Below are 259,335 nucleotides of genomic sequence, written 5' to 3' on the forward strand. Positions count from 1 at the left end.
GTGGACATATGCCATTATCACATTTATATTAAAAAAAAATAAATGCCATGATATTATCTACCAGATTATAATTACAAAAAAAAAAATCATTCAAAGAATATTTGTGTTTTGTACGGTCATTGTAAGTTTTCAGACACTTAAAAAACACCCTTTTTATGTAAGACTGATATTAGATTAGGGTGAGGGCAGATTAATTTAAGTAAATATATAAATACATTTTTTACTCCATATAAATCCGACTGTTGTGTGGGGCTAGCCGACTTCGCTGAAGGAGTGAGGGGTAGTCAGTATTTTAAAAAATTTGGATTTTTTGTGGCATTTTCTTAAAGTATAATATCTTAGAAATATTGTGTGAAAATTTGAAGTGAATCCGACAATATCTTTTCGAGTTATTCAACAATTAACAAAGAGCACTCGGTCGCTCGGGAAGAGGTAGCAAAACTTTAAGTGCGTTTTTCTCAAAACAATGTTTTTTGAACTGGTGATCACTGTAACTTAAAAACTTCGTAGATTTGAATTAAATTTATACTGCTTTTCAACAACATAAAAAACACGTGAATGATCAAAGGATTTATTTTTTTTTTTCAAAAAATTTGATTTCTTTTTTAACAATTAATTAATTCTCGAAAAACTGAAAAATATTTCCTGAGGCCGCCATATTGTTAATTTTGAAAAAAGAACTTCGATCAGGCACAAGATTATCTACTTATAAAATTAATTTCTCTTGTCCGATTAATTTTAGATGATTTTCCGCAAGGGACTTCTGGAGAAGGGCTCCAAACAAACGGCGATATCTTTTACTAATATTAATTTTGTTTTTTTGAAATTTTGCTAAAGTCAAGTCGAAACATGATGTATTAATGTTATGTGTTTATATTTGTAAAATAAAGAAATTGACTACCAAACAAAAATCTTTGAAAATCATATTTTTTTCGGACCTCTGACTACCCTTAACCCCTGAAGGGAGTTTAAAGTAGACACACATACTTACTTTCGCAATATGTCCTTACATTATTGAAACGCACAGTTTTTGTTTGTCTTTTGTTGTTGTTGGACACCGATAAAAACATTTATTTATTTTAAAAACTTCGAAAAAGGTCTCTCATTTTCTGCATACTACATTTTATTGTGATTTGTGTGTAAGTAAAAGTATTGAATGGAATTTTGTTTGGTATTATGTAATGAACAATGCGAAAACTTGTCGCAATTCAGTTGTTACGTATTTATTTATTTCTGTATAGTAATTATTATTATGCCAAATATGGCTGGTGTGGGAAAGTTTTTTTTTGTTTTTGTGTCTATTTATTATAAAGTAAAATTCCTCATATAGCTTGAAAGGGCGAGTTTTTATGTATGTACTGTGTGGCATATGTAAGTATGTGTTTTGTTATTGTAAAACAAACAGAAAACCTTGTTGATTTGGTTATTCGTCATCGAAAGATAAAACTTCCTTCACTTGACATTTTTCGTTTATAACTTTGAAAGCAACTACTAACTATTGATGATTTAACCAACCAATGACTTTAGCGTATAGACTCACCCTAATGTGATTTTGGTTTCAGTTTGGTTTCAGAAAAGTTTTGATTTGTCGACAGACTTTCATGTATTGTACATACACACAGATTTCGTTGAGATTTGTGAAAGTACATAAATATGTATATGCTAAGGTATTTTAATACTTTGCTCGCTGTTTCAAGTCTTCGTATGCGAGTGAGATAAGTTTCTCGTTTTAATATGTGTTTTATGAATATATATAGCTAGTTATTTTATTTAGGGTAATAGTTGACAATTGATTTACGGTTGTGAAAACTACATAGTATATGTAAGTAAGTACAAAGGTATTTAAATTCGTAGTTGAAATTAATGTGCTGAGTAATTCGAGTACTTTGCTAATTACATATTTAATTTGATTTCATATATTTGATAGAAGAATTTTATAAATACATTTTTTTCTTTATAATAGAGTTAGACCCATTTTTGTAATGATATAACAAAAGCTGCAGCCCTAATATGTAGCACGAATGACAGTCACTTTTGTTTGGCAGAATATAACATTTAACAGCCATATGTAGCATAAAAAAGGTTGTTAGTGAAAGCCCTGTTGACAGTGCCGTAAAATTATTCAATCAAAATGGCGTGCCGCCTCACTTAAAAACCATTAGAACGAATTGGCGCAAAATTGGCATTCTTTATAGTTTTTCGTTTTTAATTTTCAGTTTAAAGAAGAATTTTTTAACTTAAAATTTGTATTATTACTATGTTTGCAATTTTTTTTAATTTATTTTGTATTTGTAGATTCATATAAATGATATTTTGCGATGCGTACTGCATTATTAGTATTATACTGCCTCTACTGCACTCTTCCATTACCCTTTTGTGTTTATAAAAAAACTTTTTTTGGACATTAGTCTCTACATATATGAAAACATTCATAGAAACGTTGCACATTTTTTCGAAAGAACATTATTCGAAAACTACAGCCCTGATTTTAACATTTTATGTTAAAGGAGAGCCTATCCAAAGCCGGTTGTAGATCGTTTGAATGTAACATTCATAGCAGGGTGTTGCCTCTTGTTTGTACTTAAAAAAAAAGTTATTTATCAAAAAATAGACATGAGTATAAAAGCATGGGTATCAAATAAAATATATTTAAGAAAAATGTATTCTAAAAGCAATTTTTTTTATAGCGTTGCCACCTGAATCTTATTACAAAGCAGCAATTTATCACAAATGTCAGTTCAATATTAAAATGTGGGGTTCGAATGAAAGGATTTTAAGCAAGTTGCATTAAATAACATTTTTTTTTTGTTTTTTTTTTTGTAAATTAAGCAAACATATATTAATTGTAAAACTAGATATATACGTATATCAATAGAAATTTAAATTTAACTTGAATCCAATAATATTTTTAAATAACTTATTTGAAAAAAAAGTTTTAAATTAGTAATATAATTTAATTGGATATCAAACAAAGTATATTGTACAGAATGAACAAAATTTTCAACCCCCGAATGGGTTCGGTCAAACACCAAAATTAAGAAAAAGTTTTTTCTAATCACGGTCGCCCCTTGGCAGGCAATGGCAAACCTCCGATTGTATTTCTGCCATGAAAAAACTCCTCATAAAATATCTGCCGTTCGGAGTGGGCTTGTAACTGTAGGTCTTTCCATTTGTGGAACATCATCAAGACGCACACCACAAATAGGAAGAGGAGCTCGGCCAAACACCTAACAGAAGTGTACGCGCCAATTATTTATTTTATTTTAATATCGATTTTAGAAATTTATTTAAAGTGCAAACGAAGTCGCGAGGACCAGCTAGTATTCAATTATCAAGTTGATGAAGCTCCAAAAAATGTAATTATTTTTGTCTGCCAAAAAAATCTGTAAAAATTCTTAATTTTCGCGCTTTGAGAGTAGGTTTCGTTACAACAAAGTAAATCGCTGATTATTTTTTCAGAAAATGTCTTCATATCCTAGCCGCACCATTATGGAAACTTTTATTTGCCAGAAGTTTTCGGAGAATTGGCGAAAACCAGCCAACCGCTGAAGATGAATTATCCTTCACCAAGACAATTCGAGCTCTCACGTATCGGCTCACACAAGATTGTTTTTCGGCACTCAAGAAGATCGAATTATTAGGTAATTTGCCTTACAGTCCTGATTTAGCGCCCAAGAAATTATTTTTGTTCCCAAACAACAACAATAAAATGTGAGGTCAACGTTTTCCAACGTCTGAAGAAGCTGTTAAAGCCTGAAACGGCTCATTTTGGAGGTATGCACATGGAAATTTGAAAATTTGTTAAAGCGAATTCAGAAGTATTTTGACTTTCAACAAGAATATTTTGAAAAGCAATAAAGCCATTTTCATTAATATTTTACGGTGCTTTCATGTGATATTCAAGAAACATTAAAACGTGTTCAAGTTGCTTTCATCTTAAAAATTCTTTCAAAATTCCAAAAATTTTGGTTTATTACAGTCAATAAAGAGTATTATTTATCCGTTTTGAAGCGTTTGAGAGATGCTGTACGTCGCAAACGGCCGGAAAAGTGGGCAAAAACCTGGATTTTGCATGATGATAATGCGCCATCGCACCGAGCCCAAATTGTGCTAGATTATTTGACCAAACACCAAGTAAATACCATCGTGCAAGCACCGTATTCACCTGATATGGCCCCGTGCGACTTCTTTTTGTTTCCAAAGTTGAAGTTATCACTTCGTGGAAGAAGATTTCAGTCGATAGAGGAGAAATGTTTTGTTTGCGTAACAAGTAGGCGTCTTGATGATGTTCCACAAATGGAGGGACTTACAGCTAAGTAATATACAGAATGCAGAGCTGTATTCAACATCGGACTGTTACTCGGCTCTAAGCGATTTTGAGGGAATCAACTAATTCACTGACGTAACAAAAGTTATGGCACCTATTTGCTTACGAAAAAACTGAGATTGTGTGGGTGATATACAACAAAAAAAAAAAAAATCAGCGGAACCAAAGCCTATTTTACTTCGGTGCCGTCTGAAGAACGACTAATTGAACGAGTATGTGAAACGAGCGAGCAGAATTCTGCGGCTGAATCCCTGATGACGAGGCAGCCGATGTTGCTCTCACCATTTTTACAATTGTGGGCAATTATTTTTTTATACTACAATTTACTATTTGGTACATTAACCGATTAGTAAATTTTATTTGTCATTCCTACCATTAAGGGATTACAAAATTCAAAAACTACACATCACATAAAATCCTACCCTTGTTTAAGGGTAAATTCTAATAGTTCATTATTAACGATTTCGATCTACAAATGACTTCACACTTTTATTAAACTGACTGCACATGTATAGGTAATGCCTAGAAATATGCAGTAATTAAAAGTAATACGTTTCTTTTTCACACGAATATGAGACTGTTATTCGCGTTGCGTGCTAAGGTCGGTTGCCCACAGAACATCAAAAACAGCGAATGTGTCACTCCTGTACTAAAAGCTCACTATGCTAAAAATCAATCGGTTCAAAGATGAGTTTAATTGGAGCAAATTAGTTTTTGGCATTGTAAATGTCGCTCACAAGTTTTAGTAGATACATGAGTTGCCCTTTCACTGTTTGGGAGGTTCTATGGTCTGTCAGTGCAGCTTTTGTTAGTTCAATACAATTCACATACAATATGCGCATTCATCATACATTCTTATTCGTTTGCTCTTCTGTTTATTTGTCAAAGTTTCCAGCTACATAATACATATTGCTGCTCCCTGGCTTTGATTACAAGTACTTGTTAAATAGAGTTTTCATATATACATACTCTTATATATTGTATATGTAATTATTGCATACGATTTCACGTTTTGACTCTACTGACTGTGTGTCTGTGTGTGTGGTCCTAGATTATTATACTATCTGTAGTCGGTATGTCAATAAAGAAAGTTTATTTACTATATATTTTTCGTTTCTTTGAAAGTATTTAAGAAAGATGTATTTATTGTAATACTTAATTTATTAATTTATACTGTTACTTAACAAATTGCTAGCATGTGTCCTTTCACTACATATGTATGCAGTATTGCCATAAGTGTGTGTTGAATAAAAAGTTACTATATGAAAATGCCAAAAATCGTGCCCATACCTTTTTTAATGAATTGTAGGTGACTTTAAAAATTTTAATACTAATTTATTTTAGTACCGTTAACAACGATCTATAAACTAGATAAATATCTATTTACTCATTTCATATTCGTTTATTTACATACAAATTTAAAGTGATCTTGGCTTTTCTCACAATTACATTGAGCGACATTAGCAATTTGTCGAGATGGGACGTGAAGTGATGCAGAGTGGAGGGACGTTCTTGTAAAAAGCGTCTCTATAGAACTGTGTTCGTGTAAAGCTGCGGCGGCGCGTAGTGTTCGCATTAAATGAGCGCAACTCTCTAAAGAATTTATGCTGCCTACCAGTTTCTATTGCAATTTGAACTAAACGAAATGGTTTTCTAAATGGCAATAAATAGCAGCTTGTACGTCAACAAACCAATTTTTTAGTTTCCAAGAGTACTTTAAGCAGCAAGACTGTGGATGGTTGCTCTCAACTTTCGGAAACTTCAAATTACTAAATCAATTTAACAACGAAGCTATTGAAAACGTAAAAGTAGAAAGTAACGTCTTTGAGCGTACTTGTATACATTAATATTAGTGCTAGTTTGCGTTATTTATTTTTTTGGCTTGGCTATAACAAGTGGCTGATGTGATTGATCACAAATATAACGCATTACCTAAATACTACCTTGATCAAAAAGTTTACGGAACAACAGCCAGGTGATGCTCTAAGCCCGCTGCTTTGAATTCTGTTTTTTTCTTGTTCTTGTTAGATTGCTACACTTTTGATTAACATTCCTATCAAAATTTGATGACATTTGTAAAAGTTACGCTGTCGTGAGTAAATCTACCTCTGCGCGTTTTTTCGAATTTTTGCAGTTTTAAAAATAGATTTGACAACAATGGGTTTGTAAAGGGGTTGAATGGTGTGAAAACCTTAGAAAGGTTGAGAAACTGTGTCGGTAATGATATTCTAATGAAAAGAGCCGTTTTCGAGTGACGGAAGAGATTGTGAGTCCATCGAGGATGATAACCGGCCTGCTTAGTGGTAGGCCGCCGACATCGAAAACTCATGAAAGCATGAATAAATTGAAAGAAAAGTTTATTAATAAACGCAACTTAATCACCAGTGAGTTGGCACATTGGACATTGCTTATGGATGCGTTCAGGACATTGTAGTTAATGATTTGGCCTTCCGCCGTGTTGCTGCAAAGTTGGTCCCAAAGGACATGAATTTCATGCAAAAAAGGAACTGCGTGGATACAGCTTTCCAAGCTGGATCCGACCAAACATCCATCAAACACATAATTACCGAAGTCGAGGCGTGGATTTATGAATACGACACGCAATACAGACATCAGGCGAGTGAAAGGAGAACTCCGAATGAACCATGACCAAAGAATCCCCGTCGTCAGTCAAAAAAGAAGGAGAATGAATTATAACAGTATTATACACCAAAAATTTTCGCTAGAAGGCCAAACAGTTAATAAGAAGTATTATTTGGGCGAAAACGTCTCATACATAACTGAAGCAATTCGCAAAAACAGAAAGGATTTGTGGAAAAATATCTCATGGCTTTTGCACCATGGTAACGCACCGTCGATCAGTGCCATGATTATCCCTGCATTTTTTTACCAAGAATGAAACGAATACCATCCAACAGCCAACGAATTCACCTGATATGGCTCCCTGCGATTTTTTCCGCTACGGGGAACGCGTTTTAAAGAAATAATGGAAAAATTGAAGACGACGCTGAAGGCTATACCAAAAGTAGAGTCTCCGAAATGTTTGGAGAGCTGGAACCAAACACAGGACTAAGTGCGTTGCAGTTGATGGGAAGTACTTTCAAGACGATAACACCACTTTTAAGGAATAAACTTGTTTTTCAAATTTTCGGCATATATTCTGGGAACTTTTTGACCAAGGTGATATGTTTTCTTGACAGTCACGTCCACGGTACCGGAGCGACCCGAATTTATACACAGCTATGGTGTTACAAATATCATTTCATACACATTTTCGCAAGTGTTTTATTAAGTCACAACACCAACTAGGTTTCTCAAAAAGGAAGGTGCGTTAACAACCCCCAATGAGTTATGCTGCGTACTCTTTTCTTATGCCAGTAAACAAATTATTTAAATATCCCTTGTAAAAAAAGTTAATATAAGTATATTTAAGTATCGCCCGTTTGTTGGAGGAATGTCAGAATTCAAAAAAAAAGTTTATTATAGTATGCAGAAATGGTAACTATATCTGGCGATATCTATTGACAGTGTCTCATTAGTTGAAAATGTGCCTTTCATTTTACTTAGGGTAGCATATTAAGTGAATTGAAAACTTTGACGCCGTTTTTCTTGACATTTTCATTTTTTATGTTATGACGTTCTTCCAGCAGACGGGCGATATGTTTTATGACTACCTATGTATCGAAAGTTCTTTAGGGTATCATTTAGCGAGCTGCCATTTCACTCCCCAGCGAACTCCACCGACCTCATTTGCACCACACCACTCTAAAGAGCATACTTTGATAGCGATCACTTGTACTCACCATCAAATTGTCGCGCATAGTGTAATTTACGTTATAATACATACATAATAACCCTTCGCATACAAGCAAGTTTGTAAACATTCTAACTAATAATTGTCTAATGTATTAATGCAAATCGTTAGAGTAATTTGTAATTACTGACTTTTGTAATATTTCATACTTCAACTCCTTTTTTTGGCACTCAATCATTGAAACACGCGACCTTATCACACATTATTTGATTCTAGAGATATTACAATTGAAAGTAAAAATTGTCTGCTGCTCAGTACAGCATGAAATCGAATAAATTGTACTAATTACATATTTACTTAAATTTATGTATATGTAAGTTAAGTCGTGTACATTTTAGTTTTTGTAAGTAAAGTTAAATGAACTGTTTCAAATTTGAATATCGATTGAGATTGTTTGTTCATGAACCTACGTACCTATTTCGATTTTCTTTCGCTACTTATATACTGTCTACTATGTTTGCAAGCAAGCAAACGTGTGTATATATGTACGCATTTCTAATCTTATTTTAAATTCCTTTTACCTATGCAGCGTTCAATTGTTTTTTGATTTATGCATGATTTTTGAATACACATTTAGAGCGTTAAGAGTAGAATTTGCTACATAACAATTAATAAAAACTAGATAAGCTCCAACATTTGCATATGCGACTGGAATAGTTTAAGATTTTAGGCAGGTGGCTAAATAAAGAAATGAAAACTGAGCAAATCTCGCTAACCCTACTACTTCTTCATTCACAGATAAGTTTTATAATAAACGTAAAAAAATGGTTCCGTTTTCCTCCTATGAAGTAAAGTATACGCAATGGTTACTATAAAAATCTAGATTTGCCCAGGCGAATGTAAACAAAATGTTTTTTTAGTAGCTGAATATATTTACTTTCTTGTGAAATTTATAAGGATATCATAGTTTGAATGAGCATATTATTTAAAACAATTTTTTGAATCTCAAAAGGTCTGACTAAAGATGAAAAACTTTAAAAATCAAAAATATTAAATTCAGAAAAACGAAATCATTAAGAGTGAATTTGGGGGATCGTGGCAGCAGTTTTAACGCAACAAATACCAATATTAAAAATGTCGACAACTTTACTTACTGGGGACGCATTATTTCTACAGACGGCGGTGCAGCAGATGACATTCAGTCTAGACTGGCAAAAGCCCTCGGTGCGATTGCGCAACTTAATAAAGTCTGGATTTCTTCTACGATTTCCACTATAATTAACATGCGCATCTTTAAATCCAACGTTAAATCGGTTTTTCTCTATGGCTGCGAAACATGGTTAATGGCAGACTTGCTCCCCAACATAGTACAAGTTTCCATCAATAAGTGCCTATGGCGGATTCTACGATTCTGCGTATCTGGTGGCCCAGAATAGTCTCCAACGCAGATCTTTGGGATCAGGGCAATAAACTACCTAAACATTCTAAGATACAACTTAGAAAATCGAAATAGATCGGGGAGACCTTACGAACGGGCCCAACTAAAGTCTGCAGGCAGGCACTGCAATGGAACCTGCTAGAAAGCAGACGGCAAAATCGGCCTAGGTGCACATGGAAGAGAACGCTTGAAAAGAAGATAAGTGCTACCGGGGAGTCATCTAAAGAAATTAAAGTCATTGTGAAGGAAATATTATCTGAAGGCCTAAATTTTATGGGTGATAAAAGAAATTAATGATGATAATTTTTTGAAAATTTAGTTCTTTGAAACTTTAAAGTCCTTTAAAAATGAATTTGATGAGAAAGTGAAAAATAGAGTACGCAACATTAATATTTCCACGTGCATATGAAATTTTTTCCTGATAACTTTAACTGTCTTAAACTGTTCTCGGTCAAGGGACTATCTCGGCTACCTGAGAGCGGAGCCAGAGATGTCAATCATATTGAAAACGTAGACCTTGTTGAATGCAATTTTGCAGGAATCACTTCTGCAACGAAGAAACTACCAACTTTTCACTTCCCCCCACCACAATTTCTTTACGTAAAGTGCTCCCCAGGGGAAACGTGAAATATACGCAGCTTGTAACCAAGAATGAGATATAATGAGATAATACGAGATAGCTTATTCCCAATTTCCAGCACTGACGTAATCGTTTGTCAAAATCTCGAAAAATAAAGTACAAAAAGTACAATGAAGGTATTGTAAATATACTCATAACTACCTGCTTTATCACATAGCGTCTCTCAGAACGGGACTTAGTGTCCTTGGTTCTGCATTCTTCTCCTCATTGAGGGGTATTTGCAACAAGAGAATGAAACAGTACGTTAAGGTAAGGATTCAAAGAATACGCTCGTATATAATCCTTTGTGGGCTCTATGGACCATTCTGGTGCATATGATAATGGGGGTGTAGATCAGTAGAGTTAACAAAACCTAATAAGCGTCAGAAGTCTTGACCAGTAAAAATTAATCATTTAGAAAAAATTATGGGCATTTTTATTACGCGATAGGGTGATTAATTTTTGTATATTAAATGTATTCTGCTGGCGTTTGTAATGTAGGATGAAAGAGCGATGCCAATCGCAAACGAACTGCTCCTGAAAGGATTAACAAAATATCGCTATAGACAAATAGGGTTAAATTTAGAATTTTTGTGCAAACGTAATTTCTTTTTGGTAATATTTTTCGGCAACTGTACTACATATTTTTTAGCATTAGCCAAGTATTTCATTAATTCCACGTAGTTCACAAATAAAGCTGTAAGACGTAGCAACACTGATTTTCCCAAAAATAAAAAAACCTTTTTTAAAAGAAGAAATTTCGTTACAGTCATGAGCTATAATTGAGGTTGAAATATCGCCAAATAACATTAGTAATAGCAATAATTTGTTGCTTTAGTGTTAAATCGCCCTTGATTTCACAAAATTAAAATATAAAAATTAAAAAAATTCAGTTTAAATCAATCCAGTCTTTTAACTCAAATCTTTAATTGGTGGCGCAAAATGAATCATTATATCGGAAAAGTTTTTATTCTTTTTGTCGGGACAACTAGTAAGTACAACACTCAGGCAACATTAAGTCCATTGTACTGTATTCGGATTTCCTTTTAATTTTCTTTAGATCTACCCGTCCTCCGAAGACATCTGATTAGATCTTGTGGTGCTAAAGAGCCAAGGTGGTCGCTTATTAACACACCAGGCCAAAGATCTCAAGCGAAGGCGGGACAGACGCATAAAAAGTGGGGCCCTCTGCACAAGCGGGGCAGAGTACACTGTATGTCACGATATCGGGAGATTTATATTTCTTGCAAATGACATTGAATGCCAATCACATTTGACACTTGTGAACTTCAATATACAAACAAACAAGCAGGCCTAAATAAAGGTTTCCACCACGCAAACTATTTTTATTTTATTTAATAAAACAGATATGCAAAAACCAACTTGGCTGATTAAGTTTACACCTCCTTGTAGCATCATTTTGTTCCTAATTTTTCAGCATTTTTTTGTGAGGAAATTATCGAAGTCACAATGCAATCTGATTAGAAAGGGACATGCGACTTTTGGGTACTTATACATATGTATCTGCGTATATACACATGTATCTGTTGCTCTTACATACATCTATACAAATGTATAATATATGTATTTGTCACTTATACTCCCAATTACGCTATTTTTTAAAGCACTTATACGCAGACCGAGGCTTAATATTAGATGCACATATACATACACACAAATATATTAAACTACCTCTCATCAATTTTTTAACTATTTAAATTGTAAAACAAGTCATTAAACTTTTAAATGCCGTGGTAGTTGATAAATATATAACTACTTAAGTATTTGCGTAGCTAAGTTTTTGATAAATCCATTGCGTGCTTGTAAATCTCTTGAAATCATCAAATAATTATGTATTGCACAATTTTTGTTTAATACAATAAAAGTACTAAGTATTATGTATATTTTTCGTGGCTTATTAATGTTTTGCAATAATGAATATATCTAATATATTTGAGACAGCTAATAACTGTAATAAATTTTTGCAATCAATATTTGGAAAATTGCAATTTGTTTGAATTTACGCTAATCGAGCAAACTTAACGCCATTCAGCAACATTATTTCAACTCCCTAAAACTACTTATACTATACCATCCTTATTCAGTATGTTGTAAATATACACGCTAGATGTGTGTGGGCATGTGTGAAGTGTGCACAAAAAGTATTCGTCGCTTAATTTTTTACAACATTTGGATCTTAGGTTTGGGATTTTTCAAGATCTTGGTTCGTGATAAGAATCTTATCACTAGTACCCTTTGCAAGACGCCTCAGATTTCCTTCAACACTACGACTCAACTATTTGAATGCGGTTTTTTGTTATTATGCTACTAATACTATTCTTTAAAGTAACAAGTCGGCTCATGCTAGTAATTTAACGCTGGTGTGATAGCAACACAAGAGTGAGGGAGCCAGGTTAGGTTTAAGGCTGTCATATATGTTTGTGCATACATACATTGAGAATTAACGTATAAATACTCGTACACCTACTATGTACGAGTGGCTATGAGAGTGTTTTGCCGCCCTGCATTATGAGAGACGCATGCCAATATTGTTCTTATTTACTGTTACTACCGGGATGACGACAATAGGTAACCAGCAACTTCATAGTTAAATTCAAGTAAATTAATTGAAGCTAATTTTCGGCTTTAATCTAACTGTTATTGTGCTCATGGAGTTTTAAGTAATATAACTAACATTTATAAGTAGGCTGAATAGACTAGGACACGTCTATTGACTATTTGAAAGTCTAAACTTTTAATTTAATTCACTTGATCGACGACGCATACTTTTTGTGCTCACTGTTTCGAACTCCTTTCATCCACTCTGTTCAAAATCGAAAATCTATATTTTCTTATATGCAAATATTTTTTCGCTTTTGATTTATCATAAAATCGTTTGCAAATTATGTTCCTTGCTTACGGTTATCTACGTTATGTTTTTGTTTTTTACATAGATGATGTTTGTATTCCCGCTTGCGGTGATGTCGATTGCTGCGGTGAATGTTCCGTGCTCACGCCTGCCACCGCTGGCACAACGGCATTTTGCTGCTGCTGCGCCGTCGCTTCGGTTGTCTTTAGGAAATAAGTGATTAAATCGATGGGTAATGGGAAAACTATCGTTGAGTTCTTTTCCGCCGATATTGTGTTAAGTGTCTATTTTGGGAGAATTCGAAAATGTTTTAGATTAAATTTTTAGCTCATACTAATATATTACTTTACAACCTTAAATGTATATTTAGGTAAGTATATTTAGTAAAGTCATAATAATAATATTTGATGAGCCATCAGCCTGTTCGGCGATTAAATCAAGCTTAGATTTCTGAATAGAGAATAATAGTTTTTATTACCTGTAAGTAGCGCAATTGTAGCGCTGCTGGTGAGCCTCCGATTACCTCAGATGCTTCGCGCAATGCCTTGGATGCTTTCTGCTCTCCTTCGGCGGCAATAACTTTAGCACGTGCCTCACGCGCTGCTTCGGCTTCGGCGGCCATAGCGCGTTGCAGTTGTACTGGCAAACGTACATCCTTGCTGTAATGTGAGGTGAAATAGAAGTAGAATAAAAGTTAGTATTTGTACAATTACATTTTAGATTAAATCGGTTGCTTATTCAAGCACAAGATATGCATATGTATGTGTCTAATAATATATAGGGACAATATCTGTACAACCCTTTTCTAAACGTATAAGCAATAGAGCACCGAAATGGACAAAAGTATTTTTTATTAGCCTCCCGCTTATTTACTGATAGGTGACGTCCTATGTATAAATGCAGAGCTCATAAAATATGGCGAAGAAGAGTTGATTAGACAGATATATGAAATAATACTCCAAATTTGGATAACAGAAAACATGCCTGAAGAATGGTATACATGCCTAATAGTCCCAATTTATACAAAAGTGGGACAAATTAAATTGTGTAAATTGTAGAGGGATAGCTCTTTTCAACGTAATCTACAAAATTCTATTAAACATACTGTATGAGACACTAAATGTGTATGCAGAAGAGATCGTGGGAGATTACAGACAATGCTTTATCATGTCGCAGATATTTGAAAAATGTTATGAGTTCAACATTAATCTACACTGTATCTTTATAGACTTTAAGCAAGCATTTGATAAACTTAACAGAAAATATATCGACGACCATCACCTAAAAGTAGTGAGTATACTACAAAAATAAATAAATTTGATGCATATGACTCTTATACACTCAAACGCTAAAGTAATAATGAATGGCGAAATATCTGACGAATTCGAAATGAAATCCGGCATGAGACAAAACGAATCACTATCAGTGCTTTTATTTAATTTAACACTGCATTCAGAAATAAACGAAATAGCTCAAGGGGGTAGGTAATTCTTTATTTAATTTATAAAAAATTATGGCTAACAATTGATTTGATTCATACATTAATTCATTTAATATATTAAAGTAAACAAAGAAATAAATAAAAATGTTTGTGGCAATAACCTTGTTGTCTGTCACAGCTCTTAAATTAATTAATAATTGACCTCTGTTATAAGAAAATCTCTATAGTGCCAGGCTGAGTATATGAAACCAGTTAGTGTTCTCCAATTTTGGCCATTTAGTGTATGTATTACTTCAGCGTCGTTTAACTTCTCTGCATTTAAGTATATTTGTCTGATTTCCTTCAGTGCAGGGAGCCTTCTTAAGAAGTGATACATGTCTTCTTTTTCGTTTGAGTTGCATAGTGTGCAAATTTTTACCGCGTTTCCATAAGTTATTGCATTCAGCTTTAACAAACCACATCTTGCTTTAAATGTTGTTGTTATGTCAGCTAACCGCATATCTTCTCTAAAGTATGATTCTCCTTTTGAGTGATCTAAGTGTTTATATATTCGTGTGGTGCTTGATAGTGCTTTTTATTTTGCCATGTTTAAATTTTGTAGTTTAATGTTTGATAAAAGCTGGGTACAGCGATCTTGCCAGTCCGTAGCAGTTATGTTTTCTTCAAGCTTTAGGCCAAACTCCATACCTAAGTCATTGAGTTGTTTGAGCCAAAACACGTTTTTTCGTAATATGCACTGGGTAAGTTTGTGCGGGAGTCTACTGCTGTTGTATTTATAGATATTTTTCCAAATGTAGTTCTAACGAATATAAGTAGCTATCTTCTACGTTAGTTTCTAGCGTTATTGCATAATTCGGGGTGAAGACAGGTAATTTGAAAATTCTTTAAATAAAATAACGCTGAAGTTTATTTACTTCTTCCAACAGGGCACAAGGGGGCACAATATTTTACAAATCGACACAAATATGCGCTTAGCGGTGATATGGACTCGTTTTAAGAATGAGCAGCGAAAGAACAACCATAAAAGTATTTGAAGCAAACCCTGAAGGAGCAAGAAGGAGAGGACGATATACGAAAGATTAAAATCTCACAACATAAAGCGAAAGCGGACTGTCGAGAAGAATGGAGGTGTATTGTAGAGGAGGCAATGGTCCACCCCGGACTGTAACGCCAAGACGATGACGATGATAATAATATCGGTAGCAAAAATTCTTCTGTGTAAGGTATACCATAGAGTTAATGTGTTATTTTTAATTTTTTTTTTTATAATTATGGTTTGAGACTTTATTTAATAGACTATAATTAAATACATTTAGTTCAACGGGAATTAGATGCTTCGATCTATAGTTTTAAGATTGACTTTCTGCGCTTAAAAAATGTTAACAGATTTATAATTTTATTTTTGTTATTCAAATTTCTTTTGTAAGCCCATATTCTATCGTTTTAATTTTAAAATAATTCTTTGTGGCTAGATCTTTGTAGAGCTGGTCCATCGTTTGCAATACTCTCTGTTTCTCTTGAAGAATTAAAATGGGTCTAAATCGTGTATTATATGGAGAAAAAACATAAGACCTCAACGAAAAAAAAATTTCAAAAATCAACTTGAAAATTGCCCTTTGTTGTAATAGAATTGATTGAGCTATAAAACTGTGTACCTAGAAATTTGCTGTATATTCTGACTATATTTTACATTTCATGTTATGTTATTTTTGCTGTAGCATGAGCTATAGAATATTATATATAAAATAAAAAAGTAAAAGTACTCTCCGCCATAGTTAAAAAAAAAATCCTTCGCTTTTCCGCTATTTTTTCGTAGGTGGCTCGTTATTTACACTACAAAATCCAGAAAAAAAAAATTTTTTTAAATTCTAATATATCTTTGTCAAGGTACCTTGAGACAAAAATAAACTAACTTTCAAATAATGTTTAAAATAATACCATAATTGTAAAAAAAGAAATATATAAACAAAATTAAATTAACGTTAAATATGTATGAGGCGCGTAGATACGTTAGTGATCGTCGAGTTCGTTCCTTCCCTCCCGTTGATGATTTTAAAATATGATGACAAATGCTTATAGTTGCCATACATCACTGTCATATAAGGTTGCCATGTGTTTAAAAATAAAATCAACATCAGTCAAAATTTAAAGCTTCGATAAAATTTTGGAAAATTTTCTTTTTCTTCGCGTTTTGTGGTTTTTTGTTGTAGTAAGAACTATATTTTTATAAAAAAATAGGGTTGCATTTAAAATTTTTAACAAGATATGCATTAGAAGAAATCATAGGGGTACGAATAATAGTAGTTAGGGCTTGTGTTATGTAATTCGTACAAAACCTCCTAGTGAATTCCCGAAAGAAAACATTTTGTTCCATGCGCCCCGGCTACTTAAAATTGAAGGGCCGTAGAAAAATCAGTACAAAATACTGCTCCAGCGAAGCGTTAGCGTATGTATACGGAGAATTATAATATTACGTCCATACATAAATCAACCGAAGCGTCGTTACATACTTACATTAGCAAGTAGGTACCCGGTATTTTTCACTGATTCTCTATACGTATTTCAATATATGAAGAAAACTCAACAAGATATGGAAATTTCTTTTGGAAATTTCAGAGGTTACTGATCATAGTTGTTGTTGTTATTGTAGCAGCGAGCTGTTATTAAGCATAGTCTCAGCTATTGATGGAAAAAAATCTGTGGCGGATTTTTTTTAGTGAGAAAAAAATGTATTCCAAAAATTTTGAAAATAATAAAATTTTTCCCCATATATTTTGGAAAAAAAAATTCTTTAAATATATTTTATGCTAAAAATTAAAAAAAAAAATATTATGTTAAAAAGAACAAACATTATTCACTTTAGAAACTCTATACCATATTTTTTCACATTGAATAAAAATCATACTTCAATTTTTTTATGCTTACTTTTTATTTTACTCAAGCTTACATATAAGCCACTTTTCAGAAAAATTTACGACAATTCGCAAAATAAGTGAATCCATTGACATGCAACCGCTCTACATTTAATTTTTTTAAAGCCGCCAGTTGCGCCAACCAATTAATTATCCACAGTTCTTGATAGCCAGCTAATCAATCAAGCCCTCCTAATAGAATAATAATTGCAATTAAATTAATTTAACTTGAACATAATAAAGCACTTTTATTGCCCCTAATTGAATCATTAACTTCTGAGCCATCAACATTATATCCATACCAGTGTGCATATGCACTTACTCGTATACTTAATGCACTTGTAAAAGGACGTTATAGAAAAATCGGATTTAAAGCTCCCATCTAACTTGCTAACGCTATTAAAATATGTACACAGCTCATTTACGGCAAGAGTATCACAATCTAAAAACATTTTTTTTAGATAAGTATGCAGAAATTACCAGCGCTCCTCTTTTATGTTGTGTAAAAAATTCATGGCGATATCAATCAACAGCAACTCATTAGTTGAAAATATGCCTTTACTTTTACTTAGGGAGACATGGTAAATTGAAAACTTTGAAACCTTTTTTCTCCACACTTTGGTTCTTCGGATTATGTCACTCTTACAGTATATGAGTGATATATAATATGTGTGGTACAAGTATGTAGTACAACAAATAATTCGTCATTACTATACTCAATTACGTGATTAAAAACCAAAACGTGACGTTGGATATATCGTGCAGGGCTTTCCTTGCATACTGCATAGATGTGCATAAGATACATATGTATGCATGGATGAGTTATTGGTACATGGCTTTGCTGCATGGAATACTAAAATACGTAAGTAACTACTTAAGTATTCATCACCACATATTGTTAGTGCAAAAATCGATGCCTCTACTCCTTCGCGTTCTCCTTAAAGATGTGCGGTTCTAAATTCTGCTAAAGCGATGACACTTAAGTCATGAATAGGAGGGGAAAGATAGAAGGAATCGCAAGCGAGAGTAACATAATATTTTATTTATTTTACACTTGATCGCAGGCAGTATGTCATGTTAGAAGTTTGATGAATTATCCCTTCAGATACACTTACTTTTAATTAATATTTTTTTTTTCACTTTAACTGTGGGTTTCTATATTTGGAAAAAATATGCATGAAAGGGACTATGAGTGATCTAGATTTTGAAGAAAGTGGCTATAATTTATCCTGCAATGATTCGGACGTTGAGGTAAATTGGATACTGAACACTGACTCGAACGTGGATACCCAGATGCACATAAATTTGCGGCGAAAATTCCAGAAAATAACGACAAAGTTATAGAGCTGAGGAAACATTAGCTGCGAATGAGCAATATAACTCAGTAAGCTAGATAAGTAAGGTTCGCTCCAGAAAAACAGAACTGTAAGAGCCGATTTCATTTTTAGATTTCCCCTCAAATATAAGAGTTTTGGAAGCTTTTAAAATGCGTTTTGAATTGTTGATGAAGAGTTTCTCAAGCATATTTTGACACAAATGGATACGTAAAGCAACAAATAAAAAAAAAGGATTGAGCTTCTAACAAAAATCTACAAATATAGCTCGCCTTGTTATGGATGGATATTGTAAAGGTGGTGTTGAAAAAAATTATAACCGTGTTAAATTTATAACTATCGCGGGCATCCTTGGTTAGATATTTCTTAGCAGTGTGCGTTCTTTGACAGTTTTCGTCAAATGGAGGAACCTATAGTTTTATGCCACCTTCGAGCGGCAGAAATACACTCGGAGGTTTGCCATTGCCTGCCGAGGGGCGACCGCTATTAGAAAAATGTTTTTATTAATTTTGCTTTCACCGAGATTCGAACCAACGACCTCTCTGTGAATTCCGAATGGTAATCACGCACCAACCCATTCGGCTACGGCGGCCGCCAATTTATTATTTATACGAAGTTACTAAAGAGACAAGTTTTTGTCTTACGATATTTTTTTTATTATCCTGCAAGCAACACATAACATGACTCTAAACCCTGATAACGCATAGTTGTGAAATTTAGGCAACGCCTGAGAATTTTGGTATGTAAAGATTTCTTGAGTTGGGAGAAATCGCAAACGAATATTCTGTCTTGCGGGGAAAATAAATGCATATGTATGAATATACATATATATACAAATGTGTATGTGTTTGCACTTAAACTGAGCTCATCCAGCTTTACATGAACAGAGCGCTCATAGTCATTGGTACGATGCTTACTTCACAAACCTTCAATGGCTTCGATTATTAATCGCCAGTTAAAAATTCATCTTCGAATGTGTGGGACTTCCCTCTTATTAGTATTGAAAGTAATGTTACTTTAGCTTCTGTGGGGATTTTTATGTTTGTAACATGAAATACAATTTTCCAAACAACAATTTTTTAGAACATATTAACCCTCTTGCGACTTTCCAAATTTGTTAATTGAGCGGTTTCTTAGAGTAGGGGCCAAAACGTAACGTTCAGTTGGGAACTACTGGGTTAAAATGTTCTATGGAAATATGTTGGGTTAAGTTAGGTTAACCTTCACGTAGACCTTTTCGTCCTTAGTTATACCTGATGAACTCAGATCTCTACGTTTCTTTATAGTAATATCTTGCAATAAGTCTGCGGCATCCTTTTACATGCAGATAGTGCGTTACTGCCCTTTTTCCTTCTCTCTAAAATATTGTACTTCCATGATAGTTTGCTATCCAATATTACTTCGAGGTACTTAGAGTCAATGCTAAGTTAGAGTCAGTTTTACGCCGTTCAGCTTCGGGTGGAGCCAATTCGGTATCTTGTACTTTCTGGTAAAGAGTACTATGACCAGAAATATTTCCGGTAAAATTTTATTGTATACGTCTTAGCCTTGCATTTCGCTCTGAAATATATTTTAACCAGTTTCCCCACTTTTTTGATATCAAATCAAAAACTAGTTCCACCGGTGTCTGCGCTAAGTCTTCCGATAGATTTGTCACAATTGTACGCATATTTTTTCATATCTAGACTTTCATTTTTATTTTTATTGCCGGTTAATAAACACGAAGAGAAATAATGCAGACAAATTCATACAGAAAGTTAAATCTATGGCCTGTAAGGGATGAAAATCTCTTGATGGAGATATGACAAACGAAAATTGCCGGCCCGCCAAAACCGGGCGCATAGTTAAGGAGACGGCACTGAAGATGAATCATCTTAATATTAAGTGCTAATCTTTTTTTGAGTGAAAAATCTTTTCGAAAGTTATTTTTTTTAAAGGATATATGTATTAAACGAAGCCCACAGGTTTGGAAATAAACGTCGATCCATACGAAAGTGTTCTTTGGTTTTTTTAGTTTTGCAATCCTCCGAGCAAGTTCTAAATGCCGCTTGAAGATTAACTCCATCGTTTTACAATTCAAAGGATTTTTAGATTAGCCAATGCATTCACATACGATCACATTTTTCTTATCGGCATTATATAAAATGAGATCTTTATTAAAATTTATGAATTTAAATTAAATTTAGTTATTTACCATTTAAAAATGTAAACAATGCCTTGTTTATTTATATTGAAAATGAATCGGAGTTAACTTTTGCAAATTCAGCGAGTGTTTTATTATGGGATAGATACATTTTCAGAAATCATTTACAAAGTCCAATTTGGTTTGAGCTGCCATAAAATTGTCGCACAGTGTTACTTAAATGTATGTAAACTTGTTAAAGGTAACCCATACTCACATATACATGTGTGTACTTACATTGCGAATTTCACGTTAATCTTTGACATCACGGGGTTAACGTGTTTGCTGATATTATTGTTATGCATACAGTCATGCACACATACATATGTACGTAAATACAAGCATTAAGGCATGTGTGTGCAGACAAAGCTATAACAAGTAAATCCAGTTTTGTACAAAGCTTAGTACGTAGGTAATGATGAATACACGAAATTTTGGCATAATAACATACATTGTCTATGCTAATTAGTTTGGCGCTTTACTGCAGCCAAATCGGCTTAACTCCGCCAGTTCATTAAGCGAACAATGCACCGCGTAGTAGTTGAGTATTATGGTATGTTGTAACTATTACATAGCTTAAGGGATATACTGGCGTTCCATCTCCAGCCAAATTTAGAATATATTTATGTGTGTGTATATGTATAATTTGTATATGAACAGTATGCATAAGATCAAATATTATATTTATATATATAACTTTAATCGTTAGAATATATTTTCTCATATGATGAATGTGCCAAAAAGATTATCTATTTTGAAAATTGGAAGGGATTTAGTTGGAAACAAAAGATTTTTTATTATAATATCTTGTATAGACAATGTAGAATTTGTATAGACAATAATAACAGGTTAATAGCCACCTTATAATTCTTTTCGACGAAATCGGCATGCAATTCTTCAATAATGATGATCTAATCTAATCTTTCAGTTCAAGAATTTGTTTGCCGTTGTAAAGAATTAGTTTCCAGTCGAACTTTTAAACAAAAATGTTTGAATATTTAATTGTAGCGAGAGTGGAAATGAGTATTAAACCCATTTAAGCTTAGAGGTAATTGTGGCTAGACTGTGGGCAACGTCTACAGACTTGCTTCAGATAGACTTGCACAGCTATATTAGATATAACTAAGTAGATTTTCCCAACAGAAACAAGCTAGTATTTGTATTTATTTAGATCCAAGTAAGCAAATAAGTATAAAATTCAAGAGCTGTCTACCTGCTTAGGATAAAAGAAGAATTCGAAAAGTTCACAGAATGGGACGTTACTCTTACATTCCTAAAGTATAAATATTAAGCTTCAGTCAAATGAAATGACCGGGAAAGAAACTCATTTTGCAAGAGTTCCTTAACTATGGCGGGCATTAAGTTTTGTGCCTGGGTTCATACTCAATTTTTAACTAAGCAAAGATTAATATAAAGGGGTTTCCAATAAGAGGTGTTATTTTGATATTCAAAGAAAAATGCCATTTTTTAATATAATTGATCTAATCTTTATTTCATTGTAAAGAGGAAGGTATGCCGTTAATAAATAACAACAGGCAAATGACCTCCACGACCACGCTTATGGGACAATATTCTTTTCATGAAATTTTCCATAACCGAATTGCAAAGTGGCTGACCTACTTCCACGATAGCCTCACGAATTCAATCTAAATCTTTCTTCAAGAGTGTCAGACTGGCACTTCAACCATTTCACCTACCTACCTAGGTATGCCGAAACCAATGAAAAAGGTAAGAAATTAAATATATATTCCTGCGATACTGTCGCATTTGCCACATATTCCCATACAAATGCTTGTGAATGCATGTCTGGTCAGATCCGGGCGCCCAACTGAAGATTTTAGAAAAGGTTAACAAAACGTATTCAACACTTAATATAAAAAAATAAAAATGAAAGTATCCGTAGTACTCAAAAATGAAATAGTCAAAACTAGAGCACACCCTTCTCAATAGTAACTTCCTTTTTAAACGGTTTTTCGTGATACATACATTCATACTATATTTTAGAACAGACCAAGTGTTTGGCCGAGCTCTACCTCCTATTTGTGGCATGTATCATGATGTTTTTCAACAAATGGAGGGACCTACAATTTTACGCCGACTCCGAACGGCAAATGGTTTTTTATGAGGAGCTTTTTCAAGGCAGAAATACACTCGGAGGCTTGCCATTGCCTGCTGAGGGGCGACGTAATATATATTAAAAAGAAAAACACTTTTTGCTATCATTTAGTGTTTCGTGCCTAAAGATTCGAATATGGGCGCTTCTGAATGATAATCACGCACCAACCCATTCGGGTTATCATAAATGTAATATCATAATTGCATCGTCCAAATAAAATGAAAACAATTTTGAAAATCTTTCACTTCACCTAAAATTAATACATACAGGTATACATATGCATCTTTATAATAAAATTTTAATAAATTTAGACTCTACTTACATTTCAACACGTTCGACTTTAATGCCCCATGCGTCAGTTGCTTCGTCCAGTTGAACCTATAGTCGTTCACATGGAGTTTTGCCGTTGTTGTTTGAATTGGCGGCAGCAGAAATCATTGTTGGATAATAAAACGATGATACGTTTCATCGCAATTCCAAATTGAAATCCATATCAGCGGTAGGGCGCAAAGCAAAACAAACAACAAAATATATAGGTATTAGTTTCAGTTTTCTTATTGACCTCTACATACAAATATACGCAAATAAAAATTTAAGTTTTAAATGTCTGAAAATGTGCGCTGATTTTGCCATTGGTGTTCTTGTCTATGGACCGTCTTACCAATGAAATCCAATATTTGATTAGTTGACATGATGAGTTGAGTTGCTTTTAAATCCGGCCGTTTTTCCAAGAGGATATTTGTTTAAGTCCATGGCGAAGAGCATGATAGCTGATCGATTTACTGCTAAATCTTTTGAAATTTCAAACTCTTATCTCTTTACAAGAATATTAATTTTTTTTTCAATGATTATAAACGACTATATTGCAACGAATGTAAGAACATTGCAACGATTTGATTTAAGCGCTTAAAAGAAAGCTGTAGTCTCTGTTTTACTCAAATTGCCGAATACTTTGTAAATTTCCATTGAATTAAATTTTTAAAATGAAATAGGTTTTTTCTTGAATAAAATACGTAAGCCTTATTCTATTTTCCCTTTCTATTGAGTTGAGTAATTAGTATGCGTACCTTCTAAAGAACCAATGTAATTAAATGGCCTAAATAAATTTTTGGTGTTTTAACATACATACGAGGGGCGGCGGTTAAGTTCGGAACATAAGGTAACGAAGAGTCATCACTTCGTTGCGTCAGTCACTGTTAGCTGGTGTTTTGGTTCACTTACAGTTATCCCTAAAAATTCTCGCAATTGGAAGCAGCGCGCCGTGATTAAATTTCTTGGTTAAATAAAAAATACCTATACCGAAGCAGATTTTTTGAAAATATGTCATCGGGTTTGAAGGATTCTGTATTGTCATACCATATAAATGGCATAGTTATTTCAATAGAAAAGTAACGACAGGGACCGACTCGACAATCAGGGACGATTGGAGAGTTGTACAGATTTCTTGGAGTTGAGTCAAGGAGATTAGGATGCAACCTTCAGCCGCAATGTGCAACTTGGATTCGCCCAAGTAAAAGTCGATGCAATAAACAGAGACATTAAAAAGGGAAAAGTCGACTGCTAAGAGCTTTTGTTAATTGATTACTTGCCTAAAGGAACTAAATACAATAATATTACGAGGACGAAGAATTTCGGATAACTGTAATATGAAGCCAGCTGTATAAAACCGTTGAAAAGATAATATATCTAAAGAGTATTTTTTCAGTAGCATAAGCATATGATACTCACTATGTGGGAAGTGTATTTGAGTTTGAATAGCTTAGACCGTGAACTTATCAGCCGCCCTTTGTTCAGCTTCACACTTTAGTGCGCTTCAATGGCAAATTGACAATCATTGGCTCAGTATGTATGTAAACTTTGTAATAAATATTTAAGGAATTTCAGAACAAGAAAATGTGTCCAAAATTTAGCAGTTAGTGTTCCACTTTGCGCCCGCCAGTAGGTTTGATGTCTTTCCTCTTCGTATTGAGACTGTTCCTAAACTGGAAAAATCGGATGTGCAATGAGCAGAGACACAAAATCGTTTATTCTTATAAATGTTGAATGTTGGTTGACTGCTGTTGTGGAAAAAGTTGCTGGCTTAATAAATGGTAGAGGGAGGATAATAAATTTTATTACAAAGGCTAAAGTACACCGGGAAAGATCCATTCCGCGTGACTTATCTACCATAAATACAAGATGGGACAAAGTTAAGACGATAGCATCTAACCGCATACGATGCAGAAGCCTTGAGGACCTATCCTCCTCAAAGGAAATAAAAATGTGTATCTGTATGTAGCCACCGTAGCCGGATGAGTTGGTGAAATACTAGGAATGAAACACCAAATAAGTGACCAAATTTTTTCTACTAGCGGTTGCTGCTCTGTAGCTATCGACTAACCGCCACGTGTGTTTCTACTATGAAAAAGCTCCGCATAAAAAATCCATCTGCTGTTCGGAGGTGGCGTAAAACTGTAGTATTTGTACCATTTGTGCAGCAACAACAAAAGGCACGCCACAAATCAGAGGAGGAGCTCGGGCAAATACTCAAAAAGGCTGTACGCGCCAATTATAGATATTTTATATATATATTGAGCATTTGGTTATTCTTGGCTCAAAATAGCTAGCCGTAAAATGTGGCAGAATAGTATAAAAGTGTAATTGAAAGGCGGACTAATTCTGTGCCCATATGCACTAGTTTCGTACTCTACTAAGTATATGCCGTGTAATTCTCTATTTGCTATCAATACACTCACATATACATATTTCCATACGCCTCAATCGATCATGCATACATACGCACGTATTTCCAATCAATCCGCGTGTCGTTCTCAACTGAGTGTTTATTTATTTTATATTCACTTTCGTCCATTCGGTAAATACATATAACACATATACCTGCAAACATACCTAAGTATGTATGCGCATATCCTCTTTGCAATATTTTCCAAACTTTTCGATTTGTATGCATCATATGCAGTGTTGCAAGTATTTGTTAATGTTAATGTGATTTGAGTTGGTGATTTTTTCGAATTTGTATGCAAAACACTGAACTTTGCATCAGTGATTTTGGTCATGCATAAAATACCCGTTTGTATGTGTTGCTATATTTGCATGCATTGTTTATGTACGCTCCATAGCATCAAATGGCTTGACAATTGAGAAGCGAAGGACATACTGATGGCTGACCCGGCGGGCAGACAAGTATAGTAGATACCACTGCGGTGTAAAAGACAAGGAAGTCGGAAATCGAACGCGGGAAGAGAGAGGGAGAGAAAGAGTTATGTAGGTAAAGGCTGTTTATGTAAGCACAACAATAGGCAGAGTGAAAATTTATTCAGCTTTTTTGCATGAGCGTGACATAGGTATCCTTATGCACAACAGGATACTTTGTGATAAAAAAAAAAAATAGTTGCACTGAACTATGGTCTGGAAGTCAATATTTTTGTCATAAATTTTTTTTTGACACCTGCTCTTCTTAGAATTTCATCGAGGTCAAAAAGCTGTCGAAACAGCCCGAGACATTTGCAACGTGTATGGAGAAGGTGTCATAGGCGAGTCTGCAGACCGGAAATTGTTTGCAAAGTTCAAAACTGGCGACTTTGACGTCGATGACACCTCCCGCAGCGGAAGGTCTTCTGCATTCGTTGAAGAACGTCCCAAATCAATTTTGAAGTATATAGAACGGAGTCATGAATTGCAGAAAAAATAAGCTGCGATCATGAAACGATTCTCAATCACCTCCATTCAATGAGATTTACCGAAAAATTGAGAGCATGGGTGCTGTTTAAGCAAAAATGTAAAACGTGTGATCACTTCGAAGCTGTACAATCAATGAATTTTATTGAGCGTCTCATTTTAAGTACAAAGCAGAATATCAGGAAAATAACTATTTAAAGCTAACTGTGCATAAATACCATATGTATGTATGTACATCATGAAGTAAATAACAGATGCGTATGAAGAAATAATACCAATACATAGTAGATATGTTATGGTACATAGGAAGTTGCTATAAATTAAGGTGGTGCCAGATTGGACGAATTCTGAACAGGTGCCTTACGAGCTTCACGAAAAAAACAAAGAAAGTCGCCTTCAAATTGCTTCTCAGCTTCTCGCTCGTCATTGAACAGAACGCGGTCATAAACAGCGCCTGTTGTACCGAATCGTAGCAGGAGATGAGAAATGGCTACACATCAATATGAAGTAAAGAAAGGAGATACGCCAATGTCGAGAGTCTAGCCGGAGGGTGGGACTGTGAGGGTATGCTGCACTGGGAAATGCTCGAAAAGAATGCCACGGTCAACAAGGAGTTCTACATTGCCCAGCTATACCGCGTGAATGAGGATATTCGATTGAAAACACCTGACCGACATGGTCAAACCAGACTCCTTCAAAGCAATCGGTTAAGCCCCACTCCAAGAGCTCAAATGGGTGGTCCTTCATTATCCACCGGACCTAGCACCGATCGATTACCATCTTTTCTGCTCCCTGTCGAACCATATTAAGAGCGTTACCTCCGATAACAAAGAGTTTTTTAAAAATTGGCTCAAACAACTTTGACACCAGATCAGGCGATATTCGGCGGAACGGCATCAGCAAATTGGCGAATATATAATTGATTAAATTATTGTTTTTAAATATTTTAAAAGGCAAGGCTATCCAGCTATCGAAAAAACATTTTGTTTATTTTTCGCCAGGACTGATATAGATTTTTATAGTAACCATTGCGTATACTTTATTTCATAGTATGAACATTGATGTTGCCAAAAAACTAAGCAAAATTTATCCTCTTTCATTTACGTACTCATTACACTTGAGTGTCTTGTCATTGAAATGAGAAGGTGTCGGAGATAATGGCAGACCTTCGGATTTCAAGCCGCAAAATTTGAATTGAAAAAATGCGGAGAAAAAACTATTTAATACTTCAAAACGTATGTAAGGAAAATATCTCCTTATTGAGCGCAAAGGTATTCTCCATAGAAAGCGAATAAAAAGTTTAAGCCACCAGTGGACGCTGAAATGCCACTAAGAAGGGATAATGGCAATTATGTTCGAAGTCCAGAGAAAAAAGGTCAGTCGATTTGCAAAAGCTATCTCGACACAATTTTCTAACCGAATAAAGCCACAACAATTTTTTATTAGCTATTAAAATAAACGATTATAGCAGCGTGTATTGATTAGCACCATCAAACAACAGTGTCCGAACTGAAAACATAAAACAAATGGCCTTTAAAAAATAAAATTGATGAGAAAATGAAAACGGAGTATGCAGCTTTCCTACATAAAATTAAAAAAATTCATATACATATGGAATTTTTCCTCATCGTATGGTTTTTTTCACACGATTTGTTTCTCACAAACTTTTATTCATATGAGGATTTTTTTCATACTTTGGACTACTGGAATGCATTCACTCGTATTACTAAACTCATATTTTTTAAATTATTAATTTTTTTGTTTTTTAAATTACGCTCAAAAAAATATTTTTCGACCATAGTGCACTAAGCGAATATATCCACAGAGACATGTTGTCGTAATATATATTTTGTTGTGACAGCAAACACCGGTGACCGCGCGCACGTATGTACCTACACGAGAACCAGATGTCAAAATTGCATGATTGAATATCTTTCACCGCTTACAATAAGATTGACAATAATGAATGGGAAGGAAATCAAATGATATGTTGTGCTTTATAAAAAAAAATGTTAGTAGTTGTGAGGTACCCTCACGGGAAAAATGCCATATGGGTAAGATCGGGCGACTTATGTGGTCAGAATATGCCAACGAAACAACTTATCAGTCTGGTAGGGATGATATCACGCGTGTGCGGCGTAACACTAATACTTTTATTCAAAATACGGCTCTTAACAAAATTATTAAAAATTACATGATTTAAATGTCCAGGCCTACAGGCAGTCATTCGATAGTTAAAATTTTCAAGGACTCGCTCACACAGTATCGCATTGAGTTCAGTAATCTCGATCCGAATGTTAAGTTACAGCTCTGGAGTCATTGTTGACGTATTCATATAGGCTATGGTTTTCAACAAACCTCCTAAAAAGTAATCTATCGGAGTTAAATCCCATGATTCAGGCAGCTAGTTCATATCACCATTACGTTAATTTAATCGACTGGGAAACTCAGGTCGCAATAATGCAATGTGTTGGCGCTTTGTGTGACTGGTGTGTCCATTCTGTTCAAAATAATATCGTCTATGGCCAACAAAAAATTTCAATTGGGTGTCAATAGCGATGACCATTGACAGCAACAGCTCTTTCTTTTTCATCTTTGAAGAAAAACGGGCCAATTATTCCATAAGTCCAAATCCCACACCAAAAAGTACACTTTAGTGAACGTAATGAATTTTCTGAAGTAACTCAAGGGGTTTCTTCTCCCCAGATGTAGCGATTTTGTTTGTTTAGTGTGAAATCAACTTCGTCATGCTTCGAAATGTCTGCATTGGTAGTCATATATTAGCTTCAATTCATGGGATAATTTAACTTGGCAAGAATGCAAATGTAAATTCTTATGTAAAATCCGCCAACCAGTCGATTCATGAATGCATACTTGTTGAGAACGTTGAGATATCGATGTTGAAGATTGTACAGCAACACTTTGCGTTACAGCAGCAATAATCTCAACAGAATGTCCAGTTTGTGGTCTGCCAGTCTTTTTTCTATCCTCGACAGAAGGAATAAATATTTATTTAAGTATAATTTATATTCATTGGTGATATATAGCCAAAGGTTGTTGTGCTGCATATTAATAAATAAAAATTAAATAATTTGGACCCAAATTAACAGAACGTCCAGTTTGTGGTCTGGCAGTCTTTTTTCTATCATCGACAGAAGGAATAAATATGAAATATTCTTAGAAATAAGTTTTAGATTTAATTTTATTTAAGTTTAATTTATATTAATTGGTGATATATAGCCAAAGGTTGTTGTGCTGCATATTAATAAATAAAAATTAAATAATTTGGACCCAAGTCAATTGAATGTAATAGTCAAAAAGTATTGCATTATTTATCGCGTATTGCCTTACTTATTAACTCAGCTTTAAGTCAAACCAGCTAGTCGAATTATTTTTTGCATTTTAGTTATTTTGGCTTAACATTCTTCATAGGAGCTTTCAGAGGATCTCTACTAAAGATTTTGCTTAAGTTTAGGAATCAGGTTTTAAATAGATTTTAGTTTTTAAAGCTTGTTGTTTTCGTGTTTAGAGTAATTTTGCTCCTATGGTAATACAAGGTGAAGTCCAAAATAAACAAAACTGAGCTAAAATAGGAAGGACAGTAGCTTTTTTCTGATAACTTCGAATTTATTTATTCAAAATAGTCCCCTCTGGCCTCGATACACTGTTTTGCGCGATCTTAAAGCTTTTCGCAATAGTGTTTCAGGTCATTGACCGGAATGTCCTTCAGGATGTCGGAAAAAGCCTTTTGAATGATCTCTACGGACACAAAACGTTTTCCTGGTTTTCATGGCCAAATAATTTTTCGAAAAGGTAAAAGTCACTGGGAGCCATATCAGGCGAATACGGTGAGTGATTAACGGCGATTTCTAGTTAAAAAATCAGTCACAAGAGTGGATCGATGAGATGGTGCATTATTATTCAATAAGCGCCAGCTTTCTCCTTTCCGGTATTCAGAGCGAATTCGACGAATGGGATGCAACAAACGCTTCAAAACGCCAAGATAGAAAATTGCTTTGACAGTTTGGGTCATTGGTACGAACTCCTTGTGGATAATTCTTTTGGAATCGTAAACACAAATGAGTATCGACTTGATTTTTGACTTCTCCAAACGTGTTTTTTTGGATGGTGGCTCGTCTGGGGCCTTCCATTCGGCACTTTGATGCTTAGTTTCAAGCTTCATCACCAGTTATAATTCTGTAAAGGAAGTTTTCGTATTTTCTCGCCTCTTTTATGAGGTCTTTCGAATGTTGAATTCTGAGAAATTTTTGGTTAACTTATGCAAAATGTTTTGGAGATATTCAACTCCGATTCCATAAAATTTAACGATGGTTTTAGTTCATTGTTGATAAATTTGCGAATAATTTCGATGCTCGTATGTTCATTGTCGCTTATGTCCTCACAACCATCTCTGAAACGTGTAAACCACTTCTAAACTCTGGCACGAGATAGGCAATCATCGTCATGAACTCTTTCGTTTTACCGATTTTAAAACAAAATTTGATATTACAGTGCACTCGCGGTATCTCGAATAGCCGCTAAGTCGAACGACGTGCTAACTCGAACACATTTTTTTCCCTATTGACTAGTTTGTAACTCGAACAATATTAAAGCGCTATAACTCGAACAAAAAAACAAATTTATTTGTACACACATTCTTTTCAAACATGTACATTTTGTACATACATACATATGTAATAGTATATGTAAATTATATATATACTAGTGTATTGTCCATATGAATATTTCGACGTTAATATCCCGTTAGTTTTCTGGGAACAACATCTTGCATTGACCAAATTGCTTTAAATTTGTCAATTGTAGTGTATCAGTGCATGTGAGTAATGGATCGTAAAAGGTTGAAGTGTTTAACATTAAAAGAGAGGGCTGAAGTCCTTAACAAAATTAAACGTGGATGTAGTGTTACTTCTCTAGCGAAGGAATATGGGTTAGCCAAGTTCACCATAAGTCTTATAAAAAAGAAAGACAAGGCAATTTTAAAAGCAGTAAACAACACGTTTTTGGGTCCTGGGAAGAGGAGAACTTTAAAAGCTTCTGAGTTTCCTAAAATGAAAGCCGCTTTATACAAATGGTTTCTGTCCCAAAGAAAAAAGAATTACCCAATAAGTGGACTCATCTTGAAAGAACATAACATGAAAAACATAATTTACAGGTCGAATTTACGCTTTATGATGTTAACAAATGGAATGATGGTGCCGAATTTACCGACACAGAAGTAATAATTGAAACTAGTGATTCTGAGTCTGAGTTTAACAACACAACTGAGACATGTGAGCGGATATCATCTGAGGGGGCGGTTAGCTCTATCAATAAGGTAATTCAGTGGGCCACAACTGAACAAGTAAGCCCCGCAAAGGTTAACACTCTTCAACATTGCTGCAGGCAAGAAAAGACAAACACACATTACAACTTTCTTTTCGGCCTAACTTTTCTGTTAAAGCTGACTTTTTTTGTGTAACTGACACAAATACTGCCAAATATTTGATGAAAAATATTTAAACGAATTAATTATTTTAAACATATTCATGTTCATATCCATATGTAAATAAATAAATAAATTTAACTGAAAAAAATCGATATCGATGACTGTTTTTTTAACATAGCACACTCAATTGATAAGTCGAACAAATTCGATAAATCGAACAGCGCCTGTTTTAATTAGTTCGAGTTATCGCGAGTGCACTGTACTTTGTTTGTGTGCGAAAGTGGCGTTTTAATAAACTTCGTAACTAAAAAAAAATAATTTCTTTTCAAGTTGGCAAATTTCTTTTTGCTGTTATCTTCTTTTTAACACTCGGGTCTCTCTTTTCAATGACAATGAGCCATTAACTTAGAAAGAAAAAGAAAAGTTTTTATTTATTTATTACTAGCTGTACTCGGCGCGCGTTTCTACGCCAACAACTAAAATAAATTTAAGAAAAATAACTTTAAAGAAAAATTAGTACACAAATATTCAATTCATTCTAAACCATTTTATTGATTTTGTTTATTTCGAAAAAAATCGGTTGAACGGGGCAAAAGTTGCTACTCTGCAGCGCCACTTGAGAGCGAGTGGCAGCAATGAGCATATTCTACAAACCTTCTCCGTGGAAAAATACATATTTTTTATTTAATTTTTATAATAATCGGTCCAGTAGCTTTTGAGTTCATCGAGAACATACAGACAAGCATTCATTTTTATATATAATGAAGATTTGTTTATGGCGTTAAGAGATAAAAATTTACACTAATGAATTCTGTGCAAAAGTAATAATGGAATAGTTTCGAAAATAAAATAAACTTTTTGAACGACTTTAAATCTTAAATTTATAATTACATTTGTCTGATATACGCAAAATTTCGTGGGACGAACCTCGCATACATACTTAAAATTTGGTCAAAATTAACTATGAAAAATGTAATAATTCGAAAATTCATTCATTTGTGTTTAGTGCCACCTAAGTGCGTAGTGTTTCGATTTTATAGGTATGCAATAGTGTGTGTTTTTACAAAAACTAAAAAAGAAAATTAGTAGTTGAAAATTGCTTACTTATACAGGCCAAAATCAGCGTTATTTCTGGGTATTGAACCCACCAAATTTTTTTGAGCTGCAAGTCGAAAGTAATTTCTCCAAATTTCGAAGTTAGCCTCCGAAATCGAGATATGGGCTTTTGAAGTTCGAAATTGGGGCTATAGTAAAAAAAGATTTAAAATTAATGCATATAAATATGGGCGTGATCGCCTGTTCCACCTTTTAAAATAATATATAACTTTTTTGTAAGAAATTATATTACAGGTGGTATTACAGCTCAAAAACAGATCTTCGAAAAATTAAAAACCTTAAATTCTAAAAACTTTTGAACGATTTTGAAGAAATGTGTTTTAATGTAAAGGTGATTAAACGCCCTTTGAAATTCATAATTATATGCTTTGTATGTAAAAATTTGAAGAAAAAACTCTTAAAATGAAAATAATACCTGTTTTCTATAGAAACTAAAGTTAACGAAAATTAAAGAAATAACTAATTATTACTACTATAGAATACATTATTTATATAAAAAAAATTGCAAAAAAAGGTAAGAACGTTAAATGACTTTTAAAACAACACCAATTTTTAAAGATCGGTCAACAATTTTTTAAAATGCCAGTTTTTAATTTTTCGAAGATCGGATCTTTGAGCCCTAATACCACCTGTAATATAACTTTTCGTAAAAAAAAGGTATATACTATTTAAATAAGCAGAACAGGCGGTTCACGAGCATATTTCTACTTTTTTACTATAATAATTTACACGTATTCATTTCCAATTATATTTTACTAAAGCCAAAATTTCGAACTTGAAAGGCCCACATTTCATTTGTGTAGGCTAACTTACAAAATCGGAAAAGTTACTTTTTAACTTATGATGCCCAGCCTAGTGATGTACAGTGTTACTGAAGTAAATTTCGAACTGAAAAATGCAAGCGATAAGAGAAGTTTTTAATCAAAACAGATTGCAAAAAGTCGATAAAAACTATATAACAAAACTTTGGTGCACCGATTTCATTCGCAATTATTCCATATGCGCATACGTAAACTGTGCGCTTATTGCTTCATATAAATTTCAAGCGCAGATGAATATGCCCGTCTAAAAACCTCAACAAATACATATACCATACATGTACATGTATCTTGTTTTGCATAGAATATTCTATCACAACATTTATTTTGCTGATTTGTGTTTATACTTGCAATCTAACCTTAAAAGTCCAAAGTTGCAACATCGTCCTTAAAGCAACTAAACTCGTACAGCATTTCTGTGACGTAGGTTTATTTCTTTTGTTGTTGTTCTACTTACACGTTGTGTTATAAAAATTGTGTCAAGTATGCACCCATGCCCATATAACATGGCTAAAAGGCATTACACTTTGCACCTGAGGAAATCTTTTTACTTTGTATTCGTTTTTGTAGAAGTTGTAACGACGGCAAATAAATACTTTAACGAACATACATTTATAGAATTCTTTTTACAAATACATTGGGGTGTGCATTTCAATGGAAATATTCCCAGCAGAGAAAATGCTGATGCATCAAGTATCTAAGCGCACATACAAGGTAGCACGAAATTAATCGCCCTTTCGGGCAATTTATAATTTTTGTAACTGCAATATATAAACAGACAAGCAGTGGAACGATTAAAGGCCAAAATAAAGATTATCATCACTGAAAATCATTTATTTGTATCTTTTAAAAAATCCAAATATTACTTGGTACATTCATTTACTTTTCCACAAGAACAATACAAGTGCAGCCAGGGGCCCATTAGTACGTTACGTGAAAATTTTATGAAATGGCTACTGTGAGCAATTCGTTACTGAGATGTAGTAACAAAGCCGCATGGGGAGTCTTGGTCTAAGCAAAAAATTGTGAAAGTTTTAGTGGAACTACTTAGACGCATTCAGCTTAAGCATCCACTTAAGAGAGCCTGATGTCTGACTTGAGGCAAAGGGTCCGTAGCGAAGAACAAAACACACTTTTTTCTGGCAGCAAATACTTTTTTGCTTGATGATGTGTTTAATAGAATACTTTGAATCGATTCTTCTTTGAGTTGTTCTTTTTGGCAAACGCTGTTAATTTCTTATTTGCCTTAAAACAGCTGACTCGGGAAATACACGGAATCACTCAGTATTTGAATGGCTAAGTATGGTATATTATTTGCAAGTAAAGCTTAGAGAGGGGTGGAAGAATTCTTATTTTATATCTTTGTTACTCTACTCGTATACAATTTCGTATCCAATTTTAGCTGCGGCTTTGTCGGTTTCCTGTGAAAGCTTTTCACCGACAGCAGATAATGCAAAACGCAGGAGGGAAACCATTAGATATCAGCGAGATATTTAGAGATGATGTGATTGTGTAGACACATACTAGGATGGTCCAAAAGAAACAGAAAATTTTCTTGATACCACACACTAAATTTGTTTTACAAGTATGGCCGAAACAATCATTTTTTATTTTTATATTTAATATTATTGCCCGTGCTGCCAACCCAAAAAAAAACAAAAACCATTGAATTTGCATGGCATAAAATTTGATATAAATTTCATTACAAATGTCCCTTCCCAAGTGTCTAAAAAGTACACCCCAGGCTTTATTTAAAAAAAATGTTAAGTGGTTTTTATAGCATGAAAAAACTCTACGAGACAACCTGAAAGCGAAGTCGAATTTAAAAAATGTTCCCGTTTCTTTATTTTTTGCCACAATTTTTTGGACTTTTGCGTAGAGAAATTAAAAAATTTCACGAATTGAGTAATATCTATCGGCAAAGAGTTTGTAAGATAAGTTATTGGAAAGTAAACTTTAGGAGTTAGCATAAGGGATATTTTGTTCGCCATTTTATTGTATTCCTTTTCCCTATAATACCATTTATGGAAAAAGAAAATTTCAGCACTTACTGTTGTTTTTGCTGTAAATTAAGATCTCGTAATAGATATGTAGTCGTGAATGTGTGGATGCTACCGACGACGAATCGTCTTATTACATCTTCTGGTGTCCCTCAGGACAGAATTTTGAGTTCTTGGTTCTTTGGAATATTTATCAATGACATAACTGAATGTTTCCATTTCTTTGAGTTCCTTGTATATGCAGACGACCTAAAATGTTGAAAGCTATTGTACATTAAGCCCATCTGATTCATACAATTCTCAACCAGACCTCAATAGCGTCGTGAGATGGTGTGACAAAAATCTAGTTTAAATAAATTTTAAGAAATGGTCTCATTTGTCGTTTTCTAAGTCAAAGCGTTATTTAATCTCTACCTCATATTTTAGACAGAATCCCAGTTTAAATACTCTTAAGGAAACTTCTGATTTGGAAGTAATCTTTGAATCCACTTTTCAGTTTCTTAGTCATTTAAGTTTTGTTCTCGCAAATAGTATTCTACACTTGCTTTCCTTCATTCGGTGTCACTTTAAAGTCACTCTTTACCACGTTCATGCGGTCTATGGTGGAGTTTACTGTCTTTATTTGGGGGCCATATCATCAGTGCCACATCAGTAGACTTGAACGTGTTCAAAAGAAGTTTTTTCTTTAAACTTCGCCTACCCGATTCCTTCATACAGCGCAAAATGTGCATTTTAAATTCTGGCAAAGTTGAATACGTATACTTTTACTCCGCTTCATTTTCGATTTTAAATATTATACAAATCCGACAGTTGACTCGCCATTACTCTTAGACCTCAAAAAAATCTTCGGATTATAGATTTATTCTTCCGTCTTTAAGCGCAGCAACAGTCGCTGGATCTTTATTCGTTGCGCTATGTCTATGTCGCTGTAAAGCTCACACATTGTACCATCGCCTCATCGCCTTAAACGATAACTTCGCCATACAATAAGGCGATCATGAGGAGAGACTTATAAGGAGTTAGTTTTGTTCGTCGAGATTGTACTTTAGTACTCAATTGTCTACTTAATCCGAAATAGCGCTTGCTGGCGAGAGGGAATGTCCGTTGGATTTAAGGGATAGCATTATTATCGGTGTTAATTCTGATTCCGAAACAAAGGGAGTCTCTAGGTATTTTCAAAAAGCCAAAAATGAGTTGCGAAAAATTCGAGAAATAGAAGTCTAAGATTTCCAACATCCACGCAGATCGCCTTCACATAGTTGCTAAATATAGCTTTGCGCAGTACAACATTAATTTTCATTACTTGCCGCCATTTTATGACTTGAAAAAAAAGGCAAATTCTGCTCAAGATCCTACATTAAGCGAGCTATAATATTATTTGAGTTCCCAAAACTTTTACAGTTTCTTGCTTATTGACATCAATCACATTGCTGCTCTGACGGGGTTTCAAAATTAAAATAGAAATACTAAGTATTTTGTTGACATTTGTTCAATTTTCTTAATAAAATATTAGTACTGCTATTCCTTTGATCACTACTATGTATATAAACTTAAGAGCACAGATTTCACAATTGGAATTTTATTGTTAGTTTCTTGTATCTGCTACCAGAAAAAATATTACATTGTATAACATTTATTTAAAGAAATATGAATTCGAAAAAAAGAAAAATCCTTTCCAAAGCCTGATATCAAATTCCAATTTTTTTTTTGGTTTGATTTATAGTTCATCTTGCAGTCGTAACTTCTGAAGGCTTGAAGATTTCATCCTGAGAAATATCTTATTTAAAAAGATATTTTTCCAATTTTATTATTTAAGTCGAAAAACATTTAGGAAATTTGGAAGGAAATTTTGAATATTAAAAAGTAGAGTATTTAAAAAAAATATTTTCTGGCTTAAATTATGAAGTTATTGAAATTGAAATACTGTATGATTTATGACCTTTCCAATGATATCCCATTTTTGATACAATATAACAGATTATTTAAATCTACAAATTTATTGGTTCACTTGATATTCGAATTGTATAGCCTATTTTGGTTGAAAAAAACCATAAAAATCTATTACTTATAATAGAAAAAAGGACGGCGAAAAATCCACTTCATTGCTTAATGTAAAATAAACGAGCCGTTTACAATCATCTGTGAAAAAACTTTAACTAAACCAGAATTTTTTGCAAGAATGAATAGGGAAGTGCTATTTTATGATTAATATTTGCTGCTTTTAATTCACTTCTTCTCTACTCCCTATAAGAAAGTTTTATATGTGAAAGCAATAAAAATTTAGCGAAGATGAAGCTTTGTAGCCGCTTAGCTAAGCGAGATGTTAAGTAAGTATAAGCAGGGATATTTTTTTTTTATATTATAGTATGCAAAAATCACATGACAATTTGAGCGACATGTGGTGAAGAGCCAGACACTTATCTCTTGACTGTCCATGGCGAGATCGAACCATTTTGGACGCAATGATATATATTAACTTAACAATTTGTCAAATCGAAAAAAAAAGCAGTGCTGCTAAATAACATGGAACGTTGGATTTAAGGGAAATTTCTTCCTTATTCACTATTCGCTAGGTGTTTGTGAATCAAAAGCAGCTGTGTTCCAATGGTCAATGATTAGGATGAAAATAAAAATTTCGCACGCAAATACAACAACAACGATATGATCCTGATACAGATTTGGTTAAATTTGAGATCTGTTCCGTTTGTTTTGCATTTCGTCGTTAGTTTGGCAGCACAGCCTTTTGTAATTGGTAGCACTGATAAGTGAATGCATACATAAATATGAACTTCATACAAATTGATGACATTTGAATATCGTTTTCGTGAAAATATTTATTATTTATATGCCATTTCATTCTTCATTTTCAACGGTGTCATATTCCAAACAGCTAATTATTTTAGAGATAGAGTCCAGGTAAGCATTTGATTTAGTTCTTGTGCAGGAATATAACGAATTTTTTATGGTGGTTCTTCTTCGCAGCAACAAAACAGAAGTTTTATATTAGTGCTGCCAACACATATAAAGGGAAAGTCATCATGATACTGAGTTGGATAACCCAATAAACACGCTAATTGTAGACTGAAACTAGAAGCACAAACAGTATAGTAAAAAAAGTAGTCAACGACGTTGAAGAGGTAATTATATTCGCTTATGTAGTTCTGTATTAAACAAACAGTTCTCCATGCTAAGAATTTTAGATGCAGATCGTATGGATGGATTTTTGGAATCGCTACTCCATAAAGGTAAAGGGTTTACCCCTAAATGTCAGTAGTGAAAAATTCCGGCATTTTGTTTATTTGTCATCTTTGACATTTGTCAAGTAGACAGTTGTACAATTTTAGAAGATATAACAACGCGTTAAAATTATTGAAACTTGGTTCTGTCGGGGGAAGAAAAAGAACTGGCAGACCAGACTGTGGTTTTTTGAACAGTATAGTCTATGTGAATAAGCCAGCAACGATTCCACCGCTGAAACAAGACACTTTGATTGAGATTACTGAACTCAATAATGTGTGAGGGATTCCTTGAAAATTTGTATTCATGGTAGCCAAGTAAATTATGTAATTTGTCACATATAATTGACAATATAGATTTTGAATATAAATAGTGAAACCTCAATCTAAATTTTTACATGTTTTAATAATAAAATCTGTGTCTTTTGAAAACACAATTATGTAAACACGTCCCTTTGTAACCTATTTGGCAATGGTTTTGAATCCAACACATTTCACAGCAGGGTATAACTTGTACATTTGTAATTTCCCTTAGTCGCGGTTGCACCTGTGTATGTACAAATTTACTTCTTTCAGCTACCATGCTCAAGTTGCCATTTGCTTTCCTCAAAAAATACCCTTCATATGCCGCGCAGAATACACCAAAGTAAACGAACGTGTGTAGTTAAGCAACCTCTGATGTTTTACTTTGGCGCACCACATCACGTATACGCACCATTAGCTGCTGTTTGCAGCAGCTCATAAGCGAAGATGTACTAATAGGACTATGAATAAGTTCGTGCGGTTTTTTTTCGAAATTTGAAACTTTATTGACGTAAAATGGTTACAAATTTAATATTCAAAGTATTGTCCATCGCTTACTACTCCTTTTTCCCATCTTTCTGGCAATTCACGGATTCCCTTTGTGAAAAATTCGGTCGGTTTTGCCGCAATCCACGAATCGATCCATTTTTTGACTTCATCGTAATTACGGAAGTGCTCGTCAGCCAGGCCATGTTGCATCGATCGGAAGAGATAGTAATCGGATGGCGCAAGGTCTGGACTATACGGCGGGTGGGGTAGGACATCCCATTTGAGCGTTTCTAAGTATGTTTTGACCACTTGTGCAACATGTGGCCGAGCATTGTCATATTGCAAAATAACTTTGTCGTGTCTATCGGCGTATTGCGGCCGTTTTTCTCGCAGTGCTCGGCTCAAACGCATCAATTGTCGTCGGTAGACATCCTCCGTAATCGTTTCATTCGGTTTCAGTAGCTCATAATACACAACACCCAGCTGGTCCCACCAGATACACAGCATAACCTTCAGGCCATGAATATTCTGCGCCGACGTCGATGTTGAAGCATGGCCAGGGTATCCATACGTTGCCCGACGTTTTGGATTGTCGTAATGGACCCACTTTTCATCGCCAGTCACAATTCGATGCAAAAAACCCTTTCTTTTGTGCCGTTGAAGCAGTTGTTCGCATGCCATAAAACGGCGTTCAACGTCTCTTGGCTTCAATTCATACGGCACCCAATGGCCTACCTTTCGGATCATTCCCATGGCTTTTAAACGTTTGGAAATGGTTGATTGATCAACTCCCAAAGTTTTTGCAACCTCTTCTTGCGTTTGAGCCGGATCTTGATCGAGCAATTCCTCCAATTCGGTATCCATGAACTTTGGCGGCGCACCCTCGCGTTCTTCGTCTTCCAAGCCAAAATCACCACTTTTAAAGCGTGCAAACCACTTCTGGCACGTTCGCTCAGCTAGAGCATGCTCACCATAAACTTCCACCAAGATACGATGACTTTCGGCTGCTTTTTTCTTCATATTAAAATAATGAAGAAGAATTCCCCGCAAAAACACATTATTTGGCACGAAATTCGACATTTTCAAGTGTGGTAAAAATATTGTTGTTTACGCTTCAACTAAAAAACTTATACTGACGTTTGTGCCTTACGACAGTAGCTCTCCAATGAATGTTTGGAAATGTGGATCGATGGAATAATAATCAAGTTACGCCATCTGTTGTAAAACCGCACGAACTTATTCATAGTCCTATTAGCAAGTACTTATGCAAAAGTATGTGTGTAATTATTCACATACATAAATACTCATGATGAATGGTAGAATGAAGAGTATACCCGTGCACCCATAAACACACACACACAAGTATGCATGTGTGAGTGCATACAGGGTAACGTTGTGAGCGACAGTGATGCTGACACTAATACTGGTGCTGACGTTGATGCTAATGCTGATGCTTAATGCTTGATGCTGAAAAAACGAAAAATTAACATGGAGTTAGGTGTGACTCACCTGCATTGTGCCGGAAATTGTCATTCGTTCGCTGAGTATCTCATGCAAATGCCGAGTTCCCATTGTGTTTCGTAGAGTAGTCTGTGCCAAAAGTCTGGTCGAATGGTGAGCGTTCTCCACGTTCGCTATAGAAACTGTCGCATTGGAAACGCGATAATAAACCACTGCATCCACCGAGACGGTGACGCTATCCTTTGTCAGAACCTACAAAGTGCAGTGGGTGGTGGGTTTTTTGTTTGCTTGCTTGTTTGGTTGTTTGCTTTCTTATTTATTTGTCTGTGTTCTTAATATTCTCGTATTTTTTTCCATTCAAAGGATATAGATAATTTTTAAATTTGTTTGCTTTCTTTTCCTTCTCTTCAACTTCAACTTCATTTTAATTTTTAATTTTTATTATTTTAACGCGCGTTTGTGTGTGTGTGTACGTATGTGTAGTTTAGTGAGAACTTTAAAGATAGTTACATACATACATAGAAATAAGCAAATGTTGCTCATTTTCGGTCTGTTGAAGTTTTCCCTTTCATAAATTTACATACAAGCACAACCTACTCATAAGATATAATAGGTATATACATATATTTGTATTCATAGGTGTGTGTGTCCACATGTGTGCATGTATGCATGGGCGACTACTTTTTCGGTTGCATTTACTGAGCTGAGTGCACATTTTCATTTTCAGTTTCATTTGCATTTTTTATTTTGCATTCTTGCTTTCGATTCTACATATATTTACACATACACTTACAATGTGCATTACTTGTAAGGCCTACTATATGATACATACATATAATATTAATGCGTTTATTTTTTATTTACTTTTTTCGTATAAGCCCATAATTTTGTACATATATGCATGTTGGCTGGTGTGCACCTTCCGCGCTTGCTTGCAAATCGTAAAAAGCAAAGAAATGCGATTTTGCTTTCACTCGCATCAATTTGCGCGACAACGAAAAAAAGTAGAAATACGATATGATTTTGTGGTGCGAAAAGCATTGCCAAGACACAACATTTAATAAAAACATATATACAAATACATATATAAATGTGTGTATGTACTTACATACCTACTTTCCTATACAATGCGCTAACGCATCACAGAGGGCCAGAGCGCATCTAAAAGCGGTTAAAAGTCAACTTAGAATTTTTATATTCGAGTACCGAGTTTCGAGAAAATCCAATCGATTATTTTCAAAATTCGGTCGCTATATTAGATTCAGCTTTTAAAATTTTGAAAATACTTTCCTTAACTACACTTAATTTGTAGCCTTACGATTTCTTCTCCAATACACTCCGTTGCAAAATTATAAGCACACATTTATTTTGTTTTATATTTGGTTCCTACAATAAAAACCATGTGACGGAAAGTTTCAAACTTTGTAAACAATTTTCCTAAATAGTGGTTAGACCAAGTATTGAGGCATATTCGTGATCACTTGTGTCACGGCATTCGACATCTGTATGGAATTGTTAACTTGAACAGCTCTCTTCTTGAAATTTTGCTTGCGAATGATAAAGGGAATTATTTGTCCAAGGAAATGACTTAAAGGACTTAGTTGTCCAACGCATATATGAACTCCAACTTTCTTTTCATTTCTTATTAGTAAAGCAATGTACAGTTGGGTTGAAAAGTATTGAGAGTGACTACTAGAACAGGTTGACGAATGGTGCAGCATACAAAAAAAATTGCTGTATAAAAGCGTAAATTCTGTGTGCTAAAAAGAGTGTCATTGCTACTTCACACATTGTATACCCTTACGCCATAACAAAACCAAACTATAAATTAAAGGCATGATAAAAATGTAGTACGCGAGAACCACTGAAGGGCAGCTTTCGCATTTTTGACGTTTGCAAACGGTTTAGTCTCCCATTCTCATATTCAGAGTTTGTCTTGGGATTTGTATTTTTATTCAACTAAATTAGAAAACAAAAATATAGTTAGAGTTAAGAAAATATTGAAAAAACTGATTATACTCAGATTTTCAGTTCTTAAACTCTAATTTTATATATACATGTGTCATAATTCTGCGCTTCTCCCATTTTTAAATGCTATTGTCAATTGAAGTGATGATTTTGTGATAAGGAAATTTTTAATTTTTATCCAATAACTTAATTACCACACTGGCTACTAGGCAATAAGATTTGATTTATCGGTTTTCAATAGAATACTATGCTTTACAAAGGAAACAAAAAGAAACGTGATTGGACCTGACGGGAGGATAATCATAATAAAATGTGTAAAAAGGGCTAAAACTGTTCACAAATAGGAAGAACAATCGGCAGGGCATGAACAGCAGTTCAGACAATAATTCAAAATTCAATTGTATGAATTATAACTTCAAGTATTATAGGATTTTTGTAGAAAGATGTAAAGACAACTGCTTTAAAATGAAATACGAAATGAAGAATAAGTTTCAAAAATCTATTAGTATTTCAACTTCCAGAAAAGTCACAAGAAAATCCGGCTATCATGTTGGACTTGCTAGGAAGAAGCCTACTATATCTACCTAATAAATAGACAAAAATGCATTTCTTTCAAAAATGGGCATGCACAAGTCTCCAGAATTTTGGAAAAGGATTCTTTCTTCGGATGGAAGCAAATTTTGCTTTTTTGGTATCTAAGGTAGAAAAATTGTGTAGAGGGCATCTATTGGGTCGGCCACTACATAACTGTGGATTTCTCTCATAGATGGCATCACTTGAGTTTTTAGATTTGCAGACGTAGTACAAATGTACAACACATTTTGTTATTTGATGGTTGGTAATTCAGCTGTCAATCAGTAAAAAAAGTTGTTTGATCGGTTGTGTAGTTTTCGTTTGGCGTTCGTTGAAAAATGGAGAGTCAAGAGGAACATTTTCGTCATATTTTGCTGATATTCATCAAAAGAAGGTTTTGTTATCATCAATTGTTACCATATAATTGTCTACTTTGAGCTTTTACCGCCCAACCGAACGATCAATTCTGATGTCCACATTGAACAACTAACGAAATTATACAATGCAGTTGAAGAAAAGCGGCCAGAATTCACTAATCGAAAAAGAATTGTATTCCATCATGACAATACAAGGCCACACAGGTAAATATTATTGGAGCTTGATTGAGATGTTTTGCCACATCCAGCATATAGTCTTTACAAAACTGCTTGAATGGTTAAAATTTCAATAATGATGATGATGTCAAATCGTACTTGCTTCAGTTTTTTGCTACAATAATAAAAACCAGAAGTTTTATGAACATGGGATTATGATGCTGTCTGAATGATGGCAAAGGGTTATTGATCAAAATGGGCAATACATTCTCACTGGTGCCGTGGGAAAACTGGAGTTTATTGATTTAACAATGGATAAGCTTGTTTATTTGGATATCAAAAAAATAAAAACAAGGAATTGAGAAGGTGGGGTTGTCAATTGAATACTGCTTTCAATGAGACGATGACCCGTATGCCTGGGGTCATAAATTAATGGAATGGTTTCTCAATAATGTCCCTCCACAATCGCCAGACACTTATGAGGGCTTCTGGAAAAAATGTAAGGAAACACCAAATTGCAAAGAGGCATTGAAAGATGTGCCAAAAGTGGAGGAAAATTATTGTCCAAGAGGCTACTAAATTGGTAAACTCTATGCGAAATAGACTAGATAGACTAATTTTTTATTAGTTTTGAGACCTAGGAGGCAAAAATCAACATTTTCGACACCTGCTCTTCTGTGCTTTTTATTGTGGTCAAAAAGCTACCGAAGCAGCCCGAGACATTTGCGACGCGTATGGAGAAGGTCTCGTAGGAGAGTCTACAGCACGGAAATGGAAAACTAAGTTCAAAACTGGCGAAGGCCTTGTGAATTCGATGAAGAACGTCTCAAATCAATTTTCAAGGAGAACGGAGTATTGAAATGCGGAAAAAATAAACTGCGATCATGAAACGATTCTCAATCACCTTTATATAATGGCTTTTTCCGGTGCCTCACGACCCCAACAAAAAAAAAAGAAAGCCGCCTTCAAATTGCTTCTCAACATCTCGCCCGCTATCTAGCAACACGCCGTCATAAACAGCGCTTTTTGCTCCGAATAAGACAATAAAAAAAATTGTGGCCTACAAATAGAGAGAAGGTTTCTTTCTACCTTATTACGTTCTTGTCATGATTTAGTTTATTATTATAAATAATATGAATATACGAAATAATTGAAATAATGATATAATTCTTGCAGCGGGGCATAGTCATACTGATTAATAATTTTTTTGGTTTTTGTATTTCAGATAAATAGAAGGCCAAAATGGACAACATTTTTGTATGTAAAAGAAGTTAAATAAAAAGCCTAAACAAGTTTAAATATGGTTTTTCATTTTTTTATTGTAAAAAAAAAATCCTCAAAATACCCCACTTTTTCGAGCTCTAGACCGCTGTTTAGAGCTCTAGACCGCTGTTTAGTGCACGCAAAGAATGCGTTTACTATTATCATTACTTAGTAAAATGTGGTGCATATTTAGAGATGGTCGAAACAACAATATGTGATGTACTTCGGCTTATGTCGAGCCAACCAAGTACCCCTTAGTCGTTGCCGATGACAATACTGTCTCAAGCCAAGAATCTGTTTTGATGTGGGGCGAAGATGCAATATTAAGGCACAATATATTCAAGGTAGCACTTGAAGAGAAGTTTGAATATGTACACACCTCCTTTGAGTATAGTTTTCTTGCAGTTTGCAGAACATCAATACCATGAAGTACTTTTAGAGAAAATATCAGTAGTAAAGGGCACGGTTAACTTACATTAACATCTCGGCTGAAGGACGGTTACATAAGCCAAGAGCAGAATTTATGGCAATTCTGGAGACGTTAAATTCCATTTTTGTACTGTTTAGTATCGATTATTTAAATGAACTTCCGGGTTCTGTGGGAAATGTTCTTGAAAGTAGTAAAACGTAACGAGTTTAGATGAAAAAATAAAAAACTGAAAATATTTGTTCTGGGTAGTGCGTACTTTGGGCTGCGCTTTTCAAACAATACGTTAAGGCCGGAAAAAAGTATAACGTTTCCAAAAATATTAAAAAAGCTGTAATATAATTAGATAATATTTAATTGGTTTGCTATTATTTGCTGGCATAAAATGTAGGTATACCAAAGAAGTCGCCCTATATAATCTATGTTGATGCTTCAAAGGGAAACTACCATCTTTCTTTGTATCCTATCATTATACTATGATATGAACATACAAATTACATTATATTACTGAAGTTGACTTGCCAATGTACTATATATATTTTTTTCAATGGAAAGAACCGAATATTGTGCGGTGATAAAATTGTTTGTATTGGATGCTGCATCAACTACAGAAATTCATAAATAAATATGTTAAAAGTGTTAAAGGAAAGTGCGCTTTCAAAGAAAAAGCCAACTATGCAGCTTTGGTTTTTTGAGCTTAGATATGATCGTGGATGCATTGAAGCTGGCTTTCAAAAAGCACAACTGTACCAGAAATCACTGACCAGGTGCATGATACTGTTGCCAAAAAAGATCAAGGTTGTCTAAGCGCAAAATATTTTTTTTTTTTTTTTTTTTTTTTTTATTACAAACATAGATACAATATAAAATACATAACAATGTTTGTTGGCACTGCAACTAGTTACAGATAAACTAACGAGCAGTACAATTTTGGTAACATAAATAAAATTTTGTGAAGAGATTTTCATAGTCCCTTCCTTAAATTAACAGCCATCATGCCAGATCATGTGGTTTAATTCGATGCAGTCGTCGAGTTAGGCCTGAGGTGTTGAGCAGATTGCTAGCTTCCTCGTTCACGTGCCTTTGAAGCCTATGGGAGTGGGCTTCTGCTTGTTTTTTAATTTCTTCAGCGACCGTAGGGATATTGAGGTCACGGTGAATATCCTTATTGCGAACGAACCAAGGTGCGTTGAGAATATCTCGAAGGATTTTATTCTGGAGTCGTTGAAGTATATTTATATTACTTTGACTGGCGCAACCCCATAATTGCGCGCCATAGGACCACACTGGTTTTATAATTTGTTTATATATCGCTATTTTGTTATATATGGATAGCTTTGATCTTCGTCCAATTAGCCATTTAATTTGTATTACCTTCAGATGGATTTCATGCCGTTTAAGTTTTATATGCTCCTTCCATCGAAGCTTAGCATCAAGCGTCATGCCAAGGTATTTTGCAGTGTTTGCATGTGGTATTGCGGCACCTAGCAGCATTATTGGATAATGATTCACTTTTTTGTTGGTGAAGTTTACATGTATTGACTTGGTATTGTTCAATTTTATGCGCCAAGTCTTCGTCCATTCTTCAATAGCGTTTGTTGCAATTTGAAGTTTGGTTGCAGCTTCTTCAGCACTTTTTCCAATTGCTAGGATGGCAGTGTCGTCGGCGAAAGTGGCGATCAAGCTATTCGAGGGTATCGGCAAGTCTCTGGTGTATAAAAGGTATAAGAGCGGACCAAGAATGCTTCCTTGCGGCACACCAGCATTTATTTCTTCAAGGTCAGAGTATTCATTTCCTTGTTTAACGCGAAAGTAGCGTTCACTCAGATACGACTTTAGGAGGGCGCAAAAACCGCTTGGAAGGCAGGTATTTAGTTTGTTATTTAAACCGTCATGCCAAACCTTGTCGAAAGCTTGTGCGACGTCCAAGAATACTGCTGAACACACGTTATTCTGTTCAAAAGAGTTTTCAATTTCGGCTGTGATTCTATGCACCTGATCGATGGTTGAGTGCTTACACCGAAAGCCAAATTGATGCGAAGGTAACAAATCTTTAGAGTCGATAATTGGCGTCAACCGATTGACGATGAGCTTTTCAAATAGCTTACCAATTTGAGGCAGCAACGAGATTGGTCTGTACGAGGAAACAAGATGTAGATCTTTTCCCGGTTTCGGAATCATTATCATTTCCGCAACTTTCCACAGGGTTGGAACATAGTGAAGCTGAATTGAATGATTAAATAACTTTACTAATTTAACCAAACTTATGTAGGGTAACTTTTTTAAAACCTCAGCTGTAATTAAATCGAATCCGGGCGCTTTTTTATCTTTTAGTTGTTTTATTTCCCTTTTGAGTTCTTTTATAGTAATGAATGAAATAGGAGTGTTTTCATCTACAGTATGAGTATACAAATTGTCAGATTGATTTTCGTTGGGTTGGAAAGTTTCTGTTAAGTGTTTTGCAAAAGCTACTGCCTTGTCTTTGTCACTTTTTGCCCATGTATTATTATCTCTTTTGATTGGAGGAACATGACAATTTGGTCTTTTCAAATATTTAGTACACTTCCAAAGTGAGTAGTCACCTTTTTTATCAGATCTCAAGCTTGAAAGGTATTGATTTATTGATTCATTTTTAATACAATTTATTTCATTATTTAATTCTTGTGATGCTTTGTTGAGCTTGGTTTTGTCACTAGGGGAACGAGTATGTTGCCATTTTCGCCGTAATTTTCTTTTGTTTATTATGAGCTGCTTAATTTCTTTGGGGTAGTTAGCTCCATTTGTTACCCTTTTGAAATTGGGTGTACTCATCCAGGCAGCTTTCTGGATTTCTTGGACAAACCTTTGAACTTCTTCTTCTAGTTGATCTTTGGTGGTTACTAAGAAGTCATTTTGTTGAATGTTTTGAAGAATTTTTGCAAAGGCTTTCCAGTCAGTATTTTTATTATTGAGCGTCGGTTTACTTTCTTTCTCGATTATTGTTTCACTGATAGTTAAGAATATTGGTGAATGATCAGAATTGAGATCAGAACCTTCGGCTATTTGAATAAAATTCGTTGACAGTTTTTTTACAATGAAAAAGTCGATCAGGTCCGGAGTTTTATTGACATCAGTTGGCCAATATGTTGGTTTCGCCGTAGAAATGAAGTCACATCCAGTTTCTCGCGCTGCTTTGTACAACTCACGTCCTTTCACTGTGGTTAAACGTGATCCCCAATAAACATTTTTTGCGTTAAAATCTCCACCAATTACGAACTTAAATTTGTGCATGTTGATGAGTTTCTTGTATTCTTCTGAAGATATATTGTATCTTGGTGGACAATATATGGCAGTGATTGAAAGTGGTTGGTTTTTTGTTTGGATTGTTACCGTTGTGGCTTGGAATATTTCTGTACTTAAATTGAAATCTTCGTACTGCTCAATATTTTTCTTAATAATTACGGCACTACCACCCCTTGGACAGTTGCTTGGGTGTGTAGTGTGGTAGATATTATAATGCTTGAATTCAATGTGCGATTGTTTGGTAAAGTGCGTTTCAGAAATAAGACAGACGTCAATATGTTCTAATTCTAATAAAATTTGTAATTCATTTTTGTGATTTTTTAAGCCGTTCGCATTCCATGCCATAATTCTCAGCATATCAGTCATTGTGTTTGTTACCTTTGGACAGTATTTGTTTTTCAAGATCATTTAACCGTTTATGGAGGCTTTTGTTGAAATCTTCTTGATTATTCAATTTGAGAAGTATTTGGGCAAGAATCTGGTCATTGTTTGTTATTTTGTTTGATATCGCAATCTTCTTATCTTCTTTGAGAATTTCAGCAAAAGATGGTTTTTTTGTTTTCACAGCATTTATTTTAGTAACTTTATTTATAGTATCGATAACTTTATTACTATGATTTGACATTTGTTGTTTATTCCTGTTCTTATCACGGATTTTTTGCAATTCTTTCGCGACTATACATCCCCTGTAATTAGCGGGATGGTTTTCCCCGCAGTTGCAACACTTTGGGTTTTGGTCTGACGGTTTTTTACATTCAAATGTACTATGTTTTCCACTGCACTTTACACATCTTGGAGTTTTGTTACAGTAGTTCTTGGTATGACCAAATGCTTGACAACTTTTGCATTGGGGAATCAGATTTGATGCTTTGACAGGTTCAATAACAACGATTGAGTGGAGGACATGGTTTATTTTGTAAATCTTGTTGATATCTTCACTGGGATCAAAAGTAACCATAAACATATTTAAAGGTTCTTTACTTTTCCATTTTAGCTTGTTCACAGCATTGAAAACGTTAAAGCCTTGATCCTTTAGGTCAGCTATAATTGCTTCAGGTTCACAAGTGTGATGCAGGTTTTTTATCATCACTTTAATTGGTCGCGTTTGCTTATTTTGGTACGAAAACCAGGATATTTCTGATTCTGTTAGCATTTTAGTTACTGACCTATAGTCGTCACTGTGTGTAACATTTATTTTGTATATATCATTGTTTAATAATTTTAGAGTGAATGGGTTTTTAATCAAATTTTCTATTGCGATACTTAGTTTTTGATAGTTAGTGATATTTGATACCATGATAGGCGGAGGACGAGGTTCATATTTTTGGTTGCCATTTTTCGCGGCGGAGATTTCAAACACGGGGGGATCGTTTACAGTGTGCTTATCGGATACTAGATATACAGGAGATCCTTCAGCTTTCCGTTTCTTATTGGGTCTTTTATTTTTCTTTAAAATCCAATCGGTTTCTAAAGCTAATTCCTCTTCATCAGTTTCATATGTTACTTTGACCTCGTTATTTGTTTGTTTGGAAGCATAAGCACTAGTAAAACTTCTATTTTCAAGCTTAAGTTTCTCATTTTCGTCTTTTAATTCACGACAAAGTGCTTCTAAATCGTTTAGTTTTTGTATTAAGACTGTTATATCGAAGGTTTTAGTGTTTTTAGACGTTATTCCACCGCCTGGCGGCGGAGTGCGAGCAGTTAACATTACAATTTATTTATTATTAATATTTATTATGATTGTTTATTATTATTATTTATTATAAATTATTATTATCGATAATTGATGTAGTCTTAATGTACAGATGGACAGATGGCAACTCTGAACTTCTAAACTGTTATACAATATTATAACACCTTAAGTTTTGTAGTATACTTTTAGGTATACACTTAATTAAAATCTATGTTGACGTTAATTATCAGCTGTTTTTGTTTATCAACTGATAAAAAGTTGCGCGGGAGATTTGGATGTTGATAACGAAGGAGAAATTTTCATCCAAAACTTAGGTAATTTTATAAAGTTTTAGTCTATTTTTCTTTATTGTGTCCCGGGTAGCACCCACATTTATCACGATAGAAGCACTACACCTTCGCACTTGCTTTAATAACGTTTTATTTTCAGTTTTCGCACTAATTACAATTGAAAATCTGTTTTGTATAGAGAGCCGATTACTATGCGACCGACACAAACAACATTCCTATACAAAACGGCGCAAAATATGATAGTTGATATTGTAGACATCTGAATTGAACTAGTACCCAATATTTTACATGAGGAATTAAATATGGAACAACTCTTTGGAAAGCTCTTCAACCAAAAGCTGTACAACAGTATTTCACAGAGGTCGAAAAAAATCATTGCGCAAAACTATGAAAGTGAGCATGTTTTTGATATCTCTGAAAGAACGTCAACTTTCTTCGTGACAAGATCTAGCGCGTGGAAAAAATTAAGAAGATGGAGCCATCTCGACCTTCAACCGGCTCTCCGCGAATTTGAAGGATCAGCTGGTTTGCTGACCTAATAGGCTTATGACAGCGGTTTGTTTACGACAAAAGTCGGCAAAAACTGAAACTGTGTTGGTGATATACAGAGAACAAGGACTGATGGGGCGACTGTAAGAAAATGTGTGGAATGCGCAGGCAAAAGTCCGGTACCGAATCCCCGTTGAGCTGAAGTTGCTCTCACAATTTTGCTTCGGATGCCTAAACCTTGCAATCTATCAATCGATTAGTAGTAAACGGCGTAAAATGTCAAGCTACAACTAACAAAAAAAAAAAAAAAAATTATAAGCTCAGGTCGTAATTTTATCATCAATTTCCCTAATTTAAGTGTTTAAAAATCCTTGAATATCAACTTTCAACCATTTTGGATGATATTCTAAGTTTTGACCGTTTTTGCATGCTTTTGGCCCATAGTGCATACTTTTACTCATATTAACATATCCTCGTATTTATTGAGACCGCAACTGTTTGCTGCCCGACAACCTCATCCCATAATATCGACAAAAAGGATGCTGCCAGGCACGCGTTTTTTAAATATTTATTTTGCCTTCCGTAAATATTAACGCAATGATTTTTGAGTTGATTTATGCACATAATCAAGCAAGTGTGTTTGTTAATGTATGCAGAACATATTAAAATCTTAAATTTAAATTTTTACAAATGTGATGAAAAAAAAATTTACTTTACAACTAACTGTGCAGTATTGCATAAAGCCGAGTACTTAGAAATTATAACAGTTTTTTAAGTATCAATGAAGACGATGAGAATGGTGTAGTACATGTACTGGGCGACCGAGAATATATCCTATTTCCCCATCTGAGGCCCAAATGTCTGAACTTGAACTTCCGAAGTTTTAATATTTTTGTGTTCACAATAATAGCAATGCAACATATTGCAAAGCTATTACTATTTGTACAATATATTTTTTATTTTTTTATTAAAAAAGAACATATTTCACATTAGAACAAAAACCAGTCTGCAGGTTTATAGCACATTGAAGTTTTATAAAAAAGCAAACATGAAGTGGCTCAAAAACCTGGTTGATTGTTCAAAGTTTTTTTGTTTTGTTAGCAGTCCAGCCGAGGTTCTCCTCCTATTTGTGGCGTGCGTGCTGATGTTGTTCCACAATTTAAAGTCGACCGCGAACGGTAAATAATTTCTTGTTTTATTTGAGGAGCCTTTCCATGTCACAAATACACTCGGAGGTTTGCCATTGCCTGCCGAGAGTCGACAGCTATTAAAAAAATTCTTTTTATCATTTTGTTTTTCGTGCCCGGGGTTTTGAACCTCTGCACTTCCGATGGTAGTAACGCACCTGCCCATTCGGCTATGGTCAACTGAATACCTAAAGTTTGCCTAGGAACTCTGACTAAAAAGTGTTAAGCTTCAATGAAACTTTGTTGAAATTTTTTTAAAATTTTGTACAGAAATTATAAAAAAATAAGAAATCACATGTAAAAACAAATAAATAGTCCAATTTTTTGACTATATATCGCGTTGGTCGGTTGATTATATCAGAAGCTCTATTCCTAAAAAAATTCCTCAAATCGTTTTGTATGAGCTTATTTGGCAAATTTTTTCAAAATTGCATATCTTTCATTAGATATTTGCTTCTAAATATAAAAAGGGCTTCAATCGATGCTAAAACCTGTAAATCATTGTACATATCGCCACTTGTTTTATTTCATTTTGTAAGAAGCTAATAGGTAAGATACATATTTTTTTTTTTAATTCACTGCCATATTTTTTTTTTTAAATTCGCAGCTTTAGTGCCTTACTGCCACTCGTATGTAATTAATACTTAACACTAAAAAAACCCAAAGAACGGGATCATCCAACTACTATGTAAAATCAGATGCTGAGTTCGAAAATCTAAATTATTCTACATCAACATTTCTAATATTTTCCTTTTTCCCTTATTCTAAAAATGATGTGGTTTTTCGGGCTCAGTAACCGACTTACATAGGAATTGAATGGTCTGGTTCTTGGGTAAAAAAATCATAACAACTACCATTTCTCTCGTTAGTTCCGATTATAAGTTGTGCTTCTAGAATGAGAAACAGCGAACGCCCTGAGCAACCGAAAAAGTTTGAAGCGAGAGCCTGAGAGATTCGAATGCGAGGTGGCTATCAATGGATAATAATTTGAACAAATCATTAAAAACTGAAGCTCTTAGCTTATTATTTTTTTTGTAAATAGGAATCACAACAAAAAGGCATTTGACGAAATAAACTTCAATGCACTACTTTTCTCTTAGAAATAAGTAATGGGAGCTTATTTTGACACTACATAACTTTATTGATTTCATAATACTCTCCCCGTGCGGATGACTAATATCCTTGCTAGTCCGTTTTCAGTGATTCTCATTTCTTAAAATCTTTAAAAGAGGAGGAAAGGGAGGTTTACTGTGTACGCTTTTTCTCAATTCTTAACAACCATATGGGTAACAATATTTCAAGAGACATCGTCATATATGTAAAAACCAAAAAAATTATGGATTAAATATTTTTGTGTCTTTGTATAGGAAATTTGAAAAAAAATCGAAAGTTCAAGTCTTCATAAGAAAATCAGACATTTAAGCCCATTCAGAGTACTTTTCGTTATTCGCACTAAAACCAAATCATACGTTATTTAGTGCCTTAATTGGTCGCACCAACATTCAAAATTAAAGCAATCATATACGGAGGGGTGATAATCTAATTGTTGTTTTTATGGTAAAATCTTATAAAGCTGTTTTATTTCATATTTTATTCATATTAATTTTGTTTTAAAAATATAGGATACGCTTATAAAAGTTTTGGAATCGTATACATATTTGGCAGACTATCACATAAAATCTCTAAATATTTTTTAAAGCAATTTATCTTCCTTATACCTTTTGCTCAAATATGAACGAGACGTTATCAATAAAACGGTCCGCGGATGACATATGGCAAAAGTAAATTTTTTGTTTTTTGGTAGCTGACATGGCAAATTTCAGGGTGATATGTCACATAGTTTGTTTTCTGTGCTACTGTAAACAAGTCAAGCTCGAGTGTGTTCTTCGAATTCTCTTTTATGACTTCAATTGTCTCAAAATGTTTTCCACGGAGCGGCAACTTGAGCTTGGGAAACAGGAAAAAGTCACATGAAGCCATATCAGGCGAATACGGTGCTTGCGGAACGATATTAACATTATTTTTGTTCAAATAATCGCGAACAAGACGTGATGTGTGAGCTGGTGCATTATCGTGATTCAAGAAGCATGACTTGTTGTCCCACAATTCCTTCCTTTTTAGACGAATGTTCTCGCGCAAACGCTTTAAAACGTCTAAATAATATTCAGCGTTAACCGATCGACCTTGCGGAAGGAACTCCGAGTGCACCACACCTTCGTAATCGAAAAAAACAGTCAGGATAACCTTAATTTTTGAGCGACTTTGGCGTGGTTTTTTGGGTTGATGTACGGCCCTCTTTGAACGATTTGTATCACTGGAAAACACGTGCACGCGATTGAGCAGAGTCCCCATAGGTTGTCTGCAACATTTTTAAGGCGTCTGAAGCCAAAATTTTGTTGGAATAACAAAATTTCAAACAAATTCTTTGTTCAACTTGAATTTTCAGTTAAGTTCGAAGAACACACTCGAGCTTGACTTGTTTACAGTAGAACAGAAAACAAACTATGTGACATATCACGCTGAAATTTGCCATGTAAGCTTATAACAGTCCTACCAAAAAACAAAAAATTAATTTTTGCCATATGTCATCCACGGACCGTTTTATTGATAACGTCTCGTTCATATTTGAGTAGAAGGTATATATTTAATATTATTATTATGTTAACAATGTTTTAACCTGCAAATTGAGAGTTTTGCGTCAAAAATACTAACGGGAAAATGTCCCACCTTAATTGCTCAGCTTTTCAAGGCTGAAAACTTAATGTAATAAAAAATTAGATGCCATCCCAGATTTTTGAGCCTCCCAAATTTGGCACGGTTCGATCAGAAATATTCAAACAGAATTAGCGAAGTTATTTGATATTCAAATCCATTAAATGAAAATTCGCATGAAAGTGACTTAATCGTGATATGAGGCTCTTCTCCAGGATTATGCACTTGCCGGAAAAATTTTCAAAGGTGATTCACGAACTGATTAGGATGACGAGTAAGCTCTCTATCAAAATTTATATAACTAAATAAATGTGTGAGCTTACAAGGTGGTATCTAGGTGGGAGTAGCAAACGTCCTATGGTGCACATTTTATGCCATTTCCATTTCACCCTTTGATATGATGCCTGATACATTTTCCGAGTGAAAACTTCTTATAAAGAATAAATGATACAGAATAGCGGTAGTTCAGGTAGTTCAGTTCAAAACATCTATCGGATAAAAAATGATGAGCTCAGTATACTATACCCTAAGAGTATATCATGCCCAAGGGAGTTTTATCTGTTACTACTTAATCACATTGGAAGAGGAAGTTTGCATTCGTACCTTTAGTTATTGACTTTAGTGGGGCTTTAAGACTATTAAGAGAGAATGGCCTTTTCAAATCTCCTCCTTCTTTGGTTGGTGGTTGATTCAGAAGGTCAGTGTGTTGGTAGTGAAATGGGAAATGGGAGAGTTTTTTTTGTCAAATAATGTTTGCCTCTCGATAGGCAATGCCAAGTCTTTGAGAGTAATTTTGGCTTTAGAAAAACTTCTTTATAAACTATCTAGCGTTCCGAAGCGGAATGAAACTCTAAGCTCCCCCACCTGTAGAGCAACGTTAAGATGTATACCACGGTATTTTACACATTTTTAGAGAATCTGATCACGCAAAAGTTAAAGCAATTTATTTAAAATTTATATGCACTGCAAAAGTACACGGACATTATATTAAATATAACAGAAAATACTGTTTTTAGAACAGATATGGATTGATTGAGTGATACGACTACGGTTGTAGTCGGCCTTAATTAATACTTTGTTTCCTATCAGAGGGAAGGGGACGATAATATTTAATGAACACTTCAGGTGACGGTACCGAGAAGAACTGTGACATAGGTGTGAACAACTATTGTTCCATTTATAAAGGGTGATAAGCTTGGATGTACTTTTTCCAATAGAGGTTTTTTGACAGGTCACGCGTGACTACTTTCAAACTAAATACATAATTTTTTTCAGTGCTCATTGACTTTTTATCATGAAAAGACTTATGCCTCAATAACGTTTAAAATTCGTACAATTGTATTACGAAAATCTACTCTGTGAAAGGCTATCTATCGTCTCGGACTAGTGGATTGGCCACTAAGATTGTGTGATATCATACCTTTGGACTTTTATTTGTAGGAGGTATGTAAAGTCCAAATGCTTTGTGCATAAACCAGCTTCGGCTAAGGCATTGGGACCCAACATTACTAAAGTTATTCACGAGATACCCAGCGAAGTCCTCCAGCAAGTTGCGAATCATTCAAAATTGGTGTTCACAGATGGCCGAATTACGGCGCAGTTACGACCAACATATGAAAGGAATTATCTTAAAAAAATAAATCTCATGAATGGTTCAACACAAAAATGTTAAAGACTGCCAAGTCAGTTCCAATTTTCGTTGTTTTATTTTATTTAATTATAAAATCCGATGGCTCTAAATTTATCACACTTTACAAGTAAGAACACTCAAATGTTAAGTACCACGAAATTATTAAATGCTGATGGAGTCAATAATTGGCTGTTTTTGTCAATTTTGAATAAACTCGTTGGCTGGTATAACATTGATGAAGAGGCTGAAATGTTCGTTACATAACACGATGCTGATGCAGACACAGATAATTAATATTTGGTAGGATATCGGTATGTCAATAACACCTGTTGCTAGCATTGAAAAAAGAGAAGCGAACTGCTTCAGCTGCAAAAAAATGATACTAATACGTAGTAAAGTAGTCAAGAACTAGTAAGTTTGGTTACAGGGTAGACTTTCAAAAATTTTATGTGATATTGCCAAGCTTAAGTAAGTACAAGAGGGCGCAAAACTAATCAGCCTATCGGAAGATTTATAATTTTTGCAAATGGCGTGGCACAGCAATCATTTTTGAAACTTGAAACTGTACAGTGTACATATAGACAAGACAACATGCAATACCGGTTAAAATTAAGATCCCCATCACCCAAAATCATTTTGTTTTTACTTAGTAAAAATAATATTCCAAAACAAAATTGGATGATTAATTTTGCGTTACCTTGTACTAGTTATATATGTACATATTGCATATTGCATAACTTAATCTCTTCTGCTATCTATAAGTATTTCACAAATTATTTATGTGTAAGTGTAGATAAATTATTTGAAATTAAGAATAAGAAATAAATGTATTTATAACAAATGATTGAGACAAATGCGCTGCTCGCATACATACATAAGTAGGTAATATATGTATGTATATAATGTAGTAAAATACAAAATAAAAAAAACGAAGAAATCGAATTTTAAATGAAAAGAAATGGTACAGCATTTCAAACTAATCAAACGAATTGAGTGCAATAAATCACACACTTACATATGCTCGCATACAACTGTACGTACTGTGCACACTTTATACATTACATACATATACATATGCATGTACAATATATGTGTATGTAACAGCTAAACTAATGTGTATTTATCAATTTTTCGATTGTTTGTTTATTTTTTGGAAAATCAACCTTATTACAATTTGCACAGTCTTCCGGAGTTAACCCGTTTATTCACATACTGTTTTTTTTTTCAACGAAAATACATAATGCAAACCATATGAGAATACAACTATAAATATGTACGAGTATAGAGGTAGGTATGTATATATGTGGTATTGATTAGTACAACGTACCAATATGTATGTCTATATATCATATGTCTACTTGGGTACGTAGGGAGCTTCCTATTTTACACGTTGGCAGTAGTTACTTTGGATTATACGCATATACAGAATACAATTACATATATGTATATTTGTTTTTATTGTTATTTTGCATACTTTTCCATATATATTTATGTAGAGTAATATTTATGGATAACTGGTTTATTATTTGGAAAGTGTGTATGTGTTTATACGCATAGAATATTTATTGGGAATCATAATTTCGCTGAATATGTACATACGCTAACGAGCATCTCTGTCCACAGGACAGCTACTGTTTTTCCATCGGAGTGATTAGATCTATTATTTTTGAAGACTTTTGCAACAATAATTCGGAAAAATATTAAAATTTAATTGAACTAGACCGATTGTAAAGTACTTCTAAAAATCTCATTTTTTTGATTGCGTGGATAAAATTTTTAAACATTTTTATGCAGAGGTGTTAAGCATACACTTTTCTATCAACCGAGAGACGTTTTTGGCAGACTAAATCTATTTATAAGAAATTCGATTTTTGGAAACATTTTCAAATCGGTTCACCTCATGTAAAAGGTAATAGTTTTCCGAAATATTTCGGTGAAAAACTTAAAATAAGAAGAATTTTATAATTCCGGTGGAGAAACAGCAACTTACTCTTTGGCGGGGCACAGTAATGTGCAGTTATTATACACTTGCATCCATTTATTTGCATATCCACCTATGCATATATGTACGCATGTATGTATTAAAATAGGTAGGTGGTGTATGGCTACGCTGCACGCTTTCTAGACGACTAATAGTTAGCTTAAGTAATATGGACGCATACATACATACAAGTTTAATACTGCAAAGCAATCTATACTTCGCCTAGCATTATCAGTATGTATTACATATATATTTATGTATGTATGCTTTAGCTACTACATAGGTTAATATGTATATTATACAATAATATAAGCTAGAGCAAAATGTCTCCTAATATGGTTAGTATATGTATGTATGTATATTTGTTATATTATTATGATCCGCAGACGAAATATTTGAGTTAAAATTTTTTATTGGCTTGATGAAATTTTTTTGTTCTGATTTTTTGTGATTTTTTTTTTTTTGCGAATAGTTGTTTGGTTTTTAATTTATTTTCTATTGATTTCGAGAACATGCGAACCCTTTCCCATTTAACAGCCTAAACCACGCAAACACATATTGATGAACTCGACATAGGTTTGCTTCTATACTGGTGGCGGTCTGTTATCCTTCGCTTGTGCTCAAACGAATCAGAGGAAGCGGTAAAATTCGATTAATAAATTGTAAAATGCTTGGAATAAAATTTCTTATTTGTCAATTGTGTTTCGTTTTTTTAATTTAATTTTTTTTCTATTTGTTTTAGTGTTCGTTTTGTGTTGCAAGTATTCGTTTTAACGTAAGTCATTTTCAAATTATTCAACACAACATGATAAGTATTCAGAGAGGGGGAAAGGGGATAGCGAGTGATGGTTGGTGATGATTCCAAATAATTCAGCTCAATTTGGTATGTCTCAGCAAGCAAGATTTATTTTGCATGAAAAATGCATTTCTTGCTTTGTGAAGTATACTAAAGCACTCAATCCAATCACTGCACACATTTTTCATCTAATGAATATGCAAAATATTTTCCTTTATGAATTTTGAAAAATTTTGAATTTAGAGTTTATGGATTTTATGAAAAATTTCCCCGTGTTTTTAAATGAATTGTTGTCTTTTTTGTTTGAAACTAAATCATGTTTTTATGCGTTTGTGGTTTTTCGATTAAATTCTTTAAGTTCTTTTTCTGTAAGTTCTTTTTATTGGCAAAAAAAAAACAACAACTGTTAATGAATAACTAACAACAGTTTATGTAAAAGTTAAATAAAGGCAGATAGCTTTTATTAGAATAGACATTTATGGAAATAGCATGCTGTCAAAAATTTAACTCTTAATAGGGGAAGAGGGAAAGTTAAACCAGTGCAGTGGATTAGATAAAAATGTACGTATTTCTATAAACAAATCGCTCCACTAAAACACTTTTTTCGAACACAAAAAAAATGCATACAACCTTAATGCAGTTTAAAACTCCATTTATCTATTAAGTATATATGTATTCATGTTTAATTGTTACTTGCACTTTTATCTCTATTCATTCCATTTACATACGTAAATATGCTGTATAACGATAGGTTGCATGTGATGAGTGGAGTGGAATTTATTGGCTCGTGAATACTAATTGAAGTTGTTTCTTTGGTTTTTATTATGATTTTCATACACTTTTTTAAGTGGTGTCATCTTTGATTTGATTTTGTTGTCGAATTCTATATTTTGCGTAATTTTATGGATCTATACTCTATATTTGCATTCACATACCTACTAAACTGATAGTCAAAGGTTGGATAAATAAATTTATTATTTATTGCTATGATAATTATTATAAAGCCAAGCAAACTTTAATTGAAAAATTATCTTATTTTTGAACAGCCCTGTTAGACTAACTTCTTCTATTCGTTATTAGCAAATTATACCTTTTTAAGCTGTACCATAAAAATTAAATAAAATTAATAATTATTTTGATTTCTACAAAAATTAGTTGTGCATCTTTTTACATATGATGAAAGCGTCGTAAATTTTCAGTAAAAGTGAATTTTTGGAGTGGTCTTAATAGGTAGTGGAAGTGAAATTTGTACTTTCTTTATTTTGTTTGGTATTCTCAACTTTAAGTTTCATAAAATAACGGTTTATTTTAGACAATTGGAAATTGGAATAGTTATCTATCAAACAGCCGTCATTGCTGTGTATGTTTATGCGTGACAATCCTTCGGTGGCTTCGGGTTCAAAGACTTTTTAAGACAATATCTGAAAAAAAACTTTTTTTTTAATAGCGGGTGACTCTCAGCAGGCAATGACAATCCTTCGAGTGTCCTTCTGTCATGAAAAGCTTTACAGAAAACCTATCTGTTTTTCGGAGCATACATACAACTTAAGGTCCCTCCACTTGGTGGACAACGTCAAGGCACGCATCAGAAATTGGATTAGTTTGGATGCTATTTAGAAGACGTCACTGCTTCATTCGGATCCATTTGGTGTCCATCAATAAATACTGAGCGCTAAGTCATGAATGATTATAACACACTATAGAACTTAGAGAAATCGCTGGTGTATGGGAATGAAGGTGTAGTTAGTTGGCCCCTTCTTGATACTTATTGTACAAGAATAAGTACTTCTACTCACTAAGCTATGCAAATAAACCATAAGCCAACATTCGGCGTATTATTAGCGAGGTGGATCCAATTTTGCTAGAAAAAGGTATCACTATACTCAGTTTACCCCGTTAAAACACCGCGCAACATGCCAGCAACATTTTTCCACGCCTATTTAAAATGCATATGTCATATAAAATTGAGCGAAAACGAATACTACGAAGACACGGCATTTTTAAGCGAAGTGACTTCATAAAAAATATGAGTATACCTTCTTCATATTTTATGTATCAATAGATAGATATGTACTTTAATTTGTTTAAAATACTTTTTTACTAAAGTTTGCTAATTGCTTCTGGATGCTCAATGCTCATAAATTTGGCGTTTCTTCTCATTTGCTAGCAATATTTCACGGCAAGCCAAATGTATGTTGCAGACGAAATTTCATGGCTATGAAGTAAATACTAGCCTTAAGACTGGAGATTATAGTTATAAAAACTGGAGTACCTTCTACCTTTTTTTTTTAGTCAGAATATGCTTGTGCTTGTACTACGACGAGTTTAATGAAAGACTTCCACATGTTCCCGTACAATGTGCACACAGTTCATCACTTCATGCTTGCTGACTGTTAGTCGCGTGTGACTTATTGTCAAGCCGTTCTCAAACTCAGCAACGAAAAGAGCGATTTTGTGTCGAAAATCGTGATGAGCGTCAAGGCCCATTTCCAATAAGCACTAAGCAAAATCTTCATACGCGTGTGTTCTACGAAGAGCTGTACATCAAACACCGTCACTTTTACTGCCAGATGTTACAGGGCCCTGATAAACGGCTTCTTACTGGCGAAATTTTATCAGCAGGGCTACGTGAATATGTGATTTCAGCAAGACGATAGAATCGCACAGGCTACAATATATATTGTGAATGAAGCATTTCCTGGCCGCGCAATCTCCCGTTTTGGCGATTTGGCATGGTCAGAAAGATCACCCAATTTAACCATTCGAGTCTTCTTTCTATGGGGCAACTTGGTTTATGCCAACAAGAAAATCGCAGCGCTTACGGAGAATATTTGACAGGAATGGAAATAGTTATCACCGGAAATCTTACGGATAGTCAAGAAAAAAGCGATAAAACGGGTACAAATATATATCAAACCCTCTGTGAGCATTTTTCATAGGTCAGTACTGAGTCGGTTTGTGCCATACCAGGCCGCCGTAGCCGAACGGATTGTGCGTGGCTGTGCAGGTACAAAATCCGCGCACGAAACACCAAATGATACCAAAAAAGGTTTTTTTAGTAGCAGTCACTCCTCGGTAGGCAATGGCAATCTCCGAGAGTACTTTTGCCATGCACAAGCTCCTCATAAGAAACCATCTGCCATTCTGATGTGGCATAAAACTGAAGGTCCTCCCATTTATGGAAAAATATCAACGCACACCACAAATAGGAGAAGGAGCTCGGCCAAACCCCCAATAAAGGGTGTAAGCGCCAATTATTTAACTAATTTTTTCATTATCTGTTCAGCTTGTACGAACATTAAAACACGCCCATCCATTTACATATTTATGTATTTATTTATTTAAGTCGATGAAGCAAAATTCTTAAGGAGTATTTAATACACGTGCGTATAGACATACGACCAGAGTCAAAATAAAATAATAAATAGTATTTGACATAAAAATATTGTGTTAAAGAAATGTATAAAATCTGGCTTGGATAAAGTAAAATCTATTGTAACGTTATGGAAAATTATATCGAATCTGCATTGCTCTGAATAAGTGAGCATTGATTGCAAACTGGGTTGGAACATTGGTCCAATAAAAGGGATAAGAAATGCCGAGACTTCATTAAATAAATAATAAATCTACTGCATATATACATATATAACAAAATGACGCCAAGAACCAGATTAACTTTTCGATATTGCAGTAAGGGGTATAAACAAAAACACAAAAACGAAATACAAAATAATCCGCAGTTGAAAAATCCTTTCCTTCATCTCAGCTCTTGCCCGAACTAACAATTTTGATATATTTTCTTCTCAGTAATTATATTATATTTATTTTCAGAGCGATTTGGGCATGTAACGGTATTCTTATGGCTAATAAATAAATGTATATATGTATAATGTATGTATGTATAAAATTATTAAATTCGTAAGCATACTCTTAGTAAGTACACATATCTGCAATTATTTTCTTTCTTAATACTTGCCATATTTTCTGGCTCATAAGTACGGTAAATATGACAACAAGTTCATGCCATTATATGGTCTCAAAACAAGGAAAAATGCATTTCTGCTTTCACAGTATATTAACTTACAATGAAATAGACCTGCTACTTTTTTCTTTAGCTCCTATATATCAACACATTCCATCTGCGTTTAGGTTACCAAACGAAAAATATAGAATTCGACCCAAAGTTTTATTGCCGATTACATTTTTGTTACTATGTTATTTAATTTTTAGTTTTTTATTCATTATATTTCAGCTATGTGTGACTATCACTAAGTGAGTCTGAGAATTACTATGCAAATTGTAATATGTATTAATATTTATTTTTGTTTTGGCTTTTCAATTAAAAAATCATTAATTGTACGCAATTCAGTAAAGAACAAATGAGTGTGTTTTGTTTGTTTTTATTTTTACTTTTTTTTTATTTCTGCTGCTAGGGAAAAGGTTTGCATTCGCAATGAAGCTTCAAAAAAGAATTCGTTCCATACAGCTAGGGGAAGGGCGAGGTTTAAAAGAAAATTTGTGAGCTGGAGGTTGGGTTTTTGTTTTGTGAAACAACGCATTAAAAAAACGAGGGATAACGAAAACATAAAACTTCCAGCTCTAACTTGTATTTAATTGGGTTTTCTTTTACTTTTCTTTACTTGTGTTTACAGTTGGCGTCAAAAGTAAGTGTACATTTTAAATTAATATTCTATAGGCACACAGACAGATGTCCATGTATTTGGAGTGCTATTGGACCCTATCCGTTTTGGCAGATTCAAATTAGTAGGCTTGAATTTATTCTATTTATTTATAAATTTCATTTAAATTACATATTTAATGAATTTTAATTTATTTATTTATTTACATGTAATGTAACTATAAATAATTATATTACAGGTCCAAGCACACTGGCAGCAAAGGCTATCAGTTATTTTTTAAATATTGATATTAAATAATTTAATATTTTTATTTAAATTGTTTTTTATTTAATAGTGCGTTTTTTTAGTCATTAATTGTTATAACTAGTCGAACATGAAAAATTAAAAACACGATAATTGTGCAGGCTACGATGAAACACCAAAATGAAGAAAAAGTTGTTTGTAATATCGGTCGCCCCTCGGCAGGCAATGGCAAACCTCCGAGTGTATTTCTGCTATGAAAAAGCTCTTCATTAAAAATGTCTGCCGCTCGGAGTCGGCTTAAAACGGCGCACCACAAATAGGAGAGGGAGCTCGGCCAAACACCCAGAAAGGGGTAAGAGCAATTTATACTTATATACATATATACATTTTATACATATTTTTATGTAAATGCAAGGCAATCGCTCGATGAGAAAAACCAATTCAATTCGATACATCCTTTGTGATGTAAAGTCTTAGATTAGGTTGAAGCTGTTGTCCACTGTGGGACATACTCAGGCTCATAGTCCATTGTGGTGGCGCGTGGGAGACTTATACTTATCTCTCCTAAGACCAGTGTTTACTTTTGAAGATTTTTAAGAAGAGCCCTGATTTACACAACACTAAGATCTTCCAATTCATTAAAGATTTGTCTTCCCAAAGTGGTAAATCTACGTCTGGATAGAGCAGGACGACGGCACAAAAGGTAGGGGGGGATCGCCTCCTTCTCATCTAGAGAACTTCTGCAGAAGTCATGTACTTGCATGCCCATCCTCTTGGTACTTATTTGGCTTAACCTAGATTCTGTGCATTTAGCATTGAGAGTCGATCACAGTTGACGGGCGATTTTGCAGGTGGTTTCAGCACGCCATTTTTCGTTCGTTGTTTTTATAATTTCCTCAAAGATAACTAACTTAAATGTTTAAATGGTATGCCTATGTTATTGTCTGTACACTCATCAGTCAACTTGATGCCTCTCGCCAGTTCATCGGCCCTGCAAATACCCTCAATGTCACATTGGCCAGGAACCACTGTTCCTTACTTTCCCGTTAAGAATTGTGCGGCATTTCATGGCTATCTCGGAAGTTGTGAGTGATTTTAACGCCCCCTGGAAAGAGATATCGGCTCCGGGTATCGCATCACACTGTACTCGTGTCATGGCTTTTATTATTACCATCAGTTCAGTCTGAAAGACACTGCAACACTCGGGAAACCGGATGGGCTCGCCCTGTCGTACAGCGTCCCTTGAGAATGAGAGGGTGTTGAGTTCAGAATCTTAGATGGCAGACTGTGTCAAGAAAAAGTTTCTGCGAAAAATTCTTGTTTTTAGCGCGTACCAAAGTCCGAACTTTGTATATCACAAATATGTGGTTCGGGAGAAAACAAATTTAGAAAATATACAAAAATCTTTAGTATTGTTTCTTTAATGCGATAAAGATATATGCACCTCTTCAATAAAAGTATGAAAAGCTACTAATAAGAGGAGGCAATAGCCAATCCATATCCTAGAGACATTAATGAAACCTGAAAGGTCTGACTGCTTGTATAAAATTCAATTGAATTGTCTAACTCTAACAACAATCGATAGTTTATCGACTGAATACCACAAACTATTCGTGAAGAGACTCTTTCAAAGGTTGTACCTAATTTGTTTAGTTCATGGAACAATGTAATACTCTCAAATTAAGAATTTTCAATAAAAACGTGCATTCGATAAAAAAATAACTACTTTGAACATTTTAAGAAGTCCCAAATTGCAAAGAAAAAAATTTAAATTTTTATAGCCAAAACGGACTTTAGAACAAAACTCAGAACCCCCGGTTACCCTCAGGAAGGGTATTCTGATAAGGATGACATTGGTCACCTTCAATGGATCACGCACTGTACACTTTCCTTTGATGCCTAGTGTCGCTGTTTTTTAACTACGTTTTTATATCTGGCTTATGCTTTATCTTTTCCAGTACAGCAACCTTGGCAAAAGTGTGAAACTGAAAAACCATTCACTCTCTGCACTAAACAGTGGCGGTGGTGCTGATTAGATTGCCAGCATCAGCTCGAACGCTAGAGCGCGCCAACTCTGCGTGTCTCCGGTTGGCGTTGACTTGAGTTGGTGGTTTTTCCCAAATTGCATAGTTTTAAAGATATATTTTTCCTCTTTGCCTCTGACTATAATTTTCTTTTGGAGTTTTTGTACCTACTTTTTAGCTTCACATTGCTTCCCCAAATTGGTGCTTGGCTGCCAGCTAAGTATTGAACGCAAAAGCCATTCGCAAAGATTTTCGCCAGCAAACGCCAACGCCAACCGAGCGACCTCATACACAAGCAGGCAATAAGAAATTACAAAAATGTAACAAAGAACAAAAAATAGAAAACAGAAACAAAGAAGTGCTGCTGTAATTGCTACGAGCGTATACAGCTGCCGTTGTTGGTGTCGTCCCTTCTGCACTTCGACTTGAATTGATGCGAATCGCGTAAACTGAGGGCGGTAAATTTTTCAACACAAAAAATTTTGATTATTTTCTTGCATTCAATGCGTTGCACCGTGTCTTTGGCATTTCTGTTTTCTGCGCTATGATTTTTTTAATACTCGTTTTTTTAATCCTCTCTTTGTTTGCTTTGCAATTTCATTACAGATTATTTTTATGTGATTTTCTTGTCTTAGCATGCAGCTTGTGAATCGGTGCACAAATTCACTCACACAAACACAAGAAGACAAAAAGCAAAAATGAAAAGAAAAACTCGCTGTCAGTGTGCATTCCACGCAACAATGCACCACAAATATTTCTTACTTTTTTTTGTACTTTTTGTAGTACTACGCTGTCGAAAACAAGTTACAAAACATATAAGGAAAATTCAAAAGCAATATTGGTTTCCAAAGCGTTCACGCTTGTATCAAAACAGGGAAAACTCCAACAATTTGTAGTGTTTGTGTGTATGTGTGTAACCAAAACGGGAACGAAGGGAGGAAATCAACTCAAAGCATACATATGTACATATGCATAATCCATTAAAAACAGTTACAGTAACACATTTAGTGGGTAGTATAAAATATTTCGAATTATTAAAATAAGAGTAGTTGAAGAGGAAGAAGAGATAGCCTTATGCAATACATTTGCGATGGTGTATATAGTAATTATATATTTAGTAGTAAGAAAAAGTACGATATTTATAAGGTAACAAAATTTTTGAGGTGAAGGCACAAGAAGTGAGCACACATACATACATATACAGGAATATTGATGAATACAAATTAAATGAAAAATCAGTTGTAAGTGTAATATCTACTTAAACAGGATGTTATGTTATAGCTCTACGAGATTTAAAGTCACATTCTATGCTCTAGCATATGGGTTTTGTAATAAACTGCATGACAGGAAATATTTTTTCCCCAAAATGATAAAACTTTATTATGAACGATTTGAGTTTGTTGTGACGTGAATTGGCCATCTAGATCATGAATTGTGCCCAGCTAAATGCTTCTTGTAGAGTTTTCTGAAGTCGCAAATCTACACCCTTAAGCCACAGTTGACCGAGTGTCGTTCAAAGTCAACATAATCCAGGCATTTGCTCAAATTCAGCGCGATCTATGTAGCATTGAAAACTGGAGCTCTTGAATCTATTCTTGAATTTGTTTCATTCAAACCGCCCTTATTGGAAAATCATATACTATAATAGATCGTTTTATAGGCTTTCAAACGAGACTGTTTGCATGAATGAAAATTTCTACATCAAAATTTGAAAATAGTTCATGTTTAGACATCTCTGCGTTGTAATCTTTCATTTTTTCTATGACAATTTGTTGTTTACTTTGACTTGAAAATATTTTCTCTGCTAATTAAATTACGATAATATTCTAATATATTTATTCCAGACAAAATTTCAGGTCATAATACTCTCTATTTGGAGCAAATTTGTGCAATGGTGGTATTAAAATAGCTTCAAACTCTATATTTTTTAATGAATACTTAATTTTACGTGTACTCAAAACTATTTCATTTTTAGATTTATCATTTTGGCCATAATTGTTGGGAAAAATTTATATATTTCAGAAATCAAAGTTCTGAGGAAATTGTTCGAAGGCAATGTCACCGCCCCTAAAGAATTACTCTGCTTGAAAAGTGTATAAACAAGCAAAATCAGTTCTAGGCCACATATAGCCTATTTCTTATAGTTTAAGCAAAATAAAGATACAACTAAATTAATAAAAAAGTTAATAAAAGCAATAATTTAATTTGTTCCATTATTGATAATTCGGTTTTGAAATACAAAAGCGAAAGGTGAAATTAAAAATAAAAATGAAAATAAAAATAAGACCAAAAATGAAATTCAGAATGCCTATCCACGCAGTTCGATTCAAACTTTTACGTTACTTTCCTGGTGGAGTGATACACAGAATATGGGCTCGAAATCTCTGCACTAGGTAGCTTGTGTATGTCTGTGGACTTTGGAGCAAAACAACTGGAACTGACATACCACTAAATTTTAATCCAATATTTTAGCCTAACAGTATTAATTTTACTTCGCATTTGCAGATTTGGAATACATCTTAATAAATATGACATTTTTCTACTAAAAATATGAACTTGTTAATGCAAAGCTAAAAAAAAACAATTAAAGTGAAATAAGTGGTTCTGGGCGAAGTTCAACAAAGGTTATAATTCGTTTGAAACAAAAAAAAGTTACTCTAGAGGGGTCGTTTTCTGAACTTACCAATAGAGTGCGCTTTACGCGTTTACTGTCCTTTAAAGTTAGAGGTTAGTTGAGAAAACTAAGAGTCGGTTAAGCCAACAAATTGCACCATTCAAATTGCAGAATTTCGGAGGGCAAAAGAAGCCAAGTATTGAAAGTACTACTGTGGGCAAAAAGTAAGGTGAATTTATTTGTCAAACTTCGCGGGATTAAAATTTCGCTCTAGTTATTTTTTTCATGAGTTCGCAGCACTGTTAATAACATCTGGGCCAACTTTCATGTGAATGTCATTATCAGTAATATATTTACGCTTGTGTTTACCAAACGACAAAGAGTGCATTTTTCGATTTTAACAATGTCTGATTTGATTGAGCAGAGAAGTGCCATCAAATTTTGTTTGCGGAATGAAATTTCGGCTGCGGAAACGTTTAGCATGTCGCAGAAGGCATTTGGTGATTCGACCATGTCGCAGAAAAATGTTTATAAGCGCTACAAAGACTTCAAAGAGGATCGAGAACGTGTTGATGACTTGGAGCGCTCCGGACGACCATCGACGTCAACAGATGGCCAACACGTCAATAAAGTGAAGGAGTTAGTGCTCAAAAATCGTCGGTTGACTGTTAAAGACCTTACTGATATGATCGGAATATCAGAAGGATCTGTGAAAACCATTATTTTGAAAGACCATTTGGGCCTACGAAAAGTCAAATCTCGTTTGGTACCGAAAACTCTCAATTTCTTGGAAAAAAGTCGTCGCGTTGATGTGTGTGAAGCAATGCTTTCAGACTATCAGGACAAGCTCAAATGCATCATTACGGGGGATGAGACTTGGATTTATGCTTACGACCCTGAAACAACCGACCAATCAAGCGAATATGGTGCTAAAGGCGAGGCCAGACCGAAAAGAGCTCGTCAAAGTCGTTCAAAAATAAAGGTCATGATGACAGTTTTTTTCGATTTTCGTGGTGTGGTGCACTATGAATTCCTTCCACCTGGCCAAACTGTTAATAAGGAATATTATTTGCCTCGTTTACGTGAAGCAATTCGTCTAAAAAGACCAGAATTATGGGCCAACAACTCTTGGTTTTTGCATCACGATAATGCACCGTCTCACTGCACTCGTTCTTCGTGACCATTTCGCCAAAAATTCCACGTATATCGTTCCGCAACCACCGTATTCGCCTGATTTGGCTCCGTGTGACTTCTGGCTATTCCCAAAACTCAAGAGACCACTCCGGGGAACTCGTTTCGAGTCGATTGAGGAGATAAAAGCTGAATCGAAGAAGGTGCTGATGGCTATACCGGAAATGGACTATTTGGCATGTTTCGGGGATTGAAAAAATCGTTGGCATAAGTGTATTTCATCGAGAGGGGATTATTTTGAAGGGGATGAAATTATTTACAAGAATAAATAAAGATTTTTTATTTTACAACCAAATTCACCTTACTTTTTGCCCACAGTAGTAAGATAGTGCAACCATAGCTGGTGCCAAATTGTTTCGCTCTCTGATCACACTGGTTCGCAAATTTCTTTTTTGTCCCCCCATGCCACTATCCATTCCAGATAAAGAATCGCTCACTGATTCTGAAAATCAAGTTGATTGTTTGTGTGGGGAAACATTTTTGAATTCGTAAATAATTTCAGATTTTATTGCTTTTAAGGAAAATTAGAAAAAATCAAACTTGGGGAAAGATTTAAAAAATATGAAAGGCAAATTTTATGTCTCCAGGTACTGAATTCAGCTACAACCACATCTATGGTGGTGGAACAAGGTAGGAATAGCCTTACCACCTTGAGCGTACACCATAAAGTTACCTTAATCTGGGTCCCGGGACATCGGAATATTGAAGGTAACGAAAAAGCAGATGAACTGGCAAGAGAGGGATCTGCTATGAATAACGCACTTGCAGAATCAGTATTCACACCATTAGGTGCAGTCAAGAGTACAATTTCCCTAAAATACCTTCAAATCGCGGATCGTAGATGGAGAGACCAGACGAAATGCAAAATTAGCAGACGTTATGGCCCACCTACAACCTTAAGCAATCGTCAACATTGATCAACATGAAACGACGGGACGCCTGGAGACTAACAGCAGTCACAAATGGCTTCTGGTCTATCGGAGAACAAACCGCCTAAATGGGCATCCCTCACAACACATACTGTCACAGTTGTAAACAACTGGAGAAAAAGGAAACAATCTTCCACTTCCTCTGTGAATGCCCTACCCTATAGAAGGACAGAATGTTAACCCTGGGCAAACCGCTGTTCGAGAGTCTCGAACAACTGTCTGGCTCAGATGTCAACAACCTAATCAGGTTCCTGAACCGCACAGACTGTATATAGTATGCCGTAAATAACCGTTAAACAAGTTGGTAACGAGCATGTGGCAACAAAATGGTGCGGAAGCGCTAGCTGGATTCTGCAAGAATCACCACTCAAACGAAGCAACCAACCAACCCTGACAACATTTGGTTCCAATGTGATGGTGCGACTTGCTATACGGTATACTTAGCAATCGATTTATTGCAATATTCAAGCCACCATTAAAGCCATGCGGCCAGATTTATTGGAAAAGCAGTCAAAAACTGACCTGACCGGCTGAACTATGCAACTAGTAGCCTGCTAAAAAAGTTATTTGCAACAATATTTCTGATTTTTATTACTTTAAAACGCCCAATACATGTACACGTTTATGCAGTCATCACCTGATCCTTTTGTATACCTATAGATTGACTCTTCGCGAGTTGGGTATTTTCATTAGCTTATTCACAAATTTCTTATTTATCTAATAATTTTCTTCGTTAGTCGCTTCAAATTTGCCTAAGAGGACTGACATTATTACAGAGGGAAAAAATGGAAAAAACTTAAATATCGCAAAAGAATTGGTAATAAAAGGAAATTCTGCATAGTATGATAATTGGATAGTGACAGCCTGTGCCTATTTTTGCTTTAAAAAAAAAAAAACGATTTCTATAAGTTTAAAGAAACACTTTATGGACTAATGTTTTTTTTTGGAAATTCATACGGGATAATTAACAATTTGATAGTGAAAGAAGTAGACAAATGCATTCATATTTTTAAATTTTTGAGAAAAAAATTTAACGCAAATATAAAACAAAAGGGATAGAATATTAAGTCTTTGGTCTTTAAGTCAATTGTAAAGACGGTAGAAGTAAAACAAGAAACAAGACGATCGATTCGGAGCAGAGTAAAATTTTATTTGTTCACTTTAAAAAGAAAAAATGCCTAAACAAATTTCAATACTATATGACTTGCTATTAAGACAAAAAACGCTAGGCCAGGATTTTTCGATAACAATGTTGGTCAAATTTTAATTTCTTATATTTCAACTTTCAGCAAGTTCTCCTTGACGCAAACCTCTCTTGAAGTCAGATTGTTACTTAAAGTAATAATCCAATTTGATGTTGTGGTCCGATGGGTTTATGGTTCCCTTCCAATTACACCAAACACATAACAAATCTGTCTGGGGTGTTAATGCAGACTTGTCAGTTGTTTATGTAAGCTGAAATAACTAACGGGTCGAGTTTTCTTCATAAAACCCATTTATACGAATATCTGCTAATTAATTGCCTAAAATCTAATAACCTGTTTTAATTGGTAATTCTCTCCTGCAGGGTACATACAATACAAATAGCATCAAATTAAAAGATGTACAAAACATACCAAATGTAGTGCTGAAACAATTAAAACAAATTGCAAACTTGATCTTTTAATTAAAAATAAAAACATTCACTCACAAATATGAAATGTCGTAAACGGAAGATACTTGAAAATATTTTTGTATTTAATTAAGAATTGGATATTGATTTGTACAACAACAGCAATCATGTGAACACATTTATTTAGGGAAGGGAAATTTATAGACGCAAACAAGCTGGAAAGGCTTGAAAGAAACACAGAAACTAACACACTGACATGCACTGAATGACTGTGTATGTGTAAGTGCGCATGTGTATATACATATTCATAAAACAATCTTAACACATCTGAAAATAATATTAGCTAACAGTGCGCAAATAATCACCATACCGCTTGTTGCTTAGTTGTAGAAAGCCGTATGGAAAATATGAAACGTTGTCAAATTATTAAAGGTATAAAGAATATAAAAATCTAAAAATTTTTGTTGCCGAAAGAAATTAACATTTTAAAACGCATAAGACTTCTTCATTTTTTTTATAAAAACGCGACTTATAACATTTATTATTTTCTTAAAAAGAAATTAGTACTTAATTGTAATAATGGAAATAAATAGCGTAACAGAAAATTCAGTTTTTCCAAAGAAGTTACTTATTGAAGCAATTAAAATAAATTTTGTTATAAATAATAATAATAAAAAAAGAACAACTAAGCAACGCGGCAATGTGAATATTAGAATTATCTTAAACTTCTGTTGTTAGCCTTAATGTACAAAAACTTAAAATTTAAAACAAATTCCCTTGGTAAGCACTTGTATGTGGTGTTTATGCGTATGAGTAACATGTAAATAAAAAATATTTACCATACAAAGTGTAAACTCCTACACGGTGGCGTATGAGTAACATTTAATGAAGCCGGTCATAAATATGCAATTCGTAAAATGTTGTCGTTCTTTTGATATGTAGCTGTACATAAAAATGCGTGTTCGCTCGTCTGTATGCGTGGCTGTGTGTATGCGTGTGTGCGTGTACACATGAGTTTTTTACATGTTTTACAAACAATTTTGCTATTTTGCCGTTTCAGTAAAATTTAATTATTTTTCCTCTTTGTTTTCAATCAAAAAAATAATTAAATATTAACTTTTCGCAAGTGAGTTACGTTTTAAAATTTAACAATGACTTAATCTTCACAAAACGACTTACATTTGCATTGCAACTACATAGACCGCATAATCACTATCAGTGATATGAAAGCATTGGAGGTGAATGTGAAGTTTTGAGGCTTTTTCAAACTTACCTCCTGTGGTGGAACATCATAAGTGCGTGTACGTAGGTCCACACGGGCATACGAGTCAATGCAAGGCAGAATAAAGAAGATACCTGTAAAAGGAAAATTAAGTAGAATGAATTTCAAATTTTTTATTCAGATTTAATGGAGGAGCCTTAGTGCGAATTGAGATTTAACCGCACCTGAACAAATATAAATCCCCTAGTTCTAATATTTTCGTTCATATTTCTACTTATTTAATTAAAGTCTGCATAAATGGCGTGGTCCCAACACTAGGGAACTATTTGATCAATTCAATTCTAGCAAACTGCATTGTGTCGGTTTATAATATTTATATCATAATAAGCAAATTTATTCAATAAAATGTACAGTTAGCACCATTGGCTATAATGACTGCACATACCATGTGTCTAGATGTTGTACCACAAATGGTGGGAGCTACAGCTTAAAGCCGACTCCGAATGGCAGAGAGTTTTTATGAAGAGCTTTTTCATGGCAAAAATGAACTCGAATGTTTTGTCATTGCCTGCCGTGGGACAACCGCTATTAGAAAAAAACTTTTACTGTCATTTTGCTGATTCGTGCACGGAGATTCAAACCTATGTTCTTTCTGAATTCGGAATGGTAGTCACGCAATTAGCCATTCGGCTACGGCGGCCGCATCTTTCATTCATACGTTGTATCATTTTCTGCGCACGTTGTAGAGGTAATCCACTCCAAATCAGTCAAATCTGTATTGATAACTGTTTGATCATCCATATTTGTTTTATTTTGAGTACTTAACTCTTGTCCAAACGTTTGCAATAGGATTGGCATCAGGTGACTGTGAGGGCCAATCCAACATATCCATCCCATTTTGCTGTTTCTGCCCTATACAACTTCGGCTGCGATATTCGTGATAGTGGTTACCTTGAAAAATCGCAGCTGATAGTAGCGAAGTTTTTTGGTAAATACAAATTTCTTTCCAGAGAAACGGCACCAAACATGAACCTTAACCGTTGAAGTTATCGATTGTCAGAAGAACACTAGGACCGACAGATGGAACTATTTGCCCAAAATGAAGATTCACCTGTTAATATTACGTTTGCCCAATTTCTTTCTGAAGTCGCCTTAGTCCGTGCAAGTCGATTTTTAATATGTGATAATGAGCGCAGCGGTGTTTTCAATTGAATTCCATGCTCCAAAATTTGAGGTCTTCTGCATGTAACCATCCTCGACTCGTACTTATGGATAAATTAACACCACTTTTCCATAAAAATCCTTTGGTTTCGTCCAACGCTAAGATCGGCTTTTTCGGCACTGTAGTCGAATGTGTTGCTGCGTGACTACCATTCGAAATTCGGAGAACGTAGGTTCGTATCGCTGCGAAACACCAAAATGAATAAAAGGTTTTTCTAATGGCGGTCGCCCCTCGGCAGGCAATGGTAAATCCCCCAGTGTATTTCTGCCCTGAAAAAAAGCTCCTCATAACAAATATCTGCCATTCGGAGTGGCCTTAAAATTGTAAGTCACTCTATTTGTGGAACAACATCAAGACGCACGCCACAAATAGAAAGAAGACCACAGCCAAACACCCAAGAAAAGGGGGGTATGCTCCAATTATATATGTATTATCAACGTCTTCGGGTCCTTGAAATATTTTGCTGCACATACACGGACCCATACACGGACCTAAAGAATATGTACAAAAGAACACTGCTTCAGACCGTTTTTCATGCGTGGAACTAATTTTATACAAACAACGCGTGCTTCCTAAATTTCTAACATAACTAATTTCTAACATAACGCTTTCATTAGACAGTCTGTACTTATTTTATCTTGTGTGTGACCTGACACAAAAAAAAATTTCTCAATACAATTAAATTGTAAATTTTTCTTTAAGTTTTTCGTCAAAGTGTGAGATAAATAGTTTTAAAGGCTTGAGTTGTGTATGGGCTTGGGTATTATATTGCACATCTACCAAGCGGGTTTTAAGTGAGTTACAGTCAAATCTAACTGCTACCCAAATTTATAAATTTTAGATGTTTAAGATTTATAAAGGGTTTTCCAATAACAAGTGTTATGAATGAATGGATTGCGCTATCGAGAGATTATTAACGATTTTTTATGTCCGGAATTGGATGGTATTGATCTGGACAACGTTTATTTTCAACAATACGGCGCTACGTGCCACACAAGCAACCATTGACACCACACAAGCAACCATTAACACCTTGTGACTTTTTTCTTTGAGGCTACGTGAAAGAGAAGGTCTACGCCAGCAGCCCAGGGTCGATTCAAGACCTCACCGATGTCAAAGATGGAATTCGTGAGGCTATCGAGGACATAGGGTAGCCACTTTGCAATTCTGGAAAATTTAATGAAAAGGATATTGTCCTGTAAGCGTGGTCGTGGTGGTCATTTGCCTGATGTTATTTTCCACTATTAACGGCATACCTTCCTCTTTTAAATGAAGTAAGCATCCGATCATTTAGATTAAAGAAATAACATTTTTCTTTGGATATCAAAATAACACCTCTTAATATCTCGATATAGCTATTACAGACAAATTATTTCGGTGCAGAGAAAGTTTTTCAAGTTTAACTTTCATATCTATAAGTAGTTGTAGCGCTAACCGTATCCAAATAATATAATATGTTATGTTTGTCTGATCCCAATTGCTGCACTCTCTTACATCCCACGTGCAAAAGGAATATCTGAAATGGGCTCTATTTTATATTTACTTGCAGTTGCTCAATTTTGTTTCGTTTTATGGGTGCATGCAGCAGTTGGACGTTTCGTTTTATTCAAGGCGAAACCATACAAGGTGGTAACAAAGAGTATTTACATGTTTTATATTTCGAACGCATTTTGCTTTTGGAATAAGGTGCTTTGTGTTAAAAAAACGAAACAATAACGAAAACGCAGATTACTTTTGTAGTGAAACTACCAGATCGAGAAAATAAAAATCAAATAAATATTATACTACTATGGTATCACCTTGAATGTATGCGCCTCGGTAGTTTAACGTTCAGCTCCAATTTCCCAAGCAGTTTCTTGTGTCGCATTTACAATAGTGTTGAGTTTTTTTCTTATTTACAACTCAAACCGGGTACATCAACTGGAGTAGAACATTTTGTATTCCACGTAATTTGTACATTTCGTTGCGTTCTTTTATAGGTCGGATGCAAAAAGGACGACGCATGATTGTTCTATTAAAATACTTGAAAGAAAAAAGTGTTTACTCATTGTTCTCCATTCTTTGTATTCTATGTAGAGAAGCAAATGCATCCATAACGAGTCACTGTTTGGTGCAGTTTTTGGTCTGGCAGCATCATCGGGCCATTTTTTTTCGAAAATGAGCGAGGAGCTGCGAATACAGTAAATGGCGAGTCTTACCGTGACATGCTCAACGAGTTGTTTCCGAAAATTGAAGAGGATGACATGGACGACATTTAGTTTCAACAGGACGCTGCAACTTGTCACACTGCCAAAGTTACACTCGAACTTTTGGCTACCGTTTTTAAAAACCGAAATTCCGATATCAATTGGCCGCCTCGGAGCTGTGATTTAAGCCCGTTGGACTATTTTTTGTGGGAAGCCGTTAAGAACAAATGCTATGCGAACCATACAGAGACGATTGATGCTTTAAAACTCGAAATCGAAGCTGCTTTTCATGAAATTGGAGCCCAAACAATCGAAAATGTGCTTAAAAATTGGGTTGATCGAATGGCCTACTGTAAAGCCAGTCGTAGCAGTCATTTGAAAGATATTATTTTTCATGCATAAATGACAATGTTCAATCTTCAAAATAAACAGAAAAGTTTGAAAAGATATTGATTAGATTTTTTTTATAGCCGATTCAAAAAGCAAATTTTACATGGTACATGTTTACATAGTATCAGCACTTTAAAATAATTAGATGTACCTAGTTTATGCAATTAAAATTAATTAGACAAAGAAGTGTTAAATAAATGGTTTTAGCATTCTGAGCTTTCTTACGACCTTTCTTTGGACAATTACCATTTCACATTTGACACTAAATGTGCGCAATTTATGCTTTTGTGGCCAATTGAGCACAACAACTTTGCAGCACCTCCCCTCGCAACGACACTAACACTAACACCAACATCCGCATCAACAAGGACGCGAGAAAGAAACACAGCTGTGTGAACACCACTGAAGTAAAAGCAGAAACAGAACGGTGAACAACAAAAGGCTATGTGAATAAATGCAATGCGCGCACGAGGCAATGCCAACTGTTGTAGACAAATACACATATACATATGTATGTATATATAGAAATATATAGAAAGTTGTACTTGCAACGACGGATGTACTGCGTGTGAATGTACATATATATATATGAAGGCATATGACTTCTCTGCCATACTATAACATACAGATGCATTATTATAAGCCAGCAAGCGACAGAGCGAAGCGACTGCTGTTTCAGGCGATGGCAAACAAAACTTTATACCACAAACGAAAGTTGACTGTGCTGCTTCGCACCGCCTCGAAAACGATGAAGAATTGGATCAAGTGCTGCAATTAACACAAATTGCCACTGCGCTCCTGCAGCCGCAGCATTGGCAGCAGTTGTCGATGACAATATATGTGCATATGTACATATGTACACACACATACTTGCATATTTTCTTTTTGTATCTATATGTGTTGGATAATTCATAAATCTGTGGAAAATGTGCTCGGCTGGAATTTGTCTTCTTGAGTAAACCAGAAAGTTTCTTATGTAGTTTGAAGTACATCGATGCTTGAAAATAAGTCAACCCTCTTACTTTCTGACAATTTTTTCTACTGCTAAGAAACGGAGGCTAATTTGTGTCTGGAGTTGCATTCAGCTTGTAATTATTTTGTGTTTGGGAGAAGGTAAGAAGAGGGAGACAAAAAAGGAAGGCGTGAGAACGACGAAGAGTTTGAGATGCTAGTCGATAAGAAAAATGTTGATTATGTATGTTAATTTTCCTCTCTGAAATGGGGTTAAAAACAGAGACCGTGAATAATCAATATCTTCAAGTTCTCTATGATAGAAATCAAAAGCTTCCAAATCGCGAATCGCAGAAACTTCGAACATATAACACATGAGCTGTAAAGTCACAGGCCTTAAACATAGTTAGCAGTAGTTTTTTGCATTCACCCCTTTTTCAACCTTAAAAAAACAGATGTAAAAATTTCATGATATTTTATTCATTACTTTGAGAGTTATTGTGCTAGGAGTGACGCTACTTTTGTTATTTGAGTTTTAAACCCTTCATCAAAAATACGAATTATTAACTTTATTTTTCTGAAGTGAGATGAGTCTTCGAGCTGCCGAAAGCATAAAACTCAGAAATTCATTTTTATTTCGGAGAGGAAAATGCTCAAGAAATGTGTTTTATTTCCAATCAAAAAAATGTAAAAAATGATTACTTACTAGAATCTAGAATTTAAAATTCAAAGAATTATGATTATTTCAGAGCAATGAAATAATATTATAAAAGTAAATTTTAATTAAAAAAAAAAAAGATTAAACATATTTATTTTTTTTCTGAAAAGTACAATAATACTGTCATTAATTATTATTATTGATAGCAAGTTTTAAAATCTGTAAATAATGCTTAAGTTTCTATTTGTTTAAACAATTCATACTGATTACGGTTCTCTAAATCAATAAAGAGTGCACATTCTTAGATCTTAGGGTTGCCTCTTTGACATTGTAAAATGAAACTTAAGGGGTCTCACTGGCCTAGAATTAAAAAAAAATTGATTTTCTTTTGATATTTCGAAACTATAGGCTTTTAAGAATATACTGTCAAATTTTTGGAAAGATATTCCCATTACCGCCGTTTTAGAGTGAGAGTCGTTACGCGGCGGCATCAATGATCGCATTTAAATGGTCAAAACTTTAAACGCAATTATCTCAAAGCTACTTTTTTCGGCCTGGTGTTGTCAAAAAAAAAAAGTTATTCAACCGAATCGTTTGAAATTTTGATATGCTGTTCCCATCATCACTGGCCATCGCCCGTACTAGAATCATATTAATATTTCAATTATTTCGTATTTTTCTTATCAAAAAACTGAAAAAACCCGATTTTTAAAGTGCCAAATTCAATTCAATTTTTCGGGAGGGTCAACTTCAGCGCCTTTTTTTCAAATTATTAAATGAAATTTTTTTTTTATTTTTGTATATAAAAGAAGTGAGATTAAAAGCCAAAAGATTTAAATATCGTTTTTCACTTTTTTTCATTGTAAATCTATTGTATCTTGTACAAGAAAATTAAAAATATAAAAAAAGTTCAATTAACTACTTAAAAAAAAAAATTCTACAAAACTGTATTGATTTCAGATTTGCTGAAAATTCGTTGTAAAGAGCCGAATCCCCAATCATTCATTCGGAAAATACATAAATATTAATTGCCTAAATATCAATTTGTTTAAAAAAATTCCAGTGGATTATTTCTGCTGACAGTAGTTTTCAATCTTTGGGGCTTTCCGTTTGTTTCAGAATAAAGTATATATTTTTTGGTCTCAATATTCCAGATTTCATACTGGTGTGCTACATATACAAGTATGTGTATACATATATACCTGAATACGTCCCTTTTGTTTTCTTCAAATCGCGTATTCTTTACTCTTATGGTGTTAGTATATCATACCTGTTCTGCCCTATGCCGTCTGCTTCTACATTGCATACCCAACCCAAGCTAAGTACTCAACCTATACCCGTACTCATACTCACCAGGGCCCTTTGCTCCACCTTGCATAAGACGACCCAAACGAAATATAACAGCGCGTTCATACTCCTGTACTACCTGTAATTTAGAGAAGAAGTGAAAGCAGAAGAAGAAATATAGTAATATGAGCATAAATGACAAAGTTATATGAAAGGAATAGATGTGCGAATGTGCGAATGCGGCGTGGTTGCTCGCAGTTAGTAGGTAAGTTGCAGCGATGGTTGAACAAAAGTGTCGCAGACAGTTAGAATTGCAAAGCAATAAAATAAATGATTGTCAAAGTTGCTGCTATTGCTGTAGCTGGCTTCTGGCTGTTTGTTGTTGGCTGCTGGCTGCTGATGCCTGAATGCACTCTACTCGAAGGTGTAAAGATCATTTATTATTCCATTTATTTTCAGATTTGCAGTTTTGATTGCCTGCCTTAACTGCTGCACAACCAACGGCGTCACTGATGAGCTATTAAATGTATGTAAGTCTGTATGTATCGTTTCTAATGCATATTTTTAAGCAACTGCAAGCACACACACATACATTATAAATTGCAATTACACATCCATTTACACTTGCAAGTACTCTTTATTTTTTCCCTTTCGTCCACTTACCTTAAAGCACACGAACAAACTAAACGGCAATGTTAGTATGACAAGCACAAGAGATAGGAATATCAGCACCTTCCCACACGTTGATGCCTTATCGCTAATTTCTTCATCGGCTGTAAAATGAAATTTCGTAGAAAAATTAATTGAGTGAGTGAGTAGGTCGAAAAGGGTAATGTTAAAATATTTTCGCTTATATGTAAGTAAAATAGTAAATACATATCTGTAATAAGTTCCATGGAAGTGAAATTTGTAATAGTGCTGAAAAATATTTGCCTAATTAATTCCAAAAAGAATAATTCCATTAAATGTATGCAATTTGTATGAAATGCTTTTTTCGCCAAATGCCAGAATATTTGAACTCGCATTTATTTCTTTACATGGGCCTGCACTCGAAGTGTAACCAATTACAAAGGCGATAAATTTAGTTTAGAAAATTACTTTTATTCGAGTCAAAGTAAAATACGTGTGAAAATAATACAAAATTAAGAATCAATTTACTGTTGCTCGATATGACCGCCTTCTCCTATGGCCTTAAGATGGTCCAGAAAATAATCGTAAGCTGCCCGGATGTGACTTGCAGGTATTTTGGTCCACTCGCCGACAATGCCTTTTTTCAGCGCCTCGAAAGGCATTGAAATTAGGAAAGGAAATTAACAATCTTCTGACGTCCTCTTTTTGCTATTCCAATCCATGAATGCACCTCTCCGAAGAAATCTGAGTAGATCTTGTGGTGCCAAGGAGCCAAGATGGTCGCTTCTTAACACATCAGTACCAAAGACCTCAAACCTGATTCGAGCGAAGGCGGGGCAGACACACAGGAAGTGATCCGCCGTCTCATCCTCCTCTTCACAGGCTGGGCAGAGTACACTGTCTGAGATGCCCAACCTTTCCATGTGCTTTGCCCATAGAAAGTGGCCCGTCATCAGTCCAACCAGCCGTCTGCACTCCCCTCTGTTTAATGACAGAAGGGTTTGCGACAGTCGATCGGATATGATCAGTTTAGTCCATCTGCAGCCTCTCTCAGCGTGCCAAGCTCGCTTGTGGGTGGTAGTTACCCATTTGCTAACCGTGGCTGTGATGGCCGTAGAAGGGAGTGGCAAAACGGGCTCTGAGCCCATCTTAGCTAAGGAGTCCGAGGCCTCGTTACTGGTATTTGTCTTAAAGAAGAATATCCTATATCGAGTTCCTGAAGGCCCGCGGGAATTGATGATTTAGTTTGGGCGCAAAAAGGAATACCTAGAAACATCTCGCGGAAGATCGCGGAGAATTGAGTAGAGATATTGAGGAAACTAAATCCTGATACGGACTAGAACGTCATGGAACGATGATGGAGACTAATCAATAATGTATTTCTAGTCAATAATGTAATTCTTATTTCACATAAAAATTTCAGTTAGTCCTGCAAAGCTTTGTTTTTGTATATTTTTAAGAAATATATTTTTAGTGTATTTCCTTTTACTGCATAAACTTAGACCCTATATGAAAAGCAATTAGTCCAATATAATTTTTTTATTGCAAAATAAAATATACATGAAGGCTATCTCAGATGGGCAACAGTTGATAAGTTCAATATTTTCCGAGCAAATATTAAAAAAAAATTATTGTATATAAGTAAATACCTTTATTTCTATTAAACATTTACTAATAATGCAATTGTACAATGCTATCAGTCGCCGAACTCATCTCTCTTTCAGCTCCTGTTTTACTAGTCCCGGTATGTTTTTATGGGAATGTAGCTTACGATGGTGGATATTTAATTATTTAAAATGGTAACAATTGTAACTCTTGCAAACTAAAGCACTGGCTGCCATAGCATTCAGCTGGTTATATACCCAGCCTAGTGTAAATGCGCATAAATAAAGAAAATTCAAGTTTGAGTATAATATAATAGTTTAAACTCTTAATTTGACTATTGTGATAAAGTGGAATGTTTTTTGTAAGTATACGAGGGTTGTCTTTTAACAGGGTCGCCCTTGCAACACTACGTGTGATGAGCTGCAATTCAATATTTTTATCGAAGCACTTGATATTTTTTGTCATAGACTTACATAAAATGTTTTTGGCTATGAACTTTATTTGTTCTTATATTATTTCGGTGATTAATATTATTAATACAAATTTTATTAGGCAAAGAAAAATCACGATCGACAGGTGTTGAGATTTGGTTAAATTCGCAAATAGCTCTTCCCATTGCATTACGCGCATAATTCTTTCTAGCATTATCTGCTTAGAAAAGCAACGAAACACGGAGATACCTCCGCAAAACATTAAAATGTATTATTTCAAAAAGTGACTGACTGTCAGAAATTCATTGAATAATGCAAAAAATAAAGGTTTAAGATAATATTGACCTTCTTTGATGGCGTGATTTTAAATTGAGCAGGGCTAAGCGTGCACTGTACGAAGGTATAGGATTCGAGAAATGCAATAAACGTAAGGCAAAGAAACACTTTCTGCACGCGCTGAAAAGGGCGCTAGATTACTGCAGCATACTCCAGATGCGAGCAAATAAAAGGGGTATAAAGCACCACAAACCCAAGAATAGCATACCTTTGAAAAGACAAAAATATGAGTGATGAGTGAAAATATGAGATGAATATAAAAAATAACACCAAGATCGTTGTATTCTTAATGGGATTGCTAGTTACATCCAGATAAGTTGTGCTGAAGTTTTAATAAATTGAGTGATTTTGAAAAAGAAACATTAATGCATTTTATTTTTGACGTGATAACGTCTTATAATTCGATTTAACAGGCTGCACGCACGAAAAAATGTGTCGTTACCTTGCTCATTACTGTTCATATGTAGTTACCTTGCTCATATTAGTGTTACCTTGCTCATATTAGTGTTACCTTGCTCTTTAGTGTTACCTTGCTCAGTAGTGTTACCTTGCTCATATTAGTGTTACCTTGCTCTTTAGTGTTACCTTGCTCATTAGTGTTACCTTGCTCTTTAGTGTTACCTTGCTCATTAGTGTTACCTTGCTCATATTAGTGTTACCTTGCTCTTTAGTGTTACCTTGCTCATTAGTGTTACCTTGCTCATATTAGTGTTACCTTGCTCATTAGTGTTACCTTGCTCAGTAGTGTTACCTTGCTCATATTAGTGTTACCTTGCTCTTTAGTGTTACCTTGCTCATTAGTGTTACCTTGCTCTTTAGTGTTACCTTGCTCATTAGTGTTACCTTGCTCATATTAGTGTTACCTTGCTCTTTAGTGTTACCTTGCTCATTAGTGTTACCTTGCTCATATTAGTGTTACCTTGCTCATTGCATTGAATGAACTGCAAGCGAAAGCGCGGCAGGAACGACAAAGCAAACAAAGCAAACGAACGGCAACGTTCGACATCTTGCTCTCCCCTACTCAAGTGAGCGTATATATGTATGTATATGCGCATATGTACATATATAAATTCACGTATTTGTATTTGCATATGCCTTCTTATTGATTATTATTAATTTGATATACTTGAAGAATTTAAAATAAAACCAAGTTTGTTAATAATACCTGTTGTTTTAATGTTATTATTATTAATTTTTTTATTATATATGAAGGAAAAAATGTATGGTAATATTTACCATATCTATACTAATATTATAAAGAGGAAAACTTTGTTTGTTTGGTTGTAATGAATAGACTCAAAAACTACTGGACCGATTTTAAAAACTCTTTCACCATTCGAAAGCTACATCACGAGTAACATGGATTATATTTTATTTTGGAAATAGGGCTCGAGATATAGGTCAAAACGTGGACCCGGGTAACCTTCGAATGTGTATGTACAATATGGGTATCAAATGAAAGCTGTTGATAAGTGCTTTAATACGGGGTAATTTTCATACCTATTGATGACTAGGGTCTCGAATTATATGCCAAAACGTGGACCCGCCGTGTCTTTGAACCGAATTAAACCAAACTTACACACATTGTTAAGTAGGTATTGAAGATGATTTCCGTATAGTTTGGATACCTATTGGTAGATAGAGTCTCGAGATATAGGTCAAAACGTGGACCCGGGTAACCTTCGGATGTGTATGTACAATATGGGTATCAAATGGAAGCTGTTGGTGAATGCTTTAGTTCAGAGTATTTCCATCCGCTCCGTGACTAGGGTCTCGAGATAGAGACCAAAACGTGGACCCTAGAACGTGTTTGTACAATATGGATATCAAATGAAAGCTGTTGATAAGCGCTTTAATACGGGGTAATTTTCATACCTATTGATGACTAGGGTCTCGAAATATATGCCAAAACGTGGACCCACCGTGACTTTGAACCGAATTAAACCAAACTTACACACATTGTTAAGTAGGTATTGAAGATGATTTCCGTATAGTTTGAATACCTATTGGTAGATAGGGTCTCAAGATATAGGTCAAAACGTGGACCCGGGTAACCTTCGGACGTGTATGTACAATATGGGTATCAAATGGAAGCTGTTGGTGAATGCTTTAGTTCAGAGTATTTCCATCCGCTCCGTGACTAGGGTCTCGAGATAGAGACCAAAACGTGGACCCTAGAATGTGTTTGTACAATATGGATATCAAATGAAAGCTGTTGATAAGTGCTTTAATACGGGGTAATTTTCATACCTATTGATGACTAGGGTCTCGAAATATATGCCAAAACGTGGACCCACCGTGACTTTGAACCGAATTAAACCAAACTTACACACATTGTTAAGGAGGTATTGAAGATGACTTCCGCATAGTTTGGATACCTATTGGTAGATAGGGTCTCAAGATATAGGTCAAAACGTGGACCCGGGTAACCTTCGGACGTGTATGTACAATATGGGTATCAAATGAAAGCTGTTGCTGAATGCTTTAGTACAGAATATTTTTCATGCCGCTCCGTGACTGGGGTCTCGAGATATAGGTCAAAACGTGGACCCGGGTAACCTTTGGTTGTGTATGTACAATATGGGTATCAAATGAAAGCTGTTGATAAGTGCTTTAATACGGGGTAATTTGTTATGTTATGTTATGTTATGTTATGTTATGTTATGTTATGTTATGTTATGTTATGTTATGTTATGTTATGTTATGTTATGTTATGTTATGTTATGTTATGTTATGTTATGTTATGTTATGTTATGTTATGTTATGTTATGTTATGTTATGTTATGTTATGTTATGTTATGTTATGTTATGTTATGTTATGTTATGTTATGTTATGTTATGTTATGTTATGTTATGTTATGTTATGTTATGTTATGTTATGTTATGTTATGTTATGTTATGTTATGTTATGTTATGTTATGTTATGTTATGTTATGTTATGTTATGTTATGTTATGTTATGTTATGTTATGTTATGTTATGTTATGTTATGTTATGTTATGTTATGTTATGTTATGTTATGTTATGTTATGTTATGTTATGTTATGTTATGTTATGTTATGTTATGTTATGTTATGTTATGTTATGTTATGTTATGTTATGTTATGTTGTGTTGTGTTGTGTTGTGTTGTGTTATGTTATGTTATGTTATGTTATGTTATGTTAATGTTAACTCATTCTCTATATCCATACAAAATATGTATCAAACAAATAAAATTAAAATTTTCTTTTGAAAAATGCAACCATTCAATCAGTATTTTCTTATGACGTTATCACGTTAAACTATCGTCAGTAAACCGACTTTGCAGACAACCTCTTTTTTATTTAATGAAAGATGTGATCTCAGGCACCAAGAACAAAATAGCACATTATGGTATGCCAGAAGTTGCGAAAAAATGTTCAGATTCAAGTATATTTAAAGTCATTGCAAAAAGTGGAGCGAAAATCCAGGAAAGCGAGTTTGTCGATCAACATCATATTGGAAACTTTGTCAATTTGGCAGCCAAAACCTTATGTTGAGATATATATATATATATATTAGGCCGGGTCGATTTGTGGGGAGGCAAAAAATCGCTCATTGCTCTGTGAAAATCATATTCTAGGGATCAAAATAAGAAACTTTGCCGAAGGAATCATACTTCTAAAACGAATTCTGATGTCCCCCAATTTGGGTCGAACTTTTTAGTTTCTTTTCTCATGTAAAGGTAAAAAAATAGTGAGTTCCAGGGGGTGTGCCACTGGCATGGGTGGATCGGCCGTCCAAAGTTAGTGGGGGTCGGTCATACATTTGGACTCGATTGGAGCACTCTAAATGGGTCAAAGTGGGATTTTTCATTCGACCCAAATTGGGGGACATCAGAATTCGTTTTAGAAGTATGATTTCTTTCCACAAATGGAACCGCAGATATTTTGCGAAAAGCTTTATTATGGGTGAAATGCACCCGGAGGCTTGCCATTGCCTGTCGTAGAGCGCCGGCTATTAGAAAAAGCATTTCTATAATTTTGGTGTTTCATTTGATTCGAGCCTAGGCACTTCCGAATGGTAGTCGAGCACCAATCCATTCAGCTGCGGCGACCAACTAATCGGAAGCATACTTCCACTAAAAAAAATCAGTAAATAAGTTAGCTGCGTCCGGTGTAGAGCACGCAGATTTCTCGTTAAGAAAAATTGGTGATGGAAGTATGGAACATACTTTTTCGATTGAATGAAATTCCATAAGGCCTTTGGATCAGATTTAATATTTAATTCAAAATTAAGAATATAATTTCCGGGTAAAAATGTATCCAGACAGTTGAATTCTTCCATATAATGACGATATGTTTCATGAAAGATCTGGCCATTAATAGAATTATATTTTTAATAGTATTTGTTCTTTAGATTCTCAACTTTTATTCAGCCTCTTAGTATGCCACGGAGCCACTGTATGAAAATGAAGAGGAAAGCTTTCAAAGTTATCTAAAACTAAAACTAAAAGGCTTAAGTTAATGTTGTTTCATTTTGCTGCAAAAGAAAATTTCTTTGTCTCCGTTTCATAAGAAATTAGAAATCCCGAACATCCCGTTTTCGTTACTTAAAAAACTCGTTCAAAATTCCTGAGATACCGGGATTGGCATCCCTAGTCTACATACATTCCTTTTATAAAATATATCAATGGAATGTTCGAGCACCGTTAACATGATTTCCACAACTGACGTCGATGTTAATTCAGTAACCCAAAAGCAAACCTAAAAGAAACGGCAGCACCAGTAAAAACGAAAATGGTAATAACATCAGTGGCGCGTGTTTGCTTAATACAGTACCACATATTCGTACAAACGCACTCTTTATTTTAGCTTTACAACCTCCTCTCTCATTTCTCAACGCATCTTTTTTAAAAAAAGTCAAAAATTATGGCGTGAGAAAGTCAAAACAAAGAAATGCAATAAAAAACTAACGAACCACCAAATAAATCAAATTAAAAAGGAAGCGACGAAAAGTTTTTTAAATTCGACTCAAATAAACTAGTGACAACTAGACACATCGCACACATTAAGGGGTTACATACGTCCAGCAGCGCCAAAAATGTGCTAAAATAAAAACTGCTTTTAGAATGGATAACAGTAGAAATAAAAATAAAAAATTTTATACATAGTTTATTAGTACTTAAATTAAAAAAAATAAATATATTTTAATTTTTCTTTCTAAATATTAGTATATAAAAAATCACGTGACTCAAAGTACAATGAAAAAAAAAGTTGCTCCATGGTCTGCATCATTTCTCGTTGATATATTGATGGGTCTGTAAAAAGTAAAAAAATTATTGTAAAATAAAATTGTAGTTAAAGTCTGTCGAGCCGCATTTTTGAATTTCGAAAAATTTTGCAATTTACGGCGTTTTAAAAAATATGCGTTTTGTGTCATAAATGTCATACTTTAATTTTTGTTTATATAATACAATTTTTTAATAAAAATATCACAAATCCGGCTGGACACACTATAGAAAAATACTTTCGAGTACTTTAAAAAAACCGCATTAAAAATATTAAAAACTGTATGAGTTATCATGCAGACCGTGTCGGCAAAAGTAGTTTCGAGAAAAATGAGTTTAAAGCGTGTGGTACAGGAGCGCGGATCGCTCCGTTAGTTAATGGGCTGTAGAAGATATATGTAACATTGGGAATTTCCACATGGAAATTTCTCAGTACACTCTTAAGATACTATACTTAAAAAAAAAACATATGCAATGTCAATGCGATGTCAAAAAATTCAACATAGATGATCCACACTCGGACATTTGTTATTGGTACGATTTGCGTACTCGTAACAACGATGTACGTATGACTAAAATAAAATTTGGTGGTGGCAACGTTATAGTGTGGAACCTTTATCAAGAGGAAAAGCAAATTTTTGCTATGTGTCAAACAAAACTAGTTCTAAAATATACACGAATTTATCGGGCGATACTCATTTTTGGATGATAAAAAGAATGAAGACAGCATTTTCCAACAAATAACGCTGCTATTCACGTTTCCGCTTATGAAGTGGAATGTATACAGTTCCGAATTAAATCCGATTGAGAACGTCTAGGGGTGCATATCGCACGAAATTTATGGACAAAAAGCGCAAGGACGCTAGTATAAGATTTTACTAGAGTTTGGGAAGATTTCACGCGTACATTGCTGCAAAATTTTGTGAAATTAATGCCAAAATGTATTATTGAAGTTAAAAACGGAGGACCCATTATTTATTACAAGTTCCGTACTATATCTATACTAAAAATTAAGTTAATGCGTTTATACGAGTGTTTTCTTGTTTTTAGTATGATATTTATAATACAACGATTTAAGTATAACAACAAAAGCAATGCATTGAGAAAACACAAAGAATGTAGTACGTGCAATATTAGAATTAAGAGTGCGTTTATACGAATATGTGGCACTGTATATTCGTAAATTTCTAATACATTTAATGTAAAGTCGATTGACGCATTGAGTCACATGGGATTCAGTGAAATTTCCATATATTACATTTACGCATATTTATTATATGTATTTATGTATGTTATGTCCTCGTGTGTGCGAGCAAGGAGATATGTACAAATAAAACCATGTTAAATTTTGCTATTGACATGTCAACCCATGTGTTATTTTAAACCGCAGAATTGTAGAACTTGAATGCCACATATATTGTAAAATTGTCCACTTCCACTGAAAATCATGTAAACAGATAACATCGATGTTTTTACTCTCAAGTTTTTTTACAATGGTCTATCAGGACATATGTATATACATATATACCAATACCGACCACCAATATGCCAATACTCCCTAATGTACATATGTTAATATATACAATAAATGCACGTTGTTAATCAAAAAAGTATGCGGAATAAAAGCAAACTTAATTGATTAGACCTTCACACCATATTTGAGTGTTTTAGTGGCAGTATTCAGGCAGCAGTCCTTAGTCCTTATTAGTGACTAGTAGAAAATATCGCAATGAGAAATTACTATGCGACGACCTGTAAGAGGCAGGTGAATATTTTGGAGCTGAAAATATTTGTAAAATAAAGGGCAAATAGTATATGCATTATATACAAGGTGGCACAAAATTAATCATCGGATTTTGTTCTTAAATAACTTTTTTACTAAATAAAAAAAAAATCCGAGTGTATTTCTGCCATGAAAAAGCTCCTCATAAAAAAAATATCTGACGTTTGGAGTAGGATTAGAACTGAAAGTGCCTCCATTTATGAAAAAACGTCAATAGGCACGCCTCAAATAGGAGGATTTATGTAACAAATTTCTAAATCTAAAACAATTTATTTTTTCTAGCTTTTGTTTCAAAATTTGTGCAAATGTTTTATTTGAAGCTGAATTCTACTTTGTAATAGCAGTTTTTTAACCTTTGTATCAATTAAAAAGCAATTTCTTTTTCAATTCAACAACCGCTTTATTCCTACTCACCAGTTCGGATTTCAAGCAAATCACTCAACAATTGAACAAGTGCATAGGATCACAAAGGTGATAGAAGAAGCAATCGAAAAGAAGAAATAGTGATTTTTCACTACAGTTACTCTTTCTGACGATACGTGCAATTCAGCAATCGGAGATGATAAAGCACAGTCCACTTGCAAACTTTAGGAAGATGTTAACAAAATCGCAGAATGGACTTCAAAGCCAAGTCAGTTAAGTAAATCTTAACGAATCTTAATAAATGCACGTTGTTAATCAAAAAAGTATGCGGAATAAAAGCAAACTTAATTGATTAGACCTTCACACCATATTTGAGTGTTTTAGTGGCAGTATTCAGGCAGCAGTCCTTAGTCCTTATTAGTGACTAGTAGAAAATATCGCAATGAGAAATTACTATGCGACGACCTGTAAGAGGCAGGTGAATATTTTGGAGCTGAAAATATTTGTAAAATAAAGGGCAAATAGTATATGCATTATATACAAGGTGGCACAAAATTAATCATCGGATTTTGTTCTTAAATAACTTTTTTACTAAATAAAAAAAAAATCCGAGTGTATTTCTGCCATGAAAAAGCTCCTCATAAAAAAAATATCTGACGTTTGGAGTAGGATTAGAACTGAAAGTGCCTCCATTTATGAAAAAACGTCAATAGGCACGCCTCAAATAGGAGGATTTATGTAACAAATTTCTAAATCTAAAACAATTTATTTTTTCTAGCTTTTGTTTCAAAATTTGTGCAAATGTTTTATTTGAAGCTGAATTCTACTTTGTAATAGCAGTTTTTTAACCTTTGTATCAATTAAAAAGCAATTTCTTTTTCAATTCAACAACCGCTTTATTCCTACTCACCAGTTCGGATTTCAAGCAAATCACTCAACAATTGAACAAGTGCATAGGATCACAAAGGTGATAGAAGAAGCAATCGAAAAGAAGAAATAGTGATTTTTCACTACAGTTACTCTTTCTGACGATACGTGCAATTCAGCAATCGGAGATGATAAAGCACAGTCCACTTGCAAACTTTAGGAAGATGTTAACAAAATCGCAGAATGGACTTCAAAGCCAAGTCAGTTAAGTAAATCTTAACGAAACAAAATCCCTTCATATAGATTTCGCCTCTAAAAAAAATCAATATCGTCTTATATACATATCAGGCACGCAAATTCTATACTTCAAAACTGCGAAGTACTTAGGAATGACGCTTCTGCCAAACTCTGTTGGCACGTTCAAATAAAACAAGCGGAATTAAACCTCAAAATGCACAAATTAAATTAAACTTCGCCTCGTTCCATACAAAACAAACCTTTAATTTATAACCAAGTATTTAAGCCCATGTGGGCTTGTGTGAAACAGCTGTGGGGCTGAGCCAAACAAACTCATCTTGAAAAAATTCAACGATTTCAAAACAAGTTCATAAGATACGCAGGAACTCTGATTTACATCGTGATCTCAAGATGTCATCAGTATCAGAAGTTGTCAAACATACACATGCAGCTCTACCAAAAGGCTCGAAAAACATAACAACCCCGAGGATAGGCAACTTGTCCATCCAGATGAGCAATGCCCGAGACTCAAGCGAAAAAACCAAATGGTCTTGTTCCAGAAATTCTAACGGCTCACAGTGCGGCCGATTCCCGAAAAGCTGGCCAAAACTCAAAAAATTAAGTAATTGATTCAATATTTCTTACTCGGGGGTTGTCGGGGTCGCTGATTACGAATTTGATCTTAAAATTTTGAAAATCCACCCCCTTCCACCCCTATTGGCCACCCCCTCACGTGAAATAGCGTATATTCATTCTCTCTTTTAGTATTTATTTCTTGTGCACAAAAAATAGCATAAAAGCCAGATAGCAAGTGGTAGCAGCTGAATCTTGTTTTATTCAGTAACCATTACTTTTTTGAGTAACCTTTAATAGGTTTCAAAGCAGCATATGACGGCGTTGTATTACTATACAGTTTGAAAACTCAAATTTTATAAAAAAAATTGCAAAAAATGTATCTACGTATTGCTGCAGCTAAAAATTTTGTGTCGAGGTATTGATATGTACTAAAGATTTCTCGTATTTTACTAACCTTCCGAAGATGATTCCATTTGGTTTTGTTCAATTTACTCCATTACAAAATCTTTCAAATGTGTACAACTTTCACTATTCATCGACAGTAATACGATGCTCAAACGAAGGCCACGTTGCGACTAAAAATACAGAGGATACTTAGGGTACAGGACGTTGCTATGAACGGTTTTTACTACTCAAGGCATTACTGCCAACCCAAAGACAAAAAAACTCTATCTAGAAACTTTCTTTACGACTTTTGGCCAGCTTTTTGGGAATCGGCCGCACTGTGTGGCTGGCCAACAGATGTAAATTTCTGTCAGCTGTTTTCCAGTTCTATATATATTTCATATAAATACTGACGCATTTAGTAGAAGAATATTAATATACTTGATAGTGTAAACTTGTTTTTATTTAAAAGTTATTCCAAAAATTGTATATTAGACAAAAAGTTCAGTTTTGTTTTTATGAAAGTCTCGCCCAGTTGGATAACTCACGTCCTTTCAGTTTCATTGCATATCTCATACTTTATTTTAAATTTAATTTTAATGAGCTGCTTTTGAAGTATGCGTTAAGACGTGCTTTATTCTTTGGACTGACGTCACATAGTTTTTCCCAAATTCGACTATAAAGTACTGATCTTCTTCTTACGTTATATATTTTCTTGTTTCTAGGACGAACAAAGCACCTCAAACCTCTAATCTTACGTGGTCAGGTACAATTGGTTCAGTGATATATTATTACTATATTTTTTGTTAAAACATCTGTATTAGTGCCCATTTACACAGAGAAACATTTGGAAGGGAAACATTTTGTTTGTGGGTGAAGGACGGACGCGGAAGAGAGAAGGGATTTCGTCTCCCGTACTGGCGACACTTTTGCGCTTCTTATTCGTATTTCCAACCTTAAAGCAATTTTCGACAGTTGCTTCATGCGTTTTCTTCTTTTGTGGGGAAAAACTCTTAGTTCTGTGTTGGTTTTCAATCAAAGGGAATAAATCAACGATGGCGAACATCACAACACTGTTTGAGAAATGCAGGATGAATTTTGCTAGTAAAGTAGGTATAATTTAAAAAACTTATGGAGGATGTTTATGTTGAGTTCTAATTTTTCCCCCATTTCTAGGTGCTCAAGTTAATTTTAAGTTAATTATTCATATATGAAGTATTTTTAATTTAATTTTCTTTTTATGCAAGTACAAACATGTAAATAAAAAAACCAATAAATTTATTTAATCAGTTTGCATTCTTCATTGAAATATTTAAGAATCTGTTGCGGGCGTTCACCGCTTTACATGTTAGCAGGTTTTATAATATATCTGAACCAGAATGTGGTAAAGTAGTAGACGTCAAAATATTGCCGAAAACAATTTTGTCCGTGTGACTGCGAATAGAGCATGAAAAGAGAATTTCCAGTGTTTCCTTTCTAAATGTCCCCGTGTGTAAGTCGGCACTTAGTCCTTAATACAATGTGTTTTTGGTAAAGGAAGCATGGCAGTGCTCATATAAACCAATTTCGTATAGTTTCGATATCATTGTTCGCAGAGTAATATGAATTCACAGAGATGTATAAAATATGAATGCTTTAAGAACGCAACGAAGTAGACGATATTAGTAAATGAGGTGTCGCACCTCCCATGCAGACCAGTTTTTAATAGTGCATAGTTTCGAAACCATTTTTCGTAGAGTAATGGGATTCGTCACAGATGCATAATATATCAATGCCTTAATAATTATGAAAAGAAGATGGCGTTAACTCACATCTACTGTGTCCGACATATTTGGCTCCCAGCGACTAGGCTGTTCGCAAGCCTACAAAAATGCTAGCCGGTAAGAAATTTTGCTCGATTGAAGAGGTTATCGCTGAAGGCATAAGAATAAACGTTCTACAAAAGTGGTATTGAAATTTACAGCGGCGCTGGAGTAATTGCGTTGTTCTTGATGGAAATTATAATACGTTGATGAATAAAACTAATTTTGAATAAAAAACGTATTTTCTTTGTTAGGTCTGGGAGTTTTCAGCCCATGCGTTATGTGCTACAGTTGTGGAGAGCCTTCATCCCACAACTACCAATTCGCATGCCCCAGCTCATTTAATGTCTCTCTATTTGTGATCTAACATGGGAGAAACTGCACGTTTCCTAGATCTACCATGAGATGATCGAATTATATGAGCAAAGTTTTCACCTTCAGATATGGTAATGCTACTAACATCAACAGTTCAATAATATATGAAATTCTTAGTGTAGCAAGAATTATTCTCTTTGAAATTGAGAAATTGCTTTTACACTTCGTGGTATGCCAAGGTTAAGATACTGTTGCAGCGTTATTGATAAAGAAGAAGCAGAATAATGAGAAAATACTTTAAAATTACTAAGGAAAAGCTTCAAGTGACGAATATTGCAGTTCGGTAATTTTTATTTCCTGAAAAGGGTGAGAAAGTTGAAATTGTTAAATTTTATCATGCTTTGAATTGTATAAATATTTTAGTAGTCATGTAAGAATGAGCGCATAGTAGGCATACACACACATATGCATGTGCTTACTGAGATAACCGTCTCACCTACTTTACATAGTAAATACCCAAGGGCCGTTTTATTTTTTATTAAATAAATTTTTTATGGAAATAGTTGACTTACAATGAAGAAATCCTCTTGAATGCTTTGCTGTCATATCTGAAAATACAATGGTGCATTGAAAGAAAATGAAGAGAGAGTGAGAGAGAGTATTTAAGATGTAAATCACTTGAATATGAAGTGTAGCAATAGCGTTTCCAAGCAAGACGCGCCTTGTCTCAACCACTACTTGCGTATGTATGTACATACATATGCACACTTAACTACATATATACAAGCCCATATACACTTTAACTTATTGCCATACACGAGTATGTCTACACACGAGTATTATATTACATGTATGCTTACTTTGATAACTACGAATTTATGTAGCTGATAGAGCGGTATAACGGCTTGAAATCATAACATGGACGCACATAACAGCTGGCATGCTACAAGTTGACAAGAGAAAATGCCTTATTTTGCTACACACATGCGTAGGTATTATTATTCTAGTAGTAAATAAATATAGGTATCTTTAATACGGCGCACATACAGACAAAATATAACTATGTAAGTATAAATGTTCAAAGTACAAATGTTCAACAGGGACTTGTTCGTATTTTTGCATATTTACGTATTGGAGATAATTCGTATTTAAATGTGGCACTATGGCACACACTCACATACTTACCGATATTACAAAAAGCTGTATCAATACCCTGTCAGTAACTCAGCTAACTTTTAATGTAAGCACTTTAATCTAACCACATCGCTATTAGACGCGTTTGATTCTTGGATTTTTTTTATTGTAACCAACTGACTTTTTCAATATGGCGATGCCCTTGACAGCAGTCAATTTCCTGACTCTGTATGATCTCTTAACTAACTTAAAGTTAGTTATTTTGAAGTTAATCGAAGTTGTCTTATTTATTGCTAGATATGAACTAAATGCATTCCAGTTCGTTTTGCCTTCGCTTTGTTTAAGCCAGCTATAAGTGAACTGTTACTTAGCTTATAACAGGTGGCGCAAAATTAATCGCCCAATTTGGTTTTTGAATAACTTTTTTACTAAATAAAAAAAATTATTTCTAGTGATGAGGAATTTTTTTTATTTTGATCATTATGCGCTCAATTGACTGCCTGTTTGAATATTGCAACTGACTTATTCACAAGTTTGCTGCTGATTGAAGTAGGACGCCATTTGATAAAATTTAAAATATTGAAAAGGACGATTAATTTTGCGCCACCCGTAGTACGTTTTATTAAAATATGTTAGAAAAGCGTCCCTTTTTTAATATATTCATCTATTTCCACAATTTTCTAAAAATATTCGCTTTCCTTTTTTTTCAATAATATGAAAATAATTTGCGCCAAAATAACAGGTAAAAAACACAAAAGCAGGCTTAAATTAAGTAAGAAAGGTTAAATTCGGTTCGGAACGAACGGTATATATACCCGCGCACATTTTAGTGAAATTTACTTTGGGCTGACTGTTTGGAGTCAAACAAAATAGCCAATTGAGATAAAGTTTGTATAATATCACCAGGTGGACGGATGGAAATTTAGTCTTGATAAATAAAAATTTGGCGTGATTTTATCCGATCTCATTAGTATTAACGTTGAGCGTAAATACGGTGGAGGGCAATACATCTTACTTGCAAATTCAGAATAAAAAATAATATTATATTCTCTAGGAGGTCCATAGATCATGGAGAGAAGATAGTACGTGTGTTACAACCAGCCTAATTTGGCCGCAAACAGATAGGAGAATTAGGAGAATTGCTTAACCTCTTAAGAGAGAGAACATTTCGAAGGTCGTGGCTTGTGTCACCGGTCATTGGCTGTTAAGTAGACACTCTTCTAGACTAGGAATATTTTCGCACGAATATTGCAGAAGTTGTAGAGACGAGGAAGAGGAAGAAAGAGTAGAACACTTCCTCTGTAATTGTGCAGCCGTAGCTACGAATAGAACAATGTTTTAAGGAAAATACATTTTGACTCTCTAACGGTACTATCCGGTGTTGGAATAAACCTATCGTTGCATAAGAGTCTAACTGGTTCAATGAAAAAATAAACAGCAAACAGTGGTACCACAACTGTTTTACATGTCTAAGTGAGTTGGTGACTCTAAGCCGACCGTCACAAAAACCTAACCTATACCAAGTTTTTGCGAGTTTCAATGAGTCGTTATCGAGATAACCCCATTTCTCAATTTTTTTTCACTCGCGTCGTAATATATAATTTATGCCCAATTAATACATGTAAGAATTTGGAATGTTCAATTTATGTAACAACACTTAAGTTGCACACTTTAACCTCACTTAATTACACGCATCAGGCAATGCACAAACCAAGATGGCAAATAAAAAAATTTACATATGTAAAAAACACACAGCAATTAAATGCTCTTTAAACAAAAATAAGAAAATATGTCATAACAACAAATTCACTGCACAGAATATTCAAGATTTGTTTTTGAGGAAATTCAGCATTGCATTGTAACTAATTGGCGTTTAAGTCATATAGAAGTCGGCTTATGAATTGCTTATAGAGTATTTAATGCCATGGTTAATAGTTATACCAAATAGGTTTCAGCTAAAGCTTTATGGAGTATACCTACATACATATATAGCATCTTCTTTAGGCAGACACATAAATATATAATATAAGTAGATACAAAGAAAGCCATTCCAAATGTGCACTGACCAGATGATAAAGCGATAAGGTAATAATTGTCTAAATTGTCAAATAACAGCTAATGATTTACTGTAACGGCAATTATATTGCATGCAGCTTATGACTAGAATTACATTTTACAAGCAATACATTTATGTACACCTGTATCCAATGAATATTTGTCTACGCTCTTGACTCGATTGCATAATTGCGTATATTTACAATAATAAATTTACAATGAAGATATTAAAATGAAGAACAAAACTGAGAGTAATGAGTTTCATTCTAGAGTTTAGACAAGTTTGCCTTTATGTGTTTGCTTTCTTTAGTCAATAATGTCAAGATACTTTGTACTCAAATCTTAAAAATTAGATCAACTTCCTTATAATATATATAAATAATATATACTATAATAAAAAACCAGACCGGTTTTCAATATTTTTCCTTTTTTTTGTTTAAATATTCATTATTTTTGTATTAAAGTATAGGTCAGCAAAAACCTAACCAATCATAAAATTTTGTACAAAAATTAAAAAAGGCAGACAAAGAAAGAGGGAGAGTCCCGAGAGAGAATGAGACAGAGAGAGAGAGAGAAAGAATATATATCTAAATAAATTCACAACATTTTCAGAGAATATAAATAGACAAAATTAACAAAAAACGCAAAGGGTCAACCGGTGTAGGTAAATGCCGGACACAAACCATGGCAACAACACGCACTACTCCGAGCGTTTATCACCCGCACAAACGCAGCGATTCCAATAGCACAAATTACCGCAAGGCAATACCAATAAATCCGACGCCGGAATGGAGAGCACTTTATAGTACGCACAAGTACTAGCCAGGAAAGGGGAATAAGCGCCAAAACAGTAGGCACCAAAGAAATATAACGCCAAAAAGTAGGCACCAAAATATATTTCCTCAAGTTTGCACAAGCAAACAAGCGCAAAAAGTAGGCAGTATTATTTTTTAATAGAAATTAGCATCCCCAAGGAAGAACTCAAGAAAAATAGCCTAAAGTGTACCCAAGATATATATAAGGTATAGTTCTCTCTCTCCTTTTCCTCTTCGATATATATTTTTTCTCTCTCGCGGAACGAAAATGCCTAAAACGTTGCACGGGCTTGAAATTTTACTCTCCATTCTCGCTCGTCCATCGACGCCTAAGATGTTTCACTTCAAAAATGTACCAATTCCACGGTTTTTAGAAAAAAATTTGGAATTCAACTTTAAAGCCGACTAAAATTTATTATAATATACATAGTGTAAGTTTGAGGTTGCTAAAATTCCGTTAATTTTTCCTCTGAGAGTGTCGCCAATTTTCTTCCCATAAAAAACAAAGATCGTACACTCGTTAGCTATATTTTTATATAAAAATAATCAATATTAAAAACAAAAGCAGGAAAATAGTCCCAACTGGTCAAAATGTAGATGCAGTGTCGTTTTGTAGCAGAGCGTATAATCAATATTTAATTTCATGCTTTTCTCTTTTATAATAGCATACACAATTTTCTTCAATATTAGTTAAAGTGTGCACAGAAAAAAAGTATATTATAGCAGGTTCAGGAGTAGTATTTTATTTCTGTAGCACCCAACCTCATCGATGGCTTGGAAATGCTACTTTTGCACAATTGCAAATTGTTTGCTAAACTCTTTAACATAATTGATCTGCAAAGATGATATGGCTGAATAAAATTTCAGGCCATGAAGTTATAGCAAATACGCTTAAGTAAGAAATCTAATGCGATTGGTCTAGATGGCATTCCCCCAAATTTTTTAAATGTTTATTGCCTAATTTTTTCCCTATGTAACTTATGTCTTAAATAGTATTTTAATTGTGCCCATTTTTCCACAATGTTGGAAGTCGGCTTAAGTCATTCTAATTAGTAAATCTAATGGGGACTTGAGACCCACCGCAATACTACCTTTTTATGTCCAAGGTACTTGAACGCATAATGCATGCTCAGATAAATTCTTTTCTGAGTCGAAATCTGCTGTCCAAGCGAAGCTGTATAATGAGGCTATCGGATGACATTGACAATAATCGCATAATTTTATTAACACTTTCGGATCATTCTAAAGCTTTCGACACTGCCAATCACGAAATTCTAGCTTTGAAACTTAGCTTCTTATCGACAGCATTACAATTAATAAAAACATACCTCAGTGCTGTTTGTGACGGTGACAATAGACCTAACTTTTTACCCTTAACTAAAAGCTCGATTCTCGGTCCTGATCTACAAAGTGTGTTAAAATATTGTGACATTCATGTATACGCAGATGATGTTCAATTATATTTCAGCTGTCCATTTGTATCTGCCAATATTGTACTATTATTAATCTCAGCACTGACTTAGATCACCTCAGCAAGTGGGCTTGTCACAATGTGTTACTTTTAAATGCAAGTAAATCTGAGTGTATCGTTATTTACAAGAAGTCTTTCGAACTCTAAGACTACACTGTTACAAAATCTTTTGATACTGTCAGAAATCTAGGACTAATTTTCAATAGAACTCTATGGTGGAATAGCCACATTTACACTGGAACAGGCAAGGTCTTCAATGCACTTTACTCCAATAAAAATCTGACTGCTTTCAGCTGAAACATTTCTGTTACCCACGTTATTGTATCGATGTGAATTCTATACCAATTATGATAGTCTGTGCCGTAGTAAACTTAGTTCCTTCTACAACAACATCGCCAAATTTGTTTATTGTGTAGAATGTCGTGATCACATATGAGTTTTTACCTCAAACATATTTTGTTTAAAGTTTGATTATTTTTTAAAAGCAAAATGCCTAATACTGTTTCACAAGGTCCTTACGCTAGTGAGCCCAATTACCTTGCCAAACGAATTCAATTCACTTGATCGTCCCGATCACTTAACCTGTTCAGTGCAAAATAGAGTTATCTTGTAGCTGAACGTCAGTTCTTCGTATGCTGTTCGTCTTTGATGTGCTCCGTAACAAAATATCAAAACCATTCGAAGTACATTGCGCTTTGCCCGCCAAACTGCTAATATGCCCGTACATATACATGTTTTTCTAATGCTTCCTTGTTCTTTTCCTCCTAAATCCCCTTTTTACAGCCTACTATTTCCTCTTGTCAAATCGTTTTCCCTAAAACACCTCTGTTTTTAATCTTATTTTTAATACTTTAGAATTAAAAAATAACTTACGGCTGTATGTTTGATTAATGAATAAAAAATAAAAAAACTGTATTGAATTAACGGCAACTAAACTTTATTTTGTCAAATCACCTTTTCTTCCTTTTTAGGATACCATCTATAATCAAGGCCTTTTTTCATCTGCTAACTATTTTAATGAAATTCGCAGATTTAATGAAATAGTAATTAAAATCGTATGCTAATAATAGAGTGCTTGAAATTTTGAGTGGGACTGTGGCATCACGCTCAAATTATTTTATAAAATCATTTAGCTGAGCACACTACAATGAAATTCAAATTTTTAATTAAATAGAAATTTGATCTTTATAAAGTTTTTTGACGTGAAAGCCTTAACATACATACATATATTCACTTTGGCCTAATTTCCATTATGAAAATGTGTGCATTTTCTCATTATCATAATAATACAAACAAAAAAGTACATGAACATAACAAAGAATCAACGTATGCAGAAAGTCAAGTGGTAGGTGCATAATAAATAAGTGGTGCACTTAAATTTAACAGCAGAGAATAGCAGCTGTGTTTAACATAGACATATGCATACGTATAGCCCCGCAGAAAGTCGGACTGCCTCCGGATTTGGCAGAGTTAGCCTGATATTCATTGACACCAACGCACAAATTTTAAAGACTACGCAACACCACATCATTGTAGCGATGTTTAGGGCGAGATCCATTTATGTATGCAACTGATTTGAGTCGATGTGTTTTCTTTTTCAATCACCGCTTTATTTTGAAATATTGAAAACTTGCGTCCAAAGTGAGTCCTCAAGTGTTTGTTTCAACGTACCCAAGTGTTGGATATCGGAGGTTGGTTGTGTGTGCTCAGTAGTTAATCGACCCACACTATTAAGATGAATATCACGCTAGTCATTCATAAGATAGAACCGGAAATCATCAACATGGAAGAGAGGGCGTGGGCTACAGCAAGACCCGTCAAGGCCGCTATTGTGTTTCACACAAACGAACAGCGATCAATTGCAAAGAAAACAATCCAAAAGCGTATCGCTAATATACTTTAATATAATTACGCTGTATCAAAAATATTTAGCTTTCGAGCAAAACATTGTATTAACAACACCAAAGCATTGGTGCTATGACTATGAGGTATGAATAATTAGAAAATAAATTTTCTAGGTGATTTAGCAAAGCTGGTAAAGCCATCAGTGCACTTTCTCATTCTGATGAGCGTAGCATAATTTCCCATTATAATTAACACCTCAGATATTAGAGCTCCACACGCACTAGAACGAGATGCGTTTTGAGTAATTCCGCGTCGTATTGAGTTATAAAGTAATGCAAAAAATTACTTATTCCTTTGAAATATTGAATTTTGTGATTTTTTGAGAAGAAATTTTATTTGTATCTAACATAGCGAAAAGGCAGTTAGTTATAGTTATATTTTTAAACTGATCCTGCAATGAAAAATATTTCCTTCCTCTTGAAATATGCACTCATGAAGCCAAAAGAAAATACTAAATTTTTCCATGTATGTATATGTTTATATTGGTATTAGGATTTTTCCAAAATTAAAGGAGTCGTAGCTCCCTATAGGAATTGCAAGGTGAAGAAAAAAGTAAGAGCGATCGCTTATTGAGTTTTGCTCGAAGAGTGCGGCCAGTTTGTGATAAGTGTTGAAGTGTATATGTATGTGATTGATGATATGTTATGTTATGATGTTATGTTATGTTATGTTATGTTATGTTATGTTATGTTATGTTATGTTATGTTATGTTATGTTATGTTATGTTATGTTATGTTATGTTATGTTATGTTATGTTATGTTATGTTATGTTATGTTATGTTATGTTATGTTATGTTATGTTATGTTATGTTATGTTATGTTATGTTATGTTATGTTATGTTATGTTATGTTATGTTTTGTTATATTATGGTATGCTATGTATACAGCATACTAATCCACATTTTTGAGCACACTGAGTTGTAGTGATTCGAATTCTGCACTTTAAACAATATTTCTTTAATTCGAAAAATATTTGACTCCAAAATTGTATAAAAGCGCGATTTTGAATGCCAAAGTATATTCGAGCGCCATATATGAACATATTTTGCACCAATATGCTTGCATACTCTCAAGAAGTGGTCTAGAACTAGTTACATAGCTAAGCAGATGAAACTTCTGCCTACATTACGGCACTCATACACGCACATGAGCAGCACATGCTTACATAACTTGTGTATGGTTAAGATTTTATAGCACTCCGCCGTCCTCGCTCACCGTACGCTGTTTCCCGCTTCGAAAATTACAAAGCTTTCTTTTTGTGTGCAGCGAGTTGTTCAATGGAATAGCGACGAGTGCATCCTCATAGGAAGGATAATAGCAAAAATGAATAAAATTTGTGTACAATTTTCATTGTTGTACACGACCATCTTATTTCCTTTTGTTGTGAATTATGCATCTGATTGTTGTTGGTCGAACGGCGGAAAGAAAGGAAATGCAACTGGTTTGGTTGACTGCAAAAGGTTCATAACCCCACGAAATAACTATGTATCATATGTTGAAGTGGTAACGAACTGAATGTTTTGGAATAAGTATCTACAGCGATTTAGTTAGTAGTTTAGCCTTAAGCATAAATATTTACTTATATATCCATGCACATGAGTATATAAGAGGATGACGGGCAGGAAATGAAGGTAAGCAAATTATTATTTTTTATATCTTAACTGTTAAAGTTATTTAATGATTTTTAATGAAATGATATTTAATGAAATTTAAAATTATAATTATGCCTTTATTCCCTACGTTTCGGAAGGGAAAAATAGCCACAAGAAAGGAAGAAAACGGCAAACTTCGATCAAGTTGGAAAAATTGTAAAGCGGAATCCTTAGGTACTAAAACCGTAGCTATACTCACTTCTCAAAAATGTAACAGTAAGATTCCTTCCTTTAAAAGTATTTAAATTCGAATAAAATGATAAACTGTAAGATTTAAATGCAACGGTAAAAACGCTTGATTGCGTATACGCAGTGTAGGCCAAATACCCCGAGCAGACTGTGAGAATTTGAAAGCCCAAGCCCGTTAAATTTAGATTTTTGCCGTATTTTCGAAACCAAAAATCAATTGATAATCACTTTTCTGATAATACCTAATGATGAAGATCGCTTGTAACTATTCAGCTCTAAATCATTTTAGAAAGCCTAGTTTGAAGCCCTTTGATATTTCAAAAGAGCGGTGAAAAGGAAAGATTTAGAAATACATTTAGCATTCATTCTGCCAAATTAACTCAAAAAACCATGTTCCAAAAAGTGGTCTTGTTGTGCTTATGCGCGAATTTCATCCTTTCGCAATGAAATAAATGTACTTCATTATGAGCAAAAAGCGAAAATCTAAATTCGGGCTGTATCGGATTTTAAACACGCGAACAGAGATGAACAAAATGATACAGGAACTTTTTAAAGTTATTTTCACCGCTACCGCTAAATCTTTTATATGGCATCCCTTTTAGGAGATTGATAATAGCAGAATAGAGAAAATCCAGGAAAGTGTTTTAAAAATTATCGATAAGAAATTGCACACTTTCAGCAATATAGCTAACTACGAGATAAGAAAAAGGATACACTGCATTCTTTTTATAAAACAGTTTCATTGTGTCCCTCTCGAGATTTAAGGAAAAACACCTTTTCCCCAATTATTTGCGTAGAATCAATTATGACGGCAATGATCTTATTCAGAAGTGTTTGCTTCTCTACAACTGTGATTGCCGTAGCTGAAGTCGATAGTCGGTAGTGCTCAGGTTCGAAACCTCGGCCATGAAATACCAAGTGACAGAAGCAATATTTTCTAACAGCGCTCACCACTCGGCAGGCAATTGCAAACCTCTGACTGTATTTCTGCCATGAAAAATCTCCTTATAAAAAGTCAACTGCCGTTCGCAGGTGGGTTAAAGTTCAGTTTATTTACCGAAAATATCACGCATAAAACGAGTTCTAATATAACCTCTGTTCTCACACATCTGTAGTAGGATTTAGTTTTTTGTGTGGTACATTTACTTGTCGTTCCCGAAAACAGCTAAATGGAAAGGACGTTGAAAAAGGCAATTAGTGGGTTAATTTTAAGCTGACAAATTTATGGGAGGTCGTGGAAGGTGGAAAACTCATACTAGTGCAAACAAACGTGTAGTAATCTTTAATTCATACTAATATTACTACACAGCATTAACCTATTTTAGCGTCATAAATTTTATAGATACTCCGAAAATTATTAATGAACTAGCCTCGGCTAATTAAGTGAAAATGGATAAATCAGAGTATTATAAATAAAATCAAAGATCAAAGCAGAAATAATTTCAAAGCCGAAAGAGTCTTCTCCACCCAATTCAGTGTCAAAAAATAGTCGCACGAGTATTTTTGACTCAGCACGTGCATGACGTCCCGTTGAGGTTACAACTACAGAAACAATCGAAACCAACATCATACAATAGTAAAAGGAGACATAAGATTGAGAGTGAATGTGAAAACTTGGACTGCAAAGATGAAAACTCAGTACATAATATTGGTGCGCAACTAAGTTCCCCCCGTTTGCCAATAGATGCCGCCAACAGTGTGTGTTAGTTGATTCTAACATAACCTAAACGTCATAAACCAAGCATAGACATATACTAAACAAACTGCTTCGACACATTAGTGATTTTGTTTTGGTGTCATATACTTTTGGTTTTTTGAAAATGTCTGATTTTGTGACGAATAATCGTAATTTGCGGGAAGTGTTGATTTTCCTCTTTCATTCGAAAAAAACGGCGGCTGAAGAGCATCGAAAGCTACAAAAGGTTTATGGAGATGCTGCTTTAACTGAAACAACGTGCCGAGATTGGTTCCGCCGCTTCAATGCCGGTGATTTTAATGTTGACGACCGTCCGCGTGAAGGAAGGGCAAAAACCTTCGAAGACGTTGAATTGGAGGCCTTACTCAATGAGGATCCGTGTCAAACGCAAGAAGAGCTTTCTTCAGTATTAGGAGTTATCCACCAATCCATTTCCAAGCGATTGCATGCTTTGGGAATGATTCAGAAACAGGGGACTTGAGTTCCTTATGAGTTAAAACCAAGGGATGTTGAACGTCGTTTTATCGCCTGTGACCAACTGCTCTAGCGGCAAAAAAGGAAGGGTTTTCTTCATCGCATAGTGACGGTGAAAAATGGATTCATTACAGCAATTCAAAGAAAAGAAAGTCATGGGGACCGCCCGGTTGCCCGGTCATGCTTCTACGTCGTAGCCGCGGCCGAATATTCGCGCTGCGAAGGTTATGCTATGTATTTGGGGGGGCCAAGTTGGTGTTATTTATTATGAACTGTTAAAACAAAGCAAAACCCTCATTGTGGATCGATATCGACTTCAATTGATGCGATTGAGCCGAGCACTGCGCGAAAGCGGCCGCAATACGCGGAAAGAAAAAAATGAATATGTATATTCATGCACTTTGGCGGTTTTTCCCTCGAAAATCTTTCAGAATTTATATATATATATATATATAATTGGCGCGTACACTTCTGTTAGGTGTTTGGCCGAGCTCCTCCTCCTATTTGTGGTGTGCGTCTTGATGTTGTTCCATGGGATGGTGGGACCTACAGTTTTTTCAAGCCGACTCCGAACGGCAATATTTTTATGAAGAGCTGTTTCATGGCAGAAATACACTCGGAGGTTTGCCATTGCCTGCCGAGGGGCGAACGCTACTAGAAAAATGTTTTTCTTAATTTTGGTGTTTCACCGAGATTCGAACCAACGTTCTCTCTGTGAATTTCGAATGGTAATCACGCACCAACCCATTCGGCTACGGCGGCCGCATGAAATCTAATTACAATAAAAAGTTGCACGCATATATAATACATTTTTTTATTTAACTCGCCCTTAAACGCAAACAAATGTATTTTGTTCTATTTAGAGGTATATATATAAATATATATATCTTTTAGGGAGAAATTTTCTTAAATACTAGGTGACCAGAAGGCTCATGAGTTTTCAATGCAGGAATTTTATTTCGCAAAATTGTTCCCATCTGGTTTTAAAACTTCTATTTGAAGCTTGCAAATGATATTTAAAAAAAAATCTCACAAAACTTTCCTACCACTTTTTCAGCCTCTTGTCAAAATTTGCGCTGCTGATCTTGCACATAATTGTCTTTGGCGAAAAAAGTTAATGTGACGGACAACCTCTGGGTTATATTTAAGGGTACAGTCGAAGATAAAAAATCAAGCCAGTCGCTCAAACGCTCTTTATAGTTGAACCTTCTTGGAACTCGCATATACACATAAATAACTGAATCAGCCACAGCCACGCTCAACTTCAAATTTCTAAACTCTCAATACGAAATGAGATCTCTAACGTTTTTTTTTGTTAGTCGATGTACCAATGCATTGACTTTTACAAAATGATTTATATATAAATGTTCCCCATGCCTGGATAGATAGGATTATTACAGGACGTATCAGCAGTTTTAAAAACCGCATAAAATTTCTTGCAACAAATGTCATCTGTGAGCCAGTAGAAAATGGCTCGATTTTGTTTAGTATTGTATGTATGCTTGAAAAAACCAAAGCATGTACGAATAGACATATATTGCTCACATATTTATATTCATTATGGTGGCATTCTTATAAGAGACAACAATTATATGCACTCACAGGGCACAATGTGGCATGCAACATCTGTGCACATCCCACGCTCCACTTTTATATACTTATACATAATTAACAGCTGTATATTCCGCAACTAAATAAGAAATTACAAAAAATGTGTAGGTACAAAACCGTAAGTTTTAACTATTAGACTTTAACAGTTTAATTTCTAAGCTACATGCACGCGCGTACTCAGGCATTCATACGCATACACACACACGCACGCATATAAGCATGTGTGGTTGTATGAGAATGAGCAACTGTACTTCTAGCTATGTATATATTTACATATAATCATAATGAACGGTCTGCAGTTGACCAGCACATGCTATTGCTAAGTATGTATGTATGTACAAGTCCACCTGACTAGTAGCCACTCACCTTTTTTGCTGTCTGGCATTGTGCTTTATACCTTCACTTTAATTTGTACTCGCTCGTACTTGTTGCTAGTTCGGACGTTTTACTGCTTGGCAATTTGCCACTTTTCAAGAAACACACAGCCTATTGAGCAATAATTTATGGCATTAAAGGATCACAGCTATGTATGTGAAATTGTGCTGAGCGGGCACTCAGTAGCGAGGTTTGTGAGTATCCAATGGAATATTGTCACTATTAGGAAGGTAATTTTTGTTGACGGTACTTGGTTGGCAAAACTGTTTTTTGTTTTTATTGACGGTACTGAACTAATCGTACCCTGAGTTACAATTCATTTTAATTAAAATTTAAAAATTAAAATTACAATTTCTGTTACTTATTTTCTGGTATCTTGTGTTTAGCGATTTCCGCTGATAATTTAAATGGCAGCATTCATCGCTTTCAGTATTAAGTAATTCAGAATTGAAACTTTTGAACATTTAATTCCACTTCTTAATTTAAATTTTTTGTTTCACTTTAAACTTTCCCTTTGCAACCTACAGAACACAACGCTTCTTCACTACCCCACCAATTCCTTTTGTACTATTTATAATTGCATTTTCTTGTTACCCGCCTTTCGTACAATTCGTTTTACTCTCGGCAACAGTGCGACTGCAACTGAAACCGCGTCCTGTTACAGTTATCCTGCTGGCCGTTTATAGTGACCGTCCTACTAAATAACAAAACACCGAAGGAAATAACACAACATCAGCACAAGGGAGTGCAGCACAGGCGTGTGTGGCACGCAGTCACTACAGTTACTGTCGCTTGCTAACACTGCTCCACCACAGAAAAGAGCGTGTTCTGTTAGTTAGGCACAGTCTTTTATTTAACAACCAGCTTCTGTTAGCACCTCTATTCATTCACAGCATACGCGGATGCCACTATCGTTCGTATGTGAAGTTATTGTCACCTATACGCTCGCCAACCAACTGAGCTCATTACGCGTAGCGCATTTTACTTTTATACGGGATAAATAAAGTAACTGCTTGTTCCGCTGAGTTTGATGCTCGTGGACTATTGCAAAAGCGAAAATCTGAGTTCGTTTTTTCCCTAGCAATGATTGCCCGAACAGCACAGGACGGTAGTCACTAGTAACCGGGCTGCTCAAGTCGACGTCAGCATCGATATAATCACGTTGTCGTTTCGACGTCATCAGTGACGACTTTTAAACAGTGTTGCCTATATGTGCTCATTTGTACTGGTGAGAAGTTATTCATTCATCTACAATAACAGTAGCTACAGCATCTCAGTGACCTACTGTTAGTCTTCTGTTAGCGTAACAGAATGAGGTAAATAGGATAAAAGCTTTAGTAGTCAGTGAGCTAAGAAAATTCTTAGGGATATATATGTATGCTTGCGCATATGCGGTATATATGTATGAATGTATGTATGTATGTGTATGTTAAATAACTAAAAAGATGCTCCTCTCTCTGTGAAGCTTTTGCATTCTTGAAAGGAAGCTAAAGTGGCCAGAATTATGTTTTTATATTTGCATATTTTTTTAAAGCAGCCAATAAAATAATAAAATATTAATATATGTACGTTTATATATACAAGTATACACCATTTTTGAGTGTATATACAACTTTTTTGGCACTTTTGGCCGAGGTCCTCCTCCTATTTGTGGTGCGCGCCTTGATTTTGGTCCACTGTGGATCCTACAGTTAAGCAGAGTGCAAACGGCAAATAGTTTTTTATGAGCAGATTTTAAGGCTGTATCTCTTGTAGCTGCGGGATTTGTATTTCCTTTACTATTACATATGGGTGATCACTACATAATGTGTGATATTTGCAGAGTCTTACCGACTCTTTCGCTCAAATAATCCAAGGGGCGCCTCCCTCGGTGGTGCTCATGCTCGCCAATGCTTCTTAGCTATGCATTTGGACGGACGTGATGATTAACTTAAAATATGTGATTTTTGTTTATCCAGAGAGGATGTAATCATGATCAGTTCAAAGTAAGGTTTTCAAGAAAAACTAGCTCTCTAGTAAACTTCAAGACTTTTCTTATTATCAAGCTGTCCTGTACCACTTAAAAGTCAACCGTGTTATGGTTACGAGATTTTGGTGACTGTTTGTTTGGTGGCTGAAAATAGTTCAGCTTGTCCTCGTTCGCCTCCAGACCCATTCGCTGCACTTCTATAGCAGCGCTAATAACGACAATATGCATAGATCGAGAAAATTCGCTGAAAACCATCGGCTACTTTGAAAATAATGTGTGAGAGTTTTTACCAAGGAACTCAACGATTATAGGCGAAAAATTGCCGTACTTACCTAATTTGATATTTCAGCCATTTTCTGTTTGACCTTAACTTAAACTTGAATGAAATCTTTCAATCTTTCGTAAACAAAAGTGTCACATGTGCTGGTCGATAAGTTAGGAAAAGAATTAGCGATAGCCATGGCTCTGTTAGCAAGGCATATTCTTAGCGGCATCAGGAGATATACGAAAAGGCTGAGAGTCCTTCCCAGCAATGATTTTCCCAGTAGTCAAAACGAAAAAGTTTCAGAAACCGTGTAATACTTATTTTGCGACTATCGCATATTCTAGAGGAGGTGTGAGAAATACATCGATTTAGAACTTTTTGAAAGCCTAAGTTATACAGACCGTAAGTTCAAATCCATTCGGTATAAGAAAGAGCCAATCACCGTCTTGGATGTGCTGGTTTCAGTGTATTGGCAACCACTTTATCCTGAGCTAAACTAAACTATGGTTAGGGTTGCATAACCTGGTGCAAATTTAATCGAAGATTTATAATTTTTCATATAGCGTCATATGTCAATCATATTTGGCACTTGTGAACTAGACAGCTGTAGTATACAATCAAAAAAGCAAGGGAGTGCTAAAGGTCAAAATAAAGACTGAATTTTTTTTTTATTTAGTAATAAAGTTTGAATAATAAAGTTAAAAAACAATTGATTAATTTTGGGTCACCTTGTGTATAAAACTAAAGATAAATATTTATTGGACGCAATGCTGAAACTAACACTAATGCATACAAAATGTAGCATAGTAAAATGTTATACTGATTTTAGTCATCTCCGAAAATAAATTTATTGTTCTATTTATAATATATATATATATATATATAATTGGCGCGTACACCTTTTGGGTGTTTGGCCGAGCTCCTCCTCCTATTTGTGGTCTTGATGTTATTCCACAAATGGAAGGACCTACAGTTTCAAGCTGATTCCGAACGGCAATATTTTTATGTGGAGCTTTTTCATGGCAGAAATACACTCGGAGGTTTGACATTGCCTGCTAAAGGGCGACCCCTATTAGAAAATGTTTTTTTTTAAATTTGGTGTTTCACCGAGATTCGAACCTACGTTCTCTCTGTGAATTCCGAATGGCAGTCACGCACCAACCCCTTCGGCTACGGCGGCCGCCGTATTATTCTATTTATTATTCCTTACAACATTTTGTATAATTAAACTAAAAAACTCGAAAGCGAAAATTAGTTTCATATCTCGCGACAAAATTCGCACCATTTTCATAGCGATGTGTAAAAGTTAAAATGAGTAATTAAGTTGTTGTCGAACTGAAATTATTACTGTACCAGCATTTTTAATAATCATTCTCTGAAATATTCGTCAAACTCTTAATATCGCATAATATTTATATTCTCCAAGTTTTTTATCTAAAATTAACCTCCACTTTTTACCGCGAATAAGCTGTTTTAAGAACAGCACAGGTTTTTAAAGAGTACGCCATGACGTATGAGTAACATTCAAATCATCCACTAGAAGTGCTCCCTTTCTAAACATAGAGTAAAACAGATTTACTACTTTTATCTTCTGAATCTCCAAACACGACTTCATGCAATATGCGAACTAAGTAGTGTATGGTTGTGTTTTTTAGAATAAAAGTTATGCACGTTAACTCTCTTAGGAAAAATTATACAAGTATTCAAAGAAAGCATTTTTGTGCGCAAAAAGCTCAAAACTAACAACCTACAGTTTTGTGTGCAAAAGCTCTAGTCCACACTTTAACACTACCAGTGCAGCGAGAGGCAAAGAACAAGTGAGAAATGAATACAAGAGATTGCCAGAGAAGCTGTGAGCGTACATGAGAAAACATTGTAGCGAAAAATTCAAGTTAGAGGTAACTCAAGCCCATTCGCTTTGAATGCTACATACACTGAGTTTTAAATTTGCAACTAGATAAGCATCCACTTGAAATTGCAGAAATACTCACGAATGCTGAGTACACGTACCTTGTAAATGCTCTCAACTGAAATATCATCAACGGAAATGTAGCAAATTAATTCAATTTGGAATTTTAATAAAACTGCGTTTGATTCCATTTTGAATGTGCAGCTATGCGTGAATTTGATATGTGTATGTAGGTACATATTATAAGTTTCCGCAAGGAAATAAAATAATGTTATTAGCAAAATGTTAGTTTAATAATTTAATTTATGAATCTTCAACTCATGCTCGTAACTTACTTTTTTATACATATTTAGTGTTTACTAAAGAAGTAAAGCATGAAGCCTTGTTATGAAAAAATAAATGCATATGCTAGAGGTGGTCGAGACTTTCACGGAAAAACGAGGAATAGATTTCAAATCAGATATGCTAAGATATTGAAAGAAAACTTTAGCGTAAAACGATTCTCAGATCTTTCATAAATTTAGTTTATACCACCCAAAAAATTGGCAGGGCAGTAAATCTGTTTGCTTTATTTTTATTTTTGGAAATAAAACATAGTCCAAATGAGTTTAACTGAAATTAGTTAGGAAGTGGTTAAATGTCTCTAAGCCACGCTTATATAAGGTGTGACTCAAGCCTTTTAGTATTTTATTTTCTAAACGTCGACAGCCCAAAAAACCTGTTTCTTCTTTCTCAGTCCATACTTTTCAAAATATTACGTCCATTGCAACCCAAAGTATGCTCTAGCATGTTTATCATTATATATATATAACTAATTGGCGCGTACACTTCTGTTATGTGTTTGGCCGAGCTCCTCCTCCTATTTGTGGTGTGCGTCTCGATGTTGTTCCACAAATGGAGGGACCTACAGTTTCAAGCCGACTCCGAACGGCAGATATTTTTATTAGCAGCTTTTTCATGGCAGAAATACGTTTATCATTACGCATGCAAAAAAAAAGATAATGAAATGTTTACACGTTTCACAAAAAGATATACGTAAATGTATTTGCTGTATTTCTTAAGGCATATTTTAGAACATTTTTCATTAAACAAATGTTTTGATGTTACGCTTAGAACTAATAACACAAATTTTTTCAATGATAAAAATTTGGCAAGAATTACGATTGAAAAATTGTGTATATCTTTCTATTAGTATGAATATAAAGGGGTAAGAGAAATAACTTTTTTTTTGTATGAAACAATTATTAGAATTACATAAGGAACAAATAAACTGCCAAAACTTGTCAATAAGTCCCAGTGCTATACACATATATTAACCCCTTTAGTGCCAGACGAAAAGAAGTGCCTATGCGAGAATAATCGGCCCAATTTCACGGTTTTACTAGGGTTGGGAAAAAGCAAATAAAAATGTAGCAAGAAATAATATTTACATGTTTGAAATAGAAGTATATTAACGACGAAATAGAGAGACAATGGCACTCGTTTTTCTATATATTGGTAGTCGAAAAAGTGTTTTCGTATAATATTTTGTCAATAGATGTCGTTGGAGTCATCTATCTCCAGTGCTACCAATCACATTGTGTCATATCATGTGGTGTTAGAAAGGTGACATTTTAAGCTTCATTTAACCCAAAAAAATTAAATTCGGAGAAGTTGAAAAAAAGTTATAGCTATTCAAAAGTGAGTGAAAATAATGAAGAAATTCGCTATATTTTCGTCGACCTATCGTTGAAAAAGTCGATGAAATTATGGAAAAGATTGGCCAGGACCGTCACATAAGCTGCCATGACATCGCCAAGGCACTAAACATTCATCATCAAACGGTTTTGAACCATTTAAAAAAGGCTGGTTACAAAAAGAAACTCGATGTTTGGGTACCACAAGAATTGTCTGTGAAAAATTTAATGGACCGAATTAACATCTGCGATTCTATGCTGAAACGAAATGAAATCGAACCATTTCTGAAGCGAATGGTAACAGGAGACGAAAAGTGAATCGAATACGACAACAATGTGCGAAAAACATCATGGTGCAAGGGTGGTGAAGCTCAACAAATGGTCGCAAAGTCAAGATTGACGCCTCGAAAGGTCATGCTGTGTGTTTGGAAGGATTGGAAAGGAATCATCCGCTATGAGCTTCTCCAGCCTGCTCGAACGATTGATTCTACACTTTACTGTCAACAACTGATGAGATGAAGCAAGCAATCGAAAAAAACGGCCAGAACTGATCAGTAGAAAGGGCGTCGTCTTCCATCAGGACAACGCTAGGCCACACACATCTTTGATGACTCGGCAAAAACTGGGAGAGCTTGGTTGGGAAATTTTGATGCATCCACCATATAGCCCTGACCTTGCACCATCGGACTACCATTTCTTTCGGTCAATGCAGAACTCCCTAATGGAGCAAATTGGCTTCAAGAGAAGCCTGTGAAAATTACTTGTCACAGTTTTTCGCCGAGAAACCACAAAAGTTTTACACTGATGGAATAATGTCTCTAGAAGAAAAATGGCAAAAGGTGGTCGACCAAAATGGTACATATTTAATAAAGCTCATTACAAATATGAAAAAAAAATTAGTTGAAGTTTGATTAGAAATACGAAAAGACTCTTTCGACCACCCAATACAATACATTGAAACAGAAGAATAGAGAGAAAGTAAAAGTTCTCTCTTGCAAAACGTATTTGCACATAGAAAAATTTATATTTTCGTCATCATTTTATATAGACGGCGGCCGCTGTAACCAAATGGGTAGGTGGATGACTACCATTCGGTTGTTTTCTAATTCAAACCTCCGAGTGTATTTCTGCCATGAAAAGCTCCTGAAAAAAATATTTGCCGTTCGAAGTCGTTGTGGAACAGCATTAAGACGCACACCGCAAATAGGAGTAGGAGCTCGGCGAAACACCCGAAAGGGGTGTACTCGCCAATTATATATATATATATATATATATATATATATGTATATTTATTACAAGGTATATACTTTGGATTACCGATATATTTCGTAACAAGGTTGCATAAAAAACTTAAAAAATAACTCGAAGCACATGGTAAACGCCGCACGGACTACTTCTTCCGAAATACGTTATCGTTTTAAGTATTATAATATTTCTAAAACAATATTGTGCCAAATACATTTATGATATAATTTTGCATAATATTTCATTATTTTAACATAAAGATTTATAATTGTATATTGCAAATGTGTAAAGTGATGAAATAAATACATTTTGAAATAAAAACGTTTAAACATTTTTTAATGAGAATTTAATTCATTAAAATAAACTTTGTTGGATTAAAAAATACTGCTAAAGCGTTTCTGTTTCATTTGCAAATGGGTCCCCAGGAGTCGCATAGAGGTAGGACTACTTTTCCTAAATTTTGGGTTGTGCTTTTATGTAGTTGATGCACCTCTATTCCCTTCCCCCAACTACCCCACAAACAGTGGGCACGTAAGCAAAATTTTCCCTTGGATATCTACCTTAAGGTTATAAATAATCATTCAGCGGCCATGATCGGCGTTTTGTTGAAATGTTTTCATTGTTTTTCAATAAATGATTCAACTGTTGGCAAATTTTAATCAAACGTATTAATTAATATTCTTGAATATGTGAAACATTTTTGTTTGTCTTGTCGTAGCTTTTCATACAAGTGGTAAAATTCTCCAAATCAATTTATTAGGTGAATTGATTATTTTTTCTTTCAATAATTTAGTTAACGTCAAATCAAACAGATGATAAAAGATTTACAAAGCTGAATTTTTGCCCTCAGCCCCACCCAATCAACTTCGCCCGCCCATATGCGAATTCTACTTTTTCAATGCGATTAAAGTCGATGTGCTAGTATTTTTTACGGTCATTTCTTGAAATTTAATGTTGGGAAGTATAAAACTTTTCATTCAGTTTGTCTCAAAAATATATGAAATTCTCATGAATTACTCATGAAAAATTTAAACCTTTTTATGCCTTCAAATTGCGTGATTGGCACTGTGCTGCTGATAGGCTGAAATGCATTTTTGCCGCAAAAAGTTTTCTTAGCGAGCTTATTGATACATGGAAATTCAGAACTAAATGCCAGGGCATGCTAGGGCTGCCCACTGTCCCCACTTCTCTTCGCGGTCACACTTGACGAAGTGATGCCGTATGTTGAAAAAAAGGGGCAAATGTATCACTTGGATGCCTCGACTATGCTGACGATATTTGCCTGCTTTTACACAGGCATTCCGACATGCAGGCCAAAATAGATTTTCTAGTCGCCGTTGCACGAAACGTTGGTCTGGAAATAAACAGCAAGAAAAGGGTAGCAATGCGAATCAACAATACAAATCCTATTAATTGTCTGATGATTGTAATCGAGGGAGAAGCGGTGCAGCATGTTAAAAGTTTCTGTTATCTCGGTAGCATAATTTCAACTAATGGTCAGCCTTTGGACGATTACAGCCAATTTGGAAAAATAGACAAATCTCGCAGAAACTACAATGCTCGACAAATAAATGCCTTCGGATAATATGTAAAGTTCTTTGGTCGAACACTATCCGAAATACGGATTTGTAGATCTCCGAGTAAGATCCAATCTAAAAAGTGATAAGAGTAGTCGTAAATGGCGATGCATCGGGCACACTTTCAGAAAGGACAGGGAAAGCATTAGAATAACAGCATTGTAATGGAGCCCACAAGGACACAGACGACCCCGTCGTCCACGAAATACTTGGAGGCGTCTTATTCTTCGTGAACTAGAAACAGTTAACCAAACATGGAATGTCATAAAGGGAACAGCGGTTAACATAGTAAGACCTAAAAGTTTTGTTGAAGCCCTATAGTCCCAAGAGGAATAGTAAAGGAATAAAAAAATGCCAACAAGTCGACTCAAGTGACGCCGGCATTGTTTTGTTTCTTTGTGCCACAAAACACTAATTGATCAATGTAATACTTTTTTACATTCCTTATGCTTCTGTACAGACTTCGTCATTTTGTTTACTAAACACTTCTTCCAATGTAAAAATAATATTCTTCCAATGTAAAAATAATCATGGCTGGCGTGCTATTGTTCTTCTTCCGTGCTTTGTGTCTTTTCAACCTTATTTGAATATTTGACTGGCACTATTTCCGCACTTTTGCAATGTAATCACAGCGACGCGGTTTTCTTTGTCACTGATTTGACAGTGTCAATCACGCGAAATTTTACGCCTAAGAAAAATGAAACAGTTTTGGGATAAAAATTGTTTATACGAACAAAAAATTGAATAACCTGAAAATTCTAAAGCCCACTGCTTTGAAAATCTTGTAGCAGAGCCTATAACAGTGCTAAGTATACAACTGCTATAGACAACAAATCTGTAGGGAAATCTCGCTTCACTACAATCTGCTAGTAAGTAATAGAGATAAAATAAAAATATATGTATTTTCTTAATATCAATTTCTATCATCTATGCTTTGGTATCACACGATGACTTCTCTAGCATCTCTTCAAAGTTTTCCCATGTTTTTATTTGTGTTTTTTTATTTATTATTTTATTTATTTTTTTGTTGAAATGTTGCCCATGAACAGTGTATATGACTTTGACCCTTATACCAAAAGTTACTTTATCACTCGCTTTGATAGTGTCTGCTCGCCACACAAGAAAAAGAAAATGCTTTCGCGCATATAAATATATAAAAATATCCATTCAAATGGTTGCATATATTCATATTCTATTCTATCTCTCTACCACTCGAATGCCATTGTGACCACAAACAACATTGTTACAACATTTTTACCACTACTCAACGCTAACTCTAAGACAGCATTCCAAACACATAATAAATAAGTATGTGTGTATATAGAAAATGTGGCAATGATACGAGGCAAAAAACTAGCAATGGTCTAACGCAAATAATACCGCAAAAATTCATTTTCTCTTTGTGGGTATGTGTGCCTGTGTTTTCACAATCCCATTACTACCACAAACGTGTTTGGCTGAACAGAAAGAGCAGTTGGGCAACAAAGTTCATCTCTAGCATTATACAGCCGCGCTGATATCCTCGTACATTGGGAGCTATCTTCATACAAGTATTTAAGTATGCACACACAAATCTACATATGTGTATATATGTGCCCTAGCAATAAAAAAAAATACTTTTCATAGGGGAATACCAAAACGGGACGATCTATCAGGATCCATATTTCGCTGGTACTGTCAACGGATTTTAAAGCGAGTTAATTGATGAGTCAAGAATAGAGAGCCTGCTGGGACTGGTTACCTATAAAATTGAGAAATGGGTTTACGATCCGATGCTAATTTGCCACCGTACTAAAGTGACCGTCATACGAAGCAGTCGAAAAATAAATGTGTGGAACGATAATTAATATTTCATTTTGTAAGTTATTTACGAATTGTGGATAGTACATAACGCCATTGACGATGCAACAAATTTTAATTTTATTTTATAAATATTTTTTTTGTGCCACCTTCAGTTTGCACTCCTCTTCTATTCATATCTACAACGCTCCATGAAAATCTTCCAAATAGCTTGCCACTTTCTTTTTCACGGCCGCTACAGCCTAAAATCAATTCCCTTTTAGTGCGTATTTCATCTTTTGAAAAGATCGCCACAAGATTTGCCAGTGTAGCAAAAACACCGGGGTAGTAATGCTGACTATTAGTTTGAATTTTTGCATTAAAACAAAGACGAAGGTCACGACTATACTGATTTTTGTGTAGAAGTGAGAGTGAGTGTACAACATTCGACAGAGAATATTCCACGATAACACAGCTGATATTCGCTAGTATTTCTTTTATATCAGCGTAAGTATAATTGAAGCAACGGCTAAACTATTGTAATAAAAATTTTTAGGCCAACTTTTGCCAAAGAAAATTACCTAGAATTCAAAGTTTATACAAACAGGGACAAGAAGATTTTGACAAACAATTGACGTTTTGTAACCGAACGGTCTAATTTTTGTCTGAAGTTATGCTGATTTTACGCATCAGTCGATTACAACTTATTGCGATTTCAGAAAACTCTACAAGGAAAAGTCTAGCGATATTAAATCTCATGATCTTGTGCGGAAACTAAAGTTAGCTCTTCAGCATTTGCACCTACCTTTCTATGGATATTTGGAATAAGTGGCTGAATGACAAATAGCAGATTCGATTGAAATCGTCATAGTAAAATAGTCACCAACCTCAGCCACATCTCAACTTTTCACAAAACCCCATAGAATTTAGGGAAGTAATGTAGTAGCCTAAAAGTGGACTACCCTTCGTTTTCTTCCTTTTAAATGGAATGGAACTCGATTACAGCTTGCATAAAAAATACACAAATTTGTTTGATTAGATCAGAAGTTTTTCTTCATGGTATTAAATATCAAAGTATGTATGCGTATATAAGTACACCCGAACTCTTGCTATCTGTTTGCCCGTTTTGCAATCATCCAGCATCAATTGATCATCTACTAACTAATAGCCAACATTTGAAAGAAACGAAATAAATTTAAAATAAAATTTTATCAATAAATGTAGCTTCGAAAAACTAATTTAATGAAGATCGCGCTGAAAGCGTTGCCAACTACTGTTTCATGTATTTTTTATTATAGAATTTTATATTTTTTATAAAAAATAAATAATGTAATTAATTAAAATATATTAATTAAAAAAATATAAAATCATTACAGAGTTAATATAAAATTATACAGTCCAACAATTTCAAAAAATGTTGCTTGACATTAATAAAAGCAGACGAGAGTTTGAAGTTTTAGCAATTTTGCTGAAAGTGCAATTAATTTATCAAAACATCATTTATCGGCCACGGTAGCCGAATGGGTTGGTGCGTGACTACGATTCGGAATTCACAGAGAGAACGTAGGTTCGAATCTCGTTGAAACACCAAAAAAAAGAAAAACATTTTTCTAATAGCGGTCGCCCCTCGGCAGGCAATGGCAAACCTCCGATTGTATTTCTGCCATGAAAAAGCTCCTCATAAAAATATCTGCCGTTCGGAGTCGGCTTGAAACTGTAGATACCTCCATTTGTGGAAAAACATCAAAACGCACACCACATATAGGAGGAGGAGCTCGGCCAAACACCCAAAAAGGGTGTACGTGTCAATTATATATATATATATGTATATATATCATGTGAAAAACGACTTCAAATAAAATTTCTGTACTCAGACTTGTGCAATGGAATAAACATAAATTTGTTGGGGTAGATTTTAACCCTCTAACACCTACTTAAATGGGCTTTTTTCACCTGCAGGTCCTTAAAAAGGGAATTAGATAGTTAAGATGTTCCACGAAAATTTTAAGCAGAAAACTTTACGTAGGGTCGCCAAAAATTAATTAAAAATATTTTTTTCTTATCGTCCCCGTTCTGTGTTAACCTAGTATCTACAAAATCATAATTTTCAGTAAATCGATAAAAGTGTTTAGAGTTACTTAACTTCTATGAAAAGTTATAACTTATTTGATACGATACTTATAGTAGATACGAGATTTTTGAATTCGAACATGTAAATATGAGAAAAATCGAAACGCTCTGAAAAATTTGTATAATCATTATGAACATTGTATGTTTTGTTTTACGTAACAGGAGTGCTGAAGAGTGTTTTTCGCTAAAAATCTCAATTTCGAAAAAAATGAAGTTACGTGGTTAACACAGAAAGAGGACGTTATTAAGATTTGACTGCAAATAGTTACAAAATATATACAACTGTTGAGCAATTTGTAGTGAGTGGGTATAAAACAAATTAGTATTAGGATACTCTACTTAAATATTATGGAAGTAAATAAACCAGTTCTTTTTTAATTGACCAAGTCTTGTGAATTTTTGCACTAAAGCGTTCTTTATTTATGTCAGCTTGGATAGAGGCCTCTTTGTTTATTTGTTTATTCAGTATTTCTTTATGACTTTTGGTTGTCTTCTTTATTGTGTCTGGAACTGAATCAAGAGCAAAGTTACGTTTGAGATCAGAGCTGTGGATACACCAATGAGCAGCAACGGCACATTTTGTCCTTTACTCTGAAACTTTTGCATTAGTTGAATATTGCTTGAACAACCTCATATCTGAGCGACGAAACCCCCATAGGATTTAGGTCAAATATATCTCGTTTCGGATAAATATCTCATTTTTTTCTTACATATTCGATCCATTTGTACTTAGCTTTCAATATCATTCCTAAGTACTTTGCTACATTTCAGTACAGAATTTTTTTTGTTGGAAATCATAGTTCTAGATAATGCGTCATTTAGATATATTAAATAAATAATTTGTATTGAAATTGAAGAAGATTAAATGGAATAAAAAAAAATATTTAATTTAAAATTGATATTCTTTAAGTTTTGATTATCTAAAATCACTTTCGACTTTAAAATTCCTTTTTTCCTAAAATCCAGTCAAACGATCAATAAACAGGGCGCCATTTTTTTATATTTATTTTATGTATTTTTTTTTTTTTTAATTCACAATTCCCGCACTTAGCATTCATTATTACTTCATTTGTAAAAATATTGCAGAGATTTGTGGAAACATAAATGTTAATTTTTAATGCTCTTGAGCAAATTTCGATGAGCAAAAAACAGCGCTCTTGTACTGGCGCCATCGTCTAAGATTGAACTTTTTTATCAGTGCTTTGTTTCTTATTTTCGTTAGTGTTATTGTTTTGCTATTATTTATTTCAATGTTTAGATGTCTTTGCTTTGGCAAGTGGCAACTTGCGGTTTTTTAGTTCGCAAGGACTTTGAACTGTAGTAGAGAGCCGAGCGTGAAATGCTAGCGGAAAAACTTGTGTACAATATAAATATTTATACATTTAGATAAATACATACATTTTATATTTACAAACGTGAAGTTAGTATGACCGAAGATAACTTCTGCAAACTTGTATAAAATATAAAAAAGGTGTTCTCTGTTTTCGAGTATAAAACTTTCCATAGAGATATACAGTGGCCAAAGGCTTAATCGTACATATTTCATTAAACTCAACTTTAAAACAGATTTTCGAAAAGATAAATTAATTATATTTTGAAGAAAACTTTTTTTTCATTTATTTATAATCTACACAGTTTAATCACATATAAAAAAATTATATTCACATTCAACATGGAGGGACAAAACGTGTACCAAGTTTCGGTGAAATTTCTTATGTCGTTATCGAGATATCGGCATTTGCCCTAAAATGGGTGTGGCACAGCCCACTTTCCGAAAGTCTGCTTTCATCATACATCATATCTCACTTTCACCGAACGTGAGTTCCTTTGTGTCAATTATAACAAAGATGTCATATTTTTTTTTTTGGTTTTCGAAACTTAATGTTATATCAAACTAACTTGATCGAAGAGAAATATGTGCACCAAGTTTCGCTAAAATATATTAACTTTTTTATATTTTCAGGTCTCACACTTTACACGAAACTGATACCTCCCTCAGACATATTTTAAAACAGCTAATTCGAAAACTAGATCTCTGTGGGTTATACTCCTGCCGGATAAATATATAGTAGGCCCTTTTGCTCTTTTTTCTTCAGTTTTTATACCAAATAACAAAAGTGAGTCCGAGTGATGAAAATTTTCATTTTGACCTTTACGTGCTCTATTGCTCGTCTGTTTGTATACGACGCACTTTGCAAAAATTATAAATTTTCAGTTCAGACATAAAGAAATATGATTTCCTCGTCAACTCCTTACCTCACCTCTATTCTAGTTTGGATCCAAAGTCTTTACTGAAATTAAAGTATAAGGCAAAGTCTCTCCTATATATTTTCCATGCTTCAACATTTTATTTTTTATTAAATGAAAGGCTGGCGGTGCTACAAAGTAAATTTTTTTTAATTGTACTAATATTATATATGTAGAAATGTTTAATAGTCACAAACGACAAAAATGTGTTCATTTTGTAGATGTATATATGCATGTATAAACACAAATACGTACAACATATTCGCAGTAGGATCAAAGGCATAAATTCACCACAAACTAAAATTCATGAAAAGTGGCTGAAATGTTAGCTTACTTGCTCACTTAAAATCAGTAATTTTACGGAAACGAAAAAGAGACCTAAATGCATAATTTCACAGCAATTATGTGAAATGACGCTCTAAAATATATCCCACATAAAAATATGGTGTGTATACGAACATATGCCCCTGGGTACGCCTGGCTACGTCTACTAAAATATTAACCGCATACACAAAGCATTTCCTGTTTACGAGTCAACGCATCTATGCCACCGCCAGTGGCTGGAAAAAGCAAATGGCAACAATTAGCCAGAAGCTCAGTGCTTAGCGCTCAGTCCGCATTGCACGCTCCGGCCCAGTGGCATAAAAATGTTGGCAACCAGTTGAAAATCAGCCTCCGGCTTGTTGGTTGCTGAAATTTTTCTTGCTTTCAGCGTATAGATTTATGTATAAGAGTGTATATATATTTACTTATATATTGCATATGAAAGGTTCTTGTAAATGTGTGTGTATATTTGTGCTTGTAGGTATGCTGCAGTGAAGGCTCAAAGTTTTCAGCAAACGTGCTAGTACGCGAGCTGTTATTTGATGCAAGAGGTCATACTAGTTACAGAGTGCCTTCAAATGTACCAGTTGTAGAACTACCCATTACAGGTGTATGAAAAACGAATATTCTTCTACTAAATAAAAATGCTTCAAACTTTGTAATGTACGCAATGAGGACTAGATATATAAAAATATGGTGTAGGGGATCTCCTAAAAATTGTAAGTTATCATTACTTCAAAGTTTACCGTGCAGCCAATCGAATAGTAAACTAAAATATAACAATTTAACACAGATGTTAACGCTCTGGTCGTCCAGTTGAAATTGATGATGCCCTAATCAAATCAATAATAGATTCGGATCGTCACATTACAACACGTGAGATTGCAGAGAAGCTGCATGTATCACATACATGCATTGAAAATCACTTAAAACATCTTGGCTATGCTTAAAAACTTAGGCTCCTCACGAACTGAAAGAAACGCATTTAACGCAACGCATTAACAGCTGCGATTTGCTAAAGAAACGTAATCAAAATGATCCATTTTTAAAACGACTGATAACTGGCGATGAAAAATGGGTTGTTTACAACTATATCAAGCGGAAAAGATCATGGAGCAGGCCAGGTGAACCAACTCAAACAACATCAAAAGCTGATATTTGTCAAAAGAAGGTTTTGTTATCAATTTGGTGGGATTACAAAGGAATTGTCTAGTTACTCTTACCCCCCAACCGAACGATCAATTCTGATATCTACATTGAACAACTAACGAAATTAAATAATTCAGTTGAAGAACAGCGGCCCGAATTGACAAATCGAAAAGGAATTGTATTCCATCATGGCAATGCAAGGCCACACACATCTTTGACCACTTGGCAAAAATTATTGGAGCTTGGTTGGGATGTTTTGCCATATCTACCATATAGCCCTGACCTTGCACCATCTGATTACTTTTTGTTTCGATCTTCACAAAACTCTTTGAATGGAAAAAGTTTTAATAATGATGATGATGTCAAATCGTACCTATTTCAGTTTTTGCTAGTAAAAGCCAGAAATTTTATGAACGTGGGATTATGATGCTGCCTGAATGATGGTAAAAGGTATGATAATTGTTCAAAATGGGCAATACATTACAGAATAAAGTTATTTAGTTCCATGAAAAAATTGATTTTCTAAAATAATCCGAAATTACTTAGTTGCCAAGCAATATATACTTTATAAAGCTACTTCAAACATAATTTCTACCCTCAGACATTTATATAAGAAGGACGATTTTTTTTGTACTATAGTTTAAATCCTTCTCTAAACGGTTATTTTTCCTCTTTTTTAAAAAATGTACCAAGAAAGTTCATTAAAAAAGTCAGTTAGATTTTTTCACAGAAATTTCATGCAGGCAATTTTACTAACGGTCTCCGAAGACGAAAAACTCAGACTGGTTAAAATGAGGGCTCAAGAAAGGTAGCATTTGCCTAATTGTTATTGATACATTATAAGCGCGTACACCTATAAGACTTGGGCAGATCGATTCGTATGGAAAAAAATTTGTTACTTACTGTATCGCATAGGTTGATATATAGAAATGAATTTCAAGGTAATATCAAGTGTATATAAGGTAAATAGGTTGTCTTGTCCCTTTTTTAATGGAATTTCATTAATCACAGATACTTTCAGAAAGGGTCAAAAATGCCCACTTGGATAGTATGTACTACAAAAATATTTCTAGTTAAATTCTACTACAACATTGGTACGATATATAAATTTTTATTTACTTTTTCAACTCGTCCAAATATGATGATTTTCTCTACAAATTGGGCCAGGTTTTTTTTGGCTGTTATGAACTAGTTCATGGACTGATATAATGTCAATTCAGAAGCTGGCAATTGGCATTTTGTAGAAAAGCGTCGTAGTAACAAAAAACACCATTAGCCTGCATTGCAAAAGATTAAAGACGAACTGCAGTAAAGTAATTCCGAACTAGTAAACTTGACTACTGGGTAAATCTGCTTTTTAATATCTGGTAGATGGTCAAATGGAAAAAGGGGAAAATGTTGAGCAAGTTGTTTAATCACTTAACTAAAACAAAAAAAATAATTTTACAATAAAATTACTGACAAATACTGCTCTCGAAATCCATGGATCCTGAAAGTTATACCAATTTAAGGGCCCTTACTGTGGCCTTACCCGGCACTGTGGCCTTTGCCTGAATATTACATAAAAAATACACTATTATCCGCGTAAAAAATAAGTATTGTGAGAAATTTACGACGGTTTAAATAATTTGTATAATTTTCTGGGCTGATAAAGTTGAGCGCCATATCGAACACACAAATTCGAGCGCAGTTTGACTGTCGCAACAAATATCAGGTCAGTCCATAAGTTTGTGCGTTTTTTAAAGGTGGTTTTAAAATTAATAAAAAAGATGTTTAAAGTATTTATTAATCCATAATATATTTTCCTTCATTATTTACAATGTCTTCCCAACGTTTAGGCACATTTTTAATTCCCTGTTAAAAAAATTGTTTGTCTTTGGAGCCAAAATACGCTTCGATATCCCTTTTATAGCTTTTTTTGAGGAGTTGTTCTTGTTACTCATATGGGATTGAAGTCCACCGAAAAACTGATAATCACAAGGTGCAATATCAGGAGAGTATGGTGGATGTGGCATTAGCTCCCATCCGAGCTCGTTCAGCTTGCCTAATGTTTGCCTTGCGGTATGAGGTCTTGCGTTGTCGTGGTGAAACAAAACTTTGCGTCTGTTCACTAAAGACGGTCGATTTTTGTTAAGTGCCTCATTCAGGTTTGGTAGCTGATGGGAATAATAATCAGCAGATATCGTCTGGTTTGGTTCCAGAAGTTCATAATAAACAATACCGGCCATATCCCATCAAATAGACAGGAGAATCTTTTTGGGGTGCAGGCCATCTCTAGGGGTCGGTTCTGGTGTTTCATCTTTATCTAACCATTGGCGTTTCCGAACAGGATTATTGTAAAGGACCCATTTTTCATCACCAGTAACGATACGGTTCAAAAAACTTTCATTTTCAAGCCGTTGCAGCAGCTGAGAACACACATTCACACTCTGCTGAAGGTTGGCGACGGAAAGTGTATGCGGAACCCATTTTCCCAGCTTTGAAACCTTTCCCAACTGAACCAGGTTCCTGTGAACTGTTCCATGCAATGAATTTAAATGAACTGTCAAATTTGGCTCAGCTTCCACGACTTCGGCAAGGCGTCGGAGTGAAAGACTTCACGACGACCAGCGCGCGGGGCATCCTCCACGTCGCCGTTACCATTTCGGAATTGGAAAACCCATTTTTGCGCAGTCCTTTCACTCACGGTATCCTCTCTGTAAACAGTGTTTATTTCTGCAGCAGCAGATGTGGCATTTTTACTACTTTTATAAAAAAAATACAAAATATGCCTCTCATAAGTGTTCGAAGATTCCATTTTATTTTTTAACAACACGTGCTTCTTTCTATCCGCGATTAAAATCACTTGTTGAATGCACAATATATCAAAGAAAATATAAATAGTTCCGTTACATTCCGCGAATAATTTTTTGTAAGCAAAAATCGTACAAACGGGAAATTATGGGTAAACTACGCACGAACTTATGGACTGACCTGATATTTATTCCTTTAACATTTGTCTTTCAGCCTGATTGTTTCCACAAGCAGCGGCAACTAAAACATTTGTACAGTCTTATATCCTTAATATATTTAAATATAAATCTCGTTTCATACGCATCTAACGTTAAACTAAAATTCCAATAAAGTTATCTGCAGCCTTTACAATTCCACTTCGTTAAGTTGTTGCATCTGCGACGCAATTTGTAAATTGTGAGGGCAGCAAATTTCGAACCATTCAACGAAAGAGAAATTGCTAATATCGTATTCAATACTTTAATTGGAATTTATCAAATTTAACAGTAATATTTTCTAGCTAATGGTACAAAAGTTTTCGCTTACACAAGAAACTTTTTCAATTTGTTTCCACCAACAACTGACAGTCAAAAAGTTATGAATACTTTGGAAAAGTGAGTGCAATAAGTTAAAAGTTATACGGACCGAGATGTTGATGTTGATGTTGGTGTTATTGTTGGTGTTGGTGTCGGTATCGGCGTTGGTGTCGCTGTCAGTATCTCTGTCATTTTAAAGTGAAAGTTTGTTGCAAGTTTCACTACAAAAGTTCTAAGAATACAAACATATATCGACGAACTGTAAGCAGGAAGAGAAGGAAAGCTAAGCACGAAGTAAGCAATCAAAGCAAAGAGAAATCAAATCAAGGAATGCTGAATGCTGAATGCTGAAGCTGAACTATGAAGTACTATTGCGCCACTATCACAAGTGTCAATTGTCATTATATCACCAGCGATGTAACCAGCGAATGGAGTAACTAACCTATTTTGTAACTCAATCTAATGCAAAGTGAGTTCAGTTTGACTGATTTCCAATATTGAAATTTAAAATGAAATCAGCGTATTTTTATACATTTTCTCTTGTAAAACAAAAACATTTATCTACAGTTGCAAGTAAATTGCGCGTGAGAAAACATAAAATTTGAGTTAGGCGGGTAAGGCTAGGTTGTAATGGTTGCCCAGAAAATGGGCCGACTTGGACGAAAGAAATTTGGTTCATCCTTTGTGATACCATTGTACATTTTTGTTACTTAGTGAAAAACTTAAATAATACTGTAAAAGTGAGCAGTAAATGAACATTTAAGGTGTCTTATAAAAAAAAAAATTATCCCATTTCCTCGATAATTTTAAAACGGTTTTATGTTTCATTTTCAATAGTCAATGTATTTTAAGAACTAATAGTAAAAGTATGAAAATATAATATGAGTTTTCCATTCACAGAATCAGTTTAGGCCTCGGTTTTTTATGAATATTTAATATATAATATCCTATTTTTGGGCTCGCTTAAGTCAGGATTCCTTACATTAATTTTTATTCCCGTTTTTTCTTTTTTGCGTTTTCTGCCAACTTCTTCTCACCCGCTCAAAAAACAAAGAAGACGAGAAGATGGCGAGTTGACCTTCATATATAAAAGGGTACTTTATGTATCTCAATTTTTATTTTTTATGCTAGTATTGTGTGTTCAGATAACTTAGAGCTAAAATAGTATTGACTAAATTTAAAAAAGTTTAAGGTTTTGTGCAAACTTAAAAAAAAAATAAAAAAAATTTTAATCCAAAATCTCAAACCTGTTAACTCATATTTTAGAAAAAGCGTAAAAGGCCCAAAAACTACGTTGATTAAAATTTTTTTTGTTTGCCTTTATAAATACCCTATAAGTGTGTATATGAGATTCGTGTTATTTTCGACACAGTGTTACCACATCGTACTCATTACAGACATTTTTATTATTAGTTCTATAGTTAACCATGAAATATTCATTTTTTGAAAACTATGTAAAATATGCTGAAATATGTACATTAGGCCGGGTCGATTTGTGGGGAGACAAAATAAGAAACTTTGCCGAAGGAACCATACCTCTAAAACGAATTCTGATGTCCCCCAATTTGGGTCGAACTTTTTAGTTTCTTTTCTCATGTAAAGGCCAAAAATGGTGATATTTTGAAATGATTGTATGGGGAACCCCCCAGTTTGTGTCGAACGAAGCCAAATATCTTGGCATAATTCTGGACTCAAAGCTTGCTTAGAAAAGGAACCCCGAGGAAAGGATGAAGGAAGTTTGTATTGTCCTCTATCAGTAAGAGGGCACTTTGCAAAAAATGTCTTGTAAAACCGTATATAAACCACTGAGCGTACAATACGATCATCAGACCCATTTTAACTTATGGAGCTTTCGTGTAGTGGCAGAATGTGCAGATACAATCATACATAAAGAATTTCATAAAAGTTCAGCGATTAGATTGTGTAGTAATAAGAGTTGTGTGGAATAACTACATATTCTACCCATTGATATATGTGTTAAAGGGATAGCGGCGAAATCTGCTTCGCGGATATAAGTTCTACTATCTCTGAAACACTTGCAAGATGCATCGAAAGCAGACTATTTGGTTCCCAAAGCACATCTGAACAAAAACTATAAAATACAAATACCCGATACAAAACATTGGCAGGCCAGAGTCAAATCAGATGATAGGGATAACCATATTTATACTGACGACTGAAAAATGAACAATGGCACTCAACCGGGAGTGTACTCCGAACAATTATACTTAAATTGCTACTTTAGCAGCAAAAACGATAAGACTAATGGACTTACCTCCGGCAAACCAGGCAAGCAGCGATTAAGGCACTGGCCTTAGGATACATCAATTCATCATGCGTTATAGAATGCAGGAGGTCCCTCTCACTTATCCAACAACACAACACCACACTTTGTTGGGTCCCCGGCCACTCTGGAGCGGAAGGAAATGAAAGAGCGGATGAGGGTGCAAGGAAAAGCTCTGAATTTGACTTTCAACGAGTAGCAGAGGACATAAGCCTTCCTCTAAACGAACTGTATTCTGTGATTGACTTGATCGTAATCGCGAAAACCAATCTGATTACTAACAACGGGGTCTCTAAAGAGCTGTGGCCAAAACTGAATCTTAAAAGTATAGAATGTCTGCTTGCATTCAACAGATTAACCACCAGCGTGTTCACAGGTGTTATAACGGGTCACTACCCCGTCGGCACCCTATCCAGTAGAATGGTTGGACCTCACTATGACTTCTGCAGGCGTTATGGATATGAAGAAGAAATTGAATCGTTCCAACACCTGCACTTCAAAGAAGCCGTGCCAAATATCTTATTTCTAGGAATACCTGAAATTTACAAAAAGTTTCACTGTAGAGACCCTGTGTTACCTAGCCATTGGTGGGGTATGTAGTTGGTGTATTACGAGTAGATCCAGTAAAGTGTAGACGGTACATTGCTTAGTACGCTGGGAGTAGTAAAATAGTTAGCTTACAGATACCAGCGAGACGGCTTTCAAATCATAATGCAGAGAGAGGGCAATTGACTTCCTACTAGAACCAGTTGACGTTAGATTCGTCTGTCGATTACAAGGGAAATAGATTGGTGTGAGACTAGTGACGACCACTGCAGTTAAATGGACTCGTTAGTTCAGAACTAATGGCGTTCACTGCAGGGATGCATGTGTTTTGTAGTTTGCTTAGTTCCACTAACTTTTTCTTTTTTCGTTTTTGTTTTTTGAATAGTTTCATATCAAAATACTCACTGTGTACGCTCAATCAACTAGCAAGTCATTAAAATTGGATTTACTCCATATGCAACACTTAAACCTCCCATCGATACGCATTTCTGAACTTTATTCGAAAGCAATTAATAACCATTTAAGTGTGAATAAGATTCCACACTGTTATGCTTCGTTGAACTTTAGAGCATGAGCGTACTTTATAAGTGATCAAGTGCTTGACCCAAAATTGAATATACATACAGGTATGTAGAATGCAAATCAAAGACAAGGAAGAAAAAAGTAGTGGAAACGCTAACACTTTTTACGTGAATCAATGCGCTTAGAGCGAGTTTAGTAACTTTGTATATGGTATGGAAATACCGAAGTACACCCGGTTAGCTGGTAATCTACTATATAAATATTTATTATTAACCATTTATATATTAAGTATGTAATACAACAAACTATTGACAATAAATGTTATTGAAGAAGTATTGCGTTTTATAGAGTGCTTTATTAGCTGCAGGAGAACTATCGATATCGAAAACTGTGGTTGACAGCTGAGAATGGCAAATTGTGTCGACGTTTCTGTTCAGTGAGGTTTGTCAAGTTATCATGAATCATTTAATGCCAAGGCAATGCCTCCAATTTGTAGAAGTTTACATTGAAAAAAATTAATCTATTCGCTAAGTAGTCGATCTTTATTTCTTTCGAAATGAGGAAGGCGCTTCCGTTACGGTGAATGGCGAGCGCTATCGAACGACGCTGTTATCTACCAAATTATAATAAAAGTTATTCGTTCCAACAATATTTGTGTTTTGTCTTATGCTTTACCGAATAGGTGGCCGCCATAGCCGAATGGGTTGCTGAGCGATTACCATTCGGGGCCGCATAAGTTCGAATCATCCTGCATGAAACAGCGAAATAAGTTTTTTCTAATAGTGGTCGCCCCTCGACAGGCAACGGGAAACTTCCGAATTTATTTCTAACATGAAAAACCCTCTCTTAAAAAACATTTGACATTCGGGGTCGGCTTAAAACTGCAGGTCCCTCGATTTGTGAAATAACGTCAAGACGCACGCCACAAATAGGAGGAGGAGTTCGTCTAAACACCTAACAGAAGTGTACGTGCCAATTACTTACTTATTTTTACTAACATTTTAAGTGCTCAAGCACCTAAAAAGCGCCCGATAATTACAAATAACACTAGGGAACAAGAAAAAAAAGAACAAAAAGTTTTCATCTCGACATGCCATGATTTATTTATTTTTTTTTTTTTTTTGTTGTTCGATATACAAACCATGCAAATCATTAGAAAAATATAAATGGTAAATTTTGTTTGTTTACATCATACTTTTAAGTTAAGGGGGAGGTAGGGTTTAGCGCTAAAAAAAAACACTTTTTTTGTGAATTTTTTACAGAAATATGGCTTAAGATACTAATAAAATCAGTTACATGTTATTGTACATCTTTTCAATAAGTTTTTAAAAAATATTAATAATAAAATATTGACAAATAAGCCCATGACAGAGTTTTTTTGGAGATATGTTTTTCGAGAGGTGCTCTGCGGTGCCAATCGGCATTCGTCGTAGAATCATCTGAAACTAAAAAAGTCGAATTTTTCAGTTAAAGTATGACGTAATGCTCCCCCCTACATTAATAAAATTTTTTTTTTTCATTTTTGTAGTTTTGGTGGCAAAAAAACGTAAAACGAGCATTTTTGGCGAAAAATTTCGCCATATTTGTAAGTGAAAAACAACTTTAAAAAACAAAAAATAAAAAAAAACAGTGTGGGCGGGAGGTATTTTTGATTTAGAAAACGTGTGCCAAATTTGAAAAGAATCGGTTGAATAGTTTCGGAGTTGTGATTGGCACCGACTTTTAAGAAGTCGTTTCGGGAAAAACGCGTTTGAAAAAATGACTCTGAGAAATTATCGATGCTCCGAATTCGAGGTAGAGTGTCTACAAAGGCTATAACTTTGAGAGTTCTGCTCCGATCCACTTAAAATTTTGACACAACATTCTTGAAATGATTTACTATAAGATGAGTGAAGAAAAAAAATTTCGATTTTGTGACCCTACCCCCCCCTTAAGCGTGGACTAAAATCCGATCATATGGGGTACAGAGTATATCAGGCTGCTTCCTTCAAAACCGAAAAAAAATTTAAATACATATTTTTGGACAAAAATTCATCCCAGATAAATTTTGTTTGTTTGTTTTTCGCGTTGAGATGAAAATTCATGTTACCTAATGTAATGACAGCTGACAGCAAACTAAAAACTATCAGTTATGAATGCCAATTTACTGTTTTAAATAAATTTCGATAGAACGCGTTGGAATGATGAGAACATATGAGTGTTTAAAAATGAAAATTTTGGAAATTCAAGTTTAAATGCTTTCCTAAAATTAAAAGGTTCGGCTAAGTCAAGCCAAGTTAACCTCTTAACTTAAATTGGAAAATAGGAGGTATCATTGGACCGTACTTCTTCAAAGATCCTGCGAATCGAACGTAACTGTGAATGGTGAGCGCTACCGTGAAATGATATCCAACTTGTTTTTGCCCAAAATGCAAGAGCTTGACTTGCATGACATGTGGTTTCAGCAAACGGTGCCACATGCCACACAGCACGCGTAACAATGGTCTTGTTGAGAGTCGAGTTCGGTGAACATTTTATTTCACGTTTGGGACCTGTCAATTGGCCACCCAGATCGTGCGATATAACGCCTTTAGATTATTTATTGTGGGGCTATGTTAAAGCTTTTGTTTATTCAGACAAGCCTGCCTCAATTAACGCATTGGAAGACAACATGAAAGCATTTATATGTGAGATACCGGCCGAAACATTGGAAAGAGTATGCCAAAATTGGACTAAGAGGATGGACCATTTAAAGCGCAGTCGCGGTCAACATTTGCATGAAATAATCTTCAAAGATTAAATTATATGGACTGTACTATCGATTTAAATAAAAATTTCATGCATTCTTCTGAATTTTACGTGTGTTTTTTTTTTAACTTTCCTATAGCCCTTAAAAAATCACCCTTTATTTCTCCCTTTTTACACAAAAACTTAATTACTAAGACTATTGTTTTTATACAAACTGGCTGCCACTTTATAGTTCACAAGTATCGAATACAATTAACGTACGATGCCATTTCCAAAAATTTCAAATCTTCCCATAAGGTGATTCATTTTACGCCACCTTGAATCTATTTTTTGTTTTTAAGTCGCCTTCCGAATGGCAGATATTTTTTATCAGACACATTTTCATGGTAGAAATACACTCGGAGGTTTGCCATTGCCTGCCGAGGGGCGACCGTTACTACAAAAAACTTTTTCTTTATTTTTATGTTTGACCGAGTTTTAAACCTACATTCTCTCTGAATTCCGAATGCTAGTCACGCACCAAACAATTCGGCTACGGCGGTCACCGTAGGTTGGTTATTTTAGGGAATTTAGTTATTAAAGATATTGAATCGGAAGTTGGAGAGGGTTTGAGTTGCCGGAGATTTATCTTCTGCAAGCAGATTATATTGGGCAATGGGAGAGCGTATGAGTTATGGTAATTCTTATGCCCGCGTTGAGCGTGCATGTAGTTGGATTTAGAGTAATAGTGTAGCGATTTAGTCAGTAATCTGGTCGTAAATATGTTGGTAAGAGCTCATTTTATTTTTTGTGGTAATACTATAAATAAATAAAAATAAATAATTGGCGCGTACACTTCTGTTAGGTGTTTGGCCGAGCTCCTCCTCCTATTTGTAGTGTGCGTCTTGATATTGTTCCACAAATGGAGGGACCTACAGTTTCAAGCCGACTCCGAACGGCAGATATTTTTATGAGAAGCTTTTTCATGGCAGAAATACACTCGGAGGTTTGCCATTGCCTGCCGAGGGGCGACCGCTATTAGAAAAATGTTTTTATTAATTTTGCTTTCACCGAGATTCGAACCAACGACCTCTCTGTGAACTCCGAATGGTAATGACGCACCAACCCATTCGGCTACGGCGGCCGTACTATAATGTTAAGAAATAAAGCACCATGCTACTTAAAGCTTGCTGAGGTATTTATAGAAGATTTTTATGTTATTTTTTTTCCTTTATATTTTTGAATATGGTTTTTATAACTAATTATTTTAGCTTGTATTCCATAATTTGCTAATTAAGTCATCAATAAACAAAAAGTGTTTATGATAAATGAGCAAAAGCGTCAAAACTAATGTGTTTTTAAATTTAATCGACATTTTAGAAGAGACTACTTTTCGGCACCTTATACACCAAAGGTTAAAATTTAGTCAATTTATTTCCATAATTTTTAATGTAATACAAGGTGATTAAAACAAATCTCCCTGCATTCTCTAACCGCACATTCGCCTTTATATTCGTATTCGTATTCGTTTTCTTACTCACTTTCGTATTGGCACTCGCATTCGCATTCGTTTAAGTGTTCGTATTTTTTTATTCTCACTCAATGAATTTAAAGTTAAGTATGATTCAATTTATTCAATTTATTAAATCTTAATTAAAATCATGATTACAATGACACCCCAGCTGCTGATTCGCATTTAGCATGAAAAGGTTGCTGAGCTGCATTCATGTGGATATGCAAGAATACACACACGTCCACACAGTGATGTATTATCAACTCTCATGTAGATATAAATAAACCGTGCATTGCATAGTGAATTAAACTTAAACTACTAAAAATTACTCGTGCACTGGTATTGCAGATGAGTTTGCTTACAGTGCATCAATTATAACTTGCCTTATAATAGAGCAGGTCGCTTTTGTTGCTGTACAACCCTACTGCGCGAATATGAAAGAATTGCACTGATAACTCTTTGCAAATATTTCCACAAGAGGCATATGAGTAATTTTATATACTAAATATAAGTATATATGTACATTAGTATGGCACAGAGTTGGGCATTAATCGACTATACTTTCAACAAACTTGTAATTGATTAATTTAAAGAAAAGCAATTGCAGTTAATTGCGATTATAATAATTAGAGTCATCTAATATGATCCCAAAGGGTCTAAAAGGTATAGAAGGTATAGTAGTAGTAATACATATTTATTTTTCTGAAATTCAATTTTTTTCTTCCATTTCGCATATAAACATAAATAAAATAGTGAATTAGTTAAACTCCGCTATCAAATAATTTCTATAGAGTACAGCTGAATAAAAAAGCATAAAATTGTTCTCCAAATTTTCATCGTTTTCTCCATTTAAATTGTTTATAATTTCTTTTTCTGTTAATTCTGATTTTTCTAAATAAATACTTCTAAACTCAGTGAGTACAGGAAACCTTCCAATAAAATGCTTCACATTTTCTTTTTAGTTCAGTTTGCAGATGCTGCACATTTTTGAAACGTTTCCGAATTTATTGGTATTTAACATAAGCAGCCCACATCATGCTACGAAAATCATTGAGAAATCTTCAGCCCGCATTCCTTGAAAGGTATATTTTTTACCAATTTGATGCCGAAAAAGTATGCCGAAAAAGTATTTGAGAGACCTTTGATTTAGAGATATTTTTGAACCGAGCTGCCACTTTTTTTTTATTTAAAACCAACAAGATATAATCAAATAAAAATTGAAAAAAGATTCCGGTCTGACATTTTTCAGATCCGAGAGATTCTGTGTTTGGCTTATAATACTCCCGGGTTCCCGGTATTTTAACGTTCCGGAAATCCAGAAATTGTCTGGAATCCTGGAATTCCGGGATCAAAATATTCCACCAATATTTGTCTCGTCAACTCGAAACGGAGTGCTTGAGAAAGCATTATCAGACAATTTTTTGAAAGGCTAACATCCAACCAAAAAGCAAAAATTGAAAAAAGATAAATAAGTAGGGTACGTATTTACAACAAAGTTGTCGAGCACTATGTGTTGAAAAACATTTTTGTACAGAAAATTTTCAAATTTGTAGCGTTACAATTGACAATTGATTTACTATTTTTTTATTTTTATAAATTGTTAATTGTCCTGAAAACTTAAATGTGTCCAAAACTAGCATGGTCAAAAAAATTTTTTGTTCTTAATGCTGCCGTCTACGGCCAAAAAATGAAGGTCTATGTTTTTAATTTTTTTTATTTAATATTTACCCGTATCTTCAACGCTTTTAAAATTACATTGAATTGCCATGGGGAAAAGTATACTTTTTCTCACATTTGTTCGAAAATATTTACAGACCGATATTATTTTAACTCCTTTTTAATTTTCCCTTCCCAGTGGTATAAAAACATTATACCCCGCAACCCACAAAATTAAAAATAAAGCCAAATAATTTATCAATTTTTTAAGGTAATTTTTGGGAAGAGAAAATAAAAGAAGATATTAAATAATAGTGATCTGACCACATTTTATACCAAATTTACCGAAAATAAAAAATAGACCTATAATTTTTTAGTCATAGAAGAAATTCAGAGGTAGCATCAAAAAATATTTCTTAAGTCACACAGTGCAACAAAAACTAATTTTTTTATTTGTTATTAAAGCTGCATACTCAGCCTTTCATTTTGTTATCAAATTAATTTTCTTAAAGTCTTTAAAGTTTCAAAGGATATCGCGTTCAAAAACTTATTGAAAATATTTATATTCCCGCAACTTATGGGATTAGTAAAGATATCAAGGGATTATATCCAGGAATATTTTTATATTTCCTATAATATCCATTTCGTATATCTTATTTCATAGGAGAAAAGTTAAATATTTTTTGCGTTTATATAAAATAGCAAAAAGAACGAAACTGAGGTTTGTATAATTGCATATAGAAATACTTATATATTTATATATATTTAAGATACATATATTCTTCACTAAATAATTCATCAGAAAATTTCAAGGACATTCTATATTTGTCCGGGCGAAAAGTAAACAAAAAAAAAAACATTTGATATCTATGTTTTGCTTTTTCAACACTACACGTGATGTATTTTTTGTATAAACTTACTTATAACCTTTTTATTTACGAGCTTAATTTGTTCTTTTTCCAGTGAGTTGAAAAATTCATCTCGCCCAAAAAGTACAAGTAACTTGCGAATTTTCGAGGTGGGTTATCGGTAAATTTACATCGGCTTTTGACGTTGAAGCATCAAACTTAGCCACTCTGAAACGTTGGTACAACGAGTTCCAACATGACCCTTGATCCTTGCAGGATGAGTTCTGTGATGGCCATTCAAAAACAGTTGCTGTATCAAAAGCAATCGTTGGGCAAAATCATTACATGTTACATGTTACATATCACAAGATATTAATGGGACCAAAATACCTTCAATATTGCATTAAATATGCTCATCAGGAAGTTTTGTCCGCACAGAATACCGCATAATTTAAGAATTGTCCAAAAAAGGACTCGTGTCACATGGCGTAAAGGAATTTTAAAGAAATTCAATCGCGTCGCTTCAAAGCACGTCTATCACAGCGCAACACTTGACGAATCCTGGATTTAGGCATATAAGCCTAGATAAGGTTAATCCAACAAAAGTTGTTCACGGAAGAAGCACCTCAAAGCAAGTGGTGGCGTGTTTTTTTTTTATAAAATCTAGTCGTATTATAACTGAGAAACTTAAAACTGTCAATTCTGAGTAGTATAAAACTATTTGTTTGCTAGAAGTTTTGGGATAATTAAAGAAAACCAACCGCTAAAGACAAATCAGCCGTCACTAAGGCAAACGTATCGGTTCACACAAAAGAGTTTTTCGGCACTCAAAAAATCGAATTATTATGTCATTTACTTACGGTCCTGATTTAGCACCCAATAATGTTTTTTTTTTGCTCCCGAAGCTTTTTCAACGCCTGAAGAAGCTGTAGAAGTCTTTAAATAGCTTGATTTGGAGGATTTCACTTCTGAGTGGCAAAAGTGCTTTAGTTCAAGTGAATGCCTGTAAGTGTATTGACTTCCTAGATTAATATATTGAAAACAAAATTCTTATTATTTTATCAAATATCAAACACGGCCCTCGTAATTTCCACTATTTTGACTTTTTTTCCTGGCTTGTTATGCGACTTTTGAAGCAATTCTATAATTTCTCAACCGAGTCACCTTAATGCGCATACATTTAACTACTTAGGTATATCCGCTCATTTGCTGTAAGACTGTAATAATCCAAAAAATACAAAATTTAAATAAATATGCCGAAATTACCACGATCTATTCTTATGTGCTGTGTAAAAAATGCATAGCGATATTTGCTAACAGCAACTCATTAGCAAAAAATATATTTTTACTTTCAACTGGGTAGGCATTGTAAATCAAAAATTTTAAGGCCGTTTCTCTCAGCATTGTGGTTTTTTGGCTCATGATACTCTTGTAGTAAATGAGGGATATGTTCACACATTTGCGCTTTCCTCAGTTAATGCGAAAAGCCACAATTAAATTGTCTGATCAATCACTGTCTCTCATTCGTTAGCGCCTTTGAAAGCGCACTTTCGCCTTTTGCTGCCAGTGACATTGAAATGGAAAAAGGAAGTTCAAAAACTAAGTTATGGATTGAATTCAATTACTGGAATATGATTTCCTGTGCGCATTAGCAAGCTTCCTTTCCCACTTCCATACGCCCACTATCATATCCTTCCTTTTCTCTTTTTATCGAACACAACTCACTTGCTCGTATGTATGTTTGCTTATCGATAGTTAATTGCTTGCAACTGGTCACACCATATTGCATGCCTCCTTTTCTGTTGCTGTCTCGACGCTAAGCTGCACTACACTCACATAGTCCAACAGCCACTGCATTAGGCATGTAACAGGAAAATGTAATGTAATTTGAACGCTGTGGTACTTCTGCATGCCACGCAAAGCCAATCAATGGTAACAGCGCAAGCCACTGCGTCCGCTGCTACACACACTTACACTACATATATTCATGTCCAATGTGCTTTCCCTTTCCTCATTTATCTCGCATTGCTCTTGATCTCTCTCGCTAAATGTAGTATTAAAGCGTTACCATACATTTGGCTTACAAGGAAAGAGTGTAAAAATCAGATTGCCTGTGGCGTACCAGCAATGACAATTCACTACTCTATACGAATATCAGCAACACAGCGCCCCAGCTGCGGCTGCAGTTACGCCCGTATAATCAAAGATAAACAATTTCTAATTAACTGAGCGCAGCATCCGGCTAACAAAAGGCCAATTTGCCGGGAGGTATGTATAGGAGTATGTGTGTATTTATGCATGTGAAAAAGAAAAAAAAAAACGATAAGAACTAAAGAAAGCGTTGTTAAAAGCGCAACGGACCGCAGTAATATCTATGGCTGTGCAAATGAAATGAGGACATGAGAAAAATATTATGGGGAGGGAAAAAGTGTGCGTATTCAGTGACTGACAAAATTCATTTCACATTTTCACATTTCAGCATTTCATTTACCTCGGCTATACATGGTCGAGCCGGATACGATGGTGTCCGCTGGCCGGCGTGCCGAAATGCTTTCACGTTGGCTGCTGCTGCCAGGCATTGCTAGCGCCATTGCACCCGAACCTCCAGCAGCTGTACCAGTTGTCGTTGTTGCTGTATTGCTTGCATATGCTGGATGTGTGTGTGCATTCTGTTGATGGTGTTGATGTGCTGTATGATGGTGCTGCTGGTGTTGGTATTGGTATTGATGTTGTTGGTGTTGTTGTTGTTGATGGTGCATGTGCGCAGACTTTTGATTGTGCTGATGATGGTGGCCAACGGGAGCCATGCTCGTCGTTGTTGTCTGCCACAAACTGTCCGTGTGGTCTGAAATGTTGAGGCCGTTTGTGCTATGCGCACTTGCACACTCATGCGCACACACACACAAAATAGGATATTATACACGGTTTTTTCTATTGTTTTTGTTTTAGCTTTTTTGTGTGCTTTTGTCGCACGTGCTGCAGCACCAATTGCCGGTTTTTATTTGACTTTTAAAACTTCAATGCGTCTAAGTGATGAACAAAAAGACATGTAGACTATTCTCTGTGTACTCTCTGTCACATTTATTGTGTTTCCAACGAGTCAGGCAATTGTGTTTTTTTCTGTGATTTTAGTATTACTGTATTTGAACAAGAAATCTTAGCACGATTTGTATGCACACTTCGAGATACATTTATTCTGCATGAGTATAAAAAGCTTTCTGCTTACACCAGCGTGCCAAATTTCGGCTGGTTAAAATATAATATTTCTATAATTTCTGTAAAAATGCATTGGATCGCAAGGCAGCAGTTCGCACACATGTGAAAAGCGATTATTATCCGTCTGAATTTCCGTATACATTTTTAAAAACTGAACTGCCAACTTTTAATAAGAGCCAGTGTTCGAAAAATTATTATGAACCTATAAACAAGTATCTGATTTATTACCGATTTTAAATTCTGTCAAATGCATCAAGAACGAACTGTGCATTACAGAAACTTTTACGGGCTAGCTAAAACTAACAAAATAAGCCGGAATAGAATAACATCGCACTCATATGGATCGCATACCGAGGAACGTGTGCCCCTCACGAGAGTAGGTGTTTGCGGACCGGGGAAAAACATACTCGTAAGTGCTAAACAGAAACAAAAGTTTATTTCAAGATGCACTCCCTTTAACCTTAACAACAGGCAGCAATCAAAGTTCTCAACTCTTTTCAGATTACATCAAAACTAATGCTGGAATCTCTCAATAAGCTAAATATCTTAGGCCAGATGAAATGGATTGCAGGGCACATAGGAATTACTTGTAACGAAACGGCAGATAAATTAGCTAATAAAGAGGTGACCTCCGCAAATATAGAACAATTTTGTAGCCTAGTAAATGGTAACTTCTCTCTTATTGAGAAAGTAAGGGAAAGACAAATAAGATCACAAAAAGGCAATCTACCGGACTTTTCGCAATCAAACCCATTCATAGTACTGATATAATAATAATAATAATCTGGTATAAGCATATGGGTACGAAGTGAAAAAATAATATGAAGGAAGTTAAAAAACATTTTTTGTTTACAAGTATCTTTTTAAAATAATCTCCTCTGAAATTTGCATATTTCAGAATCCTTTGAAAATGTTTAAATGGTTTCGCTTTCGCATATTGCCAGGATTTAGTTCAAATAAGTTATGGGCTTTATCACAATTTTTTTGGTAAAGCACAGAAGGAGAAAGAGCAAGGAAAAGCAATGATATTTTTTTTTCTTCTCGCGTAAGTGGTTATCGCGCCAATCTTTATTTATGTATATTGAAGAATAAAAATTTCAAAGAACTTTTCCACTTGTATTAAAAAATAAAATCCTATATATAAATATGAAAATTTGTTAGTTTCTTTGTTTGTAGTTAATCGAATTCTAAGCCATTCATCCGATTAAAATGGAATTTTATTAAGTGATCGTGAGTACGTCCAGGGAAGGTTACGGAATTGTTTTGATTTGTTTGGATTTGCTGACGTGTGTGGAACGAAATAAAGAGTGGCTGCCAAGTAGAATGACTTATCACTTGGCATACGTGTATTCTTCTAATCATTATTTATGAAATTCTTAAGAACAGGGAGTCGTTTTGCAATGCACACATCAGCATAATCAGTTAAATCCAATTTTTTAAACGTAGGATAGTTTATGTTGCGCACCATCTAAAATTGTTTTAGGGAGCCTCAGGCTTACTTTAACAGCTAATTTGATACTTGGAAGCTTGAAGCAATATTTTGGCGTCTATTAATTTTTCCATCCGTAGAGTAACTCTAATTGTCTATTACACAAACCTAAAAAGAACGTGAAGCAAACAAATCCTGGGAAAGGACTAAGCAAGTGCTGACTGCTTTTCGGCTACTGCACTACTATTTTCTCTTCTTCTTCTTCTTCTTAATTGGCGCGATAACCGCTTACGCGATTTTGGCCGAGTTTAACAAAGCGCGCCAGTCGTTTCTTTCTCGTGCTAACCGGCGCCAGTTGGAAACACCAAGAGAAGCCAAGTCCTTCTCCACCTGATCTTTCCAACGCAGAGGAGGCCGCCCTCTTCCTCTGCTACCACCAGCTGGTACCGCATCGAATACTTTCAAAGCCGGAGCGTTTGTATCCATTCGGACGACATGACCCAGCCAACGTAGCCGCTGGATCTTTATTCGCTGCGCTATGCCTATGTCGTCGTAAAGCTCATACAGCTCATCGTTCCATCGTCTGCGATATTCGCCGTTGCCAACGTGCAAAGGTCCAAAAATCTTACGCAGAATCTTTCTCTCGAACACTCCAAGCGTCGCTTCATCGGATGTTGTCATCGTCCAAGCTTCTGCGCCATACGTTAGGACGGGCATGATGAGAGTCTTGTAGAGTGTTAGTTTTGTTCGTCGAGAGAGGACTTTACTGCTCAATTGCCTACTTAGTCCAAAGTAGCACTTGTTGGCAAGAGAGATTCTACGTTGGATTTCAAGGCTGACATTGTTATCGGTGTTAATGCTGGTTCCTAAATAGACGAAGTCTTTTACAACCTCGAAATTATAACTGTCTACAGTGACGTGGGTTCCGATACGCGAGTGCGCCGACTGTTTGTTTGAAGACAGGAGGTACTTCGTTTTGTCCTCGTTCACCACCAGACCCATTCGCTTTGCCTCTTTATCCAGTTTGGAGAAGGCAGAACTAACAGCGCGGTTGTTAAGGCCAATGATGTCAATAGCACTACTATTTTACTCCTACTAATTTTTTCACATTTAATATTTCACATTACAAATACGTAACCAATAATTTCACCTTTTAACTTGCCACTGTGTAGAGTGCATTTTCATCCAAACTTCAATTTTCGTTCACAAGAATTTCTACTGTCGTACTTATTTTATAAATAATAAATTTTTTTAATTAATTAATTTATTAAAATTATGCATTTTAAAATTTCCCATATTTTGTTGGGAGTGAATTAATTCCATAAAATGTGCAAACCAATTTTTAGCGCTGCCGATAAAATATGTATTTAATGTATAAGGTGGCTCGTAATCAATCACCCTCTCAAAAGATATATAGTGCTCGCAAATTGCGTCGTACATCAATCATATTTGACACTTATGAACTAGACAGCCGCATTATGCTAACAGACAAGCAATGAAGCGCATCAAGTTGAAAATATGGATTTCCATCATTTAAAATCATTTTTTTTAACAAAAAAGTTATTGAAAAAAAATTGGATAATAAATTTTGCCTCGACCATTAAAACGACCATCAACTGAATGGTAGATAGAATAATACCATTACTCTTCTCTTAATTTATTTGGTTAGTCGCACGTGCAATTATAGCTGAAAACGAAAATGATTTTATTCCACAGATTTTATATGCGTTGGTCTAGATATCCTGAAAAATTATTTAAGGGGCCGATTTTAGGTATATTACCCTGTTTATTTATTTATTTTTATTATAAACTAGAATTTTTAAATTTCCTCTCAGTTTTTTTTTTTTCATATGAAATCTGCTTACACCAAATACTTTTGCAGATTTATAATAACACTGAGCTCTGGTTTTCAGCTTCTTGTTTTGGAGAATGGTTTGCGTTGCTAATATCACTTAGTTTGCATTCTAAATTCAATGGCGTTTTGTCAGATTGTTTCCAGTTTTCAGGAAAATGGTAATTGAAAATTTTCTTTGGGGCCGCTGAGTGCTCGTTTACATCGTGAATTTTCAAATGAAAGGTCATTTAAGTCAATCTTGTATAACTTTTGTACTAAATTAAAAAAAGTATTTTCAGTGATGGAAACTTTTTTTGCGACTTTTACGCGATCCATTACTTGTCTGTTTGATTACTGTAACTGTCTAATTCACAAGTGTCAAATATGATTGACATAGGACACCATTTGCAAGAATATAAATCTTCCAATAGGGTGATTAATTTTGTGCCACCTTGTATGTATAATATGCGATCAAAACCAATAATAATAATAAGCTCCATTTTATTGTACTTAGACATTTATTAACAAATTTTTTTTTCAACTTTTGCTTATTCCTACATTCTTAAATATAATATTTAAACGTATAGAAAATTATGCAAAAGTCAAATATTTACCCACGAAATTTCTAGCGCTATCTCTAAATTGTATTACATTTACTTTGCTGATCAATATGTAATCCACGGCAAAGCCAGTAGGGTCTGCACAAAGCCGAAAAAAGGCAAGTAAGTATATGTAAACGTATAGTCGTAGTTGTATCAAAACATAATAAAAACCAATCTGTAAAAATCTTAAATACAATCTCGCATTTCTGCAAAAGCAGCAAAATCCACTTGAAAGCGAGTTCTTGGTTCAACTTACATTCAGCAGCGCACCACCGAAGAGGGAATACCGACTCCTACGAATTTCCGGTGGTAAATACAAACAATGCACAAATGCATACAAAATGTTTGTGTGCACATTAGGCTTGGCTTGTAACTATTGTATTTCACTTTAGAATGTAAAGCAAGCAAATGTACCGCCACTGTGGAAAAATCTGGATTTCGGTGTGAACGAAAACTATAGACCGATCAGCCCGCTATCAAACTTGTAAAAGCTCTTTACAACAAGGTAAAGAAAAAGATTGGAAAATAAGGTTGAACTCCACCACATACGGGTGCGAGCTGGATTCCGTTGTTATTATGGTACAAATGATAATCTTCAGATAATTAAAATAGTTATCGTGAAATAACTGGAGTATAAAAAGCAAGTGCGTTTTCCTATGATATTGTGCTGATAGCCGAAAATGTAAGCGATGCGGCAGAAATGCTTCAAGAGTTAAAGGAAGCGGCAGGCAGCGCTGGTTTTAGGATGAACGTGCAGAAAATAAAATTTATGACAAATTTAGTAGCAAATGGTAATCTTATAATACTAGGTTGTTCAATACGTTTTGCGATTCGATAAGAGAGGGCGTTGATATTAGCCAATTTTTTTTAATTGGTACACTCTTCCTATGAACAAATGTGAAGTTTTTTTCAATCTGTTAATTCATTCTTTGTTTACAAGTATTTAGTATTGGCGTGTCACAGTATTTTCTGCAGTAGAAATAATGAAGTATCGTGCATTGATTGACTTTTATCAAAGGAAATCTATGAATGAATGTTGAAAGTGTATAAGGAGTTTTCGCGATCAACTAGTAGAGTAGAAAGTGGGTTGCTGAGTTTAAAGGTAGTCATACAAGCCTTGAAGACGATCCACGTCTAAAAACAGCAACAACACCAGAAATCGTACAAAAAATCCAGGATACCGAATTTGAGTCGAGTGACCGAAAGAGATTAAATAGAAGCCCTAGGCATCTTATTGGGCAGTGTAAGCGATATTTTGGGTTTCAGAAAGCTGTGTACACAATGGGTACCACATTCGCTAACAACATGTTTTAGCGTTTTCGAAAAGATAAAGTGGATTGTGTGCATCGATTAACCAGTAATTATTTATTTATTTATTTATATCAATAGTACAAAGTAAAACTAAGGTTTTTAGCAATACTTCAACATTAGTATATTCTCGTAAAACTAGAATGATTTTATCATGAAAGTTTCTTAATCTAAATGAATTCACCAGTTCATTAATAAATCAATTCAATATAAGTAACTTCACTATAATAATAAGAAAATAAGGCAATGGTAGTAGGGAAAGAAAAGAGGACTTTATAAAAAACAAAAGTAGTAATTAGAAAATAGAGAATAGAATAGAGAGAAATTTAATGCCGTAATAGAATGCAATCAAACATGCCCTATAGTTAAATCTGTTAAGTCCAGTCTTCACAGTGTCGGGTAATGGGCTCCACACTTTTAAAGCATTAATGAAGAATAATCTAGATGATGTTAGGTAACTAAATGATGGAACGATGAATTTGTTGCATCTGGGAGACCTTACTGGTATCAACTTCTCAGTCAGGTCAGTATGGATGAGTCTATCACCATGGCTAAAGAGTGTTCTGAACCTGGTTCATCGGCTCTGAAACGATTTGATGTCCAGAAATCGGCCAAGAAGGTGTTAATTACTTGCAATTGATAAAACAATAGAAAGCTTAGGACACGATTATATTAAAAAGTCCTCGAATAAATAAGTCTACAAGAGCGAAGTACAATAAAAGCATATGTGGAGAGCACAAAGTTGAAATCTGCAACAACAGGTCTTAAAACGAAAACGGCATTATTTTCCATGGCCATTATATTTTTTAAATTTATTTTGCTTATAATGAATTTTTTAATTGCGAAATTTCGGAAAATTATAAAAAGGCATATATGTAAAATTCATTTTTTTACATACCATCCCAAATAAAAGAAATATTAAAAAATAAGTCTTACTTAAGTAATAGCAAAAGAGCAAAACTTTTGCCTTATTTTACTTAAACAAATAAAAATAAAAATGTACTAAACTTTTGTTCATAATTCATACCTAAGAACCGAAAAAATTAGTAGTAAATATGTGCATGCACTAATGACTAATCATCTGCATTTGCGCATATAAAATAGCTTTAGTACTCTAAGCTCAAGTATTTTATAAGCATTATTTGCATTTTTAATTTATTTTGAATTATTTTCAATGTAGTTTTTGCTTGCGAATTTTTTTATTTATAATTTATTTATTTTTTACACCTGAACCCAAATTGCTAACCAACTGACAGTAAAATATTTGTTGCAAAATAAATACCTTCTAGGCCTCAGCTGAACCTACTCAGGTCACTCTGTAACGTTCCTCCTTTAAACACATACTTGAAAGGCTTAGGGCATCTAACAAACAGCGAATAGTGGGCAGAGTTCATGCATTCATCTTAAACAGAAGAGTGGAAGCTGTAGCACTCAGATTATGGAGATCGACTTTGATTAAAACTTCGACATTCATTTTATCAACAGAAGTAGTTCGGCATCTGATATCGTTCATAGGCAGTTCAAAAATGAACATATGGACGAGCATATGACATCTAGCCCCAGCTACTCTTATTGAGGGGCACCTAAAAATATTCAGACTACTGACTACAAACAAAACCCAGTAAAAAGTTTTAAGATGTCTTAGTGTTTCAGAATATGAGAAAGCATTTGCATGCACGAATAAGAACTCTGTGACGGGACTTGCCGAACGGAATCCAAGCATGTATGTAATAGTATTTTTATGAAAAAATATTTTTAAAATACATTTTTAAAATTAAAGTATTACCAAAACGGCAAAATTTTAATTGTAATATACTTGGAATTTATTAAAATAACAATTTATATAACTTTTACTGATAATTAAATAAGGTTAGATTAGGTTGAAGCAGTTGTCCTGTGGGACACACTCAGGCTCATAGCTTATTATAGTGCCACGTGGGAAACTTATCCTTTAAAAAATACATTAAAAAATTGTCTACCTAGAACAGTAAATCTCCGGCTGGAAAGAGTAGGGCAATGGCACAGAAGGTGTGAACCTCATCTAAACAACTTCTGCAGAAGTCATGTGTTTGCACACCCATTCCTTGCGTAGGCAGTGCCCCGCTATGACTGAAATTAGTGTGCTAAGACTGTGCTTATTTTGGCTTAGCAGAAACTCTGTGCGTTTAGCATTGAGAATCGGCCGCAATTGACGGACGTTTCTGCAGGTGGTTTCAGTACGCCATTTTTCGTTCGCTATTCTTATGATTTCCTCATGGATAAGTAGCTATTTGTAAGGGTATGACTATGTCCGTGTCTATGTACTCATACGTCAATTTGGTGCCATCGGCTCTGCAGTTACCTACAATGTCATAATGGCCAGGAACCTATAATACCCTTAAGCGAAATGACGCAGCCATCTCGTTAAGAGATCGCGGCTTTCATTACTGCCATCAGTTCTGCCCGACAAACACTACAGTGGTCTGGAACCCAAAAACTGAAGGGGATCCCCAAATGTTCGGAATACAATGCCTAAGAACAGAAAAAATAAGTCTCAAATCGATTAATAATTAGTTTTTAATCATAAAAAATATCATTAGTGCTCTAAGTTAAATGACTACAAATAGTCCACAAAAAATATTACGCTAAATTGTATTACAATTCTCTGAAGAAAGTAACCATATTTGAAAGCAATTTATAAACAGTATTTCAAGTAAATGCATTGCGTTTTTGAACAAACGATTAAACACAGCAAATACAAATTGTGATGGAATCGAGCGAAATGCCTTTTGGGGCTTAAAAATTCAGAACTGGTTTGCTTGAGGCCCTAAATAAGAATACTTACATAGTTACAGAGCAAATGCCTAAAATGCCTAGCTAAATGTAGTCACCATAACATTACTTTTGGTTCGTTTCACAACACCAGTCTTGCTTACCAAAAGTGGCCCACAACTTCAACTTTCATATCAAGAAAGATGAGGTTCTTACCCATTTCAAGTTGGGAATAGGTTAAGGTCGTTTTACCCTAAGGTCTGTAATTATGGGCTTTACTAGAAAAGATTATTTTATATAATTTTTTAATGCATCAGCTATTCTGAGGGAAACTTAGATGGTTCGATTGGTCATTCGTCCCTATACTACTCCTATACAGGTTCTATTACAAAGCATGTTTCGAAGCATTTGTGCATGTTTAAATGGAACTTCATATTGCTCATTTGCTGCAAGAGTGTCACATTAAAAAAAATGACCATTAGCCCTTTTTTTATGGTATGCAGAAAACTCACGACGATATATACCATATATGGTATATTCACGGTATTTCATTTGATGAAACTGTGTATTTACTTTTACTGAGGCAGATATAGTAAATTGAAAACTTTGAAGCCATTTTTCTAGCTTTTTGTTTTTTTTTTTTTTTTTGAGTTATGATGTTCTTCCAGCAAACGAGCTTTGAAAGGAGCTACTTCAGCGAAATTTCAAACTTCTTTATAGGCTAACGTAGAACTTTGAGAATGTGAGAAAAGTTTATATAGTGCCCATACACATACATACGAGTACATATGTATTTGTTTAAAAACAATTGTATTCATGTGAAACGGAAGCCGAGAAAGTGTGCAGATAAGGAAAGAAAACCCAAAAAAAAAGGCAAATGAAAATGAAAAATACCAATCGCAATGACCAACGAATTGTAAACACTTATCCTTTTAACATGAATTCGTACAGAGGAAACTTTTGGTGCTCATTGTAGCAGCACAAATTCAAATTTCGAATACACAGAAGAACCGAACACTCAACCGGGTGTGTGTAATTTTATTTGATTTTTGTTTTTCACTTGTATTTTTTCGAAACGGCACTGTAACTGAATTGTTAAAGTTTCACAGCGTTTCTTCAATTTTTGTTTTTGTTTTTGTTTTTGTTTTGTTTATTAAATACCTCCAGAGTGTACTCTGTTCATTTTATTTGCCAACAGGATGCGCACTCACACAAATGCACACACCACGTACATGCACCAGCTGCACAAATGGAACGCAAGTAAAGGATAAAGTGAATGCACAAGGAACACACTGTTGTATTGTATTTAAGCAAAGGACCAGCAGGACCAAAGCCAGTTGCACTGTCGAACCGTTCAGTCACCAAAAAACTACTGAGTTGCCATAAAAGCACTGACCACATTTAAAGCTTACCCAACAACCAACGATGGCTTAGTAAATTATTTTGATACAAAAGTATGGGTGAACATGTAAATATCTGTATATATATAATTATATAAGTATGTATGGGTGTATGTGTCAGCATGTACATACATACAATTACACGAAAGACAAAATTGTCACTCATTCGGGGTAATGGAATAATGGCAATGGTTATGGACTTGATGTTTATTTCTTGCTACAAAATTTCATACAAAAACAGAAAAAACAACAAAATAGCATTTGAGTGTAATTTGCACAAAAGCTACTATCACATTTGCATGCTCAAATGGCCATACTCATGAATACTATGTAGTAAGTGTGCATGTATGTCAGTTAGTGCTGTACACACAAGAATATTTGATTGGCTGTCAGAGGGCGCACTAGTCCAAACCACAAAAATGCAGCGTGGCTATAGTTCTCGTTGAGGTTATGATTGCACACAAGAATGTGTGAGGAGCTCAGCTGGGCAGTTTGCTTTTACTCCTCTCATATAGTAGTTAGTATTTAAATAACAATTGACCACTTGCACCGTAAACTAGCTGTTCAGCTAAAGCTGAGGACGGTGACCAACAGTGATAGCGATTTAGCAGCGCATACAATGGCTTGGGGCTGGGAGACAAAGGAAGCAGGGCTGCGTGGTTGGTTTGGCTTCGGGTGCATATGAGCCAAGGCGATTCGAGTATGGATGGTGAGACGGTGATGAGTGCTGTCATAAACTTTTCATAAGACCAAAATGTCAACGATGTTGACAATGAAAGAAAGGAAAATCAGTTTTATTTTTGCTTTACGACATATTATTGTTTTTGTTTTTTTTTTTTTCAATTCAACCGCTCAAGCTAAGTTGAATGCACCGCCGCACACGTAAGCAGCGGAATTAACTTCCTTTTACACAGTAAAAAATATGAAATAAGCAATTCTACAAAACGAAAGGTACAATAAAATAAAAATAAGTTATACGCCGTTAAACAGGGTGGTTCAAATACATACATATTATAGTTTTCTGGAAGTGCTTCATATCTTTTTTTTGTGATATAGAAGGGAAAGTCAAAAAGCTTGCGAAGGAAGAAAATTACGTATGATTCTTTCTTTGTTTCGTTTTCTTCTATTTCAACCTCTCAGCGTATTTATAACATTAAAACAAAGTTCTGAAAAGGTCTTCAGACAGTCTCATAAGCTTACGTAGATTTTTTCCTATTTTTGGAAAAAAAAAAACATTCTTATAAATAATTAATTTTTTTCCAAAGAAACAGATCGCCAAATTCATGATTATTCTGTCCTGTAGTTTTCGCGATATCACGAAAGCCAATCAATAAAAAATCAATCAAAGCCAATTGATAAAAAAAGAGATAATAAAAATGCCTAAGAATGTCCATAAAAAAAATTATTAAATTTGCTATCCGTTCTTGCCCTATTTTTTCTTAAATTTTTGACGTATTTAAGATATTTAAAAGTTAAATAATTTTATTGTTTGCAAATGTACACAAACTTTCAAGGTCTTCTTTAATTTTATTTCTCCGGCTGAATTTGCATAGAAATTGGCGGTCTAGTTCTACCGGTTTTTTCGCCGTAAACTAGTGTAATTTAGGAGTGCAGAATTGAGCACATTGTCCCCTACTTTTTCCCTCTCTTAATCTTGACACTTTTCTCTATAAGATCGCTTCTGAATGTAAAATAATCAGTTGCGATCATCTTTCTACTCGAGTATGCCACATTGACAACGGATTTCAATTATACCGCAATTCGGTTCTTAAATCTATCCCTGTTCGTGCTAAACAGATTCAAGCACTGGCGGCCCATCAGTGTCCAACTTTCGCTAATATCAGACGAACCGAATGATCAAGTAATCTGTATTCTGGACATAGTCGTAGATGCGTATCGAAACATTCCTGCAATTTTTATTTCTGAATGGGAATCTTCTTTTTCCACTTTTTCAACAATGCCTGGAAGCGTGGCAGCTTTAGTGATTTATCTGGCGATATCTCAAAGATTAATAGCAAGATTTGACTGAAACTTAGTTGTATATTGAGTTGGCAAATACCTATCAATACTTATCACTATATTCTATGAGTTTAATGAACATAGGAAAATTATTTATTTCCTATTATTATTATTTAATAAGAGAGGGCTTTAAGGTCAGTTTACATATTATTTTAATTTTTTGGAATATGATGTCCTTCCAGAAAATGTACTATGTACAGGCTGAACATTGAAAGCGACACTATTTAATTTTTCATCATCCATTTGAAAACACAAAACATTTTTATTAGATTTTTTAATAATTTTTTTTTTTCTTTACAAATTATTAGAAATTGTGGGATCAATGATTTTTTTGCAGCGAGTATCCTATATTTTATATGAAGAAGTACATCTGGAAAACCTGTTCGGAAAGTTAGTGCCACATTCGCTACTGAAGTTGAAACAGATTATATGAATAAAAAAAAACTAATTTAATTAATAATTTCATACTTTTTATTTACGTCAATGGTCTAAGAAGCTCATTGTGGTGCCTAGATATGATCTTGCTAGTCCTATCCCTCCCATCAGCATCTTTTCGCGCAGTCTGAAATGCAGTCGCATGTTCCTTTACCACTATATTACGGAGACCGGAGTACATTGCAGGGATCTTTCACATTCTATAAAACATTTCGCAAAAGTCGTTATCGTAGGGTCAACTACTAACATGCCGGCTGGAAAGATGTTGCAGATGTCTAGAAGTCTAGAGTTACTGGAAGAAGCGCCCAGATTCTGGCATACTATGCATTTAGAGCCAACTACAGTTAATACCTATATATTGTGAATGAAAAATAATGAAATTTTTAAAGAGAAGAACCAAAAAGACTGAAAAGAATCATTGAGAGAGATGCAATGCTAGGTTGCACTAACACGTTCAAAATGTCAATATCAATTGTTTTGATGTTGCGGAGCAGTTTCGGAATTTAAATTTATTTAAAGCAAAGAAATAATTTTTAGTATCAGAGGAGCTAGCACCCGTATTTATCGCCTGCGATCCATCTCTTAACGTCTCCGTCTATCTAGCCTATTACGCGCTCTTTGCTTGAATACTGCAGCTGTCTAGTTCACAAGCGTCAAGTATAATTGACGTACGACGCTACCTTCAAAAACTGTAAATCTTCCAATGAGGTGATTCATTTTGCCCCACCTGTTATTTTCTAATAGCAGTCGCCCCTGTTCAGGCCTCTGAGGGTATTTCTGCCATGAAAAAGTTCCGCCGAAAAAGTATCTACAGGATGGTTTTTGATCGGTACATAATTGTAAGATTCATCACAACATCGCACAACACCGCAAGTAGTTTGAGACACTTATGACCCACATTATTTGGCATGCATCTTGAGAATTGCTCAATATCAATGTTTGAGCCCTTTTGCAATATTTTCTTATGTAAGTAAAATCCATCCCCCAAGCAACCTGCTTAGATTTTCAGTTTTTTCACATTATGCGAAAATAGAAGAAGATACCTCCACACTAAACGCATCCACCAAAACCCGATAATGTATTGTAATGCCCCACTGCGGTGACGGAAATGCAGAAATGGACAATGGTAGGAAACGGAAACACTAAATACCAAAAGTTCTCAAGGACAAAGATTCTATTATTTTTATCCATTTATTCACATAGCTAAGTAGATAGATGGCGTTTAGCAGACATTTACCATTTTTCTTTCATTCGTATTTTCCTATGCTGCTTTTAATGCATAAGCAGCGGCATTTTGTATGACCGGATAGCCGCTTTAATGCCGGAATAAAATAATTCGAGTGCAATTTGCGCGCTGGCAAAGTTTTACAATAAACTACAAATATTATATAGCAAAAAATTCAACAAAAACTGAACATAAAGCAACCGAAAATGAGATAACGCTTTGCACACACTTACCATGTACAGGGTGCTTCAAGGGACAGCCATGGTTTGCTGGCAATAAGTTTCGCGCTGGAAGCTTCGACAATCAATCAGTATCTTTGATCCGTGGGATGAAATGAGTCGTTAAATACTTGAAGAATATAGGAAAAATATTGCAAATATAGGGTTTTTCAGTAAGAGCGCTTCAACTTTTGAACTTTTTTGAATAAAACAAAAACGGTTTGACTTTTTTAACTAATTTTTTTTTTTATTATCGAGTTTGAACATATACATTTAAGTATGAAATTCGATTTCTTTTGCATGACCACCGCGTGCACGTTTTACGAAGTCCAATCGTTGAACCCAATTTTCGACCACTCTTTTGCATAAATCGACCGAAATTCCAGCAATTTCGCGTTCAATATTGGCTCTGAGCTCACAAATCGTCGCCGGCTTGTTACTGTAGACCAATGACTTCACATAACCCCAAAACGGGACGGCTTGTTAAATGGACCGTAAAATGGCCGTAATGCTCTTAAAGTAGCAGCAACAGAACGATTATTTTCATAAAAAGTTTGCACGATTTGCAATCGTTGCTCAAGTGTGTAGCGTTCCATGATGAAATGTATACTAATGAAGTTTACAAATGACAAGCGAAAAATAAAAAATATTGCGTCGTTTGCCCTCCCTATCGGAAAAAAGTTGAAGCGCACCTATTAAAAAACCCTATATATTTCGATCTAAGTGTTTGGTGTCTTTATAGCTGCGAGAGATCTATCGATGTTGATGACTTTGGTTTGATAGCTGAGAATGGCAAACTGTGTTGATATTCCTGTTCAGAAGGATTTTGAAAGTCAGCCTAAATCGTTTAACGCCAGAACAATGCTTCCTTCTTATGGAAATTTACTAAAAAAAATAAAAATTATTCGCGAACTCCATAGAGACCGGTGCCATAATCGATCCTTATATCTTTTGAAAAAACGAATGAGCTGCCGTTACGAGAAATGAATTTTTGTTTTAAAAACTAATCAACTAAATATCAACTACGTTGATTCCAACAAGGTGACGCAACTTGCCATGCAGCGCGCTTAACAGTCGATTTGTTGCAATATTCAAGCCACCATTGGCGCCATCCGGCCAGATTTATTGAAAGAGTAGTCAAAAATTGGACTGATCGAATGGACCATTTAACTAATAGCCGTGGTAGACTTATGTCAGATATAATATTCGAAAAATAAACGCCGTGCAATTATCGACCAGATTATAATACAAAAAATCATTCTAACAATATTGTATTTTGTATTTATATTTTAAATTCTCAACCTCTCAAAAAAACACACGATAATTTTTATTGAAGAAAAGCTTTTATTGAAGAAAGACTATTTTTATTGAAGAAACATTTTGGCCAAACAGAAACACCCACCAAACCTGCTGAATGCAAATTTTTGCAAATGCTAAGAATGATAGAGATTTGGCCTTGCGACGCTAAAATGTGAGAGCAAGCATGTACAACATAAAAAGTTTGACAACGCAATTGTGCTATTTTATTTCAGACCCATTCTTACGCTCTTTTAGCCAAGACCTAGACATAATTTTACACAACTTAAGCCGACGTGTTTCAAGTTAACCTAAACTTCCGCAAGTCATGTATTTCAGGTAAATTCAGAGTCGTCAGAGAATATTGTTGCAATATAATGTATTTGAATAATATAGTATATATAATATTCCTCCAAATATACCATACAAAATAAATTTTTCCTACAAATCGTAAATCTAAACCTCGGCTAACAAAGCTCTAAAACCTACAACTCACTATGTTTTCTACAGGGTCGGGCACTCGAGGTGTAACCAACTTCGAACCGCTCGCGCAGCTGATGAACGGGAGTCAGCTCTCTGTTAGTTCACTAAATGACAGTCAAGAGTATTGTTTACAAGCGAGCGGAGGCATTTTGCCGAGAGTATATGCGAAAAAAGAAAATCAGTAGAAGATTTCAAACGTAAAAGTGTGATTGCATTATATTTGGCTGGAAAATCACAACCAGCAATTGTTCGTGAGCTTGAGCACCTTAAAGTAAATAAATTTTTTGTTTATCGCTCCATTACTCGTTACAATGATACTGGTAGCATCGCGCAACGTAACCAAAAGACTGCAACGTCACGTGAAATGGTTCACAAAGTGAAGAAACGACTTGAGCGAAATCCCCGACGATGTACCAATAAAATGGCGAAATAATTGAAAATATTTCAACGTAGCATCCACCGCATACTTAAAATTTAAGCTACCGTTTAGCTACCAAGAGGCAGCATCCACCACAGACAAACATTTTGGTATAATGGCTAAAAAACAACGATCCGAACTTCATAACGGCCACATAATGGCTCTCAAATTTACCAGACGCGAATCCGATGGATTATTCTCTTACGACCCTTTTGGAGAGCAAGGTCTGAACTAAAAGATTCACTAGTCCCAATGTCAGCGAGTGAGCCAAAAAACCTGCAAGTCACATTCGGGCAGCTTACGATTATTTTATGGACAGTCATGGTCATATCGAGCAAAAGTAAATTGATTCTTAATTTTGTATTATTTTCACATATTTTTTAATTTGAATTGAATAAAAGTAATTTTCCAAACTAAATTTATGGCCTTTTTAATTGATTGCACTTCCAGTGCCGGACCCTGCAAGCTTAGTTGATTTTAGACTCCCCTTCGATTCGCTACTTCTCTGCTGGCTTTAATTGAGCTCTGCTAAAAATTTTGTATGTGAAAGCAACAAAAAAGTTATCGAGCAGGTATTGCCCCTAGCGAGTACGGTTATACCTCATAAAACTGGTATAATTCACTATATTCAATGCTGCCTAATCTCTCTTCTGATATTGCGCAAGTTTCATTAGACTGCGTTCGCATTGAGCAAATTTTGTTGCTTCACCTTTGAGAATCTTTTATGGTGTTACCCATCGTGCTCATACGCGGCAAGTTCCTTCCATGCAATTTTTAAGTTTTTCGTCTACAGTAAACAACCACAATATGCCTCTTCTTTCCGCCAAGCGTTATCAAGTGGCGAATAGATGAAGCAACTGGTATAAACGAACAATCTTGGCAAAGCTGGAATAGGGTAGCCTAAAATTACATATGCTTTTAAAATAGCAAGTTATACCAGTTTTATGAGATGTAAGTATACTCGCTAGCGGCGAATCCTGCTCGATAACTTTGTTGTTGCTTTCGCATGCAAAATTTTCGTCAAGTTAAACGAGCAGAAAAATAGCGAGAAGAGAAGTGGCGAATAGAAGAAGTCCATTGGGAGAAATTAGAACAGAACAGAATTTAGTAGTTTTAGTGTGGAAAAACCCTCTTCTCCAAGTTTGATACTTTTTGAAACTCAAAAGTGGCAATACTGTCCTTTTTCACTATTTAAAACAAAATTCATTGAAAAATTAGCACCCTTTATATTTATTATTTATATTCCTTTTAGAAGCAAACTTTTGTTTGGACCACAGCCCTGCTGAATAACTTTGTCATTTACCAACCGATCGACTTCAACATACATGTTTTCGATACGTCAATTCAGTACAATTTCAACCATGGATCGCTTTACACCGAAACAACCGAAATCGACACTATAAAACCTGAAATTCTTGACAAGGTGATGACAAATGCAGAAAAAAGATTGCAGTTTGCCATTGCTAATAAAGATGGCCATTTGATTGTTATTGTGTTAAAAAAAATAGTTTGAATAAACTGTAAATAACCAAACCAAATAAAATACCTCACTTATACAAATCAGTTACTTTTTTTCAAAGTTATTCAATGTATTCATACCGACATAGAAGATGGCGCGGCTGGAATTTAGAACAATGCCGATCTTGGAATTTCTGGCAAACTATAATGTTTTTTTAATGAAACTTGGTGGAGATGTTAGTGAGGTGTTAAGGAACACTCTTTATAACTTGAAATTAATCGGGAAATAATAATTTTTTAATTATTTACATTCAAAATGCACTTGGGAACATCACTATAATTTGCCACATTACACTCTATATTTTTTAACATTTCACTATAAATCACCAAATATACACTCACACGCGTGTTTGTACCGATTTTTATGCTAATATTCTAATTATATCTATTAAAATTAAATGCAAATTCATTTGCCTATGCAATCACATTCCAATTATAAGCGCGAACAAGAAGAAGATTGGAATTACAACAGTATGGTGTTGCCGGATGCCTGCAAATGAAAACAAAAATTAAGTACTTGAGTTTAGTGTTAATGATGGGAATGGGGGTTATTGTGCCTGCTTACTACATACACGCATATGACGTTTTAATTTTGGGTTCAATGGTTTTAACACGGAAAGGAGTTTTACGCAAAAATAATGTGCATTGCGTAGCCGGAGTTGGACTGATGAGGGTTATTTTTTTGAAGCGCGGCCGAAGGCCGCCCACGCGAAAAGGAGTTCTACGCAAAAATACTGTGGATTGCGTAACCGGAGTTGGACTGATGAGGGTTATTTTTTTGAAGCGCGGCCGAAGGCCGCCCACGCGAAAAGGAGTTCTACGCAAAAATACTGTGGATTGCGTAGCCGGAGTTGGACTGATGAGGGTTATTTTTTTGAAGCGCGGCCGAAGGCCGCCCACGCGAAAAGGAGTTCTACGCAAAAATACTGTGGATTGCGTAGCCGGAGTTGGACTGATGAGGGTTATTTTTTTGAAGCGCGGCCGAAGGCCGCCCACGCAAAAAGGAGTTCTACGCAAAAATACTGTGGATTGCGTAACCGGAGTTGGACTGATGAGGGTTATTTTTTTGAAGCGCGGCCGAAGGCCGCCCACGCAAAAAGGAGTTCTACGCAAAAATACTGTGGATTGCGTAGCCGGAGTTGGACTGATGAGGGTTATTTTTTTGAAGCGCGGCCGAAGGCCGCCCACGCGAAAAGGAGTTCTACGCAAAAATACTGTGTTAATTAATTTAATTTAATTTTAATTACTTTATTATTTTTTGTGTATTTATTCATTGTTTTTAAGTTTAAATGAGTTGTATGTTTTTATTTTCAAATTCATTTCTCAACTTTAAATTACAGCAAAAAATACTGCAGTTTTACAATGAACCTTCCACTGAACATCCCTGCGTGCGAACTTCGTTTTCATTTCAGGTGTATGGCAACACCAACTTTTCGCTAAATTATAGAACTTTAACATTAAATTACTTAAAAACTATAAGCCTCCGCAGGTTCTGTTTTCAGTTTTAAGATGGGGATACACCCCTCTATCACCCCCTTTTTACCGTTTTTTCCAAAGCGATCGGCATTATACTAAATTCTAGCCGATGGCGCACCCGGTATACAAATACAGCTGTTACTACAATAACAAACGTATAACTCAAAGCTTAAATCTATGTACTAAACATCAAATTTTTTCAGAATCTTTGCAAAATTTTCGAGTATGCAGTTTTGTAACTAATTTATTATTTTTGGTGCAATAAAATTTAAGTCTGAAGTTTTAGCTTTAGCCTTCATTTTTAACATTTTTTTTGCGTTCTTGTAAATTTTCTCCTTATAAAATAATTTCGACCAATACCTACAGGAAAGAAAATGCATCACACCGCTAACAAAAAAAACTATCAAAAAGCATCACAAATCTTGAGTTACCTTGAGCTTGAGATCAAACCAAAATTGATGGAGCTACAAATGTACATCTCCAGAATTTTTCCAAAAGTTCTACGAAATTTAGACGAAAACTAGTTAAATTTTCTTTAATTTTGTACAAAACTTGAGATTTTGAGTTATATAATTCTTATTGAAGTACAAATTATATTTAAAACAAAAAAAGTTTAATAAAAAAACAAATAAATGTCATACATAAATTTTCGAAAACTCACCACTTTCAGCAAATTCTAAAGTGAATGATAATTTATTTTTAATTACAGCGTCATTGACTGTACCTAAACAGCCTATCCCTGTAATCAGGTACGATTATTAGCAAATGAGCTTTAGAAGGAATGCCGAATGCTGTTGGCCACACAATTAGCAAACGATTCGGACAATGTGCACATGCGTCATACGCTCACTCAAGCTGCTATGCGTTTGTTGTATGCTGTAGCTGCCTCTAGCTAGATTTCTAAATGCTTGCTCATAACTACGGGCAGCACAATTGAAACTTCTGTTGGCAGCAGCAATAAATGGCACTAACAACACTTTTCTTCCCTTTGATATTAACAAGCTACGCAGTCTATTCGTCTGCGTCCATTAAGGCATGTACTGGCATAAATGATGTACTAGGATGTATGCATAAGAATACTATATGAATTGAAAAAGTACAAACAGACGTGTTTGCAGATACATTTCCATGCGGGTATACACATACACATGTACGTATGTACCTATTTCAGCTCCTGAAGCACTCTTTTCCGTTGTAAGTGGGTCATGGAGCTGCTAACGCTTAGCTTAGCGTAAATACTGTATGACTGGCTGCGTTATGGACTTCGAAATGAAGTGTCTAACAGACTTTGCTAGGCGATTCTACTCTACCAGCAGCTGCAGCTCGGCCACTTTTAATTTTGCATCTACAATAAAAACATTTCTCTTGTGAGCCTAACAAATGGAGCATACAATCGGATAAATTCATATTCAGCCAAACGGGCATAGGCGAATGAAAGGAAGTGCATATCTATGTATGTATGTATATGTATTCTCGCATTTATGAACCCCATTAGTGCACGTGGGAGTGTACGTATTTATGTATATATGGTTGTATTTGTGTACTCATACACTTACTGGAATGTATTATTTGTTTGGAAGTGCTATTGGTTCGAAAAAAACTACTTTCATACCTAAAGTTTTATTATACAGAGTGGCTAGTACTTTTGGGAATGCAGTTTTATAGCCCATTTAAATTTGATTTGGATAAAGTGCGAATTTGAAGTGGCACAAAAACCGCATTGATGCGTTATAATTTTTTCCCCCTACAGAGTTTGTAACATCTTCCATATAAAAAAATATCGCGCATTATGGAAAAAATGTCTAGCGTGGGAAGTTAATATTTATTTTTGTAGCAAAGCGGGAACTAAGGCCTTACGTTAAGGTGGTTATCATTTTAAACGGCCACCGTAGAAGCAACTCTAAACAGGCCAACAATATTGGAAACAGATCTAACTTTACCTTGTCAATTCCCACTTTGGCCAAAGTGGGGAAAGCAGAAGGGCTAGTGTTATACACACTCCACAGAAATTCTATGATTAATTAATGGATGTGGACTTAATACTTAGACTTTTTTTTGTTTTTTTTTTTAACTTGATTCATCTGGTCACCTTACAAGTGGACTCCATTACACATTTGACAATGAAAAGTAAGTTTATGCCAGTACTTGCAAGAAGTATATGAGAAGCCCACATTTTGAATATAGTTCGCCAGGAGCGGTGCCATCCTTTTATGCTAGTTCATCCTCCGTACTTTTTTCGACTATATCTCTGAGATATCAAGCTCGTGTTACATATGGATCAACTAGTATTTCATGCCCACTTTCGAGAAAGAATGATTTATTTGGCTGTGAGGATTTCATGGTAGATCGATCGCTAGAGTAAATTATAGAATATTATATTGCTATGCAAGAATTATTGAGTCAAATGGTGATCTCCTTTAACACTTTGAGCCAACGGTGAAGATTACAATGTGATGGGTCTTGGATCGGTATGCTTTTTCCCCCAAGTCGCCAGTCTCAAGGGTGATTCTACTCAAAATTAAAAAAAAGGAGCAGTGTAGTAAAGTAAAATTCTTAAATACTCTTGAAAATTATTCCGAACTAAGTCAAAATTACATCCAGAGTGGAGTTGGATGTAGTTTCCCTGCGCTACAGCTAGCCTGAAGCCTGAATCACAGATACCTACTGGAAGAAGATTTAATAAAAGGTTCAAAGTCAGTGTTAGGTAGCCAGAATGAAAGAGACATTAATTACCTTAGAGCTAGCGGTAATGATTTTGCCAAGGACTCTATCAACCTGCCTGCCTAAGTCTACAATAGAGTTGACGGGAATTTCACGAAAGCAGAGTTTTAAAGGAGGATGGTTCCATGTGTAGAAGTCCACGCAAGTGGGGAAAGTTACTGATCGCCATTCACTTGGGAGTGGCCAGGACGATTCTTCCACATATGGTTCAAGCAGCTCACAACGTCCGGGATTAGCCCACGTATCCTCTGGTTAGCTTCCGAACACCCGTTCGGGAGTGAGCTAAAGTGAGAAGGCGAAGCATCCCAGCATAGCTGGTTGTGCGCTGGGTTTGGGACCCGCCACTTAAAAAGCCCCCCCAATGAAAACAGCAACAAAGCCTCGGATGAGAACTTCCAACACTGATGACGACCCCTGCAAACGAAATAAGGAATACGATTTGAGGGCATGCACCTGGAATGTCCGGTCCCTTAATGGGGAAGGTGCCTCTGCCCGGCTGGTTGATGTCCTCGTGAGAGTAAAGGCTGACATCACTGCCATCCAAGAGATGCGATGGACGGGGCAAGGTAAGAAAAACATAGGACCTTGCGACGTCTACTACAGCTGCCATGTAAAGGAGCGCAAATTCGGTGTCGGATTTGTTGTGGGAGAGAGATTTCGTCGCCAAGTACTGTCGTTCACTCCGGTGGACGAGCGTCTCGCAACAATCCGCATCAAAGCGCGATTTTTCAACATCTCGCTAGTTTGCGCCCACGCCCCGACGGAAGAGAAGGACGATGCGACCAAGGATTCTTTCTATGAGCGCTTGGAACGTTCCTATGAGCGCTGCCCCCGCCACGACATAAAAATCGTGCTTGGCGACTTCAACGCCAGGGTGGGCAAGGAGGGAATTTTTGGTCCCACAGTCGGAAAATTCAGCCTGCACAACGAAACATCCGGTAACGGACAGAGGCTGATCGACTTCGCCGGGGCCCGAAACATGGTAGTCTGTAGCACCAGATTCCAGCATAAGAAGATTCACCAAGCTACCTGGCTGTCTCCAGATCGAAAAACGCGAAACCAGATCGATCATGTTGTGATAGATGGAAGACACGCTTCTAGTGTATTAGATGTACGTACGATCCGAGGACCCAATATCGACTCGGATCATTACCTTGTTGCAGCCAAACTGCGCACACGCCTCTGTGCAGCAAAAAACGTACATCTACCTACGCAAAGAATGTTCGACATCGAAAAGCTGCAATCACAACAGACAGCCAGAAGATTCGCCACTCGACTCTCACTCCTGCTCTCTGAGAGCACTGCCCAACACACCGGCATGCGCGAGCAATGGAGCAACATTTCTCGTTCCCTACGTACCGCCGCCGAAGAAGAAATCGGATTCCGGCGAGCCCGAAAAAACAATTGGTACGACGAGGAATGTCATGCTGCCGCCGAAAGAAAAGATGCCGCCTATAGAGCCACGCTGCGATCGGGCGCAACGCGAGCCATGTGGGATCGCTACAGAGAGCTAAAAAAGGAAGAGAGACGTATTATCCGACAGAAGAAACGAGAGGCCGAAATACGTGAGTGCGAGGAGCTTGAGATGCTGGCCAATAGGAACAACGCCCGAAAATTTTACCAGAAAGTTCGGCGGCTTACCGAAGGTTTTAAGACCGGGGCGTTGTCCTGTAAGAACAAAGACGGCGATCTGGTGACTGACGTACAGAGCAATCTTAAATTATGGAGGGAACACTTCTCGAACCTGTTAAACGGTGACAGCTGCGCATGTCATAGAGAATGTGAAGATCCCGATACCCCAATCGTTGACGACGGAGTTGTCGTTCCGTTACCCGACCATGACGAGGTGAGAATAGCAATATCACGGCTAAAGAACAACAAAGCCGCGGGCGCCGACGGATTGCCGGCTGAGCTATTCAAACATGGCGGCGAGGAGCTGGTAAGGTGCATGCATCAGCTCCTATGCAGAATATGGTCGGATGAAAGCATGCCTGCCGATTGGAATTTAAGTGTGCTCTGCCCAATCCATAAGAAGGGCGACCCTGCAATTTGTGCCAATTACCGCGGGATTAGTCTTCTAAATATCGCCTATAAGGTCCTAGCGAGCGTATTGTGTGAAAGGCTGAAGCCCACCGTCAACCAACTGATTGGACCTTATCAGTGTGGCTTCAGACCTGGAAAGTCTACCATCGACCAAATATTCACAATACGCCAAATCTTGGAAAAGACCCACGAAAGGAGAATCGACACACACCATCTTTTCGTCGACTTCAAAGCTGCATTCGACAGTACGGAAAGGAGTTACCTGTATGCCGCTATGTCTGAATTTGGTATCCCCGCAAAACTAATACGGCTATGTAAGATGACGTTGCTCAACACCAGCAGCGCCGTCAGAATTGGGAAGGACCTCTCCGAGCCGTTTGATACCAAACGAGGTTTCAGACAGGGTGACTCGCTGTCGTGTGACTTCTTTAACCTGATGTTGGAGAGCATCGTACGAGCCGCAGAACTTAATCGCTCAGGCACAATTTTTTATAAGAGCGTACAATTGCTGGCGTATGCCGATGATATTGACATCATCGGCCTTAACAACCGCGCTGTTAGTTCTGCCTTCTCCAAACTGGATAAAGAGGCAAAGCGAATGGGTTTGGTGGTAAACGAGGACAAAACGAAGTACCTCCTGTCTTCAAACAAACAGTCGGCGCACTCGCGTATCGGCACCCACGTCACTGTTGACAGTTATAATTTTGAGGTTGTAAAAGACTTCGTTTATTTAGGAACCAGCATTAACACCGATAACAATGTCAGCCTTGAAATCCAACGTAGAATCTCTCTTGCCAACAAGTGCTACTTTGGACTAAGTAGGCAATTGAGCAGTAAAGTCCTCTCTCGACGAACAAAATTAACACTCTACAAGACTCTCATCATGCCCGTCCTAACGTATGGTGCAGAAGCTTGGACGATGACAACATCCGATGAAGCGACGCTTGGAGTGTTCGAGAGAAAGATTCTGCGTAAGATTTTTGGACCTTTGCACGTTGGCAACGGCGAATATCGCAGACGATGGAACGATGAGCTGTATGAGCTTTACGACGACATAGGCATAGCGCAGCGAATAAAGATCCAGCGGCTTCGTTGGCTGGGTCATGTCGTCCGAATGGATACAAACGCTCCGGCTTTGAAAGTATTCGATGCGGTACCAGCTGGTGGTAGCAGAGGAAGAAGAAGGCCTCCTCTGCGTTGGAAAGATCAGGTGGAGAAGGACTTGGCTTCACTTGGTGTGTCCAATTGGCGCCGGTTAGCACGAGAAAGAAACGACTGGCGCGCTTTGTTAATCTCGGCCAAAATCGCGTAAGCGGTTATCGCGCCAATTAAGAAGAAGAAAAAGAAGAGTTTTAAAGGTAGCAAGTGAGAGCGAATCCTTCGAACGTCATCCTTCACAAGTTGCTATTTAAGTTCTTCCTTATCCACAAGTAGTGCCAGTCAACGCCATGTATTAAAATTGGCGGTCGTATACATCCTCAAGAAAAGCTTTGGTTGCTGTTTGAGTACTCCTTGCACGCGCAATAGACTATGTACGGCTTCCCCACCACTCGAAGTGACTCACGCGTTTTATTATTACGCTACAGTTTGATTTCCGAAATCTAAGGACACCAGGGCTCTCTTATTTCAACGTGATAGTCTACGAACTTTTCATTAGGGGGTATCTGGCATTCACAAGAGTTCATAGAGACTCGACTATGTTGACTGCAGAAGTGGTACAAAGCGCAAAGTGTAAAGCGATGCCCCCTTAATGTAACCCATCCACCTCTGTGACTGACAAATGTATTGAAAAAGTTAAGAAAATTACACTCTAAGATATTGATGACTCGCTCGGATCGGGCCTAATCCGGAATCTGTTTGGGATTGACACAAGCTGAAGTGCTACTGGCGCCGAGAGTGTATACTTTAAAACAGCATAGCATTGCTATCGCTTTAATTGAGCCTAATGCTGTCCAAGACACTACTACCTACGACGAGACATGTATCTGCGAATATAACATTGAAACGACTAACCATTATAACAGGAGGCGCAAAATTAATCAATTATGGAAAGATTTATAATATTTGCAAATATCGTCCTACGGCAATCATATTTGACACTTGTGAGCTAGACAGCTGCAGCATACAAACAGACAAGCAATGGAGCACGTAAGGGTCAAAATAAAGATTTCCGTCATTCAAAATATTTTTTTTTTTAGTGTGGTAAAAAGTTGAATGGTTAATTTTGCGCCACCCAATTAATTTTGCGCCACCCGTTAGTCATGGCTCCTCTCAGATGAGCTAAAACGCAAAAATCACGAAAAAATCAATCGAAACTCAAGGTCTTACAGACCATTTTCCTTGCTTGCCCTGGTGTACTACCCTCTGAATATCCTCTGCCAAGAAAACGGTAAATAAGGCGCTTTATGTGAGGGTAATGAAACGTGTTAGAAAGAATATTCGTGGCAAGAAGTCGAAATTGTTGTGCGAATTCACTTGAATATAAAATTTGGCAAGGACATGGGTTTTCTTGCAAATGGCCTTCCAACATAACTTAAACTATGAGAAAAAAGTTTTTAATTTATTTTTTTAGTTATTTTTGGGAGGAAATCATACAACGTAGAATAAATTTATGGAACTTAAAGTAAGAGCCAATGATCTCTAATATGTGTACGAGTATATGTTTGCATATAAAATTATACACACTGCCTGTATGTCGAACAGCATTAGTGGTTTCAAATTTTGTGTTGGTTTTTATTCACTGTTTTTGCTTTTGTTTCGCCGTATATTTATGACGTTGCTCATTTTCTACATTTTGCATTATTAAATGCAATTTCTCAAATTGGGCGTAGTGAGGCGCCACCACCCCTGGGGTTAGAGCATCGGCAGTATAGCTTCAACTGCAAGTGAATACCATAGCCCGAAGCGTAGTGTAGTAGGAGTGGGATCTGTTTATTTGCTGCCACTTGATATTTAGAAATTTTCCATGACTCGACGGCTGCCATTTGAAAGTAAACAATAATTTAGCAAATGCAAATGTAGATATTAGATTACAAGTCCCTACTTCGCTTGAAATGTCCAATCTAATTGCAAAATGCGAGTCGCAATATGTATAGTATGAGTCGAGGTCGATACCGTCCACCCACGTAATATCTATCAGCGTCATTGGAAGTGTCCTTCGTAGCCGGCGTGCTTATTGACATGCGAGTATTACAATTTAATGAGTATTTTCCGTGCATTGTCATCACAATTCCGCGAATGAAAATATGAATAATCTCTGTATGTATGAATATACATTTTATATATGTGCGATTATAGGTATAAAGATATTTACAGTGAAACCACGATATAACGAAGTTGAAGGAATTGAACATATGATTTGTTTTATCTAAAGTTTCGTTATATGAGTATTTATAGAAATCTACACTCGATACAATGAAAAACGCACAATTTTTTAACCATGCGCTGTAAGTAGAGTTTCAACATGAAGTATTAATCAAAGATGATGCAAGATGTCTAATTTTCACCCTGTGTCAGCCATCTTGAGCAACTTAATAAATCCGTGATGTTCTCTGGGAAAAGGTAATTTTTATTTCAGAGCAAATTCTAAAGAAAAAGTACACAAAAGCATGAAAATGAAAGCTTACACTTAAAAGTTAGCAGGCAATATTGTTTTTTTGTGCCATTAAACCTGAGCAAAAGAGAGCGTTAAGTTTGTTAATGATAAGAAGATAAAATCGTGCGACCCTTCATTGAATATAGGCGAAAAATTTGAGTGTATCATATTTCGGCAAGGAATTTCAAGACTGGGCCAGATCGGAAGCGGGCGAAGTTGTTTAGTGATGCTCTCCCGATGCCTATCGAAATTTTGCATTGCTGGAATAAGCCCGAGACGGTCCATACTTTGGTTAACTCTTGAGCGCAAATAGAGTAAATCCCTCTTTATTTAAAAAGTGTGGTTGTATTTAAACGAATTTTGATTCAGATCATATACCGATTGTGGGGTGTTTCACCTGGAAACAGAATTGGCCCATATCAGAAACAACTTGCGAAACTGTACCGTTGTGCTTGTGAAACAATGCTTTTGTGAAACGTACTGAAAGTTGCAGAAATTGTTGAAACAGATGCAAATCGTGTGCATTGTCAAAACATATATGTACATATTTATGTATAAATTAATGGGAACAGTTAAGTTCAAAATATAATGAATAAGTGCCATAAATAAAATAACATACATAGAGTTATTCTACGTCTTACATCGACCTTTTTCAATTTCTTGCTACCTTTTCAGAAAGGTGATAACCGTGTGCCCCTTTTTTATTTCCTTCCAAATAGAATCAATGGATTAAGTAGCAACCAAAAGCAACTGTCAAACAATACGCAACCTTTTATTATTCAATCGTTAGCATTAAATAGAACCATAAGTGAAAAGACTCTCAGCTGGTCGTCACAAAATGCTCACAGCTGAGATCGCCTGATTCCAAAACGCTCTTTTATGTGACATGGTTGCATAAAAAATGATTAAATTTCATAGAAAATCGTATCAAAAAGTCTAAAAAGTGTCGTACAAATGTAGATATTTCTCAATAAAAAGGCAATACTATAGCTAAGAAATATATTAAAAATATTCGTTATTATAAATTTCAAAGCTATTATTTTTTTTTTCTTTGTCGATATTCTATTATTTTTAGTGTTACCATAAAAATTCTAATTTAGCATAGCCACCCCGTCAGTACACTCAAGCAAAACGACCAAGCACTCGCAGCATCAGACATCTACGCCTATAGAAAAATAGAAAAAATAATAGTGCTTTTACTTCTAATTTTGTACAACGGTTATGAGTTTCGCTGCTTCTTCTTTTTAATTTTTATTTCCGAACCAAGAGGTGTAGAATACTTTCATTCAAAAAATCTTTATAGCTTTCTGATTACGATTTTTGGTGTAGACAAATCGCCTTCTGCTTCATTGGATAACTCATTTTAAGAACAACTGGAAAAAACGGTAATGTCTGCCCGTTTTACACACGAGTTGCAAAAGAAGACGAAGCAACAACACAGCTCGTATATATTAACCTAGTAAAATCCAACTCTTATAAAGCTATGCGAATTACCAGGAGTTTAATTGTAACACGATTAAGACTGATTATGGAAGAAAGAGTTGGACAATTTTATTTACTTCAGTCTACAGACTAATACAATTAGTTAAATTTTACAAGAAGTTAAATTCAAGTTTGTTAATATTACCATTTGGACCATTTGGTCAATCAATTTCATTCAAAGCGAATTTCGTAAAAAAATGTGTGCCCTTCGATTTTTTTAAATGAATTTCATTGTGTAGACTTCATATTCGATATTCAAACAATCAATATTCGAAGTGTCTTCTCACTAGGGCAATGTAAAGCGACTTCAATACCTGAGAATCTTTGAAGTTACTAGTTTCTCTTATGATGAAATCGATCATTGCGAATGCACCTAATTGTTTCATTTCGTAACGTGGGCTTAGCATACAGTGATCTAATTCGTAATTCAACAAGTAAACGTTTGGCTTTCTAATAAATGCTACCACAATTTCCATGTAAAAATAATTTCATTTGCTCTCTATTTGTTTTTTCATTTTGTGAATAAATGACAGTATATATCAGTACTGCCACAGCTAAGTTAACTGAGTTGGAATTTTCTTTTGCAACTCTTGCACAAAAGAATACGTCTATGGTGTACTCAACGCACTACACTTCATTATGTAGAGGATTTAGCTAATGGGGCATTCAGTGCCCATATGTTCGGCAATTGCTATATAAAGCTTTTGAGTCGACACCTCGTTATATAGTGGCTTTTACTAACGGGACTTTAACTGTCAATACATTCAGAAAGCATTCAGGCTACACGTTTCTTCTTTATATCTGTGGAGCGCTTTGTATGAAAAATTTCGAAATAATGAGTTGTTTCACGTCGCTCAGCAACAATTTTGTTATATTGAGCTTTCCATTTCATTAAGGTTCATTATATCTGGGTTTCAGTCTATATACATTTGTATATGTATGTAAATATGAAGACTATGCATATGCGTACTTCGTGAGAATACCGCAAGCAAAGTTTTCATACAAATAAAAGCATAAGGACGATCTGTTATGCCCTTGAAAAAAAAGAGAAATAAAAGGGTGGGTTAATAATGATTGAAAACTATAACAGCTGCTGTCCCCATCGTAATTCTAAAAAACTTAAGAGGCATATTTCGAAAATAAATAAATAAAAATAAAAATATATTAAAGAATTTTTTTGTGACAGCCCAGAGCTTTTTCGTAAAAATCGCAAAAAATACTCGCCAAGCGCTATATTTTGGGCAAATACCCCACTATTTTGATTCACTTTGATGGTGGTCGTACCAGCACAAGTGGCATCTGACGTTTGAGATCCCACAATACAAAAGATCGATAAAATCTATTTATGAAATTGGGCGTCAGCTTTAGTGAAGGTGCGCGAACTTGAAGAGGCTACAAGCTTACCATATGGATCAATCTCAGCTCAGGTTAGGACGACAGTTACGTGTCTTTCCTCTGAAAATAATAACACGATCAGCGTTGAAAGTAAGGTAGAGGTTTTGGATCAATTCAATACAAATTTGCAGCAAAAACGGACGTATTTGACGAAGAACAAATTTTCAACCCCCGGCAATCGCAGTAGAAAAACTTCATGAATTAAATTAGCTATTCTCTCATCCAGCATAGTCCCCAGCTTTTTTTCCTTTGCATATTTTCCAAGGTATTTTGAGACTGTAATGAAACTAATAATATGAAATATTTTCTTGCCTCATTGAGTGTTCCCTTGTTTAAGGTTTCGGTGACTTACTGACTCACCCTTGTGCTTGTGAAAGTTTTTTTTCAATTCATAAATTATAAATTGCCACCCTGAGTGAGGCTTTTGTACCTAATTTTTCTTAATGATAATTATGGGTAAACATGTAGTTGAATGTACGGCCGAGTAATGGCAAACAGACATATGTATGTATATACAGAGTTTAAGGCAGAAGTTTCCCATGCAATATTATTAATCTGAAATTTTAATCACTTTATGACTGTATGTAAATCTGCGTATTTAGGCGGCCGCCATAGCAAAGTTTGTTTGTGCGTGACTACCATTATCTGGGGTTCGACTTCGTTGGCTGTTGCGGACATCAAACACAAATGAAAAAAAAAAAACATTTTCATGTTTGCAACGGCGGGCGCCCCTCGAGGGACAATGGCAAATGTATTTTGCCTGAAAAAACTTCTCAGAAAAACCCACCTACCTTTAGAAGTCAGAATAGATCTATGGCTGCTTCCATTTATAGGACAGCATCAATACACACACCTGTAATTGAAGGAGAAGCCCCACCGAACAGCTAATGAAGGATACAACCGCCGATTACATATATAGGGTTTTTTTAGCTATATGAGAACTACTGACACGATTTCTATTCAGAAAGGTTTGGCAAGTCATCATAAATCGCTTAGCGCCAGAACAAAGCTTCGAAACTAAGAGAACTTGCTATAAAAAAAAGTAAAAAAAGCCAGATTTATTGGAACAAGAAGTCAAAAATTGGGCTGATCGATTGACCCATATAACTCGTAGAGATATATGGCGGATATAGTATTTCAAAAATAAATGTCACGAAATTATCTACCAGATTATAGTATATTCACTTTAGCTCGATATGACCACCTTTTGCCTTGACTATAGCCTTCAAACCGTCAAAAAATGAGTTGCATGTTGCACGAATGTGATCTTGAGGTATTTTGGCCCATTCTCGTATAATCGCTTTTTTCAGCGCATCTATACTGGCATATTTTTTAGTCCTCACCTTGCTCTCCAAAATGGACCAGATGGAATAGTCCATCCGATTTGCGTCTGGCGAAGTGTGGAACATGATTTTTTAACCTTTCTTGGTTCACACGAGCTTTGTGAGACGGTGCCGAGTCCTGTTGGAACGTCCATGGTCTACGAACGAACTGTTTGCGTGTCCACGGCTCTAAAGCAGCTCCTCAAACATTTGGAGAGCGTCCATCAGCGGTCACTGCGGCCCAAAACATTACTTTCGATGGGAAACTGCTTCGAGTGGCCATACGTAGGCTCAAATTCTCGTATGAGCGTTCGGTCAAGTAAACACGATCGTTTTGAGTGTTTATGAACTGCTCAATTAGGAAATTTTTTTCATCAAAAAACACAATGTTAGGAAATTCGCCACGTTCGTGCAAGCGCAACACCTCCTTTGCTCTTTCGCACCGAACATTTTTTTGCTGGGGTGAAAGATCGTGTACTTTTTGGAACTTGTAAGCCTTGATCTTGAGCTCATTCTTCAATATGCGTCGAATGCTGTCTTACGATATTTTCAGTTCTTTGGCCAGTTTTCTTCCACTTCGACGTGGATTTCGTTCAAGTCGAGCCTTCACTTTCCGAACCATTTCTGACGTTGTTGCGGTTTTTTTTTGCGTTTTGCAATGCTACCAGTATCATTGTAACGTCTTATAGTGCGATACACACACATTTTATTCACTTCGAGGTGACTGAGCTCACGAGCAATGGCTGGTTGTGATTTTGCAGCCAAATATAACGCAATCACAGTATTACGTTTTAATTCCATCACAGAAAAAAAAATTCAACAAAACTTAGACGCAAATGCTTCTGATGGCTTGTAAACAATATATTGAACTGCCATTAGAACAATTTTGACGTTGATGTCATGAGCTGTTTTACAGATACAAACAGTGTGAAGTTGGTAACACTTCATTTCGGTCACCCTGTATGTTAAAATTGTAATCATTTTTGAACAATTTTGTCTTTGAAATCAATAAAAACTAAACCCTTTTTGGGTGTTTGGCCGAGCTCCTCCTCCTATTTGTGGTGTGCGTCTTGATGTTGTTTCACAAATGGAGGGACCTACAGTTTCAAGCCGACTCCGAACGGCAAATATTTTTATGAGGAGCTTTTTCATGGCAGAAATACACTCGGTGGTTTGCCATTGCCTGCCGAGGGCGGACCGCTATTAGAAAAATGTTTTTCTTAATTTTGGAGTTTCACCAAGATTCGAACCTACGTTCTCTCGGTGAATTCCGAATGGTAATCACGCACCAACCCATTCGGCTACGGCGTCCGCCTGTATATACTACATGCATATTTGTATTGTGTGTATTTGTATTCATGTTAATATGTACAACTGCATGTCAGATTATTCACTACATGCACTTATTGATTTCTTATTGCAATTAAAATTGAAAAAGTTACCTGCTTATTACCGGGTGGTAAGTTACAAACACGGCTTGACCTACATTATGAAATCACATGTTGAGAGCAATTAAAAATATGTTTTCATATTTATTTGATTATCAGTTTAATTACTGTTCAAAAAGTATCAGGAATTCGGCAATAAAATGTAATAAAAAATGGTTAAATTAAAAAAATATTTTATTAAAATATAAAACGTAATATAATTTTTCATAGTAGTTTTTTCCTTCGAAAAAAAGAAAAAATCGGTTAAAGAACCAAACCTGTGATAAATATACAAATATAATGATGTAGAATTAAGATTTATATCATATTCTGTAAATTGTGCGATAACATAAATTTTGTAACGTTTTCTACTTAATAAACTCTTATCTTATATAATTTAATGTTATGGCCAAGAATTTAGCTTTATTATAAAGATAAGGGTTTGCCATTATGTTTTAAAAATGATTTCGGGCAAATGGCTGCCGCGGCTGGCTCGAATAAATTCCAGCCGAGAGGCCCAATTTTCGACCACTTTTTGCAGCAATTGGGGCCGTATGTCAGCAATAACGCGCCGAATATTCTCTTCCAAGACGTCAATCGTCTCGGGCTTATCTGCGTAGACAAGCGACTTCATATAGCCCCACAAGAAATAGTCCAGCGGTGTTATATCGCACGATCTTGGAGGCCACGCCACAGGTCCACGGCGCGAGATAATGCGCTCACCAAAAGTTTCCTTCAATAAATCGATTGTTGCGTTGGCTGTATGGCATGTAGCGCCGTCTTGTTGGAACCAAAGGTCGTCCACATCAACATCGTCCAATTCAGGCACGAACAAGTCATTAATCATGGCTCTATAGCGCTCTCCATTGACTGTAACATTATGGCCGGCTTCATTTTTAAAGAAATATGGACCAATGATTCCCTTTGCCCATAGAGCACACCAAACAGTGACTTTTTGAGGATGTAACGGCGTCTCAGCAATGGCTTGTGGATTATGTTCACTCCAAATGCGACAATTTTGCTTATTGACATACCCATTCAACCAAAAGTATGAAGCTCACTGAAGCTCGCTGAACAAAATTTTCTTCGATGCGTCGCGCGAACCGAACCATTATTTTCGTAATAAATTTGCACGATTTGCAAACGTTGTTCAGGTATAAGTCTATTCATTATGAAATGGCAAACCAAACTGAGCATAAATCAAGTGACAGCTGTCAAAAAGACCATCTACGAAAAAAGTAGTGCCAACTTGAAAACCTAACCTCTAAAAAAAACACCCTTTATTTTTAGATACTATAGGATGGTGTAAATTTAGTCAGCCTCCTGCCCTCCTGTGTCAATCATATTCAACACTTATGAATTAGAGAGCTCCAGTATACAAATAAACAATAAACGGAGATCCAGAAATGTTTCGAGAGCTGGATCAAACGTTGAATTAAGTGCGTGGCAGTTGATGGGGAGAACTTTGAAGGCGGTAATATCATTTTTGAAAAATAAACTTGAATGTTATTTGGAATTTTCTGAATATACCTTCGATACAGCAAACTTTTTGATAGACTTGAAATATTAAAAAAAATCAATTTTTTTAACTATTCATTCCAGTTTTAGGAACTGAAAAAGAAATTTACTTCGACTCAGTTAGACAGTTACATTTAAAAATCAAAAGCAAATATTTAAATTGTATTTCTGTCTTACTTATTCAGTAAAAATAGACGAAAAAAGTTTAGTTGAGCATTCACGTATTATATCACAAATTTAAGTCCCATCAAAATTGTTTGATATTCACAAAGGCTTTAGTGCATATAAGTATATACATACCTGCATACGACTACATAGCTCACTTAATCACTGGTATGTGCACACTTAATCAAACAGTCAACAAAACATCAATTAAATGCAAATAAATAACATCAGCAGCAGCCGCACCAGCAGCTTTACATATCTCCAAATAAATAAAATATGGACGAAAGAAAGGCACTACCATAGCACAGCAAAGGTATATAGCATTATCGTAATCACACACACTCATACATACATATTTATAGACCATGATGCTGGAAATTAATTTCATTTATTCATTCATAAACTGAAGTCGACCATCGATCACAACCCGAATGGGTTAGCGCGTGTCTACTACCCAATAGGGGTCGGGTGCAAAACCCACTATAGGCATGAAATAGCAAATGATAGAAATGGTGTCTCTAACAGCGGCAGGCAAAGACACAGTGTATTTCTGCATGGAAAATCCTCATAAAAAATTATCTGCTGTTCGGAGGCGGCGTAAATCAGTAGATCACGCCATTTGTGGAACAACATGAAAACGCAACCCAACTAAGAATATTCGCGCCATTTTTATATCCCTTTTATATATACTTATATATAAATATATACATCCATCGATTGGAGGGAAGGAAATGCGTTCATAAATACATGCATGTATGATAAAGTGAAGTGCACGTGAAAAAAATCAGAAAACGCAAACGCAAGGAGACCGCGCTAAATATTCGAGTAATAAATATTTAACACCAGCACGCATAGCAAGTCGTATTTGGGCACGCTTGTAAAATTATTATATACGTATAGTATATGTATATACACTGCTGTTCATAAGCATTTGTATACTCTAACATAACATATGTGGTTTAAAGCTAAATTCTTCCGCTGAAACGTCATCAAACTTTTCAAATCGAGGTTTTTCATTTAATTGTATTTTTTTGGTATAGTTTGGTTACTTTGAATGAGCAGGTAGTAATATTTTTTAACTATTTGTGATTTTAAATTTTTACAATAAAAAAATTTAATATTTCTGGTGAAGTACAGCCAAGTGAGGCGGTTAGAGAAAGACTTCCTTAGATGATGATAAACTTGAGCACATATTTGAAGGGCAAACAAATAACTTCAACGAGGGCAATCAAATAATTACAACAAGTAGGCGAGCTCTGCATTTCACATTTCTAATTGGCGCTCACACCCTTTATTCGGTGTTTGACCGAGCTCCTTCTCCTATTTGTGATCTGCATCTTCATTTTGTTCCGCAAATAGAGCTCGCGCATTTACGAATAGTAGTTACGCACTAACCCATTCAGCAACGGCAGCCGTCACCATTTGTAAAAAATTCGGCGTGAGAAAAATTTAACTTCAAATCAAAAATTTCATTATTTTATAATAGATATATTGAATTTTCTCAGTCAATGCAGTCGGGATTTGATTGGAGTCTGTTACTTTTTTGTTTCAGAAGAAAAGAAAGTTGAAATGTTAATTCCACAAATTTTAAGGTGACAACAGTTATTTCCCTTTGCAGCTTTAGAGCAGAATGCAACTCAAAGGTTGTTTTGATAACTGGTAAATGAAATTTAAATAATGTTTCCTTATTATACAGGGTAACCGAAATGAAGTGTCACACTGTTTGTATCTGTAAAAAAGCTCATGACATCAACGTCAAAATGGTTCTAATGACAGTTCAATATATTGTTTATAAGTCATCAAAAGCATTTTCGTCTAAGTTTTGTTGATTTTTTTTTTCTGTGATAGAATTAAAACGTAATAGTGTGACTGCGTTACATTTGTCTGCAAAATCACAACCAGCCACTGTTCGTCAGCTCAGTCACCTCGAAGTGAATAAAATGTGTGTGTATCGCACTATAAGACGTTACAATGATACTGGTAGCATTGCAAAACGCTTTGGAGGTGGACCGAAAAAAACCGCAACAACACCAGAAATGGTTCGGAAAGTGAAGGCTCGACTTGAACGAAATCCACGTCGAAGTGGAAGAAAAATGGCCAAAGCACTGAAAATAGCGCAAGACAGCATTCGACGCATATTGAAGAATGAGCTCAAGATCAAGGCTTACAAGTTCCAAAAAGTGCACGATCTTTCACCCCAGCAAAAAAAAGTTCGGTGCGAAAGAGCGAAAGAGTGGTTGCGTTTACACGAACGTGGCGAATTTCCTAACATTGTGTTTTCTGATGAAAAAAATTTCCCAATTAAGCAGTTCATAAACACTCAAAACGATCGTGTTTACTTGATCGAACACTCATACGAGAATTTGAGCCTACGTATGGCCACTCGAAGTAGTTTCCCATCGAAAGTAATGTTTTGGGCCGCAGTGACCGCTGATAGACGCTCTCCAAATGTTTTAGAAGCTGCTTTAGAGCCGTGGACACGCAAACATTTTGGTCGTAGACCATGGACGTTCCAACAGGACTTGGCACCGTCTCACAAAGCTCGTGTGAAAGGTTAAAAACTCATGTCATGTCAATCACACTTCATTTCGCCCACACAATGGCTATCGAATTCGCCAGACGCAAATCCGATGGACTATTCCATCTGGTCCATTTTGGAGAGCAAGGTGAGGACTAAAAAATTTGCCAGTATGGATGCGCTGAAAAAAGCGATTATACGAGAATAGGCCAAAATACCTCAAGATCACATTCGTGCAACATGCAACTCATTTTTTGACCGTTTGAAGGCTATAGTCAAGGCAAAAGGTGGTCATATCGAGCTAAAGTGAATATATGTTAAAATTGTAATCATTAATTTTGAACAATTTTGTCTTTGAAATCAATAAAAACTAATTTCACACAAAAAAGTTAGGGTGTTTTGAATAAGTAACACTTCATATCGTTACCTGTATAATATGATTTCCTTTATTATAAAATCTGTTTCAGTTTTGTTCGCCACCATAATTTTTTTTTCTCTAATTGATTTGAATTTCTTTCGTTTTTTGGCGTTTTGAATTTTTGGATGGTAAATTGGGTTACAAATAGGAATAAATTGCTGAAATGCTCTTAATTGCAAAGAAAACAATCAACTATTGACCCTCAGAGCAAAAGAAATATATTAAATTGTACTAAAAAACAAAACGAAACTGGAACGTCAATAATTTAATTTCTCATCATCTTAGATATTTTGAGTGAAAAGTCATCAGCCCCAGAACAAATATTCGTGTGGAGTTCCATTATCGTCAATTTATCTTTTCTCGAAAGAAAAATTCCAATTTAAACTCCCGGCGAAAAGATTTTTTCCCAAGATTTACGGTGTAGGAAAATCGAAACAGCTGAATATTACATTTTTGACAGTGTCAATTGTGGGAAAATTTTATTAAAATTTAAAAATGTGGGGAACATTAAATAAAAGTATTAAACAGCGCGTAATATAGGTATCCTCATAGTAGCGGACGAAGAAGCTGCTGAGTTGGAGCGTTAGGCACAGGCCTAACAATGATTTAAAAAGGCACATTTCCGATAGAGTAAAGCCAGCTGAATTGTAGTAATTCTCGTGATTATCAGAAATTTATATCTTTTATTAAAGAGTCCATTAATTTTCCATCTATTCTAATATTATAAAGAGGAAAACTTTGTTTGTTTGTTTGTTTGTTTGTTTGTAACGAATAGGCTCAAAAACTACTGGACCGATTTTAAAAATTCTTTCACCATTCGAAAACTACATTATCCAAGAGTAACATGGATTACATTTTATTTTGGAAAAAAATAGGGTTCCGTAAGATATTTGGGTTTTTCGGACACAAACTGAAAAAAATCTTATATATAAAATAAAGTCAACTTTTTGTGTGTGTTCGCTAACCGGCCGTGTCTGCACCGAATTAAACCAAACTTACACACATAGTTAAGAAGGTATTGAAGATGGTTTCCGTATAGTTTGGATACCTATTGGTGGATAGGGCTCGAGATATAGGTCAAAACGTGGACCCGGGTAACCTTCGGATGTGTATGTACAATATGGGTATCAAATGGAAGCTGTTGGTGAATGCTTTAGTTCAGAGTATTTTTCATGCCGCTCCGTGACTAGGGTCTCGAGATAGAGACCAAAACGTGGACCCTAGAATGTGTATGTACAATATGGGTATCAAATGGAAGCTGTTGGTGAATGCTTTAGTACAGAGTATTTTTCATGCCGCTCCGTGACTGGGGTCTCGAGATATAGGTCAAAACGTGGACCCGGGTAACCTTTGGATGTGTATGTACAATATGGGTATCAAATGGAAGCTGTTGGTGAATGCTTTAGTTCAGAGTATTTCCATCCGCTCCGTGACTAGGGTCTCGAGATAGAGACCAAAACGTGGACCCTAGAATGTGTTTGTACAATACGGATATCAAATGAAAGCTGTTGATAAGTGCTTTAATACGGGGTAATTTTCATACCTATTGATGACTAGGGTCTCGAGATATAGGTCAAAACGTGGACCCGGGCAACCTTCGGACGTGTATGTACAATATGGGTATCAAATGGAAGCTGTTGATAAGTGCTTCAATATGGTGTAATTTTCATACCTATTGATGACTAGGGTCTGGCAATATATGCCAAAACGTGGACCCGCCGTGCCTTTGCACCGAATTAAACCAAACTTACACACATTGTTAAGAAGGCATTGAAGATGGTTTTCGTATAGTTTGGATACCTATTGGTAGATAGGGTCTCGAGATATAGGTCAAAACGTGGACCCGGGTAACCTTCGTATGTGTATGTACAATATGGGTATCAAATGGAAGCTGTTGGTGAATGCTTTAGTTCAGAGTATTTCCATCCGCTCCGTGACTAGGGTCTCGAGATAGAGACCAAAACGTGGACCCTAGAATGTGTTTGTACAATATGGATATCAAATGAAAGCTGTTGATAAGTGCTTTAATACGGGGTAATTTTCATACCTATTGATGACTAGGGTCTCGAGATATAGGTCAAAACGTGGACCCGGGTAACCTTCGGACGTGTATGTACAATATGGGTATCAAATGGAAGCTGTTGATAAGTGCTTCAATACGGGGTAATTTTCATACCTATTGATGACTAGGGTCTGGAAATATATGCCAAAACGTGGACCCGCCGTGTCTTTGCACCGAATTAAACCAAACTTACGCACATTGTTAAGGAGGTATTGAAGATGCTTTCCGTATAGTTTGGATACCTATTGGTACATAGGGTCTCGAGATATAGGTCAAAACGTGGACCCGGGTAACCTTCGGATGTGTATGTACAATATGGGTATCAAATGGAAGCTGTTGGTGAATGCTTTAGTTCAGAGTATTTCCATCCGCTCCGTGACTAGGGTCTCGAGATAGAGACCAAAACGTGGACCCTAGAATGTGTTTGTACAATATGGATATCAAATGAAAGCTGTTGATAAGTGCTTTAATACGGGGTAATTTTCATACCTATTGATGACTAGGGTCTGGAAATATATGCCAAAACGTGGACCCGCCGTGTCTTTGCACCGAATTAAACCAAACTTACACACATTTTTAAGGAGGTATTGAAGATGGTTTCCGTATAGTTTGGATACCTATTGGTAGAAAGGGTCTCGAGATATAGGTCAAAACGTGGACCCGGGTAACCTTTGGATGTGTATGTACAATATGGGTATCAAATGGAAGCTGTTGGTGAATGCTTTAGTTCAGAGTATTTCCATCCGCTCCGTGACTAGGGTCTCGAGATAGAGACCAAATCGTGGGCCCTAGAATGTATTTGTACAATATGGGTATCAAATGAATGATGTTGATAAGTGCTTTAATACGGGGTAATTTTCATACCTATTGATGACTAGGGTCTCGAGATATAGGTCAAAACGTGGACCCGGGTAACCTTCGGATGTGTATGTACAATATGGGCATCAAATGGAAGCTGTTGGTGAATGCTTTAGTTCAGAGTATTTTTCATGCTGCTCCGTGACTAGGGTCTCGAGATAGAGACCAAAACGTGGACCCTAGAATGTGTTTGTACAATATGGATATCAAATTGAAGCTGTTGGTGAATGCCTTAGTACAGAGTATTTTTCATGCCGCTACGTGACTGGGGTCTCGAGATATAGGTCAAAACGTGGACCCGGGTAACCTTCGGACGTGTATGTACAATATAGGTATCAAATGAAAGCTGTTGATAAGTGCTTTAATACGGGGTAATTTTCATACCTATTGATGACTAGGGTCTCGAAATATATGCCAAAACGTGGACCCGCCGTGTCTTTGTACCGAATTAAACCAAACTTATGCACATTGTTAAGTAAGTATTGAAAATGGGTTTCGTAAAGGTTGTAATTCGGAGCAGTGGCAACGGGTACAGCGTTCTTTTGAGCCAGCCATAATGTCGCTTACTTTTTTAACGCTTGGGGCGGAACTGAACTGTCAAATTGACAGTGTTAGTTACAATGTGTCAATATTTCTTTCTGATTTGGATGCCATAAGGAAAAAACGTAAGTGCAACATGTAAAAATTGTTTGTGAATTTTTTTGGAGTGGATTTTGGAACAGTGAATAATTTCTTACGAAATTTGAGAATTTAATGTGAAATCCGAATGAAATTATGTGTTCGTGGAAAAAACAATTTTTTTCGTTTTTTTTTTTTAAATATAAATGGATAATGGTTAAAAAAGCTCCAATGCTTAATAAAACATATAAATTGAAACGAAAAATTCATGGTTGATCAGGAAAAAAGACGATTTTTTATTCATATGCGTTGATTTGAAATTTAAAAACAATCTTCTTTTTTCCTGATTTTCAATTTATATTTTATATTTACTCAAAAACAAATAGAAAAACAAAAAATATTGTTTATGCCAAAGCGCTTGAATAAAGAATAAAGAAATAAATAATATGAAAACCATATATTTTCTGTTCTAAACCATATCTATTCTATTTTAGTGTGCCCAGCGAAGGGGGCCGCGTTTGCTAGTATTTACTATAGTACTTATAGTTTGTTAGAGCAACTTAGAATGCGTTGCCTTTTTTTGCTGAAGATGGAAAGCGAACGGCTATCGGAAAAGATGAGGACATTTCTTTGGTATTGGAACAATTGAACCAATTAATAAAGTCCCAGATCAGGTGATTGAGATTGCTTAAACACATATATGACCAACATGGGTAAAAGTATGTAAATCAGAGGAAGCAGAAATGTGTGGTGCGCGCTACATTGCACATACAATCATTTTAAATCGTTCTAAATCCTAAAAGAAGCAGCAGCAACAGGATCTGTCACCCTATTTAGCGATAGCCTAGGATTAATAATTTTTATGCATCTTAGGAAGAAGGGAATAAAGAAAAATCTCCCAGGTACTTTCTATTAAGAATCGGGCTGCATACTGAACAATTCTAGAAGAGCAGTTGATCTAAGATTTGTGTTCGAGCAGTTTATACGAATTTCAACAAACTAACGACTCAAATCACAGAACCAAGAATTTTGCTCGGAATATTTATGCATATATGTATTTAATCTCGCAAGGAAATACAGATAGATGCTTATGTATACACATATTACTCTAATAGTCCCTATCTGAATCCTCTATAGTTTTACTACTCCCCTGAAATGGTTAAGGAGGAAGGCCATTATAAAGTAAGGGGGTGTGATCACCTCAAAAGCCTTAAGCATATTCAGCTTACAAAAACCGAAAATTGAATAATCTTCACGCTCATAGCACTGGACTTTAATTCTGCATTTATCCCTAAAACAGATGGCGCAAAATTAATTACCGTATCGGAAGATTTATGATTTTTGAAAATGGCTTCGCACGTCAATCTACAAAAGCCCATGATGAAAGGTTAAAAAACCACGTCAATACGGAGGCCACTATTCTCGCTAATCCAGCTAATTGGAGAAGAAGACTGAAACGCAGAAAGCCCAAAGACTTAATGTACTAACCACACCTTAGCGTTAATTGTTGTATATATCTTATTTTCTAAATTCTAAACATATTGCTCGTTAGTTAATAAAATTTTTCTTTGTAACTAGTCGCAATGTAAAATAATAAAAAAAACAAAAAAAAAAAAAAAACAAAAAAAAAACTACACAGCTGCAGTAAACAAACAGACAAGCAATGGAGTAAACTAAAGATTTCCGTCACTCAAACTTATCATTTTTATTTAGTAAAAAACAGATATTCAAAGCAAAATTTGATGATTAAATTTGATCCATTAGATTCACCGATTATATTATATTTATAACTGAGTATTTGGATATATGCAAAGTCAGTACTTATAAGCGGGGTTTTCATATAAGCACTTTCCTTATCGAATCTCTTGCAGTTTAGATGGTTCTTATGTCTGGTAAATACTGTACTTATGGACGGTAGTGTATTTACGTATCTGCATGTGCACCAAAGATCTTGGCATTTTCATGCACACTAACAAAGCAGCTGATCGGCCGCATTGAACACACCACAGCATCCAGTGAATTAAAAAATAAAATAATCAGTAAAGTGTCATCACGCCAAAAAGACGTTTTGAGCACACACAAATATTTTCAGAAACGCAAAACGTCAACACCGCCAAAAGGAATGAACAATAGCAAACCTCAAGATTCCAGCGGTTGCCGGGTAGGCGTAACCAAAGAAAAATGGCGTTGAATGCGGTTGGAAATGGTTGTCATTTATTTTCGAAATTCATAACCAAAACTTGCGTTCCTTTACTTATATGTATTGTATGTATAGGAGTATAAGTGTGCTACGCCAGTTATTCAATTTTTCGGATTCAGCGCCTACAGCGCTGCTATCGCTTCCTTGGTGGCACGTCTCAAAGACGAAAAAATGACGGCGCATTTATGCAGTTGGTTTAACTACTCACCAACTTTCTTTCGTGCTCGCCTCATCCATCGTGCTGCTACCGGCACATAGTTCATAGTTTGCATTCACAAACCTCAAGAATTTTTCAATAAGCGCACTCGACTGACAACCAGTAATTCCATTGGCAGTATCAGCGATGCCTGATGCCAGCAGGAATGAAGAGAAGCCGTGAAGCGGTAGATAGCAAACATGCGACACAGTGCATTGAACTGACGGCATACATACACACACACAGATAATTATTAATATGCACAGGCAAATACGCACACCAAAAGTTTTTGGTTTCGCGGCGTTTAGGATATTCGCATTACGAGTTTATAACGGGTGAGTCGTATTAAGCACCCAATAGTTTAAACTTGTAATGATCAATTAGACAATGAAAAAGACATGTGAATTTCATATATGTATGTAAAGGGTTTATTAATAAGGGCGGGTAGATGTTGAAATGGAATAAAATGGCGTTTGCTGTGTGGCACGTAACGCTGTCCTGCTGGAACCACATGTCGTCTAGGTCCATATGGTTCAATATGGGCCATAAGAAATTGGAAGGGCCACCACGTCTACCGAAAAATGGGCGCAGTGCGCGCAACGTTTGCGTTAATGAACACTCATTATGATAATAAAGTTTTATCACTTGAACGTGCTGTTCAATCGTGTAACTTGCCATGATGATTTGGCATAAACAACTGAATAATAAACAAAAGATTTGACAGATGTCACCAAAAAAACAGTGCGCCAAAATCGACCCGCGCCAATTGAAAACCCCTTTATATTCCTGCAAGAAATTATGCATTGAACCACAAACAACTTGGAATAAAACAATTAGACATTAACATGTCCCGAACTTTATAAAGATCTATTTTGCGAACAGTTTACAAAGTATCCTTAATAAAAGTGGAATTGTTACTGTGCAGATAGCTCGAAAGTCAACAATGTAGCCAAGCTCACTGCAGTTTCCAACACTGGCTCACTAACATCAGGTGGTTGGCTCCTTGACGGAACCTTAGCTTTCGTTATACAGGGTGGCTGATGAAAGCCGCTACCAAAAAAAAATTGAATAACTTTTTTTCTTTTTAAGTTATCTGTTCCATTTTTGTTTTAATTTGCAGATTGATCTTTAAAATTTATTAAAATGGATAACTGGGACACGCAAACAAGAATTTGGATAGTCCGCCGCTATCACGCACTGGAGTCCGTAGTTTTGGTACAGAGAGAGTACAGGCGGATGTTTGGCGGCGATCCCCTGAGCAGATGGACCATAATGAGACTGGTGAATAATTTTGCTGAGCAAGGAACAGTCGCAAGAAGGCCTTATCATCGAAACCCACCAGTTCGGAAAAACGATGGCTGCTGTTCGGAGGAAACGATGGCTGCTGTTGCTGCAGCTATACAAAGCAATCCAAGGGTTTCAACAAGAAGCTTATCTGCTCAACTTGGTGTCAGCCGACAGTCTTTGCAAACAATAATGCACAAAGATTTAGACTTATTTCCCTACAAAATTCAAATGGTTAACAAACTGAGTGCAGCAGACTTGCCGATTCGCTTGGAATTTCGCCAGAAGATCCTGCAAATGGTGGAAGAAGACCAAAACATGTTAAACTGCCTTTTCATGTCTGATGAGGCCCATTTCGATTTAAACGGCAATGTGAACAAACAAAATTGTCGAATATGGAGTACTTCTAACCCACAGATACTCAACGAGACGGAATTGCATCCTCTTCGCGCGACAGTGTGGTGTGCGGTTTCTTCACGCTGTATTGTCGGGCCTTATTTTTTTGAAGAAAATGGTCACACCGTTACGGTTACTGGAGACCGTTATTTGAAAATGCTGAAAGAATTTTTCTATCCAGAACTACGCCGAAAGAGAATTCCTTTCAACTCTGTGTGGTTTCAACAAGATGGGGCAACGTCTCACATAGCCCAGACTGTTAAGACAGAGTTGCGACGAAAATTTCCCAATAAACTGATTTCAAGAAACTCCGAATTTCGTTGGTCCCCCAGGCCGCCTGACCTTACTGCACCTGACTTTTTCTTGTGGGGTTTATGTAAACAAGACGTTTATAAAACAAAGCCAACAAATTTGGATGAACTAAAACAATCCATTCGGGCAACAATTGCGGCTATTCCTGTCGCAACTCTCAAAGCAGCAATGAACAACTTTTTACTAAGATGCCGCACTTGTGTCAACGAGCATGGGGGGCATTTAAATTCAATTATTTTTAAAACTAGTTAAGCTACATTTAATAAAATTTAATGTCCTTCAACTTGAAAAAAAAAAATAAATGAATTCCATACACTAAAAAAAAGTTATTTGAGTTTCTTAATGTAGCAAAATTCATCAGCCACCCCCATAACTGAACAAATAACAAGGCAATTAACTTTTTATTAATTAATATTGGGAATGGAAAAAGAAGATTTCAAAATAATGAGTTTGGACGGTAAATCACCTAATAATTAAATGCCCATGGCTCCACGGCCATAGGATCAAAATATTTCAGAACATTAAACCGAAAGCACTTCTTGATAAATCGTCTTCAGAAAATATTATCGAAATATATAACTTTCTCAAATAATGCAGGTCATTGAAATGCATCTAATTTCCAAAAACAATTTTCGATAAACAGAACAAAATTACTATACTGTACCTCTCTATCATTAGCATAGGGGATTTATAAGCCCTAGCTACTAGTACTATATTGATTTCTGAGATATTAAATAAATAATAATCATAACATTAATAATGAATTCCTATTGTTGAATGTTGTCCTTAAGATCACCTAAGATCCGAGGCATTTGACCTTAAAAAGCCCTGCAGGATAGTAGCGTCGAATTTAGGCTAAACTCCAGGATACTATGTAGTCAAATTTATAATTTTTCGATATTAAAAGGTCGGAATATAAATGATAACACATTGATTGTGCTCGAGACATGCGAAATGGAGTAACCAAAAAACATCGACTATCTACATTTTCGTCGATAATGCGCAATTCCAGCAAAACTTTTACATAACCGAGGTACCTGCGACTAAACTCATATACTGTCTAACTAAATTATTTGTAATCAAACGTATATTCCACCTACATAGTTTCCGTTTAAACAGGGTTTTTAAGAAGAAAATGCACATAATATATTTGTCAGAATAGGTTAAACACCAAGTGATCTGTACGATTTCCACGAACAATTGGCTTGAAAAAGTCGTTAACCTTCTGCATGACCACTTTCAACTTCAAGGAACATAAACTCCGCACCAGAAAAATGCTGGTCACCTTACTATATGTTTTCGCTTACGTATATGGTATGATAAACTTCAATTGGTCTACGTAAGTGCTTGCAATTTTTCTCCAAAAAGTTTTTTTGTCTATTTGTTTAAGAAGTTTTTTTTTGTATAATTTTCAGGTAAGTATAATTATGAACATCATTTATCATTACTGTAAAAACTTAAACACGAATTTTATATGAACATCCCTCGTGCTTCTCATTCGCGGGTATTTTGTATAACATAGCATTTGGGGAATTACGGGTCGTTCTTTCCTCTCACAATGTCTCTGCATGACAACAGAGCAATATCGGTGTAAATTAAATTTTCACTGACACCAGAAAATATCAATTCCAGTTTCAAAGCAGCAAGCATTTTCCATTTTTACCGAAGTTGGCTGAAGCCTCTGAATTAGCAAGCACATCAACTGTACATCAGCTGCAGCACTTCGTAATGCCTTAAAGGAAGTTAATCCATTGAAAAATGGCACACCGATCAAATGTCAAATGGCGGCCGAAAAACAATAAGAAAGTTTTAACATCGTTTGACTTTTTTTAGGCGCAAACTATATTTGCAGTGGACAGCGGATAACGGGTTGGGGGTGATGAAGAGCTGATCCATTTCAGTCGGTTAAGCATAATTGAGAAGGGGACGGAAAACTTTATAGCGACGGGACGGTTTTCAGCTGACATTTTGTGGTTACAATAAAATAAATTTTTATGAAGCAACTTGTTGAAGCTCATTGTTAGAAAAAACAACTTATTTCTAAATTATTGATCACAATGACAAATGTCATTGATGACAATGATCAACAACGATCAGAAAAGCAACCCTGTGTATTAAGTCCGGCGGAGAAAATAGAAGTAAATCTACAGGGTGGGCCATATAGCGTTTGCTTTTTGAAGCACCTATTTTTTTGAGAATGGTAACACAAATGACATGTCAAATGTGTTCATAATTTACTTAAAGATTTGACATTTACGAAATGGGACGCTATACGCTTGAACAAAATTGGGAAATATTGAAAACCTATTTTCAAAGTGGTGAGTCTTCCTCTTCTTCCGCGGTTACAGTAAATGGCGAGCGTTACCGTGACATGCTCAACGAGTTGTTTCCAAAAATTGAAGAGGAGGACATGGACGTCATTTGGTTTCAACAGGACGGTGCAACTTGTCACACTGCCCAAGTTACACTCGAACTTTTGGCTACCCTTTTTGAAAACCGAATAATCAGCCGAAATTCCGATATCAATTGGCCGCCTCGGAGTTGTGATTTAAGCCCGTTGGACTATTTTTTGTGGGAAGCCGTTAAAGACAAATGCTATGCGAACCATCCAGAGACGATTGATGCTTTAAAACACGATATCGAAGTTGCCATTCATGAAATTGGAATTGTTATAATTTTGACAGCGTCTACCTGTCAACCAACTATCCGCTGGCCGCTGCAATTATGTTCAGAGGGTTACAAAGTAAATCGAGGCACCCGTCGTTAAGAAGTGAAGAAGCGCCGAAAAAACAACACTGTCTCTTCTTTCAAAGAAGAAAATGTTGACTTCTGCTTTGCTTGCAAAAAGAATATGCCCCAGAAGTTGAACCGAAACAATTCCATTACTACAATATGTATGCAACATGCACAAATTGCTAATATTAGCCAACGATTTTTGATTTTCGAACAACTTCGCCTTGTTTCAAATGGCCTTTTTAAAAAGTTAGGCTTTTATATACATATATACTTTATTCCTTTTTTTAACATATGTGTTGTACCCTGTGTTTTCACAATTGAAACGTTATAATATTTTCGGCGCACTTTCCTAGCTTGACTTGCTCAAAGTAAAAATACTCCTCGATTGAATTTGTTCACAGCTGCCACATGAAATCTGAGTCACCCTATATACGAATAGATATGATATAGTTTTCATTCCCTTGCTGTTCTTACTACAGCTTTGAGCGCCGCCAGACATAAGGCATCAGCCAGCATCATAAATGCCAAATCGTTTTTACTCCAATGCATTCCGCTTTTATCCATAAGCAAGTTTTTCGAACCAAACCAAAGCTTATAAACAACAAATCAATGTGAGAACTATAAAGAGTGAAAAATGCTAAAGTCGCTAACAAAAGCCTGAACGTGACAAATACTCCTGACAGTGGATAGAAAGGGAAGGGAAGAGAAAGTAATTGTTTTGCTCTGCCATCGCCTCGACTATATTTAGTTTTTATTTATTTACGATCTGACAGCCGCCAGAAGCCATATTTTCGTTGCTAATACACACTACTATTTGGTTCAAAAGAGAGCATAAAGTGCAAAATGGCAGCATGGCAGAAAGCCAAAAGGCCAGCAAGCAAAGCTAAGAAGATGCTAAGAGCATTCACATGCACCTATACATACATATATTTATATATATATAAACATACACATATTTATACATATTTACATATATACAAACGTATGAATTCATAATAGTCCAGCTGATGAGGCCCCTCTCCGCTTCTGTTTACTTTGCTTGTCTTATTTTGCTGCCATTGTCGGCAGGATTCGCCTTTTAAATTAGCATTGTGTAATTTAGTTGAAAATGTAAGTGTTTTATGCTAAGATTTTACAATTACAGCTTATAAGTAAATGTGCATAATAGAAAATTTGGTTCAGCAAGTCAAGGAGATGCTTATTTGTCGGAATATTATTTTGAGCTTGTTTCTTCATGTATTTCTCATTCGTTATATTTCCTTGAACAATTACAACATTGACAAATGAAAATATATTTTATGTATATATGTTGACGTGCTAGTGTTAGTACAAGTGTTATAGTACAAATAAAGTAGGTTAGGTTAAACAGACTACTACTTTTGAATAGACTACTCCAATTGTTCTCAAACGTCGGAAAAAATGCGTACTTCATCTCATTTATATCTAATCTCTGATTCTGACTTTTTAATGAATCGAGGCCTTCTATTCCTTGGCAAAGTACTTAGATGTTCACTTCTAAAGCGAACTCGTCTTCCAAAAATATGAAGCCCATAACGAAGATTACAAGATTGGCTATCGGAAGTAAAATTGTGAGAGTAACTTCGCCTGTGAAGCCTTCAGGGTGTTGGCAGCAGTAACTTGAGTAACAAAGTAACTAGAGTATTGGTAGCATAGATTTTTTCTTATATCACCAGCACAATCTCAGTTTTTTTAAGCAATATACTGTCATAACCCCTGATTCCTTCAAAATCGTTAAGCGCCGTTTAACTTCATTCATTTCCTTAATTAGCTTAATTAACGATCTGATGTTGGCCACACCACTGCATTCTGTGCATCGTCTAAGATTATTATAAAGGGTGTTCTCTCTCTCATGACTTCTTACCTCTACAGAAATACTATCTTCAAGAGGTATTGTATAAAATCGCACTTTAGAAATTATGAAAGGGAAAGGGAAAAAAACTTTAAGCCATCAGTGGACACTGAAATGCCATTAAGCGCATTTGCTTTGCTGTGGTTTAACTTTGTGTCATCTAATCTACGGCGGAAGAATTTCGTTATGCCGAGTTTCCTTATTCCATGAGTTTAGTTTATTTCCTTATTATTTTAGTATAATACCTGGTCGCAAGCCTTACGTGGAAAAATCACATTTCAATGGTTCGAAAACCTACATTACAACTAGACTACAAACTGCTATCATACAATGCCATTCTAAAGCCAATATGGATATTCTATTCTACTAACATACAACAGAGTGCAATCCAAGATACTTAGAATAATCGAATTCAGAGAAATTTTCCAATAGCCAGGACAGTTAAATTACTTTAAGCTTTTAGGCGCTACATCAAAATTTCAGGAATTTCAGTCATTTCTTTCGCATGATAACCCGCGCCAGTTGGAAACATCAAATGAACCAACGTCCTCCTCCGCCTGATCTTTCCAATGCAGAGAAGACCTTCCTCTTCCTCAGCTACCACCTGCTGGTATCGCATCGAAAACTTTCAGAGCCGGAGCGTGTTTCTTTTTCTATTCGGACAACATGACCCAGCCAATATAGCCGCTGGATCTTTATACACTGTACTATTTCTATGTCAAATTAAACTCATTTGTTTGATTACAGGAGGTATTTCGTTATTTCGTTTCGTCCTCGTTCGTCAGACCCACTCGCTTTGCTTCTTTATCCAGTTTAGAAAAGGCAGAGCTAACAACGTCAATAATTGTACGCTCTTATAAAAAATTGTACCGGAGCAGATTTGCAGCACTCGCAAGATGAAGACTAACTCCCCCAAGTGGTATGACTTTTTATATAAGTATATATATATATATATAATTGGCGCTTAAAAATATTTGGTAGAGCTCCCCCTCCTTTTTGTGTACGTCTTGATATTTTTCCACAAATGGAGGGACCTACACTTTTATGCCGCTTCCGACGGTTTTTTTAAGAGGAGCTTTTTTATGGCAGAAAAACACTCGCAGGTTTCCCATTGTCTGCCGAGGAGCGACCAATATTAGAAATAACTTTTTCCGTCAATTCTTGTTTTGTGATCAGGTTTTCGAACCAGTGCACTTTCGAATGATAGTCACGCACCAAACCCTTTGGCTACGGTGGCCGCCATCCAGACTTTACTTTAGAACAAAGTACTTTGGATCCGGACTATCATAGAGTTGAGGGCAAGTAGTTGACGAGGAAGTGTCTGAACGGGAAATTTACAATTGTTGCAAATGGCAGCGTAAGTCAATCATGTTTGATACCTGTGAATTAGACAGCAACTGTATACAAACAGATAAACAATGGAGCGCTGTAAGCTCAAAAAAAGGACTTATGTCCATTAAACAAATTTTTTTTATTTGGTATGCTATTTTGTGACCGGCTTATCAAACCAGTGCACTTTCGAATGGTAGTCATGCACCAAGCCCTTCGGCTGCGGTGGCCGACCACGACTATTTATCCATTTGAGCATGAACCAAAAACCCTAAATAAGAGCTGAGATTTATTTGAAGCCTTCAATTATAAGCTTCCAGTCAAGCACAGTAGACCACATTAGAGGTCGAAGTGCTCTAAGGCTTAATATAACTAAAAAAAATGTAAGCTTACTACTAAATTTCAATCTACTTCTAAGCGATCCAATATGTAAAACCATGTAAGTGGTAAAAAAAATTTGACCTTCCTTAAATCAACTAACGAACTCTTACACATAGAAAACATTACGAAATTAACTGCAGCTCGTTAAAAAATGTTCACTTACTCATAACCAACTAAATTTTGTTTATTTTAGAATTTATGTAAGAAAAATGGAAAACAAACAAGCAATTAACCCATTGCCTTTGGCCAAAGTATGCTTTATGCCAACTTTAAAAGCACACACTTACTAATCAAATCCATTTGCAAGTCACAGGTATTTCGACCACTCTGTACAATTCCTGTGCTTGTGTATGTGTTTGCGTATGTGTACAGCATTCTTTGTGTTTTTTGGTTTACATGCTGGAAGTACTTTGCATGCATGAAGTGGAAGTGCGCATATGTACATAAACCCACATGCATACTTTTGCATAAATGTAAACTCGTTTCGTGTGATGTGGGTATGTATGTATGTTACCTTCATTGAATGTAGCTAGTTCTGAACTAGCGATTTCGCTAAACTTCGGCGGCCATCACTAGTCTCGCGCCAATCTACTTTCCTTGTACCCAACTGACGAATTCAACGTTAACATGCCCTAGGAGGAAGTCAATTGCCCTCTCTCTGTCAGCCACCTCACCAGTATCGATGAGCTAACTATTTCATTAGAGCCCGTGTGCTAACCACGTAGAGAATACAGAAAGAATACTAGCACTGTGCGAACACGTTTCAGTAGGTCAATTACACCAACCAAGAACCCCACTAATGGTTAGATACCAAACATTTCGGTAGTTCAAATATACATTCATTCAAAAAAATATAGAGAATTTTGTCTCAATTTTTTTTTGCTAGAATGTTGGTACAACTGTCCTCTATAGTGTAGTAGAGTTTGAGCGTGATCTGTCAGTTACAAGTAGCTTGTTTTTGGCATTTAGTTACATCAGTCAACCGTAGGTGTGCTCTGCCATTTCACTATGTATCAAAATATCTAAATATCTAAATAAATTTTCAATCGTTGAAAATACTGCAGAAAGCCTATGGCGACTGTGCTTTATCAAAAACACGGGTCTACGAGTGGTATACGGCTTTTGCAGAGTACTGATGAAAGTCAAGCAAACGGTGCTGGAAAACCATCACTTAAGTTTGAGAGAGGTAGCCCGTGACTTTAGCGTGTCTTACGAATCAATTTTCAATATTTTACACCATCAATTGGGCATGAGATGCGTGGCTGTTCGACTCGTTCCAAGATACTTGAATTTCTCTAAAAAAATTCATCGGAAGAATGTGGCTGAAGACATTCTTGAACAACTTAATTCGGACCCAACGTTTTTGCAGCGCATCATAACAGGTGATGAGGCGTGAGTACATATATGAGTTTGACATGCAAACCAGTCAAAAGTCGGCTGAATGACGCTATCCACATGAGCCGAAACCCAAAAAACCATGTCAAAGTCAGTCAAAAGTGAAAGTTCTGCTGCTCGTTTTCTTTGATTATCATGGTGTTCTGCACTCAGAAGTCAGTCCAAACAATTCTACGGTAAATAAAGAATATTTTTTGGAAGTTATGTGTTTGAGTTTGAGAGAGAATGTGCATAGGAAACGACTCAATTTGTGTAAAGAAAACACATGGATCTTGCACCATGATAATGCACCGCCTCACAAGTCTCATATTGTGAACTCTTTTTAGACCAAAAACTCGACTTTAGCCCCCTTGTGACTTTTCCTTTTCGCAAAACTTAAATTGCCACTCCGCGGATGCCGTCTTAAGTCGATAAAGGCCGTGAAGCAGATCTCTTCAAACGCGTTTAAACGGTGCTTTGAGGACTAATCGTTGGCATTGTATTGCTTCGAATGGAGCCTATTTTGAAGGCGATAAAATGAATTTTGATGATTAAACAATTATGCGTTTTATTCAACAATTCCCGGTACTTTTTTGACAGGGTGTATAAGTAGTAGAATACTTTCAATTCAACATTTGCATTTCTTATAATTCATTCAATATGTAATATTGTAAGTAAGACTTTTTCTATCAAATAAATCTGAAAGTGAAAGGTAAGTAGTTGGTAAGCAAGTGTAATAAGTATAAAATGTAATACTGGATTAAAATTACATACATACATTTTATTATGCCTTTAAAGTTTCCCAAACACATTTTGTATCTGAAATTAAAATTCGGTTAATACAATAAAATCGTCTGGATTAAACGCATAAAGCATATTAACTATACCTACAATTTACATCTTTGGCTGCTTCGATCCGCTTCAATATTTTGGATGGAGAGCTTTGGCCACCATATTGCATTTTTATTACTTAGTATATATTTTCTAACTAAATTAAATATCGAAAAAAATATAAAAACGGTTTTGGTATGATCGAGGAATTGAAATTCAGTATGTTTTAAAAGGCGTTTTAAATGCCGTTTACTGCTCATTTTTTAAATATAATATTATAACATTTTCTCCACTAACTGTGTATTTTATGTTTTCGCACGCGCACTTCACTGTCAACTGATGACAGTCGTGTTTTTACAAGTCAAAAGGCACAAAAAAAGCAAATACAAGATGGTGAAAAATTAATAATCCCATTTTGGCTTGAAATGACTTTTTTACCAAATAAAACAAAATGATTTTGAGCGACGTAAACCTTTGTTTTGTCTTTACGCGCTTCATTGCTTATCTGTTTTTATATCGTAAAGTAGCTATCCAGAGCACAAATGTCAAATATGCCATTTACAAAAATTATACATCTTCCAATTCGGTGATTAATTTTGTGCCCTCTCGTACTAGCAATCTAGACTTGGTTCATTACTGGAGATCGAATGCAGCGTTTTGAGGCATAATAGACTCGTCAGAATGAGTCCATTGCGGTACTACATTTGACTGGCCGCCGTATTGATTCCTGTATTGGTATAACGAGTATCACATTCGTATCGCACATCTTGCCGGAATGGACAAATGTTGCCCAGCTCTCTAATTGTGTCGTAGGGCAAGTTCGGCACAACACCAATATAGTCAACATACGATACAAAACAGGTTATTTATTTCTATACAGCAATACTGCCATTCTGCAACGGCCTCATTCTAGCGAGGCTAGATAAAGGGTTTTCCAATAAGAGGTGTTATTTTGATATTTAAAGAAAAATTATATTTTTTAATATAAATGAGCGGATGTTTATTTCATTATAAAAAGCTGCCGTTAATAGTGGAAAATAACATCAGTCAAATGACCACCACGACCACGCTTACAGGACAATATCCTTTTCATGAAATTTTCCATAATCGAATTGCAAAGTGGCTGACCTACTTCCTCGATAGCCCAAAGAAAAAAGTCGCAAGGGACTTAACACCTTGGGTCAACAAGGTCTCGGTGGCCAATTGTGTTCACCTCTTCGAGAGATAACATGGTCCCGAAAATTTTCCCGTAAAAGATCAATGGTTTCGTTGGTTGTGTGGCGCGTAGCACCATCTTGTTGAAAATAAGCGTTGTCCAGATCAATACGAACCAATTCCAGCCATACAAAATCGTTAATCATCTCTCAATAGCGCACTCCATTCATTCATGACACCTGTTACTGGAAAACCCATACATTTTCTGAGTGTTACCCAAATTGATAGATTAAAAGGTTTAGCCATCCGAAGCAAAGTTGTGAGAGTAACTTTGACTGCTTCGTCGTCGGAAAATCGGCAGGATAATTGTGACCGCTCATTCTAGACGTATTCTTAAGCTCTTCTAATCAGTCATTTTTCAGGCGGGATTTTTCAAAATCGCTGAAAACGATTCCCATGTTAGCCACACATTCTGAATTATCTCCAGTATATATTCTTATTTTATTTTTATTAAGTAGCTGACTGTATACAAGACTGATGCCTTTTAAGCCATGGAGGGCTTCTAAGATGAATACTTTACAAAAAATAATGAAGAAAAGGTAAAATTGGTTGAAAACAGCAGAAATATTTAGACAATTAAAAATTTAAACTTAACATTTTATACGGATTTTATTTCATTTGGTAGCGAGCTCGAGAGCTTAACAAAACTGGCAAAAAACGTTCTTGAGGAAGTAAGATATAGTAGTTATATTTTGGTGCAATGAGGTTGCAGGTTCTAGTTAGTCAGTTTAACCGTTCAAGCCTCGCATTACCTTGGGTAGAAAAAAAATGTATGGATTAAAACCCAAATCTACCAGTAAAGAAGTAATTACTACTTCATCCATTTCGAGTGGTAAGAGAGAAATCAGCGTTCTTTTTCAGTTATCCTACATGTTTCGATACCTCGCTTGTTGAGAGGAATTAAAACCAATCCTGATTCAGAAGTGATAATACCTTTCGTGACAACATTTTGATTACAATCAACTGAGATAGATCGAGGAACAAAATAACGCTTAATAAATTTAAATTGCTTAGCTTTTTATTTTTCGGGAAGCTCGGATTAGTTAATATTATGCCCTAAGTGATATAGTAATGTTATCTTTCTCAGAATCTGAACAAGCAAAATTTACACCATATGGTGATTTTGAAAAATTGATTAAACTGGGATTTCAAAAATGCAAAGCAACTTTTCATCGGTCGATTTATTTACTAATTTTTCATATATATTAAATGCGCTATTTAACTTTTATTCAATACTAAGAAGTAATTTACTAAACTCATACAGCTTACTTTTAAAACTAAGTAAATGGAATAGAAACGCTAAGTTGTATGAAATGGCTGTTTATATTTCGTTACTGTATTGGCTTTGTGCACCATTTTGATATAAAAAAGAATACTCTCTCTATGCGTTTTCTGGAGATAGAGAAGATGACTTCTTATGTTCTTGTTTTGAATCTTGTCTTGAACACAAAAGAAATACTCGCCTGTAAGAACATTCAATGTATAAAATGCATGAAGTTTGAACATTTGTAGAGTATAGTAATCCATTACTTGCAAAGAAACTATCCAAAATTAATCTTTAGATGATCCTCTTGTTTACTGGGTAGTAATACAGTGGCAATTGATGCACGTTACCCTGGTGGATTTGGATGTATGTATGTATGCATATTCAAATGTATGAATGCATGCGTTACCTAGTGTGTGCTCTTGAGCTATCTTCTTGTGCTCGAAACATTGGATTGCGGGTGGGTACTCTCATTATTGTTGATTCTGTTGTTAAATGCAAGCACAAGCACCGAACACTTGTTGCACGCATACATTAAAGCACTCAACATTCATACTTATATATTATGTGGTATTCGTATGTGTAAATAATGCTTGTAAATTTATTAAAATGAGCTGGGTGCTTTGTACAATTTAAAATTTGCTGCTAATGAAATCCCTGTAGAATAGTGAATGAGGTTTTAGCATGTAAGATAAAAATATTGTAACTCATTGCGATAATTTTGGTTTTTTGTTTTTTGTTAGCACAGTTTATCCCAAGTCAACTCCCAGCGCATCCTTTATTGGATGATTACAGAAAGAAAATTATCAAAGCCTTTTAAGTTTAGGTAAAATACTTGAGTTTACCAGATTAGTACAGTGATAGTAGGGCTATGTAAAAAATGTTCCATTATTGTATTTGGGGGTTGAGTTTGGTCGGAATATAGCTCTGACTTTTAAGTGGCCCAATAAGAGTCATTAGTAATACAGCACAGGGGACGTGTAATTTAAATTTACTAAATATAGGTTTTATTGTTAAAACACTGTTTCAATTCATGGCGAATTTTATTCCACCAACAACATGTAATACATTTGCAGACGCTGTATTTGAAAAATTATGAGTAGAAAATGCTTGTCACATGTAATTAGAATTGGCTGAAGCTTTAAATAGCAACAGATTAACTTTTGAATGGTTAAAAAAGTTAGTGACTGAACTAACAGATTGAACGTCAAATGCAACTTTCAAAAGGCACGGACGCACACAACTGGGAAGTGCTATCCCAATCCGCATTGTATTATCAAATATTCCTAATGATGCACTCAGGCCTTACGGCAGAGTATTTCACATTTAACGGAAACTTGAAATTTGGCTTGATTGCATAGATAGCCTCAAAGCACTTGGACCAAGAAGCTAGGCATATTTTCTAACTGCAGAGGAAGCATTATTTGAATAAATTATTCTTGAATTTTCTAATCAAGCAAATGTATGTTACTTTCACAAAAAATACCGGAAATATTTTGGCATACCCAATATGTGTGTATGGATATGTAGAGGTGTGGGTAATTCATGTTATCTTGAAGTGTGTATTACTAGAAGATTTAGTTGCTCATAGTCGAATTCGAATCACGGCAGAAATGCACTGAATGATTTCTTTACTACTTTTAAGGCTTATTTTCGCTTACTTTAATAGTATTCAAGTCATGCACATCCATTCAAAGATTTTGCATAAATATAACATTCGCAACTCCTACTCAATAGTTTATTAACGTACGGCAGATGATGATGAATTAGTCCATTAGCTCAATTAGTACAAATAACACAATACAAAAGTCAGTCGAATTGAAATCTCGATTGTTGTTTTACAATTGTAATTTTGTAATGATGGCGTTTATCTATAATATATCGTTTAAATATGTATCTCCCAGCGCTAGTTTACAGGGTCTACCTGTGCGTATGAGTAATTTAAATTAAAAATTAATTCCTACACATTAAAGAGCTAACACATTAAGTCGATGCAATAGATACCATATGAAAGTGAAACCGGCGTCTTTTTTGTTCGTTAATTTAATAAAAAATAATCCGTGCATGCTATGAGACTCGACATTACTTTGAGTCCTTTTTGTGTCAGCTATATGGAGGAAGAGACAGAATTATCCCTGCACCTTCCCCTCAGCTGCTCTACTTTCGCGGGATTAAGATTTAAGTACCTTGGTTTTCAAATCTTTGCTACGCCTGCTGATGTAGCAGGCCTTTATATTAAAAACCGAATGAACTTCATCAGCAGTATGAAGGAGTTAACACCACCATAACTTAGTCATTATTCGGTCGTCATCAACAAATCCGATCCTCCTTCCTTCCATCCTATTAGTTTTCTTTTCCTTCTTATTTCCGTTGCAGTGGTATCATAAAGGACGAATTTGACTTTCGACCAAGTGTGCTCTCTCTCTCTCTCTGCACAACCATTTCAACCTTACTTATTGAACCTTTATACCCTATAAAGATGAATTTACATAGATGATATATGGCTCGTAGAAATTAAGCATACCAAATTGCCTGCAGGTAGAATTATAGTTTCGAAAATTGAATGAATTGAAGAGCGTTGAACGTTAACTCTCTTCTAATGATTCTTAATACCATGCATGAGCTGTAGTATGGTTTTGACTGCAATTAAGAAACAGCTTGGAATTATAGTTCTGAATGTACTCATGGCGTCGCTAATATAATACAAACGAAATGGAAAGTTTCAGGGAAATGTTGCATAATTTATTAAATCAACCTACACAAACTTGTTGAAATCGAAAAATTTATAATATAGTCGTGTCGCTGATAAAAGAAGTTGAAATATTTTTTAATGATTAGCATCAAATGATTTATTACTACATTTTGACAGTTCAGGCGACAAGTGTTGAGGCGGAAAATGCCTTAAAATTTGACTGTGTTGGTAAATATGTATGTAATTTTTTAAATCAGTTTATCTCAAGCTTTAAATGCTTTCAGCGATGGAATTTTTATTCTTTTTGTAGAACCCATATACCAAGGTGGATCCCGGATACCGGTGTTACTTCAAAAGTGTCCCAAAATCTCGGGATCGAAATGTTCTGTTATTATTAGCACCCCTTATACTAATATATACATCAAAATAAAATCAAAACAAATCACTTATTAACTAAAGGACTAATTTTCCGCACTAATTCGAATTAAAAATTAAAAAACTACTTAAATTAATTATTTATCAGCTATAAAATTAAAAAAATTTCGTAGATTTTTGTTGTTTTTTATTAAAAACTATGGGACTCGGAAACAAAAATGGGGTTACCACTTCACGCAAAAGTGGGTACTTACAACGAGATTTATTCAGTACTGCAATAAAGAAAGAAATTAAGCTAAAGCAATCTTTGCGGATAATAAATCTAGATTTAGTTTATATAATTGCATAACACTAAGTATAAAAGTCAGTTTTGAGTATCAATCACAAGGCTATAGTAGAGGATATTAATAACCAAATTCAAATATTTCACATACTGGGTTAAAAGACGTAACAAGAGAACAAAAAACATACAGTAAACGATATTCCAACAAGAGATTTCACTTGTAATTGTACGTCATCTTCTTTACGTATTAAAATTAAAAAGGCACTATTTGATGTTTGAGTTGTAAAACTATCCGGCTACTGGAACTAAAGCAATCGTCATACAAGAAGGGTCAAAATTAATCATTAACTTATCAGTAATTTTGTTTCTGAATAAACAAAAAAAAATAAACAAAATTGGATTATTAATTTTGTGGCATCTTTTACATATTGAAATTATGAAAAATTGCATATAAATAATACATGAAATTCGTGCTTAGCAATTTGGCTGCAATGCAATTTGCAAGAAATAAGTCAAAGTGGTTAATAACTTACAAATACAGGCAGGTCTATTTAGCTTTTGGAGTTCTATTAAAGACACACGAATATTTCTGAATTGCTGTATGGTCAGTGTGGCATGTCGAGCGGTCTTATTGAAATCGTCATTCTACATCAATTTTATTCAACTTAAGTACAGAGAACTCGATCATAATATCGCTATATCAGACGCAACACAGTAACAGTCACTTTTTGACCAGCTCCATCCTCATGGCTCTGGTCTACAACCTTAAACCCTAACCCAAAACGGTGATTTAATGATTACCGGAGCCCTCAAGGAGCTTAGAGTGATTTTATTCCAATCTTCTCGAGTCATCCTTTTATTGTTGTTCAATTAACCACTCAAAAAACTCTCTTCGCTGAACATTAAAAGTATTGTCAATTGATTATTGTAAGCATGGAAACGCAGATTTTTAACATGGTTGGCAGTATACTCGGCTCTCAGTGTATTTGAGAGAATCAGCTGTTGAACTGACGTAATTGAAAATTTTGTTTTCTTGATTACAAACAACCTTTTCGTTTTAACTATTACGCGGTGCTACGAAGTCAAAAAAATTACACTCGCTTTTTAAGTAATTTAAGTGATAGAAGGCCGTAGATCTGGTCGAATAGCGCACGAAAACGAGTTAGAAAATTTTCCAAAACACTGACTTTATAAACTTATTCATAAAAAACAATTTACCTACAAAACACGCTCCAGCTTCTTTAAATTTTTTATAGCAATATAGAGTCTTTCGAAAGAAAAAAATTTTGGCACTTTTGAAATTAATAATGGCTTTTGGGAAAATAGTTTCTTGGGAAGAGTAAACTTAACCTTTACACGTGGCACACAATTTCATTCAAATAATTTTCAAATCCTGGTCTATCTAGCAGCCTATATAATAGGGTCTATCTAATAGTAGCTTATTTTGTCAACCCGACATTTCAGGACATTTTCGAGGATTTTACCTCCCCAATGACAACTTTCATTTTGGGTTTTCACTTTTTAGTCATCTTTGGATGGTTAGCGTACCATTGTTCTTTGGGACCACAAAACACAGATGACCACTTCACATCCCGAAATTCTATTTTAATATTTTTTAACTGTACGCAAGCAAACGGCGACACGTATTTTTTTAGCTGTCAAAGTAAGAAGTATACATTTCAAATTCCAATACACCGCTAAAAAACCCTCAGTAAGGGATTACTTTTATTTTATTGAGCAAAAATATGGGCCTGTATTATTTATACTTTTTTTGCTACATGTTAAGCGGGAGGTTAAATAAACAGGCTACTACCTAAAATCCTGGTAAAAGAGTAGTGTTGATAGATAGAGGATTATTTTGGCCGGTAAATAACGATTTTAGCACTCCTTTCCAAGTATATGGTAAAGCAGTAAATAACTATAGCACAGGGATTTATTGGGCAATTTTGACAATTTGTTGTTTCTTGTTTAATTCTAACATCTTTCTGAAGACATAATTTCTTCTTCTACGAAATCTATATAAATCAAAGTTTTTCTGTAAATTTCAAAAGAAAAACTCGTAAAATTTCCAACAAAATTTGAAAATTTTTAATCAGAATTTTGAGAAATTTTTTCGAGTATGCAAATTTATAGCTCAGTGAATTATTAAAATAAAAAAGTAAAAGTGACTTTTTATATGTTACATTTCAGTCCGTCAGTTTGATGTTACAAGCTATAACTCTAGTTCAAGCTATGACTCTTTCCCAAGTTATGAGTTTATTTGATTCCAAAAACTAACAATCAGCCGGCTTGTATATGGTTAATATATTTTATGGTAGTTTAGTAATTTTTAACACCAGGCAATTTTTTGACACCTAAATCAGAAACTATTAGAACTTTATACTTATTATTGGTCGCAACGCTATCGTTATTATGTAAAGAAATATTTTTGTGAGCAAAATATGGCTTAAAAAATATTTTTCGAGCTAAATTTTGCAACCCCACCATTGGCTTCCCTCTTCGATAGGTGTACTTTGAGAAAATATTAATGCAACCTGGTTCCTCTTGGAGCTCTCGCATAGTGCAACCAGGCAGATCTGGCTACAGCTAGTTTAAGCTGCAGATTTATCTACAAACCCAGTGGTCAGTAGGTTTATGCGTAATTACCGTTCCGATTAGTTCCGATTCGAGGAAACATCAAATAATAGAAAAAAAAATTTGGCAGACACAGGCGTTTATACGTGCGCATTTTTGCATTAAAAAAGCTTCTCATAAAAAACTCAACTGCTCTTCAAAGGCGGCATAAAATTATGAGTGGCATGGTAGAAATCGCCAATACCACAAGAAAGAAATGGTTAAATAAATACGAATTATTACGAAACCTCTTGTTGAAATATGCTTATTGATAATTGAATTTATTTCTAATATTTACTAATATTTATAATATTTTTAATGTGCAATACACTAAGGAGTATCTTTAATCAACACTAGTGCAAATAAATAATCCAATTATTGCACTCACCCGGTCGTCGTACTTGAGCAATTCCAACACAAGCGCAAGAGCATCAACATAGCAATTACCAGGTGTTTTACCATCAATAATGAATATCGGTTATATTTTTACACATACACATAGGTATATTTACACATGCATATTCATATTTTTGAGGCATTTTTTCGTAACGATTCCAATTTGCAGTTTTTAAGCATTTATGTTCCATCATCAAAAGAAAAGTGGTATAAAAATAAAAAAAAATACAAAAGGAGCATTTGAATTAATTACGCACAGCCTCATGCACCAGATGCGAAATACAAAAGGCAACTACATACACATATACGCATTATTATTCGTACTACTCAACTAGCACCACACAAATGGGTATACAAAAATGCATAGTGAAATACAAACATACACGCACATTGACTGCCGTGACGAAAAACAAACCGACAACAGTATAAGAGCATTACAAGAGTGAAATAAAAAGGAATGAAAATACAAAACCACACTATCAGGCAAAGGAAGATGTAAAAGTGTAAAAAAGTAAAACTTATAGGTGTAGGTGTGCATGAATACGTTCACTATTTCCAGCATCGCCACGTTTACCTCCGTTACTTGAATATGAGCACGCAAGCCACCAACAATGCTGCAGTTACCGTCCGCCACCGTCACCTTTATCAGCATTTTCCATATATGCGCTGCTGCCTTAAACACATGCGCACATCCATATGTGCATGTCACATTAGGGTCAACCAAAAATACAGCACTTTCATATTTTAAGATTTTTAATGTTCTAAGGGATTTAGTGATTAGCTTAGCGAGACTGAGAACCAGGTATAGAGAGCAAAGCATTTTTAAGGATATTCATTTCTTTGAGCATTAAAGCCTATAAAGTTCGTTAGCGCACACCAATTAAAAATTTATTATCACACGCCGAAACAATTTTGTAGTGGATGTATGTATGCGGTTTTCCATTTCATAAACCATTTAAGAGGTGCCGAGATATGATAAGAAAATTAAATGATAAGCAAAATAGCGCGATAAGCTAAAACAGATAGAACGTAGATGCGATTTGCCGACTGATTCTTCGAGGTAATATCTTTACACTTCTCACCAATCCCTAACTTCTCCTTTTCTAGGTAACCAAAATCTCCAACTCGTAAAATTGAAAAAGATAAAGTAAGGTGACAATATGAAACGAAACGCTTTCCTGGGGAAGTGTCTTTTACATTTCATTATTATATTTCATTTATATTGTTACAACTACTACCTTCATAGGTTTACTTCTGTAAGCATGAGAATAAGCAATCGAGTATCGAAAGATCTAAACGTTTTGTGATCTCTTGAAAATATCAAAAAAACATTTATCTGCAAAGCCACTATAAAGCCAAATAAGCAATATCCATATCACAATATTCAATCTTAAATCAACCAGCCACTGAAACCGACGGAATGTTGATAGACCTTGAACGAGATGTCCTGAGAAACTATGGCTAATTCAGCACTACTTATCTCTGGCGAAAGGCTTCAACTGTCTTGCGTGGTCTGTGCTGTCTAGTCACAGTTACGTTCAATATAGTATAGCAAGTTAAGCTACTTATCCGAAATTGACCTAAACTATAATAATTCAATCATATCTTAACATATCTACATCCCTCTACCTCTACTCCAGTAGCAGGCTCAGTAAGGTTATACAATAAGAGCAACAATAATCACAGGGATCATTCAATAAGGTCTTTGCGCATTTCCCTGCAGGCTTAGTTGACTTCATTAAAATAACAAACCCACGTATGTGATAGTCCAACAATTCTGACCGGAAGATTAACTATGGAAATGAGCCATAGTAATAAATCTACTTTGATCATCCTATGGTGGTAGATATAACCGGACAACATCTAAGAATAATACAAGGAACGAGAATGCTATTCTCATCAAATCACTTTTACTGCAGTTAGAGAGACGATAAAGAAGTGGATGAATGATAATTGTTCTATTCAGTCAAGATTCAGTACCGTTTGCTATACAATTACTTCATTCCCACGACAGTTGGTCCTTAGTTATCAGAACGTTGTATATTTATATCCAGCAATACAACTACTACTTTATATGCTGAGCTCTAGCATAGCTAAGGTGAAATTACAATTCGTCCAGAAATGTCCAAAAGTGCTGCCACGCACTTCGTGTGCTTCAACGGCAGCCATCTCAATCTAACTCTACCTAACCTTCCTTAAGCAATGTTCAGCCATTCCACACTTGATATTAAATTAAGAAGCTCTGCCTCCAATAAGGAGCATCGTTTGGTATCAAATGTCTTTACTGGCTCTAAACGAGGCAAAACGTTTATATCCTGAATACTTCTTCCTTTATTGTCCTTTGACCTTTTCTATCGTCATACTTTATAATTCACAAAGATTTAATTCGTTGTACCAGTTAACCATAAAACATAATCGTTACCTCATACAATATTTAGAATTACCCTAATGCTCCTGGAATCCTAAATGTGTGTGTATATACACTGTTAGTGATAGTAAACCACCAAGAAGCATGCCGCGCATTTCAAGGATGTTGTTGATAATTGTTAAGGGAGAGAATAAATACACACACCTACACAAATGAACGGAAAACAACCTCGGCTACAGATGCAGCCACAAAAATGAGTTCATGAAGAGGTTTTCTGGGCTTTAATACGATTGCGATGTTTACTTTCTCTGGCTCACAATTTATACTTATAACGTCTACAAAAGGTGTGTAACTATATAGACGGTGTCAATATGCGCTTACGATCAAAGGTGGGTGCTCGTATAAATATAAAAGTATACATTGGGACTCTGTAATACCGAAAAATATTGGATAATGTAGAAAGAAAACTGGATTATGTAGAACTAGAGCACAGAGCTCAACTGACGAGGTTGGCTTTAATAGCAGCTGTGCAGAGGTAGAAGCGACGGTTAAAGTCAAGTGCTCAGCTTGGCACCATGACCAGTGACAAAAGAGTTCAATTGAAATTTAGTCAGATTCACACAGTACCAGTAAATTTACTCATAGGTCAGCTGACTGACTGAATTCAGAGAGTTTTCAAATATATCTTCCTCGACCCAGCCTTCACCATACTTCATATAAAGGGCACTACCTCACTTTACTGACTTACAAGATACAGAGTGCTGAACGCGGAGTACCAATATGCTACTTTTTGAGCATTAAAGTATGTCAGCCGGAAGCATGAGCCATTAGTCTAAGTACAAAGAAAAACTTTCAACTGAGTTTTTCGTCTTGCTAAGTGACAGTTGAGCGGCACTCAATGCTTTATCTGCCTATGAGGTAAAATCCTTTGTGCTAGAATCTATAACCAGAGGAATTAAAGAAAATAAGATTTGAAGGACCGCGGTAACAATGAGGAAATGAGCTCTTCTTTGCAGTGCTCATGACCACACTATCAGAGAAGAGTTCAGGAAAGAGGAGAAAACTAAAAAGCGGGAGAAGCGATAAGCCTTATTGAGAGAGTACAATACGAAAAGGTTTAACCTTTAAGAAGAAACTTAAAATGCTTAGAGGCACATTTATTTAAAGGGCATTGCAAACTGAGAAGTCATCTGCTCAAGCTTGGTATATGATCGAACGAATTATGTGGATTCGCGATATCAACATGACACAAACAGCACCTTGCTTCCTTAAAGCCACAGAATAGGCACGTGCATTCGCTTCTACAAAGTACTCTCAAGGATTTGATAGGAAAAGTAAGAGTAGGCAAAATATTGTGAACGGGAGCAGGGCAACATAGATAATTTGGTCGCAGTGCATACCTCGTCTTAATATATTATATTATGTAGTAGTGGAGAAAATACAACTAAGAGATACCATTAGCTTGTAGATTCCTAATGCGAAGCGATCATATATCCTCAATATAATCCGCTTCTCTGAGTAAGCTTTAGCTCACTGAGCTACTTAGGAATTGTAACTTGCAATCTATTTTTTCAATCGAGAAATAGTGCTTCGTTACTAATCAATGGGGCGTTGCAAATGCGGTGCAAGATACCATTGATAGCCTACTGTGGCAGCTATCGGATGTTCAGTATTAAGAATACCCTAACTGTTTATTATGCCTAAAAACTTCACGTAACCATCTCAATATATAGAAAAGAAAATTTTACGATAGCCTGAAACTAATTGAAAGTAGCTGTAGAAAATTTATCTGAATCTTTAAGCTTCCATTACACAACTAGTTGAATATAAAATCCCTTGACAAATTCCTATATTTAAAATTGGTCTGGCTTCCTGCTAGCTCCGTAACAGAAACGTATGTTAAATCAGCAAACATTTACTAAACCCTTCATAACGACTTCTGATGATCGCAGTTAATCAGTTTGCTGTGCCAAACTGCATTTTCAGGATTTCGGCTCCACCTTGCTGACAGGTAACTGTTTGTTAAGACACATGTATTTACATATTACTCAAGTGTCACTGTTGAAACAGTAACAGTAACCAAAACATGTCGGCGGAAATGAAACTGTGTCAACTTTTTAGCCATGTTATGTTTGGCAGGATGTAGTAGAAAAAATGGGCAGACAATAGCAGGCGGCATGCTTGTGGAAGACAAGAAGGCTGGTCGGTTAACTGCACAGCAACTGTAAGCCGCGTAAGATGATGAAGCAGATGAAACGAGTGCTGCTGAACACGTTGGACGAAACAAACGAAGCGAATTAAGAGCTTTCAAATGTGATAAAGTGATGGCGGTGCTGGCGACGACAAGATGCCACTGAAAATTGTTAAAAACCTATGGAAGCGCGCGTTTAAATGAATAGTTAGTTTCGTGCACAGCAGGCAGTGCTGATGAATAGTGGTTGACAGCTAGGCGGTGGGCCCTGAATGTTGAACGTTGAACGCTGAGCATGAATGTATGTCTGTGTATGGTGATGGATAGACAGGCAGCTGGTTGACTGAATGCATGCATATGTATGGAGATTTATATAAATGGATGAATGGATGGATGGTTGGTTGGTTAGGTGGTAGGCTGTAACAAAACTCGTTTACTCTACGGCATGCTATGTGCAAAAAGAGTGATGACTAGCGGGTGATAGGTGATAAGAAGACTGTGAGAGCATAAGCGACTTGAATGACACACTTACTTTTCATTATACGATTCCGGTATTCGTCGTCGCGTTGCATGGTGACACTGCCACCTCCGTTTGAAACCATTGAACTAACTTGTTCCATAGGTACAATATCCTGCAACGAAACGAAAAGTAACAACATTAAAAACCATGCAACGAATTAATCACTTCGGGTTCCGATAAAATGTCAAGTACCACGGTGTTTTAATTGAAATCAAATTCTTTTGATTACAACAACTCGAGCGCACAGCGATAAACACATTCAATGACTTCTGTGCAAGCTATGAAAGGGATGTGCAGGATCTCTACTAGTCCACCCATGTGAAGGGAAAAAAAGAAAAGGTTAGGCCTCTTAGCAGGACTGAGCTTTCTTCTTATGACACTTTCTTGGAAGAACCGGATTTTGAAGTTTGTATTTTGGTAGATATAAAACGGTGTTATTTATTAAAACCAAGTACATTAGGATGGCACAAAAAAAATAAGAAATACATTTTCTTCATGCAACTCCCCAAATTGGTTCTACGATAATATTTAACAGTACCGGTACCGCCAGCGTTTTGAGAATTACCATTACATTAAACATAAGAGCCATAAAATTTATGCGTGACCAAATGTGCTCGCCATAATTCAAATAACTTTTGAAGTAACTTATATATTAAAATAACAGTTGTTAACAAAAATTCAATATTTTTTATATTTATTAAAACATTTTTGCAGAAAATTGGGTTTTTATCAAGAATTTAATTCTTTTAATATACAACCCGTTATGTTATGTACGGGAGCGTACGGTATTTAGGGACAACTTGAGGGTAAAACTAATTAGCTTTTATTTTGAATAAAAATTAATCAAACTCGATGAATTTTTACACAACTTTAATATGTATAAAATCATTCAGCAAAGGTTCCATTAGGTACAATAAGCTGCTCGATGCAGGTCCGTAAACAATTGCATCCCCGAATGAAATACTCCTTATTCATATTGACAATAAAGAGAAGAAATGGTGTTATGAGGATGCTTATTGGTTTCACGCTCAACTATGTCTCATATGTAGTAACGCAGGGGATTAAGGTTCGGTGCTATGTGAATGGAAATTTTCAGCCATCCAATTTTGTGTCATCCAATCTCTCCGCTGCCGTAGCCGAAAGGGTTGGTGCGTGACTACCATTCGGAATTCAGAGAGAACGTAGGTTGGAATCTCGGTGAAAGACCAAAAAATGAAGAAAAATTGTTTTCTAATAGCGGTCGCCACTCGGCAGGCAATGACAAACCTCCGAGTGTATCTTTGCCATAAAAAAGCTTCTCATAAAAAATATCTGCTGTTCGGAGTCGGTATGAAACTGTAGGTCCCTCTATTTGTGGAACAACCTCAAGACACACACCACAAATAGAAGGAGAAGCTCGGCCAAACACACAAAAAGGATGTACGCGCCAATTATATAATATATATATATAATCTTGTGTCGCTATCGGTTTCACTACTGTCTCTAGAACCTCGATATATGCAGCAGAATTCACTGGATGTCCTTAAGTAAAGAAGTGTGTTGGCATGACGCGTCCCTTGTTGGAACTGACTACGGGCGCCCCATTACGATTACTGCAGAAGCTGCCAGGAGGCTAATGAAGAAGAAACAGTGGAACATTTTCTATGTAGATGCAAAGCACTAAGTAGAAAAATACTCTCCATTCTCGAACTCTCCTTCCTTGACAGTATGACAGAGGTAGTTGGACTGAAAATTTCAAATTTAAATATAATACGTTTTAAAATCCACAAGATCCGCGGGTTTAGGAGAAAATGATAGTATTAGTGGCATCATAGTGAGTCAGTAGGAGGTCTGACTTTTATCATTATGTTTACTAATTTACTTGCTAAATATATTTTATACAAATATTTTTTTTTTTTTTTTGTTTTTAAAATTTTATCCTGTTTCGATATTTTTGGAAGTGTCTATGCTGCGGCGAGTTAGGTACATTTTCCCCTGCTTTTATTTTCATTCTACTTCACTGCCAAAGTTAAGCCAAAAAAAGTAGATAACTGCAAGCACTCTTCGATATAATTCGGTACTTTACCACAGGTAGAAATTACTTTCTAAAGCAAAAATTTCTTAGAGGAATTATTAAAGAGCTCAAGCTGAAATCATTTGACTTGATCTCTTGCCGTTCTGTTCTTTATTGTATTTCAATGTTGAATTTTCTGAACTTTGTGCGACTTAAACCTTTTCTCTTTATATTATATTATGTAAATTTTAGAACTTTTCAAGATATCAGAAGATACCAGGGCTTCTAAAACCTTTTGATTTGCCACTTCCTCGCTTTTTATTGACACCCAGATATTCGCTATACGTTTCAACAAAAAAAAGTACATACAGGATGGTATACAGGGAAATCTTTGCTTTTATAGTCATTACATTTAATTTTTCACGCACTTCCTTTTCGAAATTTATTGGATTTTAAGAACATGGCGAATGACTTACGAAGTGAAAAGAGATACGCATCGGTTTCCGGTGTCCCAATGAAAAAGCAAAACCAAAAACGAATGAAGAGGAACTCGTCCCCAAATGAGGGGCGTACACGCCATTTATTTACATATATATTGTAATTTGGAAAACTAATATGTGAGAGCTCTCTAAGTTTTTGGATTATCCCAGCAAACTTTCTTTGACCTATGAAAGGAAAGAAATGTAAGAAAAATACCACTGCCAAGCTTATGATTTCCCCGTCCAAATTAATTCTAACATAACCACTGGCCGTGAGTTGCGCCGACTGAGGCACAACAGTTGGATAATTTGGCCAATCGACGTTAAAAGTCTCTTCCACCTGTCTGTAGTGTTTGTTGTTGTCGAAGATTGTCGTCTTTCAAAGTGTAATAGCTCTCGCCAAAGGGAGCGCTTGACTATTTCTTCCAAAAAAAATTTGTTTCTTCTACTTTTTTGGCTTTGATGTCTTTCCAAACCAAATCGAAGATGGTTAAGTAGTGCAGCTCTATTAAAAGTGTTCGCAAGCAGCACCGAGTCATCAGGTTCAAGTTTCGAGTCATCTCAGAAAACGAGGTCGTCGTTGAGCTAGGCAAATTAACAAACTCAAAAGGTTGGATCCCAATCTCAATTGGATTGATAAATAGGATCAAACACCTACCCTTAATCGGAAAGGTAGTAGTTGGTATACAATGTCAAATTGCAGAACGACTGCATTCAAGAGTAGCAAAGGTTTTCTTACTAAGCGTATGACTATTATCACCACGGCAGAAGCTGGGTATACCTGACCACCGTATGTGATGACGAAATTCAAATTTAAAGACGAAGTAAACTCCCACATCCAGGAAATACTCGTATGAAAGCACAACTCTCCACAGGACTTGGCCAATAGCATTTTCTACTTTATCAACTATGTTGATTAGTTGTAACACAACCATTCGTAAACTACTACTAGACAAACCTGACCTAACCTATAACATTCACAATTCTAGGAACGTACAGTTTGCTGAAATGAAAGCCCCGAATCATTCCGGTATAGGGTTGGCACGCAGAATTGTTTATAGTAAGATTAACATATTATTCGGAAATATATATGACGGCCACTGTATCCGACGGCAAATCAATAGGCCTTGAACACCATTCATCAAGAATCCATAGTAATTTGAAACCAATCACATATCTGGTACCAACGAAACGCTTCCGCTACCTGTTTAACATTGACTCAATTTTGTACGGATTTTTTTAGCAATCCATAAATGGCCTGAACATACCTGACATACGTCAAGGTGAGTGAGGAATCCGATATGATACTAACCATATCTAGACTTTTATCTACATGTCATATCTTCTACACTTTCCCTTTTTAAACAACTCATTTGGCATGCTTCCCTATTGGTCCAAGCTTGCCGGTGAATGTCATCAACGGCCACAACAGTTTTTTTGTTTTTACATGGATTTATTTACTAGATCACTTATAACCAAATTTAAGACTAACAGTAAGTTTTTAAATCTTATTCTAATTTATATGCTTATTAGTCCGTTGTATACACAGATGGCTCAAAGCTCGAGGGCAGGGTGGGCGGAGGTGTATTCTCCGAACATCTGGGGATCTCCTTCAGTTTTCGGCTCACCGGCTACTGTAGTGTCTTTCAGGCTGAACTGATGGCAATAATGAAAACCGCGTCACTGGTTCAGTGTGATGGGATATCTGGAAATGGCATCTATATTTTCACTGATAGCCAGGCGGTGATAAAATCCCTCACAAAAAAGGTCGGCAACCTCCAGCGTAGCCATGAAATGCGAGACTCGGCACCAAATTGACCGATGAGTACACAGACAGTGGCATAGGCATACCCTTACAAACATGTAAGCGACTTATCCTTGAAGAAATCATAAGGAAAAAGAATGAAGGATGGCGTAATTAACTGCAAAATTGGCCGTCAACTGTGGCCGACTGTCAATGTTAAACGCACAGAATCTCTGCTAAGCCAAAACAAGCACAGTCTTAGCACACTGATTTCAGTCACAACGGGTCACTGCCTAATAAGTTTTGTCTTGATGAAGACGAGAAAGAGACAATCTTGCACCTTCTGTGCCATTGTCCTGCTCTATCCAGACGGAGATTTACTATTCTAGGCAGATTATTTTTAACGAATTGCAAGATCTCAATTCTGCAGAAATCGGAGATATTCTAAAATTTTTGAAAAGCACACACTGGTTTTGGGAGAGATAGGGAAAGCTTCCCACGCGACATTACAATGAACTATAAGCCTGTGTGTGTCCTACAGGACAACCACTTCAACCTAACCTAGCCTAGTCTGCTGCGTAGGTTTTTTTTGATCTACATATCTCCATTTAACACTGGGCGATCTGTTCGCTTTGAATGTGGATGTCGATTGTGTGTTCGACTGCAGTGTTCGGGTGAGTCTACAATTTGTGATATTGAGCTAACTGACATAGGCAAGGATTTGATAAACTACAACAGCAACAGCAGCCTATTTACTACTGTCATTAAACTTTCTACTGATACTTAGTTACAATATCTCGTTTCTCTAACACCTGTGTTTTCTTATTTAAATTTATTGCTCTACACCTCCTAAAGGAACACTGTTTAATTTAATATTAATACTTTTTAGTTTTTTTTTTATGAAAAATATTTTCCTCACGTGTTAAAAAGTTTCCGTTAGGTGTTACCAGTTTTTTTTTACACATAAATGTGTTGTACAAAAACACAGCTGGTGCTTGGAGACCTGCAGTTTCATTAATCATCGCACATTTTCCCAGTGCTTTCCAACACAAAAGCGTAAAGATTCAGAATTGAAAATTTGCTTGCACGTTGGTGTTATGTATTGCAATAATAGCAAAGATATGGTCTACCCGTGAACTGAGGGGAAAGAAGGGTTTGTGATAAAACCATAATTTTTTCATTTTTCTAATAGTAGCCGCACTTTCAATCGCTTCTCCCCTGCAAGGTTATTTAAATATATCAAATAGCTAAGCTAAAGGAAAAGAAAGAGAAAATGGAATGAACGAATAAGCTCTCAAGACACTTTCAAAAAAATTCAAATCAAACACATATACCTACATAAATGAAATGTATTGTATTTACATTTCAGTACGCAAAGACCACTAATCTAAACCAAAATACGGGTAAGGAATTCTTGGGCTTGACCAGCCTTGATCTCTGCAGAAACCAATACACTTCAGTTATTTATAACGGAGTAGCTATTATTTTATACTTATATACCTTCACCACTGGAACTTCCTCAACTTCCAAGACATAAATATTACTCCTCATTGGCATTGTCTACCGTTCTGTTAATGTGACCACCGTGGTATTTCTAACCGTAATTAACTGAAGATAATTTGGTGCACATTTAATTAATTAACAGTACAATCTAACAACTACATTGCTTTTACTTGACAGGCTTCCTCAAACCGTCGTCGACGAAAGCGCGAATACAATAGAAGCGTTGCTCTTAATCCGTATTTCTGCCACTTACTGTATAAGCAATGTTTAAATTAGGGTATTTCGTCCTGTTGTTTGCTAAAATGGATTTGTAGATTTTCCCTGCAGTAAACTGCACTATATCCTTCCTAGCAGAGACTAGACCCCTTAAGTAGGGTACTAGTCCTGGCTTATTATTATATTTTTATTTAACCATCTCCTGGACTATATTTAACAATATTTTAATGGGTGCTTCACATGTGCAATGAGTTGATTTTATATTGGATGGCCGCGAACGAATAATAGAGGAATTATTCTTCTCATCTGATTCAAAACTATAAGAATATCAAAGCCGAGACTAAAGAAACTTCAGCAAAAGTTTATATTATTTACGAACTGCCGCAATTTGTTCAAACTCAGATAAATCAAGGCTGTTTCTGAACTTGGATAGACAAATTTTCGTACAACATACATCCGAGAGTAGCCCCAGTTCTTCAAATCAATAATTTCAAATGCTTTGGCAGTTTTGCTGCAGCACTTGCTTAAACTCTGGACTCAGTAACTATTGAACTATAACAGGACTGAATGAAATTCCTCAAGTGCCGGCTATGATATGTTGGGATTCGCGCTACAGTAGATATTTGATAATGGGTAATCGAATTCTTAATATTGGATAGGTAAAAATTGACACACGGTGACACAATTCGTGTCCTTTTTGTTTGTAAAACATTTAATTGAAACAACCCTCAAAGTGGTTCGAAATTTCCAGAGACCCGGTGTGACAACTTTTTCTACTTGAATAAGCTTAGTTAGGAACCGAAAAGTCTTGAGAAACTAAGTGTTAATAAAAGAGTAGAGCTGCACTACCGCTCGAAATAAAAATTGTAAAAAATTATCAAAATGGATGAGCTCAAATAGAAAAATAAAATGCGTTCATACCTTGGACGTCTTTGGACAGAGAGTGGGAGGAGCTTAGTGATCGTACTGGAAACTAAGTTAAGGTGGAAAAACAATATTGAGAGAGATCAGTAAAGAGCATAGATACATGGAGTTGTAAGAAGAACTTCAAGGAAAACTGCGAACTGTAAAGAAGTGATGTACTTTGATGTACTTATATACTGTCATCATAAAACTGATATTAAACTATGGCATCATAGTTGCTGACCTGTCTTAAATCACAAGTTACCAGTTTTAAGTTAGCTAAGTAGCGTAAAAAGAGCAGCAGGTGTCGATAAAACGGGTGCAATAAATCTTGTATGACATGATCACTAAATATTATACTGCACCCGACTCGTGAAACCTACCGCTACACCTGATCCACACCTTAAAGAATTGACACAAAGCTCAGTAGTACAGCTTAGGCAGTCAGGTACATAAATCAAGCATATGCCACACGGACTAGCCAGTAATAGTAAGGCTAAATATTAACATGAATTTTCAGATATGTTTCCCATTTAGCAGGGAATGCAGGATATATCAAGCTATCGAGAGGTAGGTATTAATTTCGAGGAACTTGTTATTGTTCAGTCATTTCGGGTAAAGATTCTGCAAAATGTAGAGAGATAAATGCAAATACAGAAGTAAAACAGACTAGGTATTCTATGTGTCCCAAACTGGTAAAATAATTCAAAAAGGAATAATACTGTCGGTGAACATATCTGTTATGAGATCTGTGCCAAATATATAGAAAGCTTTGGTCTAAGCGATATAGAAAGAAGACAACATATCTGTTAAATAGATCAATGGCTGACGTACTTAGAATTTCAACAACTGTTATGGGGCGCTGCTCACTCCTTTTCTACATCTGCTGATATAGCAGGTCTTGATATCAAAAAGCTGATGAACTTCATCAGCAGCATAAAGAGGCTAACACAACCGCAAATTAGTCACCGTTCATAGTTCACATATACTCAACCCTCTTCACCCCTCTCCTTTTCGTCCTATCGTTTTTTCCTTCACCTCTTTTCCCTCTCTTGCAATGGTATCACAAAGGATGAACCAAACTTCTTTCGTCCAAGTGGGCCCACTCTCTGGGCAACCATTACTACCTAACCTAACCTATGGATTGCTGGCCACCACACGGTTAAGGAGCGCAGTAAAATGCTCAGCAAGCAATTTATGCTAGGATCCTACATTTTCTGGAGCCTGAGTCACTTCCCAGGCGATCGAGGAGACATCTCTTCGACTACACCGACTTTGTACACGACCACACATAACTGCAAATACTTGACCGGACAGTACATAGACTGACAATAACCAGCATTCATCGGGAGACTCTCACCACCTTCCTAAAGGTGTTCTCCGAAATCCGCGTAAATTTGTCTAAATTACTTTCCTGATATTGCAGTAGACTAAGCTCCTACTTATCTAGAATATACCCCGGTGAAGGCACACCGCATGATTCTAGCCACGTATTCACATTCCCTCCCAAACCGACTCACCTAACATCCCTCTCTCTCTCTGGACCCAACCCATCGGAACAGCTCGCTTCATGGGCCACCGCACTGACAGGACGGACCGCACAACAAAACTGTAACCATTTGTAACGGTACCACAGTTGTCTCCCCTTTCAAACCAGTTTGCAACCAGTCTCTAGGAAAGTTATATCTGCAAAAGTCTTGTAATGAAACTATATTCATGTATGTACACGAATGTGCATATGTTGACAGCAGCCGTTTGTGCTAAGTTGTAACTAAATGTCAAGCTATTCTATGGTCGATTGTATTTGGCATTTAAGCGTGCGAAGTACATATTTGCATTGGAACCTGCATCGCGATAACTATTAAATATATATGTTTGTTTAATATTTTCTAAATATAGTACTTCTATGTACCTAAATGTACACATTAGTATAAGTATTTGCACTCTTGCTGTGTCATGTCGTCCGCCCTAGGGTATTTTTTAAGCATCAAGGTCTTATTGGGCAAAATGCCCAGCGTGTCGTATACGTAATTATTGTGATTATGCATTGTAATTTTGATGCCCCCCAAAGATATGTCAAAAGAATAGAAATGTTTTATTCTATCTGTTTACGAAAGTACGCTTAGGTATATGTAAGTTTATTTGTGTAATTAATTGCAAGCAAAAATTTAGTTTAATGATTTTCTCTTACAGTAAATCAAAAATTGTATTTAAGCATGTGATTTTTCCCAATTGTTTTGTTTTCGAAATTTGTTTACAAAATATGCCTTTGATTAGAAAAATGCCTTTGAATATTCCATAGTACACCAACGAACTACGAAAGCTGAAAAACCTGCTATTTTTTTAAGCATTACCTGAAAAATTCAATTCAATTGCTTAAATACATTTATTTGCAATAATTACGTTCTATGTGTTCAAGAAAGTATTAAATGCAGCCCTATGTCTTATGCCACTATATTAAATCTAAGAAATCCTGTAGAAGGGTTTCATCTGCTATTTGTTTTGGTAGTAAATCTGCCATTAGAAGCAGTCAAACTTTTCACAGCATTTTTTCAATATAATTTCATTCAGAACTATAGTAATTCAGATTCTTATTGCTTTTTCGATAGGTCTTTAAAGCAATCTTCAACTGGGAATTTTGTGCGCTGAAGTCGATGACGGACATGGAATTTAAAGCTGAACCCCCTCTTTACAGGTTTATATTGATTGTTTTTTTTGTTTTTGATTATTTTTCTAATGAAATATTCGGCAGTCTGGAATTTTCGTCGATTACTAAAAACTAACAAGTATATGCTCAATTTTGGCAATACAAATAAAGTACTGAGCTTAGGGCCTATTTCATTTAATAGTCACATTAATTTCAAAATAGGTTTAAGAAACTCATAACCCTCCCTAAATATAAATTGAGAACGCTCACAAGCAATCTCCTACGGTCCCATATTGTCCACTGACTCTTGTCGTTTCTGCGACCAATCGGCGGACACTCCAATACACCTTCTTCTTGAATGTGACGCTATAGCGCGTAGAAGGTTGAGATATTTCAACCAGAAGAAAGGCATATCACTCAGCCTAATCCAGTTCTATCTAATAAAGGAACTAGGTTGAGGTGAGGTACTGTGAGCTGCTTATTTTATGCATTTTACTACTTGAGATAAAATAAACAAAAGGCATTCGTGCTTATTTCTAATTCCCTCTTTTTTTAATTTTTTAATCTTCAAATAGAAGTACGCCAGGCTTTTTTCTTTCAAGAGCAAATATTCGAGGTCTTCTACATAGGCAGTTAATTTACTTTTTTCTCAAACTTTTGTATGGCTTCGGTGATTTCCTTGGCATTTTTTTTTTATTTCTAACTCTTTACCCTTTTATTTCGCTTATTTTAAGTCTAAAACATAATTATTGTGTTTACGGACCACTTAGAGCTAACATGAGCTTAAATTACTACATAATTATTAAATAAATTTAAAAAAGTAAAGAATTTTAATTACAAAATTCATTCTTTGAAACCGAAAAGTCAAGCGGAATAGAACTCGAAATCTAATTGAATTCTTTTAGAGCGAGAGGAATAGGAGCATTAAGCGCATAATTCGTGTTAAGAAAATTAAGACGAAATGGGTAAGCATTGTGGAGTGAATGCTCATACAGGGTAGGCCATTTAAAGCGGGCCCATCGGGCAACCCTATAACTTTTGACAGGAACGTCAGATCGACTAATGACATAGCGCGTTGGAAGCGTCAGTCCAAGACAATTTTTACCATGGAGCAGTACACTCCAAAAGAACGCGCTGAAATAATTCAACTTTACATCCAAAATAACTTCTCAATTGTGAAAACTCAACGTGCGTTTAAAAAAAAAAATAAAGTTAAAAGTGCGCCATCCAAAAGCACTTTACAGCGTTTATACGCAAAATTTATTAACCACGGTAGTCTCAGCAATACCAGCCACGCATCCAGACAACGTACACGACGTTCTGCTGAAAATATCGAGGCTGTACGAGCCAGTGTTGAGGAGGCTCCGCGAACATCGAGTTATCCCAATGTTTATGCCAATCATCGAAGAAAATGACATGGAAGGCTACTGGTTCCAACAGGACGGGGCTACATGCCACACTTCACGCGCTACAATCGATTTTTTGAAGCCATTGTTCCCTGGAAGGTTGATTTCGAAAAATGGTGATTTTCCGTGGCCACCGAGATCACCAGATTTGACGCCACCGGACTTTTATTTGTGGGGTTATCTGAAATCCAAGGTATACATCACCTAACCTAAGGACTCTAACTCAACTTAAAAACAATATCCGACGCGAAATCGCCGCCATACCGGCCGAAATATTGGCCAAAACGATGGAAAACGCCGAAAAAAGGACACATTTGGCCATCAAGGCCAGAGGCAAACATTTGAAGGATATCATTTTCAAAAACTAGCTGGAACAAATCTCCTTGAATCAAAATAAATGATTTTTCATATCAACACAAAAAAAAATGTTTTTTTCAATGTTTTTTTTCAGAAACAAATGGGCCCGCTTTAAATGGCCTACCCTGTAGTACTCTAAAAACAAAAGACAGTGAGAGTATAGAGCCTCTATTCCCTAGAGAGGAAAATAAAAAATAAAATAAAATAAAAATAAAAAAAAAAAACGGAAATTATAGGAGGGAATAGGATTTGAAAAATTTTAACGACCTGAGAGCATATTTAAGGAACACCGTCTGTACACGTTCAATTCTCTCAACTGAAAATTGGTGGCAAGGCTTCTAGATAAATGTTGCATACTCTAATCTAGAGCGAACCAAGGAAGTAAAAAGTAATTTTTAAGTGTAGAGATCCGAGAACATCAAGCTATTACGCCGCATAAAACCGAAGATTGAGTAAGAAATCGATACAATAAAGTTAATGTGACTATTGAATGAAAAATGGGAGTCAAAGATCACACCTAGATCTTTGAATTTATGAACAGATTGGAGTAAAATGTTATGAAGATGATGGGAAAACCTTTTCAGTTTTGGCAAAAGTAACATAAAAGCATTTCATAATATTTAGAGAGATGCCAGAGTTACTGCACCAGCGAATGAGCGTATTAATTTCCGTTTGCAACATAGGAACACCCTAATTTTTTCTAATTGCAGAAATTCAAATCATCATCTAATTGCAGAAATTCAAATCTTCATACAGAAGAAAATTTTCAAATTAAAAGCAAGTAATATCACTAATAAATTGTAGGAAGAGAAGAGGCCCTAAAATACTGCCTTGTGGCACCCCTGAAGATGCAATGAAAGGATCCAAACATTCACCTCAATCGTTACCACACATCATCTACCGGATAAATAAGATTTCAACCATTGAAAGAAAGCAGTATCAAAACCAAACGTGGCTAATTTACGTAATATAATTGTATGAGAAGCTTCATCAAATGCGTAAGAAAATTCCGTACTTGAAAACCTTCAGCAAAAGTTGAAAAGCAATATTCACCAAAAATAGCCAGGTAGGAAAATGTAGGCATACCCGAGAGAAATCCATGCTGATTGGGCGAAATTAAGCTCTTAGTCACAAAGTACATCTTTTCTTTTACAATTCCTTCGAAAAGTTTAGATATAAAAGAAACCTTCGAGTTCGGCCTATAGTTGCACACATCATTCTTTTTGCCAGTTGCCACTTTAGTTGTTATTTTCCAAACTTTGATAAAAACTCCAGAAGATAGAGATTTATTAAAACTTAGTTTGAGAGGAATAACAATAGCCGGGTAGTTTTTGAGAAAAATTACGGACAGCTCAATCTTATCAGTTCACAAAGAAGTTTTTAAGCCCAAAATCTCATTCTCAATGTCCAGAGAAACAAGGTTTAAATAACCAAAATTCAAAGATGAAAGTAGATTAACATGACAAGAAGAAATTAGATTTGAAAAAATCGACAAACAAATTGTCTACGTCCGCAGGTGTAGCAGCAGGTTTGTCATTAAAAAGAACCGCAGAAGGGACTCCAGGTAGCTTACTGTGGCTGAGATGCATGTTAGAAGTGATATTAAATACCTCTAAAACCCTATAAATAGAGGGATTCAAACAATTTTCAAGCTATTATTTTTTATCGGTGCTCTTTTCTTTTAACCATTTCACCGATTTTTAATATGTTCTTACGTTTGGTCAAGTTTACTTTTGACAGCAAAAGGTCTTCATAACCCAAATTTTTTGCAGCGGTTATGTTAGATATTTGGCCGAACTTCTTCTCCCCTGTGTAATGTACATCTTATGTTGTCCTATAAACGTTGGAAACCTACAGCATTATGTCGACTCCGAGCGGTAGATACTTTTTTATGAGAAAACTTTCGAGGCGGAAACATCCCCGGATATTTGTCTTTGCTTATGGTCGATCACCGGTAGAAAAAAATTATCCATAATTTTTCCACTTGCCTATGGCGACCGAGCAATAGAGCTGCTATTTGAGAAATACAGTTTTTCTTATAGAAAGGTTTTTAATTTCTGCTTAGGTCCCCATTTAATTTGCCGTCCGCTTAACTATTCGTATGCTCCATCAGATCTCTCAAATTCATACAAATATATAGATTTTGACAGATATCATTCCTTGGTATTTTCGGAAAACTTTTAAATAAGTTAACTATTATTTTATTAGTCTATAACTCCCCTGCATATATGCCGATGTGAACTTTTCTGTCAAGTTATTTACACATTTATTTGCAATACCTCAACATTCGTTCATTCACAGTAAACATCAGCAGTCCTCCACACTGACGATATGCACCTATGCACAGATATACAACTACGATTCAATGACATTTACGGCTTTAACCTTTGTCGACATTTCCACTAAAGCCTACTAAAAATTTATCAGACAAATTGAAAGTTTATTCTGTAACCGCACCCACAGCCACAACCACCAACACCATTGGCAAAGCAACAACCAGCAACCAACAACAAGGCAGCAGAACAGCAAAAATTCCAGACGTGACAGTAACAGTATTATAGTTACAGTGCCAATAGCCACACACATACACACATGCAATAGTATACACCTAGAAATTTACATTTTAAATTTATTCACAGAACAAATAAGCGTCCAGTAAGTTTGCATATGAATTTTTCATTTTTTAATACTCGTGCATATGTGAAAATACACCACGCCCATTTTATAATAGCCATATTGTAAGAAAATAGTCATAAACGAATTAAACGTCTAATTTTATGTTTTTCTTAAGAACTTCATTCCACTATCTGAGTTCACCCCAGATTCAAAGGTCACCATAAAGACAAAACATGAAATAATAGAAAATTTTGTTTCTCTAATGACTAAAGTCCTTCTATAGACAATGGCAAGCCAAATAGTGTACTTTTACCATGAAAAATCTGCACACACTTATCTTCTCTTCGGGGGTGGCGTTAAATTGTGCGTATTTCCATTTGGAGAGAAAAATCATTTGTGGAGCGAATACAAATTGAAGATTGAAGGAGAAACCCGTCATTTATTTTAAAAATGTGTAAGTATATTCTATAAGTTTCGAAAATATTAGAACAAAGTCTTATATTCAATCTACTACGCCCTTCGTAAACTTATTATCTAACAGTTTTGTCAATTTTTCTTACTTACTAATACGAAAGATATTAACTCTACATGTAGGTTTAAACTTTTTTTTTAATAATTTCAATATTAAAATATATACAATATATATTTTTTTTTTAATTAAAAAAATTTAAAATCCCAGTGGAGATTTGTTGTGATATTAAGGTAGAACATTATAATATTTGGAGATTCTTCTTATTGATTAGAGTGATAACCGCTTCAGCGATTTTGCCGAGTTTCTAATGCTAAGTGGCACCAGATGGGCACATCAAGATAAGCCAAGACCTACGCCACATGGTATTTTCGGCACTATGGAGACCTTCCTCTTTCTCTGCTACAATCCCTAGACAACATATCTAACACTTTCATAGTCGGAGTATTTGTATTCATTCGGACAATATGAGCCCTTGGATCTTTATCATCGCCTGCGATACTCGCCAAACTTGCCAAAGTCCAAAAATCTTCTGCAGAAACTTTCTTTCAAACTTGGAGTGTTGTTCAAACTTGGAATGTGCCTCATCGGATATTATTTTCGTTCCAGCTTTTGCATCATACAATAAGATATAAGAATCACGGGGAAATATATATTATATTAAGAGATACTTTTACAATATTAGTTTTATTTGACGAGGGAGGACTTAACTACATAATTGTCTGCTTAGTGCAGAGGTGCTCTTATTGGCAAAAGAGATTATCCTCTATTTCAAGTCTGAGATTATTATGGGTGCGAATGCTGGTTCCGAAATAAATCAACCTCTATGTGGGGCTTCCTCGTTTTAACATGTTTGCTAATATGCAAAGTTTTACCTCATATTTGTTATTATAAATTGTCGAAAAAACCGTTGTGTCTCTTTCGAAGCAAATTTTTCTTTCCTTTTTCTGTTTTTTTTGTGATACTAGAAGTGCGTTGAATGCAACCGGTTATTAAGAACAGACTTTTCGAGCTGTAACTCCTTTTGTATTGACTTTTCACTCACTTTACAGTCTTAAATATTAGCAGAAGAGCCGCAACTAAAAATAATTTAATGGAAAATGCGTTCAAATTTTATCAAAAGAGGCATAATTCAAAAAATCAGTTTTAACAAGTTTTACAAAAGACCTCATCTGTTTAATTTAGTTTTATTTTTCAGTTATTTACGTGTTCTCGATCTCGAATTCTGATCTGTGGAGATCAACTCAGCAAATCCCAATATTCTTAAGATCTGCAGAAGAAAATGGGGTTGGATTAGCTACGTCCATCGTAGACAATGTGATGACATAGCAAGAGCCGCTATTGATTGGCACACCCAAGGCAGCTGTAGACGAGGAAAGCCAACATTGAGAGAAATAATGGATTTGGAAACGCGCGCCGTGAGTTTAAATTGGAATGAAGCCAAGAGACTAGCGCAGAACAGATTGAAATGGAAGAATTCGTTCTGCCCCTTGTTCCTTCTTGGACCCATAGGAAATAATATCTGTTTTCTCAAAACTAACAAATTATAAGATATGTCAAGTTTGAAGCATAACGTAAAACTCAACCTTTATTTATATTTTTTTTTGGCTCTCTCGCTCTTTCAGCTCCCGTTAGCTTTTATTTTCCTACTCTACCCTTGATACTGAAGAAAATAAAAAGGAAATTAGTTTTATAAAGTAATATAGACATGTCATTTACAACAAAAGCACATCAGTATTTTTATCTGAAATACTTTTAGAAAACAAAAATAAATAAGTCCTTAAAATAAAAAATCATTTGTCACACAATCTTTTTTTATCTTATAAAAAGCCTATATCATAAAAAAGCAAATGCAAGGAAATCAATAAAAATCAATCATAATTGTTATGCCTTTTTGAAAAGTCAATGAAGAGTCTTCACCAACATGTTTCCAGTCAAAAAAAGTTAAATTTTTTTTTTAATTTTTCAATCAAAATGAAAAAACCGGGCATGTATTATTCAGCAAGTGTCAGCAATGCAAGTCAGTGCAGAACGTGCGTTCTCAGCACTTAACCTTGTTCTCATTGATTTGCAATGCCTTTTGTCTGAGCAGAACTTGGTAGCTGTATTAATTATTAATTTGAATTCCTTCTCATTGCATTAAAAATATGAGTAACTTAATGTTTAAATTAATGAAATTAATTGCTTATCTGGGAAAAATATTCAAAGAAGATGAAAACTGCAATTAAAAAGGAAGAGCATTTTTTACTTTAATTCCTTTTACTTTCATTGTTATGATGTATTGTTATGGGAATATAAACTACTATTTTGGATCAAAAAAATAAAATAAAATTTTCAACTTTTATTATATATTATATTTAAGTAAAAAAAGAAAAGCCAAATTTTAACTTTTACATTTGATCGAAAAAATGTAAGTAAATTTTCATCTTTTCTTTTTGACCAACAAACTATAGCTCACAAGAAAACGGTTAGTTGAAAGAAAGAATCTCGAAAATTCTTATTATTATAACTTATATTGCCTTAGACTGCCTGAACATCAATACACTTGTTCATGCGAGAATCCAATTTATGAATTCTGTTGCCGATTTAAGCAACTCTTAAGATGTTCGAAATGGAGCAATTCTGTACCGAGTCTTCACTTATGGTTGTAACTTAACCTTACTCTTTTATTAGCTCATTTCATTTTCTTCGGTGCACACGGTTAGACCTACGCTTTAAAATATAAGAAATATGCAAAAGTCTTACATGAAATATCAAAATTAGAAAGGAAACTAAGGTAAATAAAAACTTAATTACAATTAAATAATGAATGGTCAAAACAAATATGTAAAAACGAAAAGAATAAAATAAACTACTTTACAGGTTTTTAAAGCATCAAGCAAATAAAGCAGCTATTAAAAATTAAATTATTTCCTCTTAATATTCGAAACAAGTTCCATCTCTGAAGTGAGAATCTGGAGGGGCTGTAAAATACGCTTCCCCAGCTATTTGATGAAAAACGCTTTACACGCATGAATTCTTTTAGATCTAGACACAGATGGAAGTCGTTAGGGGCCAAATCAGGTAAATACGGTGGATGTTCCAAAAATTTTAACTTTTAATTCATGGATTTTAGGCATTTTAAAAATCCTCTTGTGACACGGTACATTGTCCTGATGAAAAATAATTTTTTTCTCAGTATTTTTTCACGATTTTTTTCCTTCAGGTAGTCTAAAAGGTTGCAACAATACGCAGAATTTATTGTTTCTCCAGTTGCAAGTAATTCACAAACAAAACTCCTTTCGCATCCCAAAAAGCTGATGCAAACACCTTGTTGCTGTCGCCGTAGCCGAACGGATTGGTGCGTGACTACCATTCGGCATTCGAAGAGAAAGTGGGATCGAATCTGCGTAAAGCACCAAAATTAAGAAAAACTTTTTTCTAATAGCGGTCGCCCCTCGGCAGGCAATGACTGCCGTTCGGAGTCGGCTTAAAATTCTAGGTCCCTCCATTTGTAGAACAACATCAAGACGCACACCACAAATAGTAGGACAAGCTCGGAAAAACACCCAAAACGGGTGTAAACGCCAATTATATATCTATATATATAACACCTTCTTGACCTATTTCGTTTCGGATCCGAAGAACCAAGTTCACACCATTATTTAACCTCTTGTTTTGATTTAGGATCTTGGGGATAGACTCAAATTTCATCCATAGTGGTGAATTGACGCACAAAATCAGCTATATCTTTTCGAAAACGCTCTAAATATTGCTGAGAAATTCGCATTCGACTGTATTATTGTTCCATTATTAGCGAGTGCGACAGCCACAGCTTTCTGAAACCCAATAAATCAGCCAAAATATTGTTCACATTGCCCAATAAGATGCCTAGGGCTTCTCCTCTTTCAGTCACTCGACGATTTTCTAATATCTGTTTTTGGACGTCCTTGACGTGGGTCGTCTTCAGGGCTTGTACGACCACTTTTAAATTCACCAACCCATCTTTCTCTACGAAAATTCCTCAAAGACTTTTAAAATTCGTTCATAAGTTTCTTCTGTTTTTAAGCCTTCCAAAAAATTCAATCCCTGCACAATACTTAATTTTTTTCATTGTAGTTTCCTATATTAAACTACCAATAAGTTATTTTCTTCTTAATTGCTGTACCTTTGGAAGAAACAAAAATTTGAAAAATGTGATCGTAAAAGTTGAAATTATTTTTTAGGCAAAAATAGAATACAACAAATATTGAATTATTCACTTGTTTAAAAAAGATTTCCATGTTGATTATCGAATACCCTGAATGGAGATATTTTTGTTTCGACTTTCGCACGCGATTTCTTGACGGGCGATAATAGCTCGTGAAAATGTACTCAACAAAAAAGTGACATTGGCACAAAATCAAACGTTATGGCTTACCCACAAAGGGTGTACGCGCCAATTTATACACATATATAATGGCTTACAACAATGAAAATCAGTTTTATTGGTGATTGGCGATAAATAAGTATTTGGTTTAGAAATTACCCATATGCTCACGAAAGTACACGTCAATGCCATATTTTCATACATCTGGCAAAAATCCCAGTATTAACTGGATAATGGCGGCAAGTTGTTAATTAGCAAAATTGCTTTCTATAATAAGTTTAAGAGGTTGGTAAACACAACAGCAGGCGAATCAGCCTTCGTACGAATATGTTGTCAGGTGCTTGAATAATTCGACAAAGAAATTAGCATAGTTATAAATATCCATATGCTAATACTTCTATGCAGTCTAACCTTCAGTTCCTGGATAGTTTAAAAAAAGCTCACAGCTTTGATATTTTCAAAATCGGTAGAAATTTTTTTAAGATATAAGGTTTTTAATTTTTCGAACAACTGATATTTGATAACAGCTGTAATACAATTTTGCGCTAAAAAAGTTATATTCAAAGGGTGATCAATTTAGAAGAATCGGATTTTAAACTGAAATAGAAAAAATTTTGAGTAGAACCATTCATGACATTTATTTTTCAAAGATAATCCCTTTCAAATGTTGGCCGCAACTGCGCCGTAATTCGGTCATCCGTAAACTGCAATTTTGAATGGCTCGTTGGAGGACTTCGGTCGAGATCTCGTGAGTAACTTTAGAAATGTTGGCTTCCAATACCTCAATCGAAGCTGGCTTATCCACAAATAGACTTTACATACCCCCACAACTAAAAGTAGAAAAGGTGTGATATCATACGATATCAACTGGTCCGAGACGAGTGAAAAATTACTCACCAAAACGACGACACAGTAAATCCATTCTTTCATTGCTATATGGCAAATAGCACCGTCTTTTTGAAATCAAATGTTGTGGAGTTCACGGGCTTTAATTTGCCGCATCAAAAAGGCGTTTATCATGGCACGATAGCGTTCGCCATTCACTGATACATTGGCGCGAGCCTCGTGTTTGATGAAATATGCGTCGATAATTCCTCCAACCCAATAGGCCGCACCAAACTTTTGCTTTCAATGGATGTAATTGCTATTTTGAATGACTTCAGGCTGTTCCTCAGCCCGAATACAGCAATTTTAATTTTTGACGTAGCAATTAAGCCCAAAACGGGTCTCATCGCTGAATGTACACCATAAGTTGGCCTGACCACTTTTGAATGAACACTTTTCACAAAGTGTCGATTGTTGACCTTGTTGCACCTTGGTAACGGCGAGTATTTCAGGCGATGGAACGATGAGCTGTATGAGCTTTACGACGACATAGACATAGCGCAGTGAATAAAGATCCAGCAGCTAGATTGGCTGAGGCATGTCGTCCGAATGGAAACAAACGCTCCGGCTCTGAGGGTATTCGGTGCGGTACCATCTGATGGTAACAGAGAAAATCCTCCTATGCATTGGAAAGATCATGGGGAGCAAACTTGGCCTGGTGTCTCCAACTGGCGCCAGTGAGCATGAGAAAAAACCACTGGCGCGCATTATTATGCTGCCAAAATCGATTGCTACTGCTAAACTCTCATAAGCAATTATCGCTACAATCAAGAACTATACCCTTTAACAGCTTATTACTAATTTACCGATAGAAAGAGGAAAATTTTTTGATAGATTTTAATTTTTGCCCTCGTACACTCTCGTACAAAGGTCTACCCCACTGGAAGTCAGAAATTAAATACACAGTAGTTAAATACACATGAAGGTATTTGTATGACTATCTTCTATCTATGTAAACATGTTGCGAAGTATTTTTTTATCCAAGATTCTAAACCAGGTTCATCAGTTTCTAAACAATTTCCAAAAAGTTATGAATTGTTGAGAGGAAATCAATGAAAACGTAAATCAAGAGCCGCAAACCAAGAATAATAATTCCATGCTTGAAAACACTTCAAGACGAAATGAGAAACAAAAATCATCACATTTACGAAATGTAGGAAAAACACGTTGCGGTGAATTCATAAATAATATTAAAAAAGTCAAGTGTTTCTTCAAACGATATTATTAAAAAGCCAGCCTAAAGGCGTTTCTTTTAAACTGTGAACACCAATTCTGAAAGGGTATGATTAACGAACGTGACGACTTAAAGGTGATTTTTTCGCATTAAGACTTTCCACTACACTCAGTTGTTTTATTTATTACTTCAGTGTAGGTTCAGAAGTGAATTAAAGTATAACTAACTCTATCCGGATGAACTCAATTTTATGATAAGCAAATGGTTTCCAAAATTCGTGCATGGATGAAATAATTTATGTACCTGTAGGTCTTTTGCGAATGGAAAAAATATCTGTTGTTGTGCGAAAATTATGGTTTTTAAAATACAGGTTCTCAAAGCTTTGGGAAACGTACCGAAAGTTGCAGAAATTGTTAAAATCCAACAATTAAGCTGAAAATAATATGTCAAGTTGTATTTGATTTCTGTATGGTTTTGGTTATCACAATTGTTTGTCAAACTACGTCCCTCTAAAACCTGAAAAAAATCAGCAAAGTTAGGAAACATTACTAAATTATACGTTTACAAAGAAAAATGCCACGAAAAATATTAATAAAGAACTCCGTAACTAGGCACATAGGCCAAACACATGCATCATATATATATGGGGCAAGTCCAGGGGGTTGGTTAAGTGAAAAACATTAATAATTAAGTACAATTCACAAAATAACATAAAATTATTGTATTCCTTATATCGAAAACATGGAAGAGATTAACTTCGTATTATTGGTGCACCCTGCACTGTCGTTGTTAATCAATTTATTTATTACCCACGAACTACTGTGAATTGTACTACTTGTACACACAAATTTTTGACTTTAATAACAGCAAAGAAAATCGTATTTCATTCCTAATAATTGAATTTTTTACTACCTTTTCAGATACAGGGTTTGATTGAAAAGTAATGATCCTTCCCGCGCGGAGCGTCTGCCAAGCGATCAACCGAATCGGCTGGCGGGGGAAAATGATCGTTGCACCTTCCCCTTCCACTAGAAACCGGTCCCAATTCGCTGGCAACAGCGGTGCAGTGAAAGCTGTTTTAAAAGTGCGTTAGGATTTTGCAGAGGCGAAAATGCAGCGATCGTTGGAGCAACGTTACTCGATCAAATTTTGCGTAAAGCTAAACAAAACGAGTACCGATACCATTGGGCTACTCAAGGAGGCTTACGGGGACCAATCTCTGTCCAGTGCCCAGGTAAAATGGTGGCACAAGTCGTTCAAGGAAGACCGGGAGGACGTCGAAGACGAACAGCGATCTGGAAGGCCTTCGCCGACGCAAACAGACGAAGATGTGAACCGGGCTCGTGAATTTTTGAACATTGACCGTCGTACTAGTCTACGTGAGATCAGTGAAGAGTTAAATTTAACTTATTACTATGTGCGGGAAATCGTGACCGGAAAACTTGAAATGCGCAAAGTGTGTACCAAATTGGTTCCAAAGGTTTTGGCTGATGAACAAAAGATATTGCGTGTGGAAAAGAGTCGTGAAGTATTGGAAAGTGACGAACAGGATAATACTTTAGACAATTGTATCACAGGAGATGAAACCTGGTGCTTTGTGTACGAACCTGAGGGCAAGAGAGAGAGAGAGTGCGGAGCGATGTTGACTGCGCCGCTGTTGCCAGTGAACTGGGACCGGTTTCTAGTGGAAGAAGAAGGTCCAACGATCATTTTCCCCCACCAGCCGATTCGGTTGATCGCTTGGCAAACGCTCTGCGCGGGAAGGCTCATTACTTTTCAATCAAACCCTGTAGTGTATAAACTTATGCCCATTTTCCTCTTACTTCCAAATAGTATCATTAGATTAAATAGCATCAGAAATATGTTGTCAAACTTTACACAACCGTTTATTATTGAATCATGCACATATCTTAGAATGTTAGTTTGGGGATAACAACATCCATTATTTTCTAGGTAGTGATCGATATCTCGAAAAGTGTCGATCAAATTTAAAGTTTATGCTCGTTGTCAAGGCGATATTTCACGCTAAAAGACCTCTTTTACTGTTTTTGGTTTGATCCATTCAGTTAGGAGTTACGGTGTGTTCAGAATGGAAGTCAACGAAGGGAAAATTCGGTACATTTTACAGTTTTTCTTTGATAAAGGCAAAAATTCAAGTCAGGCCACTGAAATTTTGAATGGTGTTTTTGGTTTCGATACTGTAACAGCTAATGTACAATTTTGGTTTCATCGATTCCGTTCAGACATTTTTGATTTTAAAGAAAATGTCGATGAAATCACAGAAATAAGCGAAGTTGACCGACATTTTAGTAGTCATAGCACCGCTCAGGAGCTATAGATGGATTATAAAACAGTTTGAAACCATTTGCGCAAACATAATGTATTTCTCTTTCTTCCGACTAATATAATATGAACCAAACATTTTCATTTCAAACAAAAAATTTCTTTTTAACTATCATGGAAACGTTTAGTTTTACTGACAAATTAAGTACTTTTACCTTTACTTTTATCCATCACTTAATCTACAGAACAGAACCATAAGACATTTTTATGATATATAATATATTATTTCTTCAATCCAAAACCGTTATTTAGCGATATATCGAAATCTATATGAATTACAAAGGAATTGTACTCGTATGTCCTGGTTTTCGGTTTTTTTTTTTTTTTTTTGGCTGCAAACTAGAGTTATCAATTTCAGTATGCATTACTACCCTATCTCATCAAAACTTCATGGGAATCTTCCAAAACGTACGTTTTTTTCTCTCACAGCTTAAATAAACTTAAATCGTATTCCATTTAATGAAGCGTACATTCCTCTTTTCTCACACGTATTTGTTTTTCGGCATCTCCTCTCCCGCCGATTGATTGGAACCAAAACTGATATTGCTTCAAGTAGTATTTCTTGAGAGAAGTAGAGAACTGGTACACACTGTAGAAAATAATGAAAGACAGGGACTTATGTCAAGGGAGTACAGCTGACCGACTCCTACACAATGGCTCACTATAAATATATAGGTCAAAACTAGACAAGTAATGAAAGTCATGATTTAATTGGATTGGTGAAGGAATTAAATAGGTCATGAGAATATTTGTGCTTATCACCACGTGGACCTTTATTGATAGAAGACCTACAGAAACTAAATGGAAGTACTCTGACTCATGAAAATAATAATCTATGTGCATCTACTTCGTCTTTTTAAGACTCTGTAAAGCAGTCTATAAAAGTTATACATATTATAAGTATGTATATAGTTTGAAGAAAATCCTTTATTTTTGAACACAATTTTTTGAAAATGGTTTACAACTATTTTATGGTCGATCTTTAGCTCCTAAGCGATGCTGCGACTACTAACATGTCGATCATCTTCGATTATTTCTGTGATTTTATCGACATATTCCATATTATCGACATTTTCTTTCACAACAAAAATACCTGAATGGAATAGACGAAACCAAAATTGCACGTTAGCTTCAGTATCGCCACGTAGCTGTTAGAGTATCGACACCATAAACACCATTTACAATTTTAGAGGTCTGCTTTACATTTTCATCTTTATCAAAGAAAAACTGTAAAATGTACCGAATTTTCTCTTTCTTGACTTCCATTGTGAACACCCTGTAACTCACAACTGAATGAAACAAACAAAAAACAGCAAACAATTTTTTTAGTGTGAAATATCGCTTTGACAACGAGCATAAACTTTAAAATGGTTGATCGATACTTTACGAGATATCGGTCAATACACCCATCTACCGAGAAAATTATTGATTTCTTTTTCCCCAAGCTAAAATATGCAAATAGCTCTATACTATGCGAATATGAACTGTGATACACCAAAACATATGTAAATCGATTACAAAATAGACAATATGGAAAAATTGGAGGAACTCCGTGGCACTATCGCTGTTAATGAATTTCTTTATTACCCACAAACAACTAAACCACTCCGCTTATGGTCATTGGTGATTTACACTACTACAAATTTATGAATTTACCAACAACCAAAAATTCGAATTTCATTCCTAATAATTCACCCAATGCCATCGAGATTCATTAAACGAGTCCCCGAGGACACTAACCAATACTGTCAGAACAACACAAGCTAGCCATCAATTACATTTCAATTTAATTTAGGACTTTTAGACCAAATTTAGGTCACCCAAATAGAATGGATTCAAATTTAACACACCAACCGAGCCACTAGAAATTGGATTGTCATGCAAACTCAATATTTTGTGTCAAGTTTCCAAACAAACACAAACCTATATACACACATATATATATAAGCAACAAATAAAATAGTAAATATTCTATAGAGGCGTGTTGTAAAGGCGAAGTAGGAGGCTAGTTGTGTTCTCCGGAGTACGTATTTCCAGCAGCTTGCTATTTAAAATTTCTATGCTTTAACGATACCTCATGGAAAAACTTTTCATAAACTATCATCTTATATCCCTTTGATTTCCACGTACTTTTAAGTGTGGAAATTATATTTTAGTCTAAATAACAGAAAACTAAATACTTATTCCCTAAAATTTTCTCTCTAGTTTTCCTTAGGAACCACATTTTAGAATTACATAATACATCACCATATAAACCGTAGACCTGGGTCAATGGGTTATTCTATTTTAGCTTGACGTTGGTTTGATAAGTAAGTGTGTCTGTACTTGTGGCTTCGTTCACTCGATCAAACATTGTAATAATAAATAATCATTACTATTGGTCTAGTCTATTATTCCCTAGTTCAGAACTAATTCAGAACTAGTTCATTTTAGTGGTGCTTGTTTTAATCTAATTCTTGATTGTTGTTAGTAGATTTATGTCTAAATCACTAAGATAGTCATTGAAACTTCTGCAAATTCGTTACAACTCTAAAATTTTCTGTCTTTACTTGCATACCAAAAAGTACCGAAAAGAAATGAAACTTAAGTGAAATTTAGTGCTAAGTACACGAATTGAATCGATTTAATGTTGTTTCACGATTTAGAATATTTTTAAATTAGTTAGTTGTTAACCAGTTGTCGAGTAGTTTCAAAAGAAATAGTTCTATGACTGGTTTTATCCCAGCTTTGACTAGTTTCTCAAAATAGGTTTTAAAAGCAGATCACACTCCAGGGTATTAAATTGCCAAATTGAAAAGGCATCGCCCCTATTACACTACACTACAGTAAACCCATTGATACTTTGAGTAAATATTTTAAAATTTGCAGCTTTTACTGGATATAATATGAGAGCAACTATTTTTTTTTTTTTTAATTTAATAATTTACAAGGGAAAGTCGTATTTCAAAACTAGTTCCAACTTATACAATTTTTAACTAGTTGCTAATAGGATGATTTTCCTTGACAACTACTTACCAAATTAAAATAACAGTAAAACTATCAGAGAGACTTTTTCTTAGAAAAGCCACCTAGAAATGAATTGTGTCCAATTGTTTTCATAAAAACTAATCTCTGTAGTTGACGTATACAACGCATGGTGGCCTTATTATTAAGATCAGATCAGCTTTTGATTGGATTACTTTATTGATAAAAGTTCGGAGGCTTCTTATACATAATTTCCTGGCTTTTTAAATGGGCATAGTGACTAATTTCAGAAAAAAAAATTGCTTTCAAAATATATGAAAAAAGGTTCAGAACCTTTTATTTCCCTTTGTGCTCCGATTTCTTAAATTCAATCTCCTTAATTTACAGGCCTTCAAAAAGGAGTTCAACCCTCCAAAGAGCATTTCGGAAAGTAAAGTGTTCATGAACTACAATTAAATATATATGCGTTACAGTCTAATATAGGGGCAATATTTAGGCCTCCGCTGTGGTGTACGAGTATGTCCTACATATGTATATAGAATATTTTGTATTTTATTTCTTATGGTATTTTGTATAGTATTTTTTTTTTATTCTTTTGATTTTTTTTAATATACTTATTTAAAATTTAATTTTTTTAACTTTTTTTACATTTATTTAATTCGGCCCTTACCCAAAAAATGGCATATCTTTTTAAGAAAATGATTCTGTTAGAGCTAATTTTCAACACTTTCTATCTCCTCTTCCTCCCTCCAGCTGCGACAGATATCGCCGCATAGAAAGCCTATGCTCATACCGTGAACACCCATCGGATTCTAGCTACCTAGATGTATTATCTAGATGTATTAGCGACATAAACTTTTATTGGTGCAGTTGCTGGGGATACTCGTTCACCCAAAATCCAATATTTAACATTAACTATTTAACGTAATATTTATATACCTATCATACGCTTATTACAAACAGCTACAATTCTTAACAGACTTATGAAAATGTGTATTAGCATAGTGGAATACAAATCTAAGGCCTGTATTTCTATTACTCCCGAGAGATAGTGATTCATTTAATTCGTCTGCACAGTACTCAAAAATTTTCATCAGACTTATAAAACAATAGATAGCCTTAGTGTGCGCATGACATAAAATGATTTGTTGATCGTTATCTGAGTAAATAGAAAAGCTTTTCCGCGACAGTAAAAGCTCTTCAAGCCATCAATTCGAAAAGGAATCGAAGCTAACACTCCTTCACTTCCTCCTAAGAGCTGTAATGGAAAGATGCGAAGCTGAAATTAATGTCGTATACGGATAAACCGCGCCGCAAGAGAAAAAGAAAAGGCAGGGTCTAGATAGCTACTAAAAAGCTGTATTATTTGGTATCGAAAGGGGAGAAAGATTGCTGCTCGTGGCCACAAAAACCGCAGGCAATACCTCCTAACTCAAAACCACCAGCAACGCGAGGCATCCTAAATGCTTCCAGCTGAACCTCTCCAAAGCGAAATTTGTTGTTCTATGCAATAGTCTCAGGAGATAATGTTTGGGAGTAGCCTGGATAATTCATAGCGATATGAAAGGTCTAAAAACAGCTAATGGTAAGTTAATTTTTACTAACAATCTTCTCCCAAGAACGGCGCTGCTCTTATGCAATATAATAACGTTTCTTCTACTTTAACAATTCATGACGGCGTATCTCTATCCCCAGGGAAGACAAATAGACCATTTTAGTATCCCAATATCTTCCGAGGTGCTGCATATGGATGCAATCCTGGTAGCGAAAACCCTCATATATCAATTTTTAATCTGTACTGCGACGCCACACAGTTTGAGGTAGCCCAGACAAAAGCAGTAAGGGTGAGTACCTCAATAAGTTAAATAGTAGTTATAAGAATTATAAATCATGGCAATAACAGAGATATATTGCATTTTGCATAGGCATTCAAAAATTGCAAGAAGACCAACTCGGAGCTTTTCCATTTCGCCTTTGAGTAAAGTGATAATAGCTCGATTCCATGAATTTTAAATGAAGAAGAGCCTGAGCGTGAAGTTTTGAAAACAGTTGTCACCAAAGAGAATTAAATTATCAACTTGACTTTCCCTGGGAAAACAAGATACTTGAACAACTAAGTTGCTAAACTGGAAGGCTGCGAAATGAATCAAAGGCCACGGAAGTTTGAAACTCATATACTTATAAACTCTCTCTAACTTCCTATAAAAAAAAGTTAGCGTAGTCCAAGAAAACTACCTGAATGGAAGGTAGAATCAACATCCTCCCAGCAGCAAAATCCTTCAGAAAGACCTCCCAACGGAGCCCAAAACTATATACACAATATCCGAAAGAAACAATATCTGTGGAAAACGCAATGAAATACATAAAAAATCCTTTAATGCAAATGCGGTATGCAATAACTCCTGCGGTAAAGGCCCCTAGGAATTACAATACATACAGACTGTGTAAAAAACGGAACCGCGATTATTCATGAAGTATAAAAGTACAGTAGATTCTGTTTTTATGCGGTTTTTTTATGTGGTTTTGAAATAGTGCGGTTTTTCTTTAAATTAAAAAATGCATGTCGACCTATCGGGAATTGTACATATAAACAAGATTCTAAACCAACTAAGCAAAAACTCATCACAGATTACATCAAAAATGCTAACGCTAAAAGTGTGGAACCGCCTGCATCACCATCCTGATCAGACGTGTACATTTCCTCAAGTGACGGAAGTGATTTTACGCCAAATCCTAAACGAATGCGCAACATGCGGGTATTGTCTGATTCTCTTTCTGACGATGTAAATTTATTTTTCGATTCTGACGTTTCTTAAATAAAGATATAATTTTCAAAAATACAATTTTTTGTTTATGCGATTTTATTTAATTATTTCAGATTCATACGGTCTATGGAACGTATCTATAGTTATAATATGGGACTAGTACCCTTTTTTATGCGATTTTATTACATTATTTCAGATTTATGCGGTTCTTAGCACTTTTGAAACGTATCTATAGTTTTGCTATAGAACTGGTAGCTTTTTTATGCTGTTTTTTTATGCTGTTTCTTGCGGAACGTATATACCGCATAAAAACAGAATCTATGTATTTAGATTTTTTTTTCATGAAAGTATATGTAGGAGGGCCAAAACGGAAGAAGAACAAGAAGTGGACAGAACTACTAACTACCTTCAAATGCGACACTACTTACTTCACGCACGGTCACCCTACTGAACGATCTAGATGAAGCGTCTGACCGAAGGAAAACCGAGGAGTTTTTAGTTTAAGCTTGAAGTCCGTGTATATAATATCGCTTCCGTGAAATCAGTATTTAAATACTTTATAAAAAATTATATATTAAATAAGTACAAGTTTAAGTAAACTGTATACGTGTGTAATTAATAATAAACTCTGTGAAATCAATATTGTAATAAAACGTGTGCTATTGGGTATGATTTCTACATATATATAAAACTACGAGTCCCAATTACTCAATAAGGCATGTAGTCTTCACCGTTGTCGAGTATAGCCTGGCATCTTCTTCATGCTTTGATTCAGCTTTTCTGCGTAGCTCGTCAACAAACAATACTAGATTTTGCGAACTTGACGCACGAGTTGCTTTAAATTATGGACTGGCTTGCGTTTTCATAGTTCCCTATACATTATATTCGATTTTTCACAGTTTTAAAAATAGATTTGAATTTGCAACAACGAGTTTGTATTAAGTTTAGCGTTAAAAATCGATTCAGTGGTGCGCAAACCTTAGAAATATTGGAAAACTGTTTCGGTAGTGAGTTCTGAAGACAACAGCCATTTATAAGAGGCATGGACGCTACAAAAGAAATCGTGAGGCCAGCGAGTATGACGAATGTAGTGGTAGTCCGCCGACATCGAAAACTGATGAACACATCAAAAAGTGTAGAAAAAGATGGCCTTACAGTATCACTTAACTTTCCAAATATCTGTAAAACAAATTGCTTATAGCCGTATCGACAGGTGTAATATTTTTTGGAAGCATAAAATAAAAAAAAACTCACCGCAAATTAAGCATTAAGCAAATTATGGATCCGTTCAGGATATTTTAGTTAACGATTTGTGTTTGCGGACATGAATTTCATACAAAAAAGGGCCCGCGTTGATATCACCCAACATTCATCAAACACATCATTACTGGAGACCAGACTTGGGTTTATGCGTACGCAATCCAGACATCAGGCGAGTGAGTGGAGAGCTTCGGCATTGTATACCACAAATTTACGAGAAGGTCAGATAGTTGATAAGGATTTGTAGGAGAATTAAACAAACACCATCCAACAGCCATCGAATTGACCTGATTCGTCTTGCTGCGATTTTTTTTCTGTTTGCTCAACGTTTTAACAGCCGAAAGGAAGTAATGAAAATCCAAAAACGGCTATTTCGAGAGTTTGATTAAACGCTGGCATAAGTGCGCTGCAGTTGATGGGGAATACTTTGAAGGCGAAAATATCACTTTTGAGGAATAAATAGGTATTTTGAATTTTTGAAATAAGTATATATTCAGATAACTTTTTAATCAAAGTGCTAAGCAACGACTGAGAAGATACAGGCCAAACAGTTTTGCGCTCTTTCTAGAAAAGTATCACGTAGACTCCTACAGCTGGCTAGGGAGGACTTAAGAATTCTCATTTGATACAGGGCATTGCAGTTTTTGGTATAATTCCGTACTCTCGTAAGACTAAGACTCATTTACCTACATATGGTATGTAGAGGGTTTGACTGTAAGTCCACTGGTAATATGGAATAAACATCTTGTTGAAGTATTCATATTCAGTTATAGGCTGGCGGAGAGACACAATAAGCCACATTAAATGGTTTTTCCAACAAAGCTCAGTTTCGCGATATATGATTGCCCTCCTTTTTTCTTCCAGATAACTCATAAAACTATTTGTATGTCTACCAGTAGGAAATTTAGTACAATTCTGGATTGAGTAGCGCTGATCCTACAGGGTATGCACGCACACCTACACATACACTATGAACTGTAACTGCAGCCTTGCACTCACGCACCCACACAAACCGGGAAATTCCAGTGAACAGAACCACGAAGAAATGGAACCGAATTAAAGTGAGAAACAAACAATAAACCCGTTTTATTTGCGAAAATGCAAATTTACTGTTCGCAAGCTACAGTTGACAGGACACCACGAAAGCCGAGCACAATCAGGCATGGAGACACCAATGACATAAAAAGAACAAAGAAAAATAAATAAATGACAAGCATATTGAGGCTGCAGGTTGACAAGGTGATGTCTGTCTGAAACGGGATTCAGGGGGATGTTGAGGGATGTGAGAGAATTTATGAGAATATATGTGTATAAGAATGTTGAGGTAGGTAATAGTTCTATGGTTAGGCGGAGTAGTGCAGAAATAAAGGTAATTGTTGGGAGATTGCCGTGCATACATATGTAGGGCAACACGTTAGGCTGAACAAACACAATAACACAACAGCAACTGGTACAATAAAAGCTGAGTAAAATACAAATACTTAAGCACTTGAGAGTACCAACGCAATATAAAAAGGATAAGTAAACTTACGGTAGATGATGCCAAGTAAATAAATAAACTTTCGGTAAGCAAGAAAATACTGGTAGTTTAAAACGGCATGTCGCTGGCTGAATTAGTTATGAAAATACATATGTTTTGTATAACTGTATTGTTGCTGTTGCTCACCTCGTAGCGTGTGTCGATTTCAGGTAATTTCTCCAAAAACTCTTCGACCATGATTCATTAAGACGCCCAAAGAAATTGAAGCTGCCTTTTGTAATAAGTTTTTCGTGTGCTTCTTTCCTTTTATGCTTTTTGTTTTCTGTTTTTGTTGTTTGTTTTTTTTTTTGTGAGATTAGTGTTTACGCTTCAGTGGCTTAAAAATTATTGTTTTTAGTAAAAAGTTTTTCGATATTTATAAATCACACAAATGTTCTTATTTTTATTTTCTTTCGTCACTCAACCTCTGCACCTCAGTCTGATAGTTGCTTGTGTTCACAGCTGTTGTGGCAGACTTAGTAGTCACAAAAACTCTACAATTTCACACTTGTTGAAGTGATGAACGGATTAAATGTGATTATACTGTTTGTAATACTTATTCGCTATACGCATTTGCCCCGCCCCTTTGCTGGCTATTCACTGCGCAATTTGTCTTCTAGAAGGATAATTTTAGTGCTTCCACTGCATCTACTGCTGCTGCACACGCACATCTACGTGCGACGAAATCAACCATGCCTTGACTAACTAACTAATTCACAAGCCACCACACGAACACACCGCACCACGTCTCACCTGGCGACTCCACACCGAATGTACTGAACAACTTAATCTCACAACGCGAATTATTTATACGCAATGCTGTAAGAGTGTTCCTTTGCTGCCATGTGCTGCCGACTTACTGAATCACCGCCAAAATTGTCCAAATCCCTCTCTGCTCGCAACACATATGCCCACACACTAACACACATTCAACTCTCGACTATCACAAACCATACAGCTAAACTAAACAGAAACCTATATTATTTGTATATACCCAATACGCCAGACACTATCAAATCACATAGAGCACCGCACAACACACACCAGTCGAAAACTGAAATGTGACTAAAAGCGACCTCTGTCAGTGCACAAGTCGAACTGAGCATTCGACAAGAAGCCAGCGTGTCTATATGATAAAAATCGAAAGGACACTCGCACATTTATGGCGTGTGAAAGTTGCAAATGCTGTTGAGCAAGCTATGTAGGTGTGTATGTTTATCTGTGTATTTGTGTTTGTATACATGTACATGGGATGCCATCCACCAACCAACACTACTGCCCATGTGCCGAAGTACCAAAGTATGGTACTCGAGTTGAGTCGAGTCGAGAGTCATGAAGTCGGAGATTGTCGCATCGATGGTGGCTGTTGATGATGGCTGGTTGATATTAATGATGTGGACGAATGGATGTTGGCGAAGTAACGAGTAAACGAGCGACGAGCGACGGGTGAGCGGTTGATGCGCTCAGGCGCGCAAAAGAGCATATAACTAGTGAGAGTGGCGAGTCAATGGCCGCAACAAAAATCAAACAAATATAAAACAGGGGGAGAAAAGTATAGAGCTGTAGTGAAATCTCGAGATTCAAACTCGGTTCATAGCTTAACATTGAGTAAGCATCGAAGCTGTAGCCAACTTTAAACCGATAATGTTTTATCAAACGTTTAATATTAGCAAACATTGCGAAAGCAGTTTAAAGACATCAGCATAGCAGTAGATTGGTTATGATGTTATACTTATCGCAGTTTTAGTGCATTGGATTATTATAACTTTGTTCACTTAAAGGTGTATGAAAGATATGTCAAATAAACTTTAGTCGACTGAGCACTTTTTTCTATCACAGTATGAAATTAATTACTTCTAATGCAATTTTTTACCTATTAAGCTTTTGTGGTTAGAGTTTAACTATCCGTCTGACTAAATGTTGAATACATACTTTTTAAATGGAAATAAGTTATTTTGTTCAAGTCCACAGAATTCAAGTAGTCAGCTCAGATTGACAAGAGAAATCGATTTCGCCACGTGTATCAATTCAACCGTTCACGCAGTAGGTAGCTCGGGTAAATTTGGTATAAATTGGTACAGAAAACATGTGTTTTGAATACATATATATTTTCAGTTTAATAAACCCTAATTAATCGATGACAACCCCATACACAAAAACGGCTTAGGCTTACTGACATAAGTATATAATATAATTTTCAAGTAAAATTACGCTACAATAAATATAAAAACTTTTGTATAAATAAAATTAATCAGGTTCGATTTTCAAGAAGTTCATATACGTACATGTATGTATACATACGGCGGATGCCGTCGGCGAATAGGTTATTGAATGACTACCATTCGGTAATGCACAGGTTCGAATCTCCGTGCATGAACATCAAATAGAATCAAATATACAAAACAACAAGTGTATACAAAACAACTGTTTTGTGTGCTCAACTCATTACCAATGTAAGCAAAACAACATTAACACTAACAGCGTCAGAACATAGTGGTTTTAACGGGCCTGTTACCTTCAACATACTTACAGTACTAAAATAGTAAAACTGGCACTAACAGCATGTTTCGGGCTATTAAACAGTAAGCATCACTACATAAGCTGTAGAAGAGTTGACCATTCACTCACTTCGTTGCAATATTCCAGCAGATAATTCTCCAGCAGCTGAACTTTCTTAACATCATAATTTAATAAAAACACTCTCTCTCTCTCAATATCTCTCAAACAGACTCTTTAAAAGGCTTTTCACGCTCGCACTTATCGCTCTACTTATGGGACGGTATCAGAGCAACGTGTATGGCAGCCAATAGCATCAATTCATTGACAACCAAACGAAGTTAATATTATGTACTCCACTGCGTATGTGGAACATTGTATAAGTAGCAACAACAGCAAGACGAAAGCACTCAGCAAGAGTAACAGTTTAATAACGTTAAGCTGATTGTTTTTCAAGTTGCGTACTCAGCGTTGCCAACGCAACTGTTAATGATGGCGGTGCTGTTGTTGACGATGGTACAAAAGCTGCAGCTGAGCTGCTGACGATGTTTTTTCCGCGATGTGATCCCTAACGTCACATACCCTGAGGTGGTGATGCGATTATAAATACAGCTGCATGCATACATACATGCATATGCAATACGTATATACCCTGTAGGATTTGGAAATTGACTTAGAGTGCTCTATAAACTACACCGTAGGCGATTAAAAGTGGTCCAACAAGCGTATGCAAAATTCAAAACTCTACCTACAAGTATTTTTGTAATCTAGTTTGTAAAATTGTTGTATCACAGACTGAAAGAAAATGAAATTAAATGAAAAATTTCTTTTCCTTGCTAGGGACTAATTTTCTCCTTCTGCATTACATTGAGACCAGATGTAGGTTAGATGGACTCTTTTACAATACAATCGAAGGAGACTCTAAAAGGAGGAGTAATTCTACTAAAAATAGTCGTAAGGCAATTGTTAATATATAAATAAACAATTAAAACATTAATATTACCACTCCAAAAATGCATAACTTTTTATTCGTAAATAAAAACTAAAAACATTAAATAACTACCTTTAAGCATTTTATGTATGTAAATAGTCGAACATGTTTATATTTAATTTTAGTAATTATAAATAAAATTTACGTTGTTCATACTTAGGCAAGAAATAAGTTCATCAAAATCAAATTGTATTTCATTAAAGATGTAAGAAAATATTTGTGTGCCTTCTACATTTTGCGTGATAAGCACCAATATTGCTTGCCTTAGTCTTTGTTTTTATTATCCCTTTTATAGTAAATGTAAAAAATATAGTAAATTCTCAATTAATGCGTTACTTCGAGAACTACACGAGATTGCTTGATTTTTGTATCAAAAACTGTGTTTTATAATTCACTAAACTCTATTAAGAACTTTACTAACTTTTGAAATTAATAAATAATATTCTTGTTATATACTTTTTAGGCTATGAAAAGTTGTTTACTTTTTTACAAACTGGAAGCATTTTCCACTTTACTAATATCCTTTATTGAGGCGTCTGACTAAAGAGATCCTATATGGTTAGAAAAATAAGTATTAACTTTTTTCTTTACTTTAATGGTAGGAATGTTCGTCTAGCTTCTTTTACTTTTATACATATATAGTCATATTATATTATATAATACCAGTCTTAATCACAGAAATTGAATAGATGTAACACCTTTCCAAGACCCTCCTCACCAAACCATTACGAAAGCTGGATGGTGACCACGCTGAACCCTTGGAACAACATTTGTTGTGTCTTTAGAAGTCTTAGCATGCATTTCGTCGATTTGATTATTAAAAGCTTCTTCAATAGTGAACATTTTCTCATCTGTGAAAAGAATTTTTTTTATGGCCGTTGACCACGTACTGCTTGCATCTGTCGAGTCTAATTTTCTTCAAGCGCGTTGTCAAAAGATGACCAGTTGAGCGACGGAAGGCTTTCATGTGGAGATTATCTCTAATTAGTCTTGATATGGATCTGATAGATACATTAATTTCCCTGGACATGATTTTCTGCTTTCTAAGACGGCTTCTGCGAACTCTTTCTCGAACGGGTTTTATGGTTGCACTGGTTCGAACCACGCGAAGACAAATGCTTCTTTTTCTGTCTGTCATCTTAGACATTTGGAAAAAACATTTGATCGTATAGTAAACAAATATTCTCGAAATATTCAGTTTTTTCAACAATTCGTAAATCTCACTAGCACTTTTACCACACTTTTGTTATACAATCACTGCAATGCTATTTTCCTGAGCTCCCCATTCCATTTTTAACAAGCGAAATTTGCCACGAAACTGAGTATAATTTATGAGTAGGCAATGCGTACGAACAAAAGCAAAAATAACGGAACTTTTCCTGCGAAGTCATTCTCGCCGTATGAATTGTAAAAATTTCACAGAATTTATGGCAAGACTACACTTAAACATATTTTGTATATTGTCGCATATTCCATTTATTGATTTTTTGGCCGAGCTACTCTCTACTATTTGTGGTGTGCGTCTTGATGTTGTTCCACAAATGCAGGGACCTACAGTTTCAAGCCGACTCCGAACGGCAGATATTTTTATGAGGCGCTTTTTCATGGCAGAAATACACTCGGAGGTTTGCCATTGCCCGCCGAGAGGCGACCGCTATTAGAAAAACATGTTTCCTTATTTTTGGTGTTTCACCGAGATTCGAACCTACGTTCTCTCTGTGAATTCCGTATGGTAGTCACGCACTAACCCATTCGGCTACGGCGGCCGCCAAATTATTTTACTAGATTATAATATCTCTAAGGGAAAACATGAATACAAGCACCTCACTTATTTTTTGCAACTTCGCGACTAATAATTTCACTTCACACCAAAGAGTATCAATTCAGCAAACAAAAGAGTTATAAATTTAAAAAATAAAAATCATCAACATTTATATTATTTTTGAACTACTTGTGGTCTATTCACAATTGTCCTCAACTTTTTTTCACACATAACACGCATCCGTACATGGGTACATACGTCAGCGGCCAAAAACTAAGTGTACTTTGGAAAACGAAATGTTGCGTATCATTTTGCCGGATATGTTGTCGAACATGTTCTATATTTAGCTGCATTATGGCAAGGGTATGTATGCAAACATGTGTATGTGAACATGTGTAACCACTTAATTGCAAGTGTGCAAGGCTTTTTCGTACCTCAACGCAGGAATGCAACGAGGTGCAGGAAATATTGTACATACAAAGAATGAACGGCACTGACGTGCACAAAAATGTTAACAACTTAGGTTTCCATTATATCTTAAACGAACCCATATTTTTTTAACAAAAAATATATTTAATTATAAATTATATTAATACAGTTCAAAATTATCCGAATATAGCGAATTTTTTTATATGGTATCGATTGTAGAAAAAGCCTTGTCTTCAAAAAGTTTTGTACTGTTTTTTTTTTTTTTTGTGTAATCATCTACGACCCACCTATTCTATTCCTTCGGGTCTAAGCAATTTCAATTTGAATTCATCGGAAAATATTATATTTCTACAGCTTTTTGCAAGTCGAATTTTTTTCAACCAAAAATAATTTTCTATAGGCTTTTTAGCAAATAATCTTGCCTCATGCCGTTTTCGTCGAACCAATGGTTTACTTGTTTCTGTTCTATCTTTCTTCCATCACTTTCCAAAACATTCTTCTAATATCATAAGCAGTTGGTAAACGATCACGCGAACATATTATTTTTAACAATCCACCTTCCCGAGTAGTTTTTCGTTCCCAACCGAATCCTTTTTGCATTCCAGAGATAGAGTATCTCGACGAGCATTAAAGAATTTGCTTATTACTAAATCTACAAGCCGGACCAAAATTAATCATCTTCTTTTGCTTTTGACAAAATTTTTTACTAAATAAATAAAACATGATTTCGAGTGATGGTAGTCTATATTTTGAAGTTCACAAGTGTCAAATATGATTCCGTACGACGCCATTTCCAAAAATTGTGAATACTCATATAGGGTGATTAAGTTTGAGCCATCTTGCACTAAACTTAAATTTCTTAAACGAAGTGTAAAAATTTTCTTGTTATCAACTGCGGTCGTTTCATTCCAATCGCTGTTGGACTATCACTTATGACCGCTACTGTACCTTTCTTTGCAAATACAAACTATTTCGCGTTTGCATATACTCGTACTTTTTTGCATTAAACAAGCAACTCTTCTAGGAAAACAGAGTTTTATGAACGCCTTGGTTTTTCAAAAACGGCTGGAAAAGTTTTAATGTAACTTTAGAATTTATTATTAGAAAACTAGCTTTATCCGCCCATGTCTTGTTGATTAAGGCGAATGAATATCAATCGAGCAGTTTCGATTTGTGGTATTTTACATTATCTTGCATTACACTGTGTGACAAAAAAAAAAAATTTAATATACTTTTATGGAGACCTAGCCCAACTTGTGGCTATAGAAAAACTAAACAAAATGGTATAGGAGAAATTTCCAATACATCCCCAAAATCTCATTTTATGGCCATAAAACCGTTTTTCAGTAGGTTGATGTGAAGAATCACTCCTAACTTCGCCAATTTCCATCCGATTTCGAATTTGTTTTTTTAGTTCGAAAGAACAAAAACAAGCCTTTTTGACAGTGTGTTGACAATTTTTCTGAAATGACAACTGACGAGACTGTAGACGGAAGTATTTGGAATTTTTTTATTTTTTCTCTATTTTTTCAACTTTGACATAATTTTTACGATATTATCCGATATTGAGGATTTTTTTAGTACACTACTGTTATAGTAAATTTAATTTTGCGTCGAATGAACTATATTTGACTGTAATTAAATTAAAATTAATAGGGTTTTAAGATTTTTTTTTTTTTTGTACTAATTTGGTATGTAGGCATCGAGGCATGAAAATGATAACAAGTGTCATTATAAACACATAATATTTATTGGAGTATTGTGCAGTGCAGCACTGTACGGTATGGTACGGAGCGGTACGGTGCAGTACACAACGGAACTGGTTCCAAACTTAAAAATGCATTGGAAACGGCCCTTTGGAGTTTAGTATGGTACGGTACATTTGTCATTCTCTTCATCAGTTTGGAATACTTTTCTGTAAGAAATTCGATCATCATCATTCATCTGAAGTCGTCATCAACTAAATTCCATTGTTTAAATCGAGAAGCGAGCGTTTCAGATTGTCTTCCCCATAGAAGTAAATCACGAGAAAGATCCTGAAAGTCTGAATTTGATACAATGTGTCGTTCTGAAGACTTAGAACCAGACGGAAAGTACTCTTCATCATCAGGTTTATTGTTATCAGTTTGATCATCATCAGCAATGAGTTGAACTTCCTTCAGTTCCTGCAGTTGAGTCAATCATATCGTCCAAGACTACGGGGTTCTTAACAGTTGCAACATCAGCATACTTTATGTGCTTTCGAGCTTTATAATGATGACCGTTTACGTCCCTTTTTATAAAAATAACAATCATCTGGTTTATGATCATCGGAGAATATTGAGAAATTCGACTTTTCTGGCAACATTTTGATTTATATCTCTTGAATTTCAATGAAACAAACAATAAAACTTTGACGTTTTAATAAGATTAAATTATAATAACAAACTTCTTTTGTTAATCAATGTACAGTGTGAACTTTGGTACACTTGGGGGCTTTTTCATATTTCTATTGAAAAAAAAATGTGCTATAATATGTCAGATATTTTCGTAAGTTCTATCCAGTTCTGTTGTATGCAGTACAGTACATATATACTCCAATAAATATTACGTATCTATAATAACGCATCAAAACACGCCCTTATTCCCATTTAGCGTAAGTTATGCCTACATACCAAATTAGTAAAAAAAAATAAAATCTTAAAACTCACACAACTCTATTAATTTTAATTCAATTACAGTCAAATATAGCTCATTCGACGCAAAATTAAATTTACTATAACAGTAGTGTACTAAAAAAATCCTCAATATCGGATAATATCGTAAAAATTATGTCAAAGTTGAAAAAATAGAGAAAAAATAAAAAAAATTCCAAATACTTCCGTCTACAGTCTCGTCAGTTGTCATTTCAGAAAAATTGTCAACACACTGTCAAAAAGGCTTGTTTTTGTTCTTTCGAACTGAAAAAACAAATTCGAAATCGGATGGAAATTGGCGAAGTTAGGAGTGATTTTTTACATCAACCTACTGAAAAACGGTTTTATGGCCATAAAATGAGATTTTGGGGATGTATTGGAAATTTCTCCTATACCATTTTTCTTAGTTTTACTATACCTACAAGTTGTACTAGGTCTCCATAAAAGTATAAAATCACTGTCGCACAGTGTTATTAATCAGTATGAGTGATAACCAATTGCGCTGCATATCTGGATATTGCAAGAGAGGCAAGTAATCGTTCAAAAAAAAAAGGTGAATTTTCAAATTTCGCGGCCTACCTACATTCGACTTTCGATTATTATTTTTTTTTTTTATGTTGTTACTCTAGTTTGTTGTGAGAGGCAAAAATAAGATAAGTCAAAAGCGTGTTCGGTGATTTTCTGCTATCGAAAAAATGGATCAAAGAAGTGGATTCCAATTTTGTGTAAAAAATGGAATTAAGTGCTCAAAAATACTTGAAATGTTGACAGTGGCATACGGCGGGAATACTCGTATTTAGGTTGAAATTAATCTCTTGGATTGGGGAATAAATTCATAGCGTTTTTATACTTTGTTTTATTTTACAACGATTTGTTTGCTGTTTGGCAAATGTAAGTATAATATTCTTTCATAAAACTCTTTCTGATCTGCTAAACTATGTTAATTGTATTTTTGAGTTATTTAATTTTTATTAGGGTTGAGGCTTAGAAATGGAATACCCAGAAGGCAAAAATCAACATTTTCGACACCTACTCTCCTTTGCTTTTCATAGAGGTCAAAAAGGTGCCGAAGCAGCCCGGGACATTTGCGACGTATATGGAGAAGGTGTCACAAGCGTGTCTTCAGCAAGGAAATGGTTAGCAAAATTCAAAAATAGCGACTTTGACGTCATTGACATGTCCGGCGGCGCAAGACCTTCTGAATTCGAACGGTGGCCAAACCAGTCGTGAATTGACGGAAAAAATGAACTCCGATTATAGAACGATTCTCAATGGGATTCACCGAAAAACTGTGAGCTTGGGTGCTTCAAGAGCTGAACGAAAAAAACAAAGAAAGTCGCCTTCAATTTGCTTCTCAGCATCTCGTCCGCCATCGAGGAACACGCGGTCATAAACAGCGCTTTTTGTACCGAATCGTAACGGAAGATGAGAAATGGTGCCTACACATCAATATGAAGCAAAGAAAGGAGTGGCTCCAGAAGATACGCAAAAATCGGGAGTCAAGCCAGATCTTCATCCATAGACGATCATGATATGTGTTTGGTGGGACTGTAAGTGCATCCTGCACTGGGAAATGCTCGAAAAGAATACCGCGGTCAACAAGGAGCTCTACATTGGCCAGTTATACCACTTGAATCGGGCTCTTCGACTGAAAAGACCTGATCGACATGGTCAAACCATACTCCTTTGCGACAACGTCAGGCCCAACATTACACAAGTCGCCAAAGCCGCATTCCAAAAGCTCGAATGGGAGGCCCTTCAGCATCCGCCGAATTCTTCGGATCTTGTAGCCACCGAGTACCATATTTTCCGCTCCCTGTCAAACGTTAAGGTCTATGCTGCACCCAGGCCATTCTAAATTTGATATTTTTTTACTCTTTTATTGTTTTTGAAGCAAAAACGGCTGCATTGTCATGCTGGAAAATCTACTTCTCATCGAAATTACCATCAAAAAAACCAAATAAGTACTTCACTCAGAAATTCTATATACTTGACACTATCCATTTTTACCGATATGAAACACATAGGCGTTTTGCTTTTGCCCCAATGGCTGTCCAAACCATGACAGAATCCTCCCATAAATTTCGAGCTACTCTCTCTTCTGTTTTCTTCCGTTTATCACGCCAATATATTTGGGAATCATCTGTTACAGCTATACTGATTTTTTTTTATATCGGAACAAATTCCTCTTTCCCATTAATCTTCCCAAAATAGGTACTTTTATGCAAATGTCAATCTGGCCTGGTTGTGTTGTGCGGTTAACTTAGATTTAGGTACTCGCTTTAAATGTTCTAGATTAGAATCCGCTTGCAAAATTTGTTTGACACGGGGTGGTAACTTCCTAATTAAGGGTGTGTTTAATTTCAGCAGGGCTATTTGATTTATTTATAGCTAAACATTTGATTTCCCTAACATCTCCAGGGTTATGTTTTGGTTTTCTACCACTTCTCTTGGTACATTCGTACTTTTCAAATGTAAGTAATGCATAACCTCATTTTTGCTTCTTTTTAGTTTTGAAGCTATATCTCGCACGGTTAGTTGTTTCCCTCCATGCCAAAATTTGTACCTCCTCAAATTCAGACAAAGCTTTACAACGCGGCATATTTTTTGGTTTCTAAAACATTGTACACTTTTAAATAAAAAGCAAACGGTTTTGATCTTATAATAATTTCGTTTTGCACAGAACAAGAATTTCCAGCAATAAATATGAAAAAAATTATTATGGAATACCCTTTGAAACATACAATCCACTAAACGATATTGAAACATGTTCCTATTATTGTTTTAGTAGATATCATCATAATCATCCTGGTCTTATAATTTTTTCGTGCGATAACAACTGAAGTTTTGTCTATAATTGTGGCATTGATTTCATATATAAGCAAGCAGTTCCATAGAAAAAAAATCAATTCTTCAATTTGCTTTTCCAATCTTGCAGTTTTTCCTTTTCGAACTAATTCGTTCTTATGTGGAGCGTTTGTAAAACGAACAACATTTATTTTTTTTTTCGAATGGAAAGAATTGAACGAAATTTTGGCACAGTATTGCTATTACACCTGGTTTCATTATACGGTATAATGGACCTTGTCAATTGACGTCGAGTTTTTAATCATTTCGGAACTATTAGTTACATGACTTTGAAATTTGGTATGTAAGATTTTTAATCAGCTAACTTTCAAACTAAAAATCACATGAGATTGGTAATTGGTGTGAAGACATAACTAAAGTAAGCGCTTATGCTAAGCTAAAAGAAGATGAGTGTTTACAAAAGGAGTGTAGTTTTTAATCAGCTTCTTCAACAGTTCCATAGATACTGTACCAAGTCAGGAGGTAAGTGTACCTGTGAAACTTTTTAACTTTTTTTTTTGTCGGGACTACTAGCAAGTACAGCACTCAGATTTCTTAACACATCAGTGCCAAATACCTCAAGCCTGATTCGGGCGAAGGCGGGGCAGATTTACAGGAATTGGTCCGCCGTCTCATCCTCGTCTTCTCAAGCTGGGTAGAGTACAATGTTTGAGATGCCTACCTTTTCCATGTGTTCCCCGACAGTGGCTCATCATCAGTCCAACCAGGTATCTGCAGTCACTTCTGCTTAATGACAGGAGGATTTGCGACAGTCGGTCGTACATGACAGGTAACATCAGTTCAGTCCATCTGCAGCCTCTCTCGCTTACTAGAGTCGACAGAAGTTCTTCAACATAATTTAAATTTCGACCTTGATCTACCTAAGCTTTGCAATGGGGCAAGACTAGTAATAAAAATATTATGACCAACCGAAGCAACAATTACTACTGAATGCGGCCAAGGAGAAGACGCTTTTCTGTTAAGAATCCCATTCATTTTCACAGCTCTTCCATATGAATTTAGAAGGCTTTAGTTTCCACTGAGACTTAACTTCGCAATGTTGAGAGCCTGGAAGGTCAAACACTAAAGATGTCAGATTTCGAGTTGAAATAACCCTGCTTGACCCACCGCTAATTGTATATCGGATGCTCATGAGAGGATTAATATTACTTTCTTTTATTTAATCTTTACCTCTTTTCTTAGGGAAAGATAAATTTGCTTATACAGAAGCTAGCAAAAACTGGAGTAAACATACATATATTTTCAAGGCAGGCAATGCAGCTGAGAAAAACCACCTGTGCTGTATTTGCTTTGCCTTGATTAATTTCGCAGCACTTTACTTCACTTTCAACCTTATTACATATTTAAAAAAAACTTCTGGGAAAATGAAATGTGTGCTAACGACTCACAACTGAACTGTAATGGTTGAGGTGCGGACCTTAATATTTTTTTTTTTTTTGTAACTGATCACTGCTTTTGTTATAACGGTTAATTTGTTTATATTTTTAGTCGTAGAAACTCTTATTTGACAATAGTATGCATTTCTGCGAGCGATGTAAGGCCTGCTGCTTCCAAATTGTTCTAAAATCACTTCCCAAGTCTCGAACAAAGCGCAGGTATTCCGGTTCACTACAAACTATGTAAGTATGATTAAGTGAACAACCCCCAAAAGGTTCAGTAAAATTTATTTAAAAATCGGCTCTTTAGACCTTAATGTATTTGAATTTTATTATTTACTATTTCCAAGAATTTCTTTCTTGCATCCAGAATTGTGCCCGATTATAGTGCGGCTTGGTAAGTATGAGAATTCTCTACGGTAGCAAAGCGGTATGACGAAAAGCAGAGAATCACCGAACTACGTATTCGGTCTCAAAAGTTCAGCACAGCTTTTGCGAAGAAAACCCGTACTTTTTTTAGCGCTCACCTCTTCATATTCATATCTAAACACAAAGCGAGAAAGGCTATCCAAAGAAGAACTAAAGCTACCATTGGCTCAAGCGGTCATAAAAATCGCAGTTTGATATTCTTGCTGAATTAACCCATAAGGACTCAAGGAAGGGTTATGTAAATCTTACAAGATAAACCAACAAATGTGGACTGGGAAAAAATACTCGGAAGCGCTAGGCAAGAATTCAAATATATATATTTATATCAAGCGGAGATCTACGCAATAGAAAGATGCGCCCACTTTCCCCCTGAGCACAATTACATATAACAACAGAAGCATAACTATCCTTACTGATAACCGGGCAGCAATCAAAGTTCTCAACACTTTCCAGATTACATGAAAACTGGCGCTGGAATTCCTTAATAAGCTGAGTACCTTAGACCAGAACAATCAGATATATATCCTATAGGTTCGAGGGCACATAAGAATTACTGGAAACGAAATGGTAAATAAATTAGATAGGAAAGGGTCGGCCTTTCCATTTATAGGATCAGAGCCGTTTTGTGACTTCGGAAAAGATAACTTGGGCAGTATATCAGGCTTATCGCAAAGAAGAAGTTTTGACTTAAATCGATTTCAAGATTTAATAGAATCAAATAAGAAAAATATTTGAATCATCATAGGAATTCGAGCAAGGCATTGTAAAGTAGATTGAATCATCATCTTACTAGCCTGGAAATATACTCCAATAGAATTTGCAGGTTCTATAAGGATTAAGATGAAATCACTAAACCTGTGCTGGCATTATGACCAGCGGGGCAAACACCTGTAGAGGATATAAAACTTAATGTGACTAAAATAGGACAAATAATATAAATGAAAAAAAAAAGGATTTTGAGTGATGGAAATCCTTATTTGAGCTTTACTCGCTCCATTGCTTGCAAATTGCAGCTATTTTTCTAGTAGGTGTCAAATACGATTGATGTCCAACGCCATTTGCACAAATTATAAATCTTCCGATGATAAATTTTGTGGCACCTTGTACATATGCACAGATTTTTCATAAGCATCTTCACATTTTAGTTGCAAAACTCTCGTAAATGGGATTTCATTCCACATTTCTTAATTGGATTAAGTCCGTAAACAAATGGTTCGAATCTCTTTGAAGAAAAAAGTTTTTGTCTAATAGCGATAGCCCCTCGGCAGGCAATGGCAAGCCTTCGAGAGTATTTCTGCCATAAAAAAATTTTGCCGCTTATTAATGATATTTGTTTATTTATGATATTTCTCAATACTTTGTAAGAGCACAATGTGTTTTATATGCCGGTGACTTATAGGTCTATCTAAGAGTGCGTGATTCTAATCGCAGGATTCGCTTAAAAGAAGATCTCGTTAACTTGTTTACAAGAACCCGGTTATTTCTTAATCTTAAGAAAAATTACTTTTTGGAAACTTCGCTCTCATCGTAGTTCCATCTTGGAAACTTTATCCAGCACTGATGAAATCCTGGATTTGGGTGTTGGTTTTGATTCCCATTTTACATTCATTGGTCACTTAAACTACATTATGCTTAAAGCTTATTCACTTCTCGCTATTTTTAAACGCAATAGCATGGGATTTACTAAGTCATATACTTGGAACTTCTTTTTCCTACATTTGTTCGCCTCTTTGATTTGGACTCCTCGGACCTCCAAATGCGCAACGCGAGAAGTATAAATTGCGCGTCTAGAACGCATTCAAAAGAAATTTGTACGCTATGCTTTACATTCTTTACACTTTGCTCTCCGCATTCCTTCCTGAGTGAACACTTTAATATTTATCGCGTACATCATTAGTGGCAGAATTAATTGCTTCAGTATATTAAAGCATATTACTTTTAATGTACCTCTTGAATACTTGCGACATAATATAAATTTACAAATAACCAATTAACCTGTTTTTTTTTTATAAGAGCGTACAATTATGGTTGGCGTATGCCGCTGATATTAACAACCTCGCTGCTAGTTCTACCTTTTCCAAACTGGATAAAAAGGCAAAGCGAATGGGTCTGGTGGTGAACGAAGACAAAACGAAGTACCTCCTGTCATCAAACAAACAGTCGGCGCGCTCGTGTGTCGGGACCCATGGAACTGTTGACAGTTATGATTTCGAGGTTGCAAAAGGCTTTGTTTATTTGGAACTAGCATTAACACCGATAATAATGTCAGCGTTGAAATCCAAAGTAGAATCTTTCTGACTAAGTAGACAATTGTGTAGTAAAGTCCTCTCTTCGGACTAAGTAGACAATGGAGTGGACAATGGTAAAGTCCTCTCTCGACGAACGAAACTCACACTTTATAAAGCTTTCATCATTCGCATCCTATTATATGGCGCAGAAGCTTGGACGAAGACAACATCCGACGAGGTGCCCCTTGCAGTATTTGAGAGAAAAATTCTGCGCAAGATTTTTGGTCCTTTGCACGTTAGTGACGGCGAATATCGCAGGCGATGGAACGATGAGCCCTATGAACTTTACGACGACATAGACATAGCGCAGCGAATAAAGATCCAGCGGCTTCGCTGGCTGGGTCATGTCGTCCGAATGGATACAAACGCTCAGGCTCTGAAAGTATTCGATGCGGTACCAACTGGTAGCAGAGAAAGAGGAAGGCCTCCTCTACGTTGGAAAGATCAGGTGGAGTGTTCAACTGGCTCCGGTTAGCACGTGAAAGAAACGACGCTTTGTTAAACTAAATATGGTAAATAAGAGAATTATCCTGTAGATGAACCTTTAGAATTCAATAAGCTATTAACAAAAATTAAGAGTAATATTTTAGATATTTCCTTTCTTAGAGATTTTTTCGAACAATAGTTAGTTTGAGCTCCAAAAAAAATTAATATCTTCCCGAAGTTCATAGAGCAGTAGCGGCATCTTCTTTCGAAATGAGGAAGAATTTGCCGCTACAGTAAATAGCGAGAATTATCAAGCCATTTTGAATGAATTTTTGTTTCAAAAAATTAGTCAGCTAAACATCGACGACATTTTTTTCCAACAAGGCGGCACAAACTGGAAATTCCGTTTGAAATTACTTTTTATTATTATTATTATTCGTTTTAAATTCTATCTGAATTACAACCTTAGTCTGTAAGGATGTAAAACTCTATTGACTTGAAATAAATAAATGAAATGCCAAAGGAATTAAGTTGTTCTGTTACACATGCAGGTTGTCGTGATGAAAAAATATGTAAAATATATGTATTTTATAAGCACATACCACTATTGTCATAGTTTGAAACACCAAATTATTTTAATTGGGCACGTACAGCGGTTAGACTATCTGTCATTCAGTTTCGATCCATTACTAAGTCAATATTTTTTATCCAATAAATTTAAGTACATTTGTTTTTTTGTTTTGGATCACATTTATTCCTGCCTTTACTTTTACATTTGTAACTGTCTGGTGACAAAGAGAAACTAAATCGAAAAACCGAAAGTAATAATAATTGTAGATGAAGGGGAAAAATAATTCTCTTTGGTAAATTAACACGTCACCAATAGACCAACAATCCAACTCGCGCCATTTAATCGGAAAGAAAAGTGCGTAAATACCCTGCAAGAAAATTGTATTGGTTTCTGATTGGAGCGTTTCTGTTTTTTACAATCAGTCATTAAATTACACAACCGAACACCCAGAAAAGAAGTTAGGTTAAAGAAGTCACACGACAACGAGTCACCCTGTCTGAAACCTCGTTTGGTATCAAACGGCTCGGAGAGGTCCTTCCCGGCGCTGCTGGTGTTAAGCAACGTCATCTTGCATAGCCGTATTAGTTCTAAATACACCCTCAATTAATTTGTAACAGCTCTTGTTTACGAGATAAAGCTTTCATTAATAATTCATGTTTTTATTCCTCGTTTGCTGAAAAATTATCAATTATTAGTATAATTTGTATTGACATCGTCAAGTCGAGTTTATGTAAATAATCCGAATCAATTTTGTTTCATTAGCGAAGAGTATATGTTTAAAGAGTACCGATTAAATGTGGCACCGTTCGTAATTGAGGCTTCCAAAAATTTCTTTGGTCACCCGATGGAAATGAAAAATAAGCCTTAGATTCCTCAAAAGGCATGTAAAATATGCGTCGAGTTTCTAAGATTGTGGACAAAGAGGGAAAGGAATAAATTTAGGTACCAAACTTGTATGGTCTGTAAGGAACCCGTGTTATTTTTGTTTGGTTAACATAACTGGCATTAACCGGAAAAATCGAGCCAAATGCGAATAACCCTGCATATGATCGGTATATAGACGTGTTTTAAGCCCTAAGATATCACCTGAACCGAAAGCTGATCCATCACAGGAGCAGCCTATGCATTTAAAGGCGAATACTGACTTTAGGGACAGTTACTTTGAATGTGACCTGGCAACCCCAAGACCATTCAACCAAGATGATTTAAACGAGCTTATCAGGGATTTGGGTGTATCAAAGTCTGTTTCTGAACTTTTAGCTAGGCTAAAAGAAAGAAACTTGGTAACAAAGGAAACTTAAATTTCGTATTAGCGCTCAAGAGAACAGAGTCTTCTGAGATATTTTGCAGAAGAAGATGACTTTGTATTTTGTAAAGATATACCTGGTTTAAGGGGGCCTCGTATCAGTGGCTTCAAAAAAAGATGTTTTTTCTCAATTTCAATCTTTGAAGCGACGGAACCAATCTCGGCACGTTGTTTCACTTAAAGCAGCATCTCCATAAACTTTTTGTAGCTCTCGATGCGCTTCAGCCGCCGTTTTTTTCGAATGAAAGAGGGAAATCAACACTTCCCGCAACTGACGATTATTCGGCACAAAATCAAACATTTTCACAAAACCAAAAGTATATGATACAAAAACAAAATCACTAATGTGTCGGAGCAGTTTGTTTAGCATATGTCGAAGCTTGGTTTATAAC

General features: G+C 35.4%; 1 protein-coding gene across 2 annotated transcripts; it reads right to left on the minus strand.

Moving 5' to 3' along the window:
• Positions 1 to 1,042: 1,042 nt before the first annotated feature.
• LOC129240795 (band 7 protein AGAP004871) lies at positions 1,043 to 151,277 on the minus strand. 2 transcript variants are annotated; one of them, XM_054876786.1, is made up of 8 exons: positions 151,229 to 151,277; positions 82,196 to 82,305; positions 81,599 to 81,671; positions 74,890 to 74,972; positions 41,588 to 41,791; positions 23,315 to 23,370; positions 13,486 to 13,666; positions 1,043 to 13,291 (listed from the first exon to the last, which is right to left on the minus strand). In XM_054876786.1, the coding sequence occupies exons 1-8, from the start codon at positions 151,248 to 151,250 to the stop codon at positions 13,085 to 13,087; spliced, it is 936 nt and encodes a 311-aa protein (XP_054732761.1). In that variant the 5' UTR covers positions 151,251 to 151,277; the 3' UTR covers positions 1,043 to 13,084. The 2 variants fall into 2 exon arrangements, with proteins under 2 accessions (XP_054732761.1, XP_054732762.1); XM_054876787.1 differs by lacking the exon at positions 151,229 to 151,277 and adding an exon at positions 109,478 to 109,594.
• Between the last annotated feature and the right edge of the window lie 108,058 nt (positions 151,278 to 259,335).

The sequence above is a fragment of the Anastrepha obliqua genome, chromosome 3 (assembly GCF_027943255.1).
Source record: "Anastrepha obliqua isolate idAnaObli1 chromosome 3, idAnaObli1_1.0, whole genome shotgun sequence".
Lineage (NCBI taxonomy): Eukaryota > Metazoa > Arthropoda > Insecta > Diptera > Tephritidae > Anastrepha > Anastrepha obliqua.

Bases quoted from the DNA above. Each gene is read 5' to 3' on its own strand.
- LOC129240795 (XM_054876786.1), bottom strand. From the start codon at position 151,250: ATGAGCACCAAAAGTTTCCTCT. The intron at 74,973-81,598 runs GTGAGTATGAGT...TTCCTTTTACAG, and splicing joins AGGTGGAGCAAAGGGCCCTG to GTATCTTCTTTATTCTGCCT. The intron at 41,792-74,889 runs GTAAGTTTGAAA...TGCACTTTGTAG, and splicing joins ATGATGTTCCACCACAGGAG to GTTCTGACAAAGGATAGCGT.